This window comes from Oncorhynchus nerka, linkage group LG28 (assembly GCF_034236695.1).
Source record: "Oncorhynchus nerka isolate Pitt River linkage group LG28, Oner_Uvic_2.0, whole genome shotgun sequence".
Lineage (NCBI taxonomy): Eukaryota > Metazoa > Chordata > Actinopteri > Salmoniformes > Salmonidae > Oncorhynchus > Oncorhynchus nerka.
In genome coordinates this window covers 25661619-25904718 of record NC_088423.1, presented here as the reverse complement: position 1 = coordinate 25904718, position 243100 = coordinate 25661619, and the positions used below count along the sequence as shown (strand labels likewise).

General features: G+C 43.3%; 5 protein-coding genes and 1 long non-coding RNA gene across 12 annotated transcripts in view; 1 reads left to right on the top strand and 5 right to left on the bottom strand.

Moving 5' to 3' along the window:
• The window catches only part of LOC115113850 (slit homolog 1 protein-like), a 202750-nt gene extending 163586 nt beyond the window's left edge, over window positions 1-39164 (bottom strand). For all 4 annotated transcript variants that reach the window (XM_065012727.1, XM_065012729.1, XM_065012728.1 and 1 more), the window contains exons 1-4: window positions 38564-39164; window positions 26315-26386; window positions 17852-17923; window positions 16185-16256 (exon numbers count right to left, since the gene is read on the bottom strand). In XM_065012727.1, the coding sequence (XP_064868799.1) occupies window positions 16185-16256; window positions 17852-17923; window positions 26315-26386; window positions 38564-38766 (419 nt within the window). In that variant the 5' untranslated portion in view covers window positions 38767-39164. The remainder of the gene's footprint in view (window positions 1-16184; window positions 16257-17851; window positions 17924-26314; window positions 26387-38563) is intronic.
• A 1688-nt stretch (window positions 39165-40852) lies between these two features.
• LOC115113056 (rho GTPase-activating protein 19) lies at window positions 40853-48130 on the bottom strand. Its single transcript, XM_029640266.2, has 11 exons — window positions 47753-48130; window positions 47137-47372; window positions 46927-47007; window positions 46228-46437; window positions 45579-45805; window positions 45119-45205; window positions 44796-44861; window positions 44467-44649; window positions 43986-44081; window positions 43770-43883; window positions 40853-43321 (listed from the first exon to the last, which is right to left on the bottom strand). Exons 1-11 carry the CDS (start codon window positions 47767-47769, stop codon window positions 43265-43267), a joined length of 1374 nt encoding a protein of 457 aa, XP_029496126.1. The 5' UTR covers window positions 47770-48130; the 3' UTR covers window positions 40853-43264.
• Window positions 48131-52390: 4260 nt separating this feature from the next.
• On the bottom strand, window positions 52391-54160 carry LOC115112668 (uncharacterized). Its single transcript, XR_003860996.2, has 2 exons — window positions 53400-54160; window positions 52391-53160 (listed from the first exon to the last, which is right to left on the bottom strand). It is a non-coding gene; the product is annotated as an uncharacterized LOC115112668 (long non-coding RNA).
• A 9-nt stretch (window positions 54161-54169) lies between these two features.
• On the bottom strand, window positions 54170-79982 carry LOC115113055 (exportin-5-like). 3 transcript variants are annotated; one of them, XM_065012724.1, is made up of 33 exons: window positions 79719-79981; window positions 77426-77547; window positions 77225-77297; window positions 76847-76984; window positions 76355-76537; window positions 76229-76255; window positions 73588-73773; window positions 73273-73349; window positions 72881-72925; window positions 72622-72718; window positions 70521-70604; window positions 70211-70336; window positions 69777-69867; window positions 69496-69624; window positions 68946-69061; window positions 65187-65342; window positions 65028-65069; window positions 64809-64898; window positions 64363-64562; window positions 63399-63495; window positions 63056-63237; window positions 61241-61341; window positions 61010-61106; window positions 60742-60877; window positions 59726-59824; window positions 59411-59457; window positions 59205-59302; window positions 58086-58145; window positions 57888-57988; window positions 57706-57813; window positions 55545-55682; window positions 55194-55361; window positions 54170-54915 (listed from the first exon to the last, which is right to left on the bottom strand). In XM_065012724.1, exons 1-33 carry the CDS (start codon window positions 79821-79823, stop codon window positions 54763-54765), a joined length of 3672 nt encoding a protein of 1223 aa, XP_064868796.1. In that variant the 5' UTR covers window positions 79824-79981; the 3' UTR covers window positions 54170-54762. The 3 variants fall into 3 exon arrangements, with proteins under 3 accessions (XP_064868796.1, XP_064868797.1, XP_064868798.1); XM_065012725.1 differs by having other exon boundaries at window positions 79873-79976; XM_065012726.1 differs by lacking the exons at window positions 54170-54915; window positions 55194-55361 and adding an exon at window positions 55369-55493 and having other exon boundaries at window positions 79719-79982.
• An 18814-nt stretch (window positions 79983-98796) lies between these two features.
• si:dkey-103j14.5 (isoaspartyl peptidase/L-asparaginase) lies at window positions 98797-116308 on the bottom strand. The gene is given in 6 exon segments (XM_065012533.1): window positions 98797-99002; window positions 100387-100532; window positions 100625-100735; window positions 104073-104236; window positions 114580-114722; window positions 116122-116308. Coding segments are annotated over 6 exon segments (957 nt in total).
• Window positions 116309-126455: 10147 nt separating this feature from the next.
• On the top strand, window positions 126456-242594 carry LOC115113054 (KH domain containing, RNA binding, signal transduction associated 2). 2 transcript variants are annotated; one of them, XR_003861070.2, is made up of 12 exons: window positions 126456-126756; window positions 153075-153202; window positions 178643-178759; window positions 192655-192801; window positions 204819-204949; window positions 208119-208293; window positions 219241-219323; window positions 227844-227902; window positions 230216-230299; window positions 232146-232189; window positions 237978-238093; window positions 241557-242594. XR_003861070.2 is itself a non-coding variant. In XM_029640260.2 (9 exons), the coding sequence occupies exons 1-9, from the start codon at window positions 126666-126668 to the stop codon at window positions 230308-230310; spliced, it is 1026 nt and encodes a 341-aa protein (XP_029496120.1). In that variant the 5' UTR covers window positions 126456-126665; the 3' UTR covers window positions 230311-231137. The 2 variants fall into 2 exon arrangements, 1 of the variants encoding a protein (XP_029496120.1); XM_029640260.2 differs by lacking the exons at window positions 232146-232189; window positions 237978-238093; window positions 241557-242594 and having other exon boundaries at window positions 230216-231137.
• The last annotated feature ends 506 nt before the right edge of the window (window positions 242595-243100 follow it).

Genomic DNA, 243100 nt, shown 5'->3' with positions numbered 1-243100 from the left:
GGTCTCTGGTCTCTGGGCTGTCTGTCTGGCTAAACTCTGAACACAACAGATCTAAACACCGCAGACAGCAGGTAGACTGAACCAGCCATACGGGGGGAGAAGACACGAGGGAGAGGGTTTCAGATCCCAGCCATTCCCTGGAGGAACTATGATACTGAATGTATATGATGTATTATCTATAGCCATATGTTGGTTACTATCATGTTAAATCCTCCTTGACTTGAACTGTGAAAGTGGCAGGTCAGTTGAGAGCTGAGAACTCAGAAGGAGAGAGAGACAGTTGGTAAATGAAAAACAGAAAATGAACAGAACAATATAATGGCAAATGAACTCAATGCTTTTCTGGACCACATATCAGACATCTCTCTAATGAACTCAATGCTTTTCTGGACCACATATCAGACATCTCTCTAATGAACTCAATGCTTTTCTGGACCACATATCAGACATCTCTCTAATGAACTCAATGCTTTTCTGGACCACATATCAGACATCTCTCTAATGAACTCAATGCTTTTCTGGACCACATATCAGACATCTCTCTAATGAACTCAATGCTTTTCTGGACCACATATCAGACATCTCTCTAATGAACTCAATGCTTTTCTGGACCACATATCAGACATCTCTCTAATGAACTCAATGCTTTTCTGGACCACATATCAGACGTCTCTCTAATGAACTCAATGCTTTTCTGGACCACATATCAGACATCTCTCTAATGAACTCAATGCTTTTCTGGACCACATATCAGACATCTCTCTAATGAACTCAATGCTTTTCTGGACCACATATCAGACATCTCTCTAATGAACTCAATGCTTTTCTGTACCACATATCAGACATCTCTCTAATGAACTCAATGCTTTTCTGGACCACATATCAGACATCTCTCTAATGAACTCAATGCTTTTCTGGACCACATATCAGACATCTCTCTAATGAACTCAATGCTTTTCTGGACCACATATCAGACATCTCTCTAATGAACTCAATGCTTTTCTGGACCACATATCAGACGTCTCTCTAATTGAACCGTCAATGGATGAAGCTCCTCTCAGTCGTTGTTGAGGCCCACCAGGTCTTTAGAAAGGCAATATTGGCCTGTCACTCTCAAAAGAAAACAACAATCTCAGATGGCTACAGACCAAGAGAACTTACTCAACACTGAACAATGAAGAACAACCGTAGAACCACTGAACTCTTTCTCTCAGACAGCGCAGCTAGTGAATATCGTCATCTTACAGGTTTCTAAATAGAGACACAGAAACAAGAAGATTAAGACACAGAAACAAGAAGGTTAAGACACAGAAAGTGCTGGAAGGTAAATCGTCTCCATAGTAACATAAAGAGGAGAATATTGTTGGACTTGTCAGTGATGCAATGGAGACAAGAGAAGTATAACAGTCAAATGATATGAGAGGTTTCTCACCTCTTTTCTACCGGCTGAATACTGTGATAGCAACACACAACAGTCTTCTTCTTACAATGATATGAGAGGTTTCTCACCGCTTTTCTACCGGCTGAATACTGTGATAGCAACACACAACAGTCTTCTTCTTACAATGATATGAGAGGGTTCTCATCGCTTTTCTACCGGCTGAATACTGTGATAGCAACACACAACAGTCTTCTTCTTACAATGTAAGAATACACTGAATTTATACTCTGTCAGCAAGGTTGCACAATAACACGTCCTTTAAGAGAGACAGACAGAAGACAATGAACAATGAGGATGAGGGTAAGGACTGTAAAGGAAGTATGTTGGTCGATTGTGCACCAGTCTGTTAGCTTGTTCATGTGAAAATTCTTAGTCTTCTATGAATGGCCGTTTCTCTCTACAGTGACTTTATAGACTGTATCCCCCTATCGCTGACTCTGACTAAAACCCCAGCCACTGGCTATACTCTGACCTAGTGGAGCTGGGAGAAAAACAACACACACACACACGCCTAAATAACCAGTGGAGAAGTGAGGGAAACCAGAGAAGCAGGCCAGTCAAGGGCCAGGAATTCACCTTACATGGGAGAGAAATGACGAGAGCATAACAGACATGTTCATACTCTCTGTGTGTGTGTGTGTGTGTGTGTGTGTGTGTGTGTGTGTGTGTGTGTGTGTGTGTGTGTGTGTGTGTGTGTGTGTGTGTGTGTGTGTGTGTGTGTGTGTGTGTGTGTGTGTGTGTGTGAGCCATGTTAAATGATGGCCGTGATGTGTACACAGATGGCATGTATATGGTGAGTTGTGGCTTTCCTCTGTTCCACACTTATCTTCTCACAGGCCTCAGTGGATATTTACGACAGGGACGGGAGAGAGAGATCACATGCTTTAGCCAGGACAACGTGGTCGAGAGAGAATGAGAGAGAGGGAAAGAGACAGAGAGCACGGAAGGAAGGAAGTGGTGAACATACCTTCTTAATCCCTTAACGATTGGCCTTGCACAATTATCCAGCCCTCCCCTGATACCTTCATCTGGCCTATACTGGCCATCTGAGTATACAAAACATTAAGACATTTCCATGACATGGACTGATCAGGTGAATCCAGGTGAAAGCTATGATCCCTTATTGATGTCACTTGTTAAATCCACTTTAATCAGAGTAGCTGAAGGGGAAGAGACAGGAAAAATAAAGTTTACATTTTTTTTTAGTCATTTGGATTGTGTATGTGTGCCATTCAGAGGTTGAAGACAAAAAATGTAAGTGTCTTTGAATGGGGTATGGTAGTAGGTGCCAGGCGTACCGGTTTATTTCAAGAACCTCAACGCTGCTGGGTTTTCTGTGTGTATCAAGAATAGTCCACCACCCCAAAGAACATCCAGCCAACATGACACAACTGTGGGAAGCATTGGAATCAACATGGGCCAGCATCCCTGTGGAACGCTTTCAACACCTTGAAGAGTCCATTCCACTGACGAATTGAGGCTGTTCTGAGGGCAAAAAGGGGGGAAGTTGGGGGTGCATGTTGTTAATGTTTGGTATATGTAGGCCTAGTGAGTGGATTTAGGTTTGACTGACTGTGCTCAGTGGTTTTAGGCTGTCAGTGGGACTGTTTGGTTAGAAAGTTATAACCCCTGACTATTACAATGCAGCTATTTGGCTTCAAGGCTGTGGGACGGGCTGGGAACTGGAACAAGAGCAATATACTATGTACGCACACACTCACGCACACACTCACGCACACACTCACAAACACAACGTATATATATTAATTTTCTGGACTTTTTGGAGAGTAAAAATATATTTCCATCAAAATCCTATTTTCCCTAACCCCTAACCCAAAACCTACCCCTTAACATATCCCTAACACTAACCTTTACACACACACACACACACACACACACACACACACACACACACACACACACACACACACACACACACACACACACACAGGAAAGGCGTCAGAGAATTCCCAGTAGAGAGTAAATGATGAGAAAAGTTCAGGTTTAACTGAAAGACAGGAGGGTAAGACGGACTGCTGCTATCTCTATGGCCAGCAGGCTTCAGGCAGATAGCTCAGTGTGAGGCGGGCTCCTAGTAATGTCGCCCTCTCCCCTCTTCTCCTCTCCTCAATCTCCACATGAAAGACCAATAGCCAGGAGCAGCCTCCCTCTCCTCTCCCCCTATCTTCTCCTTTTCTCCTCTCCCTCTCCTTTCCCAGACCTCATTACCACAGCCTGGGGCCGAGGTCCAGTAGCAGTGGTCCCCTGTAAGCCGCTCTCAGTGGGCCAGGGCAGGGGAGAGAGAAGGGCTAAGAGGGGGAGGTAATGGGGAAATAGAGGACGGTGCTCAGTAAATAATTCTGCATGCTTCCCATCCGAAACAGTTCGGAACAGTTAGTGCAAATTTTAAGACAACATTTTGCGACGTTTTTGTTAGTTTTGGTATTCGGCAAGGTTTTTTTCTCGAGGCAAGCCGAGGTTCAGAGCTGAAGTCTAAGCCCATTCATTGTTGATTGGTCAACAGTAGGGATTCTTCAAGTGGCAGGTAGCCTAGTGGTTACCTGTGTTGGGCCAGTAACCGAAAGATTGCTGGATCAAATCCCTGAGCTGACAAGGTAAATATCTGTCGTTCTGCCCCTGAACAAAGCAGTTAAACCACTGTTCCCCAGTGGGCTGTCATTGTAAATAAGAATTTGTTCTTATCTGACATGCCTAGTTAAATAAATAAAGTGTTTGTCATTCAAAAATAGACGACTCTATTCCGCACCAATGTTTTCATAGAGAAATACTGCAACAAACATCTTCATTAGATGTAAAATTGTGCGACTAAGAGAAATCGGCAAAAATGTCAAAACTCGTTATCCAAGCGAAGGTTAACGGAGGACGCGAGCGAGGATGTAGCGAGGACGGAGCGAGGACGCGAGCGAGGACGGAGCGAGGACGCGAGCGAGGACGCGAGCGAGGACGGAGCGAGGACGCGAGCGAGGACGGAGCGAGGACGCGAGCGAGGACGGAGCGAGGACACGAGCGAGGACGGAGCGAGGACACTCGTTCGGATCGCCTAGCTGAGTTCTACTAGATGCCAGCGGAACCGAAGCATGCGGAAGCTTTAAGGCCTGCTGGTCAAGTCTTTTTCAGCCAGAGCTCAGGCGGTAGGTGAGGAGGATAGGGGTAATATGGATGGAGACGGGGGAGGTAATGGGGGAGACTCTTATCATCTTCTCTGTTTCATCCTCCCTGGCCTCCCACTGACCAGCGCTGCTTTGAAGTGTTAATACAGCCAATGTTAATGCTGTCAGGGCCAGTCCCATCTCGAAGCTCACAGAGGAGATCCATTTATTTCATGTCTCCGCCTCGCCAATCTTTCCCTTTCCCATCCCTCTCTCCCTGTCACCTCTGGACTCCTCACACAAACACACACAAACACTGATTTAGCTTATTTTCACCTCAAGCAGGCGCATCTGTGTACAAGAGGGAGGGGGACAGGGGTGGGTGTAAGGATTGTTTGGGTGGGGCAGGTATGTGTATGATTGCCCCCCCCCCTCTATGTAACAGCACTACTGACACAGCAAGTGTTATTCTTTACTACTTTACACAGCCTTAGGGAGAGAGACCACCTGCACAGAACAACACACACTCATTTTCTCTCTCTCTCTCTCTCTCTCTCTCTCTCTCTCTCTCTCTCTCTCTCTCTCTCTCTCGCTCTCTCTCACAGACACACACACACACACACACATTGAGGATAATGAGATCAGAGTTCCATGCTGCCCTCACAGTGGGGGTCAGAGACACTGTCAGAGAGGCCCAATACTGGGAGCTGATGAGCTGGGCTCAGAGGGTGTGTGTGCCTGCCAGTGCGTGTGAGTGAGTGAGTGAGTGAGTGAGTGTGAGAGAGAGAGAGAGAGAGAGAGAGAGAGAGAGAGAGAGAGAGAGAGAGAGAGAGAGAGAGAGAGAAAGGAAGAAGGAACATGGAGCTTTGGTGTGCAGTAAGAGAAGATCAATAGTTATGTGAAGTGTGATAGCAAGTGATAACAATACGAACACAGAGACACACAGTTAGACAGACACCTGGAGACTTGAAGGCTGTTACCTGAAAACAACAACACATTTATAACTCTTCATGCTTGGCACAGAGGTGTGAACTTGGCCTTCGAAACACACACACACCCAAGCACAAGCAAAGACACAAACACATGTAAACAAACGCTTAACCTCGGTTGGCAGAGCGATGGGAACTGGACTAAAAGTATAAGGCTTCCCGTTCTGGAAAACTACGATCTGAAACAAGAGAGTCGTTATTCCGAACTGGCTGGAAAAATCCTGAGAGCCTCACAAGAGTTCACTTACTGCACCCTCTACTAGAAAAAGAGGGTGGAAGAGAGAGAGAGAGAGAGAGAGAGAGAAAGAGAGAGAGAGAGAGAGAGAGAGATGGGGCGGAGCTGAACCTAAATGTGAGGTTAGGGGTAACATCTCGGTTCATGACTCAGTGGAGTGAATCACATCCCATGACCTCCAACATCTCAGCCATCCATCCAGCCATGCAGAGCTGTTCTGTGGGCTATAAGGAAAGACCAGAGTCATCCTCACTTTAACTCCTCTGGAATGTAGAGAACAAAGAAAAGGAGATGAAGCTGCAAACAACAAACAAACATAAACACACAGACAGAGCCGCGAGGACACACACACACAAGCAGACACAGCCGGGGGAGAGGAAGGAATTCCACAGAGATTCTCTCTCCACAGGAAAAATGGGATATGCCTCAAACCTGTAATTATACACTCATGCGCGTGCCGCACACACACACTATGACTGAACTACGAAGATTTCTACTAAACTTCATCATACCCTTCATTCATACCCAACTATTGCCTAACTATGTTTAAATGAGACCCTTTATTATGTGACTCAGACCACTAAACAGCAGTCAGAATTTTAACAACTGTTTCAACAGCTTGGTTGAGCCTGAAGCCATTCTGCAGTCTAGTCCCTCTAATCACCTTACATACTAGATTAAACTGTGTTTTATACAATCCGCTATCACAGTCTCACTTCAGAATTAGACGTTCATCCATGTTTCTCAAACGTCAGATTTGGAAGGTGTTGGAAATGTCAAATTTGGAAGTGTTTAAGGTTAAGTTTAAGCATTGACTACGGATTTTTTAAGTTTAAGTTTAAGTTTAGGCATTAACTCAGAAATCGTAAGGTTAGGCATTAACTCCGAATGGTCAAGGTAAGGGTTGAGGTTTGGGATAGGCTTGAAACAAAAATCTCAAAAACAACAAACCTACTTGAAGGTAACATTGCTCACTGTTGCCACTAGTGGTCGGTTTCCATGTCAACTCCCGATGTCCTCAGGCATGGATGGATGTTGAATACTGACTTGTATCAGGGGTGACCAGGCTGGTTTTATATTATTAAAGTGGCCAGTGATTTCAAGCCTCTAATATGCTAGTGATGGCTATTTAACAGTCTGATGGCCTTGTGATAGAAGCTGTTTTTCAGTGTCTCGGTCCCAGCTTTGATGCACCTGTACTGACCTTGCCTTCTGGATGATAGCAGCAGGGTGAACAGGTGGTTGTTGGGTGGTTGTTGTCCTTGATGATCTGTTTGGCCTTCCTGTGACATCGGTGATGCGTTGGGCAGACCGCACCACCCTCTGGAGAGCCAGGCGGTGATACAGACCGACAGGATGCTCTCAATTGTGCATCTGTAAAAGTTTGAGAGGGGGCCTCCCGGGTGGCGCAGTGGCCTAGGGCACTAGCTGTGCCGCCAGAGACCCTGGGTTCGCACCCAGGCTCTGTCGCAGCCGGCCACGACCGGGAGGTCCGTGGGGCGACCCACAATTGGCCTAGCGTCGTCCGGGTTAGGGAGGGCTTGGCCGGTAGGGATATCCTTGTCTCATCGCGCACGGGCCGGGCGCAGTGGCGGGCCGGGCGCAGTGCACGCTAACCAAGGTCGCCAGGTGCACAGTGTTTCCTCCGACACATTGGTGCGGCTGGCTTCTGGGTTGGATGCACGCTGTGTTAAGAAGCAGTGAGGCTTCCCGGTCATGGCTTTCGACCTTCGTCTCTCCCGAGCCCGTACGGGAGTTGTAGCAATGAGAATAGATAGTAATTACTAACAATTAGGGAGAAAAGAGGGTAAAATGTTGCAACTTCTTCACCACACTGTCTGTGTGGGTGAACCATTTCAGTTTAACTTGAAGATTTCCACCTTCTCCACTATGGTCCCGTCGATGTGGATAGTGTTCCCTCTGCTGTTTCCTGAAGTCCACAATCATCTCCTTTGTTTTGTTAGGCGAATGCAGTAAGCCAAGGTAAGTTGCTAGCTAGCATTAAACTTATCTTATAAAAAACAATCAATCATAATCACTAGTTAATGGTTGATGATATTACTAGATATTATCTAGCGTGTCCTACGTTGTGTATAATCTGACTGAGTCTCTAAGTATCTGACTGAGCGGTGGTAGGCAGAATCAGGCGCGTAAACATTAATTCAAACAGCACTTTCGTGCATTTTGCCAGCAGTTCTTCGTTGTGCGTCAAGCATTGCGCTGTTTATGACTTCAAGCCTATCAACTCCCGAGATGAGGCTGGTGTAACCGAAGTGAAATGGCTGGCTAGTTAGCGCGCGCTAATAGCTTTTCAAACGTCACTTGCTCTGAGCCTTGGGGTGGTTGTTACCCTTGCTCTGCATGGGTAACGCTGCTTCGAGGGTGGCTTTTGTCGTTGTGTTCCTGGTTCGAGCCCAGGGAGGAGTGAGGAGAGGGACGGAAGCTATACTGTTACACTGGCAATACTAAAGTGCCTATAAGAACATCCAATAGTCAAAGGTTAATGAAATACAAATGGTATAGAGGGAAATAGTCCTATAATTCCTATAATAACTACAACCTAAAACATCTTACCCGGGAATATTGAAGACTCATGTTAAAAGGAACCACCAGCTTTCATATGTTCTCATGTTCTGAGCAAGGAAATTAAACGTTAGCTTTCTTACATTGCACATATTGCACTTTTACTTTCTTCTCCAACACTTTGTTTTTGCATTATTTAACCAAATTGAACATGTTTCATTATTTATTTGAGGCTAAATTGATTTTATTGATGTATTATATTAAGTTAAAATAATTGTTAATTCAGTATTGTTGTAATTGTCACTATTACAAATACATTTTTAAAAATCGGCCGATTAATCGGCATCGGCTTTTTTGGGCCTCCAATAATTGGTATCGCCGTTGAAAAATCATAATCGGTTGACCTCTAGTTCAGACCCAGGGCCTCGAACTTAATGATGAGCTTGGAGGGTACTATGGTGTTGAATGCTGAGCTATAGTCAATGAACAGCATTCTTACATTGGTATTCCTCTCGTCCAGATTGGATAGGGCAGTGTGCAGTGTGATGGCGATTGCGTCGTCTGTGGATCTATTGAGGCGGTAAGCAAATTGAAGTGGGTCTAGGGTGTCAGGTAAGATAGAGGTGACATGATCCTTGACTAGTCTCTCAAAGCACTTCATGATGACAGAAGTGAGTGCTACGGGGAGTTAGTCATTTAGTTCAGTTACCTTCGCTTTTTTGGTTACAGGAACAATGGTGGACATCTTGAAGCATGTGGGGACAACAGACTGGGATAGGGAGAGATTGAATATGTCCGTAAACAAGCCAGCTGGTCTGCGCATGCTCTAAAGACATGTCTAGGGATGCCTTCTGGGCAGCCTTGCGAGGGTTAACAGGCTTAAATGTCTTACTCATGTCGGCCACGGAGAAGGAGAGCCCACTGGCTGTTTTTGCATATGTGTGTACGGACAGATTGTGTTTTTGTAGGCAATCTGTGAGTGTGTGTGTGTATCTGTGTGTGTGTACGGACAGTGTGTGTGTGTGTGTGTGTGTGTGTGTGTGTGTGTGTGTGTGTGTGTGTGTGTGTGTGCCCTGCAGTTTATTTGTTTACCCTGGCAAACAGTAGCAGACAGAGCAGAGCTGGGGGCTGGAGGAGCAGCTTCCTGTAGGCTACCCAGGGAGGGAGAGGGGATGTTAGGAGTCATTACCCGAGGGAGAGGAGGGGTGTCTGGGGCAGAACTCTGTGGCGTGCTGCCTGGTGACACCCGAAGACCCAGAGCCAGGCTACACACACACACACATGCACACACATGCACACACACATACACAGCCTTCGTCATAATGCTACTGCCAGGGGATTACACTGGGATACTGTGGAAGCCTTGCAAAGATTATATGAAACACAGTATAGGTTTCTGAAGACGACAAAGAGAAGATTTACTACTAGACTATGATGCTGTGATAGTGTTGGATATACTGGACAAAAGACCTACACTACGTCATGTTCACCAATATACCGTAGAGAGACTGATGAGCTGCATGTAGAAAAGGGAAATGAGAGATATCAGTTTATGAAGTGTATGATAAAAGTACTGGATTTCCCATTTAGAAAGGCATGAAATCTGCTATACATCCGGACCTTCCTCAATATGCTGCTCGAGACATACACACACAGGGCTGCCACTATCAGGGCTGTTATTACTGGCTCAAACCACAGAATTCCACCAGTCCCGCAAACGCAGGCAAAAGCCAGGGTGTGTGTGTGTGTGTGTGTCTCCTGTATGTCACTTTCAATCAGGTCCTGCCAAGGCCTGCCGTCACCGACACACACACACACACATACACACGCCATACACAGCTCCGTAAGTGAAGTCCCTGTGTGTGTGTCCTCATGACGGATCTAGACCACACTGTAATGTCTTATTCATGTTGTATCAATTCATAATAACCAGACCAGTCCAACTCCACACACACAACAAACGCACAACACACACACACCTATACCCTGGCCTCAATGACTGAAGTTAGGTCTAGCCTGATGTGTATCTGGGACATCCGGACTGTAGTTATCAGGAGCTCTGAACATCAGAGGACACACACACAGGGGACTGATGTCCCAGCGATTTAACGTGAATATTTTACAACCCTCGATCCATCTGTTGAATTATTCATGAGCAACACAGAATTGTTAGTACAAACACCTCTTTCTCCCTCCATCTCTTCTTCTCTCCATCTCTTCATCTCTCCATCTCTTCCTCTTCTTCTCTCGCTCACTCTCCCTCTTTGTCTTTCTACCTTTACCATTGTGTCTCTCTCTTTCTCTGTTGATGTCTGTGTCTTCTGTGTTAGTGAATATTTCAGATGGTGGGGTGGTTTTAAAATTACCCCCTTTTGGCTTCCGCTCGCCTCAAATGATTTACTCTGTGTTTCCTCTTTATATACACACACACGGTACATCTCGTAAAAAACAATTGACAACCTATAAACCAGATGACAAGGCCAGGGGTATGACCTTGGGTAGGGGTCTGGGACTGGGATTGAACCTGCATCATCTGCAGGCTACAAGACTGTGTTAGGCCACTGAGCTAATAAAGTCTAGGAATTAGCTTGGGGAGCCAGCTAATGCAAGTCTTCAGGTCTCGGACAAGGTTATTCATCATGTGATATATGGCCAAGTGGTCCGGGCCAAGGAGGGCAGGAACCATGATAGAGGTGGAGAGAGGGGGACAGGGAGGGAGGAAAAGAAAAGGTGTCCCCTGGCATCTTCACTGGTCATTCATCAGGAAGGGCAGAGAGAAGGACACGACAAGACCAGCCTCAATCATTAACAGGGGCGCACACGTGCGCACACACACATACGCACACACATACAGGAATTCTCCCAATAATCACAGAATCTCCCCGAATGTCCTACTGAGAAACAGTTCCCTCAGCATAAAACACCAAACAAACACAGTGAAAACACAGCGTCGGTCCAATATAAACACATATAATAGGTATGAATGCATGAACACACAGCTAAAGCATCCCTTTTATCTCCTAAAATAGATTTATAAAGAACGTAATCCCTGTTGAATGCCTGCTATCCCCATATTAGCAAACTGAGGTGTAATTAGCGTTTGAGTGTGTGTGTGTGTGTTATTCTGTGTGTCTGTGTTAGAGTTTGTGTATCAGACCAATCCGGTTGTCAAGCATTAGCACGGAAACAAGCAACGAACCACACAGCTCTAACCCGCCCCGAACACTACCCCCAAAATATCTCACACATCCTCTCTACCATTCTTTACCCCCCACGGTGTAGGGGAGGACCGCACCCTTCCTCTCCTCCCCTCCCCACAAACACACACCTGGCCCTCCCATGGTGCAGGTAAAGAGAACACTCCCCCCCCCCCGTTCCTCTCCTAACCCTCCCTACTCCACCTGATTCCACCCTCCATAGAGATGGAACTGACCTGAACTCTCACCCCCTCCTGCCTGCACTCTGAGCCCCTGTCCAGTCCAGGAGCAACCCCTAGCCCCTTCCTCTTTGGTGGTGCACATTCATCAATGTAGGACAGTTGTAAGACTATACAGCTGTAGGTAGGTAGCTCTGCTAAACCCATTAGAGGGTTCAGTTGAACCATCAAGTATCACTTACACCTAAATACCTGTTCTTCTATTTTCGGACGAAGCCCTATGGGGAGACGGAATGTTATTTTCGCAAGGAGCGTGGGGGCCCCTGGTGTTAGAGAGAGAAAGACGGAGAGAGATGGAGAGAAAGATGGCGACCTCCCAAGCTAGTTGTCACCTACAGCAGGGGTAGACACCTAGATTCAGCTACAGGACGATTTTTGTCTGAGAGGGTGTTAACATCATTTTAATAATTTGTAGACTGCAAATTGACCACAACTAAGCCCAAAAATGTGTTTTTATTTTAAAATAATTTTGTGGGAATACTTGGGATCAGATTTCCTAAATTAAACACATTTTTTACTGAATTCCTGGTGATTTCAGTCTTTTTTTGACCCAAAACTAAAATAAAATCTGTATTTCTTTGTTTTATTATATATTTTTTACAAAGATCTTTGAGGGTGCATGAAAAAAACATTGTGGGACTGTTTTGGCCCGCAGGCCGCCTGTCGATGACCCCTGACCTACAGTGTGTGTGTCATACATAGTAAAACAGGCACAAAGACGAGCAGCCGTACACAGTGATCCTGAGAGATCATAAATACCCTAACCCTTCTCTGCCCTTCCCCTCCTCCTACTCCCCTCCTCTTCCCCCCCATCCCTCCAAACCAGATGCTGTTCCCTGGAGGCACCTATTACGCTGAGTCCTTGGCCCCCTCCCTCTCTCCATCCCTCCATCCCTCCTTCCTCCTACTCTCACACTGTGAACACCTAATTACAGACCAGGAGAGTAGATTACAGAGCTGCACTGCCGAGAACCAGGGACTGAGGGATTGAGGTAGGGATGGAAGGAGAGAGAGGAGGGGGACACCAGGCCGTTAACGATGATGGATACTGTTCTGTTTTCACTGTTATTGTCCCTTTGCTTGGCACTCTTCTGCTTTCCTCCTCTAGTCCTCTACTCCTCTTCTGTTCCCATGCTTTCCCACCACTACCAGGCACCTCAATCCATCACCCAGCTCTAACAATCTCTAATAATCTCCAATCATGTCTCATTATCTCCAATTATCTCTTATCTGCTCTGTTCCTCATGCATCAGTGTCTCACTTATCTCTCAGACATCCACACAGAGTAAAGGAGGTAGCTACAAAGAGAGTTAGAGAGTTGGAGAGAGTTAGCTAACTAACTCCATCTTCTCTAGATAAAATGGAAAATGTGCTGCTCCATTCTAGATTAGAGTGCACAAAAGACACTTACTGAGAGCTACAGTAAAATTACATTTATAATTCCTTCATGACAGTAACAACAACCTTTCTCTTCCAAACTTCACTTTTACCTCAAACTACTAGATGTATATTTGCTGTGTTCTCTCCTGCCACACCAACACCTTATTGTCCTGTAAACAGTTAATGAGCAGGCTGGTTTAACGACTGCCAGTCTGTCTATAATGTCTGTAACTGTCCCGTCCACCACTACACCACACTCATCTGTTCATTTAACTAGCGGCGCCTTTTACTCTTCCTCTGCGGTCAACCACTGCAGGCCTGGGAGAAGAGAAGGTAGAGGAGAGGAGCATGATCAGAGAAGAGAAGGTAGAGGAGAGGAGCATGATCAGAGAAGAGAAGGTAGAGGAGAGGAGCATGATCAGAGAAGAGAAGGTAGAGGAGAGAAGAGATATGACGATGTACTCTCCATCACTCATTCCAGAAGGAATACAAAAACAGAATGGTAAAGAACAAGACAGAGAGAGAGAGAGAGAGAGAGAGAGAGACGGGGAGCTAGCTAACATCTGGGTTAGCCTTCCACCTGAGGCCTGGAGGCTTTCCCATTAACCCCTCTTGTTAAGGCCATTAAAGACAGACCCTAACAAGCCCCTGTGAGCACTTAGAGCAAGTGCAAAGACAGAAACCCACACACACATGGTCAGACATTCTGTGGGAGTGAAAACCTGTTAAGTACATGAAGCTCTCTCTCCTGGCAGTAACCTAACTACGCCAGTCTAGTGCCCAGACCCCATGTTGTGACGGAAAGACGGAGACCACTGATGATTTAAGAAGCAGCGAGCGCATCAGGAAATCTCTTTGTCTTGGTACTGCTCTGTTTAATGAGGCCCCGTCTGCTAGACAACTACAGGACGGGAGACATTTTACTGTTACTGCCTGTCTGTGAACAATAACGTTTCATTCTTCACACAAAGTTTCTAATCTATCCTATATCCTATATGCTCTTATGAGGCTGGTGTGAGAAAATCCCCTACTTCCTAAACAAATTTGCACTTCTTCAGATGAAATACATGCTGGCATGCTCATTATCAGACTTCGGCCTGTAATAAATGATAAAAATGCAGACATGCACGCACAGTGCTGGTACACAGTGAATGGTCTAAACAGGTGTTCAACATTCTTAGGCATCTTATTCTCCAGAAAGGGTTTGAAAGGGAGACCTACTCATGAAAGAAGCCAGCTAGTAACGGAAATAAAGAGCAGATTGAATGGAAGTAGAAGCAGAGAGATCTGTTAATCCAATCCTTCAGCTGCTGGCCTGCAAAGTCTGGTCTGGTTGATGGACTAATCAATGGCTCAAGGCTATGCTCTGGCCTCACCTGGTAGACCGCTTAGAAGGCTGTCGTAGAACAGTACAGAATTACCTAGGACATCAGTCAGTCACAAACACACATAAATGCACCCAAGCATGCACACACGTGTGCGCACACACACACACCGCCCATTCACAACTCTAGCCTTTAAGTCTCAAACAGCCGTTGTGTTTTTGGAGCAGTCTACCAACAGTGCTCCATTCCAGCTTCAGCCTCTATTTCCTACACGAGGCCTTCAAGGCTTTCCCCTCTTTGTTTAGCATTATTCATGCAATTGTGCAATACAGTTGTAGTACTCACTGGTGATGACACTCCTAAGCCTTTCCATTTATTAAAAGTGGACTAGACTATTGGAAGTGGCTCCAGAAGGGTAGGGATACGGAGAGGGACTGGGACTGGGACTGGGGACAGGAGAAGTGCAGAGGGAAATGATGTTTCCATGTCCCAGTGTTTTATTATTCCCAGATGCAGCACCAGGTAACCTAAAGTAGAATGATCGGAGCCAGAACAATCGGCCAGCGGCAGGGACACTCATTATCCTTCGGAAAATAGAACCTTGTTACGGCACACTAATAAAAGTTTAGCCTTACTTTGGGATGGTCACGCCACAGGGGTGTGTGTGTGTGTGTGTGTGTGTGTGTGTGTGTGTGTGTGTGAGTGTGAGTGTGAGTGTGTGTGTGTGAGCGTGAGCGTGTGCGTGTGCGTGTGCGTGTGAGTGTGCGTGTGTGTGTGTGAGCGTGAGCGTGTGTGTGTGTGTGTGTGTGTGTGTGTGTGTGTGAGTGAGTGTGAGTGATAGAGAGAGATTTAAACCACCAGGATGCATCACCAAACATCATACCCATTGGAGTAGAGAGAATGACTCCTTCCTCCAGCAGCAGTTTGGATTCCTCTCCAACAAGATGGAACTCTCCCTACTAACCAACATAGTCAAATAGCCACTTATTCCATAATCCTCAACACCACACGGTGACCCACCGCTGCTAAATTGTTGCCAACACTGGAATATATATGATGTATTGTTAAATATATATTTCTGCCTAGAAGACGCTAGACGCGCTTTTAAATGGATAGTCGTTGGATCAATGACTGAAAGTCTATGGGAACAGCAAGCATGTTGTTGCGCTTAAGCTAGTAGCAATGCACCCCCTACCCTTGCTACCACTACTGAAAAAAACCTAGGGAAAACACTGCCACACCAACTCCAGGTTACTAAAGCATTCACACAAACACACACAACCCACACAACCCCAGAATTGGCAGAGGATTTCGCAACACACTCCGACATGCCAAGACCTCCTGGATTTCTACTATCCAGTCTTCACAAACATGTGAGTACGCACACAAACACACACACACACACACACATACACTTCCATGGCAGGAAGCAGGTAAAGGGTGAGGAAGAGAAAGCAATGTGTACTCACAGAAGAGTGAGACAGAGAGTGTGTATAGAAGAGAGTGTGTGTATGATAATATAAAGTGTATGTACTCACAGAAGAGTGAGACAGAGAGTGTGTATAGAAGAGAGTGTGTGTATGATAATATAAAGTGTGTGTACTCACAGAAGAGTGAGACAGAGAGTGTGTATAGAAGAGAGTGTGTGTATGATAATATAAAGTGTGTGTACTCACAGAAGAGTGAGACAGAGAGTGTGTATAGAAGAGAGTGTGTGTATGATAATATAAAGTGTGTGTACTCACAGACGTGAAAGTGCAGGGTTCTTCTGAAACAGAAGTTCAGGAAGCTGCTGCAGTTGGTTCCTATTCAGGCGCCTGGCACAGAAAATGCATGTTTAGTACAGCAGATATGTCCCGGTCAGGTATGCACTAGAAATCAGATCTGCACTTTGATGAACTAGATTATGGTACATTATTTCTGCACGATGCATGCCAACACTACACATAGACACTATTATTTATCAGTAGATTGCATTTCAGTTCACATAAATACAACCACAATGTTTGTGTTACAGAAGTATGGGATATGGATAAGGGAAATATTATACTAGTCAGGGACAGAAGAAAACAACAGATTTATTGGTCCCCTATAGACGTATCAGTTATGTGAACACATCCAGCTTGCATCTCTAGGGGACCGAGAAAACAACGGTTACTAAATAACATTTGTAGAGACAGATGAGTGTGTTGGAGCCTTCAGGCAGCTTGGCTTGGCACTGCCTTCCCCTCCCCAGGATAACAAATGAAAGAGGCTGGCAGGCTTTATGCAAATACAACCATTAAGAAAATTAGGAACAGACTGTTACTAATTGCCATTTGAAACCACAGCTTTATACTGTCTCAATGCTCCATTGGAAACACATGGGAATGAATGGGAGAGGAGAGGCAGGTCGGGTCGTGCCTGTAGCATAGCGTAGACAGATGTGTGGGCCCAGAGCCATAGACAGATACACAGACTGGGTTGGAGATGGAGAATTATAATGGACTTGACTGGGTTTCTAGCGGCTCTGTTCATACTGAACTGGATCCGCTAAGTTAGTGGGTTTGGAACTAAAAGGTGCTATCTAGAACCTTAAAGGTTTTTTTGGCTGTCCCCATAGTTGAACCCTTTGAAGAACCCTTTTGGGTTGGAGGAAGAACCCTTGAGGGTTCTATGTAGAACCATTTGTACTGAGGAACTCCACATGGAACCCAAAAGGGTTCTACCTAGAAGAAAAATGGGTTTTTACCTGGAACCAAAAATGGTTCTCCTATGGGGACAGCCGGAGAACCATTTTGGAACCATTTTTTCTAAAAGTGTAGGTTGAGGTGAACCTGCTAATAAGTTAGTGAGCTTTATACTAGTTTCAAAGGTGGGTAAATGCTGAGCACGGATGATCTCGTTAGACCCATTCACACCAAGCTTAATGTGTCTCTCCTAGATCTCCATACCCTCACCTCTCACCACATGTTTAGTGACCAACAGAAGAGTGTATCTGATGTGGTCCTCACACACACACACTGGGTGGGGCTCTTTAATATCATTGTGGCTAGAGCACTGCCCTTTTTGTACATGATGCTGCTCCATCATTTCCTGTGGCTAACACTGCCATACAGTATGGGGGTCTAGGTTTGTTTTATCTGTTAACCATGGTGTGGGGAGTGTGTTTGTCTATGTATTACCCTGCTGTTTTCAAGCTGTTCATGCAGTCACACGTTAAAGTGATATTCACGCAAAGCCTCATGTTCCAGTGCTGGGCCAGGGCTGTGGCCTCCTGAGGAAGGATGGGTTGGGTAAACCCAAACCTCAGCTAAATTTACCTGCTCCCAGGCCGCCACTCGCGACAGACAGGGATGTTCAAATATAGCCAACCCCTAAACCTCTTTGAGAGCAAATATGAACACGCAGACAAATGCTGTAGCCTACTTACAGTCTCTCCAGCTCCTTCATGTCATCAAACGCTCCACGCTCTATCGCTCCAATCTGATTCTCCATCAACTGTCTACAGAGAGAAAGAGAGAGAGAGAAAGAGAGAAATATAGATAGTTACGCATAGTGCTAGATTTCTCTGAAAGTACGTGGTACTGTATAACAGCAATTGTTTGAAACTCACGCATTACGCACATGAAAAGCGTGAAATCGTTGCTCCTCACGAGCTTCCCGCCTTCTGTTCAGAAACCTCACAAGCTGACAGGTTGCCATAGCAATGTAAGCTAACGTGACAGTTTATTTTCCCGCTGACCGTTTGACAGACTGTTTCTTCTAGTGATGAATGATTGTGCATATTTGACAGATTGTAAGTAGGTAATTATATATGCTTGTTTTTCACTGTAACATTTATATGTAGTTGTTTTCAGATGAATATGGAAATAATAAGAAATGGTCTTGTATTCCACCATGTAATTTATGTTTGCTTTGTTGTCTGCTACTGTATGCTAGCTTCTGTTGCTGTCTTTGCGTGATAATGCTAGGCTTGCTCTTCTAAATCATATGGCCTTTTCTGTTTATGTTGAAATGGTTTTATTCCCTATAGAACTACATTTATTCCACATACCTTCTCACATATCCCATGTGCACCTGTGTAACCGATGTGAAATGGCTAGCTAGTTAGCGGTGGTGCGCGCTAATAGTGTTTCAATCGGTGACGTCACTCGCTTTGAGACCTTGAAGTTGTGGTTCCCCTTGCTCTGCAAGGGCCGCGGCTTTTGTGGAACGATGGGTAACGATGCTTAGTGGGTGTTGATGTGTGCAGAGGGTCCCTGGTTCGAGCCCAGGTTGGGGCGAGGAGAAGGTACGGAAGCTATACTGTTACACCAAGCCTCAACGGGGTTCCTGTGGCCAACCCTCTCTCTACCCAGCTGTCCCAGAACCTACTCATCCCCTAGAGTGGGCCTACCCACACTCTGTTTTAGTATGTGTTTAGTATGTGTTTCAGTCACTCAGTCACCTAAGGCTTTAGGCGTAGGGGGAACGAGGTTGCTGAAGGTTGGGGTTGGGAAATGGGTGGTAAAGGCCCCTTGTTAAGTGTGTGTATAGGCTGGCTAGTTCCAGCACCCCTTTTGCCCAAGGCAATGGTGTGATCCACACTCACTCATACACACAACCACACACATATAGGGCAGTGGTGTGGTCTGGGGCTGGCTGTGGAATCTTGGCACCGGGGGGCATCTCAGGGATCATAGCCAGGAAAGAGTTTCTGAAGGTAGGTTAGTGAGGCAGGCCACTGTGCCTTGAGGTCTGGTGTGGTCTTGTGGTTAGAGGGGGAGGTGTGGAGAGGGAGGGGCAGGGGTGAGAGGCATGGGTTAATCCGGGAGAACTAGGGGAGGCATGGAGAGTCAGGGGTGAGGAGGGGGGAGACTAAGGTGAGATCCAGGGCTGGGTGGTTCAAAGAACAGAGGGGGAGAAAGAGACCCACTGTAAAGCTGTCCTTGGGGCATGGGGACGTCAGAGCACTGTGTGAGTGTGTGTCCAAAGAGCTGCAGTGCCTGGCTAGGTGTTAGTGCTGCAGGCTTTACACACACACATGTGTACGCTGCCAAAGCTAATGCACTGGATGGTTTTGGAAGTGTTGCAATAACAGTTTAGGGAGAGACAAGCGTCCAGGTCTTAGAACCAACAGTAGTGTTCCTTCATTCAGAGAACCGTTCTCTGTGTGTGTGTGTGTGTGTGTGTGTGTGTGTGTGTGTGTGTGTGTGTGTGTGTGTGTGTGTGTGTGTGTGTGTGTGTGTGTGTGTGTGTCCTGTGAGGCCTCACGGCTCCACTCAGCAGTCTGTGTTTCCTCCCAATCGAATATAAATGCAAATGGCTGTTCCTGTTCCCACTCCATAAATATAAAGAGAAAAGTGTAGCTCACCTCCGCTCACTCTCTCCCCTCATGAATTTAGATGGAGGTAGAATAAGGGGAGAAAGTATTTCTGAATCTAGGTAACTTTAAACTATGGTCAGGTCAGCTCTTTCTTTGTTTTTCTTTCTCCTCATCTTTACCTCTGTCTCTGTCCCCCCCCCCCCCCCCCTTGAGGTGAGCATGATTTAGCCTGGCCTTGTATGCAGAGTTTGAATGTATGGCACTCTCCTGTTAGTACCATTGTGCCAGACAACCCCGTTTACATTATTGTTTTTTATTTTATTTATTTTTTTATTTCACCTTTATTTAACCAGGTAGGCTAGTTGAGAACAAGTTCTCATTTGCAACTGCGACCTGGCCAAGATAAAGCATAGCAGTGTGAACAGACAACACAGAGTTACACATGGAGTAAACAATTAACAAGTCAATAACACAGTAGAAAAAAAATGGGCAGTCTATATACAATGTGTGCAAAAGGCATGAGGAGGTAGGCGAATAATACAATTTTGCAGATTAACACTGGAGTGATAAATGATCAGATGGTCATGTACAGGTAGAGATATTGATGTGCAAAAGAGCAGAAAAGTAAATAAATAAATAAAAAACAGTATAAAAACAGTATGGGAATGAGGTAGGTGAAAATGGGTAGGCTATTTACCAATAGACTATGTACAGCTGCAGCGATCGGTTAGCTGCTCGGATAGCTGATGTTTGAAGTTGGTGAGGGAGATAAAAGTCTCCAACTTCAGCGATTTTTGCAGTTCGTTCCAGTCACAGGCAGCAGAGTACTGGAACGAAAGGCGGCCAAATGAGGTGTTGGCTTTAGGGATGATCAGTGAGATACACCTGCTGGAGCGCGTGCTACGGATGGGTGTTGCCATCGTGACCAGTGAACTGAGATAAGGCGGAGCTTTACCTAGCATGGACTTGTAGATGACCTGGAGCCAGTGGGTCTGGCGACGAATATGTAGCGAGGGCCAGCCGACTAGAGCATACAAGTCGCAGTGGTGGGTGGTATAAGGTGCTTTGGTGACAAAACGGATGGCACTGTGATAGACTGCATCCAGTTTGCTGAGTAGAGTGTTGGAAGCCATTTTGTAGATGACATCGCCGAAGTCGAGGATCGGTAGGATAGTCAGTTTTACTAGGGTAAGCTTGGCGGCGTGAGTGAAGGAGGCTTTGTTGCGGAATAGAAAGCCGACTCTTGATTTGATTTTCGATTGGAGATGTTTGATGTGAGTCCGGAAGGAGAGTTTGCAGTCTAGCCAGACACCTAGGTACTTATAGATGTCCACATATTCAAGGTCGGAACCATCCAGGGTGGTGATGCTAGTCGGGCATGCGGGTGCAGGCAGCGATCGGTTGAAAAGCATGCATTTGGTTTTACTCGCGTTTAAGAGCAGTTGGAGGCCACGGAAGGAGTGCTGTATGGCATTGAAGCTCGTTTGGAGGTTAGATAGCACAGTGTCCAATGACGGGCCGAAAGTATATAGAATGGTGTCGTCTGCGTAGAGGTGGATCAGGGAATCGCCCGCAGCAAGAGCAACATCATTGATATATACAGAGAAAAGAGTCGGCCCGAGAATTGAACCCTGTGGCACCCCCATAGAGACTGCCAGAGGACCGGACAGCATGCCCTCTGATTTGACACACTGAACTCTGTCTGCAAAGTAATTGGTGAACCAGGCAAGGCAGTCATCCGAGAAACCGAGGCTATTGAGTCTGCCGATAAGAATATGGTGATTGACAGAGTCGAAAGCCTTGGCGAGGTCGATGAAGACGGCTGCACAGTACTGTCTTTTATCGATGGCGGTTATGATATCGTTTAGTACCTTGAGCGTGGCTGAGGTGCACCCGTGACCGGCTCGGAAACCAGATTGCACAGCGGAGAAAGGTACGGTGGGATTCGAGATGGTCAGTGACCTGTTTGTTGACTTGGCTTTCGAAGACCTTAGATAGGCAGGGCAGGATGGATATAGGTCTATAGCAGTTTGGGTCCAGGGTGTCTCCCCCTTTGAAGAGGGGGATGACTGCGGCAGCTTTCAATCCTTGGGGATCTCAGACGATATGAAAGAGAGGTTGAACAGGCTGGTAATAGGGGTTGCGACAATGGCGGCAGATAGTTTCAGAAATAGAGGGTCCAGATTGTCAAGCCCAGCTGATTTGTACGGGTCTAGGTTTTGCAGTTCTTTCAGAACATCTGCTATCTGGATTTGGGTAAAGGAGAACCTGGAGAGGCTTGGGCGAGGAGCTGCGGGGGGGTGGAGCTGTTGGCCGAGGTTGGAGTAGCCAGGCGGAAGGCATGGCCAGCCGTAGAGAAGTGCTTATTGAAGCTTTCGATAATCGTGGATTTATCGGTGGAGACCGTGTTACCTAGCCTCAGTGCAGTGGGCAGCTGGGAGGAGGTGCTCTTGTTCTCCATGGACTTCACAGTGTCCCAGAACTTTTTGGAGTTGGAGCTACAGGATGCAAACTTCTGCCTGAAGAAGCTGGCCTTAGCTTTCCTGACTGACTGCGTGTATTGGTTCCTGACTTCCCTGAACAGTTGCATATCACGGGGGCTATTCGATGCTATTGCAGTCCGCCACAGGATGTTTTTGTGCTGGTCGAGGGCAGTCAGGTCTGGAGTGAACCAAGGGCTGTATCTGTTCTTGGTTCTGCATTTTTGAACGGAGCATGCTTATCTAAAATGGTGAGGAAGTTACTTTTAAAGAATGACCAGGCATCCTCAACTGACGGGATGAGGTCAAAGTCCTTCCAGGATACCCGGGCCAGGTCGATTAGAAAGGCCTGCTCACAGAAGTGTTTTAGGGAGCGTTTGACAGTGATGAGGGGTGGTCGTTTGACTGCGGCTCCGTGGCGGATACAGGCAATGAGGCAGTGATCGCTGAGATCCTGGTTGAAGACAGCGGAGGTGTATTTGGAGGGCCAGTTGGTCAGGATGACGTCTATGAGGGTGCCCTTGTTTACAGAGTTAGGGTTGTACCTGGTGGGTTCCTTGATGATTTGAGTGAGATTGAGGGCATTTAGCTTACATTGTAGGACTGCCGGGGTGTTAAGCATATCCCAGTTTAGGTCACCTAACAGAACAAACTCTGAAGCTAGATGGGGGGCGATCAATTCACAAATGGTGTCCAGGGCACAGCTGGGAGCTGAGGGTGGTCGGTAGCAGGCGGCAACAGTGAGAGACTTATTTCTGGAGAGATTTGATTTGTATTTGACACAGCTCTGCTGTATTGTTAACTTAGTAGCTCTGTCCAATGGAGTTGAGTAGCGATGAGTGTTGGTGGAGTGTACCACCAACTACATCGATTCGCTATCGGTCGATTATTGTAAAAATGTCCATTCTTTAATGCTTTCCTTGTACCTATGTTTGTCTTGTGACACCGCAAGCTTTTCTTTGGGTGATGGAATCCGTCGTTTTTTTTCATTAAAACACATTTTTACATGACCTCTGCCAAGGGAGCTGTGAAGGAACATTTTATGTTTGTGCTTTTCTAATCAATTCGACTGGGTTCATGCAAGTAACTGATTGATCATGGCTGGGAGGAATCCTCACTATCAATATAAGCAATTTGGCTGTGCGCCCAGAACATTGTTTTGAGAACTGAAAGGGATATCTCAGTTTCAAGGTCTCAGCTTGGAAAGAATAAGCTTTGTGAGGTATTGGTCGGTTACATGCATGAACCAAAGGGTAATGATTAATTAATTATGAATAATGAATAACGTAAATCATGCAAAAATAACTTGTCTGTGTAAGCATTATATAAGAGAACTAACGGGACTGCCCCGACAGAGCTCACTTCAGACCGGTACTTTATGGATCTAAGTTTGACTGTGACCTGTTGAGCTTGCTGACAATAAAGAGTGATTTATTTAATATTGACTTACAGTGTCCCTGTGTTGAATTTCCACATCAGAGCCTTTGCTTGTTAAGAGAGAAGGAGCAGCTCATCCTTGCATGGCAGATTTGTTCATTTTGTCAGGGACGCATAGAATGCACTTTTTTTATCGAAAATGATGGATTCAAAATCCAACGGACAACAAAGAACGGATATTTATAAAAGTATCGAGTGACAGTACACGCTTCAAGTCGTAACTTCCTACTCTATTGAAAAAATTATATTAAAAATATGGATTTCAGTACCCAAAGAAAAGCCTGCAGCTACAGAGGAGAAACAAGAAAAGCATTAAAGAATGGACATTTTTACAAGTATCAACGAAGTATGACTTGATGTTGTGGCGATACTACAATACCAGATTTCCATGGCAAAAAAATAAAACACGAATTAGACTGAACTCTATTATCCTACTTTATATAAAATTGTGGGTGCTACAGCTTGCAAAATAAACTAATGTGACTCTAGGTGACAACATAATGCTGTACATTTGTAGGAATGTTTTCCTCAAGAAATGTAATCTTCTTCATGTTTTGTTTCCTTGCCATGATAATTCAGAGTATCGCAATACTGTTATTGTGACAACCCTACTTCTGTGTGCATCTCTCTAGAAACCTGTGTGGAATATATTCATATTACAGCTACATTGTTGTTACCTAGAACCAAAGAGGGTTCATCAGCTGTCCCCATAGGAGAACCCTTTGAAGAATCCCTTTTGGGTTCCATGTAGAGCCATTTACACAGTTCTACCTGGAACCAAAACGGTTTCAAGCTGGAACCAAAAATGGTTCTCCTATGGGGACAGCCACAGAAACATTTTGGAACCCGTTTTTCTTAGAATGTACAGTATTGTATATATTCCTGCTCCTCCGAGTGATCCTCCATTTCCCCTCCAGACAGGAAGTCCTCAGGAGAGATTATCACGGCGACAGGCTCAATCAGCATGCTTCACTTTCTCAGACTGTCTGTCTGTGTTTCTTGTTTTTCTTTTCTGACTTGTTTCTGTATGTGAGTGCGTGCGTATGTTTTCTCAGTCGACCAGCAGACACTGTCTTTGACTGTAAGGTTAAACCGGTCTTCCTGTCAGGACCCTCCCCTGGGGTCACACTCACACCATCTCTGGGGTCGCTGGGGGTTTATGAGGCTCAAAGGTCAGGCCACTGTTAGTCCGCTGAGTCAGAGAGGGCAGATATACGAGGGTTTCACCGCCACATGACCGCAACAGACAGACGTGTGTGTGTGTGTGTGTGTGTGTGTGTGTGTGTGTGTGTGTGTGTGTGTGTGTGCGTGCGTGCGTGCGTGCGTGCGTGCGTGCGTGCGTGCGTGCGTGCGTGCGTGTGTGTGTGCCTGCGGGTTGGTATATCTATCGTTGTGGGGACCTATAATCCACAAATGTACCAACAAGAATAGTAAAACAAGGCCAATTCTCCCACGTGGGGACATTTCCCACGTCCCCATGAGGACAAAGGCTATTTTATGCTTAAAGGTTAGGTTTAAGGTTAGGGTTAGAATTACGGTTAGGGTTAGAATTAGGGTAAGGGGTTAGATTTAGGGTTAGGAGTTAGTGTTTGGGGTTAGGGAAAATAGGATTTTGAATATAAATTCATTTTAGGTCCCCACAAGGATAGAAGAACATAACGTGTGTGTGTGTGTGTGTGTGTGTTTGTGTGTGTGTGTGTGTGTGTGTGTGTATTCTATGGGAATCAGAAAGTTTATAGTCACCCAGGGAAAAGCTGTAGTCTGACTTTTAGTGCCCCTGTAAGGAACTGTTTCCTTCTACCTCACTGGTGACAAGCTGGCGACATGGAGGCATTTAACCTCTATACGGGAATGGCGGGGAGAGGAAGGAGGGAGGGAGGGAGGGAGGGAGGGAGGGAGGGAGGGAGGGAGGGAGGGAGGGAGGGAGGGAAAGGGAAAGGGGGGTTTGGTTAGTAGACAGGGGGAGAGAGGCAGGTTGTGAGGAACAGAGTGAGCGAGTGAAGAAGGGTGAAGAAAGGGGAAGATAAGAGGGAGAGGGATATGGAAGGGGTAATGACGTGGCTCTAAAATAGTAGAGGCCGTGGGGGTTTCAGCATCTCAAGTTCTACAGTCAGTCTCCAGTTACATTTTAAGCATATTTCAGTCTAAAGCACTTCCCCTTACAGTGGAGCTGTTTTTAACAGCTACATACACACACACACACACACACTTTTAACACCTACACCAGGAATCACAAGTACTGTTTAACTACTGAGTGATTCAGCGGCTGCACTTGTACATGTTAACAGGGTTTAGGACCTATTATATCCCTGAGTTAAAAGGCTAAAGACAGTATGGGAGTGGACGGTAATGTGTGTGTGTGCATATGCGTATTTGGTCATTGATGGTATAAGGGCCACTCTGAGATAGCAGAGAGAGTGTATAAGTGAGTTTATAAGAGGTCTAATGGACTGTACAGTTAGTTAGTGTGAGACATTCATTATCTCTAAAACCACTACAATGTCATCATCACCACTAACAGTGACATAAATAATCAAGTGTCTACAGAAATAGAATAGATGGACATTGTCATGACACTTCAGAATCATTAACAGTATTGCATTTATATAATATGCATGGGAAATCCTGTGTGCATGCACACTAAGTAATGAACATAGTGTAGATTACTTACAGCACACGGAGGTACTTGAGTCCAGAAAAGTCACTCTTGGTGATGCGTGTGAGGTTATTCCCATTCAGCTCCCTGCAAAGACACACACACGTATATTAATTATGTATCCAGTCTCTCCCTCTGGGCCTGTTCAGCCCGTTGACTCACTAACACAGTAATCAGTGGCACAGAAACAACTCTAGCTATTGATACCTGAGTCACGAGCCAACACACACACACACATATATATAAGCATGGACACAAACACAATCATGCATTTTTCTTTTATTTAACCTCTTTTTCACAGGGAGTCCCATTCAGGCCTTTCTCAAGGGAGCCCTGCATATACATAATTTACACATTTACATAATTTACACATACAACATAATAAAAACAATCACATTCCTCAGCAAATATTGTAGGTCCTTAAAGATGCCCTCTGCTATCTTAAGCACAACAGATTTGTAACATATTGCACAAATTGGATTCGTAGTCTATCATACAAATTGCAAAATTCGTAACATATCACACAAAATTGATGACAGTACACATTTGTATGACATAGTACACATTTGTATGACGTAGTTTGGTTCGTGAGCGCAACTTTAAAACAACTGGCTGTTTGAGGCTGCATCTTTAATCAACAAGTTGAACTGCCCTCCGAGAGACACCTTCACATCAAGTTGTAGAGATTTCTGTAGATAATTCCATACATGGGATGCAAAGAAACTTAAAGCAGTTATATATTTCATCTTCCTTTACAAATGGCACACTTTGCCCCAGGCAGTGCCAACACAGATGCAAATGTGAGTTAAGAATACCAGGCTTTGAAGACTGACACGGGTGTTTCTATAATCTTGTTCACACACTGCTCTTGCATTTACAATGTACATGTTTCCATTTGTAGCTTGAGGGGAAGAAGGAGAGAGAGAGAGAGAGAGGAGAAAGAGGGTGCCCTTTATGGAGCATATTGGAGTGTGGTAGAGACAGGAGTGTAACAGCTTCCCCTAGAGAGAGAGAGAGAGAGAGAGAGAGAGAGAGAGAGGAGAAAGAGGGTGCCCTTTATGGAGCATATTGGAGTGTGGTAGAGACAGGAGTGTAACAGCTTCCCCTTGATGCTTGCACAGCAGAGTCCCTGCCCATCTTTCTAAAACATCTGAAACCCTACCTCTTCAAAGATTATCTTAAATAAGACATCTCAGTCTTATTCCCCCGAGCACTGATTTTGCTGATTACTTTGCTGAGGAGAAATGTACTTACTGCAACTGTGGTATGTGATTGTCTCACCTACAGTAGCTTTCTTACGATGAATTCACTAACTGTAAGTTGCTCTGAATAAGAGCTTCTGCTAAATTGATAAAATGTCAACGTAAAATGTAAGAGATCGCCAATAATTATAATTCGATCAGAGCACCTCACTCAAATATCACTAGCTCATTTCAAATGGAATCCACGTCTCTCTTTCTCTACTCTCTCTACCTCCCTATCTATGGGTCCACCATCAGAGACCGAGAGGATTAGCAGTAGCCACTAGCTGGTCCAGGGGATTTGGGACAGGACATGGGGCCAGCCGGGCGAGAAAGCTAAGTGCTGTGGATATGATGAAACCAGCCTTCCTGCTGTGGGCTGGCCATCACTTGGGATAGAGGAAAGGAGGGATGGAGAGATGGAGGTAGGGAGATAGAGAGAGGTGAAGAGGGGGATAGGAGGAGTTAGGGACAGAGTTAAAGATGGAGGGAGGTGGAGAGGGGTATAAAGGGGGAGGGATAGAAAGGTAGGAAGTGGCTGGTACCCGGTAGGGCTGGAGATATAGAGTTGAGCAGTCTATCTTCCATGTTGACAATAAATGCTCCATGACAACAAGATTCTAATATGTATTTTAGAATAGGACTGTCTTAGAACTCTTAGTAGCAACCTTTAGCAATCCATTAAGAAACTAAATGTCAAACCCAGTTTGCTACGTGCAAGAGTGTATTTGTGTGTGTTTGGCAGCACGAGAGAACGGGTGGAGAGAAACAGATCGTCTCAGCAGTAGATGGCATCCTCCCACTTAGAAGACCTGCAGAGTACACGCACAGACTCAAGCACAGGCACACACCGTTTTCGTCAGTCAGTAGGGCTAGTATATGTCTTCTTACTCAGGATTAAAACGGAACAGTGCATGGTCCACCCCTCCTCCACTCCTAAAACCAAAAAGCCTCACTTCACTGCTATGCCGAAAGCAGTGCAGTCTCCCTCTCTCCCTCTCGTCTAATGACCACTCGAGGGACTATAGCACAGTGCAGCGGGCGGGAGAGAGAGTGGTCATTACAGACAGATGTGTGTGTGTGTGTGTGTGTGTGTGTGTGTGTGTGTGTGTGTGTGTGTGTGTGTGTGTGTGTGTGTGTGTGTGTGTGTGTGTGTACACAGGTGCATCGACCAACCGGCCACGGGAAATAAATAATAGAGTGAGCTTCATTAGCCCGGAGTCCGATACACACACATGTGCTGTTCATTACAGGTATACACACACACTCTTGGGTTCCCAACGTCTCATCTACAGGGTGGCCTTCACTGATGTCCCACAAGGAATTGTGGGACGAAGCGAAAGAAGAAAGAGAGAAAGAGAGAGTTTGGGGAAGCGGGCTAGTCATATAAACAAGCAGAACCTCTCCATTCTTCTCTCCTTCTGTTGTCAATTACTATAGGTTTGTATATGTCCCCTGGTCACACACACAATGCAGTACATGAGAGACGATTGGCTCATAATTGTTAGAGGCCTGAACTGCTTCTCTGGAGCACAAGCACTTTGGGAAAGATGGATGAGCTGGGTCAGCACAGACCTCCAGCAGTGGTAAGGTTAGATCTCCAAGGGCCTGACCCTACCTGAGGAAGCTTCATAACCCAGAGGAGAGCCTTCTCTCTGGGGTAACAACCCAAACCCAGGTCCCTGTCTGAGAGGGGCCTGGGTAGCTCAGGTCAACAGAGACCAGCTGTCTTTCACATCAGACGTGGGGAGACTCCTCAGCAAGGGGTTGGTGATGCGTGGAGACACACAAACACACCTCTAACCCTCTTTCCAGAAGCATAGGGACATACACACGTCTTTCCCTCGTCTCGCAGAGGCGTGGAGAGCGAAATTGACAGTGAAATTCTGAACACTACATGCTTGGATGGAAGTCGAAGTTGAGTTGAACCCTCAGTTGGGCTGAGCTGAAGAGAGAGGGTCATATGGAGTACATATGGACTCTGAACACAGCTACAGTTCACTACAGTCACCGCACCACTGAGAATGGGAGTGAGGGTTGCATTTAGTTCCATTCAAGCTTGGCTCCTAGTGCCAACATACTTCCTGGAGAATCTTGTAGATTTATGACATCACTGACTAATCTTTCTTCATCTCATCCTTGCCCAGTGGCCACCTGTAAAGACTTCCTGGTTCAGTATACCTTTGGGGGAGCCCATTACATACACACCACCGGTCTCACACACACAGCAACAGTCTACGAATCTATAACTCAGAGGCAGCAGAGGAGAAGAAACAACGCTGAAAAAGTCATTATGTTTATTCTTGCCATCTGTTGAGTTCCCTGGGCTAGGCTGAGTTGAGCAGAGAGAGAAGGAAGGCAGGCTGCATTGGGAAAGACCAGGTTTGAATTTAGCAATATTATTATTATGTGAAATGGAATCCAGAGCGGGAGGGAGAAAAAGCAAACACTTGCCTGATGCTCACACAAAATGCATGCACACGCAAACACACGTGTTCATATGTACATATACGGTGCATATAACATTTTAATAGCTAAACACATGTGCACATAAATACACATATTCTGCTAACACACGCATGGTGCATATAAATACACACACACACACACTCCTGTTTGGTGGAGAGCCAGAGAAGCAGTGTTTGTAGCTATAGAGTCATTTGTTGTGGACAGCTTTGGGCTGGCAGGGCAGAGGACACATACTGATGGAGGGAGAGCTCAGAGCTCCTCACTGTGGGAACAAGCTGGTCATTTCAGCAACAAGACCCTCTGTTTTGTTCAGTGAACACTGATCCTCATTACAAACAAATTAACCACTAACTGAGCAGAGACCCCCAACCTTCAGTATCATGTCACGTCTTTCTGCCTGCCTGCCTGCAAACTCACAAAGAACTACAGTTCCATGGGTTGATTATACTTTTAACTCTGTTGATAAAATGTCCCTGTAAAATTCCACCAGAACTTTCTAGGTACAGCATGACAGGCAGGTAGCTAGATGTCTAGTTGAGTGTGTGGCACACTGCCAGCATGACCAGATTCCACAGCATATGGAGGTGGCAGCCAGGAGAGTCACAGGCCAGGAGAGAGGGAACAGGAGAAAAACAGAGGGACGAAGAGGACAGCGAGACATAGGGATACAGAGAGAGAGAGAAAGCTGTCCGATAGAGAGATCAGCAATATGCAGACAGAGAGAGAGTTCTCAAGGGAGTCTACAGGTCATCTTGGGATTGTTATTCACTACAATCTGTGTAGTGGCCTGCAGAGCTGAGAGACACTGACCTACATAGCACAATCCTAAAGAACATGCCTGTACCAACACTACCCACTAAAGGAGAGAGGGAGAGAGGGGAGGGGGGAAAGAGAGAGAGAGAAACCAGACCACAGACCAGAATAACAGAAACGAGGCTGGAATGCTTCAATCTACAGGCAGAGGTCATGTTTCTCTCTCTCTCCCCGTTTCCCTTAAATGCTGCTTTCATTCTCTCTCTCTCTCTCTCTCTCTCAGCGAGGGATGAGGTGAGGGTCTTTGTGTGTGTGTGTGTGTGTGGATATTAAGGTCAGAGTGTTTTCACCTCCTGATTATTTACAGTTCTTAGTCTGTCTGGTCAGGCCTCAGGGTACTCAGTACTGGTAAGGAGAAGTAAATATTCCCCATCACTGACACAAACACTCCCACAGACCATGCATACGGTGGGACACACACACACACTGAATCCTGAATGTAATTTGCAAACCTCCCATTGACATCAATATCTAGTTTAAGCAGCCAAGCCCGTATCAAGTTGACTACATCAGCAACAGATATCAGCTTAGCCCAAACATCTGTCCTGAGAACCATCCTCCTTTGGACTTCACATACACAAACACTCACAAACCTTCTTACCACAACAACCTCGAGAACAGAATCCCACCACGATAAAGATAAAGGGAGATAGAGAGAGAGGGAGGTATAGAGAGAGGGATTGAAGGAAAGGAGGAGATGAGTCGAGAAAATGGTCAAATAGACAGTTAGTAATAAAACACAGATAGCATCTGCTATTGACTGTCTGTGTTAGAGACTAGCAGACTGGGAAAACATCACACACACTCAAACACACACAGATTTTGCGGTTATGACTAGAACCACGTTCACAGTTTGGGGGTCTTTCATGGTTTACTGCTGCATGACAGGACACACACACTCACAAAGTCACACACACATATGGTGACAGGAGCTAAGGTTTTACTCATGGTTCATATGGCTGAGTTATTTGGAGCAGGGTACTATCGACACCAGAGTTGTGACTTTGATTTCCACATGCTGAAAATGTGGCACTGTGTTAGTCCCTCTGTTTGGATAAAACACAATCTACATATTTACTTGATCTATGAAGATCTTTTGAACACACAGCTCTGGTCCTGTATGACAGATGTCGACCAATGTGTTTGGCTTTGATGGGCACTGACTGATCTCTGTGTGTGTGTGTGTGTGTGTGTGTGTGTGTGTGTGTGTGTGTGTGTATGTGTGTGTACGTGTGTGTGTGTACGTGTGTGTGTGTACGTGCGTGTGAGTCTGTACGTGTGTGTGTGTACGTGCGTGTACGTGCGTGTGTGTGTGTGTGTACATGCGTTTGCATGCGCACAAAGGATTTTCTCCTGCAGAGAAGACGCTGCACACATGCTGAATACTCTCTGTAGAGATGGGATCATTTACTGAACCATTGCACTGATGAACAATCTTTCAAACCTGACATATCTGCACTTCAAGTCAAGAAGAGAAAAGAAAAGAAAAGAAGATGTTTCTCAATGTTTCAGCATAGGAATTAAACAGGGAAACAAAACAACTCACACTGCACTACATTTTGTTCCAGCCCTGTAATATCAACACAAACATTATCTGAGCGGCCCTCATACCAATATCAAGCAGTCCTCTCTAGAAAGATTAGGACAGAAATGGTGTCGTAAAAAATACAAACCTGATTGAACAGTCTGCTGCAGGAGGAGACCTGCTTTTGTCCTCCTAAACCTCATTTATTCATTCATTAGCTTTTTTTGGCCATGGGGCTGGGAGGGTGGATGTCTCTCTCTCTCGCTTGTCAGGAGGTGGTAATCCCTTCATCGCTGATTAACACCTCTGTCCCTGCCAACCTCTCCCAACCCTCATCTATCCTTCACCCCCCCCCCTCTCTCTCTCTCACTCTCTCCTCTCTGTTATCACTCTCTCTCTTATTCATCCACAATACCATCCCTGTCTCCCTCCCCATCTCCCCGGGAACCCTCTCTCTATCCCCTCCCTCTCTCTCTCCCTCCCTCCCCATCTCCCCGGAACCCTCACTCTATCCCCTCCCTCCCTCCCTCCCTCTCTCTCTCCCTCCCCCTCCCTCCCCATCTCCCCGGAACCCTCTCTCTATCCCCTCCCTCTCTCTCCCCCTCCCTCCCCATCTCCCCGGAACCCTTTCTCTATCCCCTCCCTCTCTCTCTCCCTCCCTCCCTCCCCATCTCCCCAGAACCCTCTCTCTATCCCCTCCCTCTCTATCTCTCCCTCCCTCCCCATCTCCCCAGAACCCTCTCTCTATCCCCTCCCTCTCTCTCCCCCTCCCTCCCCATTTCCCCGGGAACCCTCTCTCTATCCCCTCCCTCTCTCTCTCCCTCCCTCCCCATCTCCCCGGAACCCTCTCTCTATCCCCGCCCTCTCTCTCTCCCTCCCTCCCTCCCCATCTCCCCAGAACCCTCTCTCTATCCCCGCCCGCCCTCCCTCTCTCTCTCTCGCCCTCCCTCCCCATCTCCCTGGAACCCTCTCTCTATCCCCTCCCTCTTTCTCTCTCTCTTGTCAAGAGTAAATTATGGATCAGATGAGCAGAGAACTGTCACTTATACCAGCTGTGGGGTGGTGCCAAAAACACTGCAGGCATCCCCTGGCACACACACACTGGCACAGCCCTGGAAAAGACCTGGCCGTCAAAGCCTCCAAGCTCCCCCACATGAATCTATCTATTCCATTCTTTATTATCTCACACAAGTACATACTCATATACACACATAATGTACCAGTCAAAAGTTTGGACACACCTACTCATTGAAGGGTTTTTCTTTCTTTTTTTCAACTTTTTGTCAACAAATTTTTATATTGCAGAATAATAGTGTAGACATCAAAACTATGAAATAACACATGGAATGATATAGTAACCAAAAAAGTGTTAAACAAATCAAAATATATTTTATATATGAGATTCTTCAAAGTAGCCACCCTTTGCCTTGATGACAGCTTTGTACACACTTGGCATTCTCTCAACCAGCTTCATGAGGTATGCACTTCAATTAACATGTGTGTCTAGTTAAAAGTTCATTTATGGAATATTCTTTTTTGTGTTTGAGCCGTGTTGTGACAATGTTGGGGTGGTATACAGAAGATAGCCCTATTTGGTAAAGATTATGGCAAGAACAGCTCAAATAAGCAAAGACAAATGACAGTCCATCATTACTTTCATTGAATCTTTATTTAACTATGCATGTCAGTTAAGAACAAATTCTTATTTTCAATGATGGCCTAGGAACACTGCCTGTTCAGGAGCAGAATGACAGACTTGTACCTTGGGGATTTGAACTTGCAACCTTTTGGTTACTATTCCAACACTCTAACCACTAGGCTACGCTGCCACCCCGAATAAAGATCATGATGGTCGATCAATCCGTAAAATGTCAAGAACTTTGAATGTTTCTTGAAGTGCAGTCGCAAAAACCATCAAGCGCTATGATGAAACTGGCTCTCATGAGGACCGCCACAGGAAAGGAAGACCCAGAGTTACCTCTGCTGTAGAAGATAAGTTCATTAGAGATCACTGCACCTCAGATTGCAGCCCAAATAAATGCTTCACAGAGTTCAAGTAACAGACACATCTCAACATCAACTGTTCAGAGGAGACTGCATGAATCAGGGCTTCATGGTTGAATTGCTGCAAATAAACCACTACTAAAGGACACCAATAATAAGAAGAGACTTGCTTGGGCCAACAAACATGATTAATGGATATTAGACTGGTGGAAATCTGTCCTTTGGTCTGATGAGTCAAGATTTGAGATGTTTGGTTACAACCGCCATGTCTTTGTGAGACACAGAGTAGGTGAACGGATGATCTCCGCATGTGAAGTTCCCTCCGTGAAGCATGGAGGAGGAGGTGTAGTGGTGTGGGTGTGCTTTGCTGGTGACACTGTCTGTGATTTATTTAGAATTCTAGGCACACTTAACCAGCATGGCTACCACAGCATTCTGCAACGATACACCATCCCATCTGGTTTGCGCTTAGTGGGACTATAATTTGTTTTTCAACAGGACAATATCCCAACACACCTCCAGGCTGTGTAAGGGCTATTTGACCAAGAAGGAGAGTGATGGAGTGCTGCATCAGATGACCTGGCCTCCACAATTACCCGACCTCAACCCAATTGAGATGGTTAGGGATGAGTTGGACCGCAGAGTGAATCAAAAGCAGCCAACAAGTGCTCATCATATGTGGGAACTCCTTCAGACTGTTGGAAAAGCATTCCAGGTGAAGCTGGTTGAGAGAATGCCAAGTGTGCAAAGCTGTCATCAAGGCAAGGGGTGGCTATATCTCCATCTGTTTAACACTTTTTTTGGTTACTACATTATTCCATATGTGTTATTTCATAGTTTTGATGTCTTCACTATTATTCTACAATGTATATATATTTTTTTTAAACTCACAAAAAAAAAACTTTTGACTGGTACTGTACATGTACATGTACACACATACACCATCACATACAGACAGGCAGACAGGCTGTAGACAATGAATGCACATGGAGTCCATGCTTGTCTGGGGTGAGTCCAACACTCTACCGTATCCCAGAGCAGGGCATTCTCTGGCATAAAGATAATCTTCTACTAACACTACCCTTCAGACACACACACCAGCCAAAAACACACATAGTTTTTTCATTTATTTTTATTTAACTAGGCCCAACACGTACTCCTGAGTGGCACAGCGGTCTAAGGTGCTGCATCTCAGTGCAAGAGGCGTTACTACAGTCCCTGGTTCGATTCCAGGCTGTATCACATCCGGACGTGATTGAGAGTCCCATAGGATGGCGCATAATTGGCCCAGTGTCGTCCGGATTTGGTCGGGGTAGGCTGTCATTGTAAATAAGAATTTGTTCTTAATTAACTGACTTGCCTAGTTAAACAAAAAATAGACAAGTCATTTAAGAACAAATTTGTATTTACAATGACGGCCTACCAAAAGGCCTCCTACGGGGGCTGAGATTAAAAATTAAATATAGGACAAAGCACACATTGTAAATAAGAGAGACAACACTGCGATGAGTCTGACCCTGAGGTGGCTGGAGAGCTGTATTCTGCTGAAGAGAGGATGAACGAGGCCAGCCCAGTCATTCCAATCCCATTATCAGCTCATTGCCACTCCACACAGATAGTCCACAGTGTTATCAGAGCTGTCCAGCAGCCATAGCTGGATCCAATGGAGAGATAACACAGATAAGAAGGGATGGTAATAGAGAAATAGATGCAAGCTAGGGACGGCCATTTCTGAAACTTGTGGGATGTGTGCATATACTGTATATGTGTGTACCAAAATATGTCATATTTAAATACCTGTTGAATTGCATCAGGCCTATACAAACCAATCCATGGCATAGTTTAAGTATGAGTGATGCAGAGAGGTTTGTTTGTGAATTGGACTAAGAATGGACGGCAGGCTGAAGACATCCTAGCCACTGCAGGAGAAGGTGTGTGATTTTAACACCTGGGGCTGAGCTGAGCTGAGATACAGTCTGTGGAGGTCAGAGGTCAGGGCTGATTCAAACCCACAGTGACAAGTGTAAATGGGAAACTGCAGTCAGTGTCAAGACCTCCCCCAAATCACACACACACACACACACATACTCACGGTCCACTGACCAACACACATCGTTCACACACACACTTTCCCCTCAAATCGCCCCAGCATTCCAGGATTGGCCAATAAAGCTTGTCCAGACAGGCTGTGTCCCTCTAACCTCCTTCATACCTTCCCCTCTCTCCACCTGAAGTCAATGTAAAGGCCTGTACTCTGCCCCAGTAGTTGTCTACCCCAGTACCCCTCACCAATATTGCACTATTATCAGCCTTAGCGGTGTTTTCACACACACAGACCCAGCGGACCAGCGGGTTGACTTGTTCAATCATCTTGATGGATCACCCTATATAACAGCCCTGGATTACAGAGAGTTTATATTGTTAACTAACCAATTCATGGAGACCAAGAACCTTCTACATGACATACACACACGCACCACACATACAGAAAACTTGAAACGCTTGACTACTTAAAAGTCTAACCGCCAAAGAGTGAAGGTCTGCCAGACACACAGACAGAAGCATTTAGAGAGGCACAGAAATCCGTCCTATTTAGCAAGACGGTTTGAAGCATGAAATCACATTACAAATCCCAGGTATAACAGCTAGTATACATGACCTACACATATATAAACTAACTGCAACACATAAAACACACTTCAGTTTAACTACGGTACACTCTCAGAGCATACGGCTGTTCATGTAAAAGGAAACCACAAAATCGTCATGTTTCCCCCTAGAAAATGTCCCAAGCGTGTGTGTGTGTGTGTGTGTTCTGTCTGTGAAAACACAAGCAGCTCTGACCCATGCATCCGCTACAAAAAGGTGTTCTTAGAAATGAAATATGGAGTTCATGAAATATGCAGTCAGCTCCCGCTACGCAAACGCTGCTTCTGACACAAGTGTTTCTCTCCTCCGTTCCCACAACATCTTTTATTCATCTGAGCTATTCTAGAAGCTGAAACAGAACAATCTATTTCCCTCACCTCTCCTATCCTCCTCCTCACCACTGATTTACAGATGAATATTTCAAAAGGAAATCCATAAAAGGAGAAATCTCTTTCCATTTCTCTCATCATCCCTCCACTTTCTCCTTCCTGCTACAAGACGTCCAGCAGATCTTCTCACAGGCAGGACACACTTAAGGAGCAGATTTGCTTAATTTTCTACATGATTTAACAATTTGAGGGAGAGGGGGGTCTGCAAGTGGGAGGGAGGGCCGGTGCAGGAGGGGGAAAGAGAGAGAAAGAGAAGATCCAGTCTACAGATAGTGAACTAACTATATCATCAGGAGAATACACCGTGTCCTGAAACCAACGGAATGTAGGCTAACATTTACATCTCGTCTAGAGGGAGTCAAATTAACAATGGATTATTTAGATAGAGAAGATTGAAATAAAAAAAGATGCAAATATGGAGTGAAATTCAGCTCATAAATACATATACCATACCACCACATCAAAATAGAAGCTTACTGATTTAATCATCTCACAGTAACATTTTGCCGCATAGAAAAGGGGAAATAGTGAAGATCAACAGTCAATTGTAGTAATTATATTAAACTAATTACTGGATAATTTCCACATTTTACGGTGAACATGTTTGTATGTGTGAGCATGTAGACATACACACACACACACACACACACACACACATACATACATACATACACACACACACATACACACACACACACATACATACACACACACATACACACACACACACATACACATACACACACACACACAAACACACACACACACATACACACACACAACAACGGTAGGTATGTCAATTATGGACACATGAACGGCATACATCTACTCCGGCTCTTTCCAGTCTCTCATGCCTATTTATACCTGACTGGAATGCTATGCATTCGCACACACACACACACCACTCAGGGCTATTGTTCTCTCTCTGTTTCAGCAAAGTCATGTGTGCCACCACACACACAGAAACAGACACACAGAGACATAGAACCACCGACAGGCAGACAAATGCACACTTACAGTAAAGAGACAAACAGACAGACAAACAGACAGACAGACAGACAGACAGACAGACAGACAGACAGACAGACAGACAAATAAACACATATAGTAAAGAGACAAACAGACAGACGGGGACACAAACACACACAGGTATGGTACAGAAGTAAACACTTACAGTCTCTCGGTGTTGCGGGGTATATTCCGGGGCATGGTTTTGATGCCCAGCCCATGGCAGTCCACCGTGGTGCCACTGCAGGTACACAGGGCAGGGCACGCGCTGACGTAGCCTGTCACCAGGGCACAGAGAACCAGCACACAGACCCAGTACCCAGGCAACCTCCCCACGCCTGCCCCAGAACAAGCTCCTCTACCGGGCATGATCTCCACGACTGCAGCCTCCTGCTTCTCAAAACCTGGCTCCAAAAAAAGCCTTTTCTCTTTCTTTCTCCTTCTCTCTGCAAAATCCCCAATTCCTACTACACAATACAAGTTTTTTACAATCAGTGTGTAGGCTCTCGTAGAATGAGAAAGAAATCTCACTGTTACAACATAAAACAGGGCTAGAAATAAGTAATGTCCTCAGTTGGTAATGTATTCTGAAAGGCTTGATTTTCTTTTCTTTTTCTCGCAAAGGGAACTATCCACCTCTCTCTTCTCTTTGTGGAGTTGTTCTGTTCTGCACTCGTTCGCTCACGACTCTTCTCTCTCTCTCTGTCCCGCTCTGCTCTGCTTGTCTGACTAGGGGGAATGGGGATAGAGTAGAATGAAGAAAAGCCTATCTCTCTCCTACACACACAGCAGTCATCCATCACAAGGAGCTACAAATAGCAGACCCCTGACTCCACCCCTCCCCCTCCTCCTTCCCTCCTCACACAACCCCCCCCCCCCCACACACACACAGAACCCTGCCTGAACTCTCTCATTCTCTCTCAATCTGTCTTTTAGTCCCTCATTTTCTCTCTTATTCTCACCCTCACAACTCTCTCTCTCTGTCCTTTATTCTGTTTCATTCTCTCCCAGGCAGCCCGTATAGAGCAGAGAGCAGTAACCTGTGACACTGTTCAACCCGTCCCCAGTATCACAAAGGTCTGTGTAGGTGTACGTATGTGTGTGTTTAAATACATACATACATACAAAATGTACATTTATGACCACCTAATATAAGGACTTGGACATTAGTAGACTGTTGAAGTCCATAGTGGTGGCTAGGAGGAGGTTAGTCTCCAACCTCTCTCCAAACAATGAAATAAAGTCCTCTGTGCTCCGGCTCTTCCTGCATGCACTGTGGTGGAGCCATCCCAACCTAAAAACACTAGAACAGAACCTGAAGAACCCTGGAAGCCCAATCTATGGCTTACAAAGAAAAAGGATGAGAAAAAGACAGAGAGACTGATGGAGATGAGGTACTGTACGAACAAAAAGAGAAGTGTGTTCCGTCCTTCCTGGGCCCCGCCAGACACACGCACACGTAGTAGAGAGAGAGTGATCCATCTGGCCCAGTAAAAGTGTCAGTGGTGTATAGATCTTCCTAACATGGGTCCTGAACACAGGCGAGAGGGTGGTGTTTAGGGCGTCTCTCCCTGTCCCTCCACTCTCTTACAGAGCTGTGAATGGAATACACTCACACACCTCTCTGTTTGTCCTAGATGTGGGAAGGGACGACACCAATTTGCACTTAAGAGTACTAGCAAACAGTACCACAACTCATATAGGAAATAAAATAAGTCAACCTCAAGGCTCAGGTGCATGTCTCTTTTATGTGTAGTAATTGTGAAGTAATTTAGTAGTAACTAGAGTTTACCAAATGGAGAAAATAGAAGAGTTGTGTGAAGTTTAATTAATCTAAAACACTACTATGTATCAGGGACACAGCTTTCACTGGGGTCATGTCCAACCCACATTCTAAAATTGCATTTTGGTCCCCCACAGTTTTATCATTAGAATGGGATTGGAATGACAAAATGAGGCAATGGTTTACCTCCGTGTGGTCGGGTAGGCTGTTTGGAGTGTTTATCCGACTGAATTGAAAACATTTTTTTTTTTTTTAGGTTTTTGAAATAAAAGTCGTCTCTCCCCGACTTCTAAAACCAAAGTTTGGCATGGATGTGTGTCTGACTGAGAATGGGCCAAACTGTGTGGAGAACACATTCTAAATAAAACCAGAGTTTGACCTGGTAACTATATACAGTAGTGACCATTGGTATTTCCAGCACAGTCACTGCTGTCCTGTTGTGTATTTACAGGACCGGAGAGTGGCAGCAGTCCCCTGCTGGAGGTCTGTAAAACCTGTGTACAACATACACGACACACAGGTGCACTGTGTATACTTCTAATACCAAACATGCAACAACACAATCATGACACACACATTCCAACCACCTGCATTGCGGATAACTTCTTAGTTCCTTGTCCCCCTTTATTTCATAACCTACTGCTTATTCACAGAATTTCCAGGAGAAAAATAAACTGCAGACAAAAATAGATGCATTTTAATTTAGACTTTTGCTCCTGGAATGTAAGGAAAGTGTATGATATCACACTTCCATACACTACCAGGGACAAGATAAACACTCTTATTGAAATGTACATTCACTTTTTCTGAACATCTCAGTTATAACAAAGTAAAATTCTACACGCTTCCAAGCTGAAAAATAATTGTGAGAAAAGATTTAACACTAAACATCTAGTGATTTCAGGGCATCTTTACAAAAGGCTGAGCATTTGCATCTCAAGTGCTCCATCTTGTGGTTAAAACTAAACTACACTCGGTCACTAGTTCCAGGCAGTTGATCAGACAAAATCAAAGAACTAAATACCTGTGAATTAAATGTTCAAACATGTACATTACATAAAACCTTGCCATGCTATAAAATCTTCAATCACGGTCAATCTTCAGCATGACATCGTATCAGTTTAAAACATTGCCTCTTTTATCAATACTCCACACAACCAATAAAACATTTTACCACAAAGGAAATAAAGATGTTCGTTTCATTGTCTTTTAACAGCGGTTTGTTGCATAGCTTCCCAGTAGCGCCGCTATTGATGATCAACCAATAAGAGCTCCCGAGTGGCGTCACTACAGACCCTGTAGCGTTCCGGAGCTGAATCACAACCGGCCGTGATCGGGAGTCCCATAGGGCGGCGCACAATTGGCCCAGTCGTCCAGGTAAGGGGAGGGTTTGGCCGTCATTGTAAATAAAAATGTGTTCTTAACTGACTTGCCTAGTTAAATAAATAATTTGACCACAAAGGAAATAAAGATGTTTGTTTCATTGTATTTTAATGGCAGTTTGTTGCATAGCTTCACAGTAGCGCCAATAATTTTTATTTTACTAGGCAAGTCAGTTAAGAACAAATTCTTATTTTCAATGACGGCCTAGGAACAGTGGGTTAACTGCCTGTTCAGGGGCAGAACGACAGATGTGTACCTTGTCAGCTCGGGGATTCGAACTTGCAACCTTTCGGTTACTAGTCCAACGCTCTAACCACTGGGCTACCCTGCCGCCCCAATAATGACAGACATCCTGTTGTATGTGTAGCACATTCACATTGAAACAGCTTGACAGACAGAATTCTGATGCTCAATAGTCAGATCAGTAGAATGGAAATGCCGCTGACACTGAAATTTAAAGTTAATGTTGCCACTAGAAAAAGGAAATCGTGAAACAGTTGTAAGTTATTCACATTTTCAGTAAAAATAATTGTTGTGAAGATATGGTTGAATCTTGTCAGGATTCAGCACTCAATGTCTGACTGGTTTTGAAAATAGCTACAAAACAGAACCAATGCAGATACGCCATGGATAAAAACATGTGATATTAAATAACAACTATTGTAACAGATTGCATAGGAAAACTTTTCTGTAACAGTATCAAAAAGGACAGATATTGCATAAAACATAAGCGGATAAATAATAATACCATTAATACACATTTTGGTTGTAGTCTCAGAAAAAAGTAAAAAATACAAACACAGTAAAAATGAAAACAAGTATTTAAAGAGACAGAAAAAAAGAGAAAAATGTAAAATAAATCAGTGTTGACAGATTAAGGCAGTGGCTACAGAAACACTCCCAAACAAAGCAACAGTGAGTTCACACCAGTTGTAATAACAGCAGACCATTAGCTACTCCTACAGTCTCATTCACATCTACTAGGGTTTTCCTTAACACATGACCAGACCAGGAAAACCAGTCATAGCCCTACATACCATATTCCAAGACTTTACTCTCACTAACCTCTCCCTCCATCTTTCTTTCACACTCATCTCTGCTCAGTCTGAACACATTAGACGATGCTACTGCCTCCACAGTCACACCAACTGGAATACATTAAACTCAATGGGACTTAGGCTTAAATAAAGATTCAATATATCACACATTAACTTTACTACTTTGCGAATATCATTTTAAGGCACTCAAAACACTTTGCTTAGCTTAAACGTTTACTACAAACCAGCGCAAACTCCCTATAGATCCAGCTTACTTCTACCAACCTGAGACAATGTTTGTCCACATGCTCTACACAGTAGTTTCTAACTCAAAACACATGCAAAAGTTTAAACCACAACAATGTGGGTTTTCAATTGGTTCTCACTGGTTTTTCTAGTCATTCTAACTCCTACTTGACCAGAATGACCGAGGTGTACATTTGTTGTGTCTTTCCAAACAGAACAAGGAAGAGATGAAAACTAATTTACTGGTCTACATGGTTCTACTGCTTTTAAGACAACACATTATTTGGCTTGTAAATGACTTGATTGTTTAACTCTCTCAGGGTGTCTCCCTGTTTGTTAAAAGATTCATTTTAAAACCAAGTTAGAGAAATGTTTTTGAGAGTGAGAGGAGAAAGTTGTGGATGAGCTGAGCTGACTGCTAGACCGACGTCTCCTGCGTTGGCGAGAAGCACATCCTTTTAAGAGACGAGGAATCCTGAGAGAAAAGAGAGAGAACAACCTCATGTACTTCAGAGTTATGTCCGTTCTACTTAACCTTGGCGCCAAACCCATCCGACAATGTCACTCAAATAAACCCCATTGGGGAGAGTTGAGGGAGGGAGTTTGCCCTGTGGTTAGCCACTGGTTGGTGAGCTAATGGTAATACACTTCATCCATACCACAACGCAGTAGTCATGGTTTAACTGGCTCACCTGGACTGTGGGTTGGAGCCCTGCATATGTCACTCTAAATGACCATATTATGACCATATTCTACCATTATTATTATATTAGTAAATGGGGAGAACGACGCAGTCACCCACTGGTGACAGGTTTATAGCTGTGAATCATGGTTTGAACCTGAGACAAAGTAACACTTCACTATACCGTTCCTATTACGCACACATACAGTGACTCAGCTATGGAGTGGTGTATAGTACTTACCCATCCAAAGCTGCTGTCCTCCTTCTCCTGTCTGTCTGCTGAGCTGCTGGATCCTGGAGTCACCAGGCTACTGCTAGACTTCTCCACCGGGCCCTGGGTACCTAACGCTCTCCTCTGGTACACACACAAACATAGCTTTCAAAATCACACATCCTGTCTAACATCTTCCTGGGATTGACAGAACATTTAGCTATTATTTTAAATAATTGACGATACCCTGATTCCTCCAAAGGAGCGCGAGCGGCGATGTTTCCTATTCGAGTACAGTGTCTGTTGGTCACTCAATGGCGTCCCAGAGATCTGCTTAGCAAACTACACAACACACAAAAACAGTGAAAGTCTTAATAATAATGACAATAATTAGGTGGGTCCGTGCATTTATCCTATTTCACAAGTGTGTATTATATGCATGCATTTTTTTTTGTGCATATTCCACTCCCCAAGAAACCTTCTGAGAGTGGGGTCACGGTCAGCGATCAGCCATTATTGATGGCGACCATGGAACAATTAGAATGAAGTGCCTTGCTCAAGGGCACGTTGGCAGATTTTTCACCTAGTCGGCTCAGGGAATTGACCCAGTGACCTCTCGGTTACTGGCCCAACGCTCTTAACCGCTAGGCTGCCTGCCACCCTTTTGGCCAAACACTCATTATTTCTGCACATTCTACAAATACAGGTGTAGGCATGTGTGTCCCACCTGTCTGATGAGTTTCTTCTTCTTGGCAGACTCAGGCATGCTGCTGACCTGTTGGTAAAGCTCTCTGAGGGCCAGCTCAGTGTGTGTGTTACTGCTGGTGGTCCCGTCTGTACACGTCACAGCCCCACCAGCCCTCTTAGAGGGGGAGGGGTGAGCACCCCCACCACACAGGGCCAGGCCATCCTGGTAGGGAGGAGAGGAGTGAATTGATAACAGGTCTTCGCTGAGTTTGAAATATTCCCTGATAGAAGACATGATCGATTTAGGTTGCCCAACACAGTCAAATAGTGATCAAAATCAACTAGACAGAGTTTCTGTAGTGTACTCACCGTAAACTGGGAGGTGGTTGATCCTTTAAAATGCATGCTGGCGAGTTCTTTGACATACGCAGGAGCCTTGAGTAAAAACACAGACAATTACCACCTTTGTCATTGTTTAGACAAACAAGACTTACAGGTTTCAGGCGACCAAACTGTGATTGATATGTGAAATGATTGACTGATGCAGACACAGTATTGACTCAGGTGAAAATCCCCAGACAGTTATTGTTCCAGAACCCAGATGATTGAGTGCGACAGAGGGGAGGGTAATGAATAGAGATATTGATTAAAAATGGCTACTGGAGAATGAATGCTAGACAGTCAATTTTCACCCTGAAGAGTTTCTGTGAGTGCTTGATGAGGAAAGCCACAGAGTTGTTTAGCTTCTTAATATTCCCCTGGAGGTCACTGGCTTGCACCTGGAAAAGACACACAATACTAATGAGAAGAGACAACAATAATCAACGGGAGAGAGGAATGGTGAGGGGGAGGGAGAGAGGAATGGTGAGGGGAGGGAGAGAGGAATGGTGAGGGGAGGGAGAGAGGAATGGTGAGGGGGGGGAGAGAGGAATGGTGAGGGGGAGGGAGAGAGGTATGGTGAGGGGGAGGGAGAGAGGAATGGTGAGGGGGAGGGAGAGAGGAATGGTGAGGGGGAGGGAGAGAGAAAGTGATTGTCTGGTTTGACATTTTACTGCATTGTTAGGAGCTAGTAACATAAGCATTTCACTGCACCCACTATAACATCTACTAAACTGTACACGACCAATAAACTTTGGTTTGAACAAGACGTACATGTTTGGGCCAGATGATGTGTGGAGCCACCATGGTGGCCAGGTTGATGGCAGACATCTTGTTGTTGTGCTGGTTGCGAGCGGTGTGGTAGAGCAGGTCCAAGAGCAGTTTGAGCAGACTGTAGTTGGCTGGAGGCAGCAGCATGAACAGCAGCTGGAAGGTCTCGATCTGACGCTCCTTATCCGGCACTGAAGTCTTGTTCCCCTTCTCATCAAACTGGGTCAGCTCTGGAGATAATCACCCCTATTTTCATAACGTTTGGTTTTTGGCAGACTTGCATCCACAAATAAATTTTAAACTAACACTTACACTGAGCATACAAAACATTAAGAACACCTGCTCTGTCCATGACAGGTGAACTAGGTGAATCCATGTGAAAGCTATGATCCCTTATTGATGTCACTTGTTAAATCCACTTCAAATCAGTGTAGATGAAGAGGAGACAGGTTAAAGGATTTTAAAACGTTGAGACAATTGAGACATGGATTGTGCATGTGTGCCATTCAGAGGGTAAATGGGCAAGATAAAAGATCCTGTGGAATGCTTGACACCTTGAGTCCTTGCCCAAACAAATTAAGGCTGTTCTGAGTGCAAGGGGAGGGGGTGTACTCGTGTATATTTAGGTTATATGGCTTGTTGTGTATGTTACCTGCTATCTTCAGATAGGCGTGGTAGTGTCTGTGTGTGAGTAGGGGTTCAGGCAGCTCTCCTAGGAAGGCTTTAAGCAGGGTGGCAGCATCATTAGGATGGAAGTCCCCAGTCTCCAGGTCTATCTCTGTCCCGGCGTTCAACATCTCTCGCAGGGCCGCCTGCCGCAGGCTGTGGCCTGGCACACGGAACAACCCCTCCACATGGAGGTCTGAGAGAGAGGGATTACAGATGGATAGAGAGAAGGGGAAGAGATAATTAGGTGTATGAGAGTGAGAGAAGCAGTGTCGAGTGAATGGGGGGGCAAACAGAAATGCAAAATAGAGGAGAACAGACAGAAACAGAAAAAAGGAGAGAGTAAAGTGTTTTCAGATGAATTATTGACTCCCCTGCTCTATCCCAGTGTCCACTTTCAGACGTTGACATCACTAGAGCAGGAAATAGACCATGAGCTCATACCTACTCACTCATTCAGCGCTCAGACTTAAAGACGAGATATTAACACTAGACAGACTGGGCCAGAAAATAACACACAGAACGCCTATTAGGTGCTCCTGCCAGGATTTTGAGGACAGAAATAGGACATGAACTGGTAAAATTTGAAGACTTCTACAAAACGTTGAGAAAGCAAATTATATGTTTCTTTCTAGATGCAGGCTGAAAGGTGAGCTTGTAAAGATGGGATAACTGTAGAACTCACTCTTGCTGAGGTATTCAATCAGCTGGTGGATCTGTGCTATGCCCTCCTCCGTCAGAGGAGCACCAAAAACCACTCCTTTACCTGGAAATCACCACAAAAAAAGATGTGTAGTGAATGGACAGCACAGGACATTTGAAATGCACAGACTGCAAACTACACAAAAGACCTCCGTGTGTGTGTGTAGAGTACACAACATTATGGTTAATTCACCTTTGCGTTTGAGGAAGTTGAAAGAGCGTAGGAAGCCTGTGTGTGCTGTGGGCAGTCTGGGGTCTGCCTCTCCTGTGAGCTGGGCAAACTCATCCCCTGGCAGGTCTATGAGCCTGGTGATGTTACTGAGGACCAGCTCGGTGAACACCTGGGGACGCTCATGTTTCAGACGCTCCACAAAGAAGTCTGGGTTGAAGATGACCGGCTGTAGTGCAGGGTCCTGAGAGTTCACTACACTGCACACGGTCCATCCGGGGTGGGAGGGGAGAGAGTGGAGACAAATAGTCTGGTTGTTATTGTTTAGTAGCTAATTAACTACTTAATGTTACCTAAAAAAGAATGTTCAAAGAGCCAACGAGCAACTAAGTATTGGAAGTACCAATTTGCAAACCCATTATAACGATCAAGTATGTAGCTGGATAGTAACGAACGTAGTTAGCTAGATGGCTAGGGAAGTTAGCTAGCTAGTTGCTAGTAAAATCTCTCTCCAGCCGGTTGAGTAACATCAGGCGTATCTGAGAGATAGCAACAGTCATGTCCACATAATGAGTGTAATTATGTTATAATGCACAGTGCAAACTGTTTGGCGGTCACAATTGTTAGATAATATGCCTACCTTGTGTTTTCGTCCATTTTGAATCTTCCGCTGTTCCATTCCTTACCCCGCCTCCTTGGATGCTGAAACTACTATCAGCACCACAGACTGAAGGGGTAACCCAGACACCTCAAGGGCCATAAATCTGACGAATCTGTTAAGAATGTTTTTTCACCACCAAACATGGTAGTGAGAGGAAGTCCAGTCGCGGGTCGTTGGAATCGATGGAAGTCGGCTAAACTGGTCCAACGTTCTGCTAATTTTCTAATCGATGAAACATCTGATCTCAATTCATTTTTATGTTCCAAAACTAAAATGTGTTACGAACACAGTGCACTAAAGTGTATATACTTTACACTTTTTCCCAAATATATTTTTTAATTGCTATGTTTAGGAGTGCACGGTCGAAATTAGTTTGCGTACACACGCACTTCACAGAGGCGTTCCTTAATGGAAATATATGCTACAACGCGCCAATAGGATCTCGATAGTTCGTGCTTCGCTTTACCCACCTCCTTGCTTGTTCTGCCCACAATGCTTCATTTGCTTCCACTGTAAACGACACAGATGAACTATCTTGGGTTAGTTAGAACAATCTTTGCTACCACTGGACCCAAACCTTCTTCTTCGGTGAGGTTTAACGGCAGATGGCATCCAATGTATGTTGCATTGCCGCCACCAACTAGACTGGGGTATAAAAGCCATTATATTTTGATCCACACAATGATTTTTTTTTTACCCTTACCACCTAAACAGAGGAGGCTGGTAGGAGGAGCTACATTTACATTTACATTTAAGTCATTTAGCAGACGCTCTTATCCAGAGCGACTTACAAATTGGTGCTTTCACCTTATGACATCCAGTGGAACAGCCACTTTACAATAGCTATAGGAGGAATAAATGGAACGGTATCAAACACAGCAAACATATGGAAACCACGTTTCACATAGTTCCATTTCAACAATTACAATGAGCCCGTCCCCCTCACCAGCCTCCACTGCATCAAATCTTTTAGGTGCCAAAAGGACTCTCAGCCCATGAGAAACAAGATTCTCTGGTCTGATGAAACCAAGATTGAACTCTTTGGCCTGAATGCCAAGCGTCACGTATGGAGGAAACCTTGCACCATCCCTACGGTGAAGCATGGTGGAGGCAGCATCATGCTGTGGGGATGTTTTTCAGCAGCAGGGACTGGGAGACTAGTCAGGATCAAGGGAAAGATGAACGGAGCAAAGTACAGAGATCCTTGATGAAAACCTGTTCCAGAGCTCTCAGGACCTCAGACTGGGGCGAGGACAACGACCCTAAGCACACAGGCAAGACAACGCAGGAGCGGGTTTGGGACAAGTCTCTGAATGTCCTTGAGTAGCCCAGCCAGAGCCCAGACTTGAACCCATTTGAACATCTCTGGAGAGACCTGAAAATAGCTGTGCAGTGACACTCCACATCCAAGTTGAGAGAGCTTGAGAAGATATGCAGAGAAGGGAGAAACTCCCCAAATACAGGTGTGCCAAGCTTGTAGCGTCATACACAAGAAGACTCGAGGCTGTAATTGCTGCCTAAGGTGCTTCGACAAAGTAAAGGGTCTGAATACTTATGTAAATGTGATTGTTAAAAAAAAAAAATTTGAATACATTTTCGAAAATTTATAAAAACCTGTTTTTGCTTCGTCATTATGGGATATTGGAAAAAACAATAATACATTTTAGAATAAGACTAACGTAACAAAATGTGGAAAATGTCAAGCGGTCTGAATACTTTCAGAATGCACTGTATGAACACTAAGAATACAACCTTACTGAAGCATATATCACTTGTTGACCTATCCCTCTGTGCTACACAGATCCACTATTCAAGGTCATCCTCTCAGGATCCCTCACCCTTTAACCCATCCTCCTGTTTTCTTCACTCCCGTAGCATATGACAACTTCTGTACTACTCTGACCACCTCAACCTGCCTCTCTCACAACGCACACTTCCTATCCCCAGCTACATGGGCACTCCTACAGTTGACACACACAACTTGTCCCACCAAAACATCACATTCATCTGTCCCATGCCCTCCTGCACACTATCACATCTTGGAATGTCCATCCTACACACTGCTGCAACTGGCCATACAGGTGGAACCTGAAACACTGCAGTGGGTTCGGCACAAAAACTCTTAACAGGATAACTTAATATATCCTAACATGACTTCGTTGTCTAAAGACTGACAGTGACTCCTTCACTTCCCGACGCTCACTACCAGGTCTGGGTCGCACCAAATGGCAGGCGTCACAAACACTGGGAATCTTCAACTTCAATGCCCCCACCTCCGCACTTAACACTACCCCAGAAATCACTCGTCATGAAATTCAACCTCAACCTCTGCTTTCCTCATTCTCTTCGATGCATTCTTCCTCTCTTTCCTCACCGTGGGACCAGAAGACTGTCTCCTGCAGCTTGGTAGAGGCAGGAAGTTCCCACACTCATAACATAAGTTAATGGATTGTGTGTGTGCCATTCAGAGGCTGAATGGGCAACACAAAATATTTAATTGCCTTAGAATAGATAGGTGCCAGGTGCACCGGTTTGTGTCAAGAACTGCAACGCTGCTGGGTTTTTCATACAACAGTTTCCCCGCCGTGTGTATCAAGAATGGTCCACAACCCAAAGGACATCCAGCCAACTTGACAAAACTGTGGGAAACATTGGAGTCAACATGGGCCAGCATCCCTGTGGAACGCATTCAACACCTTGTCGAGTCCATGCCCTGACGAATTGAGGCTTTTGAAGGCAAATTATATTCTTATCGGGGCCGAATTGCGTTTTTTTGTTTGACATTCCCTTCTAACACGGCCCATGATCAGAGGGGAACAGAAAACACATCCATGCTCAAGAGAGTCTTAGGTTTCAGAAATAGGGTCATAATAGCTTATAACCAAAACTGTTCAAATGCTAGAGCGAAATTCATTGGAAGAAAATATATTCAACATGGCACATTGGCTTCAATAACTGCCAGAAGCTTTGTTTACCACAGAGAGGGGAGGGTTTGGCCGGCAGGGATGTCCTTGTCCCATCGCGCTCTAGTAACTCCTGTGACGGGCCAGGCACAGTGCACACTGACATGGTCGCCAGGTGTTTCCTCCGACACATTGGTGCGGCTGGCTTCCGGGTTAAGTGGGCATTGTGTCAAGAAGCAGTACGGCTTGGCTGGGTTGTGTTTCGGGGGACACGAGGCTCTTCGTACGGGAGTTGCAATGATCAGACAAGACTGTAACTACCAATTGGGGGAAAAGGGGGTAAAAATAAAAAAATAAAAAAAGTCTGTCCTTGGTTGCAACACTCACTACTGGAACCAAAACCAGCACAACTGTTCGTCGGGAGCTTCATGAAATGGGTTTCCATGGCCGAGCAGCCACACACAAGCTGGAGCGACGTAAAGCTCAACGCCATTGGACTCTGGAGCAGTGGAAACACGTTCTCTGGAGTGATGAATCACACTTCCAATCAAATCAAAATACAAACCAAATTGTATTTGTCACATGCGCAGAATACAACATACAACAACCTTACAGTGAAATTCTAACTTACAAACCCTTAACCAACAATGCAGTTATGAAAAAATAAGTTAAGAAAGTATCAACTAGATCCTTTACTAAATTCAACATCTGGCAGTACGACAGAAGAATCTGGGTTTGGCGGATGACAGGAGTACGCTACCTACCCGAATGCATAGTGCCAACTATAAAGGGCTGTTTTTCATGGTTCGGGCTATACCTCTTAGTTCCAGTGAAGGGAAATCTTAACGCTACAGCATACAATGACATTCTAGACAATTCTGTGCTTCCAACTTTTTGGCAACAGTTTGGGAAAGGCCCTTTTGTTTTTCAGCATGACAATGCCCCAGTGCACAAAGCGAGGTCCATAGATAAATTGTTTGCGGAGATCAGGGTGGAAGAACTTGACTGGACTACAAAGCCCTAACCTCAATCTCATCGAACACCTTTGGGATGAATTGGAACACGGACTGCGAGCCAGGCCTAATCACCCAACCTCACTAATGCTCTTGTGGCTGAATGGAAGCAAGTCCCCACAGCAATGTTCCAACATCTAGTGGAGTGGAGGCTTTTATAGCAGAAAAGGGGGGGGGGGACCAACTCCATATTAATGCCCACGTTTTTATAATGGGATGTTCGACGAGCAGGTGTCCACATACTTTTGGTCATGTAGTGTATCCGTTCTCCTCTACCTTTCCTTGCTGGCAAAGTATCAGGATGTTGGCTGTGGTTTTGAAGCTGGATTTAGAGAGCTGAATTTGAAAACTGAATCTGAGAAGTTGAATATATGGAACTTTGAATAACTTCAAAAGGTGGTTTGTAAACTTGATACAGACAATGAATACAATATCTACCATAAATATTCATATAATTCAGTTTCAAATCCTGAAATACAAGTAAAATGTATGAATTCAATGATTCAAGTTGTGCATTAAACATAAAAAAATATCAAACTCAATATCCTAAACCAAATTCAAAATGTTAAAATTCAAATACAATCTGTTGGCACTGAAATCACTCCATACCATAATCAGCCACTGACTCTAGAAGATGAACCAATGGGAGGGACGGATTACTAACGAATAACCTTAAATATTTAAAAAAGTAACATTTAAAATGACTCGAGTCTACCTTTATTTAAAAACAGCAAAATATAAAAACAGCACTACAGTTTTAAATAGTTTCCCCCCTGTACAAGTTTTTTATTTTTTATTACATTCATTAGGAAAAAAGTTGGCCACGTGTACAGTCAATCATTGACAGGGTTGGGAGATTTAAAGGGGTAGTTCATCCCAAAAATCTAAGATTCCTCCCAAAATGATGTAACAAAGTCCCCTGACTATTATATTTTATGCCATCAAAAAACTATGATCATTCTGTATGTATTTGTATAAATCAGCTTTGGTCCCATATTAATGGGAAAGACAGACTGGCAACATATAAACCTCACAGCAATTGGTGCCTATTTTTCATATTGATTTGAGATTCAGGCCTGCAGCTTCTTCCAAATGCACACAAATAGTACCTACAAAACAGATGGCATAAAATATGGGATCTCGACCACATTGAATCAGTTTTCACAAACAATACCGCCGAACAAAAGTCAATGTTGCGGCAAACTATTTCCATTAACATAGGTGGAATGCAGTGCTGGCTTCTCATACGTTCACAGCTGGGAGAACCAGTGCAAAAAAAGTCAATGACAATTCTACTTCAACAGAGTAATGATTCTGTACAAAACATTGGTTTGAAAATAGCTCTCCTTATACAGCAGACTACTTTGAAGTCTAACACCTCAGACATGCTCACTGGATCCCATTCAGGTTCTTCTGGCACAAAATGGCTGCAGTCGTTGAGCACCCAGGTGGATGGTCCATGTTTGCGGATCTACTAAAACACAATTAAAGCTAAATGTGTTGTGCTAGTGAGGAAATGTGCTGTTTAAACGCAACGCTTTGTTACATTTACAACCTGCAGGGTTTATGGCAAAAGCCATGTCTTGTTGAAGGACAATCACCATCATCATACTGTTCTATATTTCTGATCAAGGCAGACAGACACATTATTTGAATAAATATTATCAAGCAGTTAGCAGGATTCAGTCCATGACAGAATATTCTGATTACCTTTGTCCTAAATGGGGAGGCTGCCACAAATTGTAGAGTCCATTCATCCAACTGTCGATCGATAGGGTAGAAATGTCGAACAATTGTTGTGTCAATCCTTCAGGAGTAAAAGTCCCCGGGAGGATAGAAAGTGTATGCATGTTTGTGTGTGTGTTAGTCCAGTCGAAGTCCTGTAACAGCTGATTGTAGTGTGTGTGTGTTAGGCAAGACTGAGGGCCTCTGTGCTCCTAGATGTCCTCCAGCACTGGGGAGAAGAGTGCTGCTAGTGCTCCTAGATGTCATCCAGCACTGGGGAGAAGAGTGCTGCTAGTGCTCCTAGATGTCATCCAACACTGGGGAGAAGAGTGCTGCTTAGTGCTCCTAGATGTCATCCAGCACTGGGGAGAAGAGTGCTGCTAGTGCTCCTAGATGTCATCCAGCACTGGGGAGAAGAGTGCTGCTAGTGCTCCTAGATGTCCTCCAGCACTGGGGAGAAGAGTGCTGCTAGTGCTCCTAGATGTCATCCAGCACTGGGGAGAAGAGTGCTGCTAGTGCTCCTAGATGTCCTCCAGCACTGGGGAGAAGAGTGCTGCTAGTGCTCCTAGATGTCATCCAGCACTGGGGAGAAGAGTGCTGCTAGTGCTCCTAGATGTCATCCAGCACTGGGGAGAAGAGTGCTGCTAGTGCTCCTAGATGTCCTCCAGCACTGGGGAGAAGAGTGCTGCTAGTGCTCCTAGATGTCATCCAGCACTGGGGAGAAGAGTGCTGCTAGTGCTCCTAGATGTCCTGGGAGAAGAGTGCTGCTAGTGCTCCTAGATGTCCTCCAGCACTGGGGAGAAGAGTGCTGCTAGTGCTCCTAGATGTCCTCCAGCACTGGGGAGAAGAGTGCTGCTAGTGCTCCTAGATGTCATCCAGCACTGGGGAGAAGAGTGCTGCTAGTGCTCCTAGATGTCCTCCAACACTGGGGAGAAGAGTGCTGCTAGTGCTCCTAGATGTCCTCCAACACTGGGGAGAAGAGTGCTGCTAGTGCTCCTAGATGTCATCCAGCACTGGGGAGAAGAGTGCTGCTAGTGCTCCTAGATGTCGTCCAGCACTGGGGAGAAGAGTGCTGCTAGTGCTCCTAGATGTCCTCCAGCACTGGGGAGAAGAGTGCTGCTAGTGCTCCTAGATGTCCTCCAGCACTGGGGAGAAGAGTGCTGCTAGTGCTCCTAGATGTCCTCCAGCACTGGGGAGAAGAGTGCTGCTAGTGCTCATAGATGTCATCCAGCACTGGGGAGAAGAGTGCTGCTAGTGCTCCTAGATGTCCTCCAGCACTGGGGAGAAGAGTGCTGCTAGTGCTCCTAGATGTCATCCAGCACTGGGGAGAAGAGTGCTGCTAGTGCTCCTAGATGTCCTCCAGCACTGGGGAGAAGAGTGCTGCTAGTGCTCCACTCTCACTGGTCTCCAGAATGTCCCTTTTCTCAGGCTTCGGCTTCTTAAAGAGAGACGGAAGATTTCGGATATGTACCTCCTTTTTGAACTGCTGGGCCAGAGCTTTCTGTGGGTAGGAGAGATCAAGAACAATTTAGAATCGGTTTGGATTGAATGGTGGTCTTACATAGGAGCGTGCAGGCCCTATTCAATTAAACTTAAAAATACTGACAGCACTCGCCAATACAGTGCAACTTACATCCTTTAATTCAAATCAATTTCAAAAGTCACAATGGACACATTTCAGACATTATTTTCAATGAAATAATTCTAGGTCTTTGCTGCAGGTCATTTTACAGAAAAAAATAAATAGAGCCCCCCCCTGGTGGCAGGTGGTGTTATTACCCCCACAGCGCCAGCAATGAGCTTCTTGAACTGGTCTTTCCTCTTCTTCTCTCCCAACCTCTGAGCGGAGCTGGGCTCCAGCAACCGCTGGTCGTACTGGTCTAGAGCCTCCAGATTGATGTCGGGGATCTGAGTCATCACGTCTCTTAGCTCCATGTACCGCGGCCGCTGTCCCAGGGAGGGAGGGAAGAGAGGAAAGGTTTAGTTGTCGAGGAAGGGAGGAGCAGGACAGGAGACAGAAGAGTGAGTGATGTTGGGGATCTGAGTCATCACAGCCCTCAGCTCCATGTACCGCGGCCGCTGACCCAGGGAGGCGAGGAAGAGTTAGGAGGGAGAGAATGTGACTCTCACCAGGTTCTCGTACATAAGCAGGGCCAGTTGTGTGAGGGCTGAGTTGCAGATCTCATGCTGCCCATGCATCTGCAGTCCCTTCAGAACACTGGTATAGAACCATGTGACCGCCTCTGGCAAAAGGTTCCCACCTACAACCTGAACACAACAGAGTCAGAGAGGGGGAGAGACACACCGGCACAGTGAAGAGAGAGGGGGAGAGACACACCGGCACAGTGAAGAGAGAGGGGGAGAGACACACCGGCACAGTGAAGAGAGAGGGGGAGAGACACACCGGCACAGTGAAGAGAGAGGGGGAGAGACACCGGCAAAGTGAAGAGAGAGGGGGAGAGACACCGGCACAGTGAAGAGAGAGGGGAGAGACACCGGCACAGTGAAGAGAGCGGGGAGAGACAGGCACAGTGAAGAGAGGAGGAGAGAGGGGGAGAGACAGGCACAGTGAAGAGAGGGGAGAGACAGGCACAGTGAAGAGAGGAGGAGAGAGGGGGAGAGACAGGCACAGTGAAGAGAGGAGGGGGAGAGAGGCACAGTGAAGAGAGGAGGAGAGAGGGGGAGAGACAGGCACAGTGAAGAGAGGAGGAGAGAGGGGAGAGACAGGCACAGTGAAGAGAGGAGGAGAGAGGGGGAGAGACAGGCACAGTGAAGAGAGGAGGAGAGAGGGGGAGAGACACGCACAGTGAAGAGAGAGGGGAGAGACACCGGCACAGTGAAGAGAGAGGGGAGAGACACCGGCACAGTGAAGAGAGAGGGGAGAGACACGCACAGTGAAGAGAGAGGGGAGAGACACGCACAGTGAAGAGAGCGGGGGGAGAGACAGGCACAGTGAAGAGAGGAGGAGAGAGGGGGAGAGACAGGCACAGTGAAGAGAGGAGAAGACAGGCACAGTGAAGAGAGGAGGGGGAGAGACAGGCACAGTGAAGAGAGGAGGGGGAGAGACAGGCACAGTGAAGAGAGGAGGGGGAGAGACAGGCACAGTGAAGAGAGGAGGGGGAGAGACAGGCACAGTGAAGAGAGGAGGGGGAGAGACAGGCACAGTGAAGAGAGGAGGAGAGAGGGGGAGAGACAGGCACAGTGAAGAGAGGAGGAGAGAGGGGGAGAGACAGGCACAGTGAAGAGAGGAGGAGAGAGGGGGAGAGACAGGCACAGTGAAGAGAGGAGGAGAGAGGGGGAGAGACACGCACAGTGAAGAGAGAGGGGAGAGACACGCACAGTGAAGAGAGAGGGGGAGAGACACGCACAGTGAAGAGAGAGGGGGAGAGACACGCACAGTGAAGAGAGGAGGAGAGAGGGGGAGAGACACGCACAGTGAAGTGAGAGGGGAGAGGGGAGTGACAAGCACAGTGAAGTGAGAGGGAGAGAGGGGGAGAGACACGCACAGTGAAGAGAGGAGGAGAGAGGGGGAGAGACACGCACAGTGAAGAGAGAGGGGGAGAGACACGCACAGTGAAGAGAGAGGGGGAGAGACACGCACAGTGAAGAGAGAGGGGGAGAGACACGCACAGTGAAAGAGAGAGGGGAGAGACACGCACAGTGAAGAGAGGAGGAGAGACACGCACAGTGAAGAGAGGAGGAGAGACACGCACAGTGAAGAGAGGAGGAGAGAGGGGGAGAGACACGCACAGTGAAGTGAGAGGGAGAGAGGGGGAGAGACAGGCACAGTGACAAGAGAGGAGGAGAGAGGGGGAGAGACAGGCACAGTGACAAGAGAGGAGGAGAGAGGGGGAGAGACAGGCACAGTGAAGAGAGAGGGGAGAGACAGGCACAGTGAAGAGAGAGGGGGATAGACAGGCACAGTGAAGAGAGGGGGAGAGACAGGCACAGTGAAGAGAGGGGGAGAGACAGGCTCAGTGAAGTGAGAGGGAGAGAGGGGGAGTGACAAGCACAGTGAAGAGAGGAGGAGAGACAGGCACAGTGACAAGAGAGGAGGAGAGAGGGGGAGAGACAGGCACAGTGAAGAGAGGAGGAGAGACAGGCACAGTGACGAGAGAGAGGGAGAGACAGCAGAGTGGAGGGAGGGAGGAATCTTCAAATCACAGGAGTGAAGCACAAACACGGTCAGACAGACACTGAGTAAGGAGGGAGCGAGAGGAAAAGGAAGCTAAATGGACAGGGAGTGCTCAGGATGGAAAGTTGCTGTCAGTCTGTCCTGTGTGTAGCCTACCTGTCGTAGCAGGGTCCAGCACACGATGGAGGCGCTGCGGTGACAGTTACTGGTGTCCTTCCAGGACAGAGAGGTGAATGAGATGGTCAACAAGGTCATATAGATGTCCTGCAGAGGGAGAGAGAAATAGTCCCATCACACTGCCATGGGTAGATGCTCCGGTGTGTGTGTGTTGTGCTGACCTCGTGTTTGAGAAAACACTTCCCCAGCTCCGTCAGTTCGCCTGTTGGCTGGGCAGGGGAGACGGCGACTGCCTGGGACTCAGTGGACATCATCTCCTCCTCTACACACACAGGATAGGACATAAAAAGGAAGGGGAAGAGTGAGAAGGGGGTGGACCTGAGTAATACTTTTCTTCCCTAGAAAACAAGTGAACTTACCATCCACATCTTCCTTGTTTCCTGCTGGCGCAGACACCTTTTTCATTATGCAGGCGTGAGCTGATGGGAAAGGATCAATGTTAGGACACATGACTAGACTGAAATAAACTCCATAAACCCCAACTGGAGCTGCTGCTCCAGTTTCAACTGTTCTGCCTGCGGCTATGGAACCCTGACCTGTTCACCGGACGTGCTACCTGTCCCAGACCTATTATTTGACCATGCTGGTCATTTATGAACATTTGAACATCTTGGCCATGTTCTGTTATAATCTCCACCCGGCACAGCCAGAAGAGGACTGGCCACCCCACATAGCCTGGTTCCTCTCTAGGTTTCTTCCTAGGTTTTGGCCTTTCTAGGGAGTTTTTCCTAGCCAACGTGCTTCAACACCTGCATTGCTTGCTGTTTGGGGTTTTAGGCTGGGTTTCTGTACAGCACTTTGAGATATCAGCTGATGTACGAAGGGCTATATAAATACATTTGACATAGATTTTTGATATACCCCAAATCTATCAAATATGGATACGCAGCAGAGCTAAATTCATAGGTCCAGTTTCTCAGACTTTGATGAATCCTTCTCCTGGACAATAAATAAATACATAGATACATGCTCAGTGGAGAAGCGGAACTGAAAGTCTTCACGGATCCACCTGTAGCCGAATACCCAAGAGGGTCTGGATCAACAATTCTAAATAATGTCACGGGTCTGATCTGATTGTCAAGTCTAATTTTAACTGACTTTGACTGCAAGGACACGTACAGATTCGAATGCTGAAAGAGAGAAATTTGATCATTTATGCTGCTGCTCTTGCTTTTCACGAGCGTGGTGCGTGTAGCTTGTTGTTGGCCAATCACAAGTCATCAAAGTGGCAATAGGCTATCAGTCAGAGCCGCTGTGTGTGGGGCAAATGTTAGGAGACATCTAATCAATGGAAGATGGAATTAAAAGTTCAAGGAGAAGGACAGGCTACAATGACCAACAGCCAACCGGTATGCTGCTACTTAATGTTCTGAATGGAGTTATTTATTTGGACCCTTGAAGGCCTCTGATTGAAAGTGCTAGTTAATCGCTCCCTGCATCCCAATAATCTGACCTTTCTCCCAAAAGTGTGGACTTACTGAGCAGGTCCAGAACCTCTCTCGTGAGCAGCCGAACTAGCTGCTCCTCCAGCATCTCCTGATTCTCCTCACACGACTCGTCCTCCTCCTCCTCCCCACTATACACAGAGGTAAAGAGATTGTCAACATACCACTAGCACAAGAAAACCTACGCATTGAAAGAGACCACATGCCTTCATAAGGACCCACAGATGGACACATCTTACCTGACAGTACTCCTCTGGTTGATGATCTGCCACCTGAGATTGAGTCTCTGTATAAATAAACAAGAGTCAACACGTCACATGATAAATTGTCCCATTTCTTATAGTGACTGATTACTAGTGCGCATGACAATAAGCTCGGAGTGTTTGATCAGCCTCTGATTTCTGTTAGTTTGGTAGTTGTACCACAGTTAACCTTTTTTGTTGTGAGTACTTTGTTTTGTGTGTTTTTTTTTTTTTTTTTTTACATGCAAAGAAACTCTCCTTTTTGGTATATTGCTTCACAGGCACAAGGGGGAAAAGCGTGAGAGTTCAGACCTGTAGCATGTAGGCGAACAGAGGCCCCAGCAGGGGGCAGAGCAGACTGTTGTAGCACTCCTGAGGACATGACACCACCAGCTGCTTCAGGAACACCCGTTCACACACACATTAAGGAACACAGTTGGACTGAATGGATACTGTACATGTAAAGTCAATGCTATTATCAATGTATTTGATCACTAACAATGACATTATAATCCCTTTTTGTCTGAACAAAATTAATATATACACTGAACAAAAAATATAAAGGCAACATGCAAAGTGTTGGTCCCATGTTCAATGCTCTGAAATTAAAGATCCCTGAAATGTTTCATACGCACAAAAAGCTTATTTCTCTCAAATGTTGTTGCACAAATGTGTTTACATCCCTGTTAGTGAGCATTTCTCCTTTGCCAAGATAATCCATCCACCTGACAGGTGTGGCATAACAAGAAACTGATTAAACAGCATGATCATTACACAGGTGCATCTTGTGCTGGGGACAATAATAGTCCACTTTAAAATGTGCAGTTTTGTCACACAACGCCACTGATGTCTCAAGTTTAGAGGGAGCGTGCAATTGGCATGCTGACTGCAGGACTGTCCACCAGAGCTGTTGCCAGAGAATTTAATGTTAATTTCTCTACCATGTCGTTTTAGAGAATTTGGCACTATTTTCAAAAGGCCTCACCACAGACCACGTGTAACCACGCCAGCCCAGGACCTCCACATCCAGCTTCTTCACCTGCGGAATCATCTGAGACCAGCCACCCGGACAGCTGATGAAACTGAGGAGTATTTCTGTCTGTAATAAAGCCCTTTGTGGGGAAAAGGCTGGGCCTGGCTCCCCAGTGTGTGGGCCTGACTCCCAAGTTAGTGGGGCTATGCCCTCCCAGGCCCACCCATGGCTGCACCCCTGCCCATTAATATAAATTGACTGATTTCCTTATATGAACTGTAACTCAGTAAAATCGTTGAAATTGTTGCACGTTGCATTCACATGTGATTGGCAGCTAATGGGACAGAAGGATATGGAGCATGGTGCGGAGTCTGTGGTCAGGCACGTTGTCGAGGGAGACAAAGACAGAACCAACGATCTGTTCAGCCAATCCCTCAATGGTGTAGAAGTCCTGCTGCAATGATAGGCCTGCCTTCCCCAGGATATGGTAACTAGAGAGAGAATGGGGGTGCGCAAGCGAGAGGAAGAGGGGGAAATGAGCAAGAGAGCGAGACTGGTGGTTGTGTGTGTGTGTGTATGTGGAGATAGAGGAAGCAGAAGACTATCCAAAGTGAGGAAGTCACCAGTTGTCGTAGAGAGTACAGAAGAATCCCTGCATGCGCTCTAGATGAGTCTTATACACTGGAGGGTCATAGATGTCCAGGGCTGGCTGAGGCAGGCCTACAGGTCAGGACACAATATTCATGTTTATTATCCTTCAAAGGGGAAATTATAGCCACGGGTTACCAACCTTTGATATAGGGTTTCTAAACCAGTACAGGGCATAACCATTGAATCAGTGTGGTTCCTCTCACCTAGAACCATGTTCTTCTCCACCTCTATCATGTCGTAGGCCTTGGAGAACGTCTCACTCAGACGACACATGTTCTCCGGCAGGAAGAGACTGTTGTGGGTTCTACAGAGAAACAACATCATCCTCTTTATCATTATGTTCATCACAAACAAACACTCACCATCATAAAAAACAAACACTCTCACCATTACCACAACAAACAAACACTCACCATCATAAAACAAACAAACACTCTATCCAATACCACCATCATCATAACAAACAAACTCACGATCATAAAAAAACAAACTCTCACCACTACCACCATCATAACAAACAAACACTCTCACCATTACCATCATCATAAGAAACAAACACTCACCATCATAACAAACAAACACTCTCACCATTACCACCATCATCATAACAAACAAACACTCACCATCATAACAAACAGACACTTCACCATTACCACCATCATAACAAACAACTCTCACCATTATCATAACAAACAAACACTCACCATTACCACCATCATCATAACAAACAAACACTCACCATCATAACAAACACTCTCACCATTACCACCACCATAACAAACAAACACTCTCACCATTACCACCACCATCATAACAAACAACTCTCACCATTACCACCATCATAACAAACAAACACTCACCATTACCACCATCATAACAAACAAACACTCACCATTACCACCATCATAACAAACAAACACTCACCATTACCACCATCATAACAAACAAACACTCACCATCATAACAAACAAACACTCACCATTACCACCATCATAACAAACAGTATCATCACCACCACCATCAAACACTATCACCACCATCACAAACACTATCACCACCATCAAACACTATCACCACCACCATCACAAACACTATCATCACCATCACCAACACTATCATCACCATCAAACACTATCATCACCATCAAACACTATCATCACCACCACCATCACAAACACTATCATCACCACCATCACAAACACTATCAGCACCATCACAAACACTATCATCACAAACACTATCATCACCACCATCACAAACACTATCAGCACCATCACAAACACTATCATCACCATCACCACCATCACAAACACTATCACCACCATCACAAACACTATCACAAACACTATCACCACCATCAAACACTATCATCACCGTCAAACACTATCATCACCATCACAAACACTATCATCACCATCACAAACACTATCATCACCATCACAAACACTATCATCACCACCACCATCACAAACACTATCATTACCACCACCATCACAAACACTATCAGCACCATCACAAACACTATCAGCACCATCACCACCATCACAAACACTATCACCACCATCACAAACACTATCACAAACACTATCACCACCATCAAACACTATCATCACCGTCAAACACTATCATCACCATCACAAACACTATCATCACCATCACAAACACTATCATCACCATCACAAACACTATCATCACCACCACTATCACAAACACTATCATCACCACCAAACACCATCACAATCATCAAACACTATCACGACCATCACCATCATTATCAAAAATTATCACCACAATCAAACACCATCATTATCACAAACACGATCATCATCACCACCACAATCACAAACAGCACCATTATCACAAATACGATCATCATCACCACCACCACCACCACCATTATCACAAACAATATCACCACAATCACAAACAGCACCATTATCACAAACACTAAGATGGTGATGAGGATGATAATAATCAAAAACCCACAATTTTTCTCTACCGCATCCCCACCCCCTTACCTGATGAGGACGAGCAGGTTGGGCAGCAGTGCCAGGACCTGGGCGCTGCAGGGGTTTCTGTAGATGGGGGCTCCATTAGGGGTGTAGCCCACTACGAAGCCCCCTGCCTTCGCCTCCTCCAGGTCAGCCGGCCAGCGGGCCCTCTTCACCACCCCCAGGATGGTGTACACACAGAAACTCAACTGGTGGGCAGGGTGAGACAAACAGTGAATAAGAAATGTTTCAATACAGTTGACGTTTTGGCAGAACTGGTTGAATTGGCAAGCCTGACATCACATAAAAAGTTTTAGCACTTAGCCATGAACGCACGCACGTGTGCGCACACACACACACACACACCTACCCGTGACCTGTTGATGCCCGTTGTGTGTTCTGTGCCTTCAGCCACCAGCTGATCAGCACCAACGAAGTCCAGGAACAGAGCAGGATCCCACAGCACACTGATGCACACAAAGAGAGAACAACCAGTGTATAATACAGTGCAAGTGGGTGTATAGTTTAGTGTGTGTAGCGTGTGTGGACGCATGTTGTGTGGAGACGCATGTTGTGTGGAGACGCATGTTGTGTGGGGACGCATGTTGTGTGGAGACGCATGTTGTGTGGGGACGCATGTTGTGTGGGGACGCATGTTGTGTGGGGACGCATGTTGTGTGGGGACGCATGTTGTGTGCGGACGCATGTTGTGTGCGGACGCATGTTGTGTGCGGACGCATGTTGTGTGGGGACGCATGTTGTGTGGGGACGCATGTTGTGTGGGGACGCATGTTGTGTGCGGACGCATGTTGTGTGCGGACGCATGTTGTGTGCGGACGCATGTTGTGTGCGGACGCATGTTGTGTGCGGACGCATGTTGTGTGCGGACGCATGTTGTGTGCGGACGCATGTTGTGTGGGGACGCATGTTGTGTGCGGACGCATGTTGTGTGGGGACGCATGTTGTGTGGGGACGCATGTTGTGTGCGGACGCATGTTGTGTGCGGACGCATGTTGTGTGCGGACGCATGTTGTGTGCGGACGCATGTGTGCGGACGCATGTGTGCGGACGCATGTTGTGTGGAGACGCATGTTGTGTGGAGACGCATGTTGTGTGGAGACGCATGTTGTGTGGAGACGCATGTTGTGTGGAGACGCATGTTGTGTGGAGACGCATGTTGTGTGGAGACGCATGTTGTGTGGGGACGCATGTTGTGTGGGGACGCATGTTGTGTGCGGACGCATGTTGTGTGCGGACGCATGTTGTGTGCGTCTGTGTGCATGCAGTCCGTGTAAGCAGTTCAGTGTAGACAGCGTACGTGTGTGTGCACATACCGCCTCATCTCGTCGGAGGTCCAGCGAGCGACTACAGTGGCCATGAGCTCCTCCAGGAAGTGTTTCTGCTTGTTGTAGTCTTTGAACTGGTTACTGATGAGGACCAGGGCCTCCATAAGAGCACACTTCTCCAGCATGTTCAACAGAGCCTCGCTGGAGAACAGCTTCTTCACGTGGTTATACATCATGTCAAAACACGGCTGAATGGAGACCGAGAGTGAGTGTGAGATGTTACATGAAAAACAGACACACCCAAAACATCCCTCCCCCACAGATACACATACACTTGTAAAATGCAATAGATTTGCAATAGATTTGTACACTGGTTCTAAGAGTCATAGCCAACGGTTTCATCAGTATCTACTTAAAGCAGCTGTTCCATTCTACTGCACAGCGATGGATGAGCCTTCTCTAGGAGTAGGATGAACTTGACCGCAGACACATACAAGAATGAATTGTGGGTAGTCTCGAGACATCTTGATGATGGAGGAGCAGGCGTGTCTTCTGATGTTCTTCACCGCACGCGTCCGTGGTGCCTGAAAATGACATGCCAGGTCAGACTGATGATTGGATGGACTACTACTTAGCCTCGGATTCCTATTGCTTCTACACAATCCCAACGAACACATCTGTCGTCCCTCCTAAGAATATTTAAGACGGCTCACCTTACTCTCCTCTACCACCTCGAATGTGATGGAGGCAAATAGCTGGGAAGGAAAAGAAGAACAAGTTCAAGTTTTAAAAGGTGGACACAATCCACAAAAGGTCAGGAGAGAGAGATTGTAGATCGGTGTGCATGCTTTTGAGCGCAGGTGTGTGTTCACCTTGTAGAGGACCTGAGGCAGGAAGTGAGGTCGGTGTGTGACGAAGGGGAAGAGGACGGAGACGTTGGTGAGGACACAGGACAGGATGAGAGGGTCTTGGGTGTTGTAGTTCAACACAGCCTGTAGCAGCTCAATGCCCTGGTCTACCGGCAACTTCTACAGCAGGGGCAAAGTGACACGAGTCAGAGTTTCTTCTACATCGTCAATTTCTTTTCATTACATTCATAACACTTGGGTACCACTATTTTAAGGGTCTGTAATAAACCATTTATAGTGTGTGTTCACCATTTATTAATGATTACTACCACATTTATAAACCATTTACAAATCATCAGTAAAGTACTTTTGCAGCCCCTAAAGTGAGCACTATTTATGCTTTCTAAAATGTTGTTTTCTGTGACCAGTGTAATTGGTCACTGCCATTGGTAAACATTCCAGCAGCACCTAGCAAAGGAATAAGCCTACAACACAGGATATTTAAGGACATTTTAAAAATACATACACAAATATAAAATGCAACATGTAAAGTATTTCATGAGCTGAAATAAAATATCCCAGAATTTCTCCATACGCACAAAAAGCTTATTGCTATCAAATTTTGTGCACAAATGTGTTTACATCCCTGTTGGTGAGCATTTCTCCTTTGCCAAGATAATCCATCCACCTGACAGGTGTGGCATATCAACAAGCTGATTAAACTGCGTGATCATTACACAGGTGGAACTTGTGCTGGGGACAATAAAAGACCACTCAAAAAAGTGCAGTCAATGCCACAGATGTCTCAACTTTTGAGGGAGCATGCAATTGGCATGCTGACTGCAGGAATTTCCACTAAAGCTGTTGCCAGAGAATTTAATGTTAATTTCAATACTATAAGCTGCCGATATGTTGTTTTAGAGAATTTGACAGTACGTTCAACCGGCCTCACAACCACAGACCACGTGTAACCACGCCAGCCCAGGACCTCCACAACCAGTTTCTTCACCTGTGTGATCATCTGAGACCAGCCACCCGGACAGCTGATGAAACTGAGGAGTATTTCTGTCTGTAACAAAGCCCTTTTGTAAGGAGAAACTCATTCTGATTGGCTGGGTATGGCTCCCCAGTGGGTGGGCCTAGATCCCAAGTAGGTGGAACTAGTTCCCAAGTGGGTGGGCCTAGCTCCCAAGTGGGTGGGCCTATGCCCTTGCAGGCCCACCAACGGCTGCGCCCCTGCCCAGTCACGTGAAATCCATAGATTAGGTCCTATTGAATTCATTTCAATGAACTGATTTACTCATATGAACTGTAAAATCGTTGAAATTGTTGCATGTTGCCTTCATACAGTGGGGCAAAAAAGTATTTAGTCAGCCACCAATTGTGCAAGTTCTCCCACTTAAAAAGAGAGAGGCCTGTAATTTTCATCATAGGTACATTTACATTTACATTACATTTAAGTCATTTAGCAGACGCTCTTATCCAGAGCGACTTACAAATTGGTGCATTCACCTTATGACATCCAGTGGAACAGTAGTGCATCTAAATCTTTTAAGGGGGGGGGGGGTGAGAGGGATTACTTTATCCTATCCTAGGTATTCCTTAAAGAGGTGGGGTTTCAGGTGTCTCCGGAAGGTGGTGATTGACTCCGCTGTCCTGGCGTCGTGAGGGAGTTTGTTCCACCATTGGGGGGCCAGAGCAGCGAACAGTTTTGACTGGGCTGAGCGGGAACTGTACTTCCTCAGTGGTAGGGAGGCGAGCAGGCCAGAGGTGGATGAACGCAGTGCCCTTGTTTGGGTGTAGGGCCTGATCAGAGCCTGGAGGTACTGAGGTGCCGTTCCCCTCAGGTACACTTCAACTATGACAGACAAAATGAAAATCACATTGTAGGAAACAGAAAATCACATTGTAGGATTGTTAATGAATTTATTTGCAAATTATGGTGGAAAATAAGTATTTGGTCAATAACAAGTTTCTCAATACTTTGTTATATACCCTTTGTTGGCAATGACAGAGGTCAAACGTTTTCTTCACAAGGTTCACACACTGTTGCTGGTATTTTGGCCCATTCCTCCATGCAGATCTCCTCTAGAGCAGTGATGTTTTGGGGCTGTTGCTGGGCAACACGGACTTTCAACTCCCTCCAAAGATTTTCTATGGGGTTGAGAATCTGGAGACTGGCTAGGCCACTCCAGGACCTTGAAATACTTCTTACGAAGCCACTCCTTTTTTGCCCGGGCGGTGTGTTTGGGATCATTGTCGTGCTGAAAGACCCAGCCAAGTTTCATCTTCAATGCCCTTGCTGATGGAAGGAGGTTTTCACTCACGATACATGGATCAGTCGTCCTGGTCCCTTTGCAGAAAAACAGCCCCAAAGCATGATGTTTCCACCCCCATGCTTCACAGTAGGTATGGTGTTCTTTGGATGCAACTCAGCATTCTTTGTCCTCCAAACACGACGAGTTGAGTTTTTACCAAAAAGTTATATTTTGGTTTCATCTGACCGTATGACATTCTCCCAATCTTCTTCTGGATCATCCAAATGCTCTCTAGCAAACTTCAGCCGGGCCTGGACATGTACTGGCTTAAGCAGGGGGACACGTCTGGCACTGCTGGATTTGAGTCCCTGGCGGCGTAGTGTGTTACTGATGGTAGGCTTTGTTACTTTGGTCCCAGCTCTCTGCAGGTCATTCACTAGGTCCCACCGTGTGGTTCTGGGATTTTTGCTCAAAGTTCTTGTGATCATTTTGACCCCACGGGATGAGATCTTGCGTGGAGCCCCAGATCGAGGGAGATTATCAGTGGTCTTGTATGTCTTCCATTTCCTAATAATTGCTCCCACAGTTGATTTATTCAAACCAAGCTGCTTACCTATTGCAGATTCAGTCTTCCCAGTCTGGTGCAGGTCTACAATTTTGTTTCTGGTGTCCTTTGACAGCTCTTTGGTCTTGGCCATAGTGGAGTTTGGAGTGTGACTGTTTGAGGTTGTGGACAGGTGTCTTTTATACCGATAACAAGTTCAAACAGGTGCCATTAATACAGGTAACGAGTGGAGGACAGAAGAGCCTCTTAAAGAAGAAGTTACAGGTCTGTGAGAGCCAGAAATCTTGCTTGTTTGTAGGTGACCAAATACTTATTTTCCACCATAATTTGCAAATATATTCATTAAAAATCCTACAATGTGATTTTCTGGATTTTTTCCCCTCATTTTTGTCAGTCATAGTTGAAGTGTACCTATGATGAAAATTACAGGCCTCTCATCTTTTTAAGTGGGAGAACTTGCACAATTGGTGGCTGACTAAATACTTTTTTGCCCCACTGTATGTGATTGGCAACTAAATGGGACAGAAGGATATGGAGCGGAGTCTGTGGTCAGGCACGTTGTCGAGGGAGACAAAGGCAGAACCAACGATCTGTTCAGCCAATCCCTCGATTTTTGTTCAGTATATATCCATTTTGTTGTTCTGAATGACTACCTTACTAACATTTACAAATGTAGTAGTAATTAATAAAATGGTGATCAGTTTGTGACTACCTTATAAATAACTTATTACGGACTCTTCATATAACACCAGTTTATGTTTTTGACGATGGGGAGAAAAAATATGAATCAATAGTTATGCGTTTCAAAAATCCCTACACATTTTGTTGCTATCTAGGGCACCCCCCTGGTAGCGTTTACACTTTGCCCTCTCTACCCCTCTTACCCTCCTCTGTAAAATACTATTTTTGCCCTCTCCATCTCTCTGCTGTGGGTAGCTATTCTCATTTGGCAGCTTGTACCTCATCCTCCACGTTCTTAAAGATCTTTCCCACAACACTCTCTGTAAAGAAGGTCATAGCATCCCACTGGACCACTGACGGAGACAGGATAGAACACAGCCCCTCAGCCGTCTTAGCTGGAAAGAAAAGGAGGAAGACAGAAAGACCGAAAAGAGAGAAAAAAACGAGTCAGGAGGAGTAAAAAGGGGAAAAGAGAGAGTATAGTTAATCAGGCTGATTAGTTAACATGCATCAACAGTATCTCTCGACCCATCATTTCCTGTCACTTGGCGCCCTTTCAGAGTGGTTACGAGAATTAATGTATTTTTTGTTAATCGTGAAAACTCATCTCATACAAATAAAGACGCATTTCCTTTTTAAAAACCTCCTCAAACTCCTCCTTCCAAGATATGAGAAACTCTTGATTTGAGCAATCAAATGGACTCCTCCAAGACATTCAATCAGTTTCATACTGACATATTCACCATCAGTGACCCCGCCCCCCCACACACACAGGAGATCCCCCTCCCCAGATCGCCACTATGAGCCACAGTCGAGAAGCAGCACGTACACACAGTGGTTCCGATATCGATGGGCGCACTGATCTGATACTGCAGCCACTCTGCTGCAATCTGGAAGGCCTCCAAGGGGACAATACGACACGCATTCCGGACCACCTCCCCCTGCTGCGCCCGGAACGCTGGAAGACATCGGAAACACGGACACAAGCATCAGGGTCGTGATCCGTAGGAACGAACTGGAGAAAATATTCTTTAATGGCAAGAAAAATGTATTATATTCATATTGTTTAAGTGTAACGTATTCAAACACAATAGGAGTCACATTGCTTACAGTTGAAGAAGGAGTTGAAGTCTTCATCACTGTCGAAGTCATGACGGGAGTACTCACAGCTGGGACTGTCGTTGCTGGAAGGGAAACCAGTCTAGCAGGAGGAACACAACAATATAGAACAGCAATTCATACAATTAAAAGAACCTTGCATGTAGAGACAAAGTATACATAGTGGAAGAGCTAAACCTTTCCGTGTAGTTGTTACACGTATTTTGGATTTCTGTGTAGTTGTTACACGTATTTTGGATTTCCGTGTAGTTGTTACACGTATTTTGGATTTCCGTGTAGTTATATTTTAGATGTATAATTTGTGCCTTCGTGTGTAGATCAATTTGTGAGTCATTTACATGCTCACTTTTTCTAATGAACATTTTGATGCTTTAATGTGCAACTGCACAAAGTCTTGGATGCATGTACATTGTAGCCTGTCTCACCTTGACTAGGTTGGTCATGGTGGCTCTAAAGTACTTGATGGTCATCTGGATGATGACAGGATCCTTGGAGAGTATCTCATGTCTGAACAAAGTTCCCCATGTGATCTGGGTGGAAGACCTAAGGAACTGGTGGGAAAAGACAAATACTTTAGTTCAGAGTAGGGTAGTTTATCAGAACAGATCAAAAAAATGTAAGAATACTATGTCTCAATGTTCAGTGCTCGAGGACCAGATCTGACAAAGTGGGATATGGAGAAACAGTAGTGTTAGCTACCTGGCTAGTACTTTATTTTAACAGTAGGTAACTCACCTGGCTTGGGTGTGTGGTGAAGGCCAGGAATGCTTCTGTGTACTTGCTAAGGTTTGCTGGTACCTCTACTTCCACATCTGAACCCTGCATTAGAAACACAAACGACACAATCAAGACACCCACGTGCACTTTTTTTTGTACAGCTTTTGGCTGCTAAAACAAACGAAAAGCAGAAAACTTGCCGGCCAAAATGACAAAATAATGTTTTTTATTCAGTGATGGAAATAACAGTCAATGTAAACTACCATTCAAACATTTGGGGTCACCTAGAAATGTCCTTGTTTTTGAAAGAAAAGCACATTTCATGTCCATTAAAATAACATCAAATTGATCAGAAATACACTGTAGAAATTGTTAATGTTGTAAATGACTATTGTAGCTGGAAAAGGCTGATTCTTTATGGAATATCTACATAGGTGTACAGAGGCCCATTATCAGCAACCATCACTCCTGTGTTCCAATTGCACGTTGTGTTAGCTAATCCAAGTTTATCATTTTAAAAAGGCTAATTGTTCATTAGAAAGCCCTTTTAAAATTATGTTAGCACAGATGTAAAACTGCTGTTCTGTTTAAAGAAGCAATAAAACTGGCCTTCTTTAGACTAGTTGAGTATCTGGAGCATCAGCATTTGTTGGTTCGATTACAGACTCAAAATGGCCAGAAACAAATAACTTTCTTCTGAAACTCGTCAGTCTATTCTTGATCTGAGAAATGAAGGCTAGTCCATGTGAGAACTTGCCAATAAACTGAAGATCTTGTACAACACTGTTGACTACTCCCTTCACAGAACAGCGAAAACGGTCTCTAACCAGAATAGAAAGAAGAGTGGGGGGCCCCGGTGCTCAACTGAGCAAGAGGACAAGTACATTAGAGTATCTAGTTTGAGAAACAGATGCCTCACAAGTCCTCAACTGGCAGCTTCATTAAATAGAGAGGGATTACAGGCTCAAAATGGCTAGAAACAAAGAACTTTCTTCTGAAACCTCAAAGTTAACAGGACAGAGAAACCAAACACATGCTCATTGCTCACGTGGAGAACTTCAAACAAAAGACAATGAATAAAATGTACAAATCTCATAAATGGTTATGAAATAAACCAAAATTTGTCTCTCACAAGTGTAGCAGGTTGTGAACTCTGAAAGCAACGTTTCCACGAGAATGAGAACGGTAAATGACTGTAATTAACACATGAATTAACAGAAATGTAAAAAATGACGGGATTAACGTCACACTTCCTACTGGTGACATATGTGATGGGGAATTGATTAAAAAAAATTGAAATCTAAGGGCAAACAATTCACACAATGAATATGCAAGTATTGGCAGGAGATAGCTGAGCCATTCTGGAGAGACTTCGCCACACACCCCTCCCCTTCTTGTCTCAACAGTTTAAATTATACTCAAGACACATTTACACATATTTTAGATGCTTTTCACTGACAGCCACAAGTCAATCAGCCAGAACTATAGCCCCACGCGCGCTGCCCAAACTGAGGGCTTTCCAAATAAGCATAGGCCTATCAGCTTGTGATTTGAAACAATCCACAGCAAGAAAAATGAAGAAGCTGGATTCCTCTGTGGCTAAGTCATGCTTTCTGGTGAGGTATTTTGTTTCTGTATAGACAGGAGTAATTATATAACTTGGGCAAATGTACTTCGTTATTGGACCCAACGATGTGCCATTTCTCTCCTGTTCTATTGGTTTTCATATCAACAATCCTAGTCATATTAGCAACCCATTCTTGTTATTGCCTTTTTAGATTCCCCTCTTTCTAAGTTTCTAACAGAGATTTTCATCTCTGTCACATATGGAACCGCTAACAGGTGCTCTGTTTATAATGGTGGTTTCCTAATAATTGCATTTTGGTAAGTGTTTGAAAATGTGTTTCATTGACTGCTTCATTACATGAGTTGCATGTTCTGTTAAGATGAATTAAAATAATCTAAATGTGTCATTCTGAGCACCGTGGCTGGACGCCCTAATGCATTATGCACCCAATACATACGGGCTAAATTTCTCAAATGGCAGGAAAATGTATATCTTCCCGGTCAAGTTGTCCGGCATCACATTTTCCTAATGGAAACTCTGAGCCAGACTCACCACTAATGAGCAGAGTTGGCTGCCCAGGGCACACAGGACCTGACATAGCCTCTTCAGGAAGGTGTAGTGTCTCTCCACCACCCCCGCCCCCACTGGCCTGGGGGGAAATCAAATCAAACTTTACTTAAAGTGCATTTTTAAGCATCGCAGCACACTTCACTGAAAGAAAAAAAGTACCAAGCCCCATGAACTCAAATGCTAAATAACAAAGCTGGACAAGAACGTTGACGCTGAATACCAAAATGTGTAGGCTACTCACTGTGTTGGAGAGGATTTGTTGCATATTGCTGCTCCATCTGCAGACCTGTAGCCACAAACCAAAACCAATGAGAATTAGAAGCCAGAATGAGCTAGTAATGCTGCTGTGTAAACCCAGGCCTTGTGGGTGATGAGGGGAATGTACTCACTGTGCAGCAGAGAGGGCTGTGTAAACCCAGGCCTTGTGGGTGATGAGGGGAATGTACTCACTGTGCAGCAGAGAGGGCTGTGTAAACCCAGGCCTTGTGGGTGATGAGGGGAATGTACTCACTGTGCAGCAGAGAGGGCTGTGTAAACCCAGGCCTTGTGGGTGATGAGGGGAATGTACTCACTGTGCAGCAGAGAGGGCTGTGTAAACCCAGGCCTTGTGGGTGATGAGGGGAATGTACTCACTGTGCAGCAGAGAGGATGTAGTGCATGGCAACGTCATCAAACAGCACCATGAGTGGTTTCCTGTCCTCCAGCTTCCCCTACGGAGACACACCAAGCATGTTAACATAACAGTTCTCTGCCCTGTGATGTACCTGACTAATAATACAGTAATTGAAGACCTGCATTATTCATTCCAATGTCTTGAAAAAATATCTGGTCCGGTCCTACAGAGTAGTCTGCAGAAAGGGGTGTGTCCGAACAGAAAGGGGCGTGTCATGTCCTACAAGGCCTGACTGCAGAAAGGGGAGTGTCTGGTACTGTGTAGTTTGTACTAACCTTGCGGCTAATGGCGATGAGCAGGCACTCTGCAGCCTCCAGCTGCAGCTCTGTCTCACTGAGCAACAGACACAGCATTTCCAGCAGGCGACAGTTGTCATTGGTGATGTTTGCCAGGGCAACCCAGTCTATGTAGCCTGCCAGGGTGTTTAGAGTGGCCACGCCTACCCGACAGTGGGCCTTGGCCTGACCAGGGGGAGAGAAGAAGAGGGGGGGAAGAGATGAGAGAGAGGGGGGAGGGGGTAACGTGCACAAAACAGAAAAGTCTCTAGCTGGGTGTCTAAATGTGAATATAATATCTAAATCAGTGGTTCTTAACCTGGGTTCGATCGAACCCCAGGGGTTCGGTGAGTCAGTCTCAGGGGTTCGGCGGAGGTCAAGACACACATCCGACTCATGTGATTCGTGATGACACGCCCCGCTTGGCCATCATTGGCTGCAGGTGATCAAGCTACATCGCTTGGCCTATCTGTGCTGCAGGGAATTTGGTGCGCTCAGTAGTCGACTTGTGACTGTCGTGATGCTACGTCTTGTGATTTCTTTCTTAATATTTGAATCCCTTCATACTTACTATGTCGAGCAAAAAAAGAAAGTGGTCGTACGAATATGTACAATATGGATTCACATGTATAACGGAACGTGATGGGAGTCAGCGTCCTAACTTCATGATTTACAATGCTAAGTTGAGCAATTCTAGTCTAGCACCGGCAAAACTAAGAGAACACTTCCTTAAGCTGCGTGGAGATGGAAAATACAAGAACACAACACTCGCTGAATTCAAGGTGAAGAGAGCCAGATTCGATGAAAAGGCTACTCTGCCTGTTCTCGGCTTTGTACCCAACAACAAACCGATCCTCACAGCATCGCACAAAGTTGCTTACCTGATCGCAAAACAGGACAAACCACACACCATTGGTGAAACACTCGTAAAACCAGCTGTGTTGAAGATGGCGAATATCATGCTGGGAAAAGAGGCTGAAGTTAAGTTATCCCAAATTCCTCTTTCAAATGACTCCATCAGCGGCAGAATAGAGGACATGAGCAAATACATCTTGGCTCAAGTAGTTGCAGATCTGATTTCAAGCCCGGCAAAATTCAGCCTTCAACTCGACGAGACCACAGACGTTTCCAATCTAAGCCAGCTTGCTGTATTCGTGCGCTATGTGAAAGACGACGTGATAAAGGAAGATTTTTTATTTTGTAAGCCTCTTACAACAACAACTAAGGCAGCCGATGTGAAGAAACTTGTGGATGACTTCTTCAAAGACAACAATCTTTCGTGGGATATGGTTTCTGCAGTTTGTTCGGACGGAGCTCCAGTCATGCTGGGAAGAAAGTCTGGTTTTGGTGCGCTAGTGAAAGCCGATGCACAACACATCATTGTTACGCATTGTATTCTGCACAGGCATGCGTTGGCAACAAAAACCTTGCCGCCAAAACTGGCAGAAGTATTAAAAATTGTAGTGGAATGTGTGAACTATGTGCGAACTAGTGCTCTGAGGCACCGCATTTTCAGTGCGCTGTGTAAAGAAATGGACTCTGAATTCGATGTACTTCTGTACCATTCTAACGTTTGGTGGTTATCCCGGGAACAGGTGCTGAATCGTGATTTTGCCGTGCGTGTGGAATTAGCCCTGTTTTTGCAAGAGCACCAACATTGTCATGCAGATTGTTTCAAACATTCTGAGTTCATTCTCATTTTAGCGTACATGGCTGATATCTTCGCAGCTCTCAATCATCTCAATCAAAAGATGCAGGGCGGTGGAGTCAACATCATCGAAGCGGAGGAAAACCTGAAGGCTTTTGTAAAAAAAGCTACCGTTATGGAAACGACAAACAGAGAACGAAAACTTCGCAAACTTTCCCCTGCTGGACGACTGTGTAAGTAAGATCGAAGACATTTCTGTACCTTCGGAACTGAAGCAAGCAATTTCCACACACTTAGATGAGCTTGCAAAGTCTCTCGACGGATACTTCCCTACAAGAGAGTCATATCCAGCATGGGTGAGACAGCTGTTCACATTTAGTGTTGAGACAACAGATGTCAATGATGAATACCTCGATGAAATCATTGAAATTCAGCAGAGCCAGGTTCAACAGCAACTCTTCAGAACAATGCTTTCAACGTTTTGGTGTCAACAAAATGGTAACGTACCCTGTTATTGCGAAGAAAGCTCTGGAGATTTTCATACCGTTTGTTACAACATATCTTTGCGAGCAATCCTTTTCGAGGATGCTGGACTTAAAAATGAAGAAAAGGAACATACTTTGTTGCGAAAATGACATGAGATTGGCACTTGCCAAGGTGAAGCCGCGCATTTCTGAACTGGTCTCTGAAAGGCAACAGCAGAAGTCACACTGATTTGCAGTAAATATTCATTATTATGTTTTTGTTTTTGTGTGAAAATCATGTTTTGATGATTTTGTTCTTTGAACACAGTGACGTTGATGCACGGTTCATTTTGTGCACCAGTAAACTATGTTTTGAATTTGAAAACATATTTTATTTTTCCAATTAAGAAGGGTTCGGTGAATGCGCATATGAAACTGGTGGGGTTCAGTACCTCCAACAAGGTTAAGAACCACTGATCTAAATATAACATCAGAAAGTGGATATTGTACATCAAAAACACTTTCCTACCTGCAATTCTTGGCCAGGTATTCTTTTCTGGAAGAGGTACAAAAGAGAATATCAATAAAAAGAGGTCAAAAACACTGCATATTTTTTTTTTTTTTAACAAGACAGTTATAACCATTGTCTGTTTACCAGTTTGCGGTACTCGTCGACGTGGAGCTGCAGGATGGCGAGCAGGAAGCTAAAGATACTCTCCATGTTCTGGGTGAGGGTCTGCTGGATGTCCCGGCGGCGCTGGGTGGGCAAGGTCCGGAAGGTGATCACGTCCTCCGCCAGCCGCAGCAGGATCAACATCACCAGCTCTGTCTGAGCCTCCTGGGGGGGGGGGGACACACTGATGTTTTCAGCCCTGAAAGTTGCTCCAGGGGCCATGGCACCGCACCAGCATAAAAACCCAGGGGAAACACTGAACTGGAACGTGCCGACTCACCCCTACGCTGGTGGATGGATTACAAACCAAATCCTTGCTCCCTTCCATTTTCAATAAGCCCCCCCACCCCCAGTTTTGTTTCTCTCCAATTGAATGCGGTGATATTTTCAGCCCGGAAAGTTGCTCAGGGGACCTTGGCACCGCACCAGCATAAAACCCCAGGGGAAACACTGAACGGGAACGTGCCGACTCACCCCTACACTGGTGAGTGCCTCCATCTCCTTCAGCATGTCAGGCCAGTGCTGAGGCCATTCTCTCTTGATCATCTCCACTATGATCCGCGAGAGAACGTCCTTGATGTGGCTCTCCTCCTCCAGGATAGGATATGTGCCCTGCAGAGGGAGGCAGTGTGCCAGAGTCATGGAACAGACTAGAGTCAGCATATTCATTAATGTACATCTAACTGATCGCACAACAATGTGGAATTTGTTTGAATTTTTGAAAGTATATTTGTAATTGGGTCGACAGACCACCAGTAATTCCACCCGTCATCTTATCTGCCACATACTCTTTTCTAGAGGAATAGAAAAATGAAGACACTAACAGGGTGTTTATCACCCAAACAGACTCACAGTTGACAATAGCCCCATAGCACAGTTCTTCAGCTGGACTTTCTCTTGCTGTGGCATGTTGTTCCATCTGAACCTATTCTCAACATGAAGAAAAACAACAAGGTTTTGGGGAACACATTGGCACATGTGTAGGGGGATGTCTTGATATCATTGAGGATAACCATGTGAATTATAGACTGTACAATATACTCAATAACTCACTTGATGACGTGCTCCAGTATCTGTAGACCAAAGTGCCTCACCACTGCTGTTTGAGTTTTATCTGCCAACTGTAGCCCACATGGGACACAGAAGGAACACTTCTCTTTGAATTCTTCACAAAACTACAAATAAAAGAGCAACATGGACAAGTTAATAACATGCACTCAATCAGTTAGCTACTGTATATACCTAGCCAGCTACGTGTAGGACAATCTCACTCACTTCCGTCATCATGAAGTGCTTTGAGAGACTAGTCAAGGACCATATCACCTCCACCCTACCTGACACCCTAGACCCACTTCAATTTGCCTACCGCCCCAATCACAGACGACGCAATTGCAACCACACTACCCTAACCCATCTAGACAAGAGGAATACCTATGTGAGAATGCTGTTCACCAACTACAGCTCAGCATTTAACACCATAGTACCCTCCAAACTCGTCATCAAGCTCGAGACCCTGGGTCTCGACCCCGCCCTGTGCAACTGGGTACTGGACTTCCTTATGGGCCGCCCCCAGGTGGTGAGTGTGGGTAACAACATCTCCAACCCGCTGATCCTCAACACTGGGGCCCCACAAGGGTGCGTTCTGAGCCCTCTCCTGTACTCCCTGTTCACGCACGACTGTGTGACGGTAGGCTTGATTACCAACCATGACGAGACGGCCTACAGGGAGGAGGTGGGGGCCCTCAGAGTGTGGTGTCAGGAAAATAACCTCACACTCAATCAACGTCAACAAAAGAAAGGAGATGATCGTGGACTTCAGGAAACAGCAGAGGGAGCACCCCCGTATCCACATCGACGGGACAGTAGTGGAGAGGGTAGCACTCAAACTTTTACAGATGCACAATCGAGAGCATCCTGTCGGGCTGTATCACCGCCTGGTACGGCAACTGCTCCGCCCACAGCCGTAAGGCTCTCCAGAGGGTAGTGAGGTCTGCACAACGCATCACCGGGGGCAAACTACCTGCCCGCCAGGACACCTACACCATCCGATGACACAGGAAAGCCATAAAGATTATCAAGGACAACAACCACCCGAGCCACTGCCTATTCACCCCGCTATCATCCAGAAGGCGAGGTCAGTACAGGTGCATCAAAGCAGGGACCAAGAGACTGAAAAACTGCTTCTATCTCAAGGCCATCAGACTGTTAAACAGCCACCACTAACATTGAGTGTCTGCTGCCAACATACTGACTCAACTTCAACCACTTTAATAATGGAAAAATTGATGTAAAAATGTATCACTAGCCACTTTAAACAATGCCACTTAATATAATGTTTACGTACCCTACATTAATCATCTCATATGTATATACTGTACTCTATACAATCTACTGCATCTTGCCTATGCCATTCTGTACCATCACTCATTCATATATTTTTATGTACATATTCTTCATCCCTTTACACGTGTGTGTATAAGGTAGCTGTTGTGGAATTGTTAGGTTAGATTACTCGTTGGTTATTACTGCATTGTCGGAACTAGAAGCACAAGCATTTCGCTCCACTCGCATTATTAACATCTGCTAAACATGTGTATGTATGTGTGTCATAAAATATGATTTGATTTGAATGGATGAATAAAACATGAAAACTGTGAACTTGCAATGATATCCGTCATAGCTATCAATGTAGTTTATGGAGCTTTACAGAGAGAAGTGAATTAATATCTCGAAACAATGCATAACTCAGTTGATTTAACGCAATCAATATAACTAGACTAAATGGTTGACATAACGTTAGCTTATCTTTCATTCAGTTTGAGGGCATCAGTCAGCAGCAATGGCTCTAGCTAACTAGCGACGTGCAATGAATTAAATCCGCAGCTGGAAACAGTAACGTTATGATGCTAGCCATCTGACGTTAGCTATCTAGCTACGCCCATTGATGATTTAATTTCATAAGTCAAGTCATTTAAGAACAAAATCTTATTTGAGTGGCTGCTGCCGGCCTACCCCGGCGAAACTCGGACGACGCTGGGCCAATTGTGCGCCGCTCTATGGGACTCCCAATCACGGCCGGATGTGATACAACCTGGATTCGAGCCTGGGACTGTAGTGACGCCCCTTTCACTGAGATGCAGTGCCTTAGAACGCTGCGCCACTCGGGAGCCACATGCAATGGACATGTTAACTATAATGTGAAGTTATAGCTATGCATCTATGCACATTTTCAGTCAAGCAATCGCATCACATCGCAAATAGGAAAGCGAGCTAGTTAGCCATCTGCCGGCCTTTGGGCTACCTTACCAGCTAACATTAGCAAGCTAGCATCTAGCCATCAAGATACCTTTAGGGCCTCCAAGCGATATATTTGGCTAGATTCCGCGTCCATCATCACGTTCACAGCTTTAACAAGCTGATCACACATATCAGCCACCGGTTCACCCATCATATTGAGTAGCGTCTTCAAAAAATGAGATGAAAGCTAGCGGTAAACGCACCATGTAAAACACCTGCAAAATAGGTCAACTGAGCGCGCTTTGAGAATTAGCATGTAGCTAGCTACACAGGCGTAACCATAGGCATCGACCGTGTTCGAAAGTAGCGAAACTACTTCTTCTTCAGGTTTAACGGCGGTTGGCATCCAATAAATGTTGCATTACCGCCCCCTACTAGACTGGAGTACTCCCTTATACTTTGCTTGAATAAATTTACATTTTTACATTTAAGTCATTTAGCAGACGCTCTTATCCAGAGCGACTTACAAATTGGTGCATTCACCTTATGACATCCAGTGGAACAGCCACTTTACAATAGTGCATCTAAATCTTTTAAGGGGGGGGGGTGAGAAGGATTACTTTATCCTATCCTAGGTATTCCTTAAAGAGGTGGGGTTTCAGGTGTCTCCGGAAGGTGGTGATTGACTCCGCTGTCCTGGCGTCGTGAGGGAGTTTGTTCCACCATTGGGGGGCCAGAGCAGCGAACAGTTTTGACTGGGCTGAGCGGGAACTGTACTTCCTCAGTGGTAGGGAGGCGAGCAGGCCAGAGGTGGATGAACGCAGTGCCCTTGTTTGGGTGTAGGGCCTGATCAGAGCCTGGAGGTACTGAGGTGCCGTTCCCCTCACAGCTCCGTAGGCAAGCACCATGGTCTTGTAGCGGATGCGAGCTTCAACTGGAAGCCAGTGGAGAGAGCGGAGGAGCGGGGTGACGTGAGAGAACTTGGGAAGGTTGAACACCAGACGGGCTGCGGCGTTCTGGATGAGTTGTAGGTGTTTAATGGCACCGGCAGTGAGCCCAGCCAACAGCGAGTTGCAGTAATCCAGACGGGAGATGACAAGTGCCTGGATTAGGACCTGCGCCGCTTCCTGTGTGAGGCAGGGTCGTACTCTGCGGATGTTGTAGAGCATGAACCTACAGGAACGGGCCACCGCCTTGATGTTAGTTGAGAACGACAGGGTGTTGTCCAGGATCACGCCAAGGTTCTTAGCGCTCTGGGAGGAGGACACAATGGAGTTGTCAACCGTGATGGCGAGATCATGGAACGGGCAGTCCTTCCCCGGGAGGAAGAGCAGCTCCGTCTTGCCGAGGTTCAGCTTGAGGTGGTGATCCGTCATCCACACGGATATGTCTGCCAGACATGCAGAGATGCGATTCGCCACCTGGTCATCAGAAGGGGAAAGGAGAAGATTAATTGTGTGTCGTCTGCATAGCAATGATAGGAGAGACCATGTGAGGTTATGACAGAGCCAAGTGACTTGGTGTATAGCGAGAATAGGAGAGGGCCTAGAACAGAGCCCTGGGGGACACCAGTGGTGAGAGCACGTGGTGAGGAGACAGATTCTCGCCACGCCACCTGGTAGGAGCGACCTGTCAGGTAGGACGCAATCCAAGCGTGGGCCGCGCCGGAGATGCCCAACTCGGAGAGGGTGGAGAGGAGGATCTGATGGTTCACAGTATCGAAGGCAGCCGATAGGTCTAGAAGGATGAGAGCAGAGGAGAGAGAGTTAGCTTTAGCAGTGCGGAGCGCCTCCGTGATACAGAGAAGAGCAGTCTCAGTTGAATGACTAGTCTTGAAACCTGACTGATTTGGATCAAGAAGGTCATTCTGAGAGAGATAGCGGGAGAGCTGGCCAAGGACGGCACGTTCAAGAGTTTTGGAGAGAAAAGAAAAAAGGGATACTAGTCTGTAGTTGTTGACATCGGAGGGATCGAGTGTAGGTTTTTTCAGAAGGGGTGCAACTCTCGCTCTCTTGAAGACGGAAGGAAGGGACGTAGCCAGCGGTCAGGGATGAGTTGATGAGCGAGGTGAGGTAAGGGAGAAGGTCTCCGGAAATGGTCTGGAGAAGAGAGGAGGGGATAGGGTCAAGCGGGCAGGTTGTTGGGCGGCCGGCCGTCACAAGACGCGAGTTTTCATCTGGAGAGAGAGGGGAGAAAGAGGTCAGAGCACAGGGTAGGGCAGTGTGAGCAGAACCAGCGGTGTCGTTTGACTTAGCAAACGAGGATCGGATGTCGTCGACCTTCTTTTCAAAATGGTTGACGAAGTCATCTGCAGAGAGGGAGGAGGGGGGGGGGAGGATTCAGGAGGGAGGAGAAGGTGGCAAAGAGCTTCCTAGGGTTAGAGGCAGATGCTTGGAATTTAGAGTGGTAGAAAGTGGCTTTAGCAGCAGAGACAGAAGAGGAAAATGTAGAGAGGAGGGAGTGAAAGGATGCCAGGTCCGCAGGGAGGCGAGTTTTCCTCCATTTCCGCTCGGCTGCCCGGAGCCCTGTTCTGTGAGCTCGCAATGAGTCGTCGAGCCACGGAGCGGGAGGGGAGGACCGAGCCGGCCTGGAGAATAGGGGACATAGAGAGTCAAAGGATGCAGAAAGGGAGGAGAGGAGGGTTGAGGAGGCAGAATCAGGAGATAGGTTGGAGAATAAAGAAATACTCTAACATCTAACACAAGACTCAGAAAAAAATAATGATCAAATAATAAAAAATAACACCACCCTACTCAATTAATTAAATCTATTTACTCCTACCTCAGGCCAACAACCTGAAAGGATGGGACACCACCACTTAACACACCTTGTAACTCTTCTGATGTCAAGTCTCACACACCTAAATAAATCATATATAATATAATAATATATATAATAAATAATACCTCTCTGCAGTTGCCATCACAACCTCAAATTTGTGCGATTTACATTCCATCCCTGCAGTACAGTCATTGCTATAAATGCTAAAAATCCAATCTTACTGAAACACATATCACTTGTTGGCCTATCCCTATGTACTGGTACAGATACACTACTCACACCACTCTTCTCAGGATCCCTCCCCCTTGACCCATCTTCCTCTACTTTCTTTGATGCCTCAGCATATGACAAGTTCTGCACTACTCTAATCCTGGAAACCTCCACCTGCCTCTCTCGCACGGGACATTTTAGATTAACACATTCCACTACTTTCTCCAATGCTACACATTCCTTTGTCTCATGCCCTTCTGCACACTTCTCCCACCTAGGAACCTCCCTCCGACACACTGCTGCCACATGCCCAAAAGCTTGACACCTGTAACAACGTAATCTATTCGGCACAAAAGCTTGTACAGGATAACTTACATATACTAATATCACTTGGTCGGGCAAAGACTCAACATCAAAACTCAAAAGAACAGACAATGACTCTTCTGTTTCACCACTCACACCTCCCTGTCTGGGTCGCACCAAACCACGAGCATCACAAACACCAGGAATCTTCCCCTTTAGTCGGTCAACTTTTACATTTACTGCTACCCCAGTACAAAACAAGGCCGCTTCTAGACACCTTGATTGAATCCTCCTTTCCCACTGCCCAAATTAATCTCGTTGTCCAGAAAACGCAGTCCAATAAGAATTGCATTATCTACTACAACTTTTGCTCGTTTTGTTCAACTGGGGCGGCAGGGTAGCCTAGTGGTTAGAGCGTTGGACTAGTTCAAACCCCTGAGCTGACAAGGTACAAATCTGTCGTACTGCCCCTGAACAGGCAATTAACCCACTGTTTCTAGGCTGATTTGTTCTTAACTGACTTGCCTAGTTAAATAAAGATAAAATAAAAATTCTACGCATAAATCCAATGGTGCAACTGCCTCTGCATACGCAGTGTTCCATTGGAAAGGAATGTACTTATTTTGTACCAAAGGCAATGACGCTGGCTACTGCCGCGTTTATGTGTTAGTCGGAACTATAGGAAACTCAAACATTTCCGATAAACATGACAATAATTTATTTAAGTCAAAGGATTGTGTCAGCACACAGATTTGGTCGAAAATGTGACTTTTGGGCCAGTGTCGATTCTCGCTAGACAAGGCAGCCAATAGTGGGTGCTAAATCTTCTAGGATTAATTGACATAGCCAGCCTTGTGTTGACCGTGGACTGGCTCACATCTTACATTCGGCTGCAAAGGCATCATTTCCCTCCTTAACTAGCTTCAATGGTGTGTCGTCGGAAAGAAGCTGGAAAAATATGTGCACTGTCTTAATAAAACACAATTTTCCACCACCATTTTAGGATTTTTTTTGGACAACATAGGATGTTGCACACCGCGTTCAGCCAAGTGATATTATTTCGTACATGCAGCTATGTTTTCTCTTTCATTCAGAAGTTTGTTTGCAACTGTTTTTGGTCACTTTATTGATGGATAGATTGAAGATGAATTGCTTTACTGACCTATATAGTCTGCCTGGTCTCATAGACTAGATGTAACTTGGTAAGCAAAAAGTTGGGACATTTAAATTGGTATGATGTTAGATTTGGTTGGTTACATAATAAGACAGAAGTATACTTAAGACAAAATCAAAAGGAGGGTGGTTGGTCGGGCGTAGAAAGTGAACGTCTAGCAACCTAAAGTTGTGTGTTCAAATCTCTACATGAACAACTTTATAATTTCAGCTAATTAGCAACTTTGCAAATAGTTAACCCACTGTTCCCTAGGCCGTCATTGAAAATAAGAATTTGTTCTTAACTGACTTGCCTAGTTAAATAAGTTTGTTTGCAACTACTTACTACTTTTTAGCTACTTTGCACTTAGCATGATAGCTAACCTGTCTCATAACCCTTAACCATTTTAGCTAACCCTTCCCCCAAACTTAACCTATCTCCTAACCATAACCATAAACCCTTACCCCTAGCCTAGCTAACGTTAGGCTGCAAGCTAACGTTAGCGTTAGCCACCTAGCTAATGTTAGCAACAACCAATTGGAATTTGTAACATATCCTACATTTAGGAAATGTGTAATATATGGTACGTTTTGCAAATATGTAACATTTGTATAAATTGCAACTCGTAACATATCATACTAAATGGATGATGGACATCCACAAATTAATAAATGCCATACAAAACGTAACATATCATACTAAAAGGAGGGTTTCCTATTTACATTCAGAATAATATTAAATGCTCGGAGACCAGTTTGACAAGGTATACCTACATAATATACAGTATCCGGCCACTGGAGGGCGACATAGGCAAGGAAATGGTATGGGTGAAGCAAAGCAGTGTAGGGCTGGCCATCATTGGATTCAGTAAATCATGAAAAAATACAAAAAATAACCCAATTTAAAGACAATCTAAATTAAATGCAATTTCCTGGCGCAGCAGGTGGGTAATTTTGAGGTGGGTAAGCTATGTTTAATTTCCTATTTCAATCTATCTACCAGTAGCTTAAGAATTGAACACTGAGTGACAGACAATATTGAATATTCATCATGTAATTTTCCATGAACATTTTAGATGCTTCAGTAAAAACAAATTTAATAACATGGCATTAGCAAAAGCTTGAAAGGAATGCCTCGTGATCTATACTAAACAGTCCCCCTCTCTCCATCAAACATTGTAGGCCTACTTTGCACGTCGATGTGTGGCCTATTTTAATTGTATTTTTTAAAATAGGAGAACATAAAATCCTAAATGTATCCATCTCTGAGAAACCTAAGCAAACCATTTTCTACAGTAGATGTGTATTTGGCAGTGTGTATTTAGGCCTACAGCACTAAAAAGAGTATAAGAAAAAACACCAGTAACAAATGATTCTCTGGGATCATCGATCGGGTCCAATGCTGAAAAGGGCTTTAAAAAGGAGGGTGAACAACGCTTTCTCTGTAACTGTTGTTTGGTTGTTTTTGACCCACTTATGAATCCTGCAGTGGATTCTCGCTGTTCTTCGTTTAATAATGTACAATATGTTTATGTCTGACTTTGTTCTCTCTTTTTATGCCCACTAAGTTACAAATGCATAATTCTTATTTGTTAGGTTCTTGCTTTGATCCATGTGTCCTATCAGATGTGTTTGCTGATCTTAGAGGATGTTCTGTTCCCAAGTTAAGGCTTAAACTAGTCTGATTCAATGCCTCCAGATCAAACAGTACAACATGTTCCTTGGGGGTGAGTTCATAAGACACCATGGAGACAGACGTGGAGGGAAAATAGCTTTGTTTACAAATTATAATCATTGTTTTCTATCATACTTTTGCCCCCTACAGGTGTTGTGCCTTTATGCAACAAAAAAAAACATTCTCTTTTTTAAAGCATTTACATTAACCAGACACGACTTTCTTATGGGGCCATCAAAGTAATACATTCTTATCACAGTTGCAGTTACTGTTGGCCAATAAAAGTATTCCAAGGTACGACAATTGATCTATCCAATAAAAAGTTTACTTGAGAGTTCTGTAGATGTCATATAAGCAGAACTGATGTTCATTTCCAGAGGTTGTGATCATAATCTATGAACATGTTCTGGCGGTACTACTGCAATAAGAGTCCAATAAAAAACATGGCAATGATTAGGGGTATTTCAATGTAAATCTCTTACTGGATCAAATGAGAAATGATGGATCTGAGATGAATGTATAGTGAACAAAAATATTCATGCAACATGCAACAATTTAAAAGATTTTACTGAGTTACAGTTCATAGAAGGAAATTAATTCATTAGGCCCTAATCTATGGATTTCACATGACTGGGCAGGGGTGCAGCCATGGGTGGGCAAAGGCCCACCCACTGGGGAGCCAGTCCCAGCCAATCAGAATGCGTTTTTACCCACAAAAGGGCTTTATTAAAGATGGAAATACTCCTCAGCACCCCACCTTCCCTCTTTCACAATCCGGCAGGTGAAGAAGTCGGATGTGGAGGTCCTGGGCTGGCGTGGTTACACGTGGCCTGCGGTGGTGAGGCCAGTCGGATGTGGAGGTCCTGGGCTGGCGTGGTTACACGTGGCCTGCGGTGGTGAGGCCAGTCGGATGTGGAGGTCCTGGGCTGGCGTGGTTACACGTGGCCTGCGGTGGTGAGGCCAGTCGGATGTGGAGGTCCTGGGCTGGCGTGGTTACACGTGGCCTGCGGTGGTGAGGCCAGTCGGATGTGGAGGTCCTGGGCTGGCGTGGTTACACGTGGCCTGCGGTGGTGAGGCCAGTCGGATGTGGAGGTCCTGGGCTGGCGTGGTTACACGTGGCCTGCGGTGGTGAGGCCAGTCGGATGTGGAGGTCCTGGGCTGGCGTGGTTACACGTGGCCTGCGGTGGTGAGGCCAGTCGGATGTGGAGGTCCTGGGCTGGCGTGGTTACACGTGGCCTGCGGTGGTGAGGCCAGTCGGATGTGGAGGTCCTGGGCTGGCGTGGTTACACGTGGCCTGCGGTGGTGAGGCCAGTCGGATGTGGAGGTCCTGGGCTGGCGTGGTTACACGTGGCCTGCGGTGGTGAGGCCAGTCAGATGTGGAGGTCCTGGGCTGGCGTGGTTACACGTGGCCTGCGGTGGTGAGGCCAGTTGGATGTGGAGGTCCTGGGCTGGCGTGGTTACACGTGGCCTGCGGTGGTGAGGCCAGTCGGATGTACTGCCAAATTCTCGAAAACAACATTGGTAGAGAAATTTAAATGAAATCCTCTGGAAACAGCTCTGGTGGACATTCCTGCAGTCAGCATGCCACTGGTACGCTCCTTCAAAACTTGATACACCTGTGGCATTGTGTTGTGTGACTAAACTGCACATTTTAGAGTGGTCCCCAGCACAAGATGCACCTGTGTAAAGATCATCCTATTTAATCCGCTTCTTAATATGTCACACCTGTCAGGTGGATGAATTATCGTGACAAAGCATAAAATACTTACTAACAGGGATATAAACAAATTTGTGCAACAACATTTGAGAGAAATAAGCTTTTTGTACGTATGGAACATTTCTGGAATCTTTTATTTCAGCTCATGAAACCAGCATTTTACATGTTGCGTTTATATTTTTGTTCAGTGTATATTTGATCAAAAGCCATATGAGATGACAATAGTCTTAAAAAGACTGCCTTGAAGCATTCATCATATTGGAGATAGAAAAAAACAATCCTTGCAAATGGATTTTATGCCATAAAAAGAGACACTGGCGTGAAACAATGAATAACAACTCACTGGGAGAAAAAACTTGTCATTTCAACAAACAAAAAAACTTTTAATCAAATTGATGATTTGTAATATAATGTATCCGTTTTGATCAGAAGCAAAGAAGACATGCTAGACATGAAAGAAACTTTCATTTCGGGGATGCCCTCTCTGGGCACAGACATCATTTGTGCCCAGAGTGGGAATCCTCAAAAGCATTCCACAGGGATGCTGGGCCATGTTATGTCTTGCCCAATCACTATCTGAATGGCACACATACACAATCCATGTCTCAACTGTTTCAAGGCTTAAAAATCTTTCTCTAACCTGTCTCCTCACCTTCATCTACACTGACTGAAGTGGATTTAACAAGTGACATCAATAAGGGATGATAGCTTTCACCTGGTCAGTCTATGTCATGGAAAGAGCAGGTGTTCTTAATTTTTTGTAAACTCAGTGTATATCACCATACACAGAAAATGCTAACATTAATGTATAATGCACATGCTTTCAATCCATTGCAATAGTTGTTCTTAGTAACCTACAATTGAACAGTTTCAAGTTGGGATGTGAACAGAGACTCACAACAGCTCTCAGCCTTCCTTGGCAAGACATAAACAGTAAGTCAGGAAGAGATGATGGTTATGATATGGCAGCCCCTAGAGGAATAAAGATAGGTACGTTATCACACAAACACTATGCTTAGCTCTTCCACAACCTCAGGCCAGGCTCTCGGTGAGATTACTGATAAGCCTACAGTAGTCTGGGACCTCCTCTTTCTGCTTACATCTGTACCTTTATTTTCCCCATCATTTGGCCAATTGGAACAATGAAAGCCTTTATTTATTTATTTACTGGCTCTGCACAGCTGCCTTGGGGAGCAGTAACAGCAGTGGTTGATATCACAGTCGGGAGAACGGTGGCCAAGTGCCTTGGAGACAGTAGCCATTGGGAGAGATAGGCATCAGTCACTAGGGGTGCGGGGATGGTTGGTCGACAGGGGAGGCAGACAGCAACACACAACGTTTGTTGTAGGCCTATTCTATTGTGGGCCTATTTTTCTTCCAAATTTGGTCTTTGAAGTGAATGGGTAGAGAATAATAATTGCAATGTCAGAACAGTTGAGGAAATTAGATTTGTTCAGAGTATCTAACTGTCTTTGCTAACTTTAAGATGAAACCTCATCAAAATGTTCTCAAAGCTGGGTCTTTAAAGTGCCCATTTCCAGTGGTGACACTTTTTGCAACGAATATAGAGGCTACAGTATCTGGTGTACCATATTTCCACTATATTCCCAACTTATGAATAAAGTATATCTGAAGAAAGGTCTCATTCCGATGTGATCTGTTATGAGCAAAATTCTGAGTGCAAAGCTTTTTTTCTGCGAAAGAGACAGTATTTCTGCTCCATCATCACAAAATATTCCCAGCATTAGCTGATAAAAGACTGTCTGAGTGGAGAAACAAGAATAACACTCGGCAAGATGATCTCCAGTGATAGTGATGCACACTAGTCAGTTAATGGGCAACAACTGGTTGAATCAACATTGTTTCCACGTCATTTCAACCCAAAAAATCTATGTGATGATGTTGAATCAATGTGGAAAACTAATTGGATTCGCAAGAAGTCATCAACATACAGGCTTTTTTGTCATTTTTTCATCCAATGACACACTGAAATTGTTTTGTTGATTTCATGTTGATTTCATGTTGAATTCATGTGTCATTTTGGTTTGGCCAGGGTGTGACATTGGTGGCCATTCTAGTTTCTTTATTTCTATGTTTTCTGTTTCTATGTTTTGGCCGGGTATGGTTCTCAATCAGGGACAGCTGTCTATCGTTGTCTCTGATTGGGAGTCATACTTAGGCAGCATGTTTTGCCACCTTAGTGGTGGGTAGTTGACTTTGTTAGTGGCCTGTAAAGCCCTAGTAAGCGTCACGTCGGTTTTGTTGGTGACATTCTATATAAAAAGAAAAGTACGCTCACCACTCTGTACCTTGGTCCGGTCATTTCCCTGACGATGTTAGTGACATCATGTTAGTTGACAACTCAACCAAATGTACATCAAAATTAGATGTGTGACATCTGTGCCCAGTGGGTCTACACAGTACTCTAACAAATAATACAGTAATATCATAACTTAGCAGACACTTCCATTCAAAGAAACCTACATATTCAGTGTCCCCATCCACGAATCAAACCCTGATGTTTGCTTGATATTAAAGGACTCACATTTTGTAAAACAACAAATAAAACTACTTAATATATTACATTCAAGAGCAGGTACTGGTCAACTAAAAAAAGAAACCCACAACAACAACACTCAAGCGGTGAAGAACCAAAGGTTGTTGACTACTGAATAAATTAAGTGAAATGTGTTGCCTTGCTAACCCCAAATCATCCAAATGGCATTGTGGAGTTGCTCAGGTTTAGCACTGCCTTCCTGAAAACAAAATAGTCTGATGTCATTGGATAGGGAGAGGATCAATTTAAACAGAGAGAAGGCCAATCGCTTTGAGAGAGAAAATATCTGACCAAGCTGGTTGCTGTGTAGAGCAATGTCAACCAATTAGTCATAAAGAGGTCAAGACAACCATTTCTGAAAGAGGAAAACACTGCTTATCACTTATGGGCAGACAGTAGCATAAAATGTGGACCCAATCCCATTTCCTAGTGGTCATTGAGAGGAATGAGGTTTATACACAGTTGAAGTCGGAAGTTTACATACACTTAGGTTGGAGTCAATAAAACTTGATCAACCACTCCACATTTTTTTTTTCTTGTTAACAAACTATAGTTTTGGCAAGCCGGTTATGACATCTACGTTGTGCATGGCACAAGGAATTTTTCCAACAATTGTTTACAAACAGATTATTTCACTTATAATTCACTGTATCACAATTCCAGTGGGTCAGAGGTTAACATACACTAAGTTGACTGTGCCTTTAAACAGCTTGGAAAATTCCAGAAAATGATGTCATGGCTTTAGAAGCTTCTGATAGTCAATTGGAGGTGTACCTGTGGATGAATTTCAAGGCCTACCTTCAAACTCAGTGCCTCTTTGCTTGACATCATTGGAAAATCAAAAGAAATCAGCCAAGACCTCAGAAAAAAAAATGTGGACCTCCACAAGTCTGGTTCATCCTTGGGAGCAATTTCCAAATGCCTGAAGATACATTACATTTACATTTACATTTAAGTCATTTAGCAGACGCTCTTATCCAGAGCGACTTACAAATTGGTGCATTCACCTTATGACATCCAGTGGAACAGCCACTTTACAATAGTGCATCTAAATCTTTTAAGGGGGGTGAGAAGGATTACTTTATCCTATCCTAGGTATTCCTTAAAGAGGTGGGGTTTCAGGTGTCTCCGGAAGGTGGTGATTGACTCCGCTGTCCTGGCGTCGTGAGGGAGTTTGTTCCACCATTGGGGGGCCAGAGCAGCGAACAGTTTTGACTGGGCTGAGCGGGAACTGTACTTCCTCAGTGGTAGGGAGGCGAGCAGGCCAGAGGTGGATGAACGCAGTGCCCTTGTTTGGGTGTAGGGCCTGATCAGAGCCTGGAGGTACTGAGGTGCCGTTCCCCTCACAGCTCTGTAGGCAAGCACCATGGTCTTGTAGCGGATGCGAGCTTCAACTGGAAGCCAGTGGAGAGAGCGGAGGAGCGGGGTGACGTGAGAGAACTTGGGAAGGTTGAACACCAGACGGGCTGCGGCGTTCTGGATGAGTTGTAGGGGTTTAATGGCACAGGCAGGGAGCCCAGCCAACAGCGAGTTGCAGTAATCCAGACGGGAGATGACAAGTGCCTGGATTAGGACCTGCGCCGCTTCCTGTGTGAGGCAGGGTCGTACTCTGCGGATGTTGTAGAGCATGAACCTACAGGAACGGGCCACCGCCTTGGTGTTATTTGAGAACGACAGGGTGTTGTCCAGGATCACGCCAAGGTTCTTAGCGCTCTGGGAGGAGGACACAATGGAGTTGTCAACCGTGATGGCAAGATCATGGAACGGGCAGTCCTTCCCCGGGAGGAAGAGCAGCTCCGTCTTGCCGAGGTTCAGCTTGAGGTGGTGATCCGTCATCCACACTGATATGTCTGCCAGACATGCAGAGATGCGATTCGCCACCTGGTCATCAGAAGGGGGAAAGGAGAAGATTAATTGTGTGTCGTCTGCATAGCAATGATAGGAGAGACCATGTGAGGTTATGACAGAGCCAAGTGACTTGGTGTATAGCGAGAATAGGAGAGGGCCTAGAACAGAGCCCTGGGGGACACCAGTGGTGAGAGCACGTGGTGAGGAGACAGATTCTCGCCACGCCACCTGGTAGGAGCGACCTGTCAGGTAGGACGCGTAATCCAAGCGTGGGCCGCGCCGGAGATGCCCAACTCGGAGAGGGTGGAGAGGAGGATCTGATGGTTCACAGTATCGAAGGCAGCCGATAGGTCTAGAAGGATGAGAGCAGAGGAGAGAGAGTTAGCTTTAGCAGTGCGGAGCGCCTCCGTGATACAGAGAAGAGCAGTCTCAGTTGAATGACTAGTCTTGAAACCTGACTGATTTGGATCAAGAAGGTCATTCTGAGAGAGATAGCGGGAGAGCTGGCCAAGGACGGCACGTTCAAGAGTTTTGGAGAGAAAAGAAAGAAGGGATACTGGTCTGTAGTTGTTGACATCGGAGGGATCGAGTGTAGGTTTTTTCAGAAGGGGTGCAACTCTCGCTCTCTTGAAGACGGAAGGGACGTAGCCAGCGGTCAGGGATGAGTTGATGAGCGAGGTGAGGTAAGGGAGAAGGTCTCCGGAAATGGTCTGGAGAAGAGAGGAGGGGATAGGGTCAAGCGGGCAGGTTGTTGGGCGGCCGGCCGTCACAAGACGCGAGATTTCATCTGGAGAGAGGGGAGAAAGAGGTCAGAGCACAGGGTAGGGCAGTGTGAGCAGAACCAGCGGTGTCGTTTGACTTAGCAAACGAGGATCGGATGTCGTCGACCTTCTTTTCAAAATGGTTGACGAAGTCATCTGCAGAGAGGGAGGAGGGGGGGGAGGATTCAGGAGGGAGGAGAAGGTGGCAAAGAGCTTCCTAGGGTTAGAGGCAGATGCTTGGAATTTAGAGTGGTAGAAGGTGGCTTTAGCAGCAGAGACAGAAGAGGAAAATGTAGAGAGGAGGGAGTGAAAGGATGCCAGGTCCGCAGGGAGGCGAGTTTTCCTCCATTTCCGCTCGGCTGCCCGGAGCCCTGTTCTGTGAGCTCGCAATGAGTCGTCGAGCCACGGAGCGGGAGGGGAGGACCGAGCCGGCCTGGAGGATAGGGGACATAGAGAGTCAAAGGATGCAGAAAGGGAGGAGAGGAGGGTTGAGGAGGCAGAATCAGGAGATAGTTGGAGAAGGTTTGAGCAGAGGGAAGAGATGATAGGATGGAAGAGGAGAGAGTAGCGGGGGAGAGAGAGCGAAGGTTGGGACGGCGCGATACCATCCGAGTAGGGGCAGTGTGGGAAGTGTTGGATGAGAGCGAGAGGGAAAAGGATACAAGGTAGTGGTCGGAGACTTGGAGGGGAGTTGCAATGAGGTTAGTGGAAGAACAGCATCTAGTAAAGATGAGGTCGAGCGTATTGCCTGCCTTGTGAGTAGGGGGAAGGTGAGAGGGAGAGGTCAAAAGAGGAGAGGAGTGGAAAGAAGGAGGCAGAGAGGAATGAGTCAAAGGTAGACGTGGGGAGGTTAAAGTCGCCCAGAACTGTGAGAGGTGAGCCGTCCTCAGGAAAGGAGCTTATCAAGGCATCAAGCTCATTGATGAACTCTCCGAGGGAACCTGGAGGGCGATAAATGATAAGGATGTTAAGCTTGAAAGGGCTGGTAACTGTGACAGCATGGAATTCAAAGGAGGCGATAGACAGATGGGTAAGGGGAGAAAGAGAGAATGACCACTTGGGAGAGATGAGGATCCCGGTGCCACCACCCCGCTGACCAGAAGCTCTCGGGGTATGGGAGAACACGTGGGCGGACGAAGAGAGAGCAGTAGGAGTAGCAGTGTTATCTGTGGTGATCCATGTTTCCGTCAGTGCCAAGAAGTCGAGGGACTGGAGGGAGGCATAGGCTGAGATGAACTCTGCCTTGTTGGCCGCAGATCGGCAGTTCCAGAGGCTACCGGAGACCTGGAACTCCACGTGGGTCGTGCGCGCTGGGACCACCAGATTAGGGTGGACGCTACGATCAAACAAATCAAACCGTTGCCACGCGGTGTGGAGCGTTTGTATGGTCTGTGCAGAGAGGAGAGAACAGGGATAGACAGACACATAGTTGACAGGCTACAGAAGAGGCTACACTAATGCAAAGGAGATTGGAATGACAAGTGGACTACACGTCTCGAATGTTCAGAAAGTTACAAAGCTTACGTAGCAAGAATCTTATTGACTAAAATGATTAAAATGATACAGTACTGCTGAAGTAGGCTAGCTGGCAGTGGCTGCGTTGTTGACTTTGTAGGCTAGCTGGCAGTGGCTGCGTTGTTGACACTACACTAATCAAGTCGTTCCGTTGAGTGTAATAGTTTCTACAGTGCTGCTATTCGGGGGCTAGCTGGCTAGCTAGCAGTGTTGATTACGTTACGTTGCGTTAAAAGAACGACAATAGCTGGCTAGCTAACCTAGAAAATCGCTCTAGACTACACAATTATCTTTGATACAAAGGGAGGCTATGTAGCTAGCTATGTAGCTAGCTACGATCAAACAAATCAAACCGTTGTACTGTAGTGAAATGTAATGAAAATGTGATACTACCCGTGGAGCGAAGCGGAATGCGACCGGGTTGTTGAGTGCGGAAGTTCTATTCGGTAGACGTTGGCTAGCTGTTGGCTAGCTAGCAGTGTCTCCTACGTTAAGGACGACAAATAGCTGGCTAGCTAACCTCGGTAAATTAAGATAATCACTCTAAAACTACACACTCTAAACTACACAATTATCTTGGATACGAAGACAGCAAAGACAACTATGTAGCTAGCTAACACTACACTAATCAAGTCGTTCAGTTGAGTGTAATAGTTTCTACAGTGCTGCTATTCGGTAGACGGTGGACGTTTGCTAGCTGGCTAGCTGCTGGGCAGATAGCAGTGTAGACTACGTTAGGACGACGAAATACGATAATTACGCAATTATCTTTGATACATTGCTAAGATTAGACAAATCAAACCGTTGTACTATAATGAAATGTAATGAAAAGTTATACTACCTGCGGACCGAAGTGCGGATGCGACCGCTCGCTCCAACCACGTTCATCTGTACAAACAATAATGGGACCACGCAGCCGTCATACCGCTCAGGAAGGAGACGTGTTCTCTCTCCTAGAGATGAACGTACTTTGGCGTGAAAAGTGCAAATCAATCCCAGAACAACAGCAAAAGACTTCGTGAAGATGCTGGAGGAAACAGGTACAAAAGTATTTATATCCACAGTAAAACGAGTCCTATATCGACATAACCTGAAAGGCCGGTCAGCTAGGAAGAAGCCACTGCTCTAAAACCGCCATAAAAAAAGCCAGACTAGGGTTTGCAACTGCACATGGGGACAAAGATTGTACTTTTTGGAGAAATATCCTCTAGTCTGATGAAACAAAAATAGAACTGTTTGGCCATAATGACCATCGTTATGTTTGGAGGACAAAGGGGGAGGCTTACAAGCTGAAGAACACCATCCCAACTGTGAAGCACGGGGGTGGGAGCATCATGTTATGGGGGTGCTTTGCTGCAGGAGGGACTGATGCACTTCACAAAACAGATGGCATCATGAGGGAGGACAATTTATTTTTTTATTTTTTTTATTTCACCTTTATTTAACCAGGTAGGCTAGTTGAGAACAAGTTCTCATTTGCAACTGCGACCTGGCCAAGATAAAGCATAGCAGTGTGAACAGACAACACAGAGTTACACATGGAATAAACAATTAACAAGTCAATAACACAGTAGAAAAAAAATGGGCAGTCTATATACAATGTGTGCAAAAGGCATGAGGAGGTAGGCGAATAATACAATTTTGCAGATTAACACTGGGGTGATAAATGATCAGATGGTCATGTACAGGTAGAGATATTGGTGTGCAAAAGAGCAGAAAAGTAAATAAATAAATAAAAAAAACAGTATAAAAACAGTATGGGAATGAGGTAGGTGAAAATGGGTGGACTATTTACCAATAGACTATGTACAGCTGCAGCGATCGGTTAGCTGCTCAGATAGCTGATGTTTGAAGTTGGTGAGGGAGATAAAAGTCTCCAACTTCAGCGATTTTTGCAGTTCGTTCCAGTCACAGGCAGCAGAGTACTGGAACGAAAGGCGGCCAAATGAGGTGTTGGCTTTAGGGATGATCAGTGAGATACACCTGCTGGAGCGTGTGCTACGGATGGGTGTTGCCATCGTGACCAGTGAACTGAGATAAGGCGGAGCTTTACCTAGCATGGACTTGTAGATGACCTGGAGCCAATGGGTCTGGCGACGAATATGTAGCGAGGGCCAGCCGACTAGAGCATACAAGTCGCAGTGGTGGGTGGTATAAGGTGCTTTGGTGACAAAACGGATGGCACTATGATAGACTGCATCCAGTTTGCTGAGTAGAGTGTTGGAAGCCATTTTGTAGATGACATCGCCGAAATCGAAATCGCCGAAATCGAAATCGTGTCGAAATTATGTGGATATATAGAAGCAACATCTCAAGACATCAGTGAGGAAGTTAAAGCTTCGTGGGAAATGGGTCTTCCAAATGGACAATGACTCCAAGCATACTTCCAAAGTTGTGTCAAAATGGCTTAAGGACAACAAAGTCAAGGTATTGGAGTGGCTATCCCAAAGCCCTGACCACAATCCTATAGAAAGGTTGTGGGCAGAACTGAAAAAGCATGTGTGAGCAAGGAGGCCTACAAACCTGACTCAGTTACACCAGCTCTGTCAGGAGGAATGGGCCAAAATTCACCCAATTTATTGTGGGAAGCTTGTGGAAGGCTACCCAAAATGTTTGACCCAAGACAAACAATTTAAAGGCAATTCTACCAAATACTGATTGAGTGTATGTAAACTTCTGACCCACTGGGAGTGTGATTAAAGAAATAAAAGCTGAAATAAATCATTCTCTACTATTATTCTGACATGACACATTCTTAAAATAAAGTGGTGATCCTAACAGACCTAAGACATGGAATTTTTGCTGGGATTAAATGTCAGGAATTGTGAAAAACTGAGTTTAAATGTATTTGGCTAAGGCGTATGTAAACCTCCGACTTGCTTCAGTTAGCACCTCGAATACAGTATGGATTTTACATTGATAATACGTTACAGGAATAGGTATTTGTAACCTGTGAAGTTTCTGAAACTGTTTTTAGTTCTTGTATTTTTGTTAAACTATGGATGAATAAATTATGTTAATTTAACCTTCCAATTTAGCAATAAGTCTGTATGAAATTAAATAGTTACTTGCGAACCATCGGTCACACACTTTGCTTCAGACATGGAACCTCTTTAAGCTAGGGGGCAGTATTTTGATGTTTGGATGAAAAACGTGCCAAAGTAAACTGCCTATTTCTCAGGCCCAGAAGCTAGAATATGCATGTAATTGGCAGATTAGGATAGAAAACACTAAAGTTTCCAAAACGGTCAAAATATTGTCTGTGAGTATAACAGAACTGATATTGCAGGTGAAAACCTGAGGAAAACCCATCCAGGAAGTGCTGTTTTTCTTAAACTACTCATTTCCATTGCAATCCTATCCTCCATTTAAAGGGATATCAACCAGATTCCTTTCCATATGGCTTCCACAAGGTGTGAACAGTCTTTAGACATAGTTTCAGGCTTTTATTCTGAAAAATGAGCGAAAATTATCACATCGCATCAGTGGATAGCCAGATGTCCTCAGATTTGTGCTTGCGCGCGCCTGGAGCGAGACCTTTTCTTTCTCTCTTCTATTGAAAAGGCTACCGTCGGGTTGAAATATTATCGATTATTTATTGTAAAAACAACCTGAAGATTGATTATAAAAAACGTTTGACATATTTCTATAAACTTTACGGATACTATTTGAAATTTGTCTGCCCGTCGTGACCGCACGAGCCTGTGGATTTCTGAACAAAACGCGCCAACCAAATGGAGGTTTTTGAATATATAGAGAGTCTTTATCGAACAAAACAAACATTTATTGTGTAACTGGGAGTCTTGTGAGTGCAAACATATGAAGATCATCAAAGGTAAGTGATTAATTTTATTGCTTTTCTGACTTTCGTAACCAATCTACTTTGCTGCTAGCTGTTTGTAATGTTTTGTCGGCTGAGAGCTATCCTCACATAATCGCATGGTTTGCTTTCACCGTAAAGCCTTTTTGAAATCTGACATGCCAGGTGGATTAACAATAAATTAAGCTGTGTTTTGGTATATTGCACTTGTGATTTCATGAAAATGAAGCTGCCATGAGGGAAACCAAGGCTAATTAATTCCCTGTATCCTGACATGAAGGAATGACGAGTCTGGGCTCATGTGTAGGATCTTTTTCCTTTCCTCACAGAGTTATTGTAATGGTCACAATTAAATCATTAGCTAGATATAGAGACCAATATAAATGAAATACCAAAAAGGCCTTTGATGTTTGGTAGTTTTCTGATAAATCAGTTATTAATTACTAGCATCATTGTATTGCTCAATAATTGATAATATTGATGAGAGAAAGTCATTTATTTAAAATTGTTTTAATGAAGTTTGTTTTTTTCCTCAGGTTTTAATTATTACAAAAACATCCATAATCCATTAAACATTTATAAATCATGACATTTACATAGAAAATTAAACCATTTTAAAACTCTCAAACTGACCAAGCTTTTATCAAATATATTCTGTGATAAAATGCCACAACATTTTGAAAACACAAACACATATAGATTTCTCTGGTCCTTTAAATTCTCTTGCCAACAAAATTCCAGTAAGTAGGCTCCATTTGTCAATCTGGCACTGTGTTCTGCAATAACACTTTTTTTTTAAATCTATGTATCCCCCCCCCCCCCCCCCCAACAAAATATAGAATAAGCTGTTATTGTCTTAGTGTCTCTTTGAACTCTTCTTTTGGGTTCAAACCATACCACAGAACCTCTCTCTCCACTGCTTCCCAGGCCATTCGCTCTGTGGTGAACTTGGCTGCCCACTCCCCTGTCCGGGAAACTAATATAGCTACTCCTCCCTGTACCCGATCACCCATGTAACGCAAAGAGACCTCTACAGCCTCAGGAGCACGTTTACCTGTTTAAATAGGAAACAAAGTGAGGGTTGGTCCCACATGCATACAGACTGAATTACTACTGTAGGGACCTATCAAAACCAAAGGCCATTGCGGGCCCAGTCATATTTAACATTCACATCAATTGAAATGAAACATAAGCCAGCCTGACAACTCTTGTCAAAACACATTGTTATTATAAACAAGTCACTGCAATGATAATAAAAGGTGCGAGGTCATTGGTCAGTGGGGGGAAATCATTTTTAGGATCTAGGCTACTTCTAAAGCAACCAAGAAAACATTTTCTAATTCAAAGCCTAAAGAAAGGAACGGCACAGTAGCTGTGGGCAGTGCAGCCATTTAACGAAGCAGAAGAAACCTCTCACAAAGACAGAGCAGACAGAGCAGCCGTTCTTCCCATTTCCCTGTGTCATTACCAGAGGACAATGTAACCAACACTGGCCCCGCTGACCCTTCTACAGACGTTGCCTCATTATCAGCCCACTGCAGCCCCACTCTGCTCAGTCACCTCTTTCTACTGCTTGCCAATTAAAAATGATTGGCAGTGGCAATGTCAAAACCTCACAATGTTTGCATCCACTGAGCATGGCCACGCGTAAGCTGATGTTAGTGTAAATGTGCAACTACCTGTGAGCAAAAAACAAAATGTGATCTATGTAACGCTACTGTGGCTATGCACAACAACCAATGTCATTAAGGAAAGAATGAACACTGCTTGAAAACAAAACATAATGGAGAATAGTTTTGGAGAGTACCTAGATGCATCTACTGTCTCTGTGTCAGAGGTCCCATTGCTACATACCAGAATTGGTGTAAAAGGATGTGAAAAAGGGGGATGTGAAAAATGGGTGTGTAAAAAAAGAAAGGGGGTGAAAAAGGGGATGTGAAAAAGAGGCAGAGTCACTTGCAGGATCCAATCCAGATTCAGCTCTGATTCAAATTCAAACAGGGTCTGACACTGAACTGTGTTTGCATCTGAGTTTTTGGTTATAGAATAATTCGATTTCCTAATGCAAAGACCTGGCACATCCATCATGACATACTGTCTGGCCTGGGGAAGACAACCAGATTGTCTGACACTTTGCTAATTAAATTGCCAAAGTTAAGTGGGGCAATTATGTTGGTGGAAAATATTTTGGCACATAATCGATCCGATCCACCAGGCCTTTCATTAACCAGACCCAACAATTAAGAGGTTGATAACCCAGACTCGGGATTATCCTTATTGGAAATCAAAACAATCATCAATATGGGCAATTTATCAAACGCCTACTTTCACATATCAAATTGTAGATATATTACATTCAATAATAAGATAGTCACAGTTATGATACCCAAGTGACTTTGTGAATGATTACAAAGTGATTCCGATTAGGCTTACATTACCTTGCTCTACGTGGAAGAGGATGAGTCTGGCTAGGGTGACTTTCAGGATGGACTCTCCATGGCAAGTACAGGATACTGCCCAACTCAGGTTGTCTGCATACCCACCAGACCCTTATTTACCAGAGACAAGGTAAGGTCAAATAAAACTTCAAATCAACATACATAAACTGTTCAGATTAATCCAGTTCAATTACGTCATGAAAGAGGATAGGTTAATGAACAGCTACTTACCTATTACCTATGATCTCATACTCTGCCCACCATTTTGTTTCTTATTCCTCCAGTGGAAGTTGCACATGCAACATTACCAGAACAGTCTACAGCAACAGCTCCAACAGTATCGTGGCCCCTACATGGAGAAAGAGCTACAGCATATTCTGCAGGTGATAACAGAGCACATAGTACAAAGCTATTTGTGGAAACTCTCCAAAAAAATCTGAGAATCTATCAAAACAGATAAACAATAGGGTTGACATTATGGTCAATTTAGTTTGTACCTCAATTTCTCCAAACCTCACAATGTCCTTTCACAAAATGAGAAAGAACATTGATGGTTCTGTACACGCAGAGGGAACAGCAATAGTCCGTTTTTTTCCTACAAATGTGCGGTGCAATTTCAGTTTTGACAAGGTAAATGCTCACTGTGACAGAGGGAGCATTTACATAAATACTTCCTTCGAAAAACTGCCCTTCAGAAAGCCTTCCTGCATATGTCCTATCATCAACTGCCTGTATACAATGACAGGAAAGAGAAGATAAACATTCAAAGTGGTCCTGTATCTTGCCTACTGTATTCGTGCTGCATATCCAGAAATATACTGGAATACATGAAGATGATTTCTGGGGAATAAATGTTGAAACGCTTGTTGATAAACACATTTTGTGACAACAATGATACAAGTGAGTATCCAAAACAAGTGTATAAACCACACACTAGTAGGTGACTGACCTTGACTTGACAATTTATTCTAGATTTTTCATTGCCAGGTGCATAAATGAACACCATGTTTCCTGTGTAGATTGAACGTGTTGATCGTCCGTGCAACTTGAAATGAAAAATAAGAACTATTGTCCATGGTGTAATGGAGGCGAAGTCAGGTGCAGGAGAGCAGAGTATAATGAACAGGCGCACTTTTATTACAGTTCCATAAACGAGAGCACTACATAAATCAAACACCCTCAGAAAAACGGAACATAAAAGTAAAGCGCGTAAACTAACACCACATAACATAAAACAATTACACACAAAACATGATGGGAACCGAGGGTTAAATACAAGTAGATTGATTGGGGGAATGTAAACCAGGTGTTTATGGAAACAAGACAAGACAAATGTATATATGACAAATGGAGCGGCGATGGCTAGAAAGCCGGTGACATCGATCGCCGAACGCCGCCAGAACAAGGAGTGGAGCCGACTTCGGTGGAAGTCGTGACAACTATATTGAAGTCAAGGACGTCGTTTACTAGTATTTAGTTTTTATACTTGTTCTGGATACTATTCCTGGCAAAATCAACACCTTGAACTAAATACAATACTTCAGGGTTTTCTCTTTCTTTGTTTCAATTCAATGTTTCAAAAAAACTAAAATACTCAACACAGACAGCATTGTATGTAAGACATGCAGGTATATAGGTAAGTGATATAGGTCAAGGGCAAAACAAATAACATCCAAACTAATGTTTTAGCTAGTAAAGTGGTTTACCACCACTTTAAAAGGAATATTTGTGAGAACCAGTTAGGGAGGATTCCTGATGGCAGACATCAATCACATTTGACAGGTGGCTGATTGTGCCATTACATCACTACTGATAGCTGGATCTGGCTCAAGGTTTCAGGTAAAAACAGAAAGTGTTTGTCTCTATTCTCAAACTCCTGTAAGTGAAGAGCAGTTTTGTGGTGAATCTTTAAATGTATATATATTCTGGGAATCCTCAAGGAAGATTGATGTCTTTATCTAACATGTTACTCTATGGGATTAATTCTACTTTTTAAATCACCACCAAGCCATTATTCTGGTAGTACCTTAGGAGATATAAAACTTGAATAATCTAAAACATGCAATGTCTTGTGACCTCAGTGAAAAGTGCAAGAATAATTTATACAAAGTGAAATCTGATCCTCAGGGGCCATATAGCCAGCTGAGGTGTAAAGGTGTAAATGTAACTAATATAATGTCCCTGTGGGCCCTAAAAGACACAGCTAATTACCATTGTAGTTGAATACAGCCGTGGAGCATACGAATAACCTCGCCAACTTCTGTCAGCAGCACACACCTAGCTGTGCACTGTCATCTCCACGCTACTGATGTTATATACTGACCAGGGTCAATTCGACTGGGCAAAGGGTCTCGGCATAATCGCCTTAAACGAGAGTAAATTAGTTCCAAGGGCTCTGTATTAAAACACATAAAGAGCCAATGCATTGGACTTGAACACCAGGACACCATGAATTAGGAAGCAGAGGGTGAGGCAGAGAGAGGAAAGGCTGTAGCTTAGCCAACTGTCACTCAGCACTTCCAGACAGCCTACTATTTGTTCTACTTCTTCCCACCGGGCTTGGGGTTGTTGGAGTTAAGGTGTCCACATGCTTCCCATCCAAAACAGATGTACAAGCGTGTATTATTATGAACGTGTGAATTGGAAATGTGTTTTTTTGCATATCCCAACTCCGCCTGAGACACCCTCGGAGAGTGGGTTCACGGCAAACCCCAGGCTGTGTCCCCTATCTCCAGCCTCTCAACACACTCACAATTTCCCAATAGAGTCTAGTGCTTCCACCATGTCATGCAGATCAGAAATTGCTGGGCTGCCAGAGTTACTCTACAGATAACTACAGACCTTGAGAAATGGTGAGAAAGGGAACATTTGCGAAGTAGTGAGTGTCTGACCAGACAATCTCCTTTGGGGAGATGAGAAGGCTGTGTTGCAGGTGTATTCTTATCCTTCTATTCAGACACATTTACACACTCACACACACACACCACAGAAAACACTGCACAATTACTTTATCTAACTTTGTCAGCTTTGAATTGATTAATATCTCGGCTTTCTACTTGCAGACTAGCTTAAGGCCATTACGTTCCCAGCTTCGTCTTTCTTTCTCTCCCCTCTCTTTGTTCTCCTATCTCTCATACAGCAAAAAGCTTATCATTTGGGGTTGTTCAACAATGACACCACTTTGCAGTGTTGCTGAGTTTCTTAGCTCTGACATGTCACTCAATGGGAATGGAAGCCTTCTCCAGAATTACCACACCGTAACTGTCAGATCATCTATCACACAGCCTGCCGCTGCTTCTCTCACATTCAGCCTGCCTCACAGATTGCTTCCCCTACTGTGTCAACTTGTCTCGTTCCTTGGCAGTGTGCAGCGATGGAACAGCTGTCTCTATAGAGGGAGAATTCATTTCATAGGATTTCTGGGTGGTTGTTGCACATCTCTCCAGCGCTGCGCTGCATGGCAGGCTTAATGCCTCAGTGATGTCGTTTTCATTTACTGTAATGACTTTGCATTCTTCAGGACGATGAAAAGCCTATTTAACATACTGTAATGTGAATATAACTTGTCAGAAAGGCAGGTTATAATTTAGTCTGACTTTATGGTATTTCTTACGTTGGTGTTACAGAATAGTTGCAAACTATATGTCCAAGCCAAGGTATAACAAATGAATGGAGATTCTTCTTACCATTGAGAGTTGAAGAGCTCCTTCACTTCAACAGCATAATTCTTGGCCTTCTCCCTCTCCGTTCTCTCACATTCTGTCACCAGGGCATTTGTAGGGACTGCAGGTATGCCAACGCTTTCAGCAAACATGTTTGCACCTCTGTCTGTCAACATGATGTGGTCGGTCTGAGTGCATCCCGATGACAGCAAGCATAGGGGATAAAAAAGAAAAACAGAACATTAAAATCGATGCAGTTTAGGTTTGTTTTTTGAACATTAGACCGTAATAATGTTACATGTGATACCAGTATTGAATTGTGTGCAAAAAAATGAAAATAAAATGGTAATAATCTAACTGGGAATTTTTCCCCTCTTCTGAAGAAATTAGTAATCCCAGGCACTATATAGCAGTGAGTTAGTTGCCTTAGACACATCCTGTCATCCATTATGCTAAATCGACATTTCCCTCAGAGCAAATCTATTAGCCCCTGGTTATGTAGCATCACGGCCCATTTAAGCCCATCAGCAAGCCTGGCTCACAAGACTGGCAGGTAACCTTGACCTGCCTGTTATGTCCCGTAACACTATCCATAACATCTGAGCCACATCTGATCTTAAATCCATAGCTGTTGTGTGAATGCCATGAGTCTCACACCTTCCCTGAAACAAAACCGTGATGGGCCTTCATTCATCCAAAGTGCAATTCCGTCTTGTTCAATCTAATATTTATCAGCCTTTATCATGGTATTTCCACCTATATAGCTGACATGAGATTTCTATGGACAACAAGGAGGAACGTGATACAGTTCATTTCTTTGTGATAATGGGGAGGAGGATGTTGATACACTTCTGGGGGGATGGAATTGGTTGTAATACTGATACTATTTTAATATTTTAATCATTAGCCAGGAAATTAGGAATATCTGTCTTCAGTGTTTAGTCACTTGCTGCACCTACCAAAAGAGTGTGATTTACTCTTTACGTTCTATTGAAATTATGAAAAGATGTGCATGTTTCTGGAGCCACACTTCTAACCAAAGAGGCCAAAAGGTCTCTGTGCTGTAATCACTCCATTTCTTCCTGCACCTCTCCTTTTTCTCTCACTACCACTCTTTTTATTTCCGGCAATGGAGGGAATGTGAATGTCACACGTTTCTAGAGAGCAACTAAAACTGCTAAAGTTTTTCTAAGCTTATCCATAGCCCATTTGTAAATAGCCCATCCAACTACCTCATCCCCATACTGTATTTATTTATTCATCTTGCTCCTTTGCACCCCTGTATTTCTACTTGCACATTCATCATTCATCTGCACATCTATCACTCCAGTGTTTAATTGGTATACTGTAATTACTTCGCCACCATGGCCTATTTATTGCCTTACCTCCCTTTTCTTACCTCATTCGCACACACTGTATATATATTTTCTTCAACTCTATTATTGACTGTATGTTTTGTTTATTCCATGTGTAACTCTGTGTTGTTGTATGTGTCGAACTGCTTTGCTTTATTCTTGGCCAGGTCGCAGTTTTAAATGAGAACTGGTTCTCAACTAGCCTACCTGGCTAAATAAAGGTGAAATAATTCAAATAAAAAATACATAGTTAACTGACAAAATAATGGAAACACCTGAGTAAATGAGGGATACAATGTATTTTGAAAGCATGTGCTTTCACACAGCTGTGTTTCCTGGGTTAATTAAGCAATTAACATCCCTTCATGCTTACAGTCAAATATAAAAATGCTGGGCAGGCCATTATTTTGGCTACCATGGCTATCCCCCATAGGATGACAATGCCCCCATCCACAGGGCACCAACTGGTCACTGAATGGTTTGATGAGCATGGAAACGATGTAAACCATATGTCATGGCCGTCTCAGTCACCAGATCTCAACCTAATTGAACACTTATGGGAGATTCTGGAGCGGGACCGTGTTTTCCACCACCATCAACAAAACACAAAATGATGGAATTTCTCTTGGAAGAATGGTGTCGCATCCCTCCAATAGAAAGACACTTGTAGAATCTATGCCAAGACGCATTGAAGCTGTTCTGGCCCAATACCCTTTTAAGACACATTTAACACATTTCATCCTTAATTTTGGCAGTTACCTGTACATTCTCAACTGTTCTAAATGTAGAACGGTCTTAATGTTCTGTTTTGTCCTGTGTGTACTGTAATGGGAGACAGGAGAACACCATTAGAAACTTTTAAATATTAAAATGGTTATTCATGTCATTTCTCTCTGTCAGGCCAGGTGCACTCTAGATAACAGGAAGGAACACAGGGCCAGTGAAGCTTGATCGCTGCATTGATCATGCCCTGATGAATTTTTAATACCAAGCTGTTAAACAGATCAGAGCAGGACTATGGTCTTTCAGGGTGGTGACAGGAGCCCAAGATCATCCATTCTCTCAGACATTTGGCCACTATTTTGTGTTCCCTGAGTGACAAGGTGAAGTTTCACCATGTTTTTTAGCTTCCATGATGAAATATTTGTTAGTATCTAATCTATAAATTGGTAGGGTAATGCAGTAGACAACCAGCACACTGAGAATATAAATCCATGCAGAAAAAAGGGTTAAACTAGGATGGTTGGAATCTCACCGGTATAAACACATAGTTCTTTGAATTGTCAGGCTAGCTAATAATGCACTGATTTGTTGGATAAAACTAGGAGACAAAAAGCCTGTTATTTTTGTCTGGGCTTGCCTAACTTCAGAGACTCCGAAGACTGTATTCTTTACAATGGCTATTCAGAAAACAAAATTGTAGCAATATCGCTGTGTGGTTATGTTTCAAAGAGTCTAGAAGGGGATTCATGACTTCAAATATGTATCTCCGCTGGAGCTGAGCAGACTTCACCAGAGGAAATGAGAAGAATCTGTATCCCAAACAATTCATTATAAACCCTGTCAGTTATTTTGATGGAAGGTGTCAGGCAAATTAATAAATCATGGAAGATGTTATGTTAATACGATACGCTGTCAGTCTTTTGCAACAGGCCTTCATCTTAGTGGTGTTTCCCATCCATTTTCAGATAGCATCTGGAGTGAGGTATTAGTTGACAGCATTACAAGATTACCAAGTAGCCAAGTGAGAACAGAGATGCCTCCCACCCTACACATTCTACCTGTTAATAACCTCCTAGCTGTTAGATCAAATAGTTCTGTTCATTCTGTTCTGTGACATCTGAAACGGACAGCGTCACTCCATAATCTCATCACTTTCAGTGCTACATCACATAATAGATCTGCATGTTTCAATGAGTTACTCCTTAATGTCCCTTGTGAGTAAATTATATAATCAAACTATAATTCTCATCACCTGAAAGGATCGAGATTAAAATCAATCAAAAACCAGCCTCCATTGATTATGCTTTGATTTCTGCTAAAAGGAAATGGTCAAGTTTTGAAGGATGGCAATAACCATGTGTAGAGAAGTCAATTCAATGACATCTCTTACACAAGAGCCCAGATACACCGTAGATTCTGTATAGCCACCTATAGCTATCTTTATCATTGCATTCAAACCAAATTCCTTCGTAAATAATCAGCCTTCAAGTTATAATTTTCAGGGACTTGACTTTTATAGCAAAGTATTCAGTTGAATTGCAACCGTAAAACAGGAGAGCTAACAGAACTCACACTCAAAATTGTATCAATGACAACCATATCAGTTACTATCCAAACTCATCCAGATGTAATGGTTCTTCACCTTTCAGTAAGCTGTTTTATCATGTGATTGATCAATTATTCACAATGTCTAGCTCTGGTAAATCTGTGTGCCTGATCAATGTGATTCATCTGGGGGCGGCAGGTGGTGGTTAGAACTAGGTAGCCTAGTGGTTAGCGCGTTGGACTAGTAACCGAAAGGTTGCAAGATCAAATCCCCAAGCCGACAAGGTAAAAATCTGTCCTTCTGCCCCTGAACAAGACAGTTAACCCACTGTTCCTAGGCCGTCATTGAAAATAAGAATTTGTTCTTAACTGACTTGCCTAGTAAAATATATCTACACACCTTTGCAAATGTTTTCAGAAAATAATTGCCTGGTATTATAGCTCTTCATATGTTATACAGTGCCTTCGGTATTCAGACCCCTTGACTTTTTCCACATGTTGTTACGTTACAGCCTAAAATTTACGCTACAAGCTTGGCACACCTGTATTTGGGGAGTTTCTCCCATTCTTCTCTGAAGATCCTCTCAAGCTCTGTCAACTTGGATGGGGAGCGTTGCTGCACAGCTACTTTCAGGTCTCTCCAGAGATGTTTGATCGGGTCTGGGCGAGAGGTCGACCGATTAGTCGGAATGGCCGATTAATTAGGGCCGATTTCAAGTTTTCATAACAATCGGTAATCAGCATTTTTGGACACCGATCATGGTTGATTACATTGCACTCCACGAGGAGACTGCATGGCAGGCTGACTACCTGTTATGCGAATGCAGCAAGGAGCCAAGGTAAGGTGCTAGCTAGCATTAAACGTATCTTATAAAAACAATCAATCTTAACATAATCACTAGTTAACTACACATGGTTGATGATATTATTAGTTTATCTAGCTTGTCCTGCATTGCATATAATCGATGCGGTGCCTGTTAATTTATCATTGAATCACAGCCTACTTCGCCAAACAGGTGATTTAACAAGCGCATTTGCGAAAAAAGCACTGTCATTGCACCAATGTGTACCTAACCCTAAACATCAATGCCTTTCTTAAAATCAATACACAGAAGTATATATTTTTAAACCTGCATATTTAGTTAAAAGAAATTCATGTTAGCAGGCAATATTAACTAGGGAAATTGTGTCACTTTTCTTGCGTTCATTGCAGGCAGAGTCAGGGTATATGTAGCAGTTTGGGCCGCCTGGCTCGTTGCGAACTAATTTGCCAGAATTTTACGTAATTATGACATAACATTGAAGATTGTGCAATGTAACAGCAATTTTTAGACTTATGGATGCCACCCGTTAGATAAAATATGGAACGGTTCCGTATTTCACTGAAAGAATAAGCGAATTGTTTTCAAAATGATAGTTTCCTGATTTGACCATATTAATAACCTATGGCTCGTATTTCTGTGTGTTATTATATTATAATTAAGTCTATGATTTGATAGAGCAGTCTGACTGAGCGGTGCTAGGCAGCAGCAGGCTTGTAAGCATTCATTCAAACAGGACTTGACTGCGTTTGCCAGCAGCTCTTCGCAATGCTTCAAGCACAGCGCTGTTTATGACTTCAAGCCTATCAACTCCAGAGATTAGGCTGGCAATACTAAAGTACCTATTAGAACATCCAATAGTCAAAGGTATATGAAATACAAATGGTATACAGAGAAATAGTCCTATAATAACTACAACCTAAAACTTCATACCTGGGAATATTGAAGACTCATGTTAAAAGGAACCACCAGCTTTCATATGTTCTCATGTTCTGAGCAAGGAACTTAAACGTTAGCTTTCTTACATTGCACATATTGCACCTTTACTTTCTTCTCCAACACTTTGTTTTTGTATTATTTAAACCAAAGTGAACATGTTTCATTATTTATTTGAGATTAAATTGATTTTTACTGATGTATTATATTAAGTTAAAATAAAAGTGTTCATTGTTCATTCAGTATTAGAAATATATATATATATATATATATATATATATATATATAAAAAAAATCGGTATTTATCGGTATTGACTTTTTTTGGTCCACCAATAATCGATATCGGTATCGGCGTTGAAAAATCATAATCGGTCGACCTCTAGTCTGGGCTCTGGCTGGGCCACTCAATGACATTCAGAGAGTTATCCCGAAGCCACTCCTGCGTTGTCTTGGCTGTGTGATTAGGGTCATTGTCCTGTTGGAAGGTGACTCTTCGCCCCAGTCTGAGGTCCTGAGCTCTCTGGAGCAGGTTTTCATCAAGGGTCTCTCTGTGGCCTCCCGGGTGGCGCAGTGGTCTCAGGCACTGCATCGCAGTGCTAGCTGTGCCACCAGAGATTCTGGGTTCGAGCCTAGGCTCTATCGCAGCCGGCTGCGATCGGGAGGCTCATGGGGCAGCGCACAATTGGCCCAGCGTTGTCCGGGTTAGGCCGGCAGGGATATCCTTGTCTCATTGCGCACTCCTCTGGTGGGACGGGTGCAGTGCACGCTGATCAGGTTGCTAGGTGTACGGTGTTTCCACTGACACATTGGTGCGGCTGGCTTCTGGGTTGGATGTGCATTGTGTGAAGAAGCAGTGTGGCTTGGTTGGGTTGTGTTTCAGAGGATGCATGGCTCTCGACCTTTGCCTCCCCTGAGTCTGTGCGGGAGTTGCAACGATGAGACAAGACTGTAACTACCAATTGGGGAGAAAAAGGGGTTTAAAAAAAAGGATCTCTCTCTGTACTTTGCCACTGAAAAACACCCCCACTGCATGATGGTGCCAGGTATCCTCCAGACGTGATGCTTGGCATTCAGGCCAAAGAGTTGACTTTTTGTTCCATCAGATCAGAGAATCTTGTTTCTAATGGTCTGAGAGTCACCAACACTGCCGGTGGCAAGCGGGATGTGCCTTTTCCTGAGGAGTGTCTTCGGTCTGGCCATTCTACCATAAAGGCCTGATTGGCAGAGTGCCAAGCGGGCCAGCTCTAGGAGTCTTGGTGGTTCCAAACTTCTTCCATTTAAGAATGATGGAGGCCACTGTGTTCTTGGGGACCTTCAATGCTGCAGACATTTTTTGGTACCCTTCCCCAGATCTGTGCCTTGACACAATCCTGTCTAGCTCTACGAACAATTCCTTCGGCCTCATGGCTTGGATTATGCTCTGACATGCACTGTCAACTGTGAGACCTTATAAAGACAGGTGTATCACTTTCCAATCAATTGAATCTACCACAAGTGGCCTTGTAGAAATATCACAAGGATGATCAATGGAAATAAGATTCACCTGAGCTCAATTTCAAGTCGCATAGCAAAGGGTCTGAAAACTTATGTAAATGTAATATTTCAGTTTTACATTTTTAATAAATTAGCAAACATTTCTAAAAACCTGTTTTCACTTCATCATTATGGGGTATTGTGTGTAGATTGCTGAGGATTTAAAAACATTTTCCTTTAGAATAAGCCTGTAACGTAACAAAATGTTGAAAAAGTAATGTGTTCTGAATACTTTCCTACACTTTGCACTTTCAGCAGCTCAGATGAGTGTAGTGCTATATTCGGTTAGCAGAATAAAAGCCCTTTAGTACTGGAAAAGAAGCACAAAAGGTAGTAAAAGGGTGACACAAACAAATGTGGGATATTTCTAAAGACGGTTAATTAACCTGGCACCTAGTGCTGAGCAATTTAACCAACATTTTCATTCCATTTTTCATTCTTAAACAACTAATTGGCCAACATTGGTTAAATTATTTGAACTCAATGAGCACATTGTGCAGCTTCTGTTGAGATAAATCATAGGGAACTGTAGTTTCCAACAGGCCAATATTCTACATAGTTTAGGGCAGAAAACATGGTTAACTACAATGACCATAATCCATTGTGCGCCTACTTGTCCGGTCTGTGTGTTTCTTTTACGCCTGTTACATTAGGTTAGTGTGGGGAAGACAAGGAGAAAACGAGAAAAGACAGAAGAATGCATGATGAGAGGGATGAGAGAAGTTGCTTCACAAGGTATCTCTACCTGAATATAAGGTTGAAAGTTTACATACACTTAGGTTGGAGTCATTAAAACTCGTTTTTCAACCACTCCACAAATTTCTTGTTAACAGACTATAGTCTTGGTAAGTCAGTTAGGACATCCACTTTGTGCTTGACACAAGTAACTTTTCGAAAAATTGCATACAGACAGATTATTTCACTTGCTTACAGACAGATTATTATACTTCTAATTCACTGTATCACAATTCCAGTGGGTCAGAAGTTTACATACACTAAGTTGACCGTGCCTTTAAACAGCTTGGAAAATTCCAGAAATTATGTCATGGCTTTAGAAGCTTCTGATAGGCTAATTGACATAATTTGAGTCAATTGGAGGTGTGCCTGTGGATGAATTTCAAGGCCTACCTTAAAACTCAGTGCCTCTTTGCTTGACATCATGGGAAACTCAAAAGAAATCAGCCAAGACCTCAGAAAATGTTTTGTAGACCTCCACAAGTCTGGTTCATCCTTCGGAGCAATTTCCAAACGCCTGAAGGTACCACGTTCATCTGTACAAACAATAGTACGCAAGTATTAACACCATGGGACCACGTAGCCATCATACCGCTCAGGAAGGAGACACGTTCTGTCTCCTAGAGATGAATATACTTTGGTTCGAAAAGTGCAAATCAATCCCAGAACAACAACAAAGCACATTGTGAAGATGCTGGAGGAAACAGGTATATCCACAGTAAAACAAGTCCTATATCGACATAACCTGAAAGGCCCCTCAGCAAGGAAGAAGCCACTGCTTCAAACCGCCATAAAAAAAGCCAGACTATGGTTTGCAACTGCACATGGGGACAAAGATCGTACTTTTTGGGGAAATGTCCTCTGGTCTGATGAAACAAAAATAGAACCGTTTGGCCATAATGACCATCGTTATGTTTGGAGGAAAAAGGGGGATGCTTGCAAGCTGAAGAACACCATCCCAACCTTGAAGCATGGGGGTGGCAACATCATGTTATGGGTGTGCTTTGCTGCAGGAGGGACTGATGCACTTCACAAAATAGATGGTATCATGAGGGAGGACAATTATGTATGTGGATATATTGAAGCAACATCTCAAGACAGTCAGGATGTTAAAGCTTGGTTGCAAATGGGAATGTGTTCTCAGTCAACTTACCTGGTAAAATAACAAATAAATCAAATGCAAATGAGAACGTGCTCTCAGTCAACTTACCTGGTAAAATAACAAATAAATAAAATGGGTCTTCCAATTGGACAATGACCCCAAGCATACTTCCAAAGTTGTGGCAAAATGGCTTAAGGACAACATAGACAAGGTATTGGAGTGGCCATCACAAAGCCCTGACCTTAATCTTATAGAAAATGTGTGGGCAGAACTGAAGAATTGTGTGCGAGCAAGGAGGCCTACAAACCTGACTCAGTTACACCAGCTCTGTCAGGAGGAATGGGACAAAATTCACCCAACTTATTGTGGGAAGCTTGTGCAAAGCTACCCGAAACGTTTGACCCAAGTTAAACAATTTAATGGCAATTCTATCAAATACTAATTGAGTGTATGTAAACTTCTGACCCACTGGGAATGTGATGAAATAAATAAAGCTGAAATAGATCATTCTCTCTGCTATTTTTCTGACTGTACATAATCTAAGTGATTGATAGTTGGTATTCAGGTGTCGTAAAAGTATGCATTATTTAGGGAAATGGAAAAGGTGATTCAACTGAAATGTGTCTTCAGCATTTAACCCAAACCCTCTGAATCAGAGAGGTGCTGTCACGAGTCCGACCGAGGGTGTTTCCCCTTCCCGGGCGGGTGGCGCTCGGCGGTCGTTGTCACCGGCCTATTAGCTGCCACTGATTGTTTTTCCTCCCCCTCCTTGTATGTTTAGTGGTAGCACCTGTTCATGTCTAATTAGTTTGTCTTTATTAGACAGCCGGCCCGCCTGGTTGTTGTGCGGGATTATTTCAATGTAACCTTCGGCTCTGTTGTAGAGGTACGTGTTAGTGCCTGGTCGTGATTTTTTCCATTGTACTTTTTGATTCCCTGTGGTTGGGAACGTAACTTTTGTGAGCACCCTGTGGTGCGTTGGTGCTATTAAAAGACGCACAGCATTGAACTCTGTCTCCTGCATTAGACTCCACACCCACGACACCCGGAGCATTACAGGTGCGGAGGGCTGCCTTAATCCACATCCACGTCATCGGAGCCAGGGGAACAGTGGGTTAACTGCCTTGCTCAGGTGCAGAACAACAGATTTTTACCTCGTCAGTTCGGGGATTCAATCCAGCAACCTTTCGGTTACAGGCCCAAAGCTCCTGTCCGCCAAGCTTTGAGGAAGCTATTTTATCAGACAGTATAGGCAGCAGCTTTATAGAGATGAGATGATGACTTGGAATTAAATAATAAAGTCATCAACTATAACAATTGTAATATACACAACAACTGAAATATTTTACTAAAGTAAAGTAACGTGAATAAATGAAGGACAATAAGGTATAAGCAGTAATGGGCAGTCACTGCCATTATGAGATTCTTATTAATTGTTGTATTCTGTGTTACAGCATTCAAACCACATAATGCATAGTGCATTTATTGCAAAAAATAAAAAATAAAACCCGAAATGGAAAACAGTGATTTTTTTACATTTTCAAAATCGAACTGAATACAAACCAACCTCAAAAAGCACTAATCGCAACAGGACGAAGAGGGAACAAAATCCACCATTTCATAGTATTCTTCCAAACCAAAAAGGATGATTGACCCGGGCTACAGCCTGATCAATACTGTACCCAGCGTTCCTTCTCTTCTAGGAGACGTAACCAGCATGCATTGTTTAGCTGAGATAAGAAAGAGGAAATAAGAAAAGATTGGACAAAGAGAAAGATAACCTTTTCCATCACAGCGCGGGCCAGTGACACAGGGTTGGCGATGTTCTTCACCGAAGACACAGCTCCAGCAGCTAGAGTCCTTCCATCCATAATGATGGAGTCCAGCTCCACTTCTCCATTATTATTCAGTACTGCTCCATGACCTGAAATTAAATGGTGGGTCACATTCATCAGGGGTCAGGTTCTCTCAGACCATGACTAAAGGAAAGAGTTGGTCAAGAGTTTGTCATTCAACACCAAAATAAATAGTATTTTTTTTGCCATTTCTTACTTCAGACAAATTGAAAATCTATTAATATTTGTGGCAGCGAAGTTGTATATTTTGAAACACTTTCTTTTTCCTAACAGTGTGTTGATAGAAAAGTTGATCAATGTCAATGGAGTACAAAGAGCTGCCTATTGCTGTGTAATAACACAATATCAGGTCTCTTCACTACACCCAGAGGTCATTGTAACTTGCAGTCTTTCCCACCAAAGTGAGATTGCATTAGTGGCCTATTGATTAGACCTTGCTCCTGAGTGCCAACTGCTTCAGTGTATACAATTATCCTGTGATGAAGTGCTGATTTCGCTACAATGCCTTAAAGAGGATCTGGCATTTCACCTAATGTGGCAGTTAGCCATCACAAACTAGATGGGTCCCGATAAGCTGAGTGTGTTAATGAAGTGTCTTGTGCTTCCCTATGGTTTGGTGTAATCCGATGATTGCTCCAAACCGTTCAATGCCATTAGACTGATCGTTAAGTAGACTCCTTACGCCTTGATCCCACAGATCATAGCGCAAAATAATACGCAGCATCATCTGGATATGCATGCAACAAAAATGCATCATTCACCTTCTGCTGCCATTTCTATCATTGCCGTCTACACATACGTTCGATAAATCCAACGTATCCACCACACAGAACGCACTGCAACTGCCTCAGCAACACAATGCTGCAAGGAAAACACAGCATTCCATTGGAAATGAATGTACTTCTGGTGTTCCAAAATGTAACGACGCTGTCGGAGTGATCGAGGTGTCAGAAGTACAAAAGGAAATACAGTGGCATGTGAGAGAGATGACATGTGTTACATGGAACTTATCACATGTCATGATACCCTTCTCATTTGAATACTACCATATTCTACCTTTGGAAATTACATCAGAAAATGGGAAAATATTCAGGCCCACTGTGAAAAATGCTTAAGATTATAAAGTTAAATAGGGTCAGTGGGGAGTGTTTTAAATGTGGCATTAGCTGAAATCAAACTTAACTTAAAAAATCATGAGCCCCGAGCAGCTCTCACTAAAATGCATCTGAATATGAGACCAGAGAGAATTCACTATCGCAAATGGAGTTTACAAGCTATATAATTGAAGCTTAAAGTAAACGTTTATGTTGAACCAATTGTAAAACATTTACATTTAATTTGAATGAAATTTGAACTCATTTTGATCTCTGCAAAAAATATGGAAATATCTATATGTTTCAATAGAGAACTATCACCATTGGAGATACAATTCAAATCACCACACCAGCAGCACCACAGGGAAAGTACCTGCATCAAAGGTTGGGTTATCTTCTAAGGCCCTAACAGACAGCTCAACAGCATCCAATGCACTGCCTCCTCTCTTCATAGCCAGAAAGCCTGCAGTAGCTGTAGACTTCACCCCATCCACTGATGCCTTAGCCATATCATCCGGGATGGCTCATGCACCGCCATGCACAACTATTACTGGCTTCATCTTCAGGTCTCACAAAGCCTACAAAAACAAATCACACTTGACAAAAATGTCAGAAGAATGCCCTGAGTAAACGATGAATACTTATGTATTTTCACCTACAGTATAGGCTACTGTAAAATTACATATTTCTGCTCCAAGTTGTGCGTGTCTATTGATTACATTACTTTGGTTGATATATATATAGCCTATGGCTATTTTCAGCGCCACATCTTTTAGGTTTAGACTGCACCTACAATATTTCAATCAGAATGCACTGGTATGGCATATATTGTTATATTGCCTACTGTCTTCACAATGAAATGCACATTTAATCTGTTTGAAGGCACCCTTCAACAAATTAGTGCATAGGCCTATTTGTAGCTTAAACGTCACTTTCACAAGAGAGTAATATACCTATTAGGCTAGCTGTCAAATTGTTTTTCCGTCAGCAGGAAAACGTGATCAAGTAACGTTAGCTAGGCAAAATAACAACCGGCGCTACAGGAAACTCTCAATCCAATCATCGCATATTTATGAGGTGTTAAAAATTCAAACTTCTCTCAGTAGCCTACTTTATATGACGTGATTTTCAATACACTACAATTTCGTTTAAAAAGTATTACACATAGAAGCAGGAAAAACTCGGGAAGTAGCCTAACACTCACTTCAATAGCTCCAGAATGAAAACTTTTCAATTGGAAGTCTACGTCGCATTTTCACAACGTGAGAAGAAAAGTGTGTGCGTGTGATTTAGTTCGCATGACGCATCGACAGGGCGGAGTTTACACAATCACACTGACTTCAGGCTAACAGATTGGTTTGTGCCCCAAGATAATGTGTAGGTTATAAACAAATAATTATGAAAAAAGGCCTACATAGGATATTCCTAAATGTTTGTTTAAAATGCTGAAAATTATGACATATAAAATGCCCCTATTAAAAAGTATATACAGAACTTACAATGGTTTTCTTTCCTTTTAAAATGGTGCCATGGCTCTTTGAGTTTGCAGTTTTGAGAGCATACCTGGGACTGTGTGAGGGAAGGAAAGTGCAAGGAAGTGCATTTTAAAGAGTAAAGTGTCCTGGTGTTACGCGTGTGTACGCGTGTGGCAGCACAATCTCAGTGGGATATGATGAATAAAGGCCTCATATTTCTCCTGGTGGACCTTACTTATTGATCGAAACAATTCTTATGCATTAAAGAAGCCATCTGGGGGATCAAACACTTAAGGTATGGATTATTTATTTAGATGTGGTTCTGCCGTAATGTGTTGGGTAACACAATCTGGCCAGTGTGGTTCCCAGAGAATGACACTAGACACATTATTACAGGAAGTTTCTCCCAGTGATTTGTTGTTGTATCCAAACACAATGTGATGTATGAGTAGATATATGGTTCTAGCTGCTCCTTCCAACTCATTTACACTTCAAAACCATTTGTACCTCAGAATCAACTGCACATATTCTATTGAATTATTATGGCAAACCACAATAGAAAATGGGATTTGCTGATGCTATTGATCTATGCTGTGTTGATGTTGCTCATGTTAAAGGCTAACTTCCCCTCCCTTAGTTTTCCATTCTTTAATCATGCACGATGAGGTTATAATGGCTCAGGCTCACCATGGCGTTTCATTGTAATCATTGTGTCAGAAAGTGAAAAAGAATCATACATCGTGTCAAGATGAAAAATCCAAAGGAACTGCAAGTGAGAGATCGGCTACAGGCAGCACAGTCATTATGGACAAAATGTGAACCTTCAATTCACATCATCTGTTTCCAGGCTAATATGAAATATGTGAAGTAGAGATTGGATACATGAAGGGTACCTTCCTTCTATGCTGTTATATTCCACAGGATTTGTTTGATGAACACACAGAAGTGTTCAAATAATACATGAACATTTGAACCTTGTTCTTCAGCTCTTCAATTATGAGTCAACACAAACACAAACTTTTTGAAAGGGCCTTACCACTATTTTCCCCACTTTTTCTAAACACGTATGCTTCATGTGGGTACGAGTAGAGATGTTTGACCTTCGTACCCTTGAAGGACATATAGTGAATGAACTATGACACTGATTCCTATGACTCTTCACTCTATAGAACTCAGTCAGGACAGAGAGAAAGAGGTGAAGCTCGAGGGTCCACCCCATCAAAATCTGTCCACGTGAGAATACAGTGATAAGCAGACCGATAAGCAGACTGATAAGCAGACCACCTGTCTTCCCGGCTTTGGGACAACGACTCCCATTGTTAGGGCAGAAGCTGACAAGACCATCTCCGTCATTATAAACACCATCTCTGGAGAGGATCATACATTCCAGGGAACAAACTGCTCAGATACTGTACATTAGCTTTCAATACAGGTCTCATCTGTATCTCCCTTAACCTTATGAACAGCACAGAACAGCCTTACCTGATTTCATGGCAGCACTAACAACACATTATTGAGTTAATACTTTAAAAATGTATTTTAGAGTTTCACAAATCACATTATAAGAGATGCATTAATATACTGCTCCTGAAGGGAGACACAGTTTGATTTTGTTTACTGACAAAATACATTTAGATTTTATCCCCTGATCCAACGATAACCTGGGTAATCCACTGACCCTTTCCACCTCCCATTAATCTGTCAGTTATATTTAGACATGATATGGGTTGGGCTTTAAACAGAGGGTTTATATCAGTAACTGGTTTACAGACAGAAAATGTGAAACAAATATATACTTTAGGAAAAAATGCGTAGTCAAATTCCCTCGCAAGGCAATGCGTTACATTTAATTCTCATAGCTGTTTATTTGCTTCAAATGAGAAAACAATTTAACACAAAACAAAATAGTCTTTGAATGAGGAAATAGAATATGGGAGCTGTTTCAAAAAACATGTGTGGAAGGACCATGGTCCATAATAATTGCTGATAAGTATTGCAGCCCTCTGAAGTACTAAAAATAGGAATTTCAATTACCTCTGTGAGGTCTAATATCCACATTTTTCTTTCTTACCAGAGGCAATTATTAAACTCACTTTTACCAGGAAGCTAACACTGGACATAATTGCAGATGACAAATGGCATTGGCTTGTCTGAATCCTGAAAGGCTGCATTCCAACTAGCGCTGGTGATGTTGACACTTTTAGCAAGGAGAAATAGCAGGGATTATTAGCCCAAAGCTATACTCTGAACCAGCCTACTGTAGATTCAGAGGTATAGCCCTGGCCCCTCTCCATGCTGCTGTTATTCACAGCACTATACCAATGTAGGCTACTCCTGTAAAAACACCAGCAGAGAGAGAGGCGCTTGATCGGTATACTGACCTTTGTCACATTCATATCACTCAGTGTGGCAAAGACATTATTTTAAAGCTATGGTTGAGTTGCAAAACATGAACCATTGGTAGTTTACCCTGGATACTTATAGTACAATTATGTTGATACAAAACTGTGGTTCACTCCAGAAACAACCTCAGTGATTTAATCAGTACTGTACGTTGCTAGGTTGTGTTTGTTGAAACTAGAGGGCATTTCTCCTGCAAGTGTGAGAAAGAAAGAGAAACCACAAATTAACAAAGAAGGTTAAAGAGATTGTGGGGCTGTTGAAAAGTAATCCTAGGAGAACCATTTCGTTCCAAATTGACCACACCTGAAAGAAAGAATCCTTAGTTGCTACATACAGCACATTCAGAAACCATTCAGACCCCTTGACTTTTTCCACATTTTTTACGAAACAGCCTTATTCTAAAATGGATGAAATTAAAAATGTTCCTCATCAATCGAAATTGAGCTCAGGTGCGTCCTGGTTCCATTGATTATCCTTGAGATGTTTCTACAACTTCATTGGAGTCCATCTGTGGTAAATTCAATTGATTGGATATGATTTGGAAAGGCACACATCGTCTATATAAGGTTCCACAGTTGACAGTGCATGTCAGAGGAAAAACCAAGCCTTGAGGTCGAAGGAATTAGAGCTCCAAGACAGGATTGTGTCGAGGCACAGATATGGGGAAGGGTACCAAAACATTCCTGCAGCATTGAAGGTCCTCACAAACATAGTGGCCTCCATCATTCTTAAATGGAAGAAGTTTGGAACCACCAAGACTCTTCCTAGAGCTGGCTGCCCGGCCAAGCTGAGCAATTGCGGGAGGAGGGCCTTGGTCAGGGAGGTGACCAAGAATCCAATAGTGACTCTGACAGAGCTCCAGGGTTTCTCTGTGGAGATGGGAGAACCTTCCAGAATCTCAACCATCTCTGCAGCACTGCACCAATCAGGCCTTTATGGATGAGTGGCCAGACGGAGGCCACTCCTCAGTAAAAGGTACATGACAGCTTGGAATTGAAAGGAAACAAGATTCTCTGGTCTGATGAAACCAAGATTGAACTCCTCGGCCTGAATGCCAAGCATTACGTCTGGAGGAAACCTGGCACCAACGCTACAGTGAAGTATGGTGGTGGCAGCATCATGCTGTGGGGATGTTTTTCAGCGGCAGGGACTGGGATTGAGGGAAAGATGAACGGAGCAAAGTACAGAGAAATACTTGATGAAAACCTGCTCCAGAGTGCTCAGGACCTCAGACAGGGCGAAGGTTCACCTTCCAACAGGACAACGACCCTAAGCACACAGCCAAGACAACGAGGGAGTGGCTTCGGGACAAGTCTCTGAATGTCCTTGAGTGGCCCAGCCAGAGCCTGGACTTGAACCCGATCGAACATCACTGGAGAGACCTGAAAATAGCTGTGCAGTGACGCTCCCCATCCAACCTGACAGAGCTTGAGAGGATCTGCAGAGAAGAATGGGAGAAACTCCCCAAATACAGGTGTGTCAAGCTTGTAGCGTCATACGCAAGAAGACACAAAGGTGTAATCGTTGCAAAATGTGCTTCAACATAGTACTGAGCAAAGGGTCTGAATACTTATGTAAATGTGATATTTCTGTTGTTGTTTTTTTATACATTTGCAAAAATTTCTAAACCTGTTTTTGCTTTGACATTATGGGATATTGTGTGTAGACTGATGAGAGAAAATAAAATAATTGTATCAATTTTAGAATAAGGCTGTAACGTAACAAAATGTTGAAGAAGTCAAGGGGTCTGAATACTTTCCGAATGCACTGTACATTTTCTTCTTATAATTTAATGATATATACTAATTGATTCTTGACTAATATAAATTATAAATGCCTCATGAGCTTAGTTCAACTGTAATACCTCATCAGATTCCAAAATATATACTTGATTTACTCCAATGTTTGTAAACAATGTAAATGTAAACATACACAGTATAGCCTCAAAAACATGAGTAGAACTGTAATTGTGATATCATGGATGGTCAGTCCTTGCATCCATAGCTCTGTCTATGAATTTGAGAGTGGTTACAATTATCCAGGCCCATACTTCAGCTTTTTACCAAAACAGAGGAGGGGTGACAGCTTTGTTATATTTTCAACAAAGGATTCTAGCTTTAATATCCCCTTTCCTTCACTAACCCATGCTAGTTAATAATTCACACACAGGGATATTGCATTTCCACATCCATCATCCCCGTGTCTGTTACATTCATACTGGGGTTTGATACACACCCGGTTGCACCTACCTAGTGAGAGCATTATAGATTTTCAATACATTACATAGGTTTACTGTCAAGAAATACTTTTATTTGTTATACTGCCAGATCTCATTATAAGATGTAATTTTGCAGTGCTTGTAATCATTTGAAAATCGGGAATTTGTGCCCTTTTGTATTTGCAATAACAGTGGACTTTAATTTGTGGGTTTTTTATATAATTGAATGAAAATACCAGATGTTAAATCAGTTCAGAATGTTCCGCTGATAGTAAAATATATTCAGGTGGTGTCTGTCAACTTTGCGTTAAACCAGCTATTTGAAAATTACTATTTATTTTGTAACACATGCAATACAGTATGTAATAGGACCAAATGAACATGACCATTTTCATAAACATGGAGGACCACACGTGATTTCTAAAATGCGCTGCTGACATGGTTCAGAGCTGTTCTGTCATTTTTGGCCACAAATGGTGTGAACTGTTTCTCTCCGAATCATAAGGACAATATACACTGAGTATACCAAACATTAGGAACACCTTCCTAATATTGAGTTGCACCCCCTCGTTTGCCCTCAGAACAGATTAAATTTGACGGGGGATGGACTCTACAAGGTGTCGAAGGCGTTCCACATGGATGCTGGCCCATGTTGACTCCAATGCTTCTCACAGTTGTGTCAAGTTGGCTGGATGTCCTCTGGATGGTGGACCATTCTTGATCCACACGGGAAACTGTTGGGCGTGGAAAAACCAAGCAGCATTGCAGTTCTTGACACTAACCGGTGTGCCTGGAACCTACTACCATGCCCTGTTCAAAAGGCACTGAAATATTTTGTCTTGCCCATTTACCCTCTGAATGGCACACATACACAATCCATGTCTCAATTGTCTCATGGCTTTAAAAAATCCTTCTTTAACCTGTCTCCTCCCCTTCATCTACACTGACTGACATCAGTAACAGATCATAGCTTTCACCTGGATTTACCTGGTCAGTCTATGTCATGTAAAGAGCAGGTGTCCTTAATGTTCCGTATACTCAGGGTAAGTGCAAATCATCAATCAATGTGGATTGTCTAACATGTTTGGACTGCTCTGAATATGCAGTTTTACATTTTGGCCACTAGAGAGCTGCAAGAATCCATCCATTTCATATCAGGTGGCAAACTCAAAATTAACATAAATGTATTTGGGACTGTGGCAGTGTGAGTGATTTGTACCATACTGTCTTTCATGATCTTATTATTGGAATAACATCCAATAAAAGTGATTTTAAAAGAAAAAGCTGAACTTTAGTAAAGTATTTGCAATATGCCTACATTAAGTTGCAACCTGCCTTATGAGGACATGACTGTAATTCTAAGATCATTGTTATAGCTTGTGAAAGTTACACCACAGCAGACCCTTTCAAGTCGTGCTTTGAAAGAAGAGCATTCAAGATACTGTCTGATCAAAGTTCAAATCAATTCTTTATAAATGAGTGCTTTTATCTTCTCGGGGATTGTTTTAGTCCCTTTTGCAATACTCATCCCTTCCTTTAGTCTATGCGTTCCTAATGTTTGTGCTGCTATCATACATGCATTATGGTGGACTTTCCGTCCCTACTAACATCACCGAGCAGAACAACGTACAGTATATGACAGCGATATATAGCATTCCAAAGTAAAGCTTCATTTTGGTCAACTTTAATGTGAGAGAGACTGAGAGGGATCAATACTATATCAGCAATCATTTCACAAAATATTCCTTTTTGAAAATGCTGACCATTATTCCTAACATCTGGAGAATGTTGATTCCCTCAATCCCACTTGTGGAGAATTCTCAGAAATCACCAAATGGGCTATTTGTCTCCCTCCTTTGATTATCCTATCTGCCAAACACAGAGCATCAATCAAAATTATATCTATTATATCTTTTTAGTTAAAACATATATTTTTCATGTATTTTTCAAAGACAGACAAGTTCGAAATTTTGGTTCAGAAAGCATACCATTTATAGTATTTTGTCAGTGCATTGAAATACTGGTTACACTTCCAATGCAGGTTACGACAGTATTTATTTTACTTCTCCAAGGAGCATACATAGCTACATAACAAATATACTTAGTCTTGTCATTCAAATTTCAGACTCAAAGAGAATCTGCTGTATATGTAAAGGGTTGCTCTGTGTAGCCTTATGCTTTGTAGTATGCTCTCCCTAAACTATGAGATCACAGAGCCTTTGAGTTTAGTGGGGATGTCTTTGTCCTTGGATTTTGGAACTTTCTCTCTTCCTCAGCATCCCAGAGAGAGCACTTCACCGCAAGAAACCTAATCCATTATGACTTACCTCATCTTCTATTGTACACCATTATGGGTTACTGTATTCAATGTGTGCGTGTGTGCGTGATTCTGCTGATCATATTGTTTAGATTGGTTGTCAACACATTCTAATCCAACAAGTAGAAGCTCACAACAAATCCATTGATTAGTATTCATAGTCATACCCAAATAAGATGACTCAAACCATGAGCAGGCTTGAGGGAACATCTACATAATAACATATTTTCACATTTCCTTCCTATGGATTAACAAAATAAACATACGTGTGCAGTATTTGGCCAGCATGTCCCAAGTATTTATGATTTTCACAAATAGAACGGAGATTGACGTTGAATATTTCTGCCTTTTGTTGGAAGTCTATTGTGACAACTGTAATGGGTAAAGGATGTTGTGTAGATACAGTTTTTCTCAATCATGTACAAGCAATTTTGGGGTCTATGTTGAATCATAGCGGTAGCAGAACAGCAATGATCAAATGCTCAAATACATTTCTTGCCTTAGTACCTGATTTGCAAATCTTATACCTTTTACAAAACGTTAAATACAAATGTTATCAGTGAATACAAAATTAATGGTTAAGTGTTTTGTTCACAAAATATTAACACATTGTTTCAATCAGAAGAGAAATGTGTGTAACTGTGTTCACTGTTTCCAGCAATCAGTAAATACTACTGCACGACACGCTAATTCACCACATCAGTGTCATACCATGTACAATATATGGAAAGATCTCTAGGCAATGGGGATCGTTGCTCTGATTTTTTCAATATTGCGGACATGCAGAGATGCAGAGAATGAAGTTAGGTTGCTTCTAAGTAACTTTGGTTTACTCCTAAGGCTTGGATTCAATCAGATCGAGTTAACCTGCTATAGCCTCATGGCAAAATGTGAACAAAAGCATGAGATGAGTTATAAAACAGCAAATGTTTTCCCCTGCCCCATGGCAAAAACTGCAGAATTAGAGGAAATTTGCTTTAAAACGGCAACATTTTCTCTTAGCCTCATGACAAAATGTGTAGCCGGAGATCAGTGCCCGGGGCCCTAAATGCGGTAATCTGGCTCTGGCAATAGTTGACAATCGCAAGCTGCTCTTGATCATTGTCATGAAGTCACACCCATCTCACTTGCTTTAGAAGTTCAGAACAATCAAGTTTAGGCTATATTGACAAAATAATGATGATTTCTATCAGCCTAATCGAAGTGTAGATTACTGTACATCTCACATTCCAGTGTTCGAACTTGTGAACAAGGTTGCATGAGATTTCTCTGAATGTGACTCCAGTGCAGCCAATGTCAATGCCCGCTTTAGGTATAATGGCAGGAGCATCTTCTGGATGTGACAGCTCTAACGTAGTTCCACCTTCGACATCGCCAAAACAACCGCTATGTGAATGTCGGCTAAAGCGGATCTGATTGAATAGAGCCCTGAGTCATTGTTTTTGATATTGTGACCTTCCGTTATAAAGCTTTGTGGATTGAGGCCAATACATTCTTATCAGTTGTTTCTTCATTGCATTCACCTTTCCTTATTTATATTGTGGATTGTGTTTCTGTGCACCAATAAAAGCTGTTGATACATTTTTCATAAGGGAATATCAAGTCTGAAATTTCAAAGTGGAAATTGCAAACTTTAGAAGCCTTTTTAAGTGTCCTGCATTATAGGAAAGTTATCCTGCAACAGGGTAATCAAATAAAAATCCTACATATGTATAATATAGTTTGATGAATTTATTTATGTTTTGAGAAGACAATTGCAGTTTGAAAACACATTTACTGTTTGGCAAAAGGTCTCCTGGACTCTGTTTTGAAAATCGACCACATTGTTCCAATAAATGCTTGTAGGATTGAGAAAAACTGTAATATCAGGAATGCCTTGAGGTGTTTAATTAGTGTAAGACGTCTCTTGCTTTACATACATTCAACCGAATTCCAGACTGGCCATGCAGTTCTCACCTGCCACACGTGTTGTCAAAATATGTATAGTAAAATAAATAGAATACTAACACAACACATGTATAGCCTAAGAAATGGCATTTCATTCATATAAAAGAGGTGCATTGTGTTGCCTATCTTCACCCAACTGCTTGCTTCCAAATGAGACATTTTCAGCACCATGGACAGTGGGGGAGGGAGGAACATTTTCGGTGTTGCCTACTACAACATCGTATTATCATAACAGTGTAGAGATTTGTTGTTTGCGAATAGTCTGTCCTGTGATATGGCCAATCATGTTTCAGAGGGGCGGGAATCACCACGCAGTCCCTCTGTAGCTAAGGTGGGTGGTTCTTCAGGAGGGAGTAGCGATTGAGCGGGATTTGGGGAGATGTGTTTATAGCTCTGAATTCCTTTCAATTCTCAGTCAAGAAATTTGAGAGATTCCTTACGGCTTTTCTTGCGGTACCTATAAAGACAATTACCAAGTGGAAGAGAGACGCGCATTCCGAAGCTCATCACTTTTGTCGACTCACCTGCACAAGCGGTGAACAGGAGAGGCACTTGCCATGGATCAGGAGAAATACTTACCGGAGCTGATGGCCGAAAAAGATACGCTGGACTCCTCGTTTGTTCATGCGATGCGTCTGCTTACCGAAGGTAACGGGTCATTATGTTGGCTGGTTCTGAATGTCAATTATCAATCAATGTGTTGTAGATGATTTCACGGGTTTTGTCTACTAGTCCATTGTGTTCACAGGCATCAGCCACACTGTATTTGTGGAGATGAAGGGGTGGATACCTGTACTGATTAGCTACTGCGTATTTGTTGAGCACAATACTGTAAATAGTGGATTTATCTGTAATAATGAACCAGACTAATGTAACCTAAGGTGTGTTAAAATTAATTAGGTAGCCAAGCTATTATAACTTATTAATTCATCGGTGTTGGCAGTGCCATCCGAGAGAGAATACAGGACATTTTACTGGATTTGTAAGGGAGACAGATCGTCAGAGAAACTTTCCCCAAGTTAAATTCAATGTCGACCTCAATTCCGTCTTACTAAATAGTACTATTTTCCCCCGAATATATGACAGCTTGTCACTTCATGTCAGACTATCGTCACAGAAGCTCAGATGAAGATAAGACACACACACACACACACACACACACACACACACACACACACACACACACACACGCATGCACACACAAACAATATTTAAATAGAGACTTGACTGTTTGAATGGCAAGTCGGGTTAAGTGTTCTTACACTTTTAAAAGGGGTGAGGGGTGTGTTCCTACAGAACATTTGACCTTGGTGATTCCTTTATAGTGGGGCTTTGCCATCCTATACATTCCCATCCCAGAGAAGTAGCCTAACTATTGCCCCAATGGACCAATCCATAGAAGCAGAGATTTTATGCTTCAGTGGTGCTGATGGGTGACTTTGGCATCAGGAGATCTTCAGGACTGTAATTTACAGTGGTTTTGACCTCAGTGAAATATCAAATGTGACGTGTTCCAAAACATTTCACATGTGAAAACATGGTTTTGAATCATTCACATGTGACATTTCACATTTGCAAACTCATTTTCACATGATTTTACATGTGAAACATCACAATGCCAAAAATAACAGCAATGGCTAACAGTGTTGTTTCATGTTATCACATCATGATTTCAAGCTAAACATTGCCTGGAATTAAGTTAATCATCACGCGATTATCTGACAACACCAACTAAAAAGTAACAGTGCTCAGGGACACTTGACATTAGGGCTAGATTTAATCAGATCAAGCACGCGATTGCGATTGCTGACACCTGCATAGCTGTTGTTTTGGCGGTGTCAGAGGTGTAACTGCGTTAGACCTGTTAAACTGGTGAGCAGCTGCTTGTGTGGTCATTGTCACAAAGCTACACCTGTCCTCCTCGTGTTAGAATTCTAGAACGAGGAAGTGTAGGCTATATAGAAATAATGACACTTAAATTTTAAATCATTAAAGAAAATTAGGATTTCTATCAGCCTAATCAAGATGTAGATTACATATCACAGTGTTCCAACTTCTAAACAAGGCTGCATGGAATTTCTCTTAGTACAGCTCTGTGCAGCCAATTGCAATGTCCGCTTTAGGTTTCATGCCAGGGAGTCACTTGTGGATTTGACAGCTCTAACCGGAGCCACCAAAACAACCGCAATGTAGGTGTCCGTTAGCGCAGAGCTGATAGAATCTAGCCCGAAATGTGCATAAATGCTCTCGGGATTTGAAATCGAAACCTTTTGGTCCGGAGCGCATTAATGTCTCAGCAATGCCACCAGATGGTTATTTGTTAACAAGAACATATATCCACACACTCATTAATATGTGTACGGTTGCAGTACAGTGTTGTTCCCTGATGTACAAAAAGGCCAAAGATACACATAAGAAGGACCTCCTGGGTGGTGCAGTGGCTGTGCCACCAGAGATTCTGGTTTCGAGCCCAGGCTCTGTCGCAGCTGGCCACGACCGGGAGGCCCACAGGGCGGTGCACAATTGGCCCAGCGTCATCCGGGTTAGGGAGGGTTTGGCTGGCAGGGATATCCTTGTCCCATCGCGCACTAGTGACTCCTGTGGCAGTCCGGGCGCAGTGCACGCTGACACGGTCGCCAGGTGTACGGTGTCTCCTCCGACACATTGGTGCGGCTGGCTTACGGGTTGGATGTGCATTATGTCAAGACGCAGTGCGGCTTGGTTGGGTTGTGTTTCGGAGGACGCATGGCTCTCGACCTTCGCCTCTCCCGAGTCCGTACGGGAGTTGCAGCGATGAGACAAGACTGTAACTACCAATTGGGGAGAAAAAAGGGGGGGTAAAAGATACATAAGGTACCTTCAGAGGTACACATAGGAACTCACACGGTACTGGTCAATACATTTTAGGGTACATGTGGGGGCAATCTAGCATAATTTTACAATTTTCTACCCGATATAGTCAATATAATGCTGTGTTCGTAACCATGTGGGAGGTGGGAATTCACCAATTGTGAATTTGTGAATACCAGTTCAATGCATTCATGTGCTTTGAACTCATTGAGAAACGCCAATTGGCTAATGGCCAACAAGCTGTGTCAACCATTAACTTAAAGTACAGCTATCATGCTTGTAAAGAAAATGTAGAGTTCAAAAACCATATTAATAGATAGCTTTTTATATATAATGTTTTGTTGTTAGATTTAACTGCCGAAAATTGCTGTTATCAAGGTCATTTCCTTAGTAGGTGATCAGCATGTGGAAGAGGTTAGCATGTGGGAGAAGTTCCCACTAGTACTTGGTTACGAACAGAGCATTAGGTACACCCATTACTGCACTTTGAAATGTAGGTGGGGGCAATGTGCTGGCAGTGGCTCATTAGCATATTTGGGGGTAAGGTCTAAAATATATTATATTTGTTCCAACAATCAGTGGATGTGTTGAACCAGTTTAAGTGGTTTTATCATTATGTTGATGAAGTTAAAGCACTTCTTGTGACACTGTTGATTTTGCAATCTTTGTAAGAACATGTGATGCTCAAGCACTGCGCAGTTAAATGGGTACTGTGCATTTTCAACAAGTTTAATGGCTGCTGGTTCATAGGAAGTTCATAGTTATAAGTCGGTTATTGTCAAATTCACAGTATCTTATTGTAGCTAATCCATCACTCACTGACTTGACGGTTTGGCAGGTAAGGGAGCATCACAGTTACATGGTGATTAGCAATACATTTAATATCATATGGTTCTTTGGTATCACATGGACTTATGTCAGCCTTTAACAAGGTGGCAGAACTGACAGTGTACAAAATGTATGTTTATGAATAGCCTAGAACACATTAACTGGAATGACATTCCCTTTCATGGGAGACCAAAATATAGGTTGCCACTGTTGCTGCCAATCAGCAAGTGATGTGCATGTTGTCAGGAGAAATGTCAGTACGTTATTGTGACTTTTACAGTAACTTACTGACAAGATGTTTCCAGTTAAGAAATATCAAATTCACAGTAACAAGCTGCCGTTACTGGAAACAGCACAATAGTCTCATTACAGTGCAGTTCATTACTGACAAATTCTCTGACCAAGGAGGTACTCAACTTGCATTGGCATAACCATCAAACCCTTAAACTGATACAACACTTCCACTGATGGTTGACATTAATATTTGACCACTCCCCCAAACATGCTAATGAGACCAAACCAGTACATTGCCCCCACCTTTAATGGAAAGTGCAGTGATGTTCGTAACTTACAGTATATTTAAAATATTGGGTAGAAAAATCCCCCATACCTACAAGGTACCGAACTGTACCATTTGAGTGTATATGTGTACCTGTGAAGTGTACCTTTGACCTTTTTGTAACCCAGTGTACAACAATGTACCCTAACTATACCCTTATTTTTTGAGAGTGTGTTCCAAGCAGTAAGGAGGAACCTGGTGGCACTGTAGAAACATCAATGCACTCCTACTCAAGACATTGCAAGTTCAAATCCCCAAAGAATGCCCTTGAGTCCTGATAGTTTTATAATGATGTTATGTTGCTGGGGATAATTGTACAATTATTTACTTGATTCTGGGCAGCTTTTAGCAAAGTGCAGAAATGCAGTCTTGCCAATAAGTCTGTGGCCATATCTCTTTCACACTCAAAGATCTTGTGGTGTCGTTTCACTGTAGCAGGACATTTCAGTTTGCTAGTGACCAAGAGGTTATTAACTCAAATTCAATTTAAGGATGAGTCCCAATTGTGTTTAAAGTACAAGTTGTTATAGTAATTGACAGAAGAATACAGCAGCATACTGTTATTTTAAAGAAATAAACAGCTTCAAGTTGTTGTATACGTTTACTTTATTTTTATTGCAACTTTAGGCAAAGTGCAGAAATGTATTATTGGCAATACATAGTCAATATATAGCCAATCTCCATTATGTCCATAGACCTGGTGCTTCAGCAGGATCTTCAGGAAGCTAGCAACCAAGAGGGAGTTCAAATCCCAAATGAGGTTTAGTCCCAAATAATCATCATACTGTCCTTTAACATTAACACCTTTTAATGTATTTTCACAGCAACTTGATGAAAACCTCCAGGGGACCATGACACAACATTCTGAGAATATCCTAAAAACATATTTGGGGATGTCCATGGAACAAACATTGAACTAGACAAAACCTGTAGGGGGACCATGATAATTTAAATTGAATGTATGTCAATTAAATGACATTTGACATCTGGGCTTTCACATGTGCCCAAATTTTGTCACGTGTAATTTCATGTTCTCACATGTTGAAATGTTGCATCCCAGTGTTGTCACATTTATTTCAAATTCATTTAACATGGGATCATGTTATCACATGTGGCTTCACATGTAATCACATGAAATTAATGTGGTCTTACCGTAAGAGTCAGCTTGTTCAGCAATTTAATAAGACAAAAATAGTTGTAATTCAGAAGCTGACAACTAGACCTCTAAGCCATGTGTCAATACTGTCTTTAAAAAAGGTGTGCCTCTATTACCCTTGGTACAAACGTGCTATTGCCTCCGCTGCTACCACTACTGTATCAGCAAAAAGAAATCAGCCTCTTGAGGTTGAAGAGGCGCTGTTGCGCCTTCTTCACCACACTGTCTGTGTGCGTGGACCATTTCAGTTTGTCGGTGATATGTACACCGAGGAACTTAAAACGTTCCACCTTTTCCACTGCCGTCCCATCGATGTGGATAGGGGGGTGCTCCCGTTGCTGTTTCTTGAAGTTCACAATCATCTCTTTTGTTTTGCTGACATTGAGTGAGAGGTTGTTTCCCCGACACCACACTCTGAGGGCCCTCACCTCCTCCCTGTAGGCTGTCTAGTCGTTGTCGGTAATCAAGTCGTCTGCAAACTTGATGATTGAGTTGGCCACGCAGTGGTGGGTGAACAGGGAGTACAGGAGAGGGCTGAAAACGCACCCTTGTGGGGCCCCAGTGTTGAGGATCTGCGGAGTGGAGATGTTGTTTCCTACCTTCACCACCTGGGGTCGGCCCGTCAGGAAGTCCAGGACCCAGTTGCACAGGGCGGGGTCCACTCCAGGACAACGACCCTAAGCACACAGCCAAGACAACACAGGAGTGGCTTCGGGACAAGTCCTTGAGTGGCCCAGCCAGAGCCCGGACTTGAACCCGATCTAATATCTCTAGAGAGACCTGAAAATATCTCTGTAGCGACGCTCCCCATCCAACCTGACAGAGCTTGAGAGGATCTGCAGAGAAGAATGGGAGAAACTACCCAAATACAGGTGTTCCAAGCTTGTAGTTTCATACCTAATGAAGACTTAAGGCTGTAAGGAGTTTCAACATAGTACTTAGTAAATGGTCTGAATACCTATGTAAATGTGATATTATTTAAACAATTTGAGAACAAATCTGTAATGTAATAAAATGTGGAAAAGGTCAAGGGGTCTGAATACATTCCGAAAGCACTGTATAGGTTTTGTTTACAAAATCTATGTATGAGTATAAGTTAATGTAAATCATTGCATATAATCAGAATAGCCTATCGGGATTTTAAGATTAGACCAGCTATTACTAATGTCTGAAGGGGAGAAAATAGTCCATATGTGTGTAAATTGCTCCTTCCCATTAACTGGTAGAAATAATTAGCAGGTGATAATCTACTGGGTTGATCAGGGTCTCTCTTCCCACATTGCGATTCTGTAAGGAATTCCACAAAGGTTCTAATCAGTAATTTGCATGGAGACACCAGTGAAATTAATTTCATTGGCAGTGGACATTTGTCTTAAGGAGCCACTGCATGTGATAAGAATGTATCACATCATAAGATTTTAAAGGTTTACTCACAGGGATGTAGACATGTAGGGCTATTTGCTGGTGGAGTTGCACAGAGCACCTTAAAGGGGCTGTGCATATTTGCTTTGTTGTGCTTGTCAGGAAGTGGTAAATAGTAGTGTCCTACAGATGAGATGGGAAGTCCCAGAGACAAAAAGCTATTGGTTACCTGCGATGTGAGACTGCCATTCACCTGGACTGATTCTGTATCAATGCTCACCAGTGTTCTTCAGTATAGTTATAGATCTTGAGTGGTGTGCTTCTATCTGTAATGCACTCACCTTGAGAGAGCCAGTGTGCACATTCAATTTCACCTTCACAGACAAGAGGTAGCCTACCTCTCACTGAAGCAAGTGTTTATATGTGCTTAGCAGATGACATGAGGAATGTGCTTAGCAGAGGACCTGAGGAATGTGCTTAGCAGAGGACCTGGGGAAAGTGCTTATCAGAGGACCTGGGGAATGTGCTTAGCAGAGGACCTCGGGAATGTGCTTAGCAGAGGACCTGGGGAATGTGCTTAGCAGAGGATCTTGGGAATGTGCTTAGCAGAGGACCTGGGGAATGTGCTTAGCAGAGGATCTGGGGAATGTGCTTAGCAGAGGACCTGGGGAATGTGCTTAGCAGAGGACCTGGGGATGGTGTGATGAGTTATAGTGCATTCAATGCATTTATAGTGGTTGGCTGGCCTGTGGCATTCAACCCTTTGTGCCCCCATAGCTGATGCCAAACATAGTGAACCTCAATTGCTTCAGGTGTATTATAAACTGGGGTGGTTCGAGCCCTGAATGCTGATTGGCTGAAAGCTGTGGTATAAGCAATAAGGCACAAGTGGGTGTGGTATATGGCCAATATACCATGGCTAAGGGCTGTTCTTATGCACTAAGTAACATGGAGTGCCTGCATAAATCCCTTAGCCGTGCTATATTGGCCATATACCACAAACCCCAGAGGTGCCTTATTGCTATTATAAACTGGTTACAAACGTAATTATACCCACGTTTTGTCATACCCATGGTATACAGTCTCATATAACATGGGTTTCAGACAATAAGTATTCAGGTACACTATAGGCCACATACCACACCCGCTCGGGCCTTATTGCTTAAATATAGGATAGGAAAGTAATGATATGAATAACACTGTGGTGGTCAAAATTGGAGCTTGCTATGGCTCACGGCATGTGCATTTATATGAATTGATAATTGCAGAGTTAGTTTTCATTATTGCACATTATTGTGTACTGTACGTAGGACTGCACTATTATATATGTTGGAAGTTATATTCATCATGCTAGGAGATACCGTTCCCTCTACTTTGGTGGTCAATGTGTCAAAGAGGTGGTAAAAGGTATCATGGAATTATACACTGAGTGCACCAAACATTAGGAACACCTTTCTAATATTGAGTTGCATTTCCTACCTTTTGCCCTCAGAACAGCCTCAATTTCCGGGGCATAGACTCTACAAAGTGTCGAAAGCGTTCCACGGATTCTGGCCCATGTTGACTTCAATGTTTCCCACAGTTGTATCAAGTTGGCTGGATGTCCTTTGGGTGGTGGACCATTCTTGATACACAAGAGAAACTGTTGAGTGTGAAAAACCCAGAAGCGATGCAGTTCTTGACACAAACCGGTGCGCCTGGCACCTACTACCGATGTTCCCTCAAATTTTCTCCACCACTGAGCAAATTTCAGGTCTGCTGAGCGCAGATATGAACAAAATGTGCACATGTGGCTACATGCAGCTCTCGCTTTGATCTCAAAACAAGCGCATCTACTCACGACCGCTCATGCTGTAAACACAATCCAGATCAAAGTAAATGGCACAGATCCATACATGCCAAGGGCTATGTGGTGTGATTTATGATGGCGAAAAACACGAATCGAACCGCATTATTTCTGCCTCATGCACAAATTTATGTTGTTACTCCTACGAACAGAGAAAGTGAAATATTCCTTGACATTAAAAAATACCCAAGCTGCTAATAATAACAACAACGCAAGCTTATATATACACATTCCTACTCATTCATTACTGCTGCAGTGCTTGTTGTAGTGCTGAGTGGAAATAGGAAGAACACAAATTTTATGGCTTGTTTAAGTGTTGAATACAAAGTGTTGACAGTGCTGAGTAAATCTTAAACATGAACTCATTCATAAAAACAGCAGCTCTTTGACATATTCGTTGACAGTCTCTCTCTAGTCATGGTTTTAAAAGATTTGAAATCTCACAGTATAAACTTTGCTGTAGCTTTCTTTTATGCCTGCTACGTTACTCCAGACACAGTAATCTGAGCCAACTGATTGGCCAGCGGTAGGCCTATAATGCACTTGATTTGCTCTCAGGGCCCGCCGGCAAGGCAGAGTTTGTACCTTCAGACACATTAAATGTTCAAAATGGCAACAGTTCGCCTTCCCGGCGCGCAACCTGAGATGAATAAAAAAATTAAAAACACAATAGGAACACAAGGCTTAATCGTTGGGATATTTACAGAAATGTTTGGCGATTGACTAGGAATGCACTGGAGATCGACCAGTCAATCACGATCGACGGGTTGGTGACCGCTGCTCAAGAAAGTATTCTGTGTTACTCTTGCCCATTCACCCTCTGAATGGTACACATACGCAATTCATTTCTCAATTGTCTCAAGGCTTTTGTCACATGCGCCGAATACAACAGGTGTAAAACTTACCTAGAAATGCTTACTTACAAGCACGTAACCAACAATGCAGAGTTAAGAAAATATTTACTAAACTACATGTAGGTGTGGGTAAACTGACTATGCATAAATAATAAACAGCAAGTAGCAGCAGCTTTAAAAAAGGGAGAGGGGAGTCAATGCAAATAGTCCGGGTAGCCATTTGATTAACTGTTCAGCAGTCTTACGGCTTGGGGGTAGACGCTGTTAAGGAGCCTTTTGGACCTAGACGTGGCGCTCCGGTACCGCTTGCCGTGCGATAGAGGAGAGAACAGTCTATAACAGGGGTGGCTGGAGTCTTTGACAAGTTTTTGGGCCTTCCTCTGATACCGTCTGGTATAGAGGTCCTGGATGACAGGAAGCTTGGCCCCCGTCATGTACTGGGCCATCCGCACTACCCTCTGTAGCGCCTTGCGGTCGGATACCGAGCAGTTGCCATACCAGGCGGTGATGCAACCACCATGCTCTCGATGGTGCAGCTGTAGAACGTTTTGAGGATCTGAGGACCCATGCCAAATCTTTTCAGTGTCCTGAGGGGGAATAGGCATTGTTGTGCCCTCTTTACAACTGTCTTGGTTTGTTTGGACCATGATAGTTTGTTGGGGATGTGGACACCAAGGAACTTGAAGCTCCAGTACAGCCCTGTCGATGAGAATGAGGGTGTGCTCGGTCCTCCTTTTCCTGTAGTCCACAATCATCTCCTTTGTCTTGATCACATCAAGGGAGAGGTTTGTGTCCTAGCACCACACTGCCAGGTCTCTGACCTCCTCCCTATTGGCTGTCTCATCGTTGTCAGTGAATAGGTCTAATACCGTTGTGTCGTCTGCAAACTTAATGATGGTGTTGATGGGAGTACAGGAGGGGACTAAGCACGCACCCCTGAGGGGCCCCCGTGTTGAGGATCAGCATGGCATATGTGTTGTTGCTTACCCTTACCACCTGGGGCGGCCCATCAGGAAGTCCAGGATCCAGTTGCAGAGGTAGGTGTTTAGTCCCAGGGTCCTTAGCTTAGTGATGATCTTTGAGGGCACTATGGTGTTGAACGCTGAGCTGTAGTCAATGAAGAGCATTCTCACATATGTGTTCCTTTTGTCCAGGTGGGAAAGGGCAGTGTGGAGTGCAACAGAGATTGCGTCATCTGTGAATCTGTTGGGGTTGGATGCGAATTGGAATGGGTCTAGGGTTTCTGGGATGATGGTGTTGATGTGAGCCATGACCAGCCTTTCAAAGCACTTCATTACTACAGACATGAGTGCTACGAGTCGTTAGTCATTTAGGCAGGTTACCTTGGCGTTCTGGGCACAGGCACTATGGTGGTCTGCTTGAAACATGTAGGTATTACAGACTCGATCAGGGACAGGTTGAAAATGTCAGTGAAGCCACTTGCCAGTTTGTCATTGCATGCTATGAGTACACGTCCTGATAATCCGTCTGGCCTTGTGAATGCTGACCTGTTTAAAGGTCTTATTCACATCGTCTACAGAGAGCTTCATCACACAGTTGTCCGGAACAGCTGGTGCTCTCATCCATGCTTCACTGTTTTTTTGCCTTGAAGCACGCATATAAGTTATTTAGCTTGTCTGGTAGGCTCAGGTCACTGGGCAGCTCACGGCTGGGCTTCCCTTTGTAGTCCGTAATAGTTTGCAAGCCCTACCACATCTGACGAGCCTCAGAGCCGGAGTAGTAGGATTTAATCTTAGTCCTGTATTGAATCTTTGCCTGTTTAATGGCTCGTTGGAGGGCATTGCGGGCTTTCTTATAAAAGTCTGGGTTAGAGTCCTACTCCTTTAAAGCATCAGCTCTACCCTTTAGATCATTGCGGATGTTGCCATTAATCCATGACTTCTGATTGGGGTATGTACGTACAGTCTTCTTTTTATTGGCTGTGTCTCAATCCATAACATCCCCCTATGTTGGCCTTCCGCATCTGTGATGGAAGATGGCCGAGCTACAGCGGTGTTTGTTAGACCATGAGACAGCTCGAAAATGGGTCTTCTCATGAAAACCTGTGTAGCGTCTGAACGGCTTGGCCTACTAATGTGACGACTTTATGGAAAGGTGAGAAAATGATGGTGTTCTCCGTTTTGCGCTACAACCCCCATACGTGTCACGGGACTCGTTTGAACGTAACCCATACAAATGAATGGATATATGGAGGTAGTTTTGTGCCAACAAAAATAAGGGGTTAAATGTGTAAGAAAAAAATATATAGATATAGGACAGAAACCTTAATCCTTATGATTTATTTTTTGACTGTCTTTCCTGACAATTATGAATATGTTTTTCCAATGCGTTTCTATGGGCTATAGTAGTAAGTAATTCAATATTTTATCAAATTATATTTTTTCAATATACCTAAATGAGTCCTAAAATTCAAAATCAAATAGCTAAATTGTGACCTTCTTAAAACAATTCCATGTTAGCTTAATAGAACCCCCCCCAACAGTTTAGACTTTTAGAGGTTAACCTGTCTCCTGCCCTTCATCTACACTGATTGAAGTGGATTTAGCAAGTGACATCAATAAGGGATCATAGCATTCACCTGGATTCACCTGATCAGTCTGTCATGGAAAGAGCAGGTGTTCTTAATGTTTTGTACACTCACTGTAGTACGGTACATAGGTCTAACTATAACGAAGGCCTTATAATAACTACCACCATGAGTCAGGATCATTGTAAAATATGTCATTATAAACAATTTGATCTTTCATGTCTCATGACGTCACAGCTGTTGAGGTTTGATTCTAATAGTGTGTTATAATGGCAGAGAGAAATAGAGAACTGCACATTCAGAAAAAAACAGAGAGCGCTCTGAAGGTGATGGATATTGTTGCTAATTTTGGATGTTCATTCCTCAGGATTAGGCATATTAGCCAAAGATCATTGGCATGCTGTCATTTGAGTGTAAGTAATCAGCGTTTCTAGAAGAATATTATATTATTGCAGGGAAAATGAAGGAGCAGTTTACCAGAAGCCAGTAATTACAGGACAACATTTGCATCAGCTGAGGCATTAGCTGAATAATGTGCTGTAATATTATCCCCAGTCATAGTGATACCCAAGTAATTATCAATAATAATCTTTAATGCACACATCATCTTTACATTAACAAACAAAGACGCATAATGGGTTTTAAACATAGACTCATGTCCTTGTACTAATATTCTGTATTTTGTTAAAGGTCCAATGCAGCCATTTTTATCTCAATAGCAAATCATTTCCGGGCAACAATTAAGAAAAATAAACTACATTTCTTAGCGAAGAGCAACTTCTCAAGCAAGAATTCTCCTAGAATTGTCTGGGAGTGGTCTGAGTGGGGAGGGGAAAACTGAAAACCATCTGTTATTGGCAAAGAGGTTTGGAATAATAGATGGTGTTCTCTCTCCCGACAGAGATCATTGCAGTGCGTTCTGCATTTTTCATGCTGTTGTCCCTCAGATTATTTGTAAACATTCGTCTTTTTGCTTTGTATGCGTTAGCATACCAATTGTATTAAAAGCACATATTTTTATATGCATTATTCAGACACTGAACTTCAGTAGCCTCCCTCTCCTCACCTAATTAGTTGGGTGTGTGAGTTCAAGTGAGCCTAGTATGTGTGGTCTCATTGAAATAGAGTAGGCTGCCTGCATGGGTGGAGAATCACGTAGCAGTGAACTTACATACGAAATTAATTGAAATATGATTAGACTGTAGTTTACAACAGTGTTTGTAAATAAATGTTGATAATGGAAAGAAGTGGAGGGTGCTGAACCAACGTGAGTCGAGGTGCAATCAAAACATTTAATCATCATTGAAAAGGCACAACGTGCACATAGGTTAGACTACTATGGTGAGCGTTGCACCTTTTCATTTTCAATAAGTATTGATTAACCAATTATTTGTCTCTGCCTGCAATTCGTCCTCCTAAAAGGTAGGCCACAGCCTACATGTAAAACGTAACAAGTGTTGCTGTCATAATTCTTACTGCTTCAATTTCTGTAGCCATACGTGCGAGATCAGGTGCACGTGTGGTCTCAATGAAATAGTCATTTATAGCCTATGCATGGACGGAGAAGCATGGGGAAGTTGTCTTTCCAAGGAATTGTACTTCCTAAATGTGATTAGGCTATGATTTACTACATCAAATATTGATCACCCATATTTCTCTATCTGAACAACATAGCTGAGACCATGGCTGGTAAGTGAGCTGCGTCACGCCTGAAATAAGATTGCGGGACTGCTGTTGGGTTCTGGGACCAGTTCTAGCGTGTGGGAGTCATACAGCCAGCGGGTGCTGCCGGGTGTGAAAAGCTGTGGGTGTGGGCAGGTGGGAGCGGGATGAAGAAATCAGTCCCATGCAGACCTCTAGTTTGGAATTCTCTTTCTTATTGGTTGATTAACGAATTTCCCGCCCGCTGATGTCACCAGGCAGGCCAAAACTCCATCCCACCAAAACAGGCTGAAATTTCAGGCAGTCTTTTCAAACAGCTCTTATACTAAAAGGGCATTATCATAATTTTCACAATTTCACAGTATTTTTCCAACCTCATAGTGTGAATACATAAAAAACACAGGAACATCACATTGTTGACTGTACTGAGCCTTTAAATGTAGTCTATATGTGCTGTGAAGGTTAATCACTAATGCTCCAGCGATATATTCCAGTCATTTTGTAATACAGCATATTTTAACAATCCATACAGAATAATGATCATGTTTTGGCCAAATTCACTTTCAGGTCCATGATTGCACATAATGAATCAGTAATAGCATTACAGTCACTCCCCAAAAAAACAGAGCAAAAAATGTGGTTGGTAACTTTCAGCAAACATGGCAGGTCACCTGTGATACAAATCAGTACTTGATGTCCATCCATGTCTGAGGACATTGTGCGATTACATGGAACCTGGCCACTATGGGCAACAGTGAGCGCTGTTACCTTCAAGTAGGCTTAGGTTTTGCAAGGAGGTTGTAGACAGGTTTGTCTCTACCTCTGGTTCCAAAGATTGCATGTTCAAATCCATCAATAGAAAGTTGTTTTTTATATTTTGGTTTTAAGCATATCCCAAACCTTTACCTTAACCATTCTGAGTTAATGCCTAACCTTAAGAATTCGGGGTTAATGCCTGGTCGTCTAATTCTGACTTGAGACTGTGAGATCTAATTCTAAAAATCATGTTTGAATCCCTAAGTGGCATTGAATCCAGAGTGTGGGTGGAGTAAACAGCATTGAACCCCACTATCTTAGTCAAACTTGTTTTCCTTACATTAAGTGTAACTAAATGTAATCGAAAATGTAATCTACGTAATCCCCAAAAGTAATGGTTGATTATTAGAGGGCCATAAACAATAACTAGTAATACTCCAAAAAAGGTTCAAATCTCATCTTTCTGGTAGAAATAGTTATAAATTGCTGAGGTCTAGTCACGTTTGAGGACACAAGCTCAAGTACACAGTACAAATATGATGAAAATATTCTATATTTGATATGATGTATTTCCTATTCAACAAAGCTGTATGAATAAAGCTTGAAATTACTTCTATATTTTCTAAATTTATAAAACAACTAACTTTAATATTTCAGCTTCCTTATAACTGTAAAATACATATTTGTATATTTTAGTGTTAGAGAAAATGCGCAGATTTTCAAAAGGTCTCTCTTGAACAAAACGTCTGCCTCTGTTGCTGTGAACGTCTCACAGAACTCTAGCTTGGCTTCCTGAACTCGTTAGGACAAACAGAAAGTGTTTTTTGTTTAAAAGTTATTATTATTTTAGATTGCTGGCTATAAATCATTACGATGTAAGGATTCCAGGCATATGCGTGGTTAGTGGCCTAGACATATAGGTTCAGCCAGGAGTTGATGGACAGACGGAAGAGCGAATGAAACGGTAGGAGGGCCATCCCAGCTTCAAGTGGTGTCAGATTTCACATCTTGCTTCACACAGGCAGAAAAATACATATTCCTGTGTCCACGAGAATCAGCACTACCACTCAATTCAAGCCATTTCGATCTATGGTGTCCACATAATGATTTATAAGCAAAATGATTGGTCGGAACTGATACCAAAACCACGCAGGTTTTGGTATCAAAACTTTACATTTAAATGATCTACATAATTGTCGAAATGACCATGACAAGCTTTTCTCATCTTAATCTTTTTGTATCTTTGTTCTCTGTCTCAATCCCATACTCATACTGCATAGTCCTTATGTAGAGCAAGGACCTCAAAGATATTAACTGTTCATACTACACAGTAGAATCTAGATCTCAGAGGAGCACTACACAGTATGATCCAGATCACAACGAGAGCTAGGCTTAGTGTTGTCAGAGCAGAATGTTCCCTATGATCATGTACAGGGATGTGTAATCCTGTTGAACCGGAGACCTAATTCTCCCCTGGGGTCTATGTCAGGCTCCAGTCAAACACTCCAGGGGAACTCAAGTGGCTCTGCTGTACTCTGCTCTGCCTGCTGTGGCTCATGAGTTTCATTTGCAACTATAGGTTATATTTTCTCAAGAGATGAAAATGAGATGAATATGAATCGTCAGTAGGTTATAGTATCTAAAAGTGCATGTCTCATGATATTCGCATTTGCCCGACCACAAATACCTGCCTCTCTAAAAGCCCACCCAAAAACACACCTAAACCAGAGGAGGCTGGTGGGAGGGGCTATGGGAGGATGGGTTCATTGTAATGGCTGGAATGAAATAAATGGAACAGTATCAAACACATCAAACATATTGAAACCACATGTTTGATTCCGTTCCATTAATTCCATTCCAGTCATTACAATGATACCCATTCACCAAAAGCTCCCCCCACCAGCCTCCACTGTCCCAGACATACACAGCCATCCCTGTTGTCTTAAGATGTCTTGATATGTTGAGACATAATTGAGACATCTTGTGACATTTTGAGACATAAATAATTGAAGATGAAATCATGGTGAGGATTGGGTATGGACTCCCTTTCTTTCCAGTTTCTCTTTGGCACTAGAGAGAGACCTTGAGTCACACATAATGTACATGTAAGCAGGTAAACAATGCTAAAAGGTTGTATTTAGACTAGAGCATCCGTCCATTGTGATTTCTCCCTCAATTAAATTCAAGGTGTACAATAATCTCCGAGCCGACTGGGAAATGGAAATTTGACCATTCGTTGTTTATAGCCTGCAGATATGGACATGGTAGTCAGCCTTTCACCATGTTCCCTATTATCTGTTGGTTAAAAAAGGTCATATTTCCCTGTGGAGAAACGTTTGGCCTTTACTTTGAACATAAAAAAGTATTTGCCATTGATTCAACCCAGTAAATTATCTTCATGGATTGAATAAATGGTTTAGAAATGGCACACGTTTAAGGGCATTTCAGTTGGCTGCTTTTATTTGAATCTTGCGTATTTGGCCAACCACGTATCGAGCCAGGTCATTCACTCAAAACCCTGTTATCTGACTGGGAGCTAGCACAAGTGTTCCGGTCTTCGGTAAGGTTACTCGTCACACAAGTGTAGTTTATCGAACCACCTCCGCTACACTTTCATACCTGAAAATATAGTATCTGAGTAGATATGGTCCATTGACGCATGTCTCATGTTGCACATAGTCTGCACCTATTGACGTGTATAGCCTATTGTTGAGAGGAAATGATTTTTTCTTCAGAGCTGAATATTGGAGGTGATAGATGTTTCTGTTGCTTTCTCTTCTGCTTCATGATAATGGTTGTACCAGATATTAATCAGGTCAGGAAGACAGCTCTTAGGATGTGGTCCTGCGCTGTTAAATAAATTATTCAGCCGTTATGTTAGAAGCGGCACATTGAAATCACACAGGAAATATGATCAATGATGATGACAAACTCCCTGGATGTCTATCCTACAGAAAGCAAAGAACATTATGATTGATTCACTGTTTCTTTTGTTATAAAATACATGTACTGGATGATAGGAATGTATGGGAGGTAAATGAGATAATACTGCCTCTCTAATTGTTCAGAACAGTGATACTTAGACCAAGATCCCCAAGCCAACCATAATTCCTGAAATAATTCAATACATTGATTATGCCTCAAAGGCTATCTTTATCATGCAGTCATACAGTAGAGTTGTCTATCCATAATGGCAGCATGTCAGTCTTCGTTTGTGGCTGTGTTTTTAGTCAATTTTTCGTAAGTCAAATGTACTTTTTTATTGTGCCTCTATCTAACTCTTTAAGGAATACCTAGGATAGGATAAAGTAATCCTTCTCACCCCCCCCCCCCTTAAAAGATTTAGATGCACTATTGTAAAGTGGCTGTTCCACTGGATGTCATAAGGTGAATGCACCAATTTGTAAGTCGCTCTGGATAAGAGCGTCTGCTAAATGACTTAAATGTAAATGTAATGTAGTCAATTTTTCGTAAGTCAAATTTACTTTTTTATTGTGCCTCTATCTAACCCAAACTTTTAAAATATGTAGAGGGGAGGAATATATTTTATACATTGAAATGCTAAGGCCGATACATTACAAAGTATGGTGGAAAATGATTTAGGGGCTAACAATGTTTTGATCCCTTGTTGATACACTCCTCCCAAAACCAATGTGCCTGTTCAATGTGTAAACTGATGTTTTTAAACCGTGGTGCTCTGTGTTTTATGTTGTAAATGTTTGAAACTTCGTGTGCTCCATTTCTGTCCAGGTGTCTCTTGCAAAATATATTTTTATCTCAATGAGACTAACCGGGTAAAATAAAGGTAAAATATATATTTAAAAAAAAGATGTAGAACATTTTATATGATCAAAATGTGAAAAGTAAATTCACAGCAAATGAATTAGTAGGTGGAGGAGGGGTTTAAGGATCATTTTAAAATGGTGTTTGCTGAAAGCAGTGACTGAGTGTTCAGACTGCACAATTGAGATAATTATGAATTTTGAGAGATTCTTGATCCTCTGGTAAACTAATAAACAGGAGACAACAATTCCCATTCTAATTGTCCTCTCAAAAACAATGAGAAACATAAAGTTTGAACAATCTAACTCTTGTGCATCAAGGTTTGGGTTAACAAGTGCTTAAGAGTGAATATCCAACTCATGGAGCTAATTGCGATGCAGATTAGATGATTTGTCATCAACAGCTCCCTTTGCCAAATGTATGCACGGCTGTTTAATACGCCCAGAGTGTGATCACAGCTGTAGGGGTCGTTTTTCAATTGCGGTGGAATTTGCATCACTTGCCTTTGCAACCATGAAAAACACTTTAAAATGACAAATACTGTAGTTACACGTCATACATGTTTTTGTTTATATTCAACTTTTATTAAATGATCAAACGTATTGAAAGTCCTTTATTCTGCAAAAAGTTATGTTTAAGGATCTTCGATTTGAGCACCTGTGGCCTTCATTTAAGAATATCCTCAATTACCTAAAAATGTGTCATTGTTATTTCAGTCATTGGTGTTACCACTCCTGGTGGCACAATGTTATCATAATAGTACAAATTATTTAAAGTCATTAAGCTGCCAGTTGATTTATGTATCTACCCAAATACATTTGAAATAAAAAGACAAATGAAGTAATTTTTCCAAAATGCCATGCTAAAATGCCACCGCAATTCAAGAAGGAACCATAGATCATGTTGTCCTAATGAATAACATAATTAATTGCCGCAAATGGTGTTGATGAAACACTTGAATAATGTGTTGATGAAACACAGGTATATCCCCCTCGTGGAGCTAATTGCGATGCAGATAAGATTGTTTAATAATAATATATGGGATTTAGCAGACACTTTTATCCAAAGCTACTTGCAGTCATGCGTACATGCATTTTTTCATATGGTTGGCCCTGGGAATTGAAGCCACAATCCTGGTGTTAGAAGTGCCATGCTCTACCAACTGAGCCATACAGGACCACACAGGTTTTTGTCACCAAAAGCTCCTTTTGCCAAATTTATGCAAGACTGTTTCATACACCTTGAATGGAATCGCAGCCGTAGATAATCGTGTCCTAATGGTTCTGAATATCTACCCCATTCAATATACACTGTAATTATATGGCAATATTTTAAGTTGACAATAGTTCTATTACACCATTTCTGATATATCACATGCCTTTCTTTGATGTTCCTGCGTTAGTCAAATCAGGATTATGCCTCTACTGCCATTCATTCCAATGAGATTGTTTTGCATTTCTCCCTGCACGATATGGCTGCCATTTACACCCCATTCTGGAACTTTGAGGGTTTATGACATAGCCCTTCTAGTAATTTAATAGGATCTCTATGGTCAAAACTAAGTACATTCTAGAACTCTGTCAGTCTCTATTCCGACTTAATTCATGTCTGTCAGATTCCAGCATTTCCTTGATAGCTCAAGGACATGTGCTGGCATCTTTCTACCAACGCACTTGAAGATTCACTGGATCTCTTTTTTGACAGACAGACAGAGAGACAGACAGAGAGACAGACAGAGAGACAGACAGAGAGACAGACAGAGAGACAGACAGAGAGACAGACAGACAGACAGACAGACAGACAGACAGACAGACAGACAGACAGACAGACAGACAGACAGACAGACAGACAGACTCAGTAATGTGCATGAAGATGTAGCACCATAATAAGAAATTACCTCCAATAGGTAGGAGAGATCCAAGGAAGATATAACACTTTAATATGCAACCCAGTGGAACATAGTAAGGTGAACTCTAACTCTCCCTGTCATCTGGAATATATTAGATTATACATATTCATGGCTGGGGAAAGAGACGTTTTGATACACTCACATACATGCCAAATAAACATAGTTAGGATTCTTCAAGCGAGAACAACTGTCAAACGCGCTATAGGCATCCCTTAAATTGTTCGACTGTTTACGGCATAGTGTGCCCAACTGTTAAAACCAGTTACGGCTAGGGGTTCTGCTAGCGATAACGTTTCAACAACATCCGGGTGAAATTGCAGAGCGCGAAATTTAAAAAATAATATTTGAAACATTTAACTTTCATACAATCACAAGTGCAATAGATCACATTAAAGCTTAACTTCTTGTTAATCAAGCCACCGTGTCAGATTTCAAAAAGGCTTTACGGCGAAAGCAAACCATGCGATTATCTGAGGACAGCACCCCATCATACAAACACATGACAATCATATTTCAACCCGCCAGGCACGACACAAAACTCAGAAATAACGATATAATTCATGCCGTACCTTTGAAGAGCTTCTTCTTTTGGCCCTCCAATATGTCCCATAAACATAATAAATGGTCCTTTTGTTCGATAAATTCCGCCGTTATATCTCCAAAATGTCCATTTATTTGGCACGTTTGATTCACAAAAACACCGGTTCCAACTCGCCCAACATGACTACAGATTATCTAATAAGTTACCTGTAAACTTTGTCCAAACATTTCAAACAACTTTCCTAATCCAACTTTAGGTATTTTAAAATATAAATAATCAATCAAATTTAAGACAGGATAAACTGTGTTCAATAGCGGATAAAATGAAAGTGGAGCGAGCACCAAGTCACGCGCCCCAAACAAAACAGTCCACTTGGCTATTCACCCAGAAAGGAAAGGGCTACTTCTTCATTTATCGAAAGCTTCAATAAGCACTTCTCAACGGCTGGCCATGCCTTCCGCCTGGCTACTCCAACCTCGGCCAACAGCTCCGCCCCCCCCGCAGCTCCTCGCCCAAGCCTCTCCAGGTTCTCCTTTACCCAAATCCAGATAGCAGATGTTCTGAAAGAGCTGCAAAACCTAGACCCGTACAAATCAGCTGGGCTTGACAATCTGGACCCTCTATTTCTGAAACTATCTGCCGCCATTGTCGCAACCCCTATTACCAGCCTGTTCAACCTCTCTTTCATATCGTCTGAGATCCCCAAGGATTGGAAAGCTGCAGTCATCCCCTCTTCAAAGGGGAGACACCCTGGACCCAAACTGCTATAGACCTATATCCATCCTGCCCTGCCTATCTAAGGTCTTGAAAGCCAAGTCAACAAACAGGTCACTGACCATCTCGAATCCCACCGTACCTTCTCCGCTGTGCAATCTGGTTTCCGAGCCGGTCACGGGTGCACCTCAGCCACGCTCAAGGTACTAAACGATATCATAACCGCCATCGATAAAAGACAGTACTGTGCAGCCGTCTTCATCGACCTCGCCAAGGCTTTCGACTCTGTCAATCACCATATTCTTATCGGCAGACTCAATAGCCTCGGTTTCTCGGATGACTGCCTTGCCTGGTTCACCAATTACTTTGCAGACAGAGTTCAGTGTGTCAAATCGGAGGGCATGCTGTCCGGTCCTCTGGCAGTCTCTATGGGGGTGCCACAGGGTTCAATTCTCGGGCCGACTCTTTTCTCTGTATATATCAATGATGTTGCTCTTGCTGCGGGCGATTCCCTGATCCACCTCTACGCAGACGACACCATTCTATATACTTTCGGCCCGTCATTGGACACTGTGCTATCTAACCTCCAAACGAGCTTCAATGCCATACAGCACTCCTTCCGTGGCCTCCAACTGCTCTTAAACGCGAGTAAAACCAAATGCATGCTTTTCAACCGATCGCTGCCTGCACCCGCATGCCCGACTAGCATCACCACCCTGGATGGTTCCGACCTTGAATATGTGGACATCTATAAGTTCCTAGGTGTCTGGCTAGACTGCAAACTCTCCTTCCAGACTCACATCAAACATCTCCAATCGAAAATCAAATCAAGAGTCGGCTTTCTATTCCGCAACAAAGCCTCCTTCACTCACGCCGCCAAGCTTACCCTAGTAAAACTGACTATCCTACCGATCCTCGATTTCGGCGATGTCATCTACAAAATGGCTTCCAACACTCTACTCAGCAAACTGGATGCAGTCTATCACAGTGCCATCCGTTTTGTCACCAAAGCACCTTATACCACCCACCACTGCGACTTGTATGCTCTAGTCGGCTGGCCCTCGCTACATATTCGTCGCCAGACCCACTGGCTACAGGTCATCTACAAGTCCATGCTAGGTAAAGCTCCGCCTTATCTCAGTTCACTGGTCACCATGGCAACACCCATCCGTAGCACACGCTCCAGCAGGTGTATCTCACTGATCATCCCTAAAGCCAACACCTCATTTGGCCGCCTTTCGTTCCAGTACTCTGCTGCCTGTGACTGGAACGAACTGCAAAAATCGCTGAAGTTGGAGACTTTATCTCCCTCACCAACTTCAAACATCAGCTATCCGAGCAGCTAACCGATCGCTGCAGCTGTACATAGTCTATTGGTAAATAGCCCACCCATTTTCACCTACCTCATTCCCATACTGTTTTTATACTGTTTTTTTTATTTATTTATTTACTTTTCTGCTCTTTTGCACACCAATATCTCTACCTGTACATGACCATCTGATCATTTATCACCCTAGTGTTAATCTGCAAAATTGTATTATTCGCCTACCTCCTCATGCCTTTTGCACACATTGTATATAGACTGCCCATTTTTTTCTACTGTGTTATTGACTTGTTAATTGTTTACTCCATGTGTAACTCTGTGTTGTCTGTTCACACTGCTATGCTTTATCTTGGCCAGGTCGCAGTTGCAAATGAGAACTTGTTCTCAACTAGCCTACCTGGTTAAATAAAGGTGAAATAAAATAAAATAAAAATTTATCAAAGGAAAAACATCAACCAATTTCTAAATACTGTTGACATCTAGTGGAAGCCATGGGAACTGTAACCAGATGCCTCAGAAATCTAGATTCACATAGAAAACAAATTGAAAACAGTCACCTCAAAAAATGTTTTTCCTGGATGGTTTGTCCTCGGGGTTTCGCCTGCAAAATACGTTCTGTTATACTCACAGACATACTTTTAACAGTTTTAGAAACTCTAGAGTGTTTTCTATCCAAATCTACCAATATATATGCATATCCTAGCTTCTGGGCCTGAGTAGCAGGCAGTTTACTTTGGGCACGCTTTTCATCCGGATGTGAAAATACCACCCCCTAGCCCGAAGAGGTTTTAAGTACTTGTTTCTAAAGCACTACCCTCAGCAGGGATGATAACAACCCGGATGCATCCAATTTGCTGCTGCCGCTTTTGGACTTAACAGAACAACGCTCAATCTTAACCCCTCCTCCACATTTACTGGATTGGTTGAACAGTGCAGAAGAGAACCAGTTTTTTCTTCTCGTCAGGACCAGAAAGAAAGAAATGCTGCTGTCAACCCAGAGACATTTTCACATTTGACATGTAATAATGTAGGCAATTTAGCAGACGCTTTTATCCAAAGTGACTTACTGTCGAGCATGCATACATTTTTCACGTATTGGTGGGCCCGGGGACTCAAACCCACTGGCCTGGCATTGCAAGAGCTATGCTATGTAGATGCTACTTATTACCCTGGTTTTTACAGACATAACAGTGCAAGGCTTATTAGTGACAGTAACAGTTTGCTGCCTCCACATTTGTGCTTTAAAAATAGAAGGCCGTTACTGTTCATTCAGAACGTATCCATGTTAGGTTTGCACAATATATTAAATAACTTTCAGTATTTCAATGGTTGTTGGTAACATTGTTTTCTATAGAACCAATATGACAAGAGGATGGATGTCCTTGTGTTTATTGTTGTTCAATTTAATGGCTCATATTCAATGGTTTTCAAAATCTGCAGCTCATAGGCAGTTAAAATCTGTATTTTTTTCAAGAGAATAACTAATCAATCCTTTCCAAATGTTGTATTCACAAAGGGCCTTCTTGCTCGTACCATCTCAGCTGGCTCTTTTAAATATTTAAAAAGTTAGATATCTGTGTGAGACCTGCCTGCATGCGACCTGGGGTCACCTGCCTACTTTACTACATCCCCTGGAGAAGGCAGGTGTCACCAAGCCAGCCAGAGCATATGGAATCAGCAGATGTTAGGGATTAAAGGGTACATAGTGGCTAGTGTCAGCAGGTGTTGGAGAGTATGAGTAAGAATTCTGATTTCACTTAGCAGTGGGTTGCTCCTTTCAGAGTCAGAAAGGTTGGTGAGCAGGACGAGGAGATCACAATTCTCCATGTTCAACGCTTCTCAGCTTGGCCTCTGTAAGTGTGTGTACGTGGAGAGGAGGTGATTAAGTTAAAAGTGTTTTTCTCGGTACCTCAGCATAATTTCATTTTTGTTAAAATGATCTTATGTGAATCCCTGGCACAATAAAATTGTCACAGTGTTTAGAAATAATTATATGCATAAGTATCACTCCAAAGTAGGAAACCTCTCTAAACCCTATTCAGTTTGGTACATAAAGGCAGTTTAAAATTGTGGTGTTTGCTACAGCCTCAACACTCCTATAAAAAGACACTAGCTTTGCTGAATCAAATTCACAACATCATGACATTTTCAAAGCGGCACACACTGGAAATGTCTCATTAGGAGCTCAGTTGAGCTCCTTTACGTGAGACTGTTGAAACGAGTGAGTTTGTGGGAATAAGACAGCACTGGCAGTGTGTTCCAATCCAAAGAATCTCCCTAGCACATGTGATACAATCAAACAGATTCTGTCATGTTGGAAAGAGCCATGTAGTTCAATCTGATGAAAACCTCTCTGAATCAACCACATTACTGGGACTGTCCTGTCAGTCTGGGAAATGCACAATCAGCAATGTCTGATAAATGCATTCGACTGACACCTAAGTATTACCAACATTAAATCCACACTGAATTTAGCTCCTGGTACCTTGACATAAGCAACATCAGTGTTTTTCTGCGGGCATTGATGACTGTAAAGGATAAAGGACTGATGCAAAATTGAGGAATCATTAAGCCAAGATGTTTAATATGCAGGAAAGACATCAAGGAAACCCAACTACAGTAGCTGGAAACATAAATCAGACCATAATGAGTTGATTACTTTACAGCCAGACTCTTGAAATGCCACGTGGTTCCTTCTTCACACAGGGAACTGCATAGCCTGAACCGGAGCCAACATTCCAGACTTTGTAAGCTTGGCTTTCTTTGTGGAGACACAATGTACAGTTCTCCCCAAAATATCATTACACACACTAACAGTTAGGGCCACAAGCGGTGCATTTCAATCAAACGCGATTTGCAGCATTTATGGTGTGTCGTCCCCAATGGTTAAACAAAATTACATTTTGGCTACACAACTCGGTACAGTAGATTCCCCTCACAGGTGCTTCTACTTTGTGTGTGTTCTGTGGACACAGGTAGTTTGTAAAAACGTATACTGCATAGTATGACAGAGGCATTGATTGAATCCAGCCCAAAGAGTCATACTGTCATACATACTCATACAGCGGGGCCAGAGAAACCAGAAGCTTTCGGTTTTCAGGGGAAAAGCAAAGCCTGGGAAGCGGTGAATTCAACCCTGCTCAGGTTATACAGTACGTGCTCCAGTATGTCCAGAATTCCTCTCATGAACATTGTTTTACCCTTACAAGCTGTATGCTATCGGCTCAGTTTGAGTTGCTTTACTTTGCTTTCACTATTCATTTTTTGCCTTGGTATTATAACTATCATCCTACACAGAGGCTTAAGGCCTGAATGGAATGTAGAATAGAAGCATCATTCTGCTGTAGAATTTCTGGAGTTTTAGAAGGAACAAAGCCTTTCAGGTTCATCTGCAACTGAGGCAAATGCAGTAGCACCTTACACAACCATGCCATCCCCCACCCTCTAAAGCCTCCTGCCAGGAAGCTCTGCCAACAGGATGCACTTTACCCCCTGTTTTCCTCACACCTTTTGTTTGTCATAGAAGTGTAGAAATAGACGGAGCTTACATTGCTCTAGATCAGAACTGCTGAGGACGAGAGGAGGGGGTGGCTGTCCTAGTGAGAGATCACCCCACCCCCTGCTGCCTGTCTTCCTATCTTTCCCTTTCCCAGGTCTCCCTAGTATTGTTATACAAGAGTGGCGCAGGGCGTGGGTTGATAATGCATATTTCTGCTGAGCATTAATTTGCCAGTGACAGAGTGGTATCCCCAGAGAGGACAGGTGACAGCTTCATTTCCATCTCCTGTTTGGTGGCTGTACGCCTTTTACTCAACTCTCTCAAGTGCTATAAAATTTATCAAGCAAGAAATCACTGCTCGGTGCAGTGGGTTCCCAACTCATGACTGTCTCACTCAAACAGGTTATGTATGCTTGACCTGACAGCTCATGTCAACTACTCCTCTCACCATTTAGACACTAGAAAAAACGTTGATTATGATGACCAGTCGGAAGGTATGTTTAGGAATGGAATTATCCTGATTACGCTGTCACAGATCTCGGTTCACATTATAATACAAATAAATAAGGTGCATTTGATGGCACAGTGGAACCAAGGAGAACCTAGGAGAACCAAAGAGACACTATGGGCGTCCAATAAAGAAAACAAATAGGCTACCATTTGAACCCAGGTCTTCTCTGTCAATGATAAGGATGTCGAGGAACGTTGTTTAACCTTTCTGTTGAAGTTCTGTTTGTATACCTAATCATTTATTCTTAAATACCTTTTCCCACAGAAATCACAAAGTATGAGGGGGATGAGTTGAGAAAAGACGGTGACGTGAAGAAATACCTTGATGTCATCAGTAACAAAAACATCAAGCTCTTGGAAAGAGTACTAATCCCAGTTCAACAGTACCCAAAGGTAAGACAACCCAACACCGTTATGTTTGATCTATTATTCCATTAAAACCACAAACAAATAAAAAAAGACTAAATGCTCATTTGTTAGAAACTCTATACAACATCAACATACTGAGTCTTGACAGTGGATGAAGACACAGATGGAGTTGGGACCATATTGGCCATCTTGGGGGCTAAGAGTAAATCATTTCTGATGCCAAGAGTGCGGACCTCTTCACCCCATGTTGTGGTCAATACATCTGACTGTACTGTGAGAATGACTGGCCAGTGTGTGTGTGCATGTGTGTGTGTGTGTTGATGATCACATTGCAGCCCTCTGTTCGGGGGAGTGGGACAGTGTGGGGAAAGCTCCAGGGTTTGATCAACCTTCTCTAGCCCCAAATGGTGGGTGTGTTAGGCATGGCGAGGGGAGCATATGATTACATCTGACTCATATGGGATCAGGGTGGTTCCTGCCTGCCTCCCTCCCTGCTATCTGATGCAGAAAAATAGAGCTAATTGACTGGGAGACATGTTAAAGCTAGTTAGGGCTATTACATATTTGTTTGTGGCTTATTGTATGCTCACACACAGTCATTATCAGTGTGCTGCTGAAAGTGCTTCTCTTTATAGATAATGTTGAGAATTGATGTATGCACGTTATAGTTTTAATCCATTGACATGCATTTATTGTGTATTCAGCTGTAGGGGAGAGTGGGGTAACTTGAGCCAAAGGGGTAAATTAAGCCACCCATGTTTCAAGGAAACCATACACAAAATGTATAATTTGACAAAATATTTAGGATGAGGTCATCATTACATGGGGTTTGTGAAGGAAAAAGTGATAAGCAAGTTAGGTCCAAAAAACAGATTTTCACCAAGTCAAATTAATGAATTGTGTTCGGTGGAGATTTTAGCATGTCAATCTTGTTGGGGCAAACAACCATTTTTTTAGATGCATGCCAACAAAGTCACTACACAACTCAGTTCAACAGTTCAAACTGGAGCAGCAGCACGACCAGGTGGACTGGGGACAGCAAGGAGACATCAGGCCAGGTAGTCCTGATGCATGGTCCTCCGAGAGAGAAAGAAAGAAAGAAAGAAAGAAAGAAAGAAAGAAAGAAAGAAAGAAAGAAAGAAAGAAAGAAAGAAAGAAAGAAAGAAAAATGCATGGTCCTCCGAGAGAGAAAGAAAGAAAGAAAGAAGGAAAGAAAGAAAGAAAGAAAGAAAGAAAGAAAGAAAGAAAGAAAGAAAGAAAGAAAGAAAAAGAGAGAGAATTAGAGAGAGCATACTTAAATTCACACAGGACACCGAATCAGACAGGAGAAATACTCCAGATATAACAGACTGACCCTAGCCACCCGACACATAAACTTTTGCAGCATAAATACTGGAGGCTGAGACAGGAGGGGTCGGGAGAGACTGTGGCCCCGTCCTATGATACCCCCAGACATTATTTTCCCACGGGCTGGGCAGTTTGAAGCCATTGAATTCTGAGAGCTAGCGCCACAGTTGCCACTGCTACTTTGGTTTGTTTGTCTGTGTGACTGCTGCACGGGCATGCTGGTGTCTGTGTCCATGCATCTATTGACGTGGGAGGGCGTGCGCAGCGTGTGATCGTTGTAGTGCACATGCTCGGGCTGAAGCTGCTGTGTGAGAATGGCTGGGGGCCAAGTGTATCCTGCAGAGCTGTCTGTTAGCATAGTAGAGCATTCTAAAGCTGATTCCTGTAGTTCTATTTTAATAGCTCCATCAAGTTGTAAAATATCTGATTCCAAAAGCAGTGTCTCTCTTGTCTTTTCACATAATGTCCCCTCTATCAGCTGATCCCTGATGATCTAGCCACACAGCTTTGAATGGACTCACCCAGGCATTGGTGTCTTTTCCGTAACCGGTAGCATTGGAGGAGCACTCACTCTTTCCCAACGAAGTGGTTCCGTAGGAGGCTGACTGCAGGTGTGAATGTAGGAGCCGATCCAAGCGCTCTGAAAATCCTCTGTCCCTCTGTACTGAGGCAGTGACGGAGCAGTGCTGTCCTCCGCTTGTCGGAGATTGTAGAAAAGTCCATAGCTTCAAGATAAGTGTTAAAACTTTCAAATCAGTTATTCCACAGGGACTGGAGGTTCGCCAGGCACGGCGAGGAATGGTTCTGGTGGTGGTAAGCTGAATTCAGCCATCTTCGTTGCCAATGTTATATCTAGCTTAGCTGTCAAAGAACGCACATCCGGGGCCTCCCGGGTGGTGCAGTGGTTAAGGGCGCTGTACTGCAGTGCCAGCTGCGCCACCAGAGACTCTGGGTTCGCGCCCAGGCTCTGTCGTAACCGGCCGCGACCGGCCGCGACCGGGAGGTCCGTGGAGCGACGCACAATTGGCCTAGCGTCGTCCGGGTTAGGAAGGGTTTGGCCGGTAGGGAAATCCTTGCCTCATCGCGCACCAGCGACTCCTGTGGCGGGCCGGGCACAGTGCGCGCTAACCAAGGTTGCCAGGTGCACAGTGTTTCCTCAGACACATTGGTGCGGCTGGCTTCCGGTTTGGATGAGAAGCAGTGGCTTGGTTGGGTTGTGTATCGGAGCACGCATGACTTTCAACCTTCGTCTCTCCCGAGCCCGTACGGGAGTTGTAGCGATGTCACAAGATAGTAGCTACTAAAAACAATTGGATACCACGAAATTGGGGGAAAAAAGGGGAAAAAAAAAATAAAAAATCAAAAACAAATTTATAAAAGAACGCACATCCGCACAGTTTCACATTGCACATCACTCTCTCGTTTAATGACATGTGGCACTCATCCTGACAACCCATTCATCTCTCAAACAACACACTATCTCAAATCATAACAACGTACAGTATGACAAACAGCACGTCGTACCATACATAACAAATATATGTATTATTATGGATTTATAATCAGCTATAATGGTGCAGTCATTTTGGACCAGGAACACAGAATGAATTAACATGAAACGAACACAACAGGAGGGTTAACACCTCTCTGGGAAGAGGAAGACCGGGGGAGTATGCTTCATGATTAACATCTCATGGTGTAATCATAACAACATACAGGAACTCACCCGACCTAGAATTCCTTACAATTAAATGCCGGCCATTTGACCTCCCAATAGAATTCTCGTCAGTTACAGTGGCTTGCAAAAGTATTCACCACCTTGGCATTTTTCCTATTTTGTTGCCTTACAACCTGGAATTAAAATGGATTTTTGGAAAGGTTTGTATCATTTGATTTACACAACATGCCTACCGCTCTGAAGATGCAAAATATTTTTTATTGTGAAACAAACAAGAAATATGACCAAAAAAACTGAAAACTTGAGCGTGCATAACTATTCACCACCCCCAAAGTCAATACTTTGTAGAGCCACCTTTTGCAGGAATTACATCTGCAAGTCTCTTGGGGTATATGCTTGGCACATCTAGCCACTGGGATTTTTGCCCGTTCTTCAAGGCAAAACTGTTCCAGCTCCATCAAGTTGGATGGGTTCCGCTGGTGTACAGCAATCTTTAAGTCATACCACAGATTCTCAATTGGATTGAGGTCTGTGCTTTGACTAGGCCATTCCAAAACATTTAAATGTTTCCCCTTAAACCACCAGAGTGTTGCTTTAGCTGTATGCTTAGGGTCATTGTCCTGCTGGAAGGTGAACCTCCGTCCCAGTCTCAAATCTCTGGAAGACTGAAACAGGTTTCCCTCAAGAATATCCCTGTACTTAGCGCCATCCATCATTCCTTCAATTCTGACCAGTTTCCCAGTCCCTTCCGATGGAAAAATATCCCCACAGCATGAGGCTGCCACCAACATTCTTCAATGTGGGGATGGTATTTTCGGGGTGGTGAGAGGTGTTGAGGGGTACTTCTCCACAACTTTATCCCTGATCTGTTTGGAGAGCTCCTTGGTCTTCATGGTGCCGCTTGCTTGGTGGTGCCCCTTGTTTAGTGGTGTTGCAGACTTTCAGAACAGGTGTATATATACTGAGATTATGTGACAGATCATGTGAGACTGAGATTGCACACAGGTGGACTTTATTTAAGTAATTATGTGACTTCTGAAGGTAATTGGTGGCACCAGAACGAATTGCAAATATCTCTGAAGATGGAGACTTATTTCCCTCACCAACTTCAAACATCTGCTATCTGAGCAGCTAACCGATTGCTGCAGCTGTACATAGTCCATCGGTAAATAGCCCACCCAATTTACCTACCTCATCCCCATACTGTTTATATTTATTTACTTTTCCACTCTTTTGCACACCTGTGTCTCTACCTGCACATGACCATCTGATCATTTATCACTCCAGTGTTAATCTGCAAAATTGTAATTATCCACCTACCTCCTCATGCCTTTTGCACACAATGTATATAGACTCTTTTTTTCTTTCTACTGTGTTATTGACTTGTTTATTGTTTACTCCATGTGTAACTCTGTGTTGTTGTCTGTTCACACTGCTATGCTTCATCTTGGCCAGGTCACCGTTGTAAATGAGAACTTATTCTCAACTAGCCTACCTGGTTAAATAAAGGTGAAATAAAAAACTATATATATATTTTTTTTAAATGTTATTTAGGGGCTTTATAGCAAAGGTGGTGAATACATATGCACACACCATTTTTAAGTGTTTTATTTGAGAGAATTCTTTGAAACAAGTACGTTTTTTCACTTCAACAATTTGGACTATTTTGCGTATGTTCATTACATGAAATCCAAATAAAAATACATTTAAATTACAGGTTGTAATGCAACAAAATAGGATAAACGCCAGGGGGGATGAATACTTTTGCAAGGCACTGTATAGTCACAGCTGTGTACATTCCTCCTCAAGCAGACACCAAGATGACCCTCAGGGGACTTCACAGGCCTCGATGTAAACTGGAAACCATATATTCTGAGGATGCATTTATTGTAGCTGGGGATTTTAACAAAGCAAATTTGAGAACAAGGCTATCTAAATTCTATCTACATGTTGATTAATGCACTCGACCACTGCTATTCTAACTTCCGCTATGCATACCCCCCGCCCTCCCTTCGGAAAATCCGACCAAGACGCCATCTTGCTCCTACCGTCTTATAGGCAGAAACTCAAACAGGATGTACCAGTGACTAGAACCATTCAACGCTGTTCTGACCAATCGGAACCCACGCTTCAAGATTGTTTTGATCACGCGGGCTGGGATATGTTCCGGTCAGCCTCAGAGAACAAAATCGACCTATACACTGACTCGGTGAATAAGTATGTATTGGAGATGTTGTACCCACTGTGACTATTAAAACCAACCCCAATCAGAAACCGTGGATGGATGGTGGCATTGGCACAAAACTGAAAGCCCGAACCACCACATTTAACCATAGAAAGAGGTCTGGGAATATGGCTGAATATCAACAGTGTAGTTATTCCCTCCGCAAGGCAATTAAACAAGCAAAATGCCGGTACAGGGACGAAGTGGAGTCAATTCAACGGCTCAGACATGAGACGTATGTGGCAGGGTCTACAGGAAATCGCGGACCACAAAAAGAAAACCAGCCACGTCACGGACACCAACGTCACCCTTCCAGACAAACTAAACGCCTTCTTTGACCGCATTGAGGACAATACACTGCCACGGTCGCGGCCATCTAGCAAGGACTGCTACCCCCCCACCCCCACCACTCTCCTTCTCCGTTGCCGATGTGAGTAAAACATTTAAACGTGTTAACCCTCGCAAGGCTGCTGTGTTAACCCTCGCACCCTTTTATACCATCTATTGCACCTTGCATATGCCGCTCGGCCATCGCTCATCCATATATTTATATGTACATATTATCATTCACCCCTTTAGATTTGTGTGTATTAGGTAGCTGTTGGGGAAATGGTTAGATTACTTGTTAGATAGTACTGCACTGTCGGAACTAGAAGCACAAGCATTTCGCTACACTTGCATTAACATCTGCTAACCATGTGTATGTGACCAATAACATTTGATTTGATTTATATTAAGGTCGTTCCCCCCCCTCGGGCCGAATGTTTGACACCCCTGCTCTAGCCTACGTTAATGCACTCTCTACAGATAATAAGCTGTACTTTTTTTACAGTTGAAAATAGTACTTATTATAGTTAATTTGTTTGCCAACCTTCATACATGCCTTTATGTTACTCTTCCAATATAGAATGAAAGCTAGAGGTGCTCAATGGTCACACATGGGAAAATACATTCATGCTATGAAACATTTTGACCATATATTTCAAGGACACTAGACCAAACACCAGTTCACATGAGTGAATCTTTCCTTTCATACTTTTCTTTGTCTGCCACCTGTGACCTGTGCCTAAGGGGCCCTAATTCAACCAACTTCTAGGAACTACTATTATTGTATTGTGTCTTCAGAAAGTATTCACACCCCTTGACTTTTTCCACATTTTGTTGTGTTACAGCCTGCATTTAAAATTGATTAAATTCATATTTTTTTGCAGCTGATCTACTACACACAATGTCAAAGTGGAATTTTGCTCTGAGAAATGTTCACAAATTAATACAAAATTTAAAGCTGAAATGTATTGAGTCAATAAGTATTCAACCCCTTTGTTATGGCAAGTCTAAATACATTCAGGGGTAAAAAGAATGTGCTTAACAAGTCAAATAATAAGTTGCATAAACTCACTCTGTGAGCAATAATAGTGGTTAACATAATTTTTTGAATGACTACCACATCTCTGTACCCCACAAATACAATTATCTGCAAGAGCCGTCCCTCAGTCGAGCAGTGAATTTCAAACACAGATTCAACCACAAAGACCAGGGAAGCTTTCCAATACCTCGCAAAGAAGAGCACATATTGGTAGATAAAAAAGCATAGGTGTTATTAATTAATTAAGTTATTAATTATGCTTTGGATGGTCTATCAATACACCCAGTAACTACAAAGATACAGGCGTCCATCCTAACTCAGTTGCCGGAGAGGAAGGAAACCGCTCAGGGATTTAACGTTGAGGCCAATGGTGATTTTAAAACAGTTACAGAGTTTAATGGCTGTGATAGGAGAAAACTGAGGATGGATCACCAACATGGTAGTTACTCCACAGGACTAACGTAAATGACAGAGTGAAAAGAAGGAAGTCTGTACAGAATACAAATATTCCTAAACATGCACCCTGTTTGCAATAAGGCACTAAAGTAATACTGCAAAAAATATGGCAAAGAAATGAACTTTTTGTCCTGATTACATAATCCAATACAACACATCACTGTTTACCACTCTTCATCTTTTCAAGCATGATGGTGGCTGCATCATGTTATCGGTATGCTTTCCATCTGCAAGGAGTAGGGCATTTTGGGGGGGGGGATAAATGAACAGAATAGACCTACAGTAAGCACAGGCAAAATCTTAGAGGAAAACCTTGTTCATTCTGCTTTCCAACAGACACTGGGATACAAATTCAACTTTTAGCAGGACAATAACCTAAAACTCAAGGACAAGTATGCACTGGAGTTGCTTACCAAGATGATATTGAATGTTCCTGAGTGGCCTAGTTACAGTTTTGACTTAAATTGGCTTGAGAATCTATGGCAATACTTGAAAATGGCTGTCTAGCAATGATGAACAAACCAACTTGACAAAGCTTGAAAAGTTGAAAAAAGTATAATGGGCAAATATTGTACAATCCAGGTGTGCAAAGCTCTTAGAGACTTAACCAAGAGTGATTCTAACATGTATTGACTCAGTGGGTTGAACATCTATTTAATGAAGATATATTAGTGTTAAAAAAAGTCAAAATATTTCTTCCACTTTCGATTTCTTTTTGTGTAGATCGTTGATTTTTTTTTTACAATTAAATCCATTTGAATCCCAATTTGTAACACAACAAAATGTGGAAAAGGTCAAGAGGTGTAAATACTTTCTGAAGGCTCTGTAGCTGCTGGCAACCAAGATTGTGACTGACTGAAATGAGATTTAGAGGATGCATTGTGGGTTGCACGATAACTGTATTTAGAATGCAATAAGAAAATCCATTTGAAATGCCAGTATTCAGCACTGTTTGCAAGACTTTTGTCTAAGTTAAATTTAAGTCTGCATGGCTATTAAGCAGGAATAAATTGCTACGTGTTCTTTATCAAGTTGTATTTATCAACGTATGTCTTACAACAACAAATAATCACATACCAACCCATATTAGTCACCAGAAGTCATTGTACAATCTGTTGCCCTAAGGGTATGCACCTGGTGATTGATGCTAAATTATACGGACTAACTGGAGCCAAAAATGATATTCCAAAAACATTGGCTCTTTGACGCCAAAACTACATAATGTATCTCATTTAATATTGTAACACTATCTGGACGCCTCTGGATAAAAGTAGTGGTGTCATCTGGCTCATCTGTATTAGACACGCTGTTCTGCTATCCAAAGCACTGGAACAACTCCAGCTATTCAATTACCACACAGTTCATCTCTCTAATATGGGAAAACCTATCAGTCAAAAACTGGGAATATCATGCAGTAATAAAACATGTACTGGAGGAAAAGAGGGGCTGTAGGCCTATTGATATGATTGACAATTAAAGCTAGTGGTGAAATATTAGAATTTGTGGGTTAGGGTTTGAATAACTTGAAAACGTGCAGGGTATAAATGATGGAATCTGTTCAATCAGCTCTGTAGAGTTGACAGTTGGGGCAGCTCACTAGCAGAGCTGTATACTATTTTGACAGGGTGACTCCTGCAGAGAAGAGGTAACTCTGTAGAACTGACCTGGCTCAGTGCTGCTGCGTGGGTCCTGCTCTCTTCTAAATAATTGGTGCCATGAGACAGAGACAGGTGCAGAGGTGAAGAGGGTGAGGGCTAGATCCAGAGACAGCCAAGTGACCATCAAACACGCACACACAGGTAGGCAGGCAGGCACACATACAAATCACGCTAAGGTGAGTTGCTGCTGCATTGCAAGTGTCAACCTTTGACACACTCAACAGCTACTGGTTACTGTAATAACGAGCCTTCTTGCTTCCATCCTTGTGATAGCGCTTGAGTAGTGCTTCAAAACTTTAAGGTGAGGCTTGACAGTGAATACTGTTATTAAATCATATTATGGGTGATCCATTTAAACATAATGAGTATACCGTAGATGGTTAAGGTGCCTTTTCCAAGTTACTTAAAAAAAGGCTGCATTTATCTTTTGGTCAATGTATGCAACATACTGTTTGAATGGCCTTTTACACAATGGGTTGATTTGCTTGGTGTGAAACCTTACAGTAAAACAATCATGACTTAGTATAGATCCAATGTTTCTCATTTTCAGGTTGATCATCTGTGAGAAAGTTATTTTTGTCTTCATCAGGATCTCTCTGTGTTTAAACAAGTCTCAAATCTCTAAGATCTCAAATCTCTTGTGTCCCGCCACCCACCACCCACCAACCCCTCTTTTACGCTACTGCTACTCTCTGTTTATCATACAGTATATGCATAGTCACTTTAACCATACCTACATGTAGATACTACCTCAATTAGTCCAACTAACCGGTGCCTGTATATAGCCTCGCTACTGTTATAGCCTCGCTACTGTTATAGCCTCACTACTGTATATAGCCTCACTACTGTATATAGCCTCACTACTGTATATAGCCCCGCTATTGTTATTATTCACTGTCTTTTTACTGTTGTATTTTATTTCCTTACTAATCTATTGTTAACCTACAGTGGCTTGCGAAAGTATTCACCCTCTTGGCATTTTTCCTATTTTATCTTCGGTCTCTTTGTTGCCTCTGATTAATGCCCTCCTTGCCTGGTCCGTGAGTTTTGGTGGGCGGCCCTCCCTTGGCAGGTTTGTTGTGGTGCCATATTCTTTCACATTTTTTAGAATGGATTTAATGGTGCTCCGTGGGATGTTCAAAGTTTCTGATATTTTTTTATAACCAAACCCTGATCTGTGCTTCTATACAACTTTGTCCCTGATCTGTTTGGAGAGCTCCTTGGTCTTCATGGTGCCGCTTGCTTGGTGGTGCCGCTTGCTTAGTGGTGTTGCAGACTTTCAGAACAGGTGTATATATACTGATATCATGTGACAGATCATGTGAGACTTAGATTTCACACAGGTGGACTTTATTCAACTACTTATGTGACTTCTGAAGGTAATTGGTGGCACCAGATCTTATTTAGGGGCTTTATAGCAAAGGGGGTGAATACATATGCACACACCACTTTTATGTTTTTATTTTTTTGAATTTTTTGAAACAAGTAATTTTTTAAATCTACCCATTTACCACTTCACCAATTTGGACTATTTTGTGTATGTCCATTACATGAAATCAATTTAAATGACAGGTTGTAATGCAACAAAATAGGAAAAATGCCAGGGGGGGATGAATACTTTTGCAAGGCACTGTAATACCTATTTTTTACTTAAAAATTGTACTGTTGGTTAGGGCCTGTAAGTAAGCATTTCACTGTAAAGTCTACACCTGTTCTATTCGGCGCACTTGACAAATAAACTTGGATTTGATTTAAGAGCCGGAGCCAAGTGGCCCTGTGTGTTCAGAAGTGTATAATAGAGGGGGCTCTGGAGCACTGGAGCAGAATCTCTCTGGTTCTGCAGTCAGTGACTTAGGCAGAGCTCCAGTTGCATGGCGCCACTTTGATGTCCTCATTAAAGTAGGTTGATTTTAATTTTGGCATTTGCATAAAGTAGTGCAGGCTGTTTTTGTTCGGTCCCCATCTGAGATGTGCCAAACTGATCAGCCCTCCCAGTACTGTACTATATTTCTGGACAGCTGTGTCCACAGAGACATCTTGACTAATTATATCAGCTCTTATGTTGTGTCCTTTCATTGATATTATGAAATAAAGGTGAAAAACACAGCTTTAACTTCAAGCTTTTATACTCTTCATAACCCATATTATACTGTAGCTGTACCTTGGCATAAGGTGGGGTCAGATAGGCAATGCCTGCGATACACTTAATTCCAGACTTTCCCCAAACTCATCATTATGTGCCATCGTAGAGTTACAGTGGGAAATTAAATAATTCTGAGAGTTAAGTATTCCAATAATCTTGAATTACAATTAGATAATACAGAATGAATGATCTGTCTTTACCTCCCTGGTAATGTTATCTGAACAGAAACCCCAAAATGACAAGCCACTCAGCTCTATACAGTATATTTGTGTAACATCACTCTTTAGCAGCAGCTAGTGTAAGGCTCCATTTTTTTTGCAGCTGTCTATCTTCTCTAAGAATCCCTAACCGTTTTGGTATGCCACTACCACACTGCGCCAGCTACCACTGAAAGATACAGTCCCTGCTGACACAGGCTCCTGAGGCCTTGGATGCCATACAGCAGCGATATAAGTCAAGGACTGTAGATTGAAACAGGGGCGGAGAAACGAATGGGGCTCACCAACATTACTAACTAGTAATGTCAGCAGATGGGGTTTCCATGGAAACGCCCATATTACACTTGGAGATTTAGGAGTGTGTAGGGGGTTTGTGGGGGAGAATCTATCAATCAATGGATATTTCAGTATTTTAGCCAAATTGTTTTATTGAATCGTGATTATCTCAATCCCATATTGGTTACAGTAAATCCTTTGGTTACAGTAAATCCTTTGGTTACAGTAAATCCTTTGGTTACAGTAAATCCTTTGGTTACAGTAAATCCTTTGGTTACAGTAAATTGTCAGGTATTTTCTGTGAGAGAATATGGGAATCTAATTGTATTACCTTATTGCGATACTGTTATCTGTGCCCTGATTGGTCAAGTGATAACATGATAGCCTGGCGGCAGGGTAGCCTAGTGGTTAGAGTGTTGGACTAGTAACCGAAAGGTTGGAAGTTCAAATCCCTGAGCTGACAAGGTACAAATCTGTCGTTCTACCCCTGAACAGGCAGTTAACCCGCTGTCATTGAAAATAAGAATTTGTTCTTAACTGACTTGCCTAGTAAAATAAAGGTAAAATAAAAATGTGTAGTATTTGAGTTTATAAAGATTATTATGATACTTTAAGACACCACTAAAGAAAATTGAGAGAGATTTTAGAACATGTTATCTTTGGCAGGAATAGTGGCATCACAGATGACTGGGTACCATCAATCAATGTCTCATCAGCTGTGTCCTGTTGAAAGAATTGTTAAAAGATTCCCCATTCATTATTTTGTTAATGTTAGAATACATACTCAACCATCATAGATGGATATAGTAGCATAAATCTTGTAAATATCATCTTAATTTATATCTAAGGCTAAGCAGAAAAAGTTACTGCCCCTCTGGGGTGCACTGCAAAGTAAGCAAGCATGGAGCAATCCACGGGGACTGATCATTAGATACAAGAGTTGTCTAACAACAATTACTGTACTGCAGAAAAATAGCCTAGTCAGCATATGAAGTCCCTTATTTTCTGTACTGCAGCACGTTAAACATTTTATCCTTGATGTCATAGTTTGAGATTGTTCGTATCTCATCACTTCTCAGATGACTGTGAATGTTTTGAAAGCAATCAATAACTGTGGAAAGAGAGATTTAGCTTGTGTTGTATTGACCTTCGTTGCATCACCATCAAACCCAATGTTTTCACAGGCCTTCCACATGATTGGCCAAGGTGTCAGATAGACTGCTTGACCCACCCAAAGCCTGTAGCTAACTTGGTATGTTATTTCTTTCCACAACCATGCCACACAACAGCGAGAAAACCATTATGTCAGTGTTTGAACAGTCAATCTTTAGTCAAATGAAACACTTTTCTGTTCTGCGAGTGATGTGAGTCTGGGTTGTTGAGAGAAATAAAGTACCATGTTAGCTACCCTTGATTGATTTACTGAAGGCCTATCTATAATCCCATGGACAGCACTCCCTGAAGATGATGAAAAAAGGCACCATTTTACAAGCTGCGTCAGGCATAACAGGCTTGTTTTGACACCTTTGCTGATGCTGCACGTTCCGCTAATAAAACCGGGGTGGATTGACAATCTGGCATTTTGGGCAAATGCCAGATGGGTTGGTCTATTATTAGCCCCGTGGGCCTGTCACACTAGTTATATTTCTATTTTTTGCACCAAATGATAATTATTGGGCTAATGGAGACCACAGTCAAATAAAAGGGCTGTTGTTGGGGCATAGTTTTTTTTTTTAAATGGAGGCCCATTTTTTAAAATGGGCCTCAAGGGGGGGAAAAATGGGCCGCTGTGTTAGAAACACCAGAGCTGATTTCTGTTCCCAGTCCGTCCCTGAATAAAGCTGCACCACCTAACTTTCTCATTACATTGTTTTCCAGAGCGTGCAGTCTTTTAACAGGTCCCCAAGAGGCAATCCGTCCCCGTTGGGAAGTACTTTTTATTTGTCTTTTCTGTCCACCTTTGAATCCTCCCTGCTGGCAGTCGTCCTGTCATTTTTACAGCCAGCACAGATGAGAGGAGGAAGCTGAGGCAGGGTGGCCTAGTGGTTAGAGAGTTGGACTTGCAGCCGAAAGGTTGCAAGTTCAAATCCCCGAGCTGACAAGGTACAAATGTGTCGTTCTGCCCATGAACAGGCAGTTAACCCACTGTTCCTAGGCTGTCATTGAAAATAAGAATTTGTTCTTAACTGACTTGCCTAGTTAATAAAAAAAATTTAAAAAAATGTGGATGCAACAAATAGTCACCAAACACAGAAGCTCAGAGCTGTCTGTATATCTATCTACACATCATACCTTTGCCATGATAATTAACAACTTTTTGTCATACACATGTCAAGGACACACACATATGCATATATATGTATGTGTCCTTGACATGTGTATGACAAAAAGACTAACCGTGTCAATATATATATACTGTAGATTAAAACATTAAAATATGTAATACCTACAATATAAACAAACCATGCTAGTACTGATACAAATATAACATGTTTTTTTCTTCTCAAAATTGCTTACAGGTGTAGGATCTTAATTTGACCTATATTGTCACAACAAAATAATCCTGCAGCAACAGTATTTGAACGTTTAATCCATGTTGCTTGATAGGTGGTTAGGCTATTAGCTGGCCAAAAGTAGTCCACATTAAAAGGGAAATACTGTTAATATAACCATGTATTAGTGTGGGTTTTCAGTCAATTTATGTCATTTACAAAACTCATCTGCATTTCCTCCGTCTATACCTGCATCTATACCTGTGTGCCCTGATAAACAAAACCCCAGCTCCTTAAGCTTTAAGTATACCCAGTCATGTGTTTGGGTTTTAAGAGCCTTTAAGGGCATTAAGATCTTTTCCACATGAAAATTCTTCCTCCAGGTACACATACAATGACATTTGGTCCTGTGGGCCTCACCGATTCAGGTTTCTTATCGGTCTTCAGTTATTGTGACCTTTACATAGCAGTGTATCTGCACTTTGCACATAGAATAATCCCATTGTTGTCTTGCCAAAGAAATCCGTTGTCCCAAAGGAGGACCTACCTTGTTGAAAGGTGTTTAACATAGATAAGCACCTCAATAGGACCTTACAGCACATTGTAGGAAAAGTTAAGTGGATGTAAGACGGTATCTTCGGTTCTGCTTTGGAAACCTGCTGAGACACTTCTGTTGGTTTCTTTGTTTTACACAAAGCTGTTTATGAGATAGTATACAAAAGTAGTGATAAAAAGTTGTTTTGCTTGCTGCAGAGAGGCTTCAGGCATAAACTGTTTTCCTCAGAGAGCAAAGCAGAGGTCTTGAGTGTTTGGTCCTTCCTCCCCGTTTGTAAATAGTTCAGTTGACCATCTGCTTCCGGCGGAAAACTTGTACGCCCCCAAACATTCTGATCTGTGGAGAAATGTTTGTATTCTAGATTGTCATCTTTTGACACTGCGTAGGATGAATCATTAATAATACCCAGACAGTTCTTTTTGGACACTAAAAGCTTGTCAAAGAGCTAGCAAGCATAAATACATTGAGATACAACAACAATTTATAGATACAATATTTCATCGTGTTTATTTCTCCTCCAGAAAACTGTGTGGCTGACTGCTGATCTTGGAGAGCGTAAGACTGTCACGCTTTTCTCTGTTTCATGGTCCAAAATCGTTTTGGCCACTCAGACAGGGAGGCAGCAGCGTTCACTGTGGGGTTGGTGAGCCTCATCTGTACGGATAATGGCTTTAGTAACCTGTCAGCTTTTCCCCTTCACAGGAAGGAGTTCTAATGTCCTGTTTGTTTACACAACATCTGTGCTGCTGGCCCTCTGTGCCAAGGCTCAATGTGTATATTAATGCACCAGATTCATCACAAGCTTTTTCCTGCTGTTGCTTTGCATTCTGCGTCTTTCATCGCTGTTTCATAGGGGATCAATGTGCGAAAATGCAGTATATCCCCTAAATACTGTACTCACTCACGCACACACACACACGATCCCCAGGATTGTTTTGTCCTTTCCAAATGTTTTCCATATTTTGTATTTGCTGAGGTCAGGATGAAGGCATTGATTCTCATGATTACTTGAACTGATCATTATTTGAGGCATTTCCAGTTGGCTTTCCTTAGTTGTCTGCAAGCGGTTCTGTTGATATAATTTAGCCTACAACTTTCCTTTCCAATTGAATTACAAGCATAGATTTCAAAGATCATATTGTAGCATCTTCTTTTAAAATTCTACTCATATTCGGGATGAGATCAAGTATTTACACTGTCAAGAGTCTTGAGCTCAAGACAGTTACTGACACTAGTGCCTTAGAGTAGACTGAAGAAGCAGCCATTGACTCTACTGCCTCCGAGTAGACTGAAGAAGCAGTCATTGACTCTACTGCATCTTTCTTGGAGTAAACTTGCAATCTTGACTCCACTCTCTACAGCCCTCACACTCAACTCTGGACCTCCAAGCCAGTTCCACTGCGTTTTTTATTCTTCCCCTCTAATCAGGGACTGATTTAGACTTGGGACACAAGGTGGGTGCAATTAATTATCATGTAGAACAAAAAAACATCCGGCTCCGGACCCCATAGGGTCAGGAGTTGAATACCCCTGGTCTACAGCATTACTTACTACCTTTTTGGAGTGCATGTTGTATTGAATCAATAGGAGCATTACTGAATTAGTGGATAAAAGCTCATCAGACTAGCTAAAACAAAACAAAAACTAAACAGAACCATTACAAAACTGTCAGCAACATTTCTCTAAACAATTACATTTCACCCATTCCTTAAACCCAAGACATGTTCTAGTGTCTGTGCAGACATTACTTCCTGGAGTTTATCATAGCTCCTTATCCCAGTTCTCTTCCTGTGGGCTCATTAGCCCCCTAGATGCCACTTAGCAGAGTGCTGCTCTCCCTCTCTCTCTCTCTCTCACTCTCTCTCTCTCTCTTTGCCACTGTCTAAAATCTGTGCAACTAATGCTGCTGTCCTCTGACACACTGACGCCCAGTCATCCCTCAGCCATTAAAGCGCAGGCAGGCAGGGAGGCAGACCTCCGCCTCAGGCTATAATCCCCCTATCAGGCCAGAACTGGGTTTACCAAATAGCACAGCAGCACAGCTGGCTAAACTGGCAGGGACGGTCTGACTGTCTCAGACCATCTGCGGATCTCATCTAGCTGTACATAACTGGGGTTGGTAGCTAGGGTGTAGTGCACAACCACCCACCTGAAATCCAACCAAGAGGGAACCCATTTTTTAGGTCTAATCATACATAACCATGTGGACCATGTAACAAGTCTAGGGGAGACCAGACCGTCGGATGGTGTTAAAAAATGATCTTCTGGTGTTCTGTGTGAAATTGTATTGTTTATGTTTATGGTTTATTTTCTTGTACCTACTGTGGCCTAAGTATTTTCTAATCTGTGGCTCTAGTCTTTTCTCTTGCAACTGAGCGTAATGACATATTTAGCTGTCTTTAAAAGAGCATCCTGCAAGGACATTACTCTCTAATGTTACTCTGTTGCTTTGATCAGTCAAGTGTGTCATACAGGTGTTGACTCTTAATTTGACCAGTTTTGTTGCAGCAAAATAATCCTGCAGTAGCAGCAGGATTTGAACGTTTAGTCCATAATGTTGCTTTACATAAATTCACTGAAAACCCACACTAACCCACGGTTATATGGACAGTATCATATTGTTAATATAGCCTTAGTATCTGGCCAAAATGAGGTTACATTAAAAGTGCAATACTGTTAGTATAACGTTGGTTGGTGCGGGTTTTCAGTGAATTCTTGTAAATCATAAAGCTCATGCATTTCAAATCAAATCAAACTGTATTTGTCACATACACATGGTTAGCAGATGCGAGTGTAGCGAAATGCTTGTGCTTCTAGTTCCGACAATGCAGTAATAACCAACGAGTAATCTAACCTAACAATTCCACAACAACTACCTTAAACACACAAATGCACATAAAAATATATGAATGAGTGATGGTACAGAACGGCATAGGCAAGATGCAGTAGATGGTATAGAATACAGTATATACATATGAGATGAGTAATGTAGGGTATGTAAACATAAAAGTGGCATTGTTTAAAGTGGCTAGTGATACATGTATTACATAAAGATGGCAAGATGCAGTAGATGGTATAGAGTACAGTATATACATATCAGATGAGTAATGTAGGGTATGTAAACATTATACACTACTCAAAAAAATAAAGGGAACACTTAAACAACACAATGTAACTCCAAGTCAATCACACTTCTGTGAAACTGTCCACTTAGGAAGCAACACTGATTGACAATAAATTTCACATGCTGTTGTGCAAATGGAATAGACAACAGGTGGAAATGATAGGCATTTAGCAAGATACCCCCAATAAAGGAGTGGTTCTGCAGGTGGTGACCAGACCACTTCTCAGTTCCTATACTTCCTGGCTGATGTTTTGGTCACTTTTGAATGCTGGCGGTGCTTTCACTCTAGTGGTAGCAACCCACACAAGTGGCTCAGGTAGTGCAGCTCATCCAGGATGGTACATCAATGCGAGCTGTGGCAAGAAGTTTTGCTGTGTCTGTCAGCGTAGTGTCCAGAGCATGGAGGCGCTACCAGGAGACAGGCCAGTACATCAGGAGACGTGGAGGAGGCCGTAGGAGGGCAACAACCCAGCAGCAGGACCGCTACCTCCGCCTTTGTGCAAGGAGGAGCAGGAGGAGCACTGCCAGAGCCCTGCAAAATGACCTCCAGCAGGCCACAAATGTGCATGTGTCTGCTCAAATGGTCAGAAACAGACTCCATGAGGGTGGTATGAGGGCCCGACATCCACAGGTGGGGGTTGAGCTTACAGCCCAACACCGTGCAGGACGTTTGGCATTTGCCAGAGAACACCAAGATTGGCAAATTCGCCACTGGCGCCCTGTGCTCTTCACAGATGAAAGCAGGTTCACACTGAGCACATGTGACAGACGTGACAGAGTCTGGAGACGCCGTGGAGAACGTTCCGCTGCCTGCAACATCCTCCAGCATGACCGGTTTGGCGGTGGGTCAGTCATGGTGTGGGGTGGCATTTCTTTGGGGGGCCGCACAGCCCTCCATGTGCTCGCCAGAGGTAGCCTGACTGCCTTTAGGTACCGAGATGAGATACTCAGACCCCTTGTGAGACCATATGCTGGTGCGGTTGGCCCTGGGTTCCTCCTAATGCAAGACAATGCTAGACCTCATGTGGCTGGAGTGTGTCAGCAGTTCCTGCAAGAGGAAGGAATTGATGCTATGGACTGGCCCGCCCGTTCCCCAGACCTGAATCCAATTGAGCACATCTGGGACATCATGTTTCGCTCCATCCACCAATGCCATGTTGCACCACAGACTGTCCAGGAGTTGGCGGATGCTTTAGTCCAGGTCTGGGAGGAGATCCCTCAGGAGACCATCCGCCACCTCATCAGGAGCATGCCCAGGCGTTGTAGGGAGGTCATACAGGCACGTGGAGGCCACACACACTACTGAGCCTCATTGTGACTTGTTTTAAGGACATTACATCAAAGTTGGATCAGCCTGTAGTGTGGTTTTCCACTTTCATTTTGATTGTGACTCCAAATCCAGACCTCCATGGGTTGATAAATATGATTTCCATTGATACTTTTTGTGTGATTTTGTTGTCAGCACATTCAACTATGTAAAGAAAAAAGTATTTAATAAGAATATTTCATTCATTCAGTTGCTGTACCAGGCAGTGATACAGCCCGACAGGATGCTCTCGATTGTGCATCTGTAAAAGTTTGTGAGTGCTTTTGGTGACAAGCCAAGTTTCTTCAGCCTCCTGAGGTTGAAGAGGCGCTGCTGCGCCTTCTTCACCACACTGTCTGTGTGGGTGGACCAATTCAGTTTGTCCGTGATGTGTACGCCGATGAACTTAAAACTTACACTACCTTCTCCACTACTGTCCCGTCGATGTGGATAGGGGGGTGCTCCCTCTGCTGTTTCCTGAAGTCCACAATCATCTCCTTTGTTTTGTTGACGTTGAGTGTGAGGTTATTTTCCTCACACCACACTCCAGGAGCCCTCACCTCCTCCCTGTAGGCCGTCTCGTCGTTGTTGGTAATCAAGCCTACCACTGTAGTGTCATCTGCAATCTTGATGATTGAGTGTGAAAATGTTCAGCAACAAAGGTGATCAAAATAAGATTCTTCACCTGTAAGGTTTCCATTTTCAGTTGTTTCTTAAAGGCCCAGTGCAGTTTTATATATCAACACTATGAGGTTGGAATAATACTGTGTAATTATGATAATGCCCTTTTAGGGTAAGAGCTGTTTGACAAGACTGCCTGCAATTTCAGCCTGTTTTGGTGGGATGGAGTTTTGGCCTTCCATGAAGACATCAACATACAGTGAATTAGTTAATAGTTAATAGGCCTGGTTTTGTTTCCCCTCCCTACTCAGACCACGTCCAGACAGTCCCGGCAAAATTCTTACTTGAGAAATTGCCCTTCGCTAAGAAGCTATTTTTGTTTATTTTTGACCATTTTATTTGAAAACAATTGTTACCCAGAAATGATTTGATTTTGAGTTTTAAAAAACGGCTGCATTGGAGATGAGGCCTATTTCAAACCTTTCCCTCTGGAATAGGCAAAGAGGATTCTGAATGTCAATGACAAAGGCTCCTTCGTGATATTACCATCGGCATTGTAGTGAATTCAATGTTTCACAATACTACTGTAGGATTAACCACTACATAGTTGTAATACAGAGGTAAACAGCTCTATCGTTCTGCTAATTTAATGATAATGCCATTTTAAACATTGGTCCATTAACAGGTGAGATGGAGATGGATCCTTTTTTAAGCATACAATGTGTTAACGTGCCTCTTCTGTAAACAATTTCTAGTCTACACAAAATGCTGAATTTGCATTAATACAGTTGTAAACAAGGGCAACGAAGAACAAAATAGACAGCTATTCAGCAAGCAGAAAACGCAATAAAACCAACGACGGCAGTTAAATGTAGATGGAGAATAATGCATTTCAAATTGTCCAAGTGTGAAGCGCTGAAGTCAGAAGACAAATGTGCTGTGAGGAGAGGCTAAATAGATTACAGCCATGTTAACTTCCTTTGTGAGCTGCATGACAAGACAGTCATTTGTAGCCAATTCTCCTCCAGTGTGACGTTCAGTGGGAATGCTGCCACAGTGTTTATTGAAGATGCTTCACCTTTTTGTTTTATTGAAATCTCAGGGCTCATCTCTAAGGAGATGTGAGTCTTTGTCCTTACATTGCAAGTGTCTGGGAGTCTGTTTAAAGGCCACATCAGTCACTTATCACAAAGAAAAGCTGTTGATGTAAGAATATTAATTTCAATCCAGGATCTAAACCTGTGACTTTAGTTTACGCTTGAAAGATTCACTTACTTGTTAGATGCAGACATTCCACCGATTAAATTGCCCAAATTGTAAAGTTGTGTATTAGCCAGTACACACTGGATTTTCAATGAAGTTTTTGCAAGCATTCTGAATGGGCTACTTGCATTTAGTAAGATAATAATCTATCAAAGAAATGTCACAAAACCTGATGAAACAAGGGTTTAGAAGTTGCTCTTTCAAAAGTACTGTATGTTTTGAAATAGGTAAGCCAATGATTCGTCAACTTCACATATGTGTACAGAGCACATCTCTATCTAAGTGATTTGTAGAGCAGGGCGTACTGGGGACACTGTGGGATGTGAAACATATTAGTCACAGGAAACATCTCCAAACAGATTATGCTTAACCATTTTGTAAATGGATTGCAATCGATTTGTAAGATAATTATCCTGATTCGAGCTCAAAACATGCAATATTTGAGTTGAGTGGTAAAAGTGGCTTGCATTGTACAGTCTGTGAAAACATTTAGAAAAATCAATGCCATCTACTTCAAAAAAACATCTGCCCACGAAGCAGGTCTCCGTCACAGAGACCCGTGTAAAAACTCGTTGCTCACCAGGGCCTCGCAGGTCCTCAGATTCACAGAAGCACGACTGACGAGCTGTAGATGCAACACATTTACAGTCTTACAGGAGGTTTAAAGAGGGGCTGAACGCACTGATTTTGCCTGGTGATGTCAGCATGGAAAGATGAAACTCCCACCCATACAACACCTGCTGATTAGAAGGTCCTGTGGAGATTATATTTCAGTAAATTGCAACTACCAGGAAATAACACTGATTACATTGTTTCACACTTTTACACTGTTAGTTTCATCAACTGTTGTTCAATATGATACAAATCACAGGAAAAACTACATATGCAGACCAGCTGGCTGGTGTGTTTACGGACATATTCAATCAATCCCTATCGCAGTATGCTGTTCCCACATGCTTCAAGAGGGCCACCATTGTTCCTGTTCCCAAGAAAGCTAAGGTAACTGAGCTAAACGTCTATCGCCCCGTAGCACTCACTTCCGTCATCATGAAGTGCTTTGAGACTAGTCAAGGATCATATCACCTCCACCCTACCTGACACCCTAGACCCACTCCAATTTGCTTACCGTCCCAATAGGTCCACAGACGATGCAATCGCAATCACACTGCACATTGCCCTATCCCATCTGGAGAAGAGGAATACCTATGGAAGAATGCTGTTCATCGATTACAGCTCAGCATTTAACACCATAGTACCCTCCAAACACGTCATTAAGCTTGAGACCCTGGGTCTCGACCCCGCCCTGGACTTTCTGACGGGCCGCCCCCAGGTGGTGATGGTAGGAAACAACATCTCCCCCCCGCTGATCCTCAGCACTGGAGCACCACAAGGGTGCGTTCTCAGCCCTCTCCTGTACTCCCTGTTCACCCATGACTGGGTGGCCATGCACGCCTCCAACTTAATCATCAAGTTTGCAGACAACACTACAGTGGTAGGCTTGATTACCAACAACGACGAGACGGCCTACAGAGAGGAGGTGAGGGCCCTCGGAGTGTGGTGTGAGGAAAATAACCTCATACTCAATGTCAACAAAACAAAGGAGATGATTGTGGACTCCAGGAAACAGCAGAGGGAGCACCCCCCTATCCACATAGACGGGACCGTAGTGGAGAAGGTGGAAAGTTTTAAGTTCCTCGGAGTACACATCACGGACAAACTGAAATAGTCCACTCACATAGACCGTGTGGTGAAGAAGGCACAACAGCGCCTCTTCAACCTCAGGAGGCTGAAGAAATTTGGCTTGTCACCCAAAACTCTCACAAACTTTTACAGATGCACAATCGAGAGCATCCTGTTGGGCTGTATCACCGCCTGGTACGGCAACTGCTCTGCCCACAACCGTAAGGCTCTCCAGAGGGTAGTGAGGTCTGCACAATGCATCACGGGGGGAAACTACCTGCCCTCCAGGACACCTACACCATCCGATGTCACAGGAAGGCCATAAAGATCATCAAGGACAACAACCACCCGAGCCACTGCCTGTTCACCCCGCTATCATCCAGAAGGCTAGGTCAGTACGAGTGCATCAACGCAGGGACCGAGAGACGGAAAAATAGCTTCTATCTCAAGGCCATCAGACTGTTAAACAGCCATCACTAACATTGAGTGGCTGCTGCCAACACACTGACTCTCTAGCCACTTTAATAATAAAAAGTTGGATGTAATAAATGTATCACTAGTCACTTTAAACAATGCCACTTTATATAATGTTTTCATACCCTACATTACTCATCTCATATGTATATACTGTACTCTATACCATCTACTGCATCTTGCCTTGTGTTATTAAGGAGTGGCCAGTAATACATGAAGTATAATGTTTGAATAAGAAAACACTTAATTAAGGCATACAACAGGTCTAATAAGACATAATAAAGGCCTCTTTTTTTTTTTACATTTAACCTTTATTTAACTAGGCAAGTCAGTTTAAGAACAAATTCTTATTGACAATGATAGCCTACCAAAAGGCAAAAGGCCTCCTGTGAATATAAAGCCTCTTATAAACTACAAACCTGTGGAAAATATGTGTACCTTAAAATAAAGTGTAACAGAAATAATATTTCCTTTTGCTTTTCAGCATCAACAAACTTGATATCCTATGTGCATACAATCATAATCATACTCTTCATATAAACACAATAGTTTTTTTTATAGTAATGCATGCAGTATTTCCACATACTTGCTGAATTAGTAACACACCCAGTTTCTAACATCTTCAGGCCTACCGGTGTTGGGGCGGCAGGGGGTGCCTTGCATCATTTCAAACCTAATTTAACTCTGAACCGTGCCCCCTTAAAAGCCCAAATTGCCCACCACGGAGCCTCAGAGCGGCTCCAGACATTCATTAGTGTAATGAGAACAGGACACTCTTCTGCTGCCACCCAGCGAGCTACTTCTTACTGTAGCCGTGGCGGCCATCTGCTCAAGGGCTCCCAGCCAGCTGTAGGATATTCCTGTTAAAGCAGCCCCAGAGAAGACAGAATAACCCACCAGGGTCCTCAACTCAATCACCTCAGAAAGGAGGGATGGATGGATGAAGGGATGGAGGTAGAGAGGTGCTTTGTTCAGCACCCAACCATATACTTTTGCTTTTCATGCAGACCTGGGATGCAGTGCTCCTTCATGATGTCAGAGATAAGATACGCTGAGTATGCAGTCATGTGCCTCTTTGGTATTTGTCAGACTGCTGCTGCAATATAGAACACAGTTGGCCATGGCTCTTATTGGCTGAGTTGTATGCTCAGCCTCAGTGGGGGGGCTTGAGTAGTGTTGTGAATAGGTTATAGTCATTTTTGAGGCCAAGGCAGGTGATGTTGAAATGGGTGGTTGACCAGCTGACAGCTGTTCAGCTCTGGAGGAGGTTGAGTTTTCAGCTGGTCACACCAAACATTTGAAGGTCAAGTCATTCATTTGAAAATATTGTCGGGGTGGTCGAGAAATGAGAACAAGAGACCTCAGCAGGATTTGGGGGTGGTAGTTGAAAATCTAAATGACTTAACACATGGGGTGTTTCAAATTGGTGTTCTGATTGTGGTTTTAATGCATGAATAGACCTAGAATAATACATTTTCAATTAGCAAATGACTCAACTAACTGACTGCTATTATGATGTTGAGGGTCACCATTGTGGTCAGTGCTGATCTCCAACAGTGATAAAGAAAAAAGACAGTAACAGTAATAACCCAAAGGGCTATGTTTTATGACCAACAACAAGTCTACGGTCAGTGGGATGTTATGTTGGCCAGTGCTGAAGGCAGGTGTTTGATAGTTCCTCATCTGGATAGTATTCCTTGATTTCCCATTGGGAAGAAACTCATTATTTCTCACTCTCCCAGCTCTGACCTCTCGATCTTTACCAGGGACATTATTGGCTGGTGCACACGTTTTATTTCCTCTCCATACAACATTGATGACCGTGCTGCATTAACAAGACACATGACCCACTGGGCACAGACATCAGTTCAATGTCTAGTTTTGATTTACATTTGGTGAATTCAACATGAAATCAACAAAAAATGGCACCATATCTTTGGAGTTAGGTTAAAAGTTGTGTAAAACAAAAAGGCGAAAAGCCCTTACATTGATGACTTTTTGCAAATCCAATCAGTTTTCCACGTTGATTCAATGTCATCACAGATTTTTGGGGGATTGAAATGACCTGAAAACAATGTTGAGTCAACCAGTTTTTGCCCAGTGGGGACTGACTAGACCTCAGTGGTCCAACGAAGGGATGGAGCTGATAACTGAAGACCGTGGCTGAGTCTCAAATGGCACACTATTCCATATACTGTATAGTGCACTACCTTTTGGGTCCTGGTCAAAAGTAGTGCACTATAACATGAATAGGTTGCAATTTGGGACTCAGACCCTGTTATGTTCTACCTCAGATGAGACTGAGACCCATTCACCTGGGTAATGCAACACACATGGCTCAGCGTTATTGATTTGTTGTACAGTTTTTTTTCCCAGGTCTTTTTTCAATTCAGACATTCTGAATAAAATGATAAGATTTATTTTAAAAGGTTTATTGTTAGCCAACTGTAATCTATATTTTTATCTAATATTTTTTTCCCTTGCAATATATAACCTAATTTCCATTTACTTCTAAGGTATATAATTGAAAACAGTCAAGGAATCTGTTTGAGAAACATTGCTTTTCCTCTCCTCTGTTGCAGTTTAATTTTGTTGGGAAGCTGTTGGGACCACGGGGCAATTCCATGAAAAGATTACAAGAAGAAACCGGAGCAAAGATGTCCATCCTCGGAAAAGGCTCCATGAGGGACAAAGTAAAGGTATGATGACAACACCTCCTTAGAATGTGCTCTTTGACTGTCTTTTGTTTTACCTTCAATGGAATACTTACTGTCCCATGTAGCTAACATAAAGACCAAGGGCTCTTTTGTCAAACGAGCCTTGCAGAATAAAAAATACACACATCAAATATGAATACGAAATGCAATCAACGAATACAAAGAAAAAAAAATACAAATCATGATCATAGAACACAAACAGATTCATAATCATAGATGAAGCAATTACATTTCTGCTATTTACTCATGGTCAAAAAGGGTAGGAACAAACATCTCTCAAATTATTTGAATTATGCATATGTTGAATTATGCATATGTTGAATTATGTACAATGACATTCATTACATATACATGTATTGTGACAAGTGATAGATTGATAGCACAAAATATTTCTGTGAAAAGTCCAACTGAAATGCATTCAAATACAAAAAAAGATTAATGTAAGCTAAAAGAGGTTTAGGGATGTGCCACAATATCCTTATGTTAGCACTACTATAGCCAAGATAAATGTAATAGGGTTTTAAGTATAGATAGCATTTTGCTTCTCAGCCAGGCTATTCATTCTCAGTGACTCGTGGTCCCCTGAAACCAGCCTTATCTGAGGATCAACACTGGCCCAGAGAACAAAGGGCTGGTGGTCCAAGTAGCTCAGGTCATTACAGGAGCTTCAGTAGGTCCTAGTGCTGCTGTATAGAATTATACAGCTATTGTTCGACCTGGACACATTAATACACACATCTATACAGGATGATAAAAGACCTGCAGTACAACCTCAGTGATGGTAAGGGACAAATATGTTCTCTAACACCTCACACAGTAAACACTTTAATTCAGCCTGCTGTTAAATCAAATCCAATCAAATGTTATTTGTCACGTGCGCCGAATACAACAAGTTTAGACCTTACTGTGAAATGCTTACTTACAAACCCTTAACCAATAATGCAGTTTTAAGAAAAAGGAAGAGTTAAGAAAATATTTACTAAATTAACTAAAGTTTAAAAAAAGTAAAATAATATAACATTAATGAGGCTATATACAGGGGGTACCGGTACCAAGTCAATGTGCGGGGTACAGGTTAAAAAATCAAAAAATTCTAATTTTATTGGTGACATATACATGTTTAGCAGATGTTATTGCAGGTGTATCGAAATGCTTGTGTTTGTTGCTCCAACAGTGCAGTAATATCTAACAATTCACAACAATACACACAATACACACAAACCTAAAAGTAAAACAATGATATTAAGGAATATATAAATATCATGATGAGCAATGTTGGAGTGGCATAGACTAAAATACAGCAAACTAGAAAGCAGTATATACTGTACATATGAGATGAGTAAAGCAAAAATATGTAAACATTATTAAAGTGACTAGTGTTCCATTATTAAAGTGGCCAGTGATTTCAAATCTATGTAGGGCAGCAGCCTCTAAGGTGCAGTGTTACGTAACTGGGTGGAAGCTGCCTAGTGATGGCTATTTAACAGTCTAATGGCCTTGAGATAGAAGCTGTTTTTCAGTCTCTTGGTCTCAGCTTTGATGCACCTGTTCTGACCTCGCCTTCTGGATGATAGCGGGGTGAACAAACAGTTGCTCGGGTGGTTGTTGTCTTTGATGATCTTTTTAGTCTGCCTGTGACATCGGGTGCTGTAGGTGTCCCGGAGGGCAGGTAGTTTGCCCCCGGTGATGCGTTATTTGAGGTAATTGAGGTAATATGTATATGTAGGTAGGGTTAAAGTGACTATGCATATATAATCAACAGAGAGTAGCAGCAATGTAAAAAAACGGGGGGAGGGGGGGGTCAATGGAAATAGTCTTTGACAATGGAGTCTTTGACAATTTTTAGGACCTTCCTCTAACACCGCCTGGTATAGAGGTCCTGGATGGCAGGAAGCTTGGCCCCAGCGAATTACTGGGCTGTACGCACTACCCTCAGTATCGCCTGCTCTACTACAGCCCCGTCAATGTGAATGGGGGCGTGCTCGGCCCTCCTTTTTCTGTAGTCCACGATCATCTCCTTTGTCTTGATCACGTTGAGGGAGAGGTTGTTGTCCTGGCCCCACACTGCCAGGTCTCTGACCTCCTCCCTATATGCCGTATCATTGTTTAGTCTTTGATCAGGCCTACCACCATTGTGTCGTCTGCAAACTTAATGACGGTGCCGTGCTTGGCCACACAGTCGTGGGTGAACAGGGAGTATAGCAGGGGACTAAGCACGCACCCTTGAGGGACCCCCGTGTTGAGGAACAGCGTGGCAGATGTGTTGTTGCCTACCCTTACCACCTGGGGGCGGCCCATAAGGAAGTGCAGGATCCAGTTGCAGAGTTTAGTCCCAGAGTCCTTAGTTTAGTGATAAGCTTTGAGGGCACTATGGACAGCATTATTACGTAGGTGTTCCATTTGTCCAGGTGGGAAAGGGTGGTGTGGAATGCAACAGAGATGGCGTCATCTGTGGATCTGTTGGGACAGTATGCGAATTGGAGTGGATCTAGGGTTTCTGGGATGATGGTGTTGATGTCAGCCATTACCAGCCTTTCAAAGCAATTCATGGCTCCAGACGTGAGTGCTACTGGTCGGTAGTCATTTAGGGAGGTTACTTTGCGTTCTTGGGCACAGGGACTATGGTGGTCTGCTTGAAACATGTAGGTATTACAGACTTGAAAATGTCGGTGAAGACACTTGCCAGTTGGTCAGTGCATGTCCTGGTAGTCCATCTGGCCCTGCGGCCTTTTGCGTGTTGACTTATTTAAAGGTCTTACTTACATCGGCTATAGAGAATGTGATCACACAGTTGTCCGCAACAGCTGGTGGTCTCATGTATGCTTCAGTGTTGCTTGCCTCAAAGCGCTCATAGAAGTAATTTATCTCATCTGGTAGGCTCATGTAAATGGGTAGCTCGCGGCTGGGCTTCCCTTTGTAGTCTGTAATAGTTTGCAAGCCCTGCCACCACCGACGAGTGTCAGAGCCGGTGTAGTAGGATTCAATCTTAGTCCTGTATTGATGCTTTGCCTGTTTGATGGTTTGTCGGAGGGCATATTGGGATTTCCTTACTGATGAATTCAGTGACTGATGTGGTATACTCCTCAGTGCCATCGGATGAATCCCGGAACATATTCCAGTCTGTGCTAGCAAAATAGTCCTGTAGCTTAGCATCTGTGTCATCTGACCACTTCCATATTGAGCGAGTCACTGGTACTTCCTGCTTTAGTTTTTGCATGTAAGCAGGAATCAGGAGGATAGAATTATGGTCAGATTTTAAAAAATGGAGGGCAATGGAGATCTTTGTACTTGTCTCTGTGTGTGGAGGAAAGGTGGTGTAGAGTTTTTTTCCCCCTCTGGTTGCATATGGTAGAAATGAGGTAAAACGGATTTAAAGTTTTGAGGGGACTAGGAGCGCCGCCTTTGGATGAGCATTTTCTTGTTTGCTTATGGCCATATACAGCTCGTTGAGTACGGTCTTAGTACCAGCATCGTTAGGGTTTTAATGAGGTCAGATTGGGCAATACTTTCTTTCTACCCAGTATTGAACCTCTAAAATGTTCTACATTTAGTGAATGTTGTTCCCTTTATACATTTGGTATTTAGAGAATTTACAATAGTCAATGCATTTTATGAGAGGTTGCTTTTTCAGCCATCGTTTAGATTGTCCATTATTTGTGACATACAGTACCAGCATCTCATGAAGTTATCTTCTATATTTGTTACATTTCACCTTATCTTACATCTTGTGTAGACAACCTTACTGTATTACCATGGATATACACAGTAAACATGCCTACAAACAATACACCTCCAATGACTATTTTCAGTGGTGAACAATTGACAGTGTAGCAAGGCAATGAGGATGCCTTAGAGTAAAAATGATTTGCTCTTTGTGGAACCAAATCAAATGTCCCTTCTTTATGAGCACAACATTGCAATAAATTGCAGACACATTTACAATTGACTTTATATGAAATGAGCATGAATATAAATGGGTGAATGGGATTGCGAAAAGCTCATATGCTCATATTGCAAAGTAAACATCCTTGTGACATCATTATTTTTCACCTCAACCTCAACTGTGACAATAAGATGGTGTATGAATACCCTGAATATTATATTGGACTTGATCCATTGTATTGACTACAATCAAATCAACACACTTGTTCTGGTGTTTTTTCGTGGCTCAGGAACACTTGCCATGCTGTAGGTCACCCTAAAAAGTCAACATGCACAATGTTTACTATTCTTTAGCCTCCATTTGAACACTGATTTATGTATTCAAAGGAGATGATGCTTCTTGCCTTCCTACTGCGCAGTTTGACATCTCTCCTGAATCCCATCTGCGCTGATGACGTGCCAAGAGTAGATTGTGAAAAACATCCTTAAGACATCAAGGCATAACATCTCCACCCTCATCAGTCCGTGTGTATAAACATGTTGGTTCAGCTCCGCAACAGAACTTCACAGACATTTGTATTTCATATCTAATTTGATTATTCAGGTGGTACATGCATATTTGTGTGTACTGATTCTCAGGTTGAATATTTGAGCATGCATATATTTGCATAAATAATTATCTCAAAGGTCAAATAGGTGATGCTTATATTTGTCCTGTTTCACAAATGTACAAATGTGTGGTGTAAAATATATATATTTTTTCTGAATATTCCATTCCCCTGAGACACCCTCGGAGTGTGGGTTCACAGCCAGGGATCAACCATGATTGACATTGACCCTGGAGCAATTAGGGTTAAGTGCCTTGCTCAAGGGCAAAGCAACAGATTTTTCCCCTAGTCGGCTTGATGGATTCAAACTTTCGGTTACTGGCCCAACGCTCTAACCGATAGGCTACCTGCCACACTTATCTTGGGGATTTCAGACAATCCAACTGACCCTTGTTTGAGTAATGTCATGAAATTCTTTTGATTTCAACAGATACCACTGTGTTGTTATGTTGGCGGAATATGTATCCTGAGTGAGCAATGATTTTCAAATGGATACAGAAAACTTGAAAATAGGAGCTTCAATGTCTTTCTTGAATGTTACACAACAATCTCATTCAAAGTAAATCTAACAGTGCTCAAGTAGAAACATGAGCACACTGTTTTGATTGATTCATTGTAGATCTGCAATACCCTGCAGATACAGTACATAATGATGATATCTTCTGCTCTCTTGTTTTTTTTTCTGGGTGTAAATACCACTTACTGCTGTGATACTATAGGTCTCTTCAGTATCTAGCTCTATTTCTAGTACTTCTCTGGTAACATGAGACATTCCTATGCTTATTCTACAGGGAGGGAATAAAAACATGTCATGCCCTTTCTACTGTAGCCTACTGTATCATAACCTACGGGCAGTCTCACAAACACCTTTTTAGACTTTATGCTAATAATAATGATGACTACAAGGCAGGGGATTCTAGGGTGTCTTGTTTGATTTTCGAGGAATATTCTGCAATGAAAGCAATTTTTCATTCCACACAAGCTGCATAATTGATGCTTAAAGTCTTAGGGAAGCATTTTCAAACGCTACTCTCCGAGGCTGACTCATTTGCTATGCATTGGATGCGTGTAGCATAGATATTTAGAGGTCAGCTGTCAGCCCACATGTTATATGTATGTATGAAGTCTTACTACTTTTCCTCCATGTCATACTTTCCAGTAAACTCCTCTCTCCCATTTAGTGTTTAAGGAATGTTTGTAGTGGTGGGACCAATGATGCATACAAACCCTGGATTGTTGATGCTATGAATTGGCTATTGAGAGGCTTTGAAGCCATCGCTCGGCCATATTGGCACTCCCCAGTAGGAGCAGTCCTCCATAGGGATTAATGGAATTCTGCAGTATTTAAATTAAATGTTTCAAGGACAAAAGTAATTTTTTTGTCTTAGTGGGGACATAAATGCCTAGATTAGTTTTTGCCACATTTATTCCATTACAGACACCTAAATGCATACTTTTAAATTATATAGTGTGCGCTAAACATACAAATAAAACATGGAAAAATATATTAAAACATATTCCTTAAAATATATATTTTTAGATGACTAATGTTAAAAACTCTTAAGGATCAACAGGATCAGTGTCCCTATACGGGGACGGTTGTTGCTAACATGTGCTAATGTAACTAGAATGACGTTGTAAGTAACAGCAAACTTTCCAGGACATAGACATGCTTTATATGGGCAGAAAACAGTATTGTTCATCTAACTGTACTGTCCAATTTACAGTAGCTATTACAGTGAAAAATTGCCATGCTATTGCTTGAGTAGAGTGCACAACAACAACATTTTTTGGCCATTAAAATAACATCAAATTGACCAGAAATACAGTGCAGACATTGTTAATGTTGTAATTGACTATTGTAGCTGGAAATGGCTGATATTTATGGAATATCTACATAGGCATATAGAGGCCCATTATCAGCAACCATCACTCCTGTGTTCCAATGGCACGTTGTGTTAGCTAATCCTGTAACGCCTGCTTCCAACTCACACCCTCAAACACTTTAGATCCCCTGAACGCAGCTCACTCTCCAGATCCCAATCATCTGAATTCTAATCACCTGTTCACACACCTGTATGTCATTATCCCACACTATTTAGTTCAGTTCTTTGCACCCCTTCACTGTGAGGTATTGTTTGTTTTGTGACACGTCTGTCTGAGCGCTGGGTTTCCCGTGATTTACTCCTCCCGTGTATGATAGTTTTTGCCTGCCTCACTAAAGACACCTTTTGCCTATTCCCTGCCTGTACTTTAGCCTCGGATTTCGGATTTCCTGTTATCTCCTGTTATCTACCTATTGCCTGATCTCCCGGACTACTTTACTAGCCTTTTCACTGCCTGTACTGTTGCCCTTTTGGACCCCCTGTGCATGACCTTCTGCCTGCCCCTGGACTCAGCTACATACCTCCTCCTGTGGTCCTTTGCAATAAACACCTGCTGTGCCCTGTGCTTGAAACCAGCTCTCTGTCTCCCATCATGTTCATTACAAATCCAAGTTTATAATTTTAAAAGGCTAATTGATCATTAGAAAACCCTTTTGCGGGTACTCTTTATTGAAGCTGCTGGCTTGGTTGGGTTGTGTTTCGGAGGATGCACGGCTCTTGACCGTCACCTCTCCCGAGTCCGTACGGGAGTTGCAGCGATGAGACAAGACTGTAACTACCAATTGGATACCATGAAATTTGGGAGAAAAAGGGGTAGAAATAAATAAACAAATAAGATTTACCCAGAAAGACTCATAGCTGTATTCTCTGCCAAAGGCGATTCAAACATGTATTGAATACTTATCTAGTGTTTTTAAAAAAATTTTTTTTTACAAATGTAATGACAATTAAATCAGTTTTAATCCCACAAAAAGTAAAGTGGTGTGAATACTTTCATTGGGATGGACAGCCATTTTCTTTAATGAAGGAACAAATGCAAATAATCTTATTACGATATCAAATAATTGTTTAGTTGATCATTCTGGTTTATGCATTTTATTTTCTTGTTTCCCAAGATAAGCAACGGTATTCAGATTTTAATGCATTTCAACTCTACTGAAGCTATCGAGTATTGTGTAGGGCAGTGATTCCAGGGTTTCATAACTAGTCCTGCATACAAGTAGTCACACGATGTTCTGTCATATTAATGAGAACAACCTCAGTGGCAGTTGGGAATCCTGAAATAAAGGGATCTTTGGCATGTGGCACTTGACTAACTTCTGCTGAAACTGGGTCATAAGATTCTATTAAACTAAGTAAAAGTGTCAGGGTGAAGTGGTTTTCACTCCTTTGATATGTGTTTCTATACAGTACAGTACAGCAGGCAGCATCGTTGTATTTCTCTGTATTCCTCAGAAACACGCCAGAGACCTGTGTCTTTTTGTGATCAATAAAGTCCCTGGCTGTCAGAGGAGAACTTCCAAATGCAATATGATTTGAACAGTTCTCAGATATACTTTGACTCTGTGTTTTCCTTAACGTTTATTGTCAGTGTGCTTTTTAACAGACCTGTCATACCAGTGCTATGACACTCTTCTACAGTAGCATAAATCCAGCTAATAACCTATCTATCGATTATTAATGATTTGTTACTAACTTGTGGAAGTTGATTATTTTGTAATCAGTGTGTAATTGTAATTAATAAGTGGTGTCTTTAATCTGTTCTCATAATTACTTTAACTAGATAGTAGACCAGTGTTATTAATTAGCATTTATAAAATGTGATATGCAACATTCCTGTAATGTTGCATATCAGATTACCAATCATCCATTTCATACAGTCATATTTGTTTGTGCCATTGGCTATCTATGAGACCTATTCATATGGCCTTCAACTATCTTCAACTTCTGCTGCACTCACGACCTGCTGTACTCATATTGAACTAATAAAAAAATAAAAAAATTACATTCATGTTGGAAGACAAGCCCAGCTTTTAAAACAACAGAGCATTTTGCTATTCAGATTGGCATAAAAGGGAACAAAGTTTTCAGACACATGTCACGACTTCCGCCGAAGTTGGTCCCTCTCTTTGTTCGGGCGGCATTCGGACCTTCTAGCCATCGCTGATCTTCTTTTCATTTTCCTTTGGTTTTGTCTTGTCTTGTATCACACCGGGTTTCAATCCCATTCATTACATGTTGTGTATTTAACCCTCTGTTCCCCCTCATTGTCCTTGTCGGTGATTGTTTGTTTGTAAGCATTGTGCAAGTTATGTTCTGGTGTGCGACGGGTTTTGTACCCACTTGTTTTATTTTGTATATTTTGGTTTTCAGAGTTTTTGAGCACTTATTAAACTGCTTCGTTTATACCAAGTTCGTTCTCCTGCGCCTGACTTCCCTGCCACCAGCAAGCACCCTTACAGAATCACTGACCCAACTATGGAGTCAGCAGGAGCAGGTGCCCCGATTATACGGGTGGAGGAGCGCGTCCGGGAGCACGCAGCAATGATTCACCATCGTGGCACCGCCATGGACCACGTTGTCCGGACTATGGACCACTGGGAGAGACAGGGAGTTCTTCCAGCGCCTCCACCAGCACAACCGGGGTCTTCTCTGAGCGCCCCTTTTCCACCTGGTTCCAGTGGGATTCGTCTCTACCTGCCCCAGGAGTACGACGGAGAGGCTGCAGGCTGCCGGGGGTTCCTGCTTCATCTGGAGCTATACCTGGCCACTCTAGGTATCAAGGCAGCAGGCACCCAAAGCCCTCTGTTGCACATATGTTTGTGTCTTTCACTTTCCCTGATTTTTCCCCGCATTCCCAGCATAAGGTGCTCTTCGATTCAGACGCGGCTGGGAATTTTATTGATAGAGCTTTAGCCCATAGTTTAGGGATCCCCATCGTTCCCGTGGATGTGCCTTTCCCCGTTCACGCCTTAGAAAGTCTACCATTAGGATCAGGGTTGATTAGGGAGGTCACCGCTCCTTTGGGCATGGTGACGCAGGGGGGTCATACGGAGTGAATTAGTCTCTTCCTTATTGACTCTCCTGCATTTCCCGTGGTGCTGGGCCTACCCTGGTTAGCTTGTCATGACCCCACTGTTTCTTGGCCACAGAGGGCTCTCACAGGGTGGTCACGAGAGGACTCAGGTAGGTGTTTAGGGGTTTCCGTTGGTGCTACTACGGTGGAGAGTCCAGACCAGGTCTCCACCGTGCGCATTCCCCCTGAATATGCCGATTTGGCTCTTGCCTTCTCCAAAAAGAAGGCGACTCAATTACCACCTCATCGACGGGGCGATTGTGCGATAGATCTCCTGGTAGACTCTACACTTCCCAGGAGTCACGTGTATTCCCTCTCACAGGTGGAGATGGAGGGTATGGAAACATATGTTTCCGAATCCCTGCGTCAGGGGTACATTCGGTCCTTTACTTCACCTGCCTCCTCGAGTTTCTTTTTTGTGAAGGAGGGAGGTCTGCACCCATGTATTGACTACCGGGGTCTGAATCAGATAATTTGCAAATATATTCATTAAAAATCCTACAATGTGATTTCCTGGATTTTTTTCTCATTTTGTCTGTCATAGTTGAAGTGTACCTATGATGAAAATTACAGGCCTCTCTCATCTTTTTAAGTGGGAGAAATTGCACAATTGGTGGCTGACTAAATACTTTTTTCCCCACTGTATATTGATGACATTTTGATATACTCCGCTACACGCGCCGAGCATGTGTTCCTGATGCACAGAGTGCTTGGTCGCCTGTTGGAGCATGACCTGTACGTCAAGGCTGAGAAATGCCTGTTCTTCCAACAGTCCATCTCCTTCCTAGGGTATTTCCACCTCAAGGGTGGAGATGGAGAGTGACCGCATTGCAGCCGTGCGAAATTGGCAGACTCCCACCACGGTAAAGGAGGTGCAGTGGTTCTTAGGAGTTTGCCAACTACTATCAAGGGTTTTGGTCAGGTAGTGGCTCCAATTACCTCACTGCTGAAGGGGGGCCTGGTGCGCTTGCAGTGGACAGCTGAGGCAGACAGGGCTTTTAGTCACCTGAGGGCTCTGTTTACCTCGGCTCCCGTGCTGGCCCATCCGGCGTTCATAGTGGAGGTGGACGCGTCCGAGGCTGGGATAGGAGCTCTCTTAGCGCTCGGGTATGCCACCAAAACTCCGCCCCTGTGCCTTCTTCTCGAAAAAGCTCAGCCCGGCGGAGCGAAACTATGACGTGGGGGACCGGGAGTTGTTGGGGTTCGTCAAGGCTTTGAAGGTGTGGAGACATTGGCTTGAGGGGGCTAGACACCCTTTTCTCATCTGGACTGACCACCGCAATCTGGTGTACATCCGGGCAGCGAGGACTGAACCCTCGTCAGGCAAGGTGGGCCATGTTTTTCACCCGTTTTGTGTTTACCCTTTCTTACAGACCAGGCTCCCAAAACGCGAACGCAGACGCATTGTCCCGGCTGTATGACACAGAGGAGCGGCCCATGGATCCCACTCCCATACTCCCCGCCACCTGCTTGTTGGCGCCGGTAGTGGGGGAGCTAGACACGAACATTGAGCAGGCATTACGTGCAGAGCCCGCTCCTGTCCAGTGTCCCACTGGGCGTCTGTACGTCCCGTCTGCTGTCCGTGACCGGTTGATCTATTGGGCCCACACGTCACCCTCCTCTGGTCATCCTGGGATCGGTCGGACAGTGCGCTGTTTGAGCGGGAGGTACTGGTGGCCTACCTTGGCTAAGGACGTGAGGGTTTATGTTTCCTCCTGCTCGGTGTGCGCCCAGTGTAAGGCTACTAGGCATCTGCCCAGAGGTAAGCTACACCCCTTACCCGTTCCACAGCGGCCTTGGTCGCACCTGTTGGTGGATTTTTTACTGATCTTTCACTCTCACAGGGTAACACTGCGATCCTGGTCGTTGTGGATCGTTTTTCTAAGTCCTGTCGTCTCCTCCCTCTGCCCGGTCTCCCTACGGCCCTACAGACTGCGGAGGCCTTGTTTACACACGTCTTCCGGCACTAAGGGGTGCCTGAGGATATAGTGTCTGATCGGGGTCTCCAGTTCACGTCTAGGGTCTGGAAGGCGTTCATGGAACGTCTGGGGGGTCTCGATCAGCCTTACTTCAAGTTTTCACCCCAAGAGTAATGGGCAGGTGGAGAGAGTGAACCAGGATGGGTAGGTTTGTACGGTCCTATTGACAGGACCGGCCAAGGGAGTGGGAGGAGTTCGTGCCCTGGGCCGAGATGGCACAAAACTCGCTCCACCACTCCTCCACTAACATCTCTCCCTTCCAGTGCGTACTGGGGTACCAGCCGGTTCTGGCCCCATGGCATCAGGGTCAAACCAAGGTTCCGCGGTGGATGACTGGTTCAGGCTCGCGGAGGAGACATAGGAAGCCGTCCGTGTCCACCTTCAGCAGGCCATGACAAGCCAGAAGGTTAATGCAGATCGCCACCGCAGTGAGACCCCGGTGTTCGCACTGGCTCTCGACCCGAAACCTGCCCCTCCGCCTGCCCTGCCGGATGCTGGGTCCGCGGTTTGTGGGGCAATTTAAAGTCCTGAGGAGAGTGAACAAGGTTTGTTATAGGTTACAGCTTCCACCCGATTACCATATTAACCCCTCATTCCATGCGTCTCTCCTCAGGCTGGTGGTGGCTGGCCCGCTCCAGGAGCCTGAGGTGTGGGAGGTTCCTCTGCCCCCTCTGGACATCGGGGGGGCCCGGCGTACTCTGTTCGCTCCATACTGGATTCGAGGCGCCGGGCAAGGGGCCTTCAGTATCTCGTGGAGTGGGAGGGGTACGGTCCGGAGGAGAGGTGCTGGGTTCTGGTCGAGGACGTGTTGGACCCATCTATGCTGCAGGAGTTCCACCGTTTTCGTCCAGATCACCCTGCGCCTCGCCCTCCGGGTCGTCCCCGAGACCGGTGTCGATGCGCGGCTGGAGCCGCACGTCATGGGGGGGGGTGCTGTGGTTTGGGTTTGGAACTGGGTTTGGAAAGAATCTCTGGCTAATTAACATATTTCGATGTGTGCCTTGCCTTGAAACATGTGCCTTGCCTTGAAACATGACCCGCCAAACCGCGCTCCTTAAACACCCGCCAGCTTAACCCAGAAGCCAGCCACACCAATGTGTTAGTGGTAACACTATTCAATTGACGACCGAGTCAGCTTGCAGGCACCCAGCCAGCCACAAGGAGTCGTAAGAGAGCGATGAGCTAAGTAAAGCCCCCCTGGCCAAACCCTCCCCTAACTCGGACTATTGTGCGCCGCCATATGGGATTCTCAGTCACGACACAGCCTGGGATCGAACCCGGGTCTGTAGTGATGCCTCAAGCACTGCGATGCAGTGCCTTAGACTGCTGCGCCACTCGGGATTATTTTGAAGACAAATGTATCCTTAAAAAACTCTGGCAATTTGCGAATGTTTAGACCGACACCATTAGGTTGCCTCCCTTTAGGGTAGCTATGGGTTTCAAGAATACATTTGCTCAAGTGCCTCTTTCACCTTGGAACCAAATGAGGTTATCTATACAACATATTCTTAGGTCATCATAGCCTGTCATGTTGTACGCTCTGGGAATCAAGAAGTGTTTATTAAGAAATGGACAAGAGGGCTGATGTGATGAGGGAGTGCACCACACCACTGATCAAGCATCAGGGAGAATTCCCACATCAAAGCACCTCCAGTCTTTGAATGTGTGCCAGAGCCCAAGGTAATCAACATAAGAAGGTAATGCTGGCTGAAGTAATTACCGGCTTTCTGAAGAACAGTTTGTAGTGGCGACCTTCAGCAATCAGGACACTTTGGAATGGTGACTGGTCCTTCAGAGTGGGAGGTAGTGTAGTTTGTCTGATGAAGATAGGATCTCTTAGTCATTCACAAATTCAATATAACACACTACTAAATGTCCAAATGCTTTGTCAACCACACTGTGAGGAGGTTTAGCTCACATTTTTGATGGTCATATCTTCATAAACCAGAATCCTACCTGGTGTGTTTGCATTGTTGCGTAATGATTGATTAACATCACAGTTAGTCACACACTAATACATACATTCCAAGTTAGGATGCAACCCCTGTATGTCAATGAAGACCACAAATATGGTTCACACATCATTCAAATTTGTAGTATCTTATTTATAATGTAAACCAAAACCAGCAATATGATTCAGCCACAGCTTCATGGTGTAAATCCCAGTGGGTGGATGCAGTCTGATAGGCTGGCTGGCATGCAACAGGGATATCTCCCTCCCAACCTCCCAAATGCTTGAGGGAGGAAGTCAATGCAAACATGCTGATGAGATTGAATTTATCAACAGGCAGCTGTGGGCTACAAATGATTCTTGTAAACCCCACATGCTTCACTTGATATCTCCATCATACCCACTGTACTATTTGTAATTATCGCTTTCACTTTCTCCTTTCAGACCCCACAATAATATTTGACCTGATTTTTTTTGTTCAATTTTTTTCCTCAGGAAGAAGAGTTGAGGAAAAGTGGAGAGGCCAAGTATGCCCATTTGAGTAACGATCTCCATGTTTTAATTGAAGTCTTCGCTCCACCTGGAGAGGCCTATTCCCGCATGAGCCATGCCTTGGAGGAGATTAAGAAATTCCTAGTTCCAGTAAGTTTGTTTAAACCATTTCATTTACTCAAATTCCTCCAGGGTAATTGTGAGTTGTACATTCAGATGGGTCTGTGCACTTCTGCTCTTGTGGATTCCTCTACTGGGGCTTTTTTGCACTCTCAGATGTAATTGAACGTTTACAGGGCTAAGAAAGTGATTAAAACAGCTCCAGACAGACTGAGGTTGGATGTTGGACATTGACAAGTTTTGGCACAACCCCAAATGAAATATCTCAACAATGAAAATGAAGTAGTTTTTTCACATAACTTGCTATATTTTCTGGCAGGTAGCTATAGTAATGTTTTTTATATTACAACATAAAAAAGCTTCCCTTTGTTCTGTCCCCCCCCCACCTCCCTCCACCCGTTCCCATCTAGCTAACAAGTTAGTTAATTTATTCCACAATTAACAAGTTCAGTATGGAGCCACTTGCAAGGCTCTGCCGACTTTGAGCCTACAGCAGTTAACCGTAATTAATGTGCGTACTGTGTAGGCATGCTCAGCTGAGGCTGTAAATATTAATATATCTTTGCAGTGTCTGCCAATCCCTCTGGTAGAAAGGCTGGATGAGAGTTTCCTTATGGCATTTCTTGTGCTTCCCCTCTTTTCCTTGGGGTTTACATTACAGAATCTTAGCTTTGTTGGAGGGCCAGCGGTATGCTTCAGCTTCGGCAGCTGCACTGATCAGGTCATTGTACCCCCCAGCGCAGTCCAGACAATATATATTTAATATCTCCACTTTGTTCATAGTCGCCACCAGACTAGAATGTCAAGTAGAAGGACACCTGTGTGTACCCCTCAAGTATTATTGCGTTGGTAAGGTTTGAATGTACTTCTACTTTTGGGATTCGTTTTTCCCCGCCATGCCGTTTGCCTCATTTCATGGAGACTCATTTCCAGAGCCTGATGATAATTTCACCTAAATGCAACTGAGTTGGAGGAGGATGATATTTTGTTTGAAGTATTTATCTTTCTTTCAAATTAAGTATGGAGGAGGACCAAAGTAGCCAATCCAACGCTTGGCATTTTCCTTGGCATGCCCACCCACTACAGCCTACCAAAGCATGAGATCCTGTTAGTCTCTATATTCATCTCTCAGTTTAGAATCAATGGACTTCTTCCAAAACTCGCCTTGCAAGCAAACAAAATGCCATGATAGTCAGACAATGTGTAATCTGGTTCAGAGGGTTTTCCCTAAAAGGGGCAGGTGACATTTGTGAAAAGACCATTCATTAGGTACAGTGCATTCAGAAAGTATTCAGATCCCTTGAGTTTTTCCACATTTTGTCATGTTACAGCCTTCCTCATCAATCTCCACACAATACCACATAATGACAAAGCAAAAACAAGTTTTGAGAAATGTTTCCAAATGTATGAAAAATAAAAAACAGAAATACCTGATTTACATAAGTATTATGACTCTTGGTTATGAGACTCGATATTGAGCTCAGGTGCATCCTGTTTCCATTGATCATCCTTGAGATGTTTCTACAACTTGATTGGAGTCCACCTGTTGGTAAATTCAATTGATTGGACTTGATTTGGAAAGGCACATACCTGTCTATATAAAGTCTTACAGTTGACAATGCATGTCAGAGCAAAAACCAAGCCATGAGGTCGAAGGAATTGACAGGATTGTGTCGAGACACAGATCTGCGGAAGGGTACCAAAAAATGTCTGCAGCATTGAAGGTCCCCAAGAACACAGTGGCCTCCATCATTCTTAAATGGAAGAAGTTATGAACCACCAAGACTCTTCCTAGAGCTGGCCGCCCGGCCAAACTGAGCAATCGGTGGAGGGCTACAGAGATGGTTGTCCTTCTGGAAGTTTCTTCCACCTGGTCAGGGAGGTGACCAAGAACCCGAGTTCCTCTGTGGAGATGGAAGAAACTTCCAGGACAACCATCTCTGTAGCCCTCCACCAATCAAGCCGTTATGGTAGAGTTGCTAGACAGAAGCCCCTCCTCAGGAAAAGGCACATGACAGCCCACTTGGAGTTTGCCAAAAGGCACCTAAAGACTCTTAAATCATGAGAAACAAGATTCTCTGGTCTGATGAAACTAAGATGAAGACTTTGGCCTGAATGCCAAGCGTCAGGTCTGAAGGAAACCTTGCACCATCCCTACGGTGACGCATGGTGGTGGCAACATCATGCTGTGGGGATGTTTTTCAGCGGCAGGGATTGGGAGACTAGTCAGGATCGAGGCAAAGATGAATGGAGCAAAATATAGAGAGATCCTTGATGAAAACCTGCTCCAGAGCGCTTAGGACCTCAGACTGGGGCGAAGGTTCACCTTCCAATGACCTTCCAATGACCCTAAGTACACACCCAAAACAATGCAGCAGACACTTCGGGACAAGTCACTGAATGTCCCTGAGTGGCCCAGCTAGAGCCCAGACTTGAACCCGATCAAACATCTCTGGAGAGACCTGAAAAAAGCTGTGCAGCAACGCTCCCCAGCAAACCTGACAGAGCTTGAGAGGATCTACAGAGAGGAATGGGAGAATAAAAAATGTAATACATTTCAGAATAAGGCTGAAACTTAACAAAATGTGGAAGAGGTCAAGGGGTCTGAACACTTTCCGAATACACTGTATTTTTTATTCATTTGATTTTATTTCACCTTTATTTAACCAGGTAAGCTAGTTGAGAACCTGTTCTCATTCACAACTGCGACCTGGCTAAGATAAAGCCAAGCAGTGTGACACAAACAACAATACAGAGTTACACGTGGAATAAACAAGCCAATAACCCAATAGAATAAAATAAATGTCTATATACAGTGTGTGCAAATGGCGTGAGGAGGTAAGGCAATAAATAGGCCATAGTAGCGAAGTAATTACAGTTTAGCAAATTAACACTGGAGTGATAGATGAGCAGATGATGATGTGCAAGTAGAAATATTGGTTTGCAAAAGAGCAGAAAAGTAAATAAAAACAATATGGGGATGAGGTCGGTAGATTGGGTGGGCTATTTACAGAAGGGCTATGTACAGCTGCTGCGATCTGTTAGCTGCTCAGATAGCTGATGTTTAAAGTTAGTGAGGGAAATATAAGTCTCCAGCTTCAGTGATTTTTGCAATTCAGTCATTGGCAGCAGAGAACTGAAAGGAAGGCGGCCAAATGAGGTGTTGGCTTTGGGGATGACCAGTGAGATATAACTGCTGGAGCGTGTGCTACGGGTGGGTGTTGTTATCGTGACCAGTGAGCTGAGATATGGCGGATCTTTACCTAGCATAGACTTATAGATGACCTGGAGCCAGTGGGTCTGGTAACGAATATGTAGTGAGGGCCAGCCAACTAGAGCGTACAGGTCGCAGTGGTGGGTGGTATAAGAGGCTTTGGTGACAAAACGGATGACACTGTGATAGACTGTATCCAGTTTGCTGTGTAGAGTATTGGAAGCTATTTTGTAAATGACGTCGCCGAAGTCGAGGACCGGTAGGATAGTCAGTTTTACGAGGGTATGTTTGGCAGCATGAGTGAAGGATGCTTTGTTGCAAAATAGGAAGCTGATTGTAGATTTAATTTTGGATTGGAGATATTTAATATGAGTCTGCAAGGAGAGTTTACAGTCTAACCAGACACCTAGATATTTGTAGTTGTCCACATATTCTTAGTCAGAACCGTCCAGAGTAGTGATGCTAGTCGGGCAGGTGGGTGTGGGCAGCGAACGGTTGAAAAGCATGCATTTGGTTTTACTAGCGTTTAAGAACAGTTAGAGGCCACGGAAGGAGTGTTGTATGGCATTGAAGCTCATTTGGAGGTTAGTCAACACAGTGTCCAAAGAAGGGCCAGATGTATACAGAATGGTGTTGTCTGCATAGAGGTGGATCAGGGAATCACCCGCAGCAAGAACGACATCGTTGATATATACAGAGAAAAGAGTCGGCCCGAAAATTGAACTCTGTGGTACCCCCATAGAGACTGCCAGAGGTCCGGACAACAGGCCCTCCGATTTGACACACTGAACTCTGTCTGAAAAGTAGTTGGTGAACCAGACTAGGCAGTCATTTGAGAAACCAAGGCTGTTGAGTCTGCAGATAAGAATACTGTGATTGACCGAGTCTAAATCCTTGGCCAGGTCGATGAAGAGGGCTGCACAGTACTGTATTTCATCGATGGCGGTTATGATATTGTTTAGTACCCTGAGCGTGGCTGAGGTGCACCCGTGACCAGCTCAGAAACCGGATTGCACACCGGAGAAGGTATGGTGGGATTCGAAATGGTCAGTGATCTGTCTATTAACTTGGTTTTCGAAGACTTTAGAAAGGCAGGGCAGGATGGATATAGGTCTATAACAGTTTGGGTCTAGAGTGTCACCCCCTTTGAAGTCGGGGATGACCCTGGCAGCTTTCCAATCTTTAGGGATCTCGGACGATACAAAAGAGAGGTTGAACAGACTGGTAATAGGGGTTGTAACAATGGCGGCGGATAATTTTAGAAAGAGAGGGGCAATCAATTCACATATGGTGTCCAGGGCACAGCTGGGAGCTGATGGGGGTCTATAACAGGTGGCAACAGTGAGAGACTTATTTCTGGAGAGATTCATCTTTTAAATTAGAAGCTCAAACTGTTTGGGCATAGACCTGGAAAGTATGACAGAACTTTGCAGGCTATCTCTGCAGTAGATTGCAACTCCTCCTCCTTTGGTAGTTCTATCTGGATGGAAAATGTTGTAGTTGGGGATGGAAATCTCAGACTTTTTGGTGGCCTTCCTTAGCCAGGATTCAGACATGGCAAGGACATCAAGGTTGGCGGAGTGTGCTAAAGCAGTGAGTAAAACAAACTTAGGAAGGAGGCTTCTGATGTTAACATGCATGAAACCAAGACTTTTTCCGTTACAGAAGTCAACAAATGAGAGTGCCTGGGGACACGCAGGGCCTGGGTTAACCTCCACATCACCCGGGGAACAGAGGAGGAGTAGGATGAGGGTACGGCTAAAGGCTATCAAAACTGGTCGTCTAGTGCGTTGGGGACAAAGAATAAAAGGAGCAGATTTCAGGGCATGGTAGAATAGATTCAGGGCATAATGCACAGACAGGGGTATGGTGGGGTGCGGGTACAGTGGAGGTAAACCCAGGCACCGAGTGATGAAAAGAGAGGTTGCATCTCTGGACGGGCTAGTTATGCTGGGTGAGGTCACCACATGTGTGGGAGGTGGGACAAAGCAGGTATCTGAGGCATGTTGAGTGGGACTAGGTGCTCCGCAGTAAACTAAGACAAAACTATCCTAATCAACAGTGTAAAGGGATATTGACATATGGCAAAAAGCAATCACAGGTGTTGATTGGGAGAGCTAGCTAAGGCAACAACGGGTAAGACAACAACAGCTAATCATCTAAGACAACAACAACAGGTAAAATGTCTATGAATGGGTAGAGAGGGTCGGTTAACTACACACAGGGCCTGAGTTGGGGCCGACAGATAAACAAAAAGTCAAATAGAGTACCGTGATTAATAAACAGTCCAGCAGGCATCAGCTATGTAGCCAAGTGATCATAGGGTCCAGTGGACAGCAATAGACGGAACAGGGAAGCCGCGGGGTAGTCGTTACTACGCTAGCACGCGGGAGACACAGCGTTTATGATGGGCTCAAATTGTATGTGAGGAGTTGGGACTTGCATCACATACTGTCACTTGGTACCAGAAGAGTAGTGATTCATGCAGCACAATGTGCAGCATTAATACTTAATAAAGGTGTGTTTGTACTATATCTCATTCATCAGCAGTATGGACCACAGAGGCGTTGCTAACGCAGACCCAATGAGGGTGCTGTACGCCACAACCCACATATCCCCCAATGTACTGTAAGAACGCTCTAGTTATGTATTTCACTGCGATGTCTGGCTCCCCTTTACAGTAGACAATAATATTACCACCACTATTGTCTAAAAGGGAAACAATTCATGTGAAAGCTTCTGAAAAGTATTTTGATGATATTGTATATCAGGTATTTTGGTCATCTTATTATAAGGGCACATTTAACCTCTCTTTCTTTCTGCCAGTGTTTCATTATCTTCTCTGGAAATAGTTCACAACCGAAGCTCAATCACTGTGTTTTGTCTCCAAGTTGTTGCCTCCTGATTCAGTCACAAGCATTTCACCACTCAGTTTTCATTCAGAGGCTAATTAGCCTAGCCTGGCCACCCAACGGCCTCCATAATGATCTCATCAGGCTAGCCATTACATCTATTCATCTCGGAATGCATTTATTTTGCGATCCAATTTGAGCCCATCAAGTTTTGACTATGGGGAAACTTGGTGCAATCAAGTGATTTAATTTGAAGTAATTCAAGGCATTGCTTCCTTTTCGCAGAGCAAATTATTTAGGAAAAGGCGCGATTGCATTTACTTCATTCACTTGTTGGAAAACAGCCATTTTGATCACGTCTGGATGTCCTCCAGTCACTAGTCAATATGTTTTGGACATTATACACAAAATGCTAAATGAATCACTGATGGAAAGGGAAAGGCATGAATGAGTGAATATTGTTGACATCATTGGGGTGATGTTAGCCTTTCATTTTCAGTGTCCTTAAGTGTAGCCAGTTGCTACATGGCATGACGTCTGTACTGTTCACAATCAAGTGACCAAAACAAGTTATCTGTCTTAACTTTTACTGAAGTATGACAATGATGTACTTTTTACATCACAGGCATTACACCTGGGAGGAAAACACTTACATTTGCTCAACTTGCCATTGGCTCAACCATTGGCTCAACTCAAACATTTTGACTATATTAACCCACACAGATACAAGGATGCACTTTCATGCTAGGTTTATGACTTCATATTGAAGCTTATAGAGACCCCAACTGATGTATAGAACAATCTTAAAATGATCTATTTTGGTTTAGATACAAGCATCATGAAACCTCTAACACAATAAATTAATTAGACTTTTTTTGGACCTAATTTACCACTTTTTCCATGTGGTGTCTTCCTTCACAAACTCCATGAAATTATGACCTCTTCCTAAATTTTTGGTACATTTATTAATTGTGTGTATGGTTTCCTAGGAACAAGGGGGGCTCAACTTACCTCTTTGGCTCAACCTATCCCACTCTCCCCTACAGCTATTTGTAGACTTTATTTTTTATTTTTTTTCAAAGCCTCTGTCAACACCCAACTTTCACAAGCCCAATCAGATTGTTGCACTTTGGTTAAGCTACACACTTCCAATTACGAGAGATGCTAGACATTCCTTCACACCAAGACGTTTCTTAAGGCAATTTGTTTATATATACTATGAATCAACGGGCGTGCTTGTGAGCGATGCCTTTAAACAGGTTAACAATCACAAGGCCGTAGGGCCAGATGGATTACCAGGACGCGTACTCAGAGCATGCGCCGATCAGCTGGCAAGAGGCTTCACTGACATTTTCAACCTCTCCCTGACCCAGTCTGTAATGCCTATATGTTTCAAGCAGACCACCAAAGTCCCTGTGCCAATGTAACCTGTCTAAATGACTATCCTCCTGTAGCACTCACATCTGTAGCCATGAAATACTTTGAAAGGCCTGTCATGGCTCAGGTCCCTCAGTCGAGCAGTTAAGCCTACTAGAAAGTGTGTGCCCTCAGGCCTGGAGGGAAGCAAAAGTAATTCCGCTTCCTAAGACTAGTAAAGCCCCCTTTACTGGCTGAACTAGCTGACAAATCAACCTGTTACCAGCCCTTAGTAAACTTTTGGAGAAAGTTGTGTTTGTCCAGGTACAATGCTATTTTACAGTAAACAAACAGACTTCAGCATGCTTATAGGGAAGGACATTCAACAAGCACAGCACATTTTAACAAATTACTGATGATTGGCTGAGAGAAATGTATGATAAAAAGATTGTAGGGGCTGTTTTGTTAGACCAGTCTGACTTTTGACATTATCGATCATAGTCTGATGCTGGAAAAACTTTGTTATGGCTTTACACCTGCTGCTATATTGTGGATAAAGAGTTACCTGTCTAACAGAACACAGAGCGTGTGCTTTAATGGAAGCCTCTCCAACATAATTCAGGAAGAATCAGGATTTCCCCAGGGCAGCTGTCTAGGCCCCTTACTTTTTGAATCTTTATTAATGACATGTCACTGGCTTTGAGTAAAGCAAGTGTGTCTATGTATGCGGATGACTCAAGACGACCTTTGGTTGGCCCTTACATATACACAGAGAGCTAACATGAATGATTTGCATGTCGATCTCTCATGGTTCAAAGTGGAGGAGAGATTGACTTCATCACTACTTGTTTTTGTATGAAGTGTTGACAATCTGAATGCACCTAGCTGTCTGTTTGAACTACTAGGACACCCATGCATACTCCACAAGACATGCCACCTGAGGTCTCTTCACAGTCCCCAAGTCCAGAACAGACTATGGGAGGCGTACAGTACTACATAGAGCCATGACTACATGGAACTCTATTCCACATCAGGTAACTGATGCAGTAGAATCAGATTTAAATACAGAGAAAAATTGACCTTATGGAAAAGCAGGGACCGTGAAGAGTCAGGTACAGACAAACGCTAGTACACTCACTCTACACACACATACATTGTAATATTGTTGTATGGTGGTATCATACATATTGTACTGTAGATATGTAGTGGTGTAATAATGTTATATGATGTACTGTTTTATCTTATGTTTTATGTAAGTGCCTTAATGTGTTTGGACACTTGGAAGAGTAGCTGCTGCCTTGGCCGCAGCTAATGGAGATCCCTAATAAATACAAAAGTAACAAGTAATTAAAGAGCAGCAGTAAAAACAATAACAATATATACAGGGGGGTGCCGGTACAGAGTCAATGTCCGGGGGCACCGGTTAGTTGAGGTAGTATGTACATGTAGGTAGAGTTATTAAAGTGACTATGCAGAGATGACAACAGAGAGTGGCAGTGGAGTGGAGAGGGGAGGGGGGGCAATGCAAATAGTCTGGGTAGCCATTTGACTAGATGTTTAGGATTCTTATGGCTTGGGGTAGGAGCTGTTTAGAAGCCTCTTACATTTAAGTCATTTAGCAGACGCTCTTGGACCTAGACTTGGCACTCCGGTACCGCTTGCCATGCAGAAGCAGAGAGAACAGTCTATGACTAGGGTGGCTGGAGTCTTTGACCATTTTTAGGGCCTTCCTCTGACACAGCCTGGTATAGAGGTCCTGGATGGCAGGAAGCTTGGCCCCAGTGATGTACTGGACCGTTTGCACTACCCTTTGTAGTGCCTTGCGGTCGGAGGCCGAGCAGTTGCCATACCAGGCAGTGATGCAACCAGGCAGTGATGCAACCAGGCAGTGATGCTCTCGATGGTACAGCTGTAGAACGGATCTGAGGACCCATGCAAAATCTTTTCAGTCTCCTGAGGGGGAATAGGTTTTGTCGTACCCGCTTCACGACTGTCTTGGTGTGCTTGGACCATGTTAGTTTGTTGGTGATGTGGACACAAAGGAACTTGAAGCTCTCAACCTGCTCCACTGCAGCCCCATCAATGAGAATGGGGGCGTGCTCGGTCCTCTTTTTCCTGTAATCCACAATCATCTCTTGATCACATTGAGGGAGAGGTTGTTGTCCTGGCACCACACAGCCTAATCGTAACAGCGATGAGGGAATCAAGGTCCAATAGTCCAATGGCAACTCCAAGCTGCGAGCTCGGCTTTTATTTCCTCCGAGAGTCCGTGAAGGAAGGTATCGAACAGAGCTTCCAGATTCCAGGCACTCTCAGCGACCAATGTGCGACAATCTACCACGTAGTCTGCCACACTACGGGAGTTCTGATGTACCTTCAGTAGTTTTCGGGCCGCCTCTCTCCCAGGCACCGGAAAATCAAGTACCTTCCTCACCTCCGCCATGAAATCGTCCAGGTTATGGCAAACGGCGGATTGTTGCTCCCAAACAGCGGTCGCCCAGGAGAGCACTCTTACGGACATTAGCGTAATTGGATATGTTGTCTTCGATCGATCCGAAAGGAACGAAGATGGCTGTAGCTCAAAAATGAGGGAGCACTGGGAAAGAAACGCCCGGCAGGTTCCAGGATCACCTGCATATTCTCCGGAGGAGGTAAGCTGCATTCTCGGGGAGCCAGGGTAGGCTGAACAAACCCACCAGTAGTAGGGAAGTTACTGAGTGGCTTGGATGTCTCAGATGTGCCGTGCTGCCTGTGAGCTAATTCATGCAATTGCTCCATTAACGCCTTGAACCCCTCCATCAGGTTCTGAAGTAGCTCCTCCTGTCTCTTAATGGTAGCTCATTGCAGGGAGACAGTGTGACGGAGATGGTCCAAATCTGCTGGGTCAGTCATGGCCAGTTCGTACTATAACGACACAAGACGAGACCCAGATGCAGACACAGGAGGCAGATGGTTTGAGCTCTGATATTTATTATAATCCAAGGGGTAGGGAAAAGTCAGGTCGGGGACAGGCAAGAGTTCATAACCAGGTCAGAGTCCAAAACGGTACAGGGCAGTTAAACTAAGTAGAGGCTGAGTGCTGTCCACAATGCCATCTCTCATATTTGTTTTAGCCTAGCTGTCTTTGCAAACAGGACGAGGATAAGTGGTTGGAGGAAATGAGACCTGTTTATCTGTCTAAGCCTGTTGACAAGATAATAACACGTGTTTCATCCACTCTGTTATCTAGCCTGTGATTCAGATCCTATTCATGTTCAATGACTGACTGAGAGAAACATTGATGAATCAAGAGGCAGCAATGGAATATTTTTTATTTTATATTTAACTTCGACTCTGCAAGTCGGTTAAGAACAAATTCTTATTTACAATGATGGCCTAGGAACCGTGGGTTAACTGCTTTGTTCAGGAGCAGAACGACAGATTTTTACCTTGTCAGCTCGGTTACTGGCCCAACGCTCTAACCACTAAGCTACCTGCCGCCCAATATTCACGCCTTGAACAATGTAATAGCTGCTTTCAATATGGCCACCAATGCCCTCCCAACCCGCTCTTAGTGCAAATGAGGACAAAAATTATAAGTTGTTTCCCCTGGTTCCTCACGTGACCCTCTGAAAGCCCAACGGAGTTTTGAAACTCAGAGGCTGAGTGTCTAATAACATTGTTTTTTTGAACCCATTCAGCCCTTTGAGTTCTGTGACCTAATTGAGGGAGGACGGACAGAAGCTGGACATGATGTAGCTAGACAAGGCCATGGACCTTGAATGACTTATGGTGCAGATAAATGCATTTATAAAGCATTAGCTATATGTTTATGCCTTACAGTAAAGAAAGTGTTATCAAATGTTCACTCTGTTTGCCTCTGTGTTTGTGTGTGTTTTGGAATGCTGTCTGGCATTATCTTTTGAGACACTATTAATGCTGAGATTTTAATTTATGTCCTTGAATTTCCCCTCGTCTATTTCAATGTTCTAAAATGTTCTAACAACTCTCAGTAGACTGAGACTTGTTCTCCTAAATAAAACAGAGTGATGGCCTCTATTAAAAAGAGGAGGATCCCATCAACTTTCCTAATATTAAGCACGTTGCTTATCTTTACAACAAGAGTATAACCTACCTGGCTGGCATGAAAATTAACCACGGGAAACGCAACCTCCATTCGCTATTTAAGTACATAGATGACATGTATTTTTCCCCCTGTCCCTGTTTCGTGACAGGTGCATGATAATGGTCCATTCTAAATCAAAACAAATTTCACACAGATGTTATTTAGTATATGTAAAGACAAGATTAAATCAAGAATAGTGTGATGGTTGACCATATTAGCCTATCACTTGTGAATTATACAGTATATTATCACTTGTGAATGATGCCCAGTTTAAGGCAAGAAACAATGCCTTTTTTTTGGTGACTTTTGTTCTAACTCTCAGTAGACTGAGACTTGATCCCCTAAACTACTCTGTCCAGAACATTCTCTCAATGAACATTCAGTGTTAAACTAAATCATGCATTTCCTGTGAATATCCTCAGAATTTTTATTTGGGAGAACTTTGTTGCAGTTTGCACTTTGTTGCGTTCAGTTCACTTTATTTTATTTATTTTGAGGCCTGTTGTATTCTTTCCCACAGGACTACAATGATGAGATCAGACAGGAGCAGCTGAGGGAGCTCTCCTACTTGAACGGAGGATCAGAGGACACCAACAGAGGGAGGACAGTAAGGGGGCGGGGCTTACGGCTGGCTTCCACGACAACCACGCGGTATGTATTTGCAAAGACCAGCCATGTTGATTATGATCTGCTGGCTTGTTGGTTTCCATCCCAAATCATTACTGGTCATTAATTGTGTGTGCGTGTGTGTGTGTGTGTGTGTGTGTGTGTGTGTGTGTGTGTGTGTGTGTGTGTGTGTGTGTGTGTGTGTGTGTGCGTGCGCGTTTGTGTGGTTTTGTTTTGCATCTGTGTGAACAATCAAAATGTGATCTTGGCTTTATTGCTTCTAATACTCACACCGCGTTTGATGAATGATTCATATTTAGTTTTAAGCACATATTGTTAATTATTCATTATGTAACATATTCATCATTTATATATTTAATATCTCAGACGACATGACATACCTCAATAATTTATATTTCATACAATCTTCACCGGCCATGGCCATGTCTTCAGTGTGACAGTCCCTAAAGGATTTTGAGTGTACGGTGACAGCTTGCACTATACTACCTCAGGTGGTAATGGAAATAAACACACCCGTGTTCTCACGTGATTCTGATTCTGCTCATTTAGAATCAACACCACATTCCTCCCCTGATTTGCTCCTTATGCTGCGCTGATAAGCTATTACTGTAAATCTCCATGAGAAATATGCACCGGTAATGTGGCCGTAATGCTCCTTGGAGTCTTTGTATTTTCGGATCATAATTGACTGCTAGCTTTAGTGAAGGATCAGCAGTGCCAGAAGACTGTGTATCTCAGCCTTCTCCATCTTGCTAGTGTTAAAACGTCTGGATGTTCTCCAAATATAGACAGCTTTATGACCTTAAATCCACCCTGCACTCCCTGTGGTGCTCCTCTGGCTCTTCTAGGCAGTAAAATCTCAGGACCGAATACAGCATCCCAGCATCTGCCTCCCAACACCCTAATTTCAGCGCAGACACACCAGCGTCCGGGCCCATTTGCCTTTTGATCTGTGACTATCGGTGCGAGTTGTGTGCACAGTCAAATTACTGTCAATGCACCCTGAAAAGTATAGCCTCCCTCACTGGGATAAGCACAGGGAGTCAGTGGGACCCGGATAATTTTTCTGCCAGCCCAGCAAACCAAAATTGCTTCTGTGTTCTGTGAAAGTTCCCAGAACATTCGTTAGGTTGCAGAAAATATTTTTCATGACACAAAAACTGTCCAGTTGTGCTGATTATTATACAATGTTTGTATAAACATCCGCCTGATGTTGCAAGAATATTCCCAGAACACATTTTGTCTATTCTTTAAAGGTTATCAGAATGTTTCATTCAGTTGGGGGAACAGTCTGGCGGGACATTGTGGGAACATAACCAAAACACAAAAACCATCCAGTTGTGCAGATGATTATATAATGTTTATTTTAGTGTGCCAAAAACATTCACCTGATAAGTTCTTTCCAATTTTGTTCAACATTTACTTAGGTTTTGGGAACATTGTGGGGATATGTCAAGAGTTAGGTTCCCAAAACAATAAAACTGTCCTGCTGACATTTTTTTTGTTTTACCTTTATTTAACTAGGCAAGTCAGTTAATTAAGAACAAATTCTTATTTTCAATGACGGCCTAGGAACAGTGGGTTAACTGCCAGTTCAGGGGTAGAACAACAGATTTGTACCTTGTCAGCTCGGGGAATTGAACTTGCAACCTTCCGGTTACTAGTCCAACGCTCTAACCACTAGGCTACCCTGCCGCCCCCATACATTCAGAGTGCAAAAAAACATTCCTTTGATGTTGCAAGAATATTGACAAAACAGCCATCTTGAGTTCTTTAAAGGTTACCAGAACATTTAATTAGGTTGTGGGAACAGTGTGGGTACATCACAAGAGTTCCCAAAGCACAAAATCTGTCTAGTTGTTATGACATTCTTACAATGTTTGTATCAGGGAGCACAAAACATTCCTTCAATGTTCTTAGAATGTTATTCTTATTTGCCCAGAATGATACAATTTCGTTTTAAACCATTTCTGTTCTTTCATGTGTTAGTGTTACCTTACTGTTGAGGAGCAAAAAATATATGGCATATCACATGAAAATGTCTTGTTCATTTATTCCTGTAATGTTTCCTCTGAACCACTTCTATTGCGCCCACATTTTTTTGCGGCAGTATGTTCTCAGAACATTACCGGAACATTGTGTACACATTGTGTACATTCCCTGGCAACCTAATGACAACCTAATGAGAACCTTATGGGGAATATTCTGTGGTAGTTTTAACAGACGTTGTGAACAACATTTTAGTGAATGTTGGGTGAATGTTGAAAGGATACTTAAATTCAATTTTTGGGGGGAGTAGTTAAAAACATTATTTGAATGTTTGTGGGACGTTATCATCCTAATGTTACCAAACTCTAACTATGACGTAATGGGAATGTTGGCTAATGTACTGGGAATGTTTGCCGGAACGGCTGCTTAAGGATTCTCTACAAATGTAGGTAGAGCTGATTATCCAGGTCATTGGAATAACAGTGCAGCTTCTGAATGAATAGCTTGTCTGGGAGAAAAGCGATATGATAACTGTTCTGCTTCAAACATCATTATGACTAAATCTGTCTGAGCAGAAAAGGTTATGCTTATCTTCCACTTGACAACACTCAAGCTTCTGACTGAGGCAGTCTGTATAATACTGTATCTGCATACATTAGAAACAAGTGTTGAGGTCAGCACTTGCAGCCTTGGTATTCTGATTGATGCATTTCCATTCCATTGTTGCACATAGTTGTTTGAAATCAAGTGAGGACCATTTCATTTCCACACATGTTTGAGATGCCATCAAAACCCATAGTGGTGGTTTCTGGTACACAAATGTAGGATCTTAATTTGAGCCAGTTTGCCACAGTGGGGAAATAATCCTAAAGCAACAGGAAATGTGAATTATTATGTGGATTATAATTAATGGAAATTTGTGTAAGGGTTGATACATCTTTCGTAAGGGAAAAGGGAAGTTACAAACTTCATAAGCCATTTTAAACCTTAAATACACTATAAGTTTTACGTTTCCTGCATTGCAATAGGGTGATCATATTAAGATCCTACATTGGTATTTTGCTCAACATATTCGGAGTACGCTACACATGTGCTTTTTGAATATACTTAATTCACAAGGGACAATGTCAATGTTCAAGATCAACAGACTACGTAATATGATGTTGTGATCTAATCTCTCGTTGATGTTTTGTTTTTTAAACAGGGGACGGGGAGGCAGAGGTGCAGTTGCACCCAGAGGGACAGCGGGTACACGGAGTGCAATGCCACAAGCCACATTAGCGAGAGGAGTACCCACTCCCAGGGCAAGGGGAACACCAGGGAACCCCGGATACAGACCCCCACTGTTGCCCGTAACACACGAATCATACGACGACTACGTAAGTCTGACCCACTTTTCCCCACTAAATTTTGATGTTGAATATAGTGCATTCAGAAAGTGTTCAGACCCCTTGACTTTTTTCGCATTCTATTACGATGCAGCCTTATTCTAAAATGTATTAAGTCGTTTTTTTCCCCTTATCAGTCTACATAAAATACTTCATAATGACAAAGCAAAAACTGGTTTTGATTTTTTTGTTGTAAAAACAAAATAAGAGTATCACATTTTCATAAGTATTCTGACGCTTTACTCAGAACTTTGTTGAGGGACCTTTGGCAGTGATTACAGCATTGAGTCTTCTTGGGTATGACGCTACAAGCTTCACACCTGTATTTGGGGAGTTTCTCCCATTCTTCTCTGCAGATCCTCTCAGGCTCTGTCAGGATGGATGGGGAGTTTCGCTGCACAGCTATTTTCAGATCTCTCCAGAGACGTTCAATCGGATTCAAGTCCGGGCTCTGGCTGGGACACTCGAGGACAATCTGAGACTTGTCCCAAAGCCATCCCTGTGTTGTCTTGGCTGTGTACTTAGGGTCGTTGTCCTGTTGGAAGGTGAACCTTCGCCCCAGTCTGATGTCCTGAGCGCTCTGGAGCAGGTTTTCTTCAAGGATCTCTGTACTTTGCTCCATTCATCTTTGCCTCGATCCTGTCTCCACCCCCACAGCATGATGCTGCCACCACCATGCTTCACTGTAGGGATGATGCCAGGTTTCCTCCAGATGTGACGCTTGGCACTCAGGCCAAAGAGTTCAGTCTTGGTTTCATCAGACCAGAGAATCTTGTTTCTCATGGTCTGAGTCCTTTAGGTGCCGTTTGGCAAACTCCAAGCGCCTTTTGTCTTATGCGCCTTTTACTGAGGAGTGGCTTCCGTCTGGTCACTCTATCATAAAGGCCTGATTGGTGGAGTGCTGCAAAGATGGTTGTCCTTCTGGAAGGTTCTCCCATCTCCACAGAGAACTTCTGGAGCTTTGTCAGAGTGACCATCGAGTTCTTGGTCACCTCCCTGATTGCTCAGTTTGGCCGGGCGGCCAGCTCTAGGAAGAGTCTTGGTGGTTCCAAACTTCTTCCATTTAAGAATGATGGAGGCCACTGTGTTGTTGGGGACCTTCAATGCTGCAGAAATGTTTTGGTATCCTTCCCCAGATGATCTGTGCCTCGACACAATTCTGTCCCGGAGCTCTACGGAAAATTATTTGGACCTTGTGCCTTGGTTTTTGCTCTGACATGCACTGTCAACTGTGGGACCTTACTCCTCCCGAGTGGCGCAGTGGTCTAAGGCACTGCATGTGCCATTAGAGATTCTTGGTTCGAGTCCAGGCTCTGTCGCAGCTGGCCTCGACCGGGAGACCCATGGGGTGGTGCACAATTGGCCCAGCGTCGTCTGGGTTAGGGGAGGGTTTGGCCGGCAGGGATGTCCTTGTCTCATCGCACACTAGCAACTCCTGTGGCGGGCCAGGCGCAGTGCACACTGACACGGTCACCAGGTGTACAGTGTTTCCTCTGACACATTGGTGCTTCTGAGTTAAGTGGGCATTGTGTCAAGAAGCAGTGTGGCTTAGTTGGGTTTTGTTTTGGGGAAAGGACGCACAAGTTATAGAAATCAAGTTTTAGAAACATCTCAAGGATGATCAATGGAAACAGGATGCGCCTGAATTCAATTTCAAGTCTCATTGCAAAGGGTCTGAATACGTATGTCAATAAGGTATTTCAGTTTTAAAAAATGTATACATTTGCACAAAATTTCAAAATACTATTTTTGCTTGGTCATTATGGTACATTGTGTGTAGATTGATGAGGAAACATTTTTATTTACTCAATTTTAGAATAAGGCCATAACGTAACAAAATGTGTAACAAGTCAACGGGTCTGAATATTTCTGAATGCACTGTAAGTGATTGATGACAGGGGACCACCTTCCATCTTAAACTGAAAGTCAGGTCATACTGTGTATGTACTTTATGGAATGTTGTGTTGAACAAAGGTGCACATCTGGAAGAAATGATCCATTGCCAAAGTGTCATGTTATGTAGGCCAAAGGTTCCTCTTCACAGCAACAGCAAACAAATAGAAAAAACAACTTTAAAAGAACGTATATAATGAGGTAGTTAATGTTAATGCCAGAGAATATCTGACAAGCAGAAAGATATTAAAAGTTTCACCTCAGTTGACTTTATGAAATCTGCTGAGGTAAGTATCAAAATACTCATCAGTTGCTGCTCTATGATTAATGAAACATGAAAGGGTAGACTGTAAAAACACAGTCCTTTCTATCCCAGCCTTGCTGTGTGCAAGTTGTTTTCAGTCCATATAACTGAAATCACATAAACAAAATTAAACAGCCCTTTTTTTATTGCCACTAGACTAAATGGAAAATATTTAATTTAGAAGACATGATGATAAGAGTACATAGACCTACAGATAAAGAACAATTTTAGATTTTTTTTATTTTTTAAATCCCTCAGATTTCAGGGACGTTCAAAGTCATGTTAAAAGAGTTGAACAAGGTGAACATTCAATTGTAACCTAATGAAAAAAGCTATATTTTCACTAGTCAATTTCCACCGAGCTTTCCCGCTATGCGAAGTCTCTGTGTGTGCTGGCAATTGGAAGATTGGCCTGTCTGCATGGGGAAATGCACAAGCACAGTCTCATTACCAAAGCCGAATTGAGTTCTGAGCGAGAGCCTGTGTATTTCTTGAGAGGCAAAAAGCTGGACATTTTTCTCCACAGTAATTGGGGGTTTGGAGTGAAGGTGGGAGCACAGACAGATACCAGGGGATTAAAGAATGAAGGAGTTTGTCCAGAACATTTCTTCCCCTCTTATTTTCCCCCCACGAATCTCACCTTGCTCTATCCTCTACTCCAGGACTCATTTTTCTCTCAGAGTGTTTTTCCCAGAGCGTATGCAGACCTCTCTCTCTATAAGGTCAAGGTATTTTTCCCACTGAAGTATACAGGATGCTGTGATGCCTTAGCGACTGTTCTCTGTCCTCAACCAGTACCTCCTTCTTGATGGGGGTGCAGAATATGGTCGTGGTCAAGATAAATCAACAAAAGTATTTTAATCCCTGACATAACTTTATCCCTAACTTTAATTTTGTCATATCCATGTTCAAACTCATATAAAGCCACACAAGAGCCCAAAGCAGAATTTAAATAGTCTTGAGGCAACAAAAGAGACAGGCGAGTACCTTAGTAGACTAAAGCTTCAAAAAGGTGTTTTTTTCCTGTCGCTACTTTCCTCTATTTGTCGTTGTGAAGACATACTGTATATGCTGAATTCTGAATATGCACTGAGTGTACAAAACAATATGAACGTTCCTAATATTGAGTTGCACCCTTTTTGCCCTCCCAACAACCTCAATTCGTCAGGACATGGACTCTACAAGGTGTCGAAAGCGTTCCACAGGGATGCAGGCCCATGTTTACTCCAAAGCTTCCCACAGTTTCAGCTGGATGTCCTTTGGGTGGTGGGCCATTCTTGATACACACAGAAAACTGTTGAGTGTGAAAAACCCAGCAGCATTGCAGTTCTTGACATACTCAAACCAGTGTGCCTGGCACCTACTACCATACTACTACCATACCCCATTCAAAGGCACTTCAGTATTTTGTCTTGCTCTTTTTTAACCTGTCCTCCCCTTCATCTACACTGATTGAAGTGGATTTAACAGGTGTCATCAATAAGGGATCATAGCTTTCACCTGGATTCAGCTGGTCAGTCTATGTCATGAAGTACACACTTCTCGTGGTTATAATAGGAATTTCTCCAGAGGAAGCTATGGCCTCTGTCAGGTTGTCAGTCTCCCTCATAAAACTGATATAATGACCATAATCACACCTGTTACACATAGCATTGATTCACAGCTGCAATGCAGAGAGAGAGAGAGAGAGAGAGAGAGAGAGAGAGAGAGAGAGAGAGAGAGAGAGAGAGAGAGAGAGAGAGGTTGAATTTCAAGGTACCATTCCTGCTCTATATTTTGAAACATTATATACAGTGTAAAAGGAAGTGAAAGCACCTCGTTGTTGTGCTTGGTATTTTTGTATTTGAGTGCTTTTCTAGATCTCGAAATGTCATTGATCTGCCAATGATTTGTTGTTTTTGTATCCCGTAGATTTACCTAGCTTATGCCGCAACATACTATGAATAAACATCATGTTGCATGTCTTTACCTCTTCTTTTGTTTAAACAAATCAACGTATTGAAATCCAGGTAATCATAGCTCTTCCGTGGTTTAGCACAGCTAAAGCCTGTTTATTTTCCTGCTTTCACTGTCACCCACTCCCACTTTAAGCCAAACAATTCACAAAAAAAAAACTAAATGTATCCTGCTATTTTGTGAATTCACTCACTTCAGAGGAAATGTAGTGGGTTGCTGTTTCATCAAGCTAATTTACTGGCTTGCCAACTATGGCAGAACTGGCAGTGGCAGAACTGAATTATTTCTAAACTGTATCACAAAAGTTTTCGGTGGGTGTTGTGATTGGGATTCCATGATTTGGGTTTGACAATCGATGTCTAGACCAGACTGAACAGAAGACTTGTTACAATTATGCATATCAAGCAACAATTGTCTTTTAAATAGAATGATTCATAGAATTACTAAACATATATCATATACAATGACTCCACCAAAAATAAGAGGAAATAATAAATAATACTAACCCTGTACAAAGGAAGGGAAAAGAGGGGACTATAAGAACTTACACACAACTGACACAGACCCACATCAGTTCCAGACACCACAAGATCTAGAGCAGACCTCTTGACCAGACCTGGGTTCAAATACATGCCTTAATATACGAGGACCAAACACACCTGGGTTCAAATACATGCCTTAATATACGAGGACCAAACACACCTGGGTTCAAAGTTCAAATACATGCCTTAATATACAAGGACCAACCACACCTGGGTTCAAATACATGCCTTAATATACAAGGACCAAACATACCTGGGTTCAAATACATGCCTTAATACACAAGGACCAAACACACCTGGGTTCAAATACATGCCTTAATACACAAGGACCAAACACACCTGGGTTCAAATACATGCCTTAATACACAAGGACCAAACACACCTGGGTTCAAATACATGCCTTAATACACAAGGACCAAACACACCTGGGTTCAAATCCATGCCTTAATACACAAGGACCAAACACACCTGGGTTCAAATACATGCCTTAATATACAAGGACCAAACACACCTGGGTTCAAATACATGCCTTAATACACAAGGACCAAACACACCTGGGTTCAAATACATGCCTTAATACACAAGGACCAAACACACCTGGGTTCAAATACATGCCTTAATACACAAGGACCAAACACACCTGGGTTCAAATACATGCCTTAATACACAAGGACCAAACACACCTGGGTTCAAATACATGCCTTAATACACAAGGACCAAACACACCTGGGTTCAAATACATGCCTTAATACACAAGGACCAAACACACCTGGGTTCAAATACATGCCTTAATACACAAGGACCAAACACACCTGGGTTCAAATACATGCCTTAATACACAAGGACCAAACACACCTGGGTTCAAATACATGCCTTAATATACAAGGACCAAACACACCTGGGTTCAAATACATGCCTTAATACACGAGGACCAAACACACCTGGGTTCAAATACATGCCTTAATATACAAGGACCAAACACACCTGGGTTCAAATACATGCCTTAATACACAAGGACCAAACACACCTGGGTTCAAATACATGCCTTAATATACAAGGACCAAACACACCTGGGTTCAAATACATGCCTTAATACACAAGGACCAAACACACCTGGGTTCAAATACATGCCTTAATACACAAGGACCAAACACACCTGGGTTCAAATACATGCCTTAATACACAAGGACCAAACACACCTGGGTTCAAATACATGCCTTAATACACAAGGACCAAACACACCTGGGTTCAAATACATGCCTTAATACACAAGGACCAAACACACCTGGGTTCAAATACATGCCTTAATACACAAGGACCAAACACACCTGGGTTCAAATACATGCCTTAATACACAAGGACCAAACACACCTGGGTTCAAATACATGCCTTAATACACAAGGACCAAACACACCTGGGTTCAAATACATGCCTTAATATACAAGGACCAAACACACCTGGGTTCAAATACATGCCTTAATACACGAGGACCAAACACACCTGGGTTCAAATACATGCCTTAATATACAAGGACCAAACACACCTGGGTTCAAATACATGCCTTAATACACAAGGACCAAACACACCTGGGTTCAAATACATGCCTTAATATACAAGGACCAAACACACCTGGGTTCAAATACATGGAGCATTTACATTTTTGTATTTGAAAATACATGACAATACTTTCCAAATGTATTTCCAAATACATTCCATACATTCCACATTCCTTACTTGGAAATGTGTGGGAAAGTAATTGAAATATTTAAAACAGTATTTGAACCCAGGTTTGATCCAGACCTAAACTAAGCTCAACACTCTTGTCCGAGATCATTGGCCAAGATCCAAACCAGATTCATGTGTGCTTGATAAGTCTTAAGGCCAATACACATGAAAAAGGAAAATTAAAGAATGTGTATTGTATTTCTTAGTGTTATAAACCTGAACACACCAACTCTACAGAGGCTACGCAGAGAAGGCCATAATGTGATTAAATGCAGGGCTTGGTGAGGCTTTGAAATATATATATTTATCCCCGAACAGAATAGATATAATAACCCAACGTCACACTGTGGAAATGGAACACTCTTGTCTCTACGTGATCTCCAAAGATATGTGAAATTCTAATAGTTGAATAAATGTGTGTATTTCATAAAATATTGATGTAGCTCTTTTACGCACCCTATTTTTTATGCTCACCATTCTACATATGGGGAAAGCTTGCATTCTAGGAACACCATGCATGATAAAATGGAACAAAATTGCTTTTCTTGGGCTACCTTTAAGGATGGCATGCACGTCTGGAGTAATTGCTTTTTAACAATAGGCTTGGTTACACTGCTGAGTTCCCATTTGTGAACTAATTATGGAAATGGAATTCTCCATGCACAACTCCTCTGTTTAATAAAACACATGTAAGACACACACCTCAAATAGATTGTTTAATCATTTCATACTCTGACTCCGAAGTAGGCGGAATACCCAAAAGCCTTGGTATCAGTTGCAATCCAAGGGATTCCTGACAGCCTTAGAAGAGGAGGAAAGATACAAATACATTTGGCAAATACAACATATTCTTATTTCTCTATGAGACCAGTTAGGACCATAACCCTATTTGGTCAGGAGAACAGTGCTCTCCAAGGTCTTCACTATTTGGATTTGGATGTTTATTATGTTACTTTATATTACTTATTTGATTCAAATAGAAGGACAACTCCCAGACTGAATAACAGCTTGAGAAGTACTCCCTTTTTGTGGACTCTTTTTATGTCTCTCACATGCTGCAATAAATGTGAAATGCATAAAGCAGAGTGTCGCTTGAATATGTAGAGGAGTAAAATCAAGTCCGTTCAAGATTGAAGCAGAAAGACAAAGGAACCCACCACTCATTTACTCTCCTTTCTCATTTTGGGGCTCTGCATTCAGAGGCAGCCCTGTGTGCAGATCAGTCACTGTCACGGGACATACAGGTTGTCAATTGATAATGAAGCATAGAGCTGACGGCCTTTAGCTCCTTGCGCTCCTCGCTGTCCTAATTACAGTGAGCCAGGACTCTCCAGCCCGTGTGTTAACACTTGATTTATTTCCTCCTTGCTTGTTCAATAGCACCAGCGTTAATTGGTTTTTCAAATGAGCGTTGAAATATAAGGATCATGCTTCATTAACTAGAGGGCCTGGCCGACCCCAGCACCCGTTATGCATTGCGTCTTGCAAAAGCATGTAAAGTTCAGCGAGGTGAAAATCCACAGCTCTGTAAACAAGCATGATATTGATATAGTGATACTGTAGCAAGACAGTAGCCAATCAAAAGCTGCTAGACCGCATCTCACCTTTGACATCCAACGTAGTTCGGAACAGTTCACAGGTCAGGTCACATTTTCATTTTTAATGTTTAATGTTTTTTTTCCATTGAAAAACGTCAACAACAGTCGTTCAGACTAGCTGTCATGGTAGTGGAAATTGGAAAGCAGTACATTTATTATACGTAATGAGTTAAAGTAATCTGTCACCAAATCATTTTTTTATTTTTAGGACATGTCTGGAGAATGTAGGGATAATTACATTCCATTTTGTTACAACGCAAGTACATGATAACCTTGAAATTGAAGCAATATGTAATTGCAGAATTGTCCTATATTGACATGATCCTGGCCGTCTCTCCCCTGACTGTTTTACATGTCAGCGGCAAACAGTGCCGAGGCGATGTGGAGCGTTTCTGTCAGCCGGGAATGCTAACAAAACGGTCAGTTAATGAGATAGGTAGGCCTCTGACCCTGTCATTATGGAAAAATACTCATAGAGAGAGGAAGTGAAATTAGATCCCCTGAACAACTTCATCCCTGACATAATCCCTAACTTCAATTTAGTCAAATCCATGTTCATACTTGTATAAAGCCACACAAGAGCCCACAGCAGAATCTAAAAAGTCTTGAGCCAACAAAAGAGACAGGCGGATATCTCAATAGACTAAAGCTTCATTTGACAACTTTTCCCATTCCTTTTTTTATTGAACATACTTTATGTAGAGACACTACTGTAGCATGCGTTATTAAAATAGAGACTGTTATTTCATATATATTCCAAGTAGCTGTGAGGGAAGGGAATTATTAAAGTCATAAGGCAGCTGATGAGTATTCTCGCATGAAAGTCTTGGCAGAAGTGGTTTTCATAGCAATAGAGCTATCCATGTAGTTGGATAATATTCATATCTTTGGAGAAGATTATTGCAGGGTTATTATTGTAGCACCAAACCCTTGTATTTTCTGGTAGGATTTTAAAACAGTCAGATGATGATCATGACTTTCTATGATTAAACTTCTTCACAGCTAAGGTGTTCTGAGGCGAACCATCACCAGTTCCTATGTACTGACAGTGACATCAGCATTTACTGTGAATGCAAAGATTCTATGTATACTAGTTCACTTAATTTATTTACTCCTGGCTTGTTCAATAACATCAGTGGGGCTCCCGATTGGGGCAATGGTCTAAGGCACTGCATCTCAGTGCAAGAGGCAAACTACAGTTCCTGGTTCAAATCCAGGCTGAATCACATCCGGCCATGATTGGGAGTCCCATAGGGCGGCGCACAATTGGCCCAGTGTCGCTAGGGTAGGCTGTCATTGTAAATAAGAATTTGTTCTTAACTGTCTTGGCTTGTTAAACAAAAAGATCCTCCAACTTTGATGGATATTGAAGCTATTAATCAAAAGAAAGAGAAAACAATTTGACTGTAATTTGCAATCGCAGACATTTTTTTTTTGTGTGAGTACAAGGATGAGAAGACCCCAGGAGATTACAGGATGATGATGATTGACAGAAAGTATGCACTTTGAAAACCAACCAAAACGCTTAAAATAAGCAAGATCCAACGATTAGAAAGTGTCTTCACCTTCAGAAATGTGACAGAGGAGATAGCAGGGCCAGAAATAAACATGGCAGTGACAGCAGAGAGGATTAAACAGCAGTAGAACACTTTGAAAAGAGTAGCTCAGCCTGGAGCCTGGGTCTGCTGCAACAGCCTTGTCATAATATGAACACGGACTGTCTGCAGCCTCTGTATAGCCAGGCTCATTAAAGGAAAATATACTGTATGCCTATTTTCCTGTTCTCTCCAGTGTCTGGGAAGACATTACAGTAAACATGATCATAAAAGTATTAGAACTAAAAATAAGAAGACCGTCGCTGAAACAATTGCTCTCTGGGAATTGTGGGTGTTTTTGACAGTGAAGTCTGGGGAAAGTGTTTCACAATCATGACACGAGGATAGCAAGTGTTGTTTCTACAACTATTTAGTTAAAGTTTGGACTTTAACTAAATAGTAATGAAGCGAATAGCAGTACATTTCTCCTTTTATATGCTTTCCCCATTCCTTGGATACAAAATAGTGTACAGTCTACAATAATTAGATCATGTACAACTGGATTGATATTCTTTGTTGTCAGACTATCACGTCCTGACCATAGAAAGCCTTTATTTTCTATGGTGGAGTAGGTCAGGGCGTGACTGGGGGGTGTTCTAGTTTATTATTTCTATGTGTAGTCTAGTTTTTGTATGTCTATGTTGGCCTGGTATGGTTCCCAATCAGAGGCAGCTGTCTATCGTTGTCTCTGATTGGGGATCATATTTAGGTAGCCTTTCCCACCTGTTGTTTGTGGGATCTTGTTTTTGTATTGTTGCTTTTGAGCCCTACAAGGTTTGTTTGTTTGTTTCTCTTTATTGTTTTTGTTGCTGGTTCTCATTCAAATAAATTACGATGAACCCAAATCACGCTGCGCCTTGGTCTACCCATTTTGACGAGCGTTACACAGACCTTATAGTATCATGTTTATACACAGTATATATGTATTTTACTACATTATTATTGTGTACTTCATTGATGAGCGGCAGGTTTATATTGAAGTTACTTTTTTCTCTGTGTTGATCATTACAATAGTCACTGATCAAGAGTAAAGGCCGTATTAGTGTTGGCTAAAGGTCAGAGGTGAACAGAGTGTCTGATACACCCTGCTAGCAAGACAGCTTCCCTGCAAACCCTAATCAATAGTCCGTGTTAGACATGATTTAGTGTTGTCACCCCTGACATTCAGGGACTATATGTGTAACAGAGATCTTTCGCCCATGGAATTAAGCATTGATTTTTTAAATGTCCCAACCCTAAACAATTAAGACTCCTGCTAGGTTTGAAACAGAGCTGCTTTTACATTGGCAGAGGTTTCTTATTCTTGCATTTTCTTTGACCTGCAGGGCTATGATGATGGATATGACGGTGAATATGATGACCAGAGTTATGATGCCTATGAGGAGAACTACAGCAATCAGTCAAAGAGGTGAGTTAGCTAACAGAAGGCCAGCTTTGCATACTTAAGTGTTCCTCTTTTTGCAAGGTAAACGTAATTTTGATGAAGTATGAAAATTGTTTGCATACATATGTACATAATTGGCAGATCATTCTACATTCTCGTTTGTTTAGAACATTGCCAATTTCTCAGTCTTTGTCTTCCTCCCCAATATATATTTTTGTTCTTAACTGCAGTATTTGCAATATTACTGTGAAACAATCTCTCCTGAGGGCACTTTGTCTTATTCAAAAGGTTTTTAGTGAAGTTTGGCCGTTTCAGATAAGCTCGTTAGCACTTTTTAACTTATTGCATAGTAATAGAGTTATACCTGTGCTTCACACATCACTTCAAATTAAATATACAGTGTAAATCATTAATGGGGATTAAAAAACTAACACAATGTACAATATATTTATTGAGAGGATATATTTTTTTTTACTACTTCGATTCCATCTGTAAATATTGGACCAACATAATCAGTATTAAGGCCCCATATTCCCCCCTTCTAAATAACCGTATAATTTGTATTAGACAGTCAATCAGGACGGAAGGTAATCTAAGACAATTTTGGAATACTGAATCATGAATCGGCATTGCAGCATTGTTTACGGTGAAAGTGCCATCAGAGAGTGGCGTAGTTGGTTGTGGTGTTACAATGATGAATCATCCTCTGAGTGCTCCCGAGTGGCGCAGCGGTCTAAGGCACTGCATCACAGTGCTAGAGGCGTCACTACAGACCCTAGTTCGATCCCGGGCTGTATCACAACCAACCGTGATCAGGAGTCTCATAGGGCGGCACACAATTGGCCCAGCGTTGACCGGGGTAGGACGTCATTGTAAATAAGAATTTGTTCTTAACTGACTTGCCTAGTTAAATGAAGGTTCAAAATAAAATACCAAATGTATATAGAGTTGAATTCGGAAGTTTACATACATCTTAGCCAAATTGTAAACCAGCCTGTGTGTAGCTGGCGCAGGACAGCAGATATGAGTAAACGTATTTACTCAAGATTCCACAATCTTGGGTCGAGAGCCAGACCCGGTCCCCCGGTGCGAACACTGGGGCCTCACTGCGGTGGCGGTCGGCACTCGCCTTCTGCCGCCTCACGGCCCGTTGCAGGTGCACATGGGCGGCGTCTCAGGTCTCCTCCGAGTGCTTAAACCATTCGTCCACCGCAGGAGCCTCGATCTGGCTCTGATGCCAAGGTGCCAGAACCAGCTAATACCCCAGTACTCACTGGAAGGGGGAGAGGTTAGTAGATGAGTGGCGGAGTGAGTTTTGGGCCATCTCTGCCCAGGGGATGAACGCTGCCCACTCCCCCGGCTGATCCTGGCAATATGACAGCAGAAACATACCCACATCCTGGTTTACTCTCTCCACCTGCCCTTTACTCTCGGGGTGAAAACCTGAGGTGAGGCTGACCGAGACCCCCAGACGTTCCATAAACGCCCTCCAGACCCTGGATGCGAACTGGGGACCCCGATCAGAGACTATGTCCTCAGGCACCCGTAGTGCCGGAAGACGTGAGTGAACAGAGCCTCCGCAGTCTGTAGGGCCGTAGGGAGACCTGGCAAAGGGAAGAAACGGCAGGACTTAGAAAACCAGACTTAGAAAACCGGTGTTGCCCTGTGATGGAGGAAGATCAGTCAGGAAGTCCACCGACAGGTGCGACCACGGCCGTTGTGGAACTGGTAGGGGTTGTAACTTCCCTCTGGGCAGGTGCCTGGGAGCTTTACGCTGGGCGCACACCTAGCAGGAGGAAACATAAACCCTCACGTCCTTGGCCAAGGTGGACCACCAGTACTTCCCACTAAGGCAACACACCGTCCGACCGATGCCAGAATGATCAGAGGAGGGTTACATGTGGGCCCAATAGATCAAACGGTCGCGGACAGCAAACGGAGCGTACAGATGCCCAGCGGGACACTGGGGAGAGTGGGCTCTGTGCATAACGCCCACTCGGTGTCCGCGTCCAGCTCCCACACCACCGGTGCCACCAGGCAAGAGGCCGGAAGTATGGGAGTGTGATCCATGGACCGCTCCTCTGTGTCGTACATCCGGGACAGTGCATTCTGCGTTCTGGGAACCTGGTCCGTAGGACAGAGTGAAAACAAACGGGTAAAGAACATGGCCCACATTGCCTGGCGAGGGTTCAGTCTGAACCCTCGCCGCCTGGATGTACTCCAGATTGCGGTGGTCAGTCCAGATGAGAAAAGGGTGTCTAGCCCCCTCAAGCCAATGTCTCCACCCCTTCAGAGCCTTGACAACAGCCAACAGCTCCCGGTCCCCCACATCATAGTTTCGCTCCGCCGGGCTGAGCTTCTTCGAAAAGAAAGCACAGGTGCGACGCTTTGGTGGCGTGCCCGAGCCCTGAGAGAGCATGGCTCCTATCCCAGCCTCGGACGTGTCCACCTCCACTATGAACGCTAAAGAAGGATCTGGATGAGCCAGCACGAGAGCCGAGGTAAACAGAGCCTTCAGGTGACCAAAAGCCCTGTCCGCCTCAGCCGACCACTGCAGTCGCACCGGTCCTCCCTTCAGCAGTGAGGTAATGGGAGCTGCTACCTGACCAAAACCCAGGATAAACCTCCGGTAGTAGTTGGCAAACACTAGAAACCACTGCACGTCCTTTACCGTGGTGGGAGTCGGCCAATTACGCATGGCTGAAATGCGGTCACTCTCCATCTCCACCCCTGAAGTGGAAATGCGGTACCCTAGGAAGGAGACGGACTGTTGGAAGAACAGATATTTCTCAGCCTTGACGTACAGGTCATGCTCCAACAGTCGACCAAGCACCCTGCGCCACCCAGGGACACATGCTCGGCACATGTAGTGGAGTATATCAGAATGTCGTCGATATACACCACTACACTCTGCCCATGAAGGTCCCGGAAAATCTCGTTAACAAAGGCCTGGAAGACTGATGGAGCATTCATCAACTTGTACGGCATGACAAGGAATCAATAGTGTCCTGAGGTGGTACTAAATGCTATCTTCCACTCGTCCCCCTCCCGGATACGCACCAGGTTGTAAGCGCTCCTGAGATCCAATTTTGTGAAGAAGCGCGCCCCATGCATTGACTCGATCGCACTGGCGATGAGGGGCAGCGGGTAGCTGTACTTCACAGTGATCTGATTGATACCCCAATAGTCAATACAAGGGTGCAGACCTCCATCCTTCTTCTTCACAAAAAATAAACTTGAGGAGGCAGGTGAAGTGGCGGGGCAAATGTATCCCTGCCCCAGGGATTCGGAGACATATGTTTCCATAGCCGCTGTCTCCTCCTGTGACAGAGGATACACATGACTCCTGGGAAGTGCTGCGTCTACCAGGAGATTTATCGCACAATCCCCTCGTCGATGAGGTGGTATTTGAGTCGCCTTCTTCTTACTGAAGGCGAGAGCCAAATCAGCATATTCTGAGGGGATGCGCACGGTGGAGACCTGGTCTGGACTTTCCACCGTAGTCGCACCGATGGAAACCACTACACACCTCCCTGAGCAATTTCGTGACCACCCCTTGAGAGTCCTCTGTTGCCACGAAATAGTGGGGTCTTGACAGGCCAACCAGGGTAGGCCCAGCACCATGGGAAACGCAGGAGAATCAATAAGGAAAAGACTGATTCTCTCCTTGTGACCCTCCTGCATAACCATGCCTAGTGGAGCGGTGGCCTCCCTAATCAGCCCTGACCTTAATGGTCAACTATCTAGGGTGTGCACAGAGAAGGGATCCACAGGAACAAGGGGGATCCCTAAACTAGGTCTCTCCTTCACTGCAGCCGAGGTGAGTAAGACATTTAAACGTGTTAACCCTCGCAAGGCTGCAGGCCCAGACGGCATCCCCAGCCGCGCCCTCAGAGCATGCGCAGACCAGCTGGCCGGTGTGTTTACGGACATATTAAATCAATCCCTATACCAGTCTGCTGTTCCCACATGCTTCAAGAGGGCCACCATTGTTCCTGTTCCCAAGAAAGCTAAGGTAACTGAGCTAAACGACTACCGCCACGTAGCACTCACTTCCGTCATCATGAAGTGCTTTGAGAGACTAGTCAAGGACCATATCACCTCCACCCTACCTGACACCCTAGACCCACTCCAATTTGCTTACCGCCCAAATAGGTCCACAGACGATGCAATCTCAACCACACTGCACACTGCCCTAACCCACCTGGACAAGAGGAATACCTATGTGAGAATGCTGTTCATCGACTACAGCTCGGCATTCAACACCATAGTGCCCTCCAAGCTCGTAATCAAGCTCGAGACCCTGGGTCTCGACCCCGCCCTGTGCAACTGGGTACTGGACTTCCTGACGGGCCGCCCCCAGGTGGTGAGGGTAGGCAACAACATCTCCTCCCCGCTGATCCTCAACACGGGGCCCCACAAGGGTGCGTTCTGAGCCCTCTCCTGTACTCCCTGTTCACCCACGACTGCGTGGCCACGCACGCCTCAACTCAATCATCAAGTTTGCGGACGACACAACAGTGGTAGGCTTGATTACCAACAACGACGAGACGGCCTACAGGGAGGAGGTGAGGGCCCTCGGAGTGTGGTGTCAGGAAAATAACCTCACACTCAACGTCAACAAAACTAAGGAGATGATTTTGGACTTCAGGAAACAGCAGAGGGAACACCCCTATCCACATCGATGGAACAGTAGTGGAGAGGGTAGCAAGTTTAAGTTCCTCGGCATACACATCACAGACAAACTGAATTGGTCCACTCACACTGACAGCGTCGTGAAGAAGGCGCAGCAGCCCCTCTTCAACCTCAGGAGGCTGAAGAAATTCGGCTTGTCACCAAAAGCACTCACAAACTTCTACAGATGCACAATCGAGAGCATCCTGGCGGGCTGTATCACCGCCTGGTACGGCAACTGCTCCGCCCTCAACCGTAAGGCTCTCCAGAGGGTAGTGAGGTCTGCACAACGCATCACCGGGGGCAAACTACCTGCCCTCCAGGACACCTACACCACCCGATGTTACAGGAAGGCCATAAAGATCATCAAGGACATCAACCACCCGAACCACTGCCTGTTCACCCCGCTATCATCCAGAAGGCGAGATCAGTACAGGTGCATCAAAGCTGGGACCGAGAGACTGAAAAACAGCTTCTATCTCAAGGCCATCAGACTGTTAAACAGCCACCACTAACATTGAGTGGCTGCTGCCAACACACTGTCATTGACACTGACCCAACTCCAGCCACTTTAATAATGGGAATTGATGGGAAATGATGTAAATATATCACTAGCCACTTTAAACAATGCTACCTTATATAATGTTACTTACCCTACATTATTCATCTCATATGCATATGTATATACTGTACTCTAGATCATCGACTGCAATCTTATGTCACTAGCCACTTTAACTATGCCACTTTGTTTACTTTGTCTACATACTCATCTCATATGTATATACTGTACTCGATACCATCTACTGTATGCTGCTCTGTACCATCACTCATTCATATATCCTTATGTACATATTCCTTATCCCCTTACACTGTGTATAAGACAGTAGTTTTGGAATTGTTAGTTAGATTACTTGTTGGTTATCACTGCATTGTCGGAACTAGAAGCACAAGCATTTCGCTACACTCGCATTAACATCTGCTAACCATGTGTATGTGACAAATAAAATTGGATTTGATTTGATTTGAACTATGGGCAAATGAACGGTCAATAAAATTCCCAGCTGCGCCTGAATATACGAGTGCCTTATGCTGGGAATTCGGGAAAACTCAGGAAACTTAATAAACACATACATGTGAGCAACAGGGGGCTCTGGGTGAGCCTGGTGCCTACTCACCTGGGGTGACACAAAAGTGCCCTGCCTGCTGCCTCGACTCCCTGAGGAACCCCCCCAGCACCGACCAGCAGTGTGCCCTCTGTGGCCACAGAGGGCAGGGAATGGCCCCTCCTCCGGTCGCCCTAAGCGCAGCACCTCCGCTCTGACGCCCATGGAGCTGGGAGGTGCTGCCTGTCCATCCAGCTGGGGGATGGAACTGACAGGCCCCGATCCGGACTTTCGGGGGTAGTCAGCAGGTTGTCCAGCCGGATGGACAGGCCCACCAGCTGGTCCAATGTGAGGGTGGTGTCTCGGCAGGCCAACTCCCGGCGGACGTCCTCGTGCAGACTGCACCAGTAGTGATCGATCAGGGCCCTGTCGTTCCATCCCGTGCTGGCAGCCAGGGTCCAGAAGTCCAAAGCTAAATCCTGCACGCTCCTCGTCCCCTGCCTCAGGTGGAACAGACGTTCACCCACCGCTCAACCCTCAGGCGGGTGGTCGAAAAGCGGCAGGTGAACTCTGCGTAATCGTCCAACTCCACGTCTCCTTCATACGGCGTTGGCCCACTCCAGGGCTTTGCTTGAGAGGCAGGAGACGAGGGCGGACACGCTCTCACGTCCTGAAGGAGCCGGGTGGACGGTCCAGCTGGAGTAGGAACCCCTGGCATCCGGCAGCCGTCCTATCACACTCACTCGGGAGCGCGAGCCGATTCCCGCTGGGACTGGGTGAAGGAGGGCTGGACAGTGGGCCTGCTGTAGTGAGGCTGGTGGAGGCGCTGGAAGACCTTCTCCTCTCTCCCAACGATCCATCGTCTGCTGGACACGCTCCTCTACCGCCACAGGGAGGGCTTCTGCTCCTGCTGACTCCATTAGTTAGGTGAGTGATTCTGTAATAAAGCCTGTGTGTAGCTGGTGTAGAGGAGTCAGGCGCAGGACAGCAGATATGAGTAATAAACGTATTTACTCAAGATTCCACAAATACAGCACAAAATATTTGAGCCCAAAATAACGGACCGTAATACAAAACAAACAATCTCTCACAAACAAACATGGGGGAACAGAGTGTTAAATAATGAACACGTAATTGGGGAATTGAAACCAGGTGTGTAAGACAAAGACAAAACAAATGGAAAATGAAAAGTGGATCGGCAATGGCTAGAAGGCCGGTAACGTCGACCCCCGAACACCGCCCAAACAAGGAGAGGGACCGACTTCGGTGGAAGTCGTGATACAAATACATTTAAAATCAGTTTTTCACAATTCCTGACATTTAATCCTAGTAAAAATTACCTGTCTTATGGCAATTACGATCACCACTTTATTTTAAGAATGTAAAATGCCAGAATAGTAGAGAGAATGATTTATTTCAGCTTTTATTTATTTCATCACATTCCCAGTGGGTCAGAAGTTTACATACACACAATTAGTATTTGGTAGCATTGCCTTTAAATTGTTTAACTTGGGTCAAACCTAGCCTTCCACAAGCTTACCACAATAAGTTGGGTGAATTTTGGCCCATTCCTCCTGACAGAGCTGGCGCAACTGAGTCAGGTTTGTAGGCCTCCTTGCTCGCACACTCCTTTTCAGTTCTGCCCCCAAATTTTCTATAGGATTGAGATCAGGGCTTTGTGATGGCCACTCCAATACCTTGACTTTGTTGTCCTTAAGCCATTTTGCCACAACTTTGGAAGTATGCTTGGGGTCATTGTCCATTTGGAAGACCCATTTACGAGCAAACTTTAACTTTCTGAATGATGTCTTGAGATGTTTCTTCAATATATCCAAATAATTTTCCTGCCTCATGATGTCATCTATTTTGTTAAGTGCAGCAGTCCCTCCTGCAGAAAATCACCCCCACAACATGATGCTGCCACCCCCGTGCTTCATGGTTGGGATGGTGTTCTTCGGCTTGCAAGCATCCCCATTTTTCCTTCAAACATAACGATGGTCATTATGGCCAAACAGTTCATTTTTTGTTTGTTACATCAGACTAGAGGACATTTCTCCAAAAAGTATGATCTTTGTCCCAATGTGCACTCTTTTCTGGCGATTTTGGAGCAGTGGCTTCTTCCTTGCTGAGCGGCCTTTCAGTTATAGGACTTGTTTACTGTGGATATAGATACTTTTGTACCTGTTTCCTCCAGCATCTTCACACGGTCCTTTGCTGTTGATCGGGGATTGATTTGCACTTTTCGCACCAAAGTACGTTGATCTCTAGGAGACAGAATGCGTCTCCTTACTGAGCGGTATGACGGCTGCGTGGTCCCATGGTGTTTATACTTGCGTACTATTGTTTGTACGGATGAACGTGGTACCTTCAGGCGTTTGGAAATTGCTCCCAAGGATGAACCAGACTTGTGGAGGTCTACAATTTTTTTCTGAGGTCTTGGCTGATTTCTTTTGATTATCCCATGATGTCAAGCAAAGAGGCACTGAGTGTGAAGGTAGGCCTTGAAATAGATCCCCAGGTACACCTCCAATTGACTCAAATGGTGTCAATTAGCCTATCAGAAGCTTCTAAAGCCATGACATAATTTTCCAAGCTGTTTAAAGCCACAGTCAACTTAGTGTGTGTAAACTTCACTTCCGACTTCAACTGTATACTGTACTGCATTAGTGAGAGGCCCAAAGCCCTTTGTAAAGAGCTTGACTAATGGAAGTTATTACGCTCCTCTTTGTCTCAACATTGTTTTTTAATAACCATTTTTATTTTTCAGCATTTCTGAATATTACGAATATGGCCATGGAACCAATGACGAAGCCTACAACAATTACGGTAAAACCATAGTGCATTTACTTATTTTATTTACACTGTTCCGAAGCCCTGAAATAAAGGCCACAAACCGACTCCCTTAATGGACAATATCCCTGTGGTATTACCAATGGTTGAATATTCATGAGAGTTCTTTAAAACCAAGTCTATCATTGCCTCAAGCCACCTCCATTATATAACCTCAATGGCTTCTCCTTCCTTTAAATGGGACAACCTGCTAGGCTTTGATGCGAAAGTCATGGCTCCCAGCTCTCACTGGACAATACTGGCAGCTCCTCCATCACGATCCATAGAGGAGGTAATGTTTCACAGCTGAGAGATAAAGAAAGATGCCCCATAGTTTTGGCCTAGGCCTGGTCATTCAGGAAAGTTGGCATTTATTGTCATGAATTAGCTCTGCAGAGGGGTTACCAGCTTGCACAGCCACAAAGTCATCAAATCTGACTTTAAACCTAACCCTAACGTTAACCACACTGCTAACCCTAATGCCTATCCCTAACCTTAAATTAAGACCCCAAATAAATAAAAAATTCATGAATTTTTACAATATAGACAATTTTGACTTTGTAGCTGGCCCATCTAGCGGAAATCGCCCAGTTCTCCCTCCAGGGCAAGATTCATGACTAAGGTCAACCTGCTTCATTCAGGTCCAAGGATCAGCTTCTGTATGCATTGCCCATCATACCCTTTGGCTAGCAAGCTAGCTACAGGCCAGGATTTGATTATAGATGCAGCACAGCACAATGTACGCCAGTGAAGGCCCAGGGACTGATGCCTATTGAAAAGGTGGAGGTGGGTGTTCCTCCAGCGTTCTGCCTTTTGAACATGTGCCCTCATTGTGGATTAGATTGGATATCAGATCAGGGATGCTTCTGCTCTTGGCTCTCAGCCCTCTGCTCTCCACTGAAGCTGATTTCCAGTGTAGGTCTGCTACATCACGGTCATTCATTTTCAGCACGATGAAGTGTGGATGCAACAAAAACCAATGATTTGATTTTCTGCTCCATAAACACTTTGCGACATAGAACCAGAGCTCTGCACAGTGAAGGAATTTGCTCTTTATGTAATTTGACTCAAAAAATGAGCTCCAGCCACCCAAGCCACAGACTGTTCTCTCTGCTTCCGCACGACAAGCAGTACTGGTGCATCAAGTCTGACACCAACAACCTCCTGAACAGCTTCTATCCCCCAAGCTATAAGACTGGTAACAAAATGGCTGAGTTGACCCTTTTATTTTATTACATTTTTTTCACTGTCTCTATGCACACTCACAGGACTCTACACACTCACGTACACACACATAGACACAAGCATGCACGCACACACACACACGCACACACACATGTTATTTTTTAGTTCTGCATTGATATTGATTACTGCATTGTTGGGTTTAGAGTTTGCAAGAAAGGCATGTCATTGTACTTGTGCACGTGACATTAAAACTTGAAACTACGGCCTGAATGAGCCAGAGCTCAGTTTTGGGCCGACAGAGGACAGAACGCTCATGTACTTCATTTACAGTGCTGAGAGCAGTAGCCCCAGTGGTACCTGCAGCAGAAAACAAGGACCTGAGACTCTCATGGACATGCATGCCCTTGTTAAGAAGGATTCATGCCCAAGATATGACAAGGATTTTCTATTTTTTGAATAGCCTGTATTAATGTAACCCTTTTGCAGCTCCCCCAGAAGCTATAGTCCCATCCCACGTGACAACAAGTTACATGGTATTGCCTTATACACATAATAGTATCATGTGTTGCAGTATTGCCCATAGCAATAGAATGACTTGGTCTTATAACTTGGTATAACATGTGGATGAGGGCTAACAGGAGTGGCTAGGGACACACTACTTTGTATTGTATGTTCTGTAAAGTTCATAGAGCGTTGATCCCAAGCACATATTATGAATGAAGCTTATTGATCATTAAATTAGGGTGACATTGCACACTCAACCATTGAAGTGGAAAGAACAGCTCAGCGTGAAGCAAAAGCAAGTCTGTGAAGGGAATCATTGAATTGGTCATTGACCAAGACCAATTTCTACAGGGAAAATGTATTTGCTGCATTATTACCCACCTATAGATAAACTTTGGCAAACAAAAATGTCACAATTAGACATGTTTACATGTAGTAGTAAACAAAACATAAGCATTGCTTAGACGGGTTGGATTGAATTCAAAGTTTAGTTTGTCTTTGACTTATTATAGTTTGTCTTTGGTCTACCACAGAATATTACAGTAGTTCCTTACTTTGAACTTGATATGAGTTAGTATCTTACTACAGTATTTAATGTTGTCTGAACTCTACCTCTTGCAGAAGAGGAGTGGACGACAACCCGTCCAACACTCAAAGCCCCAGCAGCAAGGATCTCACGTGTGGGCTACAGAGAACATCCCTATGGTAGATATTGAAGGGGCTCCACATCTGTGACCTCCGACATAAGACAACCATATGATTGTTTAATTTCCTCCCAGAAATGTTAGATTTTTTTATAACATGGACTCTTTTTTTAGAACAATTAGTAGAGAAAACAAAAGAAAGACACTTGTGTTTCAATAAACATTGGAATGTTGTTCTTGGTTGTCAATGATTGTCTGTCCCTCGAAAAATAAAAGCATGAAGTTGTCACAGAACTTGATGCTTCTTGATAGCCCTTAGGGAACTTTGATTTCAGGATGAAAATGGGTTGCTACTATTGAGTAAAGTTAACCTAGGTGAAAACTTATTTTTTTCTATATTTGTTATGATGTTAGATTTTGATCTTGTAAAACTAATTAAACATTTTTTCGTGTTGGGTTGAAAGCATTCAGCTATGTATGTAGCTTACTAAGTGCTCTGTTCTGTGTTTAACTTGTATTTGTAAATAAAACATATATTAAAATAACATAAAGCACCATGTGTACGCTTCTCTAAATAGGTGGCCATAAATTGGTAAATTTGTTTTGCCATAATTTGTTAATAAAGCTGAACCTTTTTGGTAAAACAGAAACATTTGAAGTACTTGTTCCTAGCACTAAATGCCTGCTTGGTTTCAGGTCATTGCTAAAATGTTTTTTTATACAGAAAGTCAACAACAAAAAAAATGAATTTTCGAGACTTGTCTTTCGTAATTGTTGTGTAGATAACATGCAGTAACACGATAAAGAATCTTTTGTTAAATACTTTCAAAGTAAAAGCCAAATTGTTCCTTGAATCTTGGTTAGTAATTTTAAATGTTTAACATGTTAATGGTAAGCAACTGTTTAGACTAATAAATGGATTTTTAAGCTATTCTCTAAGTTTGACCTTATTAAACACAAATTCTGATTGACTTGTTTGCACTAGCATGTCTCTGAGAATGATATGGCGATAAAAGAGGTAAGAAAGTCCCCCTATACTACCACAATATTGTCTAAATGCCTTCAACCTTTTGGACTTGGCTCATATACAGTTCTCGACAAACAGTATGTGAATATTGTAGACATTCACACTCGTATGCCATCACTGAGTGAATGAATGGGATGGACTTGGATTGCTGTGTCTTTTATCAGCAACCCATCAGTGTCTCTGCTGTCTTTCTCTTTTCCATTTTTCTTATTCTACCTTAGAAAGCTGCTGTAATTTCCAGTGCTTTTATATATCACCGATGGCCGTTTAGAGATCTGAATTCTGTTTTGTGACGAGTAGACATGAAGATTGAAGGCTTATTAACACAGTAGATCGCAGGACTCAAAGGATGACTAAACCTTAAGCAGGTCACCCTAAAAATAACTCTAATTTTGCGTTTGCCAATTTATAAATGACTATAAAAAAGTTACTTACACTTAAAAAAGTAAACCTGTCCCTCCTAACCCCCAAATAAGAGGCACTCTAAAACCACTAATTCATGTTAACTAGAGACTTAAAAAATGACTCGTCAAAATTAAGAAAATAACACAACAATCAATTAAAGACACTAAAACTAAAATGAATGTCTTACCAGCTAAACTTTAGCTATATAACCAGAACACAAACGACCAAATAGTTTTTCTGAAATTAAATTGTCATATTCCTATGGCTTTTGTCCTACCCTGAATTGGTTTACTTTTTTGACAGTAACATACTTTAGGCTTCTCATCCTGTGTAGAGTCCATAATATTGCATTGCATGCGATCATGAAGTAGTTAAGATAATTGGTATTTTCCATAGTCTGACAATTTTTTTCTTCATATTTGATACTATTTGAAATGGTTTGTGCAGTCTTAATCACATTGTTTTCCCCCAACAGGTGTAACATATTGTGTGAACTGTTCGATAAGGGGAGTGTGAGAGGTAAATTTATTAATTCCTCATCCATGAATTCATTTCTAAACTATCATTTAACTATTTATTATTTTGTATCGTCTTGCCTCAACCAATCACAATCAATATTTCTCTTTTACTACACTATTTAATATAGCCCCCCTCAGTTATGAATAACATACATTGTAATCTGGCAGTTTACCATGATAAAGAGCTTTGAAGTTGTTTGGCAAGCATCCTATTTCAGTCCCCACTTTGCCTGAGGGAAGCTGATAGATGTCTCTAGATTCAACAGTAAAACATAGAGCAGCCCTGAGAGACCTGAAACTTCTGTGTTGCTGCTCTGATTTTTTAAAAGGATAAATTCTACCATGACATTGAATTCTGGGTAGTGCTACTTCACCACAACAAAATGAGAAAGCAATTAATATGTACATACATTTCCAATAGTGCAATGTAAGCGGTGCTGAATACTAAAGCTAGCGTGTTGTTCCTTGGAAGGGGACTGGTCCATCTGTCTATTATGTGAGGGGAAAGCAGATTGTGTCCATGCTTGTTGTTATGTGCTCAATGCTTTGCAAGTATTTTCATCTTAATGTATTTGTTCAATGCATTGTGTACCTTTGGAAATGTAGAGAAATATACACACTGCTCCACCCAGCACATTAAAAAATGACATTAACACAAAAAACAAATGTACAGCTATCATAAACGTCACTATACATATGCTTGCTTTTGAAATAGCAATGACACCTCATATACAATGTTCATTTTTAGCGACACCATTTTATAATTTGAATAAACACATGGCATAGATATGTTATTGTAACACAGAAAAGATGACTTAGAAAACACAGGAATGGCTTGCTGTTGGACATTTGCAGTTTATTTCGCTACATACTATAGAATTCCCTTGACAATGGAGAAAATGAACTGACAAAATAATTTTCCTTTCGTTCAAATGTACAGAATTCCCCCTCCATAACAGCCTTGGTTTCAAATACAGCAACTAAAAGAACTGCATGTTGGAGTCTGTTAACACAATACAATGAATAATCTACTTAGCAGAACAACATAGCAGCAGATACATGGGGTTTGCTCGAAGGTAAAGTCTGTGCTAAAGGATGCAGTCTTGTTGGATAGAATATTCATATTAATCACACACATGAATGTCAGTCTTTTGGGAGTATCTTTGCTCTAATGGAATTGTGCCCTTCTACTGCAATGCTTCTAACATATGGGTAATTAAAAGTCCAATTATAAATGATGCAGCAGTATTAGCAAGGCAAATCTAATGGTAAAGTAATATCTAGTTAGAGAACACTTAATGAAGCATGTTATTTGTGGAAGATCTACTGTATGAGGTTACTTGTTTGTGGTAGCCTAATTGGTTCCCTATTTTTAACACAGGGTCCTTCAAACTATATTAGACAACAAACATAAACAAACATTGGTAGAGATGTAGGCATCTAAAACAGCTGCATTAATATCGCTAAACTACTTTCTGTTTACCATTCATTTCCTCATTAGTGGCATCACTATCAACACATTTCCCTTAAAGGGGCAATCTGCAGTTGCTACATTATTTAAAAAAAAAACATTTTTGTACCCATTGATTCTCAAAGATTCTAACTTATATATTAGCCTCATGAGCTTAGTTTCTCTGTCGTACCCCATCAGACCCCAAAATATAAGCTTGTTGTAATCCAATGTTTGTAAACAAAGTAAAACATGGTTAAAACTATCATTTTGATATCATGGATGGTCAGTTTTTTACGGAAACAATAGCCAGGTGTACTCTTTGTTATTGTTTCAACCGTTGATTGGCCCTTTAAATGATTAAATCAATCTCAATATGCCAGTGGATTTATTGGCATCTGGTGGCTCACATTACACTCCGAACACTTTCCATACCTTTCTGGAGTACGATACCATTATATGCCTTACCTGAAGTCATACAAATAACATTAAGTGGAAATGTGTTCATCTTAAATACCTTAAGGGCTGAGCTGGGATCTTTATTACAATACAGATACACATGGATGCAGTGATAATGGCCACTGGCCGGCTCAGATGCTTCCTGTCGTTAATGTCTTTCTGAAGCAGCGATGGCATAGTCGGCAGGCTGATCTTGATAAAGATGTGACATTAAATAGATAGTTCATTTACTTCTGAACCAGATATTAGATAAACCTCCTGCAAACCATCCTCGATGTATTGATTGCAAAAGCACTTGCCAATACGGGAGATCTCATTTACAGAGCTGATTATAAAGATGTGACCCAGCTGGTGCTATGGCTTCAACTCTGAAAAACAGATCCTTCAATATGTGACATGTATTTGGTTTTAACGCGTATTACTTCAGGTGCTCTGCAGGTGTGAAGGATCATGAATAATTGACTCTAACATGGACTTTGTTAAAGCATGTTGTAGTAGCTTGGGGGCATACGCTTGGTGTAGGATCATATAGGGAATTACGTATTACATTATTAGATTACCTTAAATCCTCATACATCAGCTCTCATCGTTATGGACATTTTTTTATGTAAGAAGATTTAATTTGACATTTTTGATTAGTAAACCCTTGGTCTCCATTCTCTATATTATCTTTCAACACATGGATTTCAATTGAAATGTCAGTCCGTATTAATAAACAATGTAACAGGTAACAGACAGAGAGATTGATTGTCGTCCATGGAATCAGATTACTAGACTCATACTATAGTTTACTAATGGCAGCATTTAACCCTGAGTTGGACATTCAAAGTATACTACAGTACCAGTCAAAAGTTGACACACCTACTCATTCAATGGTTTTTCTTTATTTTTACTCTTTTCTACATTGTAGAATAGTAGTGAAGACATCAAAACTATGAAATAACACATTTGAATCATGTAGTAACCAAAAAGGGGTTAAACAAATCAAAATGTATTTAATATTTGAGATTCTTCAAAGTAGCCACCCTTTGCCTTGATGACAGCTGTGCACACTCTTGGCATTCTCTCAACCAGCTTCACCTAGAATGTTTTTCCAACAGTCTTGAAGGAGTTTCCACATATGCTGAGCACTTGTTGGCTGCTTTTCCTTCACTCTGCAGTCCAACTCATCCCAAACCATCTCAATTGGGTTGAGGTCGGGTGATTGTGGAGGCCAGGTCATCTGATGCAGCACTCTCCATCACTCTTCTTCTTGGTCAAATAGACCTTACACAGCCTGGAGGCGTGTTGGGTCATTGTCCTGTTGAAAAACAAGTGATAGTCCCACTAAGCGCAAACCAGATAGGATGGCGTATCGCTGCAGAATGCTGTGGTTGCCATGCTGGTTAAGTGTGCCATGAATTCTAAATAAATCACAGACAATGTCATCAGCAAAGCACCTCCACACCATCCCACCTCTTCCTCCATGCTTCACGGTGGGAACCATACAGGCAGAGCTCATCTGTTCACCTACTCTGCTTCTCACAAAGACACGGTGGTTGGAACACAAATTTGGACTCATCAGACCAAAGGACAAATTTCCACCAGTCTAATGTCCGTTGCTCGTGTTTCTTGGCCAAAGCAAGTCTCTTCTTCTTATTGGTGTCCTTTAGTAGTGGTTTCTTTGCAGCAATTCGACCATGAAGGCCTGATTCACGCAGTTTCCTCTGAACAGTTGATGTTGAGATGTGTTTGTTACTTGAATTCTGTGAAGCATTTATTTGGGCTGCAATTTCTGAGGCTGGTAACTCTACTGAACTTATCCTCTGCAGCAGAGGTAACTCTTCCTTTCCTGTGGCGGTCCTCATAAGAGCCAGTTTCATCATAGAGCTTGATGGTTTTTGTGACTTTACTTGAAGAAACGTTCAAATTCATGAAATCTTCCGCATTGACTGAGCATGTCTTAAAGTAATGATGGACTGTCTTTTCTCTTTGCTTATTTGGGCTGTTCTTGACATAATGTGGACATGTTCTTTTACCAAATATCTTCTGTATACCACCCCTACAACACAACTGATTGGCTCAAATGCATTAAGAAGGAAAGAAATTCCACAAATGTACTTTTAACAAGGCACACCATTCCAGATGACTACCGCATGAAGCTGGTTGAGAGAATGTCAAGAGTGTGCAAAGCTGTCATCAAGGCGATGGGTGGCTACTTTGAAGAATCTCAAATATAAAATATATTTTGATTTGTTGAACACTTTTTTGGTTACCACATGATTCCATGTGTTATATCCAGTGGTGGAAAAGGTACCCAATTGTCATACTTGAGTAAAAGTTAACATACCTTAATAGAAAATGACTCAAGTAAAAGTGAAAGTCACCCAGGAAAATATTACTTGCGTAAAAGTCTAAAAGTATTTGGTTTTAAATACAAGTATCAAATACATAAGTATCAAAATGAAATGTCATTTCTAAAATATACTTAAGTATCCAAAGCAAAAGTAAAAGTATAAATCATTTCACATTCCTAATATACATTCCTTATATTATGCAAACCAGATGGCACAATTTTCTTGTTTTTTAAATTTACGGAACGCACACCCCAACTCTCAGACATCTTTTACACACGAAAATGTGTGTTCAGTGAGTCCACCAGATCAGAGGCATTAGGGATGACCAGGGATGTTCTCTTGATAAGTGTGTGAATTGGACAATGTTCCTGTCCTGCTAAGCATTCGACATATAACGAGTACTTTTGTGTGTCAGGGAAAATGTATGGAGAAAAACGTACATTATTTTCCTTAGGAATGTAGTGAAGTAAAAGTTGTCAAAAATATAAATAGTAAAGTAAAGTAGGGATACAACAAAAATATACTTAAGTAGTACTTTTACTGAAGTACTTTACACCACTGGTTATTTCATCATTTTGATACAAATAAAGAAAAATCCTGGAATGAGTAGGTATGTCCTAACATTTGAGTGGTACTGTATGTCTGTACTCCCTGTAAGCTGCGAATGTACTGATCCTAAAGTGGGATAGGACATACATGTTTGACCAGACAGGTACAGTACTGTACACAGGGCTTTGAGTCTGCTCAAATCAGTGTCACAGAGGTGGAAAGATTGCCATCTTGCAGTCACGCTTCTGGTAAAGCCTTGTCACAGCCAAACTTTGAAAAACAATTTCCTGAGCATCTAATTTCTCTTCTCTGTGGAGTGTCATGGTAGTCAATGAAAGTGGCTACACATAGAACTGGTACAGAACCTGTTTAATGGATTACTTACAATTGCCTTTTTTTCTGGCCAAGATAACGTGGTTGTGGGCCAACATGGCACAGAAAACACACTCTCTTCATTTAAAGAGTCCATAAAGAAACATAACTCATTTAAAACTGTGCTGTAAATGTCTAGCTGTAAGTTAAGATCCAGACTTTATTATCTGCAGTATGATGCTAAATTCATAAAAGATAGTCGTGATCCATCTCAGATTCCAATGAAACAGATGTAAGATATCAAACTGTTTTGTATAGAAAATATCACACCTCATTGAGTGTTAAAAGGATTCTAGTTGAACAGCACGGTTCCAGAGAAGTATCTTGCTGATTCTGTAATTGAATTCAGGAAGATAACAACAGCACAATTAGCTGATGAGGAACTGTAGCAGCTCTCAAGGAAGAGGAGGGTGCCACTATGGCCCATTAATTGTGCCTTTGGTTGGCTTCATTCATAAGTGAATAGCGATTTTCTGGAGTCGCAGATCCAGTAGTCGATCTCAAATAGCTGCGTTTACAATAGCCTTGAGCACTGTATGTTTCCCACATTTATTTGGGTATGTCCCTTCCTCCTCTCTCTATTTCCTTTTGTATTTCCATTTACATATTCTTTCCTGTTCTAGGCTCTGAACTCTCAGTATGGAGCACACAGTAAACTCTTCCCAAGGGACTGTGGAGTCCCTTAACCTACCAGAAGAGCTGGGCACCATCATAAATTAGCTTGGTGCAAATGAGCATGGTACGTATCTGGAATCTTTCTTGCACACCTGCTGTAAAATGAATTAATTTTGTCCTCTGTTTTTTTTTTTTAACTCTACAAAAACTATAGGGGTTGGGTTGACAAAGAAGGGGCACAGCCTTTTGTTAATTAACTCTATAAGCCATTCAGAGAGCAAGCCAGTGCTTATTTAAGTGGTAGCTCTCTGCTCTCCTCACATGTGTGAGTTTGTGGGAAGCCATGAGGAAGAAGGGTTAAGTTGATCCATTGAAGATCTCTGAACCATAACTTCTATTTGTGCTGCAAATCCAAAATGTGAAAACCATGTTAACTACAAAATATCTTTACAACACAAATAAAATACTGTTTATTTCACAGCAGTTAGGTGTCTCCAAGTAATTAGGAGTTGAATAGGTACATCGGAGGGCTCACTTCAATCCGTATCGCAGAAGTTCAGCGCTATAGCAGTTGAGTTGACATATGCAGCGTGTCCCGCGAATGCAGTCTGAGAATGCGGGAACATTGCCTTTAAATTCATATTCAGGGTTCAGAAATTCATATTTATCTTTCAGAAAAAGGCTACTGATTCATCTGTTTGGGGTTCTTTGTTGATTTTGAAAAGCTTTTGAAACCGTTACATTAAGCCTGAAGAGAGGGATCTAGTTCCTATTGTTCTACACTCTTGTAACATCAACATATTTGCTTAAGGACAACTGCTGAAGGACAATAGGCCTACTTTCAAAGGCTTTTGAATAATTCCCCAAAAAGTATTATTTTTCACGATTCATTATTTTCAATGAACAGCTGTCCTCCTCTTTGCCCTTGACTTTGAAAGCCATCTTCTTCTCCCTGTAGATGAGGCACTTGGCTCTCAGCAGGTGCATCCCGTTAGGAGGCCTTCCAGACCAGATTTGCATGGCGAGGCTGTTTATTTGCCGTTATGACTAGGACTGATTTCTGTTGCTGGGCTAAAAGACGTCTGCCAGTGCCATTCATTAAGCCTTTGCCAAAAACACTCTCAGATCCATTTTCATAACAAGCGTGTCGCCAGCTTGACACAAGCCAAGAGCTCAAATCCCCAAGCCTGCTTTGAATGTTGGTGTACATTTCTTAAAGTATGGTCCATTGTTCAGAACCTTCCCACATACAGATTTCCAGTGAGTCATTACCAGAGCTGGATTCCCAAAGAGAATTCCATTAGTCATTGTTCTGTTAGATGTGATGTAAGCAATTGTTAAAGACCCAAGTGCTTCAAGGCTTCTCAGATTACTCTTTTTTTTTGTAGAAAAATGACAGCTGAGCAAACCTCTATTTCATTAATACTATGTTAAATGGACCCATGTTGAATAATTGTAACGTGGTCCTATGCAATTTGATTCACCAGAGCCCTATACTACAGTACATATGTAGTTTGAGGAGTTAACGAGGGAATTTTGGTTAGACCGGGTACATTTCTATGGCAACAAATCCATCAGAACTAACCTGCTCCGGGACAGGTTAACTCAGGGTTAACTAATTTATCCTGAATGAAGTGTCTGAACCACGAGTTGAGGACCAATGAAATCAGATACCCTCCCTCTGGCAAAGATTGTGTCATCCCTTAATTTGAGGAAGACGACTGATTAAATATTCTATTAATCAAGGTTTTTTTAGTGTGTAAAAAATGTCATCTTAAAATACCTATCACATTACACATTTAGTAATGACAGCATTGGCTTTCCAAACAGTACATTTTTCACGCGATTGTATTTTGAAATTTTCTAAATAAACCGACAGCTGCAAACAACCATAGACATATAATCCATAGATGGCAGTTCCCATTCAAGTCAAGACTGGCAGCCATTGCTAGCGTGGCCATGAGGTTAACAGTCAAAGCCAGGGTTAGAGGTTCCAAATCCTTTCTATAGATTATATGTCTATGGCCACAATGCAACAAGCTGTTCCACAGATAGAAGGAGTGATAGGTGCATTGATAAGCACACCAAAGACGGAATTAATGATACATTGTCAAATTAAGAAGCCACTCCTAAAAGCCTATTTCACACCATAGCCTGCTGAATTTGCAAGATAACTTTTCTTTCATTTTGATTTCGGCACAAATTAAAATGTGGCAGTGACTCACCCATCGATTGATGTTTCAGCACTGTCTCAATGAAGAGTTTGACGTTCGACTAGCCAAACATGACACAATGCACTTGGCTTGCCAGAGTAAACCTGGGTATTTGGGAAGGAATGAATATGCTTACAAGGCTTTCAATCCAATACTAACCATTGACAATAAAATGAGTAACCCCATGTTATATTCTGCATGATTATGTTAAAAAGCAGTATATATACCATAGTAATACTGCAGATAGCACTTATTTTATACAAATACTCATGAATGTTCTCCACTCTAGAAATCGAAATATTGGTATGCAGAGGGAGATTAGTTGGAGCAGATCTAGGTGTATTACCAGGGAAAAGATTCACTCACACAAGTTAATAAGCAACACAATTGGTTGAGTTTACAGCTGAGTGCCTTATCCATGCATGAAAAGATTTCATTATCCATTATTGTTTGTTTTCCCTGATTATGTCACAGATAGAGAAAGACAACTAAATTACTGTTGTTGCACCTATTGGGGTGTACAACCCCCCAGTCCTGCCAGTTCACAAATTAGCTTGGCATCTGGGTCGATTGCATAGCAAGGATGGTGTCTGCACACCTCAGCACACAAAGAAGTTTCTTATCAATCACATTTATTTATAAAGCCTTTCTTACATCAGCTGATGTCAAAAAGTGCTGTACAGAAACCCAGTCTAAACCCCCAAACAGCAAGCAATGCAGCTCTAGAAGCACGGTGGCTAGGAAAAACTCCCTAGAAAGGCCAGAAACTAGGAAGAAACCTCGAGAGGAACCAGGCTATGAGGGGTGGCCAGTCCTCTTCTGGCTGTGCCGGGTGGAGATTATAACAGAACATGGTCAAGATGTTCAAATGTTCATACATGACCAGCATGGTCAAATAATAATAATCACAGTGGTTGTAGCAACAGGTCAGCACCTCAGGAGTAAATGTCAGTTGGCTTTTCAAAGCCGATCATGTCTGGACTAGACTGAGCCGTCAGTGAGCCATTGCTCATCAACCACAACTTTCCTATTTTTTCAAGGAAAAAAAGGGTTCTTCAGCTGTCCCCATAGGAGAAACCTTTTTGGTTTCAGGTAGAACCCTTTTTTTGCAGGTAAAACTATTTTCAAAATGGTTATACCTGAAACCAAAAAAAGTTATCCTATGGGGACAGCCGAATAACCCTTTTAGGTTCTAGATAACACCTTTTTTTTTTACAAGAGTGTACTTACTCAGTAGCTCATGAATGGCTGTTTCAAATTCAAATCACAAAGAATAGCCACCAGGCGACGTTTCCTCTACCTGATCCAAAGTCTACAATAACCACAATAACTACAATAAGATTGTCAAACTTTGTCTTTTGCCTGTTTTTTCAGATATGCGGATGGTTCTGTGGATGTGTAGCATCTTCGCTGTCCAAGTCAACCTGGCCAGGTGAATGCATAGACTATATAATGCATGTAGTCTGTTTGATCACTCTGATTAAGTTAGTCATTTCATACTAGCATGTTGTGCTTCCATACAACCTTCAATGAATGACATGCTTATATAGTAGATTTGATTGGATTTGCATTTACATTTGATACTTTTGTTAATGCTGAAAAGTTTAGCAGAACTTATACTCTTCCCTTGAAGCAAAAGAGGTTTTCCAGTTCACCTTGGTTTCACCATAGTAATCATACTGTAGTTGCACCAGTATCACCTCTCCCACCTTTTCCATCCCAGAGAGCAGATCATTACTACAGACATGATGTGTTACCTAGGGGGAAGCACAGCCCCACTGCCCCAAAGCCCCTCACCCACAGGCTGACTGCACCCATGATGTCAAACCCACATTGACAGAGAGTAGCCAGGGGTTGTAGAGAGATACGGTCAAAGGGAATATGGTAGTGACTGCAGGCGTACCAGCCATGATGCTCGACAGATACCTTTAAAGCTAACAGTGCGGAAGCACACTATCTTGTTGAAACAAACTAAGGATAGTAGTGTCATCTGTCATGTATTGTATATACTGTTGACTCAGATTCCATTCAAAAAGTCTTTATTTGTATGTCCTATTTATACATTTCAGTTATTTTTTCTGTTTCTAAAGCATTCTGTATAATTTTATTTTCTCCACAAAAGCCCCCCAAAATGTATTACAGGCGGTGATACAGGCATGCAGAACTAGATGTTTACTTAACTGTAGTTCGACCTCAGATGTCTGTGACGTTTCTTTCTATTTCCCCTCACATCAGGCAGTGAAGTATACATGCTGTTTGTGTATTAAGTCTTTCCTCTGCTTTGATTCTACTGTGTCTGAACAAGGAAACAGACGGGACAGAGGACAAACAAGAAATGTGTTTTGCTTTCACTCAAATGCTGACATGCAAGGTTGTAATGAGGTTTGTAAGTAAACTAAGCAGTTTAAAGTGTCCTGTGCCATTTTTCAATTTTAAGACATCAACATAAAAGGTGAAACATTTTAATGCAGCTAATTTGCTAATGTATTTACATTAAAATCCCTTTTAATCCAACAAAATTTGCCTCTGTATGTTTATTTTGCAAGGAACAGTCCTTTTTGTTATACAGTATGTATGTATGTATGATTATTGTTGAAACTGATATCCTTGTTCAAATCCCGTAGGCATGACCTCTTAGCTCACTGATAAAACCCAACTATATTTTCAACAAAATATCAAATATATTATCCTGGTTTAAAACCCATTTTAAAGCCAAACAGCAGCGAACATACAGAAAACACATGACCAAGTCCGCAGCACTGTGACCCTGTCTGCCACACAGGCTGAGAGTGCACCCCGTGTGTGTTCCAGCCAGGCTTGCTAATAAATGGTGTGCTTGGTAGTGCCAACATGAGCATGTTAGTTCATTAGGCAAGTCGAGCCTACCGCTGGCACCCAGACCAGATGTCACAGACACT

What these genes read in the sequence shown, in the direction of transcription:
- LOC115113056 (XM_029640266.2), bottom strand. An exon ending in CGCCTATCTGAAGATAGCAG is followed by an intron (nt 45,806 to 46,227) that starts GTAACATACACA and finishes GATTATCTCCAG; the next exon opens with AGCTGACCCAGTTTGATGAG. An exon ending in AGGACAGCAGCTTTGGATGG is followed by an intron (nt 43,322 to 43,769) that starts GTAAGTACTATA and finishes CTTTTCTCTCAG; the next exon opens with GATTCCTCGTCTCTTAAAAG.
- LOC115113055 (XM_065012724.1), bottom strand. Translation starts at nt 79,823, where the DNA reads ATGATGGGTGAACCGGTGGCTGATATGTGTGATCAGCTTGTTAAAGCT. An exon ending in CCATGACCAACCTAGTCAAG is followed by an intron (nt 69,868 to 70,210) that starts GTGAGACAGGCT and finishes TCCTCCTGCTAG; the next exon opens with ACTGGTTTCCCTTCCAGCAA. An exon ending in TGTTCGCCTACATGCTACAG is followed by an intron (nt 59,458 to 59,725) that starts GTCTGAACTCTC and finishes TTATTTATACAG; the next exon opens with AGACTCAATCTCAGGTGGCA.
- LOC115113054 (XM_029640260.2), top strand. Translation starts at nt 126,666, where the DNA reads ATGGATCAGGAGAAATACTTACCGGAGCTGATGGCCGAAAAAGATACG. An exon ending in TTAAGAAATTCCTAGTTCCA is followed by an intron (nt 192,802 to 204,818) that starts GTAAGTTTGTTT and finishes TCTTTCCCACAG; the next exon opens with GACTACAATGATGAGATCAG. An exon ending in TACAGCAATCAGTCAAAGAG is followed by an intron (nt 219,324 to 227,843) that starts GTGAGTTAGCTA and finishes TTTATTTTTCAG; the next exon opens with CATTTCTGAATATTACGAAT.